Source organism: Microtus pennsylvanicus, chromosome 14, assembly GCF_037038515.1.
Source record: "Microtus pennsylvanicus isolate mMicPen1 chromosome 14, mMicPen1.hap1, whole genome shotgun sequence".
NCBI lineage: Eukaryota > Metazoa > Chordata > Mammalia > Rodentia > Cricetidae > Microtus > Microtus pennsylvanicus.
The window spans coordinates 31564294-31780548 of record NC_134592.1 but is presented as its reverse complement, the minus strand read 5'-3'; the positions used below and the strand labels follow the sequence as shown (position 1 = coordinate 31780548).

Below are 216255 nucleotides of genomic sequence, written 5' to 3'. Positions count from 1 at the left end.
GACTTCCTGCTCTGTATGTTTTTTTTCCTGTCAACTTGCTCCTTGCTCTCCCTCTTGACCTATTGTTGATTTTATTTAATCCTAATGTTTATAGTATTCAAGCAGACAGCTCTTGGTTAAAGGTGTGTGCTAGGGCTGAGACACACCACAACTAGAAGCAGGTTTTTGCAGTAAATAATGCAATCGATCTTGGGGTTCACTGTGTGATCGAATAGCTTGCAACAAACATCGGTTTTACAAGGCAAACCAGCAATGGGAAAAGAATCCCCTTCATACGAGGAGCTCTGTGCCATGACAACACTTGGGGATGCTGAGCATTCAGTCCAGGAAGCCAAAGAGCAGCTGGGGGAGGAAATGGAGAGCCTAGGATCCATGTTGTGTCAGCCTTCAGACTGTCTGAGGCAGGGAAGAGAATGTGTGAGCAAGCGCTCTCGTCCCCACGCATTTAGGCCACAACCCACTAGTCAGCTATTGGTCTTGTTAGGAAGGGAAGAATGATTTCTTTACCCAGTGCTAGGTTCACGGTTGAGCCCTGCCCTTATAACACAAGACAGGTTGTCAGGAGAAAAGTGCATAAACTTAATTAATAAAGGTGAAGCCTTCAGACACATAGTCTCAAAGCAGTATTGTCAGGAGAAGAGTCGTTTGTTCGTCCCGGCTGCCCAGCCACGAAATAACCACTCAAAAATCCATATTAATTGCAATACTGTTTGACCAATAGCTTAAGTGTATTTCTGGCTAAACTCATATCCAAAACTAACCCATCTATATTATTCTGTATATCACCATGTGGCTGTAGCTTACCAGCTAAAGTTCCCAGCTTCTGTCTCAGGTGGTGGATCATGGCTTCTCTCTCCTTTTTCCTCCCAGCATTCAGTTCCATCTTCTCTGCCTATCTAAGTTCTGCCCTGCTAAAGGTCCAAAGCAGTTTTTTTTTTATTCATTAACCAATAAAAGCAACACATAGACAGAAGGACCTCCCACACCACAGTATGGAATCCTGTGTGTTTTGCCACTCAGAGTGATGGAAAATGCATAGCTTAGAAGCATTCTTGGGAAAGAAGTATGACCTGATGGCAATTAGCTGGAGATGAGGAGCGTAGGAAGGTGTGTCCTTTGGCTTCTATCGCCGTGATAAAAACGCCATGACCAAAAGCAGCTCGGGGAGGAAAGGGTTTACTTGGCTCACAGCTCCACCTCACTGTTCATCATTAAAGAAGTCAGGCCAGGAACCCAGGGCAAGAATCTGGCTGGAGGCAGGAACTGAAGCAGAAGCCGTGGAGGGTACGGTTATGGGATTCCTGTTCCTCCCTCCTTCAGCCTGCTTTCTTAAACAGCCCAGGATCACCTGGCCAGTAGTGGCACCACCCAAAGTATTGGGCTCCTCCCCTACCAGTTATTAATAAAAGACAAATGCCCCCAGACTTGCCTATGGCATCTGTTGCAGGCATTTTCTCCACCGAGGTTCTTTTTTTCCCAGATAACCCTGGTTCCTCTCAAACAAACAAAAGTACAAGCAGTACAGCATTCATGTTCAAATTCTTTTCTGTTTCCTTGTCTGAGTAAGGACGCTTCCTTCTTTCCTCTCTCTCTCGCTGCCACCCCCACCCCTGCACCTCCCTTATGGAGGGCCACACTATGCTATTGGACTGGAACTTGATACCCTCATGCCTCAGCTTCACGAGTCCTGAAATGACAGTGTTGTACTGCCACCCCTGACAAGAGGTCCCTTTCTTTGGGCTGGGTTTTTTTTTCTGAATGATATTCCTTTGGAATAGGGAGGGAACTTTGAAGCAAGGTCTTATGGAGTGCATAGGGAGAAGTAGGAGAGACAGTCACAGTAAAATATCTGCTATCCCATCACCTATCTGGCCAAGGAAGAACAGTCCACTCAGCTTCTGAGACCAGAGCACAGTCGTTGGGTTCTCAGGAGCATTGGGCAGAGAGAGGCAGCCAGCGCAACCCCGTGAGATTCTCCTGATTGTGGCTGGCATTTGCAGAGTACTCCACACATAACCAGTACAAACATTTTCCATACAGATTTCTCTAAAATATGCCTCAAGCTTTTTCGGCTTCAGGCTGCAGGGATTTGGGGGAAATAGCAGTTTTTGTTTTCAGTATTTTTTTTTAATGACAGAAGAGTGTGAGAGAAAAATAAATTGGATATATTAGAATCCTAGCCAGGTTTTGGGGTTGGGGACTAGTGGAAGCTAGAGATAAGATTTGGTTTATTAGGATAGGTAGCCTAGTGTCTGATGTCCATTGGGTTCTGCTACAGTCTTCCCCCTCCCTCCCTTCTCTCCTTCCACTTGAAATCCTCTTGCCTCAGCCTTCTGAGTACTAGGAACAATAAGGTTGAGAGGTTCCTTAGTGAGTCTCCCACCTTTGTTTAGTTCTTACTCAGCAATCAAGATTCAATCGTACATGAGGTTTTCGTGAGACACTCAAGAAAGCTAGAGTTTGTTTGTTGAAATAGCTGGGAAAGTATCTATCTTATCAAAGCCGTAGAAAAAGATGCCTGCTAGACATCCACATGAAGATGGTACATGAGCCTCTGAGGGTACATCAGGGCTGTCAACAGACTGCAAGGTGACGGATAAGAGAATGGGGCAGTCATTTTCACATTCATTTTGTATTAATCAACAGCATAAACTGAGCTAGAGAAATTTAATTGAAACCCATAAAAGACAAGTATATAAAATGTGCAGGCTTCCTCTTCTGGGTCAGGTATCTTTATTGATTCTCTTGAGGGAAAACAAGGCGAAGGGTCTTAAAGAATTTGATGATCTGGGAGGGATAAAGTGAAGTTCTCGGGGTGGGGTGTGAGTGATGCAGAGGCAGTAGATTGCCACCGCAGCCAGCTTGTCGTCAGCAGGACCCGAAACTCAGAATGACAGCCCTGATACATCTCACAACAGGCATCATGTTCACATTCACTGATATTCATGCATGATCTCATTAAGGGAAAAATACTGACAACAGGCATCATGTTCACATTCACTGATATTCATGCATGATCTCATTAAGGGAAAAATACTGACATCATTAAAGAAAAACAAAACAAAAAAAACCCAAAACTACAGCAAAAAACCAAAAAACAAAATAAAAATCAAAAACATCCAGGCCGTGGTGGCTCATGCCTTTAGTCTGAGTACTTGGGAGGCAGAGACAGGTGGATCTCGATGAGTCCAGGGCCAGTCTGGTCTACAGAGTGAGTTCCAGGATAGCCAGGGCTACACAGAGAAACCATGTCTTGAAGGAAAAAAGATAAAAGAAAGAAAAAAAGGAAGAAAGGAAGGAGGGAGGGAGGAAGGAAAGAAGGAGGAAGGGAGGAAGAAAGGAAGGAAGGAAGGCAGGAAGGAACTAGCATACATATCAGAAGCTATGAAGCCATGAAAGATCTCCTAAATTCTAATTTTCCCCTGAAATCTCAGATTCATCACTGGTAACAAAGCTGTTTTCCTTTAAGTACCAGGCTGATAGGGCTCTCTTTTGAGAAATTGTCTACCTAATACCTAAATCTTCATGTCAATCATTCTGTCAAGTAGACTAAAACCCTGATATGTATATCACAGTATTGTATTGGAGAAATTTTATCGCTTGTCTGGGAAGATGGATCATCAGGTAACGTGCTGCCATGCAAGCCTGGTGGCCTGAGTTCAATCCCAGAAAATCATGAAAACTGGAAGGAGGGAACCAATTCCACAAAACTGTCCTCTACCTCTCTACCCATGATGCAACATGCCCTGTCTGTCTGTCTGTCTGTCTCTCTCTCACCCTCTCTCATTCTCCCTCTCTCCTTCTCCCCCTCTTACACACATATCTTTCTTAAAGTTTTGTTTTATTTATTATTTTATGTATATGGGTGTTTAACCTACATATACATCTATGCACCAAGTGTGCAGTGCCCACAGAAGCCAGAAGAGGGCATCGGGTCCAATGGAACTGGAGTTACAGATGTTTATCGGTGCTGGAAATTGAACCCAGATCATCTGGAAGAGGAGACCCATGCTTTTAGCCACTGAGTCATTATCCTAGCCCCCATAAAATAAAAGGGTTAAAAGAATAATAGAATTCTTACAGGGGAACAATGAAAAGACAAAGAATCCGCACTTGCTGTCAATGGGATCTAGTGTCGTTCTCCAAGGTTAAATTTAGCTTTGTTACACCACCCAGCTATTCCAGTCCTAATATAAACGCAAGAGAATCGAGAGCATATGGACATACAAAAGCTTACAAACAAGTATTCATAATAGCTACACAATAGGTCAACCCAAATAGATAGTACACTCCAGGTCAGTCATAGCTACACAAACAGCGAGACCCTGTCTTCCCCTCAATACCACAAAAGGAGTAGTTGCATATCCAGGGGCTGGGAAGGATATAGATCCCCGGCACCTATGTAAGTCACAGGAGCCAGATAAAAAAAATTATATATTATATTATTGTTTTTATAATAAATATACAGAAAAAAAACAAGTATAGAGAAAAAACAAATAAATGGTTTTCTGCGTCTGGATACAGAGAGAATTTTGGGTGAATGGGAAATGACTAGTATTAGGCAGGGTTTCTTCCTGAATAATAAAAAATGCTGAAAACTAGTTAATATTGGTCGTGAGGAGCTTCAGGTCTATCTCCCAAATACTGAATTGTACAGAGAAACAAATTACGTTGTATAGATTATATCATATAGAAATGGTACCTTTTATTTTTTAAGATTTATTTGCTTTTGTGTGCACGAGTGTTTTGTACGTGTGTATGTGCACCATTTGTGTACCTGGTGCCCTTGGTGGGTCAGAAGAGGACATTGGATCCCCTGGGGCTGGAGTTAATAGTTGATATGAGCCACCATGTGGATTTTGGGAACCAAACCCAGGTCTTCTGCAAGAACAACAAGTGCTCTTAGCTGTGGAGTCATCTCTCCAGCCCCTTGCTGCTATTATTTTTTAAATTAGACATATTCATAAAATTCAAATTCCTGTAAATGTAAACTGGTTAAGTTAAGGGGGAGTCTTCTCTCTGTAAATTTTAACCATTGGCAAAAAAAAAAAGTCAAGGGTCAGGCACAATAATACTATAAAGATAATTAAGGGGTTAGGAATTTATTTTAAAATTTTTGCATGAGGTGTGTGTGTGTGTGTGTGTGTGTGTGTGTGTGTGTGTGCTTGTGGAGGCAAGAAGAGGGCATCAGATTTGTCCCATGGAGATGGGCTTACAGGTGGTTGTCAGCCATCTAACGGGCTCTGAAAACTAAACTCTAGTCCTCTGCAAGAGCAGCATGTGCCCTTAACCACTGAACCATCCCCCAGACACCCCATCCCCCTAGTCACCCCATCCCCTCAGCCACCACATCCCCCTAGTCACCCCATCCCCTCAGCCACCACATCTCTCCAGGTACCCCATCCCTCCAGCCACCCCATCCCCCCCAGCCACCCCACCCCTCGAGCCACCCCATCCCCCTAGTCACCCCATCCCCCTAGTCACCTCATCCTCTCAGCCACCACATCTCTCCAGGTACCCCATCCCTCCAGCCATTCCATCCCCCCAGCCACCCCCAAATTGAAAGCCCCAAATGAGTACACATTTGAAGATGGTTCTTCTGAGTGTGATGAGAATGGAGCGCATCATTCAGAGATGGGTACCATACCCTAACACCACATGTCAATCATATTATTGTTCTTCAAAGTCTCATATGTTGGGCTGGAGAGATGGCTCAGTGGTTAAGAGCATTGCCTGCTCTTCCAAAGGTCCTGAGTTCAATTCCCGGCAACCACATGGTGGCTCACAACCATCTGTAATGAGGTCTGATGCCCTCTTCTGACCTGCAGGCATACACGCAGACAGAATATTGTATACATAATAAATAAATATTTAAAAAAAAAGTCTCATATGTTTTACAATTATTTGTTTAATTTCACTGGTTAATGTTTATGAAAAGTAACAACATTCTTAAGAGGCAGAGTCTCACTTCATAGTCCTGCCTATTCTGGAATTTACTATGTAGACCAGGCCTGGCCTTGAACTCACAGAGATCTGCTTGCCTCTACCTTCAAGTGCTGGGATTAAAGGCACCTGTGATAACACACCTGGTCAGCAGCAAAAAATTTAAAAGAGAAGGGAAAGAAAGGAGAGGAAAAGGAAGGAAGAGATGGAGAGAGGGAGAGCAGCCACAGGCCGAAAACAACAGCAAGATAAGTATGTAACTAAAGACATAATCTATAACAGATAATTAACTCTTAAAACCCGACAGAAAAGAGAGTCTGATTGGAAATTGGGTACAGGTGTAGGCAGATGCCTCACAAATAAGGTCATAGAGATGGCAGATGAGCATATGAAAAATGCTGAGCATCACATGATCAACAATTTACAAATTAAAACGGGCTATGCAGCTATGCGAATAGCGGAAATGTAAAACGCAGACAACAAACACCAACAGCCATGAACTCTATACACTGTCCTTGCTGGTGGGAAGGCAGCTGGGTACAACCTTTTCAGAAGTGGGATTGTCACTGCCACCGCCTGATCAGCAAACGCAATCCTGGGTGTTTACCCAAAGTCATGTCCACACAAATGCAAACTAATGTTTATAGGAGTTTCTGAGAGCTTAGTTTGCTGGGAGAGGGGGTGTTGGTAGTGAGCCCAGAACTAGAGTAAGCCAACGTTCCACTCCGTTCACATAAACAGATGCTTGACCTGGCCAGACGTCCTCGTGATTTCCTAACCTTCCATCAGTGAAAAAAGTCACCAGCTCAGCACCTGACAGAGTTACTGTCCCCAACGGTCCGGGTGAGTTAGAAGTAGGGTAAAGTTCATGGCGGGCTCTCAACTGGGTATCTTCTACACAAAGCTCTGGGCAGTGAGCCAACAGCAGGATTAGCAGGAAAATGTCTTTGCACCCAGGCAGACAGTGGCTGTGTGGAAAATCATACCTTCCATTTATGCTAACCTCTCTGAATGGCAGTGTCCTCCTCTAAGGACAAAGGATGAGACTGTGTAAAGGGAGAGACAGAACTGCAATTTTATATCCAGTATCAGATTCCTGGGAAGACACTGGATGCCCAAGTCTACAGGCCTGGAATAAAAACATCATTATGAATTTCAGGGTCATTTAGACACAAGGTCATGACTATGCAAATTTCTAGAAGCCTCTATCTTCTGGGCAAGTCAGGATTGAGGATGAGGAGGAGGAAGGATCTGAAGTGGACAGGCTGTGACAACCCTGTAACACGGACGGACAGTGCCGAAAATCCCCTGCGGTGACGTCGCTCCTGTCAAAGTCGAGATGTCCGATCCCTTGAGCGCTCTGGCCTCCCCACAGTGCTGTGGTACCTGCCTGCCCCCCACTTCAAACATACAGAACAAAACACACATATGTTTCTCAGTTGGCACCTTTTCTCCCCATTCTCACCGTAGGTTTAGGTTTGTGTTGATAAGCAGTTACGGTAGGAGACACTCCCACTAGGAAATCTCATAAGATTTTTGGGTATTCATATATGAAGAGCTAGTAACCAGTGGAGGGGGCCAGTACTCATTAGCCTCTTTAGTGATCAAGGAATCATGTGATAAATCATGTGATAAATCAAGAGCATGGAGAGTGACAAAGACGCAGAGACCCAACCGTCCCATTTGTTGTCAGGCCTGGGAGAAAGGCACTGCCAGAGGACGGCAGAGTGTTCGGTTGTCCAGGAAGTGATCAGACTTCTAATCTAATCTAAGGGAGATGGAAGCAGCCCAAGCGGCCACCAGCAATGGAGTGGAACAAAGGGAGGTGGATTTCCAGCAGTCTAAGGAAGCTCTAAGAAGAAGGAGTCTCCAAAGCAGCGTTGGAGGAAACATTCAAATCCCAAGACTGCACTTCCATTATAATGATTTGAAATTCACAATGTAGGCGAAAGAAAGAAAGTGTTTAAAGTCTGTCTGTAAATGCCGACACAGTAAAGAAAGCCAAGAGACAGCCACACACACTCCAGACAGGGCCGAGGGAGAACAGGACACAGGCTGTCCACCTTGTGCACCTTGGGATATTCTTTTTGTTGTTGTTTTGTTTTTGTTTTTCAAGTCAGAGTTTCACTGTGTAGTCCTCGCTCTCCTGGAACTCGCTCTGTAGACCAGGCTGGCCTCGAACTCACAGAGGTTCACCTGCCTCTGCCTCCCAAGTGCTGGGATTAAAGGCATGCACCACCGCCCTGCCGTGTCTATGAAAGTCTAAGGACAGTGCCAGGAATCATTTATTGGTCTTCTACCTTATTCTTTGAGGCATGGCCTCTCAATCAAACCCATTGTTCATCAGTAGGGCTCTCCCTAGGCAACTTGCTCCTGGGATCCCTCGTCTCCGCCTTCCTAGGCTGGAATTGCAGTCTGGCTGGCATGACATAGGTTTAGGGGTCCAAACACCTGCAGCTTTGCTTGTGGCCATAGGTATCTCTAGCAAATATTTATCACTATATTTCATATTAGCAAAGACACTGTGAGTTGATACAGAAGTCTAAGTTCCACGATGTTACAGTATTTCATAATACACTCAAACACTCTTGAGGATCTTGAGTCCAATGGTAGGACTAAGAAAAAGAAACAGGTCTGTAGAGCGTGCCTGTTTAAGGTTTGTGTTCGACACACCTCTCTTCCTCTGAGGAAGCACGGGTTAACTTTAGAGGAGAACTTGGTCACCAATAATGACATTTGGGTAATGTTTTAATGTTTCTAGGGAACTAGGGCAGTAACTAGAATGGCTCTGGATTCATTAAGTCAGGACTTAACAAGAAATTAGAAGATTAAAACATTAAGGGGGGACTGGAGAGATGACTCAGTGGTTGAGAGCACTGGCTGTTCTTGCAGAGGGCCTAAGTTCAATTCCCAGCAACCGTTCACAGCCATCTGTAATGAGATCGGGTGCCCTCTTCTGGTTTGTAGGTATATATGCAGAGAGAACCCTGTATACATAATAAATAAATAAATCTTTTTTAAAAAATTAAGGGCAAAAGAGTACAAGATACATTTTATTTATTTTTTTATGTGAAAAAAAAAAAAACCCAAATGTGACTAAGAGATTGTGGCCTCCACAAGTCTCATTGGGCTCAGGAGTGTGACAGTGGATAGACTTATTAGTTCTCCTCTACATTGCTGTGAAGCACCTTTAAAAGGGATTTATTTGGGACTGCGGTATGGGAGGGTGCAGTCTCCCAGTGCATTTTCTACAAGTGTGCAGAAAACACAGCAGCAGAACCCACAGTGCAGCTTGCTTGCACCTCATGCATTGGGACATGAACAACTTAGGCTAGAAGGAGGTGGGCCATGAGCCTACCCACTCCACCCCAGTGGTCTACTTCTTTTAGGCAAGCTCCTCTTCCCAGAGATTCTACAACCTCTTCCAACAGCTGGGTACCAAGTTTTCAAACACAGGAGCCTATAGAGGACCATTCGCATTAAAGCATAACGTTTGGCCCCCCACCCATACTCAGGGCTGTCTCATGACGCAAGTCCAGTTGCTCCAACTTCAAAAGTCCTCACAATCTTAACAGAAGTATCATTGTTTAAAGATTCAAACTCTCTACTGAAACTCAAGGTAACTGAGCCCCTATAAACCAAAAACAACAACAACAAAAACAACAAAAAACCAACAAAACAAAAACCAAGTTATTTGCAATATAAAATGATACAGTTCCATTCTAAAGGAACTATTCCATGCCATGGTGCATTGCGGTGATATTTTGTTTGAGATCTAACAAATAAAGCTTGCCTGAAGATCAGAGTGTGGAGCTAGTCACACTAGTTAACCACAGAGGCCGGGTGATAGTGGCCTTTAATCCTAGCACTGGGAGACAGAGGCAGAGGGATCTCTGTGAGTTCAATCAAGGCCACCCTGGGCTAGACAAAATTGATCCGGTCTAAAAGAGAAACAGAGCCAAGCAGTGGGGGCTCACACCTTTAATCCCAGCACTAGGGAAGTGGAGACAGGAAGTGATATGGTTGGGCAGAAAGAGGAATATAAAAGGGGGAGGAAACCGGAGCTCAGGGCATTCAGTCTGAGGTTTCATAGAGAGGGCGTTCAGTCTGAGGACTTGTAGAGACAGGATCACCCATTCGGTCTGAGGATTTCATAGAGGTAAGAACCAGGGGCTGCTGCTCTGCTTCTCTGATCTTTCAGCTTTTACCCCAAATATCTGACTCCGGGTTTTTATTATTAAAACCACTTAGAATTTGTGCTATAGTGCATGCCCGTGAAGGTCAGACAACTTGTGCGGGTTGGGTCTCTCTACCACACGGGTTTCAGGGATGGGACTCAGGCCATCAGGTTTGGCACATTTCCAGTGCCATTTCTATCCACTCTCTCTGAGGGTTTTAATTGCCCACCTGTAGGCTAATCCCTCCTAAGTTATCCTGGGTTCCTCCAATCTTTTCTTCTCTGACAAGAGCTAACAGAAGGGATTGCTCCTTCCTAAAGCATCATAAGCCAGAGTTAGAAACCGGGAGCAGAGCTTGAAGGAAAAGTCTCACAGGTGTAGGTTAAGAAATGTCCTGGAGGCCTGCGCTGGTGGTGCATGCCTTTAATCTCACCACTCCATAGGCGGAGGCAGGACGGCCTCTGAGTTTGAGGTCAACCTGGATTACATAGGGAGTTCCAGGACAGCCAGGACTATACAGAAAGGAGGAAAAATGAAGAAGGAGAAGAAGAAGAGAAGGAGGAGGAGGAGGAGGAGGAGAAGCTCTCTGATGCCATAAACAGAGACAATTAAATCACCAATGGGATGAGGAGCTGGTATCACATGACCCACAGCACAGAGACACACCCTTTTACTCTTTTCTGCCTATATTGTTATCTTTTGTTCACATGTTGGTCACTAGCTGCTGCAGGTAACTCCACGGACCCACGGAATCCTTTACTCTGCCATCTAGTGGGCAGCACTGACAACACCCCAGATACACTTGCTGTTGCCATCTCTCCATAGCACATTCACAGGCCTGATGGGACAGCGGAAGCTAAACAGCCTCCACATCAGTTCTTGGGAGATAAGGGGACTCCGTGCTGTTGAATCCGGGAACTGTCAACTGCGTAGATAAGAGCACAGCCCGAGTGTTCACAACCGAACTCACCCTATTCCTGGTAGTTTTACTTGGTTTGTAACCTTCACACTGAGTTCTCAAGTAAAATGTGTGACGCAAGGCAGATTTGGTGTGGTCTTCTTGGCTTTGTTCACGTATACTAAACGCCTGTGAACACAGAAAATAACACTGGTCCGGCTTTAGAAGTTGTAGCAATTACTTTCTATTGCTGGACAAAACGGCACGGCCAAGGCGTCTTGCGGAAGGAATGGGTTGTGTGGGCTTATCGTGCCAGACGAGGAAGGGTCCACTGTGGCGGCAAGAGACAGGCATAGTGGCAGGAACTGAATGCTGAAACCTCACATCTTGAACCACGGGCATGAAGCAGAAAGACCCTAGAAGTGGTACAAGGTTTGAAACCTCAAGGACCACGCAGTGACATAATTCTTCCAGCAAGGTTACACACCAGACCGCCCCCAAACAGCGCCACCAACAGGGAACAAGAGTGCAAATACATAGAAGCCTATGGGGAAGACCTCATTCAAACCACCCGAGATGGCATTACCTAAAGAACAGACAAAGTTGAATTTACAAAGAGATCCAGATCAACTGGACAGTGGTGGTGCATGCCTTTAATTCAAGCACTCAGGAGGCAATGCAAGTTACAGGACAGTCGGAGCTACACAAAGAAACCCTATCTCAAAATGAGAAAAAAGAAAAGAAGCAATATTCAATTGACCACTGCTTGCAAATCGATACAGATAAATTTGGCTGCAGAACCATTCCTAAAGCTTTTTGCTCCTAATGAAGCTGTATAGGTTTTTACATTTACCGTCAGTCACCGGTCACCTCACCTGACCTGAGAACAGAGTGAACCGGAGAGGTCCATCCTGCACACAAGAGGCAGTCAAACCCTGACAAACAACCACATGGTTGATCACTGGTGTTTTCATAGAAAGAGCTCGATCAACAGGGGAATGTGGAAATGCTCCGAACCCAGGTAGAGTTGCTTTTGTTAATTCTAGCAAAACAAAATGTATGTTTACACGGAATTGGGGGTCACAAAGAAAGGACTCTCACACACAACAGCCTGATACTAGCCTAAGAGTTGGTTAGAACTTTGAGGCCTCTGTAAATGCAGATAGAATAATTCCAGAATAAATGCTACTATGACCAACAATAATAACTTGATAAGAATACCTGTCAAGCAACTTTCCATTTGACTCTCCTTGACCCCTGACCCTTCCTTTGCTATTAGTCTGTGTGGGTAAGAATAATTGTTTCAAATCATCTCATATAATTTATCTCTCCATTTCCCCTAAGAACCTGATCTTGTCGTGGAATGTATTCATACATGAATCCACATTTCAGTCCTGCTTGGTTGCCAAAGCAAACATTACGCTTTGTAGAATCTCTCAGACTTTTATTCATGCAGACACTTGCTACTGTGTAACGTTTCTCCCAGCATTCCTTTTCACTACTGCAAGAGAAAGGGGAGAAGTTGCATTAGGGCATCACGGGTAGCGGGAGCGGACATGTTGAATATCAAGACGTGGATCATGGCAAGGGACAGGCAGCTGTCGAGGAACTCACAAAGCCCTGTGTATTCCTAGAACTATGGTGAGGGTGTGGATGGGCTCTTTGAATTTTACCTTGAAGTGTTCCACAACATTTCAACTTTTAAGGAAAATATTAAATACTCAGAAATCACAGGGAACAAGAATAAACTGGGGATTTTGTAACAAAGATTTTGCAAGCAAATTTTACAGAAGCACATAGCCTATTTGATTATTCAACAGATCATCTTGGCAGAATGTGTCAAGGTTCCTGGTCAGAACTCCTTATCTCCTCAGGGTAGAGTCCCAGTGCCTCAAACTTGAATTTTGTAGCAAACAAAAACAGCATATTTTGGACTTTTAGCAAAGTGTCTTTTTACCCTACGATGGAATCAGGCTGCTCCATGAATAGTTTCAAAGACATTCATTATGTTCATTCCTAATTTGTAGTCCCCGGGACAGAACCCAGAGCTTTGTACTTGCTAGCTTGGGTTCTACTGTTGATCCACACTCCAAGCCCTTGAACGTGATATTACAGATTAGACGCTCTGTTTCTGTGCTTGATGAATATGGGTATTTTTATGACCCTAGATTATAGGATTTTGTAGACATGGAGACACATAGACAAGATAGATAATCCAGCGAATAGAACATTTTTATGTCAGTGCTTTGTTCTGATTATAATACAGATTCGTGGTCAGGCTGTGTAGCAATGTTTATTGGCTATCCAATAAAATTGCATAAGTAATCAATGGTCCGTGTAACATTTACTCTCTTAACCTGTGTAACGGCCGAAACAGGGACAAAGGTCTTGACAAGCTCTCAACTAGGTGACTTAAAGATCAAGGTTCTGGAAAGAGAGTCAGAGGGGTCCCGTTAGGATAATGACAAGACTTTTGTACCCAGACTGCCAGTGGGTTGTTTTGTTTTGTTTTAAAATTCCTATTTTGATTAATTGTCCTTCACAGAAGCAACCTTGCTATTGTGTTTAATGTTTTTTATTTTATGTTTGGGTTTTTGAGACAGGGTTTCTCTGTGTAGCTTTGGAGCCTGTCCTGGAACTAGCTCTGTAGACTAGGCTGGCCTCTAACTCACAGAGATCCGCTTCCTCTGCCTCCCAAGTGCTGGGATTTAAGATGTGTGCTATCACCACTTGGCTATATTACTAAACTGTGTAACTCAGGTGGTTTGTCACAGGCAGGCAAACCTGATTCATGTATCTCCCTTAAAGAATAAGTGTGAGGGTTGGATAACTCAGTGGTCGAGCCTTGCCTAGCTAGCATGCTTGAGGCCATAGGTTCAAGCTCCAAAACCACAAAGAAAAAAAAAAAACAAGAAACCTGGCTGTGGTGGTGCACACCTTTAATCCCAGTAGCCACTCAGGAGGCGGAAGCAGGCGGATCTCTGTGAGTTCAAGGCCAGCCTGGTCTACAGGTTGAGTTCCTGGATGTCCTGTACTACACAGAGAAACACTGTTTCACTGTAGAAAAAACAAAACTAAAAAAAGAAAAGAAGCAACAAAAATGAGGATGGGGAGCTGAGGGACCTGCCTAACTCCTTTTTGATGAGGAGCTGAGGACCTGCCTGACTCCATTTTGAAGGCAGGAGCCATTATGCTGCATTAAAAATAAGTTTCTATTTACTGCAAGAGTTGAGTTGCCCTCTTTCCTGGAACCTGGCCTTGCCCATCCCATGACCTTGACTTGATTTTTATTACCCTCCCTAACCAAACGGTGACCACATAGTTATAAAAAGATTTTTTCTGTATTTTCTGATTGCCTCATTGTCTCTCTTCTGTAAAACTGCTCGTGATTTTACTCCTTAAAAAGGGCCTAAGAAATGGATTCAGGGCTGTTCTCTTTAACCCAACTTAGGAGGCAATCACTGGCCAGCTCTTAGGTGCAATCCAATAAAAAAAAAATCAAGTTTGCTTCAAATTTGACTAAAATTGTGGTAATGGTCTTATTCTCACTGTTGAGATTAACAGAGCCTCAAAGAAAAAGACTCAAATAATAAATGTACCCCTACTGTATGTCCAGTGGCTTGGATCTAGAAAGCCCCATCTTTTTTTTTTTTTTTAACAGAACTTGCCTCAAGTTTATTTGTAAAAACAGCATAAGGTCCTGAACATCTGCAAATACTGTGTAGGTGTTCACACCAGTCCATCTGTCTTCACATTGGCAGACTGAGACCTTTTTTATGGGGCCTTCACAGGGGCCTGGGCACCTTTGGGAGCCTGAGCTGCAGCTGAGGCCTCTGCCTTGGCTTGAACCTTGGGCTTTGTTTTTTGGAGCCTACGACCCCTGGCCATGTAGCTTCTAATCCGCTTCCCAAGCTTGGGGTGAGCAATTAAAGCCAGACGGGTGCGTTTGCGGGTGGGGCCCTTTGGCACCTTGGGCTTCACCACCTGGGGCTTCACCAGGGCCTTCATGGCCTCCGCACGTGCGCTCATGGCCTTTGCATTATTTGCCTGCATCTTCTTCAGGCCTTTCTTGTTGTGCTTCTTGGCAAAGCGCATGTTCCTCAGGAACTTGGGGTCAACCCCCTTGAGAGATTCGTATCTTTGTGACCGGGGTTTCTTGATGCCGTTTCTGTGCCATTTCCGGGACTGGTTGTGTGTGGTGTGGTTCTTGGACTTGGCCATGGTTGGACGGTAATCGGCGGCTCCCGAAGAGCCTGCGACCGGAAGAGAGAAATCCCCATCTTTTAAAGAGCTGTCTTTGAGGGTACAGAGGAGAAAGGACCACACTAATCCTACGAGTTTAAGGGCCCTCTAGGGTACGGCCATCACCTGTAGAGAGCATTGTATTTTCCTGTTCTTGTCACCTTCTTATTTTGACAATATTTTTCAGCCTCTCAAATCTTGCACACATGGTAGAGATCTCTCTGACTCTGATCAGACTTCCCACGATGCTAAGGTCTTCCACACCACAGAACAAAGATCCACACCCGGGATTACCATTGACAGAGAACTGACGGTGAGTCTCTTTGAGAGGAAAGCATTTATCAAAGTGTAATCCACTGGCTGCTAAAAAGGAGCCGTGCTGAGCTCTTCTGTGTCATTCATGCTACAGAGTTATGAAGCAGGACAAGGCCTGGGCCCTTCTCTAGCCGCTCCTCTTTACTCTCCATTGGCTTATCACAAAATCTGAATACCCTAGAGTTATCTCAGAGTCACAGAAAAGTTAACGGTCTTGACTTAAAAAATGGCTGACAGGGCCGGATCATACCCTGCAGTGAGAGCTTGAGGCCTGGAACTCGGATGCCTAGCACTCGTGGAGGGCCCAGTGAGCTGTCAGCCCACCTGCAATCCAAGCAGGCGGTCCCAGAGGAAGCTGGCCAGACCTCAGGTTCAGTGAGGGGACTTGTCACGGTAAAGTGGAGCACTCTAAGAAACAGCGACACCAACCTCTGGCCTCTGCACACGCAAGTGAACACACGTACGGACACTCACACATATGACCCCCCATAAACACGCGAGGGGTAGCATAACATTGTGCATTTATAAGAGCAATCAGAATCACTCCGATAGTAGCCTTTTTTGCCACAGAACAGCTTATATCAATTGAAAGACTTTACTCTCTAGAACCAGGGCACCCTTCATTCTTTCCTGTGTTCCTTCCCGTCGGCTGGGTAGAAGAGGTGGGTTTTCATCGGTAGTCTAGTAAAAGCAAAGCTAAAGAATGAGAACAGGATTTGTTGTTTTACAGGTCTTTTCTTAGGTAGAGTCAGGGGGACAGAAGAAAAAGTACTGGAATGCTTACCTTTAGATTACTTACCATGAAGATAACAGGATTAACCGGGTAAGGAGAAAGCACACGATTTCATTGGATGCCACCTGCTTCCCCTTTAGGGACTCTGGTGGCCATCTCTCCGGTTTCTCAAGAAACAATTCAGTTCAGCTTGATGGGCTCTCAATGCAGAGAACCATTTCTACACTTGGTTTGGTCTGTGAGTGCCCAGCACAGAGACTTGTGAGAAACAATGGTTCCCATCATTTCCCTCTAACGCTTCACTGATGCTACAAAGACAGACATTCGTTTCACTCCCAGTACATTCTCCACATGGACGTTGCCTCGGTGGGCAGCCAGGGGCTTACCTTTGCACTTTTGCTTCAGAATGTTTCAATTCAAACATCTTACTAGGCATCTAGTGGGATGTCCTAAACCCAAGCCAGATCGCTCCACAACTCACTCATCAACCATCTGAATATTTTAAATATTTATTTATTATGTATTCAGTGTTCTGCCTGCATGTATCCCTGCAGGCCAGAAGAGGGCACCAAATCTCATTACAGCTGGTTGTGAGCCATCACGTGGTTACTGGGAATTGAACTCAGGACCTTTGGAAGAGCAGGCAGAGCTCTTAACCACCGAGCCATCTCTCCACCCCCAACCATCTGAATATTAAGCTGTGCCATTTTATCAGGTCACTGGACTTTGGAAGAAGCCAACTTGACCTCGGAGAACTTCCTATGGCTCCCTGGACACCTGCTTGGTCTCTAGATCTCCCAAGTCACTTTTAATAGTATCCCTTAGCAAAGGGGGGCCCAGGCAATCACCTCAGTGGCGTCTCCCTCCTGAACCAGAGTCATTTGTATGCCCTTGTAACTGGGCACCAGGGCAAGGAGAGAGAAAGCAGCTGTTGGGCTAATCTTGGCTGTCAAGGTGACTGTATCTGGAATCAACAAAACCCCAAGCAACTGGGCACACCTGTGAGGGATTTTTCTTTTTCTTTTTTCTTTAAAAAAAATATTTATTTAGTTAGTTAGTTAGTTATTATGTTTACAATGTTCTGTCTGTATGCCTGCAGGCCAGAAGAGGGCACCAGACCTCATTACAGATGGTTGTGAGCCACCATGTGGTTGCTGGGAATTGAACTCAGGACCTTTGGAAGAGCAGGCAATGCTCTCAACCACTGAGCCATCTCTCCAGCCCCTGAGGGATTTTTCTTGATTGGATTATTTGACTTGGGAGATGCAGCCTGAATCCAGATCTTTTGGGGTTAGAAGACTCACCCTAAATCTGGGCCACACCCCCTGGTGGCAGCCCACATAAAAGGACATGGAGCAGGGAGCTTTTGCTTTTTGGCTGCTTCTCCTCACTCTCACTGGCAAGTTTATCTATCCTGTCCCTGAGCCACTCCTTCCCTGGAGTTAGAACCAACTTCTTCAGGATTCTACCGTGGACTGAAATGGCCGCTCTCTAGACCTTCCCTAGGACTCCAGCACCAGACTGGGACAGCTGAGACATCCAGTCTTGTGGACTGAACAACTACCAGATCCTTTCCATGGGAGACAGTCACTGCTGGACTACTTAGAACACAGCCCGCAAGTCACTCTAATACATCCCCCGTGTGTCCGTCTGTCCGCGCTCTCGTGTGTGTCCATCCCTTCAGTTCTGCTCATTTAGAGAACCCTAACGGATACGGCTGCCTTTCTCAGTTTCCATACTTTCTCTCCTGGGGCTGGAGTATCCACGGAGGACTTTTGCAAGCTCAGTATCTGAAGACTGAAATGGTATAAAGTTATAATTTATTACAAAGTTTTCGCTGTTGGTTTTGTTTTATATTTTAGAAAGCTGCTGAGTCCACGGAAGGATCGGACTTTGTCTTGATTCATTCACTTGATGTCATGACCAGTCATTTTCACCACACCACGTGGGAGCGGGGAAAAGCAGAATCCTTTGGCCTCCCTGTGGTGACCCAAACCGCTGACAGATCTTTGTTCCTGCCCCCTCCCTTGTCTGGGTCCTAGAGACCGACCAGGTCGGCTCCAGACTCAAGCCTCCTGCTCAGCTCCAAGCTCCCCATGGCGGCTACACTGAGCCTGGAGCCCGCGGGCCGCAGCTGCTGGGACGAGCCGCTGAGCATCTCCGTGCGCGGCCTGGCCCCCGAGCAGCCCGTCACGCTGCGCGCCGCCCTGCGCGACGAGAAAGGCGCGCTCTTCCGCGCCCACGCGCGCTACCGCGCCGACCCCCACGGCGAGCTGGACCTGGCGCGCGCGCCCGCGCTGGGCGGCAGCTTCGCGGGGCTCGAGCCCATGGGGCTGCTCTGGGCCATGGAGCCCGACCGGCCGCTCTGGCGTCTGATCAAGCGCGACGTGCAGACGCCCTTCGTGGTGGAGCTGGAGGTGCTGGACGGCCACGAGCCCGACGGCGGGCGGCTGCTGGCGCGGGCGGTGCACGAGCGTCACTTCATGGCTCCCGGAGTGCGGCGCGTGCCCGTGCGCGAGGGCCATGTGCGCGCCACGCTCTTCCTGCCTCCAGGTGGGTGAGTCCGGTGTAGAGGGGCGCGAGCGCCAGGCCTGTGTCTCCAGCGGGGCCGGATTTGGTACAGTTCACTACCCCACAGATCTCCCCAGGCAGCATGGTTAGGAAAAATAATAAACAAGGAGGGAGACTGCTACATTACCTTTCTCTCTCTTGTCCTTGATCCACGCAGTCACTTCTTCTTCTCCAGTTCCACAGCAGATCGCAGATCACACTTCAAACTTCAGTGCCTTCCTTCCAAGAATCAGCGCTCTCTCTCCCTCTTTCTCTTTCTCTCTCTCTCTCTCTCTCTCTCTCTCTCTCTCTCTCTCTCTCTCTCTCTCTCTCTCTCTCTCTCTCTCTCTCTCTCTCTCTCTCTCTCTCTCTCTCTCTCTCTCTCTCTAATGCCACAGGACATTACACTGGTGTGTATGCTTTGTGTGTGCTATGCTCATGGGTGGTCACAAGAGGGCGTCAGATCCCCAGTCCTGGGCCCTGGGAAATGAACTCCAGTCCTCTTCACTCTGCAGGCACAGGGAGTTCTCACAACCACTGTGCCATCTCTCAGGCCCCTACTTTCGGTCCTCTGCAGCCCTCCAACAGAGCTCTAGGAGTGGACAGTCTAAACCTTGCCAGTCTTCCTTCCAATACATATTCTTTACCCAAAGGCTTACCACTTTCCACTCCAACAACACCCGATTTGTACAAGTGTGCAAATAGCTTATCACAGAATCAGCCTCTGGAATGGTGTTATTTATAGCATTAATCCTCTAGAACTGTGCAATTGCTTTACAAACAAAACACACACACACAAACCACACCTTTCAGTGTTCCTTGGAAATTTATGATTTTGTGTTGGGCTACACTCATAACTATCTTGTGGTTCTTGGGCCACAGTTTGGAATCCATAAGAGAATGAAGTCATCTATGAAACTACTTAGATTTTTCTAACTCTAAGCTCTTGTGTGTGTTGTAGTAGTGACACGGGGATCTGTTTTAATGGATCCACAGAAACCAACTAAAAACAATTTAGAAAGGTTTTTCAAAAGAGAAACACATTCTCTGCACTGTGCAATGATTTTGCCATGTCGTTTCCCCCTCTGTAGGAGAAGGACCCTTTCCAGGGATTATCGATGTCTACGGTGTTGGCGGGGGCCTGTTGGAATACCGAGCCAGCCTTATGGCTAGCCATGGATTTGCTACACTGGCTCTGGCTTTTTATGACTTTGAAGATCTCCCTAAGGAATTCACCATCGTGGAAGTGGACTACTTCAAGGAAGCAGTGTGCTACATGCTCCAACACCCCAAGGTTCTCCTCGCGCCCTCTATTTAGCCAGGCTCCCTGGGAATATCTGCAGAGCTGGTCGCCTGCTTCAGGGGTGCGGAAGACTCTCTCTGCTCTTTGTTCATGGCCCAAGTGTCTTTGGGAGACTTCCTTGACTTTGAGCATCTAGCATTTCCCCTTTCTCCGTCACATAGCTTCCTGGTGTGGAATTCTTCATAAGAATCATGGGAAATTTCATTTCATAATAGTAAAATCCCTCTTGTCATGAAGATTAGGCTTCTCATTGTTATAACCTTTCATCTTCCTCTCAAATTTAGTCCCAACTTGCCCACCTTTTTCAGAGGTTATGAACTTCTAGTTGGACTTTGAAGTTCATGAAATTAATTATTTTCCAGTATTAGTTGGACAAAAGATTCAAATCTTGGGCCAGAGCATCATCGCTTCATCCATGACGCAATACACAGCCAAATAAAGGCTTGGTTCAGGCTCACTGTGAATGAGGTTTTGAACCTGACAGGCTCCCATGTCTCAGGATTTATAGCCAATTCTTCAACGTGACTGTGTAGGCTTGTCTGCCTTGGGTTCAGCAGATATTCAATATCTAGAAAGACCCTTGTGCCCTCATGGTGGCACCTACTGTATTCCTAGCCCTCAGGAGACCGAGGCAGGAGGATTGAGACTTTAACAGCCTAGACATATAACAAAAATCCATCTTAAAAAGGAATAGTATTTTAAAAAGAAAAAGAGGTTCCCTGTGAGCTGATGTTGAGTGGAGCTGGCAGCCTTTCCAGGTGCAGTGAAAACTTTGTTTTTATTTTTTGTGTGTGGGTGTATTCCCTCTATTTGTGTCTGTCACCACATGTGTGTGGTGATCACAGAGTCCGGGAGAGGGCAATGGATCCCCTGGAACTGGAGTCAGAGATGGTTGTTAGCTGCCATGTGGGTGCTAGGAATCAGACCAAAATCTTCTGGAAGAAAAACCAGTACTCTTGACCACTGAGCCATCTCTCCAGCCTTTCTAGTTGCATTTTAGGGTGCTTGGTAAGTTTTTTTTTCAGTAACATTTTGGGGATGTGCATGTTCCACAGCACATAGGTAGAACGAGGATCACTTGGAAGAATCAGTTCTCTTCTTCCACTTTGGAGTCCCAGGATTTGAACTTGGGCCATCAGATTTGGCAGCAAGCACCTCTACCCTCCAAGTCATCCCCTCAGGTCTTGAACTCCCTATGTAGCTGACTGACTTCAGACTCCTGATCCTCCTGCCTCCACTTACAGTGCTGAGATCCTAGACATTTTCATCATACTTGACTAGATACATTTCTGACTCTTACATCTTCTTCTTTTTTCCCTAGGTAAAGGGCCCAGACATTGGGCTTCTGGGTCTTTCTCTGGGAGCTGATATTTGCCTCACCATGGCTTCATTCTTGAAGAATGTCTCAGCCACAGTTTCCATCAATGGCTCTGCATTCAGCGGAAACAGACACATACTCTACCAGCAGACCGTGATTCCACCGCTGGGCCATGACCTGAGGAGAGTGAAGGTGGCTTTCTCTGGCATTCTGGACATTGTGGATATACGGAACGATCCTGTGGGCGGCTGTGAGAACCCCAGTATGATCCCGATAGAGCAGGCCAAGGGGCCCATCCTCTTCATCGCTGGGCAGGACGATCATTGCTGGAGGAGCGAGCTGTACGCTCAGATAGCCTTGCAACGGCTGCAGGCTCGCGGAAAGGAGAGGCCGCAGGTAATCTCCTACCCTGGGGCTGGCCATTACATTGAGCCTCCTTACTTCCCCATGTGCCCAGCTTCTCTGCACAAAATAGTGAACAGAGCTGTTCACTGGGGAGGGGAGGTCAGGGCTCACTCCAGAGCCCAGATAGATACGTGGAAGCAGATTCTGGCCTTCTTTGGCAGACACCTGGAGAGTACCCAGAGCAGAGCTTCCTCTAGATTGTAGTGCGTTTGTCTGTTAGTGGACATGGTAGGTTCAAGGTCACACTTTGATGTTCAGTAACTTCATGTGAACCAGTTTTCTGATGGGTAACATTAAATTCATGTTTGGGGCATTCATGGTTTATAGGTCACTTTACTGAATAAGTTTTTAGTCAATGCAGTATTTTGCTAACATAACATGTGCTTGCGAAAGATTCAGATGCATGTGATACAATGAATAAAGTTTTTAAAAAGCAACCCCTTATTAAAATGTATGCTTTCTCCTAAGTTTAGGATTTTGGTGGTGGTTGTTTTGCTTCATTGTATTGTTTTTTGTTTTTGTTTTTATTATTATTATTATTATTTTTTGAGACAGGACCTCTTTATGTGGCTCTGGCTGGCCTGGAACTTGCTATGCAGAGGAAGCTGGCCTCAAACTGACAGAGATTGTCCAGAATTAGAGGCATGAAAGCCGCACATAGCATTCATTTCCCTCTTCAGCTAATGCTTTGGCTCGTCGTTCAGTTTTAAAGACAGTGACTGGCCCGGCTAGTTTCATGTCAACCTGACACAAGCTAGAGTCATCTGGAAGGAGGGAACCTCAACTGAGAATGCCCCATTAGATCCAGCTGTAGGGCATTTTCTTAGTACCATTGCGGGTGGTGCAACCCCTGGGCTAGTGGCCCTGGGTTCTATAAGAAAGCAGGTTGAGCCAGCCAGTAAGGAGCACCTCTCCATGGCCCCTGCATCAGCTTCTGCCTCCAGGTTCCTGCCCTGTTTGAGTTCCTGTCCTGACTTCCTTCGATGATGGACGTGTAAGCAGAGTAAGCCCTCTCTCCTCCCCAGGTTGCTTTGGTCGGATGTTTCATTCATCACAGCAGCCCTACTAAGGCAGTGACTTGTTTGTCACAGTGAGAGAATAGTCATCTGATGCTCCAGCTATGAGCAACAGGGTAGAAGGTTTGCCAGAGCATTGCCTTTTTTATTATACAAATCAGAAGAATCCTTTGAGAAGATGAGACCAGAGCCTCTGCCCACGGGACAGTTAAGGAAACTCTTTCTGTCCCACTCTGAGGTTCTAAGTCGGATGTGGGGAAGTTACACTGCCAGTCCAAGGGGATTATTCCTGACTTCCCTCAACATCAGGGCTGTGCAGCACCGTACACATGTACTGGAAGAGACAGTATCTGTGAGTTTGATGCCAAAGACACTGAGCCCCGTATTAGGAACACAATAACCCTCTCCAGGATAAAAACAAAGAAAATGGTCCCTACCACATCACAGTTACTCACTGTAAGCCCATATTTCTACATTGAATAGCGGCCAGACTTCCAGGCCATAGCTTGCACCTACACAGGAGATAGTCACCTCCCTAACAAAGAGTCAGGATATGCTAATGTTGTTCTGCTCCTTCTTTGTCATTTGGAAGATGCCTGGGATAGAGAAGCTCATTCAGGCCTACTTGATAGAGCTGGCACACAAAGCAGGAAGATAGACCTGACAGAGCAGACATAGGCAGATGTGTAGACATGACCACAGCCTGGTTACCTAGGAAACAGGATGCTTATGAATTTCCTCCTCAGTTTATGTTTTGGTATATAAGGCTGTTTGGAGAATAAACGCAGAGGAATTTTCATGATGTGAACTCAGGATTGCATGAGGGATCACTGAGAATCTCTCTCCCGAAAGGCATGTGAGTTGTGTCTTTAATCCCACACCTCCCCTCTGGTCCGGAGAAATAATTTAGGGGCCAAACTGGCACGGGACCCCGACATAATGGCGCCCAGACATGGGCTGATCGGTGAATCCCCCCAAAAAGCCGGAGAAGTGACCAGACGTACAGAGGAAAATGTGAGGAACCCAGGAGAAAACACTGCACCACAGGTGGGTATGTGAGTAATGAGTGCTCAAAAACAGAAGAGAATTTCAAGAAGTATAGAGAAGTGGGGAAATTAAATTGGGAGTAAAAAATTTGTAAATAATAAGTTATATATATGGGATAAGGAAACAGTATTCAAATACATATGTTGATAGCTGAAGGATGTTAAAGTGGAACAGAAACAAAGGCAGAGATATTTAGAATCTGTAAGCGTGATAGACACAGAGATACAACTTTTGTCGCTTGCTAAACGGGTAGAAAAAATGAAGGAAATATGGCATTTGTCCCAAGAATCGCCCAGGTTACCACTGAGATTGAGGCGCAGGTGCAGGAGTCTGCTGAATCTAACCCACCTGCCGTGGGGGGGCGGGGGGGGGGGGCTAGCAGGAGACTGAATAACTTTAGACTGAGTAACTTTAGAGAACAAATTTGACCACACAGTCAGCAGCCCAGAGCCGGCCAATAGAACAGAGGAGAGGATTCAGGAATTCTCCTAATTTTATGATTACAAGTTAAAATAAAAAAAGATAGTTTAAAATCGGCGTGGCTACCCTCGCCAGAGCTTGTGACGGCAGGCTGGCAGGAGGAGGAAGCCTGCGTCCTGCCCCCTCCCTCCCGCTGTGTGGCCTGGCTTCAGCAGGGAGCTGAAAGGCAGGTTTGGAGAAAAGGCAGCCTCAGAGACCTGCAGCTTCAGGACAATTAAAAATAAACAAGCAGGTTAAATATGCTTCTTTTTCCATTTCACAATTTTTGCTTCTTTGTCAAAAACCTGCTGTTTGTAGGCATGTGGGTTCATATCCCAGACGGATTGATAATCAGTTCCTTTGATCCTCATTTCCGTGTTCAAGCTGTTTTCAGTCCTGAGGCTCTGTGGTGAAGTTTGAAGTCAGAGATTGTGGTGCATTCAGAAGTTCCTCATTGTACAGGATTTTAGGATTGTTTAGGCTAACCTGAGTTTTTGTTTTCCTTATGAAGTTGAGGATTGTTCTTTTGAGGTCTGTGAAGGATTATGCTATAATTTTAATGGGCATTTGCATTGAATCTGTAGATTGATTTCAGTAAGATGGTCATTTTTTGCTTGTTGGTTCTACTTTCACAAAAGAATAGGAGATCTTTCCATTTTCTGATGTCTTCATTTTCTTCAAAGATTTAAAGTTCTTGTCCTAAAGGTTTTCCCACTTGTTTGGTTAGAGTTACTCCAAGATATTTTATGGTATTTATGGCTATTGTAAAGGGTGATGTTTCTCGTTTATCATATGTGTAGAAGAGGTGCACTTTGGGTTTGTTTTCAGATTCTGCTTTGAACATAGTTGAGCATGTGTCCTTATGGTATGGTTGAGCATCTTTTTTGTATAGGCCCAAAACTGGTATTGCTGAGTTTTAAGGTAAATGGTTGCCTAATTTTCTGAGAAATCCCCATACTAGGATCCAAAGCGGCTGCTCCAGTTTGCACTTCCACCAGCAGTGGAGGAGTGTTTTCTTTACCCAACGTTCTCTTCAGCATAAATTGTCAGCAGTGTTTTTAATCCTGGTCATTCTTACAGCGATAAGATGGAATCTCAGAGTTTTGATTTGCATTTCTCTAATGGCCAAGGACGTTTTGCTTGAGCATTTTTTAAAGTTATTTTAGTTATTTTGGGTTCATCTGTTGAGAGTTTTGGTTTAGGCTTGTACCATATATTTTTATTGGAAGAAGCTTCTCCGTTTCAGGCGATCTCATTTATTAATTGTTTCTCTCAATGTCTGTGCCACTGAGGCTGTGTTTGAATGCACCAATGCATTCAAATGTACTTCTAACTTTTTCTTCTATGAGGTTCAGTGTGGTTGGTTTTATATTGAGGTCTTTGCTTTATTTAAAGTTGAGTTTTGTGCATAGAGATAAATATGGATCTATTTTCATTCTTCGACGTGTTGATTGTCCAGTTATGCCAGCACCATTAGTAGAATATGCTTTTTTCATTTTCTCATCAGCTAGGCAAACTTGCAACTTAAGAGGAGGATGGTTTACAAACGTTTACTTCACCTTTCCTCCTTCCTTCATTCTCAGTTCATGTCGAGGTCCAGCCCCAACATAAATTATTTCTTGAACCAGCATGGAGGTGTGGGAATAATCGAGACACAACTCACATGACTTTATTGGGAGGGAGTTTTCAGGGATCCCTCATAAAATTCTGAGTTCACATCCTGAAAATCCACCTGTGTTCATTCTCCAAACAGCTTTTATACCAAAACATAAACTGAGGGGGAAATTCATTAGCATTCTGTTTCCTAGGTAACCGGGAGAATGACTGCGGCCACGTCCACACCTTTCTGTGTCCATTTTGTCACGTCTTCCTATCTATGCCTGCTCTGTATGCCTGCTCTGTCACATAGACTGGTAGATGAATTAACACCTCTTTCCCAGGCATCCTCCCAAATTACAATAGAAGGAACAGAACACCATTAGCCTCTCCTGACCCCTTGCTTTGGCTGGTGTCAATTTGTCTCACTATCAAAGGGCTAGGTGACACCTTCTGTGTGACAGGTGCAAATTGCACCTTCCCAGGTTGCTCAGAATTCTGACTGCCATACCGTGTAGAAATATGGGCCTGCATAATACGGCCCCTATAAATTCGGCTTTCCCTCCTAACTTTATCTTGTTCTGCTATTAGCCAATCAGTTTGTTTATTAAACCAATCATAGCAACATATATTCATACAGAATATATGTACAGAAGGGTTATTCCACAGCATATTCAAATTAATACATCTTTGTCCAGTTAAAATAATATTCTATAACAGGCTACCTTATATTCTCTTTTGTACAACTTATTGTTTGCATGAGTAGCATGCTCTACTTCAAACATAATGGGCCTGGTTTAGTATTACAAATATGTTGAACCTTAATATATATAATAGGGGTGTGACAGTCAGCCCTAACCTGCTGACACTGTGTTTTTGCCTGCCCAGAAATGAACTGCTCTGTCCCAGCCAGTAGAGTGCTCAGACCGGAGTAATAATTTACACAGGTTCCCATTCTTTTTTTTTTTTAATTTTATTTTTGAGACAGGGTTTCTCCGTAGCTTTTGGTTCCTGTCCTGCAACTAGCTCTTGTAGACCTGGCTGGCCTCGAACTCACAGAGATCCGCTTGCCTCTGCCTCCCGAGTGCTGGGATTAAAAGCATGTGCCACCACCGCCCGGCAGGTTCCCATTCTTTACGGGATGTTGAGCTTTGCTCTGGAATGCCAGGAGATCCTAGGGACCTGTGGATGAGATAAGAATAGGACAATGGGCTGCAAGGTATTATTAACAGCTGCCTTTGCTTCCCGCTTATCGCCTGAGAAAGGGGTGAAATTGTCTCCTTATGACTTCATAACGGGAAAGCAAACAACGAAGGGGAGTAAAACACTGTTCCTGCCCAGCTGTGGGTTCCATGGACGGCTGGAATGCACACCTTTCTGGTGTCCGCCTTAGAAACCATATCCTCACAGCCCTGCACCCTAGGTCATGCTAGTTTTGACTTTGTTCTCTTCCTGGTTCCCTGATGAACCTGTGGGAAGATGTCTGTTGTACTTTCCTTTCTTACAGTCCCTACTCCGCACCTCTGGGCACTGCAGAGAAGGCCACGCCAGCTGCCTGAATAACTAACAGAAGGACTTTGGAATTTAGACTAGGAAAGAGGTTGAACACTGCAGGAAGAGCTTAGTGGGTCATCCTAGCAGGAGCCTGGAAGCCTGTGTACTGAGAACAGTGTGGGCTGTAGCAACAACTCAAGAGGCTGCAGAAGACAGCATTCTTGTGATATTTTGGCAACTAATCTGACCGCTGTCTGCCTTTGTCCTAAGAACTTGTTATAGGTTAAATTCTAAAAAAAACAGACTGTATTTTTTAATATAAAGTATTAAAGATTAGATATTGTGTTTTTTTGGTGTTGTTGTTTTGTTTTGTTTAATGTATTATTTACCATTCCTTAGGAATGTCCTTATACTTGAAGGTACAGCGATAAGGCAAATTATTCAAAGGCTCCTGTTTGGTTACTCATTAGATCCTGTCTGCTTTGTTTAAAGGTAATTCTACATTTCTGTGCACTCTAGGCGTGAAAGCATGTACGTTTTGGTGTGTTTTCATTTCTGAAAACTCTCATGTCAGAAAACCTTTGCTAGACTGGCAAGATGTCTCAGTAGGTAAAAAATGTTTGGGTGCAAGCCCGAAGACCTAAATCCTGGAGACCTACAGTGGGAGGAGAAATCTGACTCGATATTAACTTCTGACTTCCTCATGTGCACATGTGCTGTGCCCTCCCCCACACACACACAGAGGGAGAGAGAGGGAGGGAGGAAGAAAAAGAGGTATGTGCACACACAGGTACTAATACACCTTTCTGGGGGAAGGAACTGCCGCTCAGACTCTGGGCCACAGTCGCCATGGGTTAGTGCTCTATCAGTGAGCTATGCCCCTTGCCATCATCTAGTAAATAGCTCTGCGTGCTTTTATTTTATCAACCCACCCTTCATTAAATAGCCATGAGCATAGCAATGAATGAAAATGAAATCTTTTCATCTTATGCTTTCTATGTTGGATTGATAATCCCAGTGGGCTGTCACTCTCTCTACAGAACAAACTTGGCCTAGTGAGGCTGGAGAGATGGCTCAGCAGGTATATGGTGCTTTCTAAGCAATCACAATGGCCAGAGTTCAGATCTGAGGACTCACATAACAGTCCACGCACCCTGCCCGCTCTTGTAACCCAAGGGACAGGAGGATCACCGGTCGCTAGCTTCTGGCCTAGTCAAGAAAAGGCAAGCGTCAGGTTCAAAGAGAGACGGTGCTTCAAAGGAATATGTGAAGAGTGATGGAGGAGGTCAGCTAGCCTAGTCTTGTCCGTGAGCATGCATAGGCTTGTGTACCTGAATTTACATGTGTGCATATGCCACACTCTCACACACGTTGGGGAATGTTATTTTAAGGTGTGTGACTTTTGTTTATGCTGCATTTGCTTAACTCTGTGAAGCTGTGTTACTGTGCCTGTCTAAAGCACCTGATGGTCTAATAAAGAGCAGAATGGCCAATGGCGAGGCAGGAGCAAGGATAGGCGGGGCTGGCAGGCAGAGAGAATAAATAGGAGAAATCTGGGAGAAAAAAGAGCAAGAGAACAAGGAGAGGAGGACATCAGGGGCCAGAGAACAAGGAGAGGAGGACATCAGGGGCCAGAGAACAAGGAGAGGAGGACATCAGGGGTCAGAGAACAAGGAGAGGAGGACATCAGGGGCCAGAGAACAAGGAGAGGAGGACATCAGGGGCCAGAGAACAAGGAGAGGAGGTCATCAGTGGCCAGAGAACAAGGAGAGGAGGACATCAGGGGTCAGAGAACAAGGAGAGGACATCAGGGGCCAGAGAACAAGGAGAGGAGGTCATCAGGGGCCAGAGAACAAGGAGAGGAGGACATCAGGGGTCAGAGAACAAGGAGAGGAGGACATCAGGGGCCAGAGAGCAAGGAGAGGAGGTCAGGGGCCAGAGAACAAGGAGAGGAGGACATCAGGGGCCAGAGAACAAGGAGAGGAGGACATCAGGGGTCAGAGAACAAGGAGAGGAGGTCAGGGGTCAGAGAACAAGGAGAGGAGGACATCAGGGGTCAGAGAACAAGGAGAGGAGGTCAGGGGTCAGAGAACAAGGAGAGGAGGACATCAGGGGCCAGAGAACAAGGAGAGGAGGACATCAGGGGTCAGAGAACAAGGAGAAGAGGACATCAGGGGCCAGAGAACAAGGAGAGGAGGACATCAGGGGCCAGCCATAGAGTAAGAAGGAAAGTCAGATATACAGAAGAAAGAAAAAGGTAAAAGCCCAGAGGGAAAAGGTAGATGGGTTAATTTAAGATAAGAAAAGCTGGCAAGAAACAAGCCAAGCTAAGGCAGAGCACTCATAACTAAGATTAAGTCTCTGCTGTGATTTATTTGGGAGCTGGGTGGTGGGCCCTTCAAAGAGCAGAAGCGCAAAAGACATCACACATACCTGCACGCACACACAAAACGAAAACACAAAATGTGATTATTTTGCCATCCCAATGGAGTAGAGAGAGTCTTTAAACAATTTTCCAAATAACATTTCTGAAAATGCTTCTTGTTCATGTTGACTAAACTAGCAAAGAAACAAGCAGAAATTTTTATTTTTCTATTCAAGGTCACTTGAAGCCTTGTGATTTTGTCCCATTCAGGCTAACAGGTAAACATCTAAGTTATGCCCTAAACTTGAGTCTGGAAAAAGGTAATAACGACAGGAAAAGAAACTTATTAGAACTAAATTACTATGGAGATTGTTTAACTTAAAAATTGGTCCACAGCCTCCAGAAGATTATTTTAGATGCTCATTTGTCTCGTTTTGTAAGAAATACAGGGCATTAGATTCTCTTTAATGAACTCATAAATTTAATTGTGTGTGTGTGTGTGTGTGTGTGTCTGTGTGTCTGTGTGTGGTCAGAGGACAGCATTTGCGAGTCCGTTCTCTCCTATCATGGATTCCAGTGATGGCCTCTGTTGTCAGGATTGTATATTCAGTGCTTTTACCCACTGAGCCAACTCATCGGCCCCTCCTCTAGTGACTAGAATTTTAAAATAAAAGCTATGTATCTTTTGGAATATGTGTTTGTGTGCGTGTGTCCACATGGTAAAAATCCCCTAAGGAATTCTGTCCTAACTGGCTTATGAATAAAGGGACACTCATATAAATAAATTTTGGAAAGTAACCCGAATCACATCTAGTTCACACAACCTAAGTAGACCTTTGCGGAGCAGCAAAAATGAAGACATTCTCAAAACTGTTAGCACACGTTTATTTACAAGTGCATTTTTTCATTGCATTGTGTGTGTGTGTGTGTGTGTGTGTGTAGGTCAGAAACTAACTTGTGGAATCAGCTCTGTCCTTCAACCATGCGGGCTGTGGGGGTTGAACTCAGGTCGGCAGGCCATCTCCCTGGACCTCTCCATTGGGCAGGCAGATAGCGCTACGCGTATTTTATGTGCACGTGAGTTGCTTTTTGCCTTGGGGTGACAGCGCACCTGTAGAACAATGTGGAAAGGGTCTATTCGGGAATGCACGGTGTTCATGGGAGCAGCAGCTGTGACTTCTCACTCCGCAGGACGTGGTGGTGCATGCCTTTAGTCCCAGTGCTCAGTGGGCAGAGGCAGGTGGATCTCTGTGGGTCTGAAGACAGCCTGGTCTACAAAATGAATTCCAGGACAGCCAGGGCAATACAGAGAAACCCTATCTTGAAAACAAACAAACAAAAAACAACAGCATTAAAGACACTTCATGGTAGATCAGGAAGCAGGAAGAGCTAGACTGGAGCCAGGTGGTCCTCTCCAGGGTCTCCTGGCCTCCTTCTCCCCCTCTCCTCTTCTTTTATTTCTCCTTCCTTCCTCCTCTCATTCCTAATCTTGAGACAGTGCAGCCCTGGCCAGCCTGGGACTTAGTATGTAGACCCTGAGTGCTGGGATTAAAGGTGTGCCCACACAACACCACTGGAGGCCGGTGATCTCTCAATAAAATTTTCTTCTAGTAAAAAAATTGCAGTGGTTCAGTGGTAAAGCAGACTCCAGAGACTATTAAACTTTCCTAAATGCATGGTCCAGTAACTTTAATTACTGCACTATTAAACTGTTTATTAATGTTTTTTGTACCTCTGACAATGATTTTTAAGTTACAGTAATTGTCAAATAGTCTTATTAAAAATGAAACTAAATGTTGAAATAAATTTGATACATTCTTATAAAGAGAAAAGAATTGCAATGGTTTTGATAGTCAGTCATGAAGTCTGATTTTGTTCTGAAGTGTTTTCCTGAGTTACGCTCTTCACTACCTGACCTCTGTCTGTCTCTGTCTCTCTGAGACAAGTCTCTTTATTAGCCCTAGCTGTCCTGAAACTTACTGTGTAGACCAGGCTGGCCTCTGCAGACTCAGTGCAGGGCCTAAAGGCACGCACCACCACACCTGTGTCCTGTTTAAACAACAGCTCCGTGCCCCGGCTCTGTGGCAATGCTTATTGGCTATCCCATAAAATTATAAAAGGGATCAAGGGTCAAGGGATCAAGGGTCTAAGAAACATTTCATTTCTCAACTTGAGTTATCGGCTGCAATGAGGGGAAAGGTCTTTGCAAATACTCAAGTAGGTGACTTACAGATAAGCGTTTTGAGGAGTCAAGAGAGGTGGACATCAGGCTGTCACCAGGATGACAAGACTTTGCACACAGTGGCAGTGGTCATTTTGAAAACTGTGCCTTCCATTTCAATCAATTAACCTTCCTATTGTGTTCGGCTCTCAAATGTCCTCCAAAGGCCACGTGCTAAAGACTTAGTTTCTTAGTCTGAGGCACCTTTGGGAGGTGCTGCAACCTTCAGGCGGCAGGAGCCTGAGGGAAGGAAGAAGAGACACCACAGGGAGCACGCCCCTGAGGGAGATTTGCCCCTCTCACTCTGCTGCCCTGCCAGGGGCAGCTCTGATCTGCCCCAGTCCTGCAGTGGTGTTCGGTATAAACATCCCTGCTGTCTTTTTGAGAAACTGTGTAGCTGTAAAACGTTTTCGAAATTAAAAGTTCAGATCCTCTGTGGCAGTTTACTCTTAGAGCTGGCCGACTTTTATTCTGTCTCTCTATGTTTCGTAGAGGCGGCTTCAAGGTAGACAGCTTGTGGTGGTCTAGCTCCTCCTCTATCTACTGAAATACAGCTTTTTAAAAGGTGGAGGTTTCGAAGTCCTCACACTTAGCTTTAAGTATAGTCAGCTTCGCACGCCTGTGACAAACCCACCTGAGCTACTCAGTTTATTAGTACAGGGAGAAAGGGAGAAAGGTGATTTTAGCTCCTGGCTTCAGAGGTCTCATTCCTAGGTAGTTTGGCTCTGGGTCTGTGGTAAGGCAGAACGCCACCTAAGTTTCAATTCCATGACCGGAATTTTCACACAGGTGACTGAATTTTACATTTAGTTCAATCTTCTGTAGGAACTATTCTAAACAACGCCACCACCTGGTCTCTTTCAGTCGGCTGCCTTTGATTGACGTTTCTAACCACGCCTCTCTTGACAAGTGCCCAGCCCTTTGGCCCACTTGGCAGCTAGGAGCTGACCTCTCCCTTGTGCTTCAAGAAATTTCACTTCTCCAATGCTTTTCCTCATGTGTACCTAGCGGGAAAGCGGGAAATAAATGTCTCAATCCCAGTTCAGACAATGAAGTTTCTCTCCCTTGGCGGCTTGAGTTCGGACCCAGATGCCAGATTCGGCAGCTCAGCCTTTCCCACACGGAGAGTTCAGAACCCCGTGTCGCTTAGTCATGGTGACTTGCAGAGACAGAGAAAAGCCCTCTGGGAGTGTCCTGACCAAAAGTAGCCAGAGAAATGCTGTTCTACATCAGAAAACCTATTCTGTCTATTCATGAAGCCCTGGCCCTAGTTAGGGACCCAGAAATTCTCGCTCGGGGTTAATTCGGGAGGCAGCCTGTCTGTCATCTGGGTAGTCCGGCCATGTCACTGGGTACCTGGAATCGGTGGACTAGAATTTGTGTGAGGCCAATTCCTCTCACGTCTGTCTGTGGAAAGGCGTGGGTGATACCTGCACAACACACTTACCTTTCCTGCAGCTCCTAGAACCAGCACTCCCCTGCGAAGATGTATGAAGGGCAAGACCTGGGTCACCTCCTCAGCTGCTTCTCTCTCAGGTACAAGCAGCCATATGTGTCTTCACGGCATGGAAAGTCACAGGCAAGGACGGGAGAAGGTGGCTTTCTGCGTTCTGCCCAGCTATATATTTCTGCCTCCGTGTTGGAGACATACTAACCAGGAAAGCTCTTTGCAAGCCAAGTTCCTCCATCTGGCAGCAGCTACCTTTTTTTTGTTTGTTTGTTTTTTTGTTTTTTCGAGACGGGGTGTGGAGCCTGTCCTGAAACTCCCTTTGTAGACCAGGTTGGCCTCGAACTCACAGAGATCCGCCTGCCTCTGCCTCCCAAGTGCTGGGATTACAGGTGTGCGCCACCACCGCCCGGTTAGCAGCTACCTTTTAGAGCAAACTCTCAGACCCGGGGCCTAGTTGTACAATAATCATAAGCTGTTCGTGCACTTCTTGCCTGGTCAGGGGTGGTTGAAGCCCTTCTCTGTCCATCTCTGGCTTCTACAGTGTTAGCTCTTGACCTTGTCTGTCTGCTGGTCAGTATTGCTCCTTGCAAGGTCTTGCAGGTCTTAGACCTTGGTGGGGTCGGCTAGCCACTTAACCTATGCTCTCTTTGTTTCTAGGTTATGTGGTTAGCTCATAGACTTACCGTGGGCCTTTTCCTTTACTGTCTGCCGAGAGTCAACAGTTACCATGGATACCCACACAGCCGTGTTCTCCTTGGTCACCTCCTATTTAGCTCAGAGTGGGGACAGACTGCAATAGGTCATTTTTTTTTTTTTTTTTTTTTTAGAATTCACGCTTAGAATTTAGTCAGTTACAGCTAGCTTCATTAGAAGCATCACATACCAGCCGGCGGCGACAATGCCTTGCCTGTGTGGCCCCAGGGAAGGAGTCTCAGGGGAAGCCAGCATGCCTGCCAACGCTGGCCAAGCTCAGCTGTCTCATGGCCAGCTACAAACCCTTTTATTTCTCTATTCCCAACTTCATAATTTAGACTCTAACCTTTTAACTTTGGTCTCTGTTTCTGCATAGCAGTTGCTCATGCTTTTGTAATAAGTTCATTTACAAAAGCCTTTTAAATATCCCTCTTTGCTTCAACTGTCTTCTTGCTGAACTCTGATCCAGCCTCAAACTGACATTCAGCTGAGTTGGAAGACACCAATTCCCTGCTTGGTGTTAGGACAGATTTAACCTGTTAGCCTGTTGAATCATCCTGAGAAAACTTTTCCGTTAAGGACAATTAATTTCATATCTTGATAGGGAACTGGAAGAGGGCAGAGCGGTGGCCCAGATCTGTGTTCCCAGCATTTGGAAGGTGGACGCAGGAGGATCAGGAGTTCTAGACCATCCTCAATAACATAGCAAGATCAAGGTCAGCTTGAGCCAGGTGGAACACTCTGGAAACAACCACCACCCGGGACTTGATCTTTTGGGGGCGAGGCCCTGGCAGTGGCACCAGGACCTCTCCCGGGTGCATGAACTGCCTCTTTGGAGCCCATTCCCTACCTGGTGGGATACTTTGCTCAGGCTTGATGCAGGGGGGAGGGGTTTGGTCTCGCCTCATCTTTGTTGATTCCCCAAGGAAGGCTCTACCCACTCTGAGGAGTGGATGGGGGAGAGGGTGGAAAGGGGGGAAGTGAGAGGTGGGGAGAGTCAAGAGATGGGGAACTAGACTTGGTATGAAAAATTAAATTAAAAAAAAAAAACCCACCACCACCATCATCACCGCCCCCGCCCCCACTACCTGGAAGGTGATTAAGGGGCAGAATCAGTCTACCCCAGAAGGTCTGATTTCCACAGAAGTAGCTCCAGGTTCCCCAACAAGTAGAGAAAGGCTGAGTCTGGAAAAGGCTTGGTGTGGGCATAAAAAAGAGAAAGGGCTCCAAAAAAAAAAAAAAAAAAAAAAAAAAGCTGGGCGGTGGTGGCACACGCCTTTAATCCCAGCCCTCAGGAGGCAGAGGTAGGCAGATCTCTGTGAGTTCGAGGCCAGCCTGGTCTACAAGAGCTAGTTCCAGAACAGGAACCAAAAAGCTATGGAAAAACCCTATCTCGAAAATAAAAAAAAAAAAAAAAAAAAAAAAGGAAGGGCTTGTGGTCCTGTTTCTCATGGATTACTAGAATTACAGTTTCCTGGGATGCTTTGACACAATCCGGATTTTTGGAACGGTATCTTTTTCAGTCTTTCTTTTATACATTATTTCAGCTCTCACCAGGGTGTAACAAGATTAATCATTACTCATCTCCCGCACTGTAGTATCTAACACCGCTAGGGGGCATGGCATAGAGGCTGCCATCAAAGAACTCCGAAGAGTTTGAAGCTGTCACAGCAGGTCCTGGAAGGCCAGAAGCACCAAGACAAAGACAGAATCTGAAGCAACACACGATTTTGCCGCCCAGAACCTGATGGCTCCTATAATTATCCTGGAGCCTGCGGGTGGTTGCCTCTGCGACCAGCCAGTGCACATCGCCGTGCGCGGCTTGGCCCCCGAACAGCCCGTCACGCTGCGCGCCGCCCTGCGCGACGAGAAAGGCGCGCTCTTCCGCGCCCACGCGCGCTACCGCGCCGACCCCCACGGCGAGCTGGACCTGGCGCGCGCGCCCGCGCTGGGCGGCAGCTTCGCGGGGCTCGAGCCCATGGGGCTGCTCTGGGCCATGGAGCCCGACCGGCCTTTCTGGCGCCTGATAAAGCGCGACGTGCAGACGCCCTTCGTGGTGGAGCTGGAGGTGCTGGACGGCCACGAGCCCGACGGCGGGCGGCTGCTGGCGCGGGTGGTGCACGAGCGTCACTTCATGGCTCCCGGAGTACGGCGCGTGCCCGTGCGCGAGGGCCGTGTGCGCGCCACGCTCTTCCTGCCTCCAGGTGAGCAGCCCTCCCTCGGGGAGCCCGGGATGCTTCAGAGGTGCTTTGTCTGGGTGCCTTCTTCTTTCCGCACTCTCCACGGGGCCCTTAGAGATCAGTGGCCCCTGGAAAAGCCTTTCTGACTTGGCACTCAGGCTGGGGTGAGTTCTGAACTGAAGGTCACTTCAGGAGCAGCATCTCAAGTTTTTTTGGGCAAGCAGAGACCCATGAACTGGAAATCCTCTCTGTGATAATAAGACCCGCGGGGGGTTGAGCACCGGTTCACGTTTGGCACTGACTGCCCTGGAACAGTCTTTCAGACAAGCTTGGCCTTCGCAAGCACTGGCCAACTTTCTAACTTGCAGAACTCGAGTTCTATTCCGAGTCTGGAATCTGAAAGCGTGAACGTGCAGGGCCATGGAGCTTTGTTTCTTGGGTGATGCTGAGGTAACTCTTTCCTAGAGGGAAAGAAAAACAGATTTGAGAGGGACTTCAGTTCAGCAACTCACAGAGAGCTGCCCTAGGGGATTTGGTGAATTGTTTCTCATCCCTTTGAAATGTGGACAGAGATGGCAGGTCTGAGGATAAGGACATGGCACTTCCTATACAACAGTTAAAACTTAGGTTTGCAAGTTCCAGTGGTTTGGAAGTGATGTTGAAAACAGAAAAAGTGCTTCCTTAGGTAAAAATCTTTACATATTTAAGTAGTAATAAGCAAACATCCAAGAACTCAAAGTTTTCCATAATAAAAGGTCTCTTTCCTGGGAGGTTATTATCACTGGCCTCATGGCCAATTGTGTTTCCCTCCCAATCAGAACTCTGGTTTTAAAGTTCAGATTTTCCTGAGGACCATGGGATGCTTCCTTCTGAGTGAGCTTCACAACCATTGTAAAAATGCCTCTTCTGCTTCTGTATACTTCTGACAGCTTGTCATCGGTTAGGCTGTCCTCATTCTCCCCATTGCCTGACAGTCCCCGGAGATTGCCCACCATCCCTGTCATACTGGATTCTGACCTTGATTGGTGAACCCATATCTGTATCTGTGAACCACCACAAGCCCCCGAGTAGAGCTCCACTTTGGAAAACTGCCAGAATGCCCTTTGATTGTGGCAGTTTCACCTCCAGGGTACTGTGTGGCTGAAATCATTGAGTGTGTTTGTGGCATCTAAGAAAACAGCTCAGGCAAGGCGGTGGTGGCACACGCCTTTAATGTCTGTACTATAGAGGCAGAGGCAGGCGGATCTCTGTGAGTCTGAGGCCAGCCTATTTTACAAGAGCTAGTTTGAGCGAGGCCCCAAAGCTACAGAAAAACCCTGTCTTGAAAAAACCAAAATAAAATAAAATAAAATAAAAAAGATATCAAGACATCTGAACACTAAATCTGCAAAGAAGGGTTGTTTTTGTTTTTCTTTCTAAGGAAATGGACCCTTTCCTGGGATCATAGACCTTTTCGGACTTGGAGGTGGCCTTCTGGAGTATCGGGCTAGTCTGCTCGCTGGGAAGGGCTTTGCTGTCCTGGCTCTGGCTTATTATAACTACGATGATCTCCCCAAGAGCTTGCGCACTATCCACCTGGAATACTTTGAGGAAGCTGTGAACTACCTGCTCAGTCACCCTCAGGTTTGCTGTTAGAGTATTTCCATTTAAAATTTGGTGTTCTAAATGCCTCCTTGAGTCAAAGATGGATTTGCGACCCAGTAGCTTGAACCTTTATAACAAGCAATATTTTGTCTTGTCCAAATCCACAGTGCAAAGTATGTTTCACTGGCATGATCTCAGGGGACATAAAAAAGTTGGTACAAGGAAGTTTGTACCATCTCTCATAGGGTGACCCGTCATCTCAGATTGCCGAGGGGAGAGGGTTACCGCCAGCAATGTCCATTTCCCACTGAAACTGAGGTAGTCAAGACAAATCATGAGTGTTCATCACCTTAGCCATGTCATGGTCTTATGCCTGTGATTTTGTGTCCAGCCTCCAGAGTGTTATGAGCATTAAATAACTAGTACTTGAGAAGCTCTGGGAATATGCTGATAAGTTTATATCCAACTAAGTAGGGTAAACACAGTGCAGACAGGCAGAGGAGACAAGGCCATGTCTGTACATGAACACGGATGACATGGGGACAGGAATGGAGAGCTAGGGAGACGGTAAAGCAACTGCAAAAGTCTGTGACTGTGAAGTCGCAGAACGGATAGGGAACGGTTGTAACGAAATAAAGGGGACAAGCCTCATTCTGAAGACTCAAACATTATCTGCTGTTAATTGTCTAGATCGGTCTAGCAATTGTGATGTTGTAGACACGTCAGTACCCATCACTGCTTAGGAGCCTGAACTTAAATACAGAGAGAAATTAATACGGATCCAGAAGCTTCCAAAGCACCTTATGTTGATTCTGTTTTGTTTATATACACCTGAATATGATTTTATACACACAAAAATACCAGGCAAAGAGCAAAACAGCTATTTAATAATCGCAAACAAGACATGACCTCTGACTTCTCACTGGAGAAGCATGTAGACTCTGAGCTTCCCAGATGCCCAGTGACCCTACCAAAGTCAGGATGGTAAAGGCACAGTCAGGCTCAGGGCCACTGTCCGACATTTATGTGGGCTCAGTTTCCTTCTTTTCTGTCTGTGTTTTTCTCAGGTAAAAGGTCCAGGAATTGGGCTGCTTGGAATTTCCAAAGGGGGTGAACTTGGCCTTGCTATGGCCTCCTTCCTGAAGGGCATCAAAGCTGCTGTCTTCATCAATGGCTCTGTGGCCGCTGTTGGGAACAGCATAAACTACAAGGATGAGACTATCCCTCCTTTGTCTTCTTTGAGAGGTCGAGCCAAAATGACCAAAGATGGCCTTTTGGATGTTGTGGAAGGACTTCAAAGCCCTTTGGTAGAGACGAAGAGCATCATCCCTGTGGAAAGGTCTGACACCACCTTCCTGCTCCTTGTGGGTCAGGATGACCACAACTGGAAGAGCGAGTTCTATGCCAATGAGATCTCCAAACGCTTACAGGCCCATGGGAAAGAGAAGCCCCAGATCATCTTATACCCAGAAGCAGGGCACTATATTGAGCCCCCTTACTTCCCCCTGTACAAGGCTGGCATGCATGTCCTGGTGGGTACTAATATCACCTTTGGAGGGGAGCCTAAGCCTCATGCCATGGCCCAAGTGGATGCATGGCAGCAACTCCAGACTTTCTTCCACAAACACTTGGGTGCTGAAGAGAAGACGATTCCAGCAAAACTGTGATTTTTATTTAAGTTTTATTTAACATCTCTAAGGCAGGTTTCTCCTGGGAATAGCCTCCACTCTATGTGTGTGTGTTTATCTTTTATATACATGTAGAGGTTCTTCCCCATTTTTTTTATTAGTCTGGGAGGAGAGTGATTATGCAGAAAATGTAAGGTGTGAAAAAGCTGATCTCTTTCCTTGGCTCAGTCTGCAGGTCACAAGAGCTATAGCTCTGAAAGAAAGGCTGAGTCACGGTTGCAGTCCTGGAGTTCAGTAATCATTTGTTAAAGGGCTGGTTAAAAAATAAATGATTACCTACTGTTTAAACAAGCATCAACAGGGGCTGGAAAGATGTTTCAGCAGTAAAGAGCACATACTGCTTTTATAGGGCCTAAGTTTGGTTCCCAGCGCCCGAAACAAGCAGCTCACAACTGACTGTATCTCCAGCTCCAAGAGACCCAGAGCTCTCTTCTGATCTCCTGGAGGACCCGAGGACATGTACACACACACACACACACACACACAAATAAAAATACATGGTTTTGAAAGCGTAAACAATTATCGTAGTCTGTGTTGGAATATCGTGTGGATCCCACTGACTGCAGATTTATACATGCGGACCTTTTCATGTCGTCACCTCTGCACAGTACTCCACAATTACCAAGACAGCATTCATGCTCTAGTGCACATTCTATGTAATCTACAAGTAGATTAAGTTATGTGTATGTCATCGGAAAGTCCTATTCTGTATGAGACCTGTTATCCAGTGCAGACTTGGCATCTGTAGTGATCCCAGCAATTCCTTATGAATACCTGTGGATATCTCTCACATCAAATGTGTTCTGATATCAGATGTGTGTTTCTTCTTTTAGGATGTAAGTACTGCTGTGGTCCTGCCGCAGCCTGGGCTCAGGTCCTGAGATGGGGAAGGGGCGTCGGCACAAAGAAATCAAATGTCCAACTACCAAGTTTCACACAAGTGCCCGGCCCGTAACGCTCACGCTATCTTTATTTATAGTTCAAAAACAAACATGTTTTCCCACCCTCCATGATTCACCTCCAGAAAAGCATCCAAATAAGTTTTCCATCTTTTACATCGAAACAGCTTGTAAGCCAGAAAACAATGCTCAGCATTTTGTTAGCTTGGCCAAATATTGAGTCAGACGCATGTTGTCCTTACAAAGCTAAAAGGACACAGGCACACATTGTCAGGAACTACAGTATCATTCAAAGCTTAACCAAGCATATTACAGAAATCTGGGTGCTTTGCCATTAGCTGCTTGCACCCAGTAGCTTGTCTTTCTCTGACTGTTCCCTTGGCCTACAAAATGGTCCTGCATGCCTAAGCCTCTCTATAAGAAACCTGAGAAGCATCAGTTCTCACAGAATTTTAGGAGAAAATGTTGGAGAAAAGAAATGGGTTTCCAGGACTGATCACACCTGTCCTAGGCATGGCTGATAAAGTGAGACTATATACCGCCAAGAAAGTCGCTAATATTAGAGAAAAGGGTGTGCGGTTGGCAGGGACCCAGCAGTACTGTGCGGTGTCCCAGGGTCTTGCCTTGAAGAAACCCATTGAACAAGCATTTGTTCATATGCTGATCCAAACCCAGACCACACAGCTCCCGACAGAGTACTGCCTTAGCTATTAACTATTAAGAAACTAAAATAATCAAAGGAAATTCACTTTACATCTTTTCTTTCTTTTGGATAAATGACGATCCTTTATCTGAGAAACAAATTTTTTCTGAGAAAAAGGTTCCTGTTTATACACTGAACACTTAAGATTTTGTTGCTTCAAAATTTCATAAAGTATTATTTAGCTTAATTACACCACTAATTTTAACAATGACAAATATGTTTATAATAATGATATCACTAGATACAAATAGTTCCTATATAATAAGCAATTCTTGAGCCCTTGTATTCATGATTCTCCTATTCTCCAGTCTCTGGAGTGCTGGGATTGTTGTCCCATGCCACCATGTCTACCTTCTCTAATTCTGTTCCCGCCCCACACCAACAGATTTTTCTCTAAGAGTATGTGTGTGTCTGGTACCCTCAGAGGCAGACTAGAACATCAGATACCTTGGAACAGGAGTTACAGGCAGCTGTAAGCTGTCTGTAGACACTGGGAAGTGAATCTAGGTCCTCAGCAAGCGCTCTTAACTACTTAGCCACCTCTCCGGCGCCACCTAGTGTACTTTTTAATTAATTTACTTTTTTATGTATGAGTGTTGTGCCTGCATGAATGTCTGCACCATGTGCCTCTGGAGGCAAGAAAAAGGCATTGGACAGAGGAGCACGGGACAGAAATCTCAAGGTCCAAATCAGGAGCAGAAGGAGACGGAGCACGAGCAAGGAACTCAGGACCGCGAGGGGTGCACCCACTCACTGAGACAATGGGGATGTTCTATCGGGAACTCACCAAGGCCAGCTGGCCTGGGTCTGAAAAAGCATGGGACAAATCCGGACTAGCTGAACATAGAGGACAATGAGGAATACTGAGAACTCAAGAACAATCACAGTGGGTTTTTGATCCTACTGCACGTACTGGCTTTGGGGGAGCCTAGGCAGTTTGGATGCTCACCTTAGGAGACCTGGATAGAGGTGGGCGGTCCTTGGGCTTCCCACAGGTCAGGGAACCCTTATTGCTCTTTGAGCAGATGAGGGAGGGTGACTTGATTGGGGGAGGGGGAGGGAAATGGGAGGCGGTTGCGGGGAGGAGGCAGAAATCCTTAATAAATAAATAAATAAATAAAGAAAGAAAGAAAGAAAGAAAGAAAGAAAAAAAATAAAACCAAAAAAAAAAAATAAATAAATAAATAAAAGGCATTGGAGCGTTTGCAACTAGAGCTGCTACATAGGTCCTGGGAATCAAACCAGGGTCCCCTGAAAGAGCAGCCGATGCTCTTAACCGTTGAACCATCTCTCCAACCCTGGTCATCTTTGGTTTGTTTGGTTGACACAGGCTCTCTCTATGTAGTCCTGAGTGTTCTGGAACTCTCTATGTAGACTAGTCTGGAAATCACAGAGATCCACCTTCCTCTGTCTCCTGAGAGCTGGGGTTCGAGGTGTGTGCCACCATCCCTGGCTCCTGGTGACCCATTGTAAGTAAGCAGTTCCTGATGGTTTTTCCCATCAAAACTAAAAAACAGGGGCTGGAGAGATGGATCAGGGATTAAGAGCACTTCCTGCTTTTCCAAAAAATGGGAGTTTGGTTCCCAGCACCCATGTTGGGGGCTCTGTGAGTTCAAGGCCGGACTGATCTACATAGTGAGTTCTAGGCCAGCCAGGGCTACATACTGAGGCCCTGTCTCAAAAAAATAAATAAATAAACAAACAAAAAATTGGAAAAGGTAGACTCAGAGACTCTGTTGTGGGAACACTCAAGTGTGTTCTAATAAGGAATATGCCATATGAGAAAAGGCATTGTTATGATTGTTCTGTCTCTTTAAGAGACAAGCCACGCCCATTCCATGCAGCCTCTCCCCCCCCTTGCCATCTTGGCTCTCTCTCTGGTCCCTTCTCTTTCCCCCCTCTCCTTTCTCTCTCTCTCTCTTTCTCTCTCTCTCACCCCCTTCTCCCCTTTTTCCCTTCCACCTCCATAACCCACCTAATAAATATTTAATTCTATTTTGTACGATGTGCTTGTCTGTGTGCCTCCCACCCGCCGCCTGCTCACATAGCTCGCCGGGGCTTGCTGGGACCCAGCCCGCCGACACATGGTCACCTTGGTTTGTGGACCTGCCACCACCAGGACCCCGCAGCAAGCTGCCATGACCCACAGCAACACCATAACAGGCATTACATTGGCATTAAATGTATGTCATTGGACAGAAGAGGATGCACCTTCAAGGTCTGTGGGAAAAGGGTGACATGACTTATATTTGCATACATTAGAAGACTGATACCTTGTAAAAGACCCACATGTATACCTGGAGAAAGCAAAGAGCTCCGCTGCAAAGGTCGTGTCCACCCCTGTCACTTCATGGCACTTTCTATCACCCACGATGTGAGGAGGTAAGAGTCCAGAAAGGCTGTCTTCTGCACAGCTCTTGGGGTCCCTTCTTCATGGACATGAGGATGGAGCAGCCGCTGAGCAAACCCACGGAGCAATCCTCTCTATGGGAGAATCAGGAAAGGGGCTAGAAGTCCACTGTCCCAAAAACCATTCTGAAAAATTAGCTGGATCTTGTGGAGGCATTCTCGCAATTGAGGTTTCCTCCTCTCCCATGACCTTAGCTTGTGTCAAGTTGATAGAAGACATCCCATGTCTTCCTCCATCACTCTTCACATTGCTTAGTGAGGCGGTGTCTCTGATGAACGCAGAGCACATTGAATGCAGCTGGTCTAGCTGACCAGCCCGACTTTATACAAGATCTAAGGATCTGGACTCCATTCCTCAGGCTCGCTCATGACCTTAGCTTGTGTCAAGTTGATAGAAGACATCCCATGTCTTCCTCCATCACTCTTCACATTGCTTAGTGAGGCGGTGTCTCTGATGAACGCAGAGCACATTGAATGCAGCTGGTCTAGCTGACCAGCCTGACTTTATACAAGATCTAAGGATCTGGACTCCATTCCTCAGGCTCGCTCAGCATTGCTTTCCCCGCTCAGCCACCTCTTCAGCCCCTCGGGAATTCTCTGTGGTCTATGGTGCAGTCTGTGACAAGGCAGCACCGTGGAGATGCTGGGCAGCATCCCCTCTCCTTGCTGACATGCTCAGCCAAGCAGAGGCAAGACTGTGGGATGAGAAGAGTTAAGCAGAAGTGCTCCTTATCTCCTGAACTAAACTTCCCGGAACTAGCCACACTGAAGTTATTGATGCTCATTCAAACTCCTGCAATCGTTGGATGCGCAGAGCCAAAAAGATCTTGCACTACCTTTAGCCTCCTTTAAACACCTCCCTGTTTAACCTAATATCTAGCCTGTGACTGTTAGATGAATCCTTTGGCAACATACAGACCCCCCCAGCTTCTACCCACCACATGTGGCGAGAACACCATCGGGCAGCACCTGAGGCCAACAGTAGCTAATTCCCTGATGTCAGGTAACCTGCCCACTGAAGCCTGCATCAGACTATCTTAAAGAGGCCTTGGTCCATGACGTTCTTTTGTTAGCATAAGAACTTAACGGAACTGCTACCATGTTGGCGCAAGGTTTGCAGACAACCTGAGTCTGCATTCTGGGGAGGGATTAATCTTAGGGTTCAGGAAAACAAACAACTACAAAGCCTTCCTTTTTGAAGTGAGGGCTGACTGTCTGCATGGACACTAGTTGCAGCTGCGACTATTCCTCTACCCCTTGAGGATCTCAGTGAAGCACCAAGCCTTTTTAGCCACCCCTCCCCACACCCTTTTAAATGTTACTACAGTATCTACAAACTTCTTAAGTGGCCCAGTCCCTTAAACACCTATTTCCTGCCAAGACTGATAAAACCCAAGACCTATGTCTCAGTTGAGTTGGAAAATCTCTGTCTTTCTAGGCTGGGGGCGCTCTGGCTGGGTGTTATCTCAAGTTAGCCCATTGAGCTGTCCTTACAATTCTTTTTCAGATAAGGTCCCTGCCTTCAGTTACTTACCATGCCAGGCCATTCATTGACTTCAGGCTGGGCAGTCTGACCCCATAGGCTTGGCTCCAGCATGCGGAAAGTCTACCAGTCTACCCAGGTAAGGAAGGTTCAAGGCTCAGATTCTGATAATAATCATTTTAAAGTATCCTGGGGGTACTTTTGCAAAACTATTGTTATGGGAACAGTGACCTTTTCAAATCACTATCTGTACCTGTATTTCAACATCATCTCAGAAAACATAACCATTACTATTGGTTAGTTATTCTGCCTACAGGCCACAGTATCCCAAAAAAAGTACAGAGTTTCGCACCCCGATTGCCAGAGCTCACAAGCAGGACGAAGGGTTCCCTCATTATCACCGACTCCAGAGGCTGAGAGACTGTATTCATCACACAGCATTATCATTTTTCACGGTGTGAGGAAGATGCCAACTATAAGCCTGGAGCCCGCGGGCCACAGCTGCTGGGACGAGCCGCTGAGCATCTCCGTGCGCGGCCTGGCCCCCGAGCAGCCCGTCACGCTGCGCGCCGCCTTGCGCGACGAGAAAGGCGCGCTCTTCCGCGCCCATGCGCGCTACCGCGCCGACCCCCACGGCGAGCTGGACCTGGCGCGCGTCCCCGCGCTGGGCGGCAGCTTCGCGGGGCTCGAGCCCATGGGGCTGCTCTGGGCCATGGAGCCCGACCGGCCTTTCTGGCGCCTGATCAAGCGCGACGTGCAGACGCCCTTCGTGGTGGAGCTGGAGGTGCTGGACGGCCACGATCCCGACGGCAGGCGGCTGCTGGCGCGGGTGGTGCACGAGCGTCACTTCATGGCTCCCGGAGTGCGGCGCGTGCCCGTGCGCGAGGGCCGTGTGCGCGCCACCCTCTTCCTGCCTCCAGGTGAGCAGCCCTCCCTCGGGGAGCCCGGGATGCTTCAGAGGTGCTTTGTCTGGGTGCCTTCTTCTTTCGGCACTCTCCACGGGGCCCTTAGAGATCAGTGGCCCCTGGAAAAGCCTTTCTGACTTGGCACTCAGGCTGGGGTGAGTTCTGAACTGAAGGTCACTTCAGGAGCAGCATCTCAAGTTATTTTAGGCAAGCAGAGACCCATGAACTGGAAATCCTCTCTGTGATAATAAGACCCGCGGGTGGTTGAGCACCGGTTCACGTTTGGCACTGATTGCCCTGGAACAGTCTTTCAGACAAGCTTGGCCTTCCCATGCACTGGCCAACTTTCTAACTTGCAGAACTCGAGTTCTATTCCGAGTCTGGAATCTGAAAGCGTGAACGTGCAGAGCCATGGAGCTTTGTTTCTTGGGTGATGCTGAGGTAACTCTTTCCTAGAGGGAAAGAAAAACAGATTTGAGAGGGACTTCAGTTCAGCAACTCACAGAGAGCTGCCCTAGGGGATTTGGTCAATTGTTTCTCATCCCTTTGAAATGTGGACAGAGATGGCAGGTCTGAGGATAAGGACATGGCACTTCCTATACAACAGTTAGAACTTAGGTTTGCAAGTTCCAGTGGCTTGGAAGTGATGTTGAAAACAGAGAAAGTGCTTCCTTAGGTAAAAATCTTTACATATTTAAGTAGTAATAAGCAAACATCCAAGAACTCAAAGTTTTCCATAATAAAAGGTCTCTTTCGTGGGAGGTTATTGTCACTGGCCTCATGGCCAATTGTGTTTCCCTCCCAATCAGAACTCTGGTTTTAAAGTTCAGATTTTCCTGAGGACCATGGATGCTTCCTTCTGAGTGAGCTTCACAACCATTGTAAAAATGCCTCTTCTTCCTTCTGTATACTTCTGACAGCTTGTCATCGGTTAGGCTGTCCTCATTCTCCCCATTGCCTGACAGTCCCCTGAGATTGCCCACCATCCCTGTCATACTGGATTCTGACCTTGATTGGTGAACCCATATCTGTATCTGTGAACCACCACAAGCCCCCGAGTAGAGCTCCACTTTGGAAAACTGCCAGAATGCCCTTTGATTGTGGCAGTTTCACCTCCAGGGTACTGTGTGGCTCAAATCACTGAGTGTGTTTGTGGCATCTAAGAAAACAGCTCAGGCAAGGCGGTGGTGGCGCACGCCTTTAATGTCTGTACTACAGGGGCAGAGGCAGGCGGATCTCTGTGAGTCTGAGGCCAGCCTATTCTACAAAAGCTAGTTTGAACGAGGCCCCAAAGCTACAGAGAAACCCTGTCTTGAAAAAACCAAAATAAAATAAAATAAAAAAGATATCAAGACATCTGAACACTAAATCTGCAAAGAAGGGTTGTTTTTGTTTTTCTTTCTAAGGAAATGGACCCTTTCCTGGGATCATAGACCTTTTCGGAGTTGGAGGTGGCCTTCTGGAGTATCGAGCAAGTCTGCTGGCTGGGAAGGGCTTTGCTGTCATGGCTCTGGCTTATTATAACTACGATGATCTCCCCAAGAGCTTGCGCACTGTCCACATGGAGTACTTTGAGGAAGCTGTGAACTGCCTGCTCAGTCACCCTCAGGTTTGCTGTTAGAGTATTTCAATTTAAATTTGGGGTCCTAAATGCCTCCTTGAGTCAAAGATGAATTTGCGACCCAGTAGCTTGGAGAGCTAGGAAAACGGTAAAGCAACTGCGAAAGTCCGTGACTGTGAAGTCGCAGAACGGATAGGGAACGGTTTTAACGAAAAAAAGGGGACAAGCCTCATTCTGAAGACTCAAACATTATCTGCTGTTAATTGTCTAGATCGGTCTAGCAATTGTGATGTTGTAGACACGTCAGTACCCATCACTGCTTAGGAGCCAGAACATAAATACAGAGAGAAATTAATACGGATCCAGAAGCTTCCAAAGCACCTTCTGTTTTGTTTATATACACCTGAACATGATTTTATACACACAAAAATACCAGGCAAAGAGCAAAGCAGCTATTTAATAATCGCAAACAAGGCATGACCTCTGACTTCTCACTGGAGAAGCATGTAGACTCTGAGCTTCCCAGATGCCCAGTGACCCTACCAAAGTCAGGATGGTAAAGTCACAGTCAGGATCAGGGCCACTGTCCGACGTTTATGTGGGCTCAGTCTCCTTCTTTTCTGTCTGTGTTTTTCTCAGGTAAAAGGTCCAGGAGTTGGGCTGCTTGGAATTTCCAAAGGGGGTGAACTTGGCCTTGCTATGGCCTCCTTCCTGAAGGGCATCAAAGCAGCTGTCTTCATCAATGGCTCTGTGGTCGCTGCTGGGAGCACCATAAACTACAAGGATGAGACTATCCCTTCCGTGTCTTTTCTGCCAGATCGAATGAAAATGACCAAAGATGGCCTTTTGGATGTTGTGGAAGGACTTCAAAGCCCTTTGGTAGACACGAAGAGCATCATCCCTGTGGAAAGGTCTGACACCACATTCCTGTTCCTTGTGGGTCAGGATGACCACAACTGGAAGAGCGAGTTCTATGCCAATGAGATCTCCAAACGCTTACAGGCCCATGGGAAAGAGAAGCCCCAGATCATCTGCTACCCAGAAGCAGGACACTTTATTGAGCCCCCTTACTTCCCTCTGTACAAGGCTGGCATGCATATCATTGTGGGTACTAATATCACCTTTGGGGGGGAGGCCAAGCCTCATGCCATGGCCCAAGTGGATGCATGGCAGCAACTCCAGACTTTCTTCCACAAACACTTGGGTGCTGAAGAGAGGACGATCCCAGCAAAACTGTGACTTTTATTTAAGTGTTATTTAACATCTCTAAGGCAGGTTTCTTCTGGGAATAGCCTCCACTCTATGTGTGTATGTGTTTATCTTTTATATAAATGTAGAGGTTCTCCCCCCAGTTTCTTTTAACAAGCTGGGAGGGGAGTGATTGTGCAGAAAATGTAAGGTGTGAAAAAGCTGATCTCTTGCCTTGGCTCAGTCTGCAGGTGACAAGAGCTATAGCTCTGAAAGAAAGGCTGAGTCACCATTTCTGGAGTTCAGTAATTATTTGCTAAAGGGCTGATTAAAAAATAAATGATTACCCACTGTTTAAACAAGCATCGACAGGGGCTGGAAAGATGGCTCAGCAGTAAAGAGCACATACTGCTTTTATAGGACTTAAGTTTGGTTCCCAGCGCCCGAAGCAAGCAGCTCACAACTGACTGTAACTCCAGCTCCAAGAGACCCAGAGCTCTCTTCTGATCTCCTGGAGGACCCGAGGACCTGTACACACACACACACACACACACACACACACACTCATAAATAAAAATACATGGTTTTGAAAGCGTAAACAATTATCGTAGTCTGTGTTGGAATATCGTGTGGATCCCACTGACTGCAGATTTATACATGCGGACCTTTTCATGTCGTCACCTCTGCACAGTACTCCACAATTACCAAGACAGCATTCATGCTCTAGTGCACATTCTATGTGATCTACAAGTAGATTAAGTTATGTGTATGTCATCGGAAAGTCCTATTCTGTATGAGACCTGTTAGCCAGTGCAGACTTGGCATCTGTAGTGATCCCAGCAATTCCTTATGAATACCTGTGGATATCTCTCACATCAAATGTGTTCTGATATCAGATGTGTGTTTCTTCTTTTAGGATGTAAGTACTGCTGTGGTCCTGCCGCAGCCTGGGCTCAGGTCCTGAGATGGGGAAGGGGCGTCGGCACAAAGAAATCAAATGTCCAACTACCAAGTTTCACACAAGTGGCTGGCCCGTAACGCTCACGCTATCTTTATTTATAGTTCAAAAACAAACATGTTTTCCCACCCTCCATGATTCACCTCCAGAAAAACATCCAAATAAGTTTTCCATCTTTTACATCGAAACAACTTTTAAGCCAGAAAACAATGTTCAGCATTTTGTTAGCTTGGCCAGATATTGAGCCAGACGCATGTTGTCCTTACAAAGCTAAAAGGACACAGGCACACATTGTCAAGAACTACAGTATCATTCAAAGCTTAACCAAGCATATTACAGAAATAGGGGTGCTTTGCCATAAGCTGTTCGCATCCAGGATCTTGTCTTTCTACTCCCTGATGGCTAAGCGTTCAAACTAATATGGGGGGCTTTTTTCATCACACCAGCATATCAGACTCTTCTCTGACTTGTCCCTGAGTTCCTTCTACAAATAGGTTATATGTCGGTGTGTAGTGTGTGTTTGAGCATTTGCACACGTGTTCATGCATGGAGATGAATACCTGGGTGCGTCGTGGTGCATGTGCATATATACACACGTCCATGCGTCCATGTGGAGCCCTGGAATCGACATCCCATGTCTTCCTCCATCTCTCTTCACATTGCTTAGTGAGGTGGTGTCTCTGATGAACGCAGAGCGCATTGATTGCAGCTGGTCTAGCTGAACAGCCCGACTTTATACAAGATCTAAGGATCTGGACTCTATTCCTCAGGCTCGCTCAGCATCGCTTTCCCTGCTCAGCCACCTCTTCAGCCCCTCGGGAATTCTCTGTGGTCTATGGTGCAGTCTGTGACAAGGCAGCACCGTGGAGATGCTGGGCAGCATCCCCCCTCCTTGCTGACATGCTCAGCCAAGCAGAGGCAAGACTGCGGGATGAGAAGAGTTAAGCAGAAGTGCTCCTTATCTCCTGAACTAAACTTCCCGGAACTAGCCACACTGGAGTTATTGATGCTCATTCAAACTCCTGCAATCGTTGGATGCGCAGAGCCAAAAAGATCTTGCACTACCTTTAGCCTCCTTTAAACACCTCCCTGTTTAACCTAATGTTCAGTGTAACAGGAAGGCTGCTCATTTTTCCCAGCCTTTTAGCCCCAAAATAACCACACAGAAACTGTATTAATTAAATCACTGCTTGGTCCATTAGCTCTAGCTTTTTATTTGCTAAGTCTTACATCTTAATTTAACTCATTTCCCTTAATCTGTGCATCACCACCAAGAGGTGGCCTATCAGGAAAGTTTCAGTATGTCTATCTCCACTGGCACCATGGCATCTCCTCTGATCCACCTTTCTTTCTCCCAGCATTCAGTCCAGTTCTCACTGTCTACCTAAGTTCTGTCCTGTCAACAGGCCAAGGCAGTTTTCTTTATTCATTAATGGTAATCACAGCACAGAAGGGGGACTCACAAATCACCTACTCTTTTCTGTTTAAATAAAAAGGAAGGTTTTAACTTTAACATAGTAAAATTACATATAACAAGTATCAAGAAAGAATTTTAGTTACAATATTTATATATTCTTTATCTTTTATATTAACTAAAGAAAACTATAACTATAAATTCTTCAACTCTATCAAACACTCCAGAAGGATATGATATTACCTAAGTAAACAGGAAGTGCATTGTAAGCAACTTCCAAAACTCTAGAATTGACAGAGACATCTCACTGCCTGGACAGTCACCCAAAGTTCCTCTGTACCATTGGGACATCCATCTTCAGCGTACTGTCCCAAATTATCCAGCAGACTTTTCCATGAGGCAGAAATTTTCAAGGACAGGTCTGCCTTTATTGGCAGTTTGCCAGTTACTTTCTTCTGTATCCTGAAGAATGTCTCGCAGATTCTTTTATGACACAGGAACCCTAAAGGATCATCTCATCTTTAGGCAAGTTCAGCAGTCATTTCTCTGTAGATCCTGCATATCCAGTTCATCTAACAAACTCCATAAGGAGTCTCCTTGATGGCCATCTTCCTCTTGAATTAGATTTGTGCTGCCAGGAACAGATGTGTCTTACTGTCATGAAAAGTCCTAATTTTTTTAAAACAATTAAATGCCATATACTGAAGGTCTCTAAAAGATTTAAATAATACCCAACTAACTAAATTATATCTCTATATATCTAGAAAACCTAACTAACATGATTACAGTCTTGACTATTATAGATGACTATTAATTAACCTATATTTCTCAAATATACATTACATTTTAAAATGAACTATACAAAAAATACCTTAATCAAGGGCAGAAATATACATTTACAGTATAACAAAATTTACCTTAAATTTGTATCAACAAACCAAGATCCATACCAAAGCAAATTATTCATATCTATATCATATCCCCCTTAAAATGTAAACAAACATTTGAAAACAATATTTGGGAATATGGGCATAGTTTTGTCTATACTGCTTTCTGCTGATTGGATGCACTGTTAATCAGGTCTTTTTTTTTTAATTGATTTTTATTGAGCTCTACGTTTTTCTCTGCTCCCATCCCTGCCTCTCCCCTCTCACAGTCAACCTTCCTCCAAGGAACCCATGCTCCCAATTTATGCAGGAGATCTTGTTTTTTCTACTTCCCATGTAGATTAGATCTATGTAAGTGTCTCTCAGTGTCCTCATTCTTGTCTAAATTCTCTGGGATTGTGGATTGTAGGCTGGTTTTCTTTGCTTTACGTTTAAAAACCACCTATGAGTGAGTACCTGTGATAATTGTCTTTCTGTGTCTGGGTTACCTCACTCAGAATAATGTTTTCTAGCTCCATCCATTTTCCTGCAAAATTAAAGCTGTCATAAGTCCCTGCAACAGGACCTACCATGAACTGATAAATGTCATTTACTTAGGAAACAATACAGGAGTTATAGGAGGCTAAAAGTGAGGAAAACCAAGGCAGGGATGGCTGTGGAAGAAAGAAAATCATTCAGTGTGAACAAGGATATAAGAGGCCATGCCTGAAGAGCAGCAGAAGCGAGTGTTGGCGGGAAGAGCCTGCCTGTGCATGGGGCAAAGCCTGCCTGCCTGTTAGAGGCAGAAGAGCAGCTGTCTGGGAGCTTATGGTGTTGTAAACATTACAATGAAACCCTCCTCACTGGTCCCACATAGAGCCATGGCCTGGCTCTACAATCATGAAATTGTGTAACTTCAGTAACCCTGTCTCCACTCTCCGAAGCCCGTCAGTGTTGTTTTGTTTGTTTGTTTGTTTTGTTTTTTTTGGGTGGTATTTTCGAGACAGGGTTTCTCTGTAGCTTTGGTGCCGGTTCCGGAACTAGCTCTGTAGACCAGGCTAGCCTCGAACTCCCAGAGATCCGCCTGCCTCTGCCTCCCGAGTGCTGGGATTAAAGGCGTGTGCCACCACCGCCTGGCATGTCAGTGGTTTTGAATAAACTGTTTTTCCCCTAAACACCCTCTTTTAGAAAACAATTCTTAATTTGAATAATAAATTTTTTGTTTGAAGCATCTCCCTCTTCTCCAGTACATGCATCTTGAACTCTTACTCATAACCAGAATCTTACCTCAGTTTACTGTGATGCTTGCTGGATGATCTAAACCCATGTGAATGTAGTGCCCAGCACTGTAAATACATCACAGATGAAAAGAAAACATTTTCCTTAAATGTCCACATTCTTCCATTGACAAACTCATGCTCAGGAATGTACCTATTATTTTTCATTTCAAGCTTCATGTAGACCACGGTGTTGAGAAATACTCCTTTACACTGTGTGAAGATGTGATAATGTGACTGGTTTAATAAAAAGTGGAATGGCCAATAATCTAGACAGGAAGAGCCTTGGTGGTACTCTGGGACAGAGAAGTCTGGGGGAAGAGGAAAGGCAAGAGTTGCCAGTCAGACACAGAGGAAGCAGGTATCCAAGCACAGAATACAGGTATCCAAGTCACGTAAAAGAATGTGGATTAAAAGATGTGGCTTCCTGTAAGTTATAAGAACTAGTTAGGAAGGAACAAGCTTAAGCTGAGGCTAAGCATTTATAACGACTGAGAAATCTCTGTGTGGTTATTTGGGAGCTGGCAGGTGGGACAGAGAAAGACTACTTACACTGTGGGACTTAGCACTGAGTCTCATCTCACCACTAAGGATTTGAAGAGACCTAATCACCTTTCAAAACCCGGATGGTGCAGAGTGAGAGTCAGGCTCAGGGCCACCCTCCATCCCTAGGTTGGCACCACTAACTGCCCTACCCTCTAGATGCACTCGTTCCCTTTCTTTTCTCTCTCTTTCTTAGGTCAAGGGACCAGGAATTGGCCTGCTTGGGATTTCCAAAGGGGCTGACCTCTGCCTCTCCATGGCCTCTTTCCTGAAAGGCATTACAGCGGCTGTCATAATCAATGGCTCTATGGCCAACGTTGCTGGAACATTGCACTACAAGGATGAGACCCTGCCCCCTTTGAGTATGAATGTAAATTGAATCAGAGTGACCGAAGATGGCCTTCGAGATATTTTGGAAGCCCTGAATTGCCCTTTAAAAGGCCCTGATCAGAAGAGCATCATCCCTGTGGAAAGGTCTGACTCCACCTTCCTGCTCCTTGTGGGTCAGGATGACCGCAACTGGAAGAGCGAGTTCTATGCCAATGAGATCTCCAAACGCTTGCAGGCCCATGGGAAGGAGAAGCCCCAGATCATCTGCTACCCAGAAGCGGGGCACCGTATTGAGCCCCCTTACTTCCCTTGGTTTAAGGCTTCCTTACGTGTCACTTTTAACATGCCTGTCGTCTTTGGCGGGAGCCCAGGGCTCATTCCATGGCCCCGGTGGATGCATGGCAGAAACTCCAGAGTTCCTTCTATAAACATTTGGGTTCTGAAGAGAGGACAATCCCAGAAAAACTGTGATTTTCTGTGAGTAGTGACACTTCTTATGTTGATCCCTCCTGAGAATGACTGCCCCTTTAGGATGTGCATCTGTTTTTTGTCTCCTTTGAATAAAGTCTTGAGTTTCCCCACCCCCCAAAGGTTTTATGGACTGTGTCCTCATTGGTTTGAGGTCACAGAGGCTCCTACCTTATGGCACTGAAGATTGAGCCCAGGGCTTACCCACGGTAGGCTAGCCACTGAGCTATCCCTCTCTACCTTAGAGAGTAGCAATTAATTTTCTTTTAATTTTTATATATAATATATTGATCATGTTTTCTCTTCCTGCAACTCCTTCTAGAGTCTTTCTACCCAATTCTGTTCTTTCTTTCTCTCTCTCTCTCTCTCTCTCTCTCTCTCTCTCTCTGTCTCTCACTCTCTCTCAAAACAAATCAAAAATTGTAAAAACTAAAAATCAAAACAAGTACACAAATGAAGAGTAAGAGAAAATATGCCAAAACTAAACAAAACACACACACACACTCACAAGAAACAAACAAAAAACCATGGGGTTCATTTGTGTTAGCCAACTATGCATGGGACCTGCCCTGGAGTGTAGTCGATTTATACAATGACACTCCGTTTGAGAAAACTGATTTCTGCTTGTCAGTGCGTGTCAATTCTAAATAGCTTCTTGGCTAGGAGTGGGACTCCATGTCTGCTTCCCCCCCTCATGGCTACGATCCCATCTGGCTTGAACCTGTGCAGGTCTTGTTCATGCTGCCCCAGTCTCTGTGAGTACATTTCATATTGTATGAACATATGATCTATGTAGCGAGGAGGCCTAACTTAACACCAGTGCAGCCGTGACAGGCTGTGGAATAACAATACTGAAACGAAACCTCACTCTTACAATGGCCAGGAAAACCACAGGACTGTACCTTATGGGGTACCAGTCAGAAATGAGACAAGAACATTAAGAATAGCTTATCTAACTTTTAGGTAGGTTGCCAGTTTCCTTACAACAAAGCCAGTACCAATCCCTGATTGAAAAGACTTCTGCTGCCTCACTCCTACCCAATCAGGAATTCAACCCCTCTTGCATTGAGAATTCCTCTACCCACCCCCCATCTTTTACTTCTTAACTGCCCCCCACCTGCCATAGCTGAGCTCAGTGCCCTCCCTGATCCAACCGCTGTGTTGGAAGGGATGGAGAGCCCCAGCTGGAGCTTGCAATAAAGGCTCTTTGCTTTGCATACAAACTCGGACTCCTGGTGGTCTTTCGGGGGCTCCTGATGCGGGCATAACATGTAACAGTCCTGCCTCATCTGGAGAACACTGTTTCCTTGGCGTCATCTAACACATTTGGCATTTACAATGCTTTTCTTTAAAAAAATTTGTTTGAGACAGGGTTTCTCTGTGTAAACCCAGCTACCCTCAGACTCACAGAGATCCAGTTGCCTCTCGAGTGCTGGGATTAAAGGTGTGCACCCCACAGGCTGACTGTCTCTTGCAATCTTTCTGCCTCCTCTTCTCTAAAGACCCTGAGCCCTGATGGGAGGGTTTTGCTGGAGACGTTCCTTTTAGGGCTGAGTGCTCCGAAGTCTCTCACTCTGCACATTGTTCCCTTCTGGGGTCCTGTGTTAATTCCCATCTACTGACGAAGGCCAAGTGAGGCCCTGCTGCTGTATGGCATTGGGAACCTTTTATTGCTATTTTCCTTTAGCAGAGCAATAGTGTTAGGTCTTTGCCCAGGCACAATTTTTAAGAAACTTCGGAGGTTGAAAAGTGTTTACCACTAGAATGGAGCCTCAAAATGGGACAGGCTAAAGTCTCACGCAATGACCAACCTTATTCAGAGCACTGGACAGTTTATACTCTGGGGTTAAGAGGAGTCACGCGAGGAAAGTGTGACAGGGGCAAGCCACAGTGGCACAGAGACGCTTTTTCCAAAGAGGCATATAAAGAAATGGCAATAGCTGCTTGTAATGAGCAGTCTGAAGTCAACTCACTCCTGTCTGTTTTACCTGGGAGGGGCACAAAAGCACATTTCAAGAACAAGTCGGTGTTTTTGAGGAAACTGAGATCACAAGACTCATGGGGGCTTCTGTGGAGTTTTCTCACGAGCCCCCAGAATTCCCCTCACAATGACTCCGTTCTTGGGCTATGTTCCAACAGAAGAGGTGCATCTCCTACCTGGCACGGCATCCCACTTACAGCACTTCAGTTCTGTAGGAAAATTGAGTAATATGGTCTGGCAGTGCCTGCTGTACGATACAGTTCAATAAGTACTCGCTAAATGGTAAATAAATCTTGCTGGGCATGCTGGCATGAGACAGAGACAGATGAATCTCTGAGTTCAAGCCAGCCTGGTCTACAAAGCAAGTCCCATGACAGCCAGGGCCACACAGAGAAATCCTGTCTTAAAAAACTACAGAAAGAGAGGGAGGGAGGGAGGGAGGGAGGGAGGGAGGGAGGGAGGGAGGAAGGAAGGAAGGAAGGAAGGATAAGGCAGGTTAGACTCTAACAAATTGGTGAGGTAGGTCAGTGTGTCAGGCATGGACTGTCAAGCCTGACTGAATTCTGCAAACTGACCTCTGACCTCTGTAGTAGGAATAATAAAAACCCACTGACAGATATTGGGGTTCAACCTGAAGATCAGAAAAGCAAAGTAGCCAGTCACCAGCTCTTACCTCTACCTCAGACTGAAAATGGGCAGCTGCTACAGCTTCATAGTCTGAGACTGCTCCCTTCAGAGGCCTCCTACAGAGACTAGCTAAGCCCTCCCCTTCTGTTGTACCTATCAAATACTCTGGTCCTAGTTTCTGGGTTAGTGGTAGCATTGGAGAACTCCACCTCATCCCAGAGTCGTTGTAAGTCTGTTGTGATGATGAGCATTGTGTTTAGAGGGTAACTGGTCGTGCTAGAAAAGCTTCTAAAAGCAAAATTGTTCTTAGCTTGTTAGCCATGAGGAAGTTTCCCCTATCTTGACTGTACTTGCCCAAGATGGCTGACTTCCTAGTACAGTTGTACTGTTCTCAAAAACTGCTAATTGTTATAAAATATCTCACTGCCTTCACTATTCTTACAAGGTAATGGGTCACAGATTAAACAGGCTAAGTGCTAAGTTCTGGTTTTGTCTGAAATGCTTGCTTGCTTGGATGGTTGAGGCATCCGCTAGTTGTTGGTTACAAAATAAATCCCTGTCTGTACCCAGACAGGATATGAATTAATTTGACTCCTCAAAATTATAACTTTGTGGGGTTTGCCCTTATAATCCTTGGACTAACAGTAGCTGAGACCTTACCTAGAGAAATCTCTCTGGTTTGGTCCTGGCCAGTTTTAGGACTCCTCTGTGGTGCCTAAAGAAATCTAACATGGTTCCAGGCACCCCTTAAGGGCTGTTGAGCTTCACCCTGGAATGCTTGTGGGACCCTGGTGTAGGAGGTCCTTCTGTTTATGTGTTGCTTTCATTGGTTATTGAATAAAGAAACTGCCTTGGCCTTTTGATAGGGCAGAACTTAGGTAGGTGGGAAAAACAGAACTGAATGCTGGGAGGAAGAAGGCCAGAGTCAGAGAAGCCATGGATCCTCCGCCTGAGATGGACGCTGGTTAGAATCTCACCGGTAAGCCACAGCCACATGGTGATACACAGATTAATAGAAATGGGTTAGATTTAGATGTAAGAATTAGCCAATATGCAACTAGAGCTAATGGGCAAGCAGTGTTTTAATGAATAAAGTTTCTGTGTGGTTATTTCAGTGTAAGCTAGCCGGGCAGACGAGACGAACCAGTGGGCCCTCTCTCTGGCAACAGCACACTAGTGATCTATAGGTGAGATAAGAATAGGATACTGCTGCTCCTGCTTGGAGATATTTAACCACCTGCTTTCTGCCTTTATAAATGGGCTTACTGGTGTGGGACTGGACTGCAATGGTCTTTTTGTTACTGTACAGTGGGAAAGGGAATCACTGAGGGGAGAGAAACGATTGCTTTACCCAGCTGTGGATCCCATAGATCACTATACTGCCCCTTTGATGTCCACCTTATAAACCTGCCTTTAGCCCCCTTTGGCAGGGCTTGCTGTTTGGCTCTAAGGATGCCATCCTTTCGCTAGGAGAAAAATGAAATTCATTTAATGTGAATTTGAATTGAGTCCAAGTCTTTGATCTTTCCAATGGTTTCAAACAACACGACATAGACTCCGGGGCTATGGGGAACTCACACTGAACCTTGCATCCAGTCGACAAGGGAAAGATAGCAAGAGGAGTGAGCATATGAAGAACAAAGGTAAAGAAAGGGACTGCCATTAATTATCTTAGTTATGTTTCTATTGTTGTGAAGAGACACCGTGACATGGCAACTCTTACAAAGGAAAAGCATTTAATTGGGGTGGCTTACAATTCAGAGGTTCAGTTCATTATCATCATGGTGAGATATGGCTGTGTGCAGGCAGACATAATATTGGAGAAGAAGCTGAGAGTCCTACACCTTGTAGACAACAGGAAGTTGTCTATGTATCACACTGAGTGAAGCTTGAGCATATATGAGACCTCAAATTCTGCCTCCACAGTGACACTCTTTCAACAAGGACATACCTGCTACAACAAAGCCACACCTGCTATTAGTGCCACTTCCTTCAAGGGCCATTTTCTTTCAAATGACAGCAATTATTTCTCTATCAGATAAAACTTGGGACCAATAGATCCAAAAGATGGATGTTAATACTTTATAAGAGTATTTGGGGCAAATAAAATTTAGAGATAGGATGTAATATGTTGGTGCTTTGAAGGAGATTTTGAGGAACTTGGAATGGTAAGAAGCATTGCACCATGAGGCATGCCCCTGGACTCTGTGGAGCCCACAAGTGACCAACACACAATAATGGAACACTGTGCCCACAAGGAGCCTACCTAGATGGCCACGCTATATAAGGGAGTAAAAGACTCAGCATATTGAACTTTCCAATAGCCTACATTATCAAGCCCAAGTCCATGGACAGGGCTTATGGGAGAAGGCCCTGGGACAGAGAAATGTTAGCATGCATCCCAATCTTAATAGTGCCAAGTACTATGGTCACTGTCAGCAACTAGCCAGGTGGGGCAGGAGCATTCAGATGCTGCTTGTTGTAGCTAATAGGTTTTCTGTCCCTGCCCCCACAATAGATTTTCCTACTGACACAGTAAGCCAGATCAAACTGAACTGAAAAAGTCAACAGCAGGTATATTTGAGCAGAGCAACACCCAGGCAGGTTCTGTCGCAGGGATCGAGACCAGGGATGTCTCACCCCTAAACTAAAGAGGGGAGGTTTTATGGGCCGTAGATGAGAGGTGATGATGTGTCCACCACAAGCTGGATTTGTGCCCAAGTGTTTTCAAAAGCTGAGAGCTTAGGTGGGGACTTGAACAGCTGATAACTTCAGGGGAGGAAGTTGTGGTAACCACCAAGAATTTGGAACTGGATTTTTGGCAGGGTTTGGAGAGAGAGACAGGAATGGGGCCTTCTGGAACATGGAGGGGTGCGTGGGAGGTTCCGATCGAACAGTAGCCTTCCTCTTAACAGTAGCACTGAGAGACATACAAAGAAAAATTCTTGGCAGTTTTAGATGCTGTGTTCTGGCTTTTGAACTACCTGCCTTAAGTAACTCTAGTGATTTGAACAGGAATGTTCCCATAGACTTATGATCTCAAATTCTTGGCCTATAGGAAGTGGTCCTACTAGGAGGTATAGCCTTGTTGGAGTGGATCTAGCCTTGTTGGAGGAAGTGTGTCACTGTGGGGGCTTTGAGGTCTGATATGCTCAAGCTATGCCCAGTGTGGTACAAAGTTCACTTCCTGTTGCTTTGGGGTCAAGATGTAGAACTCTCAGCTCTTTCTCCAATTCATGGTGCATGATGATAATGGACTAAACATCTGATACTGTGAGCCAGCCCCAATTAAATGTTTTTCTTTATAAGAGTTGCTGTGGTCATGGTGTCTCTACAGTAACAGAAACCCCAACTAAGACAATACTCAGCAATTTTACTCTAATAAACAAAAAAATCACAACAAAAAAATCCTTGTCATTAACTGAGTTAACTTACTAAAGATTCCTTAACTGAGATTACCAGAGCCTGAAAACTTGGAATTCAGACTTTGTAGCCTGGCTCTTAGGAACTACAGGGCACTTGACAGCTGACCTTGAGGCAGAAAACATCTTTACAAAGCAACTGGTTAAAAAAATACAAGACTTGTAAAGGACACGATGCTTAACCTTATAAAAACAAAACAAAACAAACCCAAAAGAACACAAACCCCATTCATGATGTGGCTTGCACTGCAACTTTTGAGGGGGTGGTGGTGGAGATGGGTGGTCATGGTACCTGCTGTGCATGTGGGAAAAATCTGCCTTTGCCATGATGGGTATCCACAGTGCCTCAAGACAGGCAATGCCCTCTTCGGACCTCTCGAGTATTCAAAAACTTTTATGATGAGCACAAAATAGTTGACAGCATGGGCATTTCCTACAACTCACAATCCTAGGCTATGGCCAAATGTCCCCACAGATGTCTTAAACAATTAGAAAAACAAAAAGGGGAGAATTCCCTACTCCTACAAATCTGTAAATAAGGCTTTATATATATGACAAAATATGACCTCACTGCCACAAAATGGGACTGGTTGCAGTAAAACTTAAGATGCCAATACAAAGATGTCATGATAAAAAAAAACATGGTTGCTGAGTGTGGTGGCACATGCCTTTAATCCCAGCACTCAGGAGGCAGAGACAGGTGGATCTCTGAGTTTGAGGCCAGCCTGGTTTACAGAGTGAGTTCAAGGACAGCCAGGGCTACACAGAGAAACCCTGTCATGAAAAAAAAAAACACAATAACAGCAAAAAAAATTTAGTTCAACCCAATGTCTGTGCTAAGGTGGAGCAAGAGTATGCTTGTGTCTTCCCTAAAGCTGTGGGATAGCTGTCAGACCAGGGTGAGTGGGAAGGAGGCAAGAGCCCAAGTCCAACCTCAGCAGGATCAGATCGTCCCTTTATTTAGAAGAATGAGTACAGCAATCTCTCTGTGGGAGTGGAGGCTGTGCACCTTGGCACAGGGGCTGGAGGCTGTACAGAGTTTGAAGGGGGAGTGCTTACCAGGTGGGGAGTCCAGTGGGAAACATACTGGCCTTGGTACCAGCTCCGCAGTTTCAGAAGAGTAGCGTTTGTGTTGACCAATATCCCCGGAGTCCTCATGAGCCATCTGAATGTTTGCAGCAGGCTGTAGCCCTGCCTTAAATAAAATGGACTATGTCACGTGGATTACCGATGTTAGATAGGGAGTGGACCAGGATGACCCAGAAAAGCAATACTAGCACAGCTCTGACTTTGACAGAAGACTACCCTGTAGAGCAGGCTGACATCAAACTCAGAGATCTGCCTGCCTCTGCCTCCCGAGTGCTGGATTAAAGGCACGTGCCACCACTACCTGGATGAGAGTTTGCATTCTTTGCTATAACAGAATAGAGAAAAGTTTTAGAATTGAGTGCTGTGGGATAATCCTTCTGTGCACTGTGAATATGTGTCACTCTCATTGGTTGATAATCAAAGCTGATTTGGTCTATAGCCAATCAGAATAAGGCTCGGTGGGAAAGCTAAATGGAGATACAGGAAGAAGGTAGGGCAGAGTCAGAGGAGACACAAGTCAGCCGCTGGAGAAGCAAGATGCCTGCAGACCAGTAAAGTCACAGCCATGTGGCAATACCTACATTAACAGGAATTGGTTAATTTAAATGTAAGAGCTAGTTAGTAATAAGCCTGAATTATAGGTCAAACATTCTGTAGTTAATATTAAGCTTCTGGGTGGTTATTTAGAAGTGGTTGTGGGACAAGACGTGACCAAGAAACCTCCATTTACAATGGAGGGTCAGAAAATAAGGGCCAATGTCATCATAATGATGGGTCCAATAAGGGGTGTTAATCAGGATCTGTAGGTGCCCCACAAACCTCTCCAGCAAGAAGGGGATATTCTAGCTCAAGATTTTATTCCCTCTTGCAGCTGTCTGGTGTTATCCCATGACACTGGAGAACTTTATGTAAAAGCAGCACCCTTCCCGATCAACATGTTCCTCCCTTTTGTGCTGTTATAGGAGCTAATCCTTTACTGGTTTGCAACACCATGGCTCCCCAAGGAATCTCACTTCGTTTGGAGTTTTTCAATACTGTCTTCGATGAGAGCAAGGTCACATTTATTGGGTAAGTCGACTGTGTTTTATTTATTGGAATCTGGTGAACATCCTTTCCAGTCCCATGGTTCCTGCTATTGTCGTGCCAATCAAAGTGGGAATAGCATCAGCTCAAGTGGGAGCAGGCTGGACTTAATTCATTCCCAGGGATGACTCTGAGACCAGGGACTAGGTGGACTACCTGACACAGTGGTTGGTTGGTGGGATACAAGAGGAGATGCCAGTGGGGCGCGTGAAATGGTCCAGATGTACTAACCAAAATAATAATGTTGCAAACAAAACACAAACTGAAATAACTGATAAAGGTACAAATCAAAACTGTCCTGCTATGTCTGAAATAACCGCTACGTTCTGTCGAAACAGTTGCTCCATCTCTTCTGTCCCTCATCTAAGATGGGTGTAAATATTATCTGTTTGAACTTTGCCTTTAAAAGCTGCTGTTCTCTTGAGTTTTGGCACCAAGAGTCTTTCTGAGGCACTAGCCTGCTCTTGATTGCCAGGCAAAAAAATATTCTTAATTGGCTTAGTGTTATAGCACTGTTATGAAGGTACATCCTAAAATGCAAAAGGCTTGTGATCAGACTGTTTCTCTGGTTATTATTGGGAAAATTATCTTCTAGATGCTTCAAGAATGTGTGTGTGTGTGTGTGTGTGTGTGTGTGTGTGTGTGTGTGTGTGTGTTTAAAACACCCTGAGAGGCTCAGGGCTACAATGGAATCCCCAATGTCCAGTGTAGAATACCCAGTGTAGTTGCCCATTGGCTAATAACGACTTCCTATTGCAGTGGTTCTCAAACTTTCTAATTCTGTGACCCTTAATACAGTTCTTCATGTGACCCCAGATATAAAATTATTTTTATTGCTACTTCATAACTATGACTTTGCTACTATGATTAATCATAGTGTAAATAGCCAATACCGGCTATTTCATAAGCAACTTCTGTGAAATAGTAGTTCAACGTCCTTTACAGGGGTCACAACCCACAAGTTGAGAACTGTTTCTGGGTCCTAATGGCTCCTTTGGGGGAGGGGGTGAGAAGGCGCGGCCTCAAGGGCATAAAGTTCGGGAGTCAGGTGAAAGGCAAGCAGCAGACTTGTTTATTCAGTAATTGGGAACACTTATATAACCTCCTCCCAGCACCCAAGCTGTGTTCTGATTCGTTGACATCACATGATCACCTTTCATTGGCACTATCAGGACCTCTGACAGCACCTGTTGTTAGGCCCTCTGGCAGACTCCAGATTGGCTCATTGCTCAGCCTTGTAGGCCTTATCTTCTTATATATCTACCCCTTTTTTTATTTATTACATGGGTGCTGAGCAGGAGCCAGAGTACTTTGCTCAGGCCTTGTTGATTCTACCTCAGGAGGGCTCAGCAACTGGACTGTGCCTCTCATAGACTGGCTGCGGAACAAGCTCATACCCACCATTGACTACCATCCCTTGAAAAGCATTCATTCCGGGAGAGCTGCCAGGGTTGGGGGATAAGGCAGTAGCCTTTTGAATTTCAGATAACCAGGCATGTATACCCTGCAGAGGACTGTGGGAGGGATGCCTGAGAGCCTTTACCACCTGAGGAGTCACCTCAGTTGCTGCCTGCTGCTGTTGAATACGCTGCAGGAGACATTTAAAAAGAATAAGGATTAACAATAAATACCACTCTGCCAGTTAAGGCATATGTGAGCATCCAGAAGGATCAATGTCCTTTTTATAATTGTTTTTATTGAGCTATATATTTTCCTCTGTCCCCCTTCCTTCCTCTCCCCTCTCCTTCTACCAACTCCCATGGTCCCCATGTTCCCAATTTACTCAGGAGATCTTGCCTTTTTTATTTCCCATGTAGACTAGATCCATGGATGTCTCTCATAGGGTCCTCTTTGTTGTCTAGGTTCCCTGGGATTGTGATTTGTAGGCTGGTTTTTCTTTGCTTTATTTCTAAAAGCCACTTATGAGTGAGTACATATTATGTTTGTCTTTCTGGGTCTGGGTTACCTCACTCAATATGATATTTTCTAGATCCATCCATTTGCCTGCAAATTTCAAGATGTCATAATTTTTTCCATTGTGTAGTACTCTATTGTGCAAATGTACCACATTTAATTTATCCATTCGGTTGAGGGGCATTTAGGTTGTTTTCAGGTTCTGGCTATGACAAACAACGCTTGCTGCTATGAACATGTCCTTGTGGTATGATTGAGCACCCTTTGTGTATATATCCAAAAGTGGTATTGCTGGGTCTTGAGGCAGGTTGTCAAATAGCCTTTTTATATTATGCCAAACTTTTTCAAAAAACGAAGAGTCAAAGGCCATAACGTCTCCCCTTGTCTGATCTAATTGAAAAATAAAACCCTGTATGCTAGCTGTAATGAATAATATAGAGACTTAACTGACCATGGGCCTTACTATAGTTAGCCAGCTCCTGGGGTGCTGAACTAACATCCCTCATCTCAAAAGGCATCATACAAAATGAGGGGAAGGGAGGACCACAATTGAGTCTCATCAAGGTAATTAAAGTGCAAATCTCTTCCTCTAATAACAAATCACTTTGTTTGGGGGACAATTAGAGCAAGACAGGGGAGGAGGTACATCAGCTATCCTGGGTTATTCCTTCCTTGGTGGCAGCAGACAGCTCTTACTGGGACCTATATTGGCATCTTGGCTTGGAAAAACACAAGCATCCTCCCTTCACCCACAGGTTAGCAGGCAAAGCAGGCTATGGTCTGCAGTCCTTTGCCTAATGAAATCCCTTATTGCATCCGGGGCATCGGGTCCTAGGTTTTGCCTCAGATGGCCTGGTTTGCCGCACCCCCCAGCAAGATCTATCAACTTGGGGGCCCTTGGGTGTGTCATTGGCAGGCTGCCTGTCTGCAAAGAGGGCATCCAGGGAAGCAGTGAGGGCAGCAATGGGACTATTACTGAGGTCAAGATCTCTTGTGGCTGTACCCACTTGTAAATGTCTTCATTGCAGGTGGGGGCATTAAGCCCTTCTCAAACCAATTGTTTGATTATCATTTCCTTAATGGGGCCCCGTTCTCCTCTCTACTCCATTGCCTCATTGACACATGAGAGAAAATCAATAAAAATTTCCCCTGGCTGTACAGACTAGCGACTGTAGCATCTTCTTCCCACATATTTACAGCCTGAGACTGCACTCCTACAAGACCAGCTAACCCCTCCCCTGTGCTGTACCTAATAACCCCACAGAGCTTCTGGCTTCCTGGCAGTGGTAGCATTAGAAAACTCCACCGGACCCCAGTGTCACTATACGTGTGTCTATGTGTCTGTTTCTCCTTCATTCCCTCACTTCCCCTAGCCAGGGATCCAGAACCCAAGCCCAATGGGAGACGGTACTCAGGGACCCGAAATTAAACCAAATATCAACATGCATGAGCCCCGCACAGTTACACAAAGCTGATCCGGTTGCCTTTCAGCCAGGAGTGAAGCTTTTTAGTGAGAAAGGGAAAAGGGGCTTCAATAACTGCCTAGAACCCGTAACTGATGTTCCTGATCCCTTACAACCCGTCACTCAGGGCATCCAAGAGGCAGATGCAGGAGAGCTGGCAACCTGAGAGGATGGTGGACGGGCATCCTAAGCTGTCTTCCCCTCATCTGCAGCCATCAGATGATACAGGGATGGGGAACCAAGGCAGCCGATCTCAAAAGCTCATCTTGTCCTCTGGCCAGGGCATTGCCTTTTCTCTCAGACTCTATGTTTCCGTCACTACCTTTGCTCTGTGCAGCAGGGCAGGGTTCACATACACCAAAGTCACTGAGTCCTGCATTCCCCAGGTCAGTGTGTGGGTGATGAGATTTAAGGTTAACTCAGATGCAACGAGCCAACAGAAGTCTATCCGTGATGGGCTGCACTGCAGGTGTGCAGATCCCTCTGACAGAATGAAGGGCAAATGTCTCTGTAAGAGAGAATATGAAGTGTCTAGAAGAGTCCCATGCAAACCAACACCTGAAAATTGAGTCTTTGTTTACAGGGATAAAAGACTATCAGGAAAGGCAACACGTGAATCTGAAAAATGTGTGGCAATCAGAGCCACAGACTCAATGGTTCTAAGAACAAGGAGGTTACAATTTATTGGGGACTTTCTCTCTCTCTCTCTCTCTCTCTCTCTCTCTCTCTCTCTCTCTCTCTCTCTCACACACACACACACACACACACACACACACAAATGTATCTTGAGCAACAAGAAGACAGGTGGGCCATGATTATAATAATGTCCAGTGAGTTCCCGAATTTCAAGCAAATCCTTGCACGAGGAGGTAGTTTTGGGAAAGTTCTGTAGTTTGTCACTGGAGTCAAGCGATCCTGTTCCCGTGTGAACATTGTCCTCTCTTGATCTGCGTGTCACCTCAGTTTCTCACGGCACTCCTACTAAACTGGATTTTAATTAATTAACGCTTGGGTTATTTTTTTTCTTTTCCGAGATACGGTATCATTATATAGCCCTGGCTATCCTGGAACTCACTCTGTAGATCAGCCTGGACTCCAATTCAGAGATCCACCCGCATCTGCCTCCCAGTGCTGGGATCAATGGCATGCGCCACTAAGCCCAGTCTTTTTAAATTTTTGTTAAAGACTGGATCTATGTAGCCATGACTGGCCGGAAATTCACGGAGATATGCCTACCATTGTCTCAGGAGGGATAGGATTATAGCCACACCACATGGTTCCTACTTCTACACACACACCCTACAAACAGATAACTTAAGACCAACGGTGGCTCCTCCCACTAGGACTTCTCAAGGCTCCCAAACTGTACTCCTTTATTAATTTTTCCTTTCATTCTTTCTCTCGTTTTCTTTTTCCTTGCTCCTCCTCCTCCTCCTTCTCCTCCTCCTCCTTCTTCTTCTTCTTCTTCTTCTTCTTCTTCTCTCTCTCTCTCTCTCTCTCTCTCTTAAAATAGTTAAGTGGTCTTCAGTATTCTTTTTCTTAACTTATTTTACACACATGATTTTCGTGTTACCACCAATCATTCACCCAACTTTCACAACACCAGGTAAGAGTGTATAGAGGCCAAATCCTCCAGTCTGGCTCAGCCTCACAATTACTCTGACCTCAGCAGCCCAACTGTGTCCTTGTCTTCTCTGAGGCTTGAGACCAACCAGAGTAGCTCCACAGCAGGCCAGGCTACACTCAGACTCGCGCGTGCACTCCAAGGCCTCCTGTTCCAGCTCCAGCCGTAGCATGACAGCAACGCTGAGCCTGGAGCCCGCGGGCCTCAGCTGCTGGGACGAGCCGCTGAGCATCTCCGTGCGCGGCCTGGCCCCCGAGCAGCCCGTCACGCTGCGCGCCGCCCTGCGAGACGAGAGAGGCGCGCTCTTCCGCGCCCACGCGCGCTATCGCGCCGACCCCCACGGAGAGCTGGACCTGGCGTGCGCGCCCGCGCTGGGCGGCAGCTTCGCGGGGCTCGAGCCCATGGGGCTGCTCTGGGCCATGGAGCCCGATCGGCCGCTCTGGCGCCTGATCAAGCGCGACGTGCAGACGCCCTTCGTGGTGGAGCTGGAGGTGATGGACGGCCACGAGCCCGACAGCGGGCGGCTGCTGGCGCGGGCCGTGCACGAGCGGCACTTCATGGCTCCCGGAGTGCGGCGCGTGCCCGTGCGCGAGGGCCATGTGCGCGCCACCCTCTTCCTGCCTCCAGGTGAGCAGCCCTCCCTTGGGGAGCCAGGTTCAGGGCCTGGCCCTTTCTAACCCTGTCTACCATTTGTCTCTGGGCTTTCTCCTTTTCTTACTTCTGTATATCTTACTTTCACTCTTACTGTGGTGGATGGCAATGTGGCTGTCCCTCAAAGTCCTCTTCTACTTCTTGCTTCCTCATGGGCATCAGCGTTTCCTTCCAATTCTAATATCAGGTGTGGTAGCTTGAATGTAATTGGCCCCATAATCTCAGAGGGAGTGGCAATATTAGGAGGTGTGACTTTCTTGGAGTGGGTCTGGCCTTGTTGGAGGAAGTGGGAGTGGGCTTTGAAGTTTCCAGTGCTCAGGATACTGCCTAGTAACTCAGTCCACTTCCTGTTGCCTGTAAGATGTTGTAGCACATCTCAGTTGGGTGTGGTGGCACATGTGCTTAATCCCGCACAAAAGAAGCAGGAAGAGCTCTGTAAATTCAAAGCCAGCTTGGTCTACAGAGTGAGTTCTAGGACAGACAAAGATACACAGAGAAACTATGTTTCCATGGTGGAGGGGAGGGGAAATGTGGTAGCACAGCTCAGCTCAGCTTGCTGCCTGCACGCCACCATGCTCCCCGTCATAATGATAATGGATTGAGCCTCTGAAACTGTAAAGGGGCCACCCAATTAAATGTTTTCTTTTTAGGAGTTGCCATGGCCACAGTGTCTCTTCATAGCAGTAGAAACGAGAACTAAGACAGGCGCCTACCTGAAAATTACAAGCTTTTAACTAGAGAGATACCTCAGTGGTTAAAAGCATAGGTTGCTCTTGAAGGGACTATGAGTTCAATTCCCAGCACCCACGTGGCAGTTCACAACTATCTGTAACTCCAGTTCTCGGTATCTGACTATCTCTTCTGGCATCCTTGGGTTCCAGGCACACAAGTACTATATATAAGCATGCAAGCAAAACATTATTTCACATAAGAAACCTTTTAAAATAATTTTATAAAAAATTGCAACCCTTGGAAAAGAATTTACAGACATTACATAAGATGTAGAATTCATTTAAAGATTTTTTACAGGTATACCAATGGAGGACTTTCATTTCATAATACCTGAGATATCAAATGATCATATTTTTATTTTTATTTTTTTTATAGGCTCAATGTCCTTTATTTATGGCTAGAAACCAATTATGAATGAGTACATCCCATGTTCATCTTTTGGGGTCTGGGATACCTCATTCAGGATAGTGTTTTCTTTTTTTTTTTTAATTTATTTATTTATTAAAGATTTCTGTCTCTTCCCCGCCACCGCCTCCCATTTCCCTCCCCCTCCCCCAATTAAGTCTCCCCCCAGCCCGAAAAGCAATCAGGGTTCCCTGTCCTGTGGGAATTCCAAGGAACCCCCACCTCCATCCAGGTCTAGTAAGGCGAGCATCCAAACTGCCTAGGCTCCCACAAAGCCAGTGCGTGCAGTAGGATCAGAAACCCATTGCCATTGTTCTTGAGTTCTCAGTAGTCCTCACTGTCCGCTATGTTCAGAGAGTCCGGTTTTATCCCAGGCTTTTCCAGACCCAGGCCAGCTGGCCTTGGTGAGTTCCCGATAGAACATCCCCATTGTCTCAGTGTGTGGGTGCACCCCTCGTGGTCCTGAGTTCCATGCTCGTGCTCTCTCTCCTTCTGCTCCTGATTTGGACCTTGAGATTTCAGTCCTGTGCTCCAATTTGGGTCTCTGTCTCTGTCTCCTTTCATCGCTTGCTGAAGGTTAATATTCAGGAGGATGCCTATATGTTTTTCTTTGGGTTCTCCTTATTTAGCTTCTCTAGGATCACTAATTATAAGCTCAATGTCCTTGGTTTATGGCTAGAAACCAAATATGAGTGAGTACATCCCATGTTCCTCTTTTTGGGTCTGGCTTACCTCACTCAGGATAGTGTTTTCTATTTCCATCCATTTGTATGCAAAATTCATGAAGTCCTTGTTTTTTATTGCTGAGTAGTACTCTAATATGTATAAATTCCATACTTTCTTCATCCATTCTTCCATTGAAGGGCATCTAGGTTGTTTCCAGGTTCTGGCTATCACAAACAATGCTGCTATGAACATTGTAGAGCATATACTTTTGTTGTATGATAAGGCCTCTCTTGGGTATATTCCCAAGAGTGGTATTGCTGGGTCCAGGGGTAAGTTGATCCCGAATTTCCTGAGAAACCGCCATACTGCCTTCCAAAGTGGTTGCACAAGTTTGCATTCCCACCAGCAATGGATGAGTGTACCCCTTTCTCCACAACCTCTCCAACAAAGGCTATCATTGGTATTTTTGATTTTAGCCATTCTGACAGGTGTAAGATGGTATCTTAAAGTTGTCTTGATTTGCATTTCCCTGTCAAATGATCATATTTTTATTACAAGCATCAAAGAGATTTGGGGTGACTTAAGTAAAGGAACATATTTGCAGGTCATAGATGTGAGAAAACAATCGATAAGGATATCAGAAAACAGTAAACTACCTCTCCCTCTCCTGTCACTCAGAAGCTATGGGCCCCTCTGTTGTGATATAAAATGAGGTCTTCTCTCAGAGTAGGAGAGGAGGTTTGGATTCCTATAACTTCTCTTCCTTGCTCCCATGTACATGAAAAAAAACAAATTCTTAAATTCATTTGAGGACTACTGGCTTTGTTTTTTATTTTTCCTAAGGAAATGGAACTTTTCCTGGGATCATAGACATTTTCGGAGTTGGAGGTGGCCTTCTGGAGTATCGGGCTAGTCTGTTGGCTGGGAAAGGCTTTGCTGTCATGGCTCTGGCTTATTATAACTATGATGACCTCCCCAAGAGCATGCACACATTCCAACTGGAGTACTTTGAGGAAGCTGTGAACTACCTGCTCAGTCACCCTCAGGTTGGTTGTTATTTTTGTCTTTTGGATTAGAAACTATGTTCCTAAAACATCCACCCACCAAGATAAGATTTTCAACTCAGTTCCTGAGGTGTTGTGAGACAATCAAATCTTCATTTTCAAAGTATAAATCAAAGTAAATTTGTGAAATGAATGATATTTCAGGGCAATGATCTGGTCAGGCATTCTGATGATGAAATACATCAGATAGAAGTAAGGTCTGTGGTATGCTAAAAGAAGCCTGCTGGGACACGGGCACATTCAGCACATAGTGGAAGATACCAGGTTGAACAGGTAACTCAGCCATTAAGATCACTTGCTGATCTTCCAGAGGACAGAGTTGGGTTGCCAGCACCCAGGTCAAGTGGCTCCTAATTGCCTGTTCTTCAAGCTCCAGAAAGTAGGAGCCAATCTTCTGGCTTCTGAGTGTAGCTGTGCACACACAGACATAGCCAGGGAAACACACACACACACACACACACACACAAACACACACGATCTAAAACAATCTTACTTGACTCAGGACCCACAGAAGAGGTGGGTCCCTTAGCAGCATTATTGTTTTGCATGAGTGTGTCTCCACCCTTGGTTTTGTTCTGAGCACTAAATGATTCATAAGTCCCTGCAACAGGACCTACCATGAACTGATAAATGTCATTCACTTGGGAAACAATACAGGAGTTATAGGGGGCTAAAAGTGAGGAAGACCAGGGCCAAGGCAGGGATGGCTGTGGAAGAAAGAAAATCATTCAGTGTGAACAAGGATATAAGAGGTCATGCCTGAAGAACAGCAGAAGCAAGTGTTGGCAGGAAAAGCCTGCCTGAGCATGGGGCAAAGCCTGCCTGCCTGTTAGAGACAGAAGAGCTGCTCTCTGGGAGCTTAGGTTGTTGTAAAAATGACAATGAAAGCCTCCTCACTGGTCCCACATAGACCCATGGCCTGGCTCTACAATCATGAAATTGTGTAACTTCAGTAACCCTGTCCCCACTCTCCAAAGCCTGTCAGTGGTTTTGAATAAATTGTTTTATTCCCCTAAACACCCACTTTTAGAAAACAATTCTTAATTTGAATAAGAAATTTTTTTGTTTAAAGCATCTCCCTCTTCTCCAGTACATGCATCCTGAACTCTTACTCATAACCAGAATCTTACCTCAGTTTACTGTGATGCTTGCTGGATGATCATAAACCCATGTGAATGTAGTGCCCACCACTGTAAATACATCACAGATGAAAAGAAGAGTTTTGTGGGGAGGGGGAGGGAAATGGGAGGAGGGGAGGAGATGGACATTTTATTTTTAAGTAAAAATAAAAATAAAATAAAGAAAGAAAGAAAAGGTTTTCCTGACTTGTCCACATTCTTCCTTTGACAAATTCATGCTCAGGAATGTACCTATTATTTTTCATTACAAGCTTCATGTAGACCACGGTGTTGAGAAATACTCCTTTACACTGTGTGAAGATGTGTTTATGTGACTGGTTTAATAAAAAGTGGGATGGCCAATAGCTAGACAGGAAGAGGCTAGGTGGTACTCTGGGACAGAGAAGTCTGGGGGAAGAGGAAAGGCAAGAGTTGCCAGTCAGACACAGAGGAAGGCATGGTCATCACCAAGCCATGTAAAAGAATGTGGATTAAAAGATGTGGCTTCCTGTAAGTTTTAACAACTAGTTAGGAAGGAACAAGCTTAAGCTGAGGCTAAGCATTTATAACGACTGAGAAATCTCTGTGTGGTTATGTGGGAGCTGGCAGGTGGGACAGAGAAAGACTAGTTACACTGTGGGACTTAGCACTGAGTCTCATCTCACCACTAAGGATTTGAAGAGACCTAATCACCTTTCAAAACCCGGATGGTGCAGAGTGAGAGTCAGGCTCAGGGCCACCCTCCATCCCTAGGTTGGCACCACTAACTGCCCTACCCTCTAGATGCACTCGTTCCCTTTCTTTTCTCTCTCTTTCTTAGGTCAAGGGACCAGGAATTGGCCTGCTGGGGATTTCCAAAGGGGCTGACCTCTGCCTATCCATGGCCTCTTTCCTGAAAGGCATTACAGCGGCTGTCATAATCAATGGCTCTATGGCCAACGTTGCTGGAACATTGCACTACAAGGATGAGACCCTGCCCCCTTTGAGCATTAACATGAATCGAATCAGAGTGACCGAAGATGGCCTTCGAGATATTTTGGAAGCCCTGAATTGCCCTTTAGAAGGCCCTGACCAGAAGAGCATCATCCCTGTGGAAAGGTCTGACACCACCTTCCTGCTCCTTGTGGGTCAGGATGACCGCAACTGGAAGAGCGAGTTCTATGCCAATGAGATCTCCAAACGCTTACAGGCCCATGGGAAGGAGAAGCCCCAGATCATCTGCTACCCAGAAGCAGGGCACTACATTGAGCCCCCTTACTTCCCTTGGTGCAAGGCTTCCTTACATGCATATATTAATATGCCTGTCATCTTTGGTGGGGAGCCTAGGGCTCATGCCATGGCCCAGGTGGACGCATGGCAGAAACTCCAGACTTTCTTCCACAAACATTTGGGTTCTGAAGTGAGAACAATCCCAGCAAAACTGTGATTTTTTTTTTTTGTGAGTAGTGACACTTCTGTTGTTGATCCCTCCTGAGAAGGCTGCCACTGTTAGGATGTGCATGTATTTTTCTCTCCTTTAATAAAGTCTTGAGTTCCACACCCCCAAAGGTTTTATGGACTGTGTCCTCATTGGTTTGAGTACACAGTGGTTCCTACCTTCTTATGGCAATGAAGATTGAGCCCAAGTTTTGTGCATGGTGGGCTAGCTCTCAGCTGCTGAGCTATCCCACTCTCCCTTAGAGGACAGTGGTTTTAAAGAAACTTGAGAGTTTGAGGAGCATTTCTGCTCCCCGGCACAGCATGTGACTGACAACTCCAGTTATAGGAGGAGAAGTGAGCAACATGGACTGGCCGTGCCTGCTACATAACGCGGTCCAGTAACTATGTGCTAGATGACTGTAAATAAATCTGTAACTGCTGCACAAGAAAGCATGTGCAGTGGCCCCTTGTGTCGGTGAGATCCACATGGCAGACTCTACAGCTGCCCATGGGTTGAATTATTTGAAACTTATTCCGGCCATTATTCCTTAGACACTATGTAACGATTTAAGCGCTATTTATACAGTGCTTGTGTTACTCTTAGGGACATAAGTATTCTGGATGTGATCATAATGTTTTAAAGATTTTCAGACTACATGCTACTTCCACACCATTTTATATCAAGTACGTAAATCATAGCAGTTTGGGGGTCCAGCAAATGACTGTAATATCAAAATCGTTATAATACCATGGCTGAGCTCCCCTTCTTAGAATGTAAGTCGTAGCACTTTAGTTATAAACTATTTACTGATCAAATCTAAAACTGATAAAATATTTAAAGCTAAAACACATCTAACTTTCTGATATTTTTTCAGATAAATGAGGATTCTTCTAGTAAAGAAACTATATTTGGGTTTCTGTTAATATGATAGGCACACAGCTTTAGTGTTTCAAAGTTGATAAAATAGTTACATTGGGACTATAATTTTTAACAATGATAATCATAGAAATATGTAAAAATGAGACCACCTGTTATAAATAGTTCAATAAACTTACATTTCTTAAGCCCTTAACTGTATTTAAAATAAAGTACCTTAATTTAGTATTGTTGTGTTCTGACTCTTTATTTATTTTATTTTGTTTTTTCGAGACAGGGTTTCTCTGTGTGACTGTCCCAGAACTCACTCTATAGACTAGGCTTGGCTCGAACTCATAGACATCCGCCTGCCTCTACCTCCTGGCAAAGGTAGGCCAAGCGAACCAGAATGTAGCTAGTCCTCTCTGTGTTATCTCTTTCAGTTAAAAAACAACCTGAGCAGCAGCAGCAGATGGCACAGTGTACTTAGCTGACTGTCTCAATGACTCTGCTCGTCCTAAGTTCTTGGGGTATGTGATAGAGTAAACCTATACAAGATAGCAGTTATAACCAAGGTACCAAAAATAATGTCAAGAGGAGTCCCCACATTCACAAATGATGCCTCTGATATGTACAGAAAATTTTAGATTAAAAGCCTTCACAATAAGATGAAAAGACACATTCAGATATTCCTAGTGGAAGCTGGGCAGTGGTGGCAGCAAATGCCCTTAATCTCAGGACTTGGGAGGCAGACAGAGAGAGAGAGAGACAGAGACAGAGACAGAGATAGAGACAGAGATCTTTGAAAGGTGGTGACTTCTAGAAGATCTTTAGGCCACTGGGAGTGTGCCCATGAATGGAGTTGTGGAATCCTAATGTCTTTCTTTCTAACTTGCAATGTAGACATAGGTGGACCTCATTTTGCCATCTGGTATACCCGGATCTTGAACTGGATTAGAGAAACGTTAAACATTTTCTCCTCATAAATTAATATCCTGGATATCTCATTGCTATAATGTACACCTGACTAAAACAATTATCTTTTGGAAACAAAAAAATGTCTGTAGCAAAAGAGTGGCTCCTGGCGTCTTGTAGTGAGTGATCCATTTTTGGATCTTGTCCTTTTCTTTTCTTTTTCTTTTTCTTTTTGTTTTTCAAGAGAGGGTTTCTCTGTGTAACAGTCCTGGCTGTCCTGGAATTTGCTCTGCAGACCAGACTGACCTCTGCCTCACAGAGATCTGCCTGCCTCTGCCTCGTGAGTGCCGGGACTAAAGGTGTGTGCCACCATCACGGCCCAGCCTGGATCTTGTCTTTGTAAGGATATAGCCACACAATGTGTGTATAAACTCTCTACACAATCGACCTGTTCTCATATGTAGCTTGCTATGTTTCAAAGTGTCTCTCAAAGCTTGTGTGGTAGAAACTTAACCACTGGTAGGTAGAAACTTAGAGAGGACTCTGTGCTGGTAAACAGAGTGGGTTATAGCAGGTGTGGGTTATCTTTAGTTTTCTTTTTGAAGGCTGAGTTTGACCTTTTTTTTTTTCTTGTATGCTTTGTCTGTGGGTTTGTTTAAAACGGGACCTCTCTATGTATCCCAGGCTGGCTTTGAATTATAATGATCCTCCTGTTTCTGGGTCATTACACCCAAATTTGAGTGCTGTTTGCTTTCTGCTAGCGAATGACATGTGACCAAATACTGCCTTCCCACTTCAATTTGGACTTTCCAGAACGCAAAACTACCAGAATTTTTTTATTGCCAGGCGTTAGTGGCACATGCCTTTAATCCCAGCACTTAGGAAGCAGAGTCAGGCGGATCTATGTGAGTTTGAGGCCAGCATGGTCTACAAGAGCTAGTTCCAGGACAGGTTCTAAAGCTACAGAGAAACGCAGTCTTGAAAAAAAAAAAAACAAAAGCATACAACAACAACAACAACAACAAAATCTGTTATAAATTATCCAACGTTACATATTTCCCTAGAGTAGCAAAAGTAGCCTAAAATGAAAGTAGGAGTTGTTTGTTTGCTTTTACAAAAAAACTGCTACCTAATCTACGCAAGGACCAGACTTTGCCTTCTTCACCTATTGTCACTACCAATCCACGTGGGCAGAATCTCGTGACCTGACTTGACCCCACTGCTACTCTGACTTCCCCTGTCAGTCTGCAGACACCAGCCCGTTTTCTGTCTCTGTTTTCCCTGAGAAACGCGACCGACGGCTCGGGACCTCCCAGAGACCGACCAAGACGGCTCCACAGCAGGCCAGGCTCCGCTCCAGACTCGCGTGGAGCTCCCCAAGGCGTCTGGCTCCAGCTCCAGTCCTGGCATAATGGCGACGCTGAGCCTGGAGCCCGCGGGCCGCAGCTGCTGGGACGAGCCGCTGAGCATCTCCGTGCGCGGCCTGGCCCCCGAACAGCCCGTCACGCTGCGCGCCGCCCTGCGAGACGAGAGAGGCGCGCTCTTCCGCGCCCACGCGCGCTACCGCGCCGACCCCCACGGCGAGCTGGACCTGGCGCGCGCGCCCGCGCTGGGCGGCAGCTTCGCGGGGCTCGAGCCCATGGGGCTGCTCTGGGCCATGGAGCCCGACCGGCCGCTCTGGCGTCTGATCAAGCGCGACGTGCAGACGCCCTTCGTGGTGGAGCTGGAGGTGATGGACGGCCACGAGCCCGACAGCGGGCGGCTGCTGGCGCGGGCCGTGCACGAGCGGCACTTCATGGCTCCCGGAGTGCGGCGCGTGCCCGTGCGCGAGGGCCGTGTGCGCGCCACCCTCTTCCTGCCTCCAGGTGAGCAGCCCTCCTTCGGGGAGCCAGGTTCAGGGCCTGGCCCTTTCTAACCCTGTCTACCATTTGTCTCTGGGCTTTCTCCTTTTCTTACTTCTGTATATCTTACTTTCACTCTTACTGTGGTGGATGGCAATGTGGCTGTCCCTCAAAGTCCTCTTCTACTTCTTGCTTCCTCATGGGCATCAGTGTTTCCTTCCAATTCTAATATCAGGTGTGGTAGCTTGAATGTAATTGGCCCCATAATCTCAGAGGGAGTGGCAATATTAGGAGGTGTGACTTTCTTGGAGTGGGTCTGGCCTTGTTGGAGGAAGTGGGAGTGGGCTTTGAAGTTTCCAGTGCTCAGGATACTGCCTAGTAACTCAGTCCACTTCCTGTTGCCTGTGAGATGTTGTAGCACATCTCAGTTGGGTGTGGTGGCACATGTGCTTAATCCCGCACACAAGAAGCAGGCAGATCTCTGTATATTCAAGGCCAGCTTGGTCTACAGAGTGAGTTCTAGGACAACCAAAGATACACAGAGAAATTATGTTTCTGGAAAGATGGCTCAGGGGTTAAAAGCATGGGTTGTTCTTGTAGGGACTATGGCTTCAATTCCCAGCACCCACTGGCAGTTCACAACTATCTGTAACTCCAGTTCTCGGTATCTGACTATGTCTTCTGGCATCCTTGGGTTCCAGGCACACAAGTACTATACATAAGCATGCAAGAAAAAAACATTGTTTCACATAAAATAAGAAACCTTTAAAATAATGTTATAAAAAATTACAAACTTGGGACAGAATTTACAGACATTATATAAGATGTAGAATTCCTTTAAAGATTTTTTACAGGTATACCAATGGAGGACTTTCATTTCATAATAGCTGAGAGATCAAATGATCATATTTTTACTACAGGCATCAAAAACAGATTTGGGATGATTTATGTAAGAACATATTTACAAGCCGGGCGGTGGTGGCGCACGCCTTTAATCCCAGCACTTGGGAGGCAGAGGCAGGCGGATCTCTGGGAGTTCGAGGCCAGCCTGGTCTACAAGAGCTAGTTCCAGGACAGGCACCAAAGCTACAGAGAAAACCTGTCTCGAAAAACAAAAAAAAAACAAAACAAAAAAAAAACATATTTACAAGTCATAGATGTGAGAAAGCAATCGATAAAGATATCAGAAAATAGTTCTCCCTCTCCTGTCACTCAGAAGCTATGGGCCCCTCTGTTGTAATATCCAATGAGGTCTTCCCTGAGTAGGAGAGGAGGTTTGGATTCCTTTAACTTCTCTTCCTTGCTCCCGTTTACATGAAAAAAAACAAATTCTTAAATTCATTTGAGGACTACTGGCTTTGTTTTTTATTTTTCCTAAGGAAATGGACCCTTTCCTGGGATCATAGACCTTTTTGGAGTTGGAGGTGGCCTTCTGGAGTATCGGGCTAGTCTGCTGGCTGGGAAGGGCTTTGCTGTCCTGGCTCTGGCCTATTATAAGTACGATGACCTCCCCAAGAGCATGCACACATTCCACCTGGAGTACTTTGAGGAAGCTGTGAACTACCTGCTCAGTCACCCTCAGGTTGGTTGTTATTTTTGTCTTTTGGTTTAGAAACTATGGTCCTAAAACATCCACCCACCAAGAAGCATTGTGAGACAATCAAATCTTCATTTTCAAAGTATAAATCAAAGTAAATTTGTGAACTGGATGATATTTCAGGGCATTGATCTGGTCAAGCAGTCTGAGGATGAAATATATCAGATCAAAGCGAGGTCTTGTGGTATGCTAGAAAGGGAGCCTGCTGGGACACAGGCACATTCAGCACATAGTGGAAGATACCAGGTTGAACAGGTGACTCAGCCATTAAGATCACTTGCTGATCTTCCAGAGGACCAGAGTTGGGTTGCCAGCACCCAGGTCAAGTGGCTCCTAATTGCCTGTTCTTCCAGCTCCAGGAAGTAGGAGTCAATCTTCTGGCTTCTGAGTGTAGCTTTGCACACACAGACATAGTCAGGGAAAAACACACACACACACACACACACACACACACACACACACACACACACACACACACACACACACAATCTAAAACAATCTTACTTGACTCAGGACCACAGAAAAGGTGGGTCCCTTAGCAGCATTATTGTTTTGCATGAGTGTGTCTCCACCCTTGGTTTTGTTCTGAGCACTAAATGATTCATAAGTCCCTGCAACAGGACCTACCATGAACTGATAAATGTCATTCACTTGGGAAACAATACAGGAGTTATAGGGGGCTAAAAGTGAGGAAGACCAGGGCCAAGGCAGGGATGGCTGTGGAAGAAAGAAAATCATTCAGTGTGAACAAGGATATAAGAGGCCATGCCTGAAGAACAGCAGAAGCAAGTGTTGGCAGGAAGAGCCTGCCTGTGCATGGGGCAAAGCCTGCCTGCCTGTTAGAGGCAGAAGAGCTGCTGTCTGGGAGCTTAGGGTGTTGTAAACATTACAATGAAAGCCTTCTCACTGGTCCCACATAGACCCATGGCCTGGCTCTACAACATGAAATTGTGTAACTTCAATAACCCTGTCCCCACTCTCCAAAGCCTGTCAGTGGTTTTGAATAAACTGTTTTATTTCCCTAAACACCCTCTTTTAAAAAACAATTCTTAATTTGAATAAGAAATTTTTTTGTTTGAAGCATCTCCCTCTTCTCCAGTACATGCATCTTGAACTCTTACACATAACCAGAATCTTACCTCAGTTTACTGTGATGCTTGCTGAATGATCATAAACTCATGGGAATGTAGTGCCCAGCACTGTAAATACATCACAGATGAAAAGAAGAGTTTTGGGGGGAGGGGGAGGGAAATGAGAGGAGGAGAGGAGATGGACATTTTATTTTTAAGTAAAAATAAAAATAAAATAAATAAATAAAGAAAGAAAAGGCTTTCCTGACTTGTCCACATTCTTCCTTTGACAAATTCATGCTCAGGAATGTACCTGTTATTTTTTTTATTTCAAGCTTCATGTAGACTATGGTGTTACAAAATATGCCTTTACACTGTGTGAAGATTTGTTTATGTGACTGGTTTAAGAAAAAGTGGGATGGCCAATAGCTAGACAGGAAGAGGCTAGGTGGGACTCTGGGACGGTGACATCTATAGGATCAGAGGAAAGGCAGAGTCGCCAGTCAGACACAGAGGAAGCAGGTATCCAAGCACAGAATACAGGTATCCAAGTCACGTAAAAGAATGTGGATTAAAAGATGTGGCTTCCTGTAAGTTATAACAACTAGTTAGGAAGGAACAAGCTTAAGCTGAGGCTAAGCATTTATAATGAACGAGAAATCTCTGTGTGGTTATTTGGGAGCTGGCAGGTGGGACAGAGAAAGACTAGTTACACTGTGGGACTTAGCACTGAGTCTCACCACTTAGCACTCATCTCACCACTAAGGATTTGAAGAGACCTAATCACCTTTCAAAACCCGGATGGTGCAGAGTGAGAGTCAGGCTCAGGGCCACCCTCCATCCCTAGGTTGGCACCACTAACTGCCCTACCCTCTAGATGCACTTATTCCCTTTCTTTTCTCTCTCTTTCTTAGGTCAAGGGACCAGGAATTGGCCTGCTGGGGATTTCCAAAGGGGCTGACCTCTGCCTATCCATGGCCTCTTTCCTGAAAGGCATTACAGCGGCTGTCATAATCAATGGCTCTATGGCCAACGTTGCTGGAACATTGCACTACAAGAATGAGACCCTGCCCCCTTTGAGCATTAACATGAATCGAATCAGAGTGACCGAAGATGGCCTTAGAGATATTTTGGAAGCCCTGAATTGCCCTTTAGAAGGCCCTGACCAGAAGAGCATCATCCCTGTGGAAAGGTCTGACTCCACCTTCTTGTTCCTTGTGGGTCAAGATGACCGCAACTGGAAGAGTGAATTCTTTGCGAATGAGATCTCCAAACGCTTACAGGCCCATGGGAAGGAGAAGCCCCAGATCATCTGCTACCCAGAAGCAGGGCACTACATTGAGCCCCCTTACTTTCCTTGGTGCAAGGCTTCCTTACATGCCAATTTTAACATGCCTGTCCTCTTTGGGGGAGAGCCCAGGGCTCATTCCATGGCCCAGGTGGATGCATGGCAGCACCTCCAGACTTTCTTCCACAAACATTTGGGTTCTGAAGTGAGAACAATCCCAGCAAAACTGTGATTTTTTTTTTTTGTGAGTAGTGACACTTGTGATGTTGATCCCTCCTGAGAAGTCTGCCACTGTTAGGATGTGCATGTATTTTTCTCTCCTTTAATAAAGTCTTGAGTTTCCCCACCCCCAAAGGTTTTATGGACTGAGTCCTCATTGATTTGAGGACACAGTGGTTCCTACCTTCTTATGGCAATGAAGATTGAGCCCAGGGCATATGCATGGTAGGCTAGCTCTCAGCTGCTGAGCTCTCCCACTCTCCCTTAGAGGACAGTGGTTTTAAAGAAACTTGAGAAGTTGAGGAGCATTTCTGCTCCCCGGCACAGCATGTGACTGACAACTCCAGTTATAGGAGGAGAAGTGAGCAACATGGCCTGGCCGTGCCTGCTACATAACGCGGTCCAGTAACTATGTGCTAGATGACTGTAAATAAATCTGTAACTGCTGCACAAGAAAGCATGTGCAGTGGCCCCTTGTGTCTGTGTTGGTGAGATCCACATGGCAGACTCTATCACTGCCCATGGGTTGAATTATTTGAAACTTATTCCGGCCATTGTTCCTTAGACACTATGTAACAGTTTAGGAGCTATTTGTGCAGAGCTAGTGTTACACTTAGGGACATAAATATTCTGGATGTGATCATATTGTTTTAAAGATTTTTCAGACTACATGCCACTTCCACACCATTTTATATCAAGTACATAAATCATAGCAGTTTGGAGGTCCAGGTAGGCAACCCCCAGTGAATGCCTTGGAGCAGCTATAATGAACACAGTAGAAGTAAATCTTTCAGTTTTTGGAAGTTGGAGCAAAATCTACATGGGAAGTAGAAAAAGACAAGATCTCCTGAGTAAATTGGGAGCATGGGAATCATGGGAGAGGATTGAAGGGGAGGGGAGAGGAAAGGAGTGGAGCAGAGAAAGATGCATAGCTCAATAAAATCAATAAAAAAAATATTCTCACTAGCATGCTCACACTTGGTATCTGAGAATACTGTATATCAATTTAGAAAAAAGAAATAAGATGATCTTAGGATTTTTTCCTAATGATTACCATGCAGAAAATATATTGTAAAAATCGAGGCATGGACGATTACAAAGCACACCCTGTTTTCCTTACAGATCTGTGGTAGCTGAGGTGGACAAACTCTGAGACACTGTAAGGTTCACTTCACTTGAATTTAGGATAACGGAAATAATGAAAAGGAAATGTCCCACCAAAGCTTCCAAGTCATTTGCACTCAGAAGGCATGTAGTGTGTTTCAACAAACCTGTCTCTGATGTACCAGAACTGAAGCCAAACAGGGTAGATGCCAGGAGACCAAAGAAAGAAAGAGACGGTTCCAGAAGTAAATCGGATAAAATTTCCTAGGGACTTACAGACAGAAACATGTCTTGAGCAGAAACATGACAGGAAGATGTTTTGCATCCAATCATAGGATAAAGGTTTTATGCCCTACGTTTGGCAAAGGTAGGCCATGAGAACTGGAATGGAGCTAGTCTTCTCTGTGTTATCTCTTTCAGTTAAAAAAGAACCTGAGCCGGGCGATGGTGGCGCACGCCTTTAATCCCAGCACTCGGGAGGCAGAGGTAGGCGGATCTCTGTGAGTTCGAGACCAGCCTGGTCTACAGAGCTAGTTCCAGGACAGGCTCCAAAGCCACAGAGAAACCCTGTCTCGAAAAACCAAAAAAAAAAAACCAAAAAAAAAAAAAAAAAAAAAAAAAAAGAACCTGAGCAGCAGCAGATGGCACAGCGTGCTTAGCTGACTGTCTCAATGACTCTGCTCGTCCTAAGTTCTTGGGGTATGTGATAGAGTAAACCTATATGAGATAGCAGTAATACCCAAGGCACCAATAATAACGTCAAGTGGACAGTGTCACAAATGATGCCTTTGATATGTAGAGAAAATTTTAGATTAAAAGGCTTCACAATGAGATGAAAAGAAAAATTCAAATATTCCTAGTTGAAGCTGGGTGGGGGTGGCAGCACATGCCCTTAATCTCAAGACTTGGGAGGCAGAGAGAGATAGAGAGAGAGAGAGAGAGAGAGAGAGAGAGAGAGAGAGAGATATCTTTGAAAGGTGGTGACTTCTAGAAGATCTTTAGGCCACTGGGAGTGTGCCCATGAGTGGAGTTGTGGAATCCTAATGTCTTTCTTTCTAATCTGCGATGTAGATGTAGACATAGGTGGACCTCACTTTGCCATTTGGTATACCCAGACCTTGGACTGGATTAGAGAAACGTTAAACATTTTCTCCTCATAAATTACTATCCTGGATATCTCAGTGCTGTAATGTAAACCTGACTAAAATAATTATCATTTAGAAAGAAAAAAATGTCTGTAGCAAAAGAGTGGCTCCTGGCGTCTGGTAGTGAGTGATCCATTTTTGGATCTTGTCCTTTTCTTTTCTTTTTCTTTTTTTGTTTTTGTTTTTCAAGAGAGGGTTTCTCTGTGTAACAGTCCTGGCTGTCCTGGAACTTGCTCTGCAGACCAGGCTGACCTCTGCCTCACAGAGATCTGCCTGCCTCTGCCTCGTGAGTGCTGGGACTAAAGGTGTGCGCCACCATCACGGCCCAGCCTGGATCTTGTTTTATAAGGACATGACCACACGATTGTGTGTATAAGTTCTCTTTACACAATCGACCTGTTCTCGTATGTAGTTTGCTATGTTTCAAAGTGTCTCTCAAAGCTTGTGTGGTAGAAAATTAACCACTGGTAGGTAGAAACTTAGAGAGGACTCTGTGCTGGTAAACAGAGTGGATTATAGCAGGTGTGGGTTATCTTTAGTTTTTCTCTTTGAAGGCTGAGTTTAGCCATTTTGTTTTTTTGCATGCTTTGTCTGTGGGTTTGTTTAAAATGGGACTTCTCTATGTATCCCAGGCTGGCTTTGAATTATAATGATCCTCCTGTCTCTGGGTCATTACACCCAAATTTGAGTGCTGTTTGCTTTTCGCTAGCGAATGACATGTGACTAAATACTGTCTTCCCACTTCAATTTGGACTTTCCAGAACTCAAAACTATCAGAAATATCTTTATTGCCAGGCGTTAGTGTTAGGCTGGGAGCCTAGGCCCCAGTCCCTGGCATCTATCTCAGCCCCCAGGCCTGGTCTGGACTTCAAATCCCAGCAGGCCAGTCCTGACCCTTCCCTGAGAGTGGGGTCGGGACCGCTCCCCAGGGTACTTAAGTGATCCCCCAAAAGAAGAACACGTGGTCCCCCTTTCTTCCTCCCGGGGTCTCTCTCGTTCCTGTGGCTTCCTGGTTTCCCCCTCGGGGCCATCCGAGAGCGCAGATCTCCCATTAAACCTGGATATTTCTTAATTTGGCTTGTTTTGATTGGGAATTTTTGCGTCGTCAGAGAGCTCGCTTAGGAAATATTCCTAACATTTTTAGGAAATATTCCTAACAGTTAGTGGCACACGCTTTTAATCCCAGCACTCGGGAAGCAGAGGCAGGCCGATCTCTGTGAGTTTGAGGCCAGCCTGGTCTACAAGAGCTAGTTCCAAGTCAGGTTTTAAAGCTACAGAGAAACCCTGTCTTGAAACCACCCCCCCCCCCCAAAAAAATCTGTTATAAATTATCCAACGTTACATATTTCCCTAGAGTAGCAAAAGTAGCCTAAAATGAAAGTAGGAGTTGTTTGTTTGCTTTTACAAAAAACTGCTACCTAATCTACGCAAGGACCGGACTTTGCCTTCTTCACCTCCTGTCACTACCAATCCACGTGAGCACAATCTCGTGGCCTGACTTGGCCCCACCGCTACTCTGACCACCCCTGTCAGTCTGCAAACACCAGCCCGTTTTCTGTCTCTGTTTTCCCTGAGCAACGCGACCGACGGCTTGGGACCTCCCAGAGACCGACCAAGACGGCTCCACAGCAGGCCAGGCTCCGCTCCGGACTCGCGTGGAGCTCCCCAAGGCGTCTGGCTCCAGCTCCAGTCCTGGCATAATGGCGACGCTGAGCCTGGAGCCCGCGGGCCGCAGCTGCTGGGACGAGCCGCTGAGCATCTCCGTGCGCGGCCTGGCCCCCGAGCAGCCCGTCACGCTGCGCGCCGCCCTGCGCGACGAGAAAGGCGGGCTCTTCCGCGCCCACGCGCGCTACCGCGCCGACCCCCACGGCGAGCTGGACCTGGCGCGCGCGCCCGCGCTGGGCGGCAGCTTCGCGGGGCTCGAGCCCATGGGGCTGCTCTGGGCCATGGAGCCCGACCGGCCGCTCTGGCGTCTGATCAAGCGCGACGTGCAGACGCCCTTCGTGGTGGAGCTGGAGGTGCTGGACGGCCACGAGCCCGACGGCGGGCGGCTGCTGGCGCGGACTGTGCACGAGCGTCACTTCATGGCTCCCGGAGTGCGGCGCGTGCCCGTGCGCGAGGGCCGTGTGCGCGCCACGCTCTTCCTGCCTCCAGGTGAGCAGCCCCCCAGGTCTGTGCTCTCAGCCTAGACTGATCTCTGTTCCTGCATAAACCTGGTGGAACAGTCACATAATTATGGTACTTCCGCATTCCAAAGCCTGCCAGTCGTTTTAAATGGAAAATTTTGTAGCAAGTCTCATCCCTTAAGGCACCGTGAATACCTCAGCTTTATGCTGAAGAGGGCATTCAACTTTAGAGTATTGAAATCCACTAAATGCTGCAGTGCGGGTGCATTTGAAGTACCGATGTAATCAATAACTTATGCCTGTCGTAATAGTGACTTTGGTCTCCTTTCACATCGAACTTTCAAAGATCCTTACACCCACAAATGAAGACAATGTACCCTAATCATTAAAACGCATATGAATGTCCCTGGCAGTCCTCCCCAACTGTAAACAAGCTGAAGATGCTTCTCAGCCTAGGGTGACTTTTGCCCGTCCATGAAGACATTTAGCAATATCTGCAGAGATTTTTGTTTGTCAAAAATGAAGGCAGGAAACGCTGTTCCCATCTAGCTGGTAGGGTCCAAATACTGAACAGCCTCAGAACAAACTATCTTGTTCCAAATGGATACAGTGGGCTAGGGAGATCGCTTAATTGGCAAAGTGCTTGTTTGGCAACCATGAAGACTCGAGTTCAGGTACTCAGCCCCTCAGGACCCATGTTAAAAGCGGGGCCCCATATTCCATGCCTATAACCGCAGCCTGGAAGAACAGACAGAATTCCTGCAGCTTGTTAGCATACCATTCCGGCCTGCCGGTGAGCTCCAGGTTTAGAACTAGTCTCCAAAAGTAAGGTGAAGAACCATTGAAGCTGGGCAGTAGTGGCGTATGCCTTTAATCCCAGCACTTGGGAGGCAGGGGCAAGTGGATCTCTATGAGTTCAAGGCCAGCCTGTTTTACACAGCTAGTTCCAGGACAGCTAGAGCTGTTACACAGAGAAATCCTGATTCAAAACAACAACAACAAAAGAACTATTGAGGAAGATACCCAATATTGATCTTTGACACACACACACACACACACACACACATTTGCCTAGGGGTGCCCTAGTGAAAAGGAGATGGGTGTGCTGGGCTAAGGTCCATCTGGTGATCCTATCTGCAACAATTGGAACATTAGGTATTTCTTTTGTATAGTCTGTTCCTGGGTGGTACCTGAGTAGTCTCTGATGAGCCTGTCATAGCTAGGCCCTACAACACATACATCAGGGCACACTCACATTCACACACACGCTCAAATACTCACATGCACGTCACATACATACACAAGTGGATTACGGTGATTGGAATAAAAATGGCTGCCATAAATAAGAGGTGTGGTCTTATTGGAGTAGGTGTGGCTTTGTTAGAGGAAGTGCATCACTAGGGAGTGACTTCAAGCTCTCAGAAGCTCAAGCCAGGCCTCGTGACTCCGCGTCTCTTTCTGATGACTGTGGGTCCAGATGTAGAACTGTCGGCTCCTTCTCCAGCACCATGTCTACCTGCATGCCACATGCTTCCCACCGTGACAATAATGGGCTAATTTGAACTGTAACCCACCTGGTTAAGTGTTTTCCTTTAAAAGAGCTGCTATGGTCAGGGTGTCTCTTCACAGCAATGGAAAGCCTAACTAAGACATGGATGCTGTTCTGATGCTGACAAACCCTGGTCTGAGAGAATAGGGTGCAGTCCATGTAAACAGTGGAAAGGCAGTCACTGGCATACCCCTCCAATCACAGAAAAGGGCTAGAGTCACGGCGGTACACAGAATTTTGAAACTGAATGTGGTGGTGGTTGTACAAAGGAAGAGAATGTGCCTCCTTCTTACAGCACTTTCTAACCTGAACTAGAGACTGCTTGGTACAACGGGAACTCTGCAACCTGAACGGAGTCCTACTCCATTTCTCTGTCTCCGTTTCTGGAGACTTCCACACGACTTTAGAAGGAGCTCTGTAAATCACCCTGACTGATTCAGTCATCCTAGTCACCTTGCTGCTGCTGTGAAGAGACACCGTGACCGAAGCAGTTCTTCTGAAAGAAAGCATTGAATTGGGGGCTTGATTACCTTTTCTGGGGTTTAGTCCATCATCATGGTGAGGATCATGGCAGCGTGTAGGCAGGAGCTGGAGCAGTAGGTGAGAGCTACATCCTGGTCCATAGGCAGAGAGGGCAACACTGGGCCTTGTGTGGGCTTTGGAAACCTCAAAGCCCACTCCCAGTGATATGCTTCCCCCAATAAGGCCACGCCTCCTAATCCTTCTCAAATAGTGCTACCCCCTAATGACAAAGCATTCAAGTTTATGGACCTCTGGGGCCCATCCTATTCAAACCACCACAGTGTTATAAAGTCTTTCAGTAAGGACAAGTAAACAACATGATTTCCAAGTAAATTATTTAAATAGTGTGTTGGCATACATTTGAAATTCCAGCACCCCAGAGGCAGGGGCAGGAGGATCAGGAGCTCAAGATCCTGGGTTACGGGGCTGGAGAGATGGCTCAGCGGTTAAGAGCATTGCCTGCTCTTCCAAAGGTCCTGAGTTCAATTCCCAACCATCTGTAATGAGGTCTAGTGCCCTCTTCTGGCCTGTAGGCATACATGTAGACAGAATATTGTATACATAATAAATAAATAAATAAAAATATTTAAAAAGAAAAAAAGATCCTGGGTTACCAAGCAAGTTTGAGGCAAGCATGCGCTGCATGAGACTTAAAGAACAAGAGGGAAATGAAGAAAAAAGAGAATGAGAAAAGAAAAACAAAAAGAAAATTTCATTGTTTACTGTGTGACCTGAGCTGGTTTGAATGAGCATGGCCTCCATGGGCTTCTATATTTGAATGCCTTGTCCCCAGTTGATAGAGCTGTTTGGAAAGGATTAAGAGGTGTGGCCTTGTTGAGGGAGGTGTGCCACTGCGGTGGCTTTTGAGGCTGCAAAAGGCAACAATATTCTCCGTTCTCTCCACATTGTGCTTGTGGATCAAGAAAAGAGCTGTCAGCTACTGCTCCAGTACTGCTGCCACGCTCCCGTATCAGCCCCTCCCACGATTATCATATATTCCAACCCTCTGTAATTGTGAGCATCAAACTAGATCCTTTCTTTTATTAGTTGCCTTGGTCATCGTGATTTTATCACAGCAATGAAAAAGAAACTAAGACAGGATCTACCAAAATTTGGGGCAAAATTTATAGCATAATAGAAATTACTCTTATCCAGAGAATCCAGTGTGGCAGGTACTCAGAGAAGGACATGCAGGCTAAGGCACCAGGGAGAACACATCTGACACAATCTAATCCAACTCAGCCTTGCGGACACATTGGAAAGACTGTCTGGAAGGGGTCGAACCTAAAGTGAAGTCGGCAAACTGAGAAGTTGAGCAGGTCAAAGTCAGGAGAGAGAGAAAAATAGCACAATCAGCAAAAGAAACAGTAGATATAAATATTCAGGGGTCAAAACAACTTGGCAGGTGCAGGGTGCCCTTCTTTAAAAGTAGAAAAGATGACAAGGAGAGGAGAAGACCCTTTAGTAACCCCGGGTGAACATATAGAGCATTCGCAGATACTCTCCGAGGAAACTGAAAAAAGTGGTTGGCAGACATGTGCTATTTTTAAACTTTATTTGTTATTATTTATGACAAATTCTGGGGGGGAAACATTTTGTTCCACTTTTCTCTGCAGATTATTAAAAACAGCCAGCCAGACACAGTGGTGTACACCTTTAATCCCAGGAGGCAGAGGCAGGCAAATCTCTGTGAGTTTGAGGCCAGTCTGTTTATATAGTGACTTACAAGCTAGCCAGAGCTACACAATGAGACCCTGTCAAAAAAAAAAGCCAGATGTGGTGCCACACATCTGTAATTCCCCTGTTGAGAGGCAGAGGCAGGAGGGTCAAGGCCACTGTATACAATGTAGTAAGATCATGTCTCCAAATAAATAAAGTAGGAGGTTTCCTGATTCTCAAATATTCCCAGCCACTGCATCCCTGACTTCAAAGACTTTTTCTTGTTAATTGCCAAAATCTGAATCCCCAAATCTCTTTTGAGCAGCTAAGTCGTTTTGTGATGTGCTGTGTTGTGCTCTGCAGGCAAGGGGAGGTTCCCTGGGATCATCGATTTATTTGGAACCGGCGGTGGGCTGTGTGAATACCGAGCCAGCCTCCTGGCTGGGCACGGTTTTGCTGTACTTGCTCTGGCTTACTTCAGATTTGAAGACCTCCCTGAATATTTGAGTGATGTGCACCTGGAGTACTTTGAAGAAGCCGTGGCCTTTCTGCTGCAGCATCCAAAGGTGAGGCCCAGTGCTGTCCTTAATACAAAGGAGGAGAGGGGAGGGGACTCAAGGCCAGAGCCAAAAGCCTTGTCAGGACGCTGGGCGTTAGAGAGGCAAAGGGAGAGCCAAGCAGTTTCTCAGCAGTGGCTAAGACTATTCCTGTCTCTACCCATCTTTCCTATCTCTTAAGATTTGACTGTTTAGCTTCTTTCCTAACTACCATAACTCTAAAGCACTGCACTAAGAAACCACTAGCCATGGGCTGGATAGATGGCTCAGTGGTTAAGAGCACTGCCTACTCTTCCAAAGGTCCTGAGTTCAATTAACAGCAACCACATGGTGGCTCACAACCATCTGTAATGGGATCTGGTGCCCTCTTCTATATAGCAGGCAGGTAGGCATACATACATACAGGCAGAACACTGTATACATGCTATGTGATGAATATTATTGTACAAGCTAGTTTTATGTCAACTTGACACAAGCTAGAGTCATCAGAGAGGAGGGAACCTCAACTGAGAAAATGCCTACCTAAGATTGGGCTGTCGTTAAACTTGTAGGACATTTTCTTAATTAGTGACTGATGGGGGAGGGCCCAGCCACTTGTGGGTGGTTCCATCCCTGGACGGATGGTCCTGGGTTCTATAAGAAAGCAGGCTGAGCAAGCCGTGAGCAGCACTCCTCCATGGCCTCTGCATCAGCTCCTGCCTCCAGGTTCCTGTCCTGTTTGGGTTCCTGTCCTGACTTCTTCTATGATGGACTGTGATGTGGGAATGTAAGCCAAATAAACCTTTTCCTCTGCAAGTTGCTTTTGGTCATAGCGTTTTATCACAGGAGTTATAACCCTGCCTGACTAAGACAATTATTATGCTTTTATAAAGTATCCGATAGCAGAAAATTTATTGTAGATATTTTCCGTGAACATAAGTGGAATGGAACAAACCTTTGCTGCCATCTAAACTGAGAGTACGGAACGTTCTAATGTTAAGGGTTAGGATGTTTTGTAAAGACTTCAGATACTCTCATTTTGCTGGAGTTCAGGGACAACTCTAGGCAGAGCTATTAAAACCTAAATGAGCTGGGCAGAGTAGCAGGAGGACCTCTGTGAGTTCTGGGCCAGCCAGGTGATCTGGGATTGTGATGGTTTTATTAAGGGGAAATAAGGCCCTAGAAAAATAAGAGATCAAGAGTGGTTCCTGGCCTAGGACCTTTGTTTTACATTACCATGCAATGGCCTTCCTTTGGCTGGATTCTTTCCCACGGGGTGAGGAGCCTGAAGAGCCAAGGAAACTTGTCTGCTTGGAACTCATATGCTCTTAACCACACTCTGGGGGTGTGGAACTCCCACATCCTCTGGCTGGCATCTCTGACCATGTGTCTAAGCCTTGCCTCTTCCCTTTGTTGACCAGAACACATGCACCTAACTTTAAACATGTAAGCTGTGTGTCCACACATAATGGAGGCCCTTTAAGGTGCACAGAAGAAGCAGTGATGGGAAGAGAAGGAAGGTGGGCTGGGATTCAGGATCTGGGGTCCATGGCTGACTCTTCTTGCTACATCAATATAGAACTATGAGTGAGATTGTTTTGTTTTGTTTTGATACAGGGTTTCTCTGTGTAGCCCTGGCTATCCTGGAACTCTCTCTGTAGACCAGGCTGGCCTCAAACTTCAGTTATCCACCTGCCTCTGCCTCCCAAGTGCTGGGATTAAAAGCGTGCACCATCACCGCCCAGCAAGTTCTAAGAGTTTAAATTTAACTTGATCATCCATACATAAACATATATAAACATACAGCCAAGATCAGGAACAACGAGATCTTTGTAATACAGAGGATGTATTACAAAATTAGAGCATCCTAAGTAATACCTGTGTTAGCAACACAGGCGTTGATAAGGACAGTGGCCGTGATGTTCCTTAGGAAAGCAGCCATCGAGAGGCACGGGTCACCGCCTTTGGAGAAGCCAAGAAGGCTGACAATCGGGCCTTTCATCTGATGAGGAGAGAGAACGAGTTGTGGTCTATTCATCAAGATAGAGAAAATATGTAACAGTTTGTTCGTTAGTTTAGTTGATAAGGGCCTTTATGTGTGCTCTTAACCTGCTCTTTATAAACTTCAGATGGTGCGTATAACTCAGAAATCAATTCATTTGTTTATAACGGGCACGTTTCAATTTTGTAGAGTATTGAATAAGGAGGACAAAGAAGTTATGGCCGAGACAGGTACTCGGGGAATATAAACTCACTGCACACTTTCCACTCATGAACCCTGTACTCTTCTCTCCTCAGGTGAAAGGCCCGAATGTCGGCCTTCTTGGTTTCTCTAAAGGTGGTGACCTGTGCCTCTCGATGGCCGCTTTCCTAAGGAACATCACGGCCACCGTCCTTATCAACGCCTGTGTGGCCAACACAATAGCTCCTCTGTATTACAAAGATCTCGTTGTTCCTGATCTCGGCTGTGACATAACAAAACAAAAGACCATGGAGTCAGGCCTTTTGGATTTGGGGGATATTTGGAACAACCCCCTGGAGGAACCTCACCACCGAAGTCTTATTCCACTGGAAAGGGCCCAGGGACCCCTCCTGTTCATTGTGGGCTTGGATGATCATAACTGGAAGAGTGAATCCTATGCTCATATAGCCTGTGGACGGCTACAAGCCCATGGAAAAGGCAAGCCCCAGATAATCTGCTATCCACAAACTGGCCACTGCATCGACCCACCTTACTTCCCTCTTCTCAGAGCTTCTGTGCATGCAGCGTTGGGTGAAGCAGTGTTCTATGGAGGTGAGGCAAGGGCTCACTCAAGGGCACAGGTGGATGCCTGGCAGCAAATCCAGACTTTCTTCCACAAATATCTCAATCGTGAAATACCTGAGAAGCGCAGCAAAATATAACATTGCAACTTTAAACCAAAAGCCATGCGTGAAAGCTCTAGTCATGCAAATTCCTTTGGACTTCCAGAGTACTGAGGAGGCTTTTTTTTGTAGTCTCATATTCACATCCTTGTGTAGACAAGGATGACCTCGAACTTCTGATCCTCCTGCTTCCATCTCTTCAGTGCTGATACTATAACCATACACTTACACTATCATGGTTTTCTGGGTATACACAAAACCTCTCACCAAGCCAATTCTAACTAATAAAAAAAAAGTTTCCTCAGAGATAACAGTGAGAGTCAACTGTAAAACCTTGAGTAATCATCCACCTTGTATTCTAGCTTCCTGTGATGTGAACTCTGGGAGTTTCTGCTTCAACTCATTCCTAGGCAGGCCTGCTGCTGGAGAGACACTAGGGATGTCTAACCTGAACAGGTAAACAAGATTCCAACATCTGTAAAATAAGTGCAAAACTTAGAAATCCATTCTCCCGAATTCTTAGTCATATTAAAAGCATCAAGTGATATAAAAGTCATCTCTTCAAAGATGCCTCCATAGTAACAAGTAGATCTCCACCTCAGGCTCTGCCGGTCACTATGCGGTTGCTCTTGAATAAGCTTTAATCTCTCTAACCCTCCATTTCTTTATCTGTATAGTGGGAAAATAACAAATACTGCATTGAGATGTTATGATTAAACCAGACAATCCCCATGAGAAACTTAAAGAGTTGACCTGAAAGTATTTGCTGCTTTTTTTTTTTTCTGATGAGGATATTGGAAGCAAGAAGTGTTGAGAAGCTCGTCTGAAGGTAAAGGTGTTTGCTGCTCGGTAAATAAACCTGATGACCTGAGTTCAATCACCAGACCCCATGGAAAGGGGACAGGAGAGAAATGGTTCTACAAAGCTGTCCTTCGACCTCTATAAACACATGTACATCACACACACACATACACATACACAATTTTTTTTTTTTTTACAAAATCTGGTTGGTGGAAGAACTAAATCAACCTACCCCAAAACCCATGGATTTCATTGATTATTTGACTCTACTTGTCCTGAGATTTTACCTTCTACTAAAGCTGAATTACATTGTGTGAAGTTCAAGCCAACGGACAGCCACAGAATGAAAGCTCCGAAAGCCAAGTTGGAGAGCTTAGATTCAAACATTTTAAAAATGATTTAAAAAAAAAAAGAAGCCGGGCAGTGGTGGCGCACGCCTTTAATCCCAGCACTCGGGAGGCAGAGGCAGGCGGATCTTTGTGAGTTCGAGACCAGCCTGGTCTACAAGAGCTAGTTCCAGGACAGACTCTAAAACCACGGAGAAACCCTGTCTCGAAAAACCAAAAAAAAAAAAAGAAAGAAAAAAAAAGAAAAAGCTAATAATTTTCCCTAACACTTAGTGGCATGCAGCAGAGGTGATAAACCTGAAATGAGTTCAGTGAGACTTCAAAAGGAAAACGACAAACAAGTCGGAGTGTAAGAAGTCGAGACTATGGTTAACAGACTCTGGAGAGAGGAGAGAAGAGGGCAGGGAGAAAGGGTGATGAACGGGTCTAAGTTCCAGTGAGATGACAGGAAGAGGTGTGCATCCTTCACGGCAGGGTGCTAGGGATAGTGATCACGTTCTGTGTGTTTTCAAAAGTTAGAAGAAAAGATTTTGAATGTATTTTTTTTTTACCATAGGCATGATAAATATTTGTGGAGCTATGGTTAACCTGGCTTAAACATTGTACGATGTATTTATGTATCAAAGCTTCACACATCAGTCCCTTTCTGTTGCTGTGACAAAATACAGTGGCCAACTTCTGGCTTCCAGTCCCACAGGGCTAGAGTCCATAATGACAGGAAGGGCACGAGAGCAGGGGGCTGAAGCAGGAAGCTGCTAGCTAATCACCTTTCTATCCACATGGAGGAAACACACATGCACAAAGACAGAGACACAGAGACGGAGAGAAAAGGAGGGTGCTGGGAGTGGGGAGGCTACAGACTCTCAAAGCCTGTCCCCAGTACATTCTTACTCCATCACGCCTTCATATCCTATAAGTTCCACAACATCCCCCAAAACAGCAACTGGTGACCAAGTATTCAAATATGTGACTCTACGGGGGACCTTTTCCCATCCACATTATCACAGCATGGTACCCCCAAATATGTACAAATTCTTGTTTTTAGACACTTTAAAATAAATTTTTAAATAATAAAACATAACCAAATCCAACCTATTGTCACCTTTTCCTTGATAAACGCAATATTCTTGCATGCACGTCTGGCTGGCTGAAAAAGGCTAATGAATAACCCGAAAAGTAAATACATGTCTGGGTTAACCACCGGCTATTTCAAAAGATTTGTGCAGCTGCACTTGGTGTTCCTTTAATCCCAGCCTCTTGGAAGGCTGAGGCAAGACTGCAAGTTCACAGTCTTCCTGGGTTACAGAGCTAGTTGAAGTCCAACCTGGGTACTTAATTGAAACCTAGACTCAAAATGTCAGAATAAAGGAAAGTGGCTGCAGATGTAGCTCGGTGGTAGAGCACTTGCTTTGGTCTAAGTCACTATACATTCTAGACAACTGAAAATGCAGACTTCTTTTTTTCTTCTGTATTATGTATACAATATTCTGCATGTATGAATATTCTGCATGTATGCCTGAAGACCAGAAGAAGGCACCAGATCTCTTTTTGGATGGTTGTGAGCCCCCATGTGGTTTCTGGGAATTGAACTCAGGACCTCTGGAAGAGGAGTCAGCTGAGCCATCTCTCCAGCCCCCAAAATGCAGACTTCTTATATCTTCTAAAGTATCATTACTTAAGTTAGGCTATTTTATATGCTCACTTTATTTAATTTTTTTTTAGATTTATTTTTTATGTGTTTGGGGTAGAAGCATCACTCCAGCCCCTGGCATCCATATACCCAAAGAGTCTGGGATATTCAAGTTGTGACTCCAACCCAAGCCTACTCCCCTGGAGTTGCTTCTGTCCATACTCTGACTTCAGCAGCAGGAGATTCCCATTAACCAAGAATTAAACTTAACAATATGTATGAGTGTTTTTGCCTGCGTGTGTGTGTGTACACAATGTGGGTCCACATTTTATTCAAAACTTATTAGAAAACACAGATTATGTATATAATAGGCACATTCTTCACTGTATGAGATTCAAGAAGTGCAGAAAAAGTAGCATTTCTCTCAGCTCATTTCCCAATCGCAGCTCTCTTCCAAGACGGCATACTGTGAAGTGACTGTCTTGCCCTAACTTCTCTTTGTACCCACTTAAGTGCTTTTCAGCCCCTGATCATTCTGAGCAGTCACGTCCACTTTGGCAATACATCCGGGACTTTCCATGACCCTTACCATGACCCTTACCATGACCCTTACCATGACCCAGATGTATAACCAAAATGACTTCTGAATGTATAGCCTCAGCAAATGTTACCATGCTCCCCCGACCTACTCCTGATAATGATGTGACGGTTCTTCTGGGTTTTGTCTTTTGTTGTCATTGTTTTGTTTTTTGCCTCCATAAAAGCTGTGCCCTGAGCTTTGAGCTCAAGAGTTCTTTGTGGCAATCGCCCACTCCCAGTCACTAGCTAAAACAAAGGCCTCATATTTGGCCTGAAGTGCATGGTGGTCTGTAACTTTTTCAACTGACAATACTGTTGCTAACTTGATAAAAACCCCTTCTAGAACCATTTTTATACACATAAGAGAATAATAGGACATGTAGTTTTTTTTTGAGGGTTCAATGCCTCTCAAAAACAAAATCTATTACAGTCATATACCATAAGTATTTGGGTCTTCTTACATATACAAAACAATGCACTAATACTTGTCCCTGGCAACAAGAAGACAGAGTTTATTTTTTCAGAATAGCCAAAGTTGAGCCATGCAGATGTCTCAGAGATGATGGCCGGGTTTGACCCCCAGGACTCACATGGTGGAAGGAGAGAACAGACTCCCACAGGTTCTCCTCTGACATCCACACATGGCACCCACATACCCACACACCCCTAAACAAATGAAAGTAATCAAACTTTAAAAACCACCCTGTCAACTGAAACAGCCCACCAGAGTTTGTGCCTTCCTCAGCTAGACCAGTTTGGAAACTTCATGGCTTTCAAGCCAGAGGACTTCCTCTGTATGTTTCTGTTATCTCACCCCGCTACCTGACCGCTCAATTCCGTGTCTCATCGAACTGTTTTGATGTGAACTGTGATGGTCTTTCTTGGACATAACTTGTCCTAGCGCCTGGGTGCTTCCACTGAGCACGCTTAGGGAACAGTGTCCCCTGGTGGCCAGAGAGAGATTTTAGAGACTGTGGCCTGCGAATATTTTCTGTCAGAAATCACTGCTTCCCTTCCCCACCTCTTCTCTCTGAACAGCAGGCTGGGTGTGAGATCTTGAATCTCGCATGCTGTCCCGCCGTTAGGTAAAACATAAACACGGCCATTCAAGCCTCGCTGCTGTTTGCGCAGCCTGTCAAACTTGGAAACCCTAGCCTCAGCTTTCATGAGAAAAACTCAGTTTTAAAAGCAACCCCAAGACAACAAATTATCTTAGTGGATAATTGTGCGATCAGTCGTGGTCCTTGAGCTGTCTCCGAAGGCGTGAGCTGCGAGGTAGCCAAGCAAGCTACAGTTCCATCTGAGAGTTTGTTCTCGCTTTCTACTGTGTGGGTTCCATCATTTAACATTTTAGCCATGCTAATCAGAGTCCAGATTTTCTGAACTTCGGGAAACTATTTCAGTACTATTTTAAAATTTTCTCTCAAATTCCTTTTACCCACTGAATAATTACAAACCAACACAAGCCACATTTTCTGATGAACAACTTTTAGGGTCTAGTTAGTGATTTTGATGGATAAAAAAAGACAAGAAAGAAGAGAAAGGAAAAGGGAAAGAAAAGCTCTATTGTATAATTCTTTTGTTTCTTAGGGGGGGGATGTGTTTAGCCTCAGAAAATCTGAAACCCGAAGCATTTTTTATAGTTTTTTTTTTTTTTCGTTTTTGAGACAGGGCCTCTCTGTGTACTCTTGGCTTTCCTGCAGCTCGCTGTATGAGCAGTAATGAAATCACTGGCACAGCTCTTCCATGATTAAGGGGAAGGTTTTGTATTGTAGATAAGAGGAAGAGAATAGCCAGAGGCATCTGAGGGAGTCTGCCTTGGCTACCTCTCAGGACAGAGAGAGAAGCAGAGAGAAAGGACAGGGAGAGGAGCAGACGGCAGTTGCTAGGGCTACGGGAGCAGAGAAGATAGGAAAAATGGTGGGAGGGTCCTGCTTGTTATAAGGGGTTCCGTGGAGGCAGAGGAGGGCAGACTAGCTGGCACGGCCTGGGAACCAGAATGGGCTCTGATCTGTTGGAGGCTTGTCTGAACTACAGGCCCTTTCCAGAGGTTGGGAACCTGTAGGACCAAATAAGAAAGTAATGTCTTTTCCTGGCAAACAGACGGCCATTTTACAAGGTTTCTGAGGAATGAGCAGTGTTTATAGGGTCAGAGTCCAGCCTGAGCTGAGCCCAGACTGCCATTCTGGGGCTTAGGATCTGACACTTGCTATTGTTGACCAGGCTGGCCTCAGACTCACAGAGATTCCTCCTTCCTCTGCCTCCCCAGTGCCGGGGTTAGAGGCATAGGCTTTCCACACACCTAGCTCACAGTGTTCTTGATATGAAATGTGTCAGATATGCTGAGTTAATTTGCAGAGACACGCACATGTCTGGCAATATGACGTTGGCACAGCGGTAAATGTTTGGAGGGGAGGGTTCAGCACAGATGTACAAAGTGAGGACCTGGTGGCTGTTCCAAGAGATCGTTGACGAGAGGTTTGGTTTTTGTTGTTGTTTGGTTGGGTGTTTTTCTTTTCTTTTTCTTTTTGGACAGGGTTTCTGTGTAGCCCTGCTGTCCCAGAACTCACTCTGTAGACCATGCTGGCTTACGAGCTCAGAGATCTGCCTGACTCTGCCTCCTAAGTGCTGGGGTCAAAGGCGTGCGCCGCCACCACCCGGCTGAGGAGAAGGCCTTTATTGTAGGTATGAGGGAGAATACAGACAGAGGCATCTACAAGAGTCCAGAGAAGGGAGAGAAGGTAGTAGACTAGATATAACCTGCATATTGAACCAGACTATGAGAGCAGAGAGAAGAGGGAGAGAGGAATATTCTGCTGGCCATCTAGTAGGTTTGAGGACTGGATTCTCACACGAACAAAGTTGGTAAGGGATTTTTGACAGGCAAGGGGGAAGTCTAGTTAGTAGGATGGGTCTTTGGAAAAACAGAGGTTGGATATGTTACAAAGATATGTTTTTATTTTATTTAATGGATATTTTATCATTCCTTATTTTAAATGTGATTGCATTATCTTTCTCACGCTGAAATTTGTTATTTTGAAATTTAAAAAAACACATCACAGAGCAATCAGAAACACACAAGCAGTAACATTGTATTAGTCAGTCTGAGCTGGCATAATAAGCGTCCATAAATTAAGTGGCTTCAAGAACAGGAATTTATTTTCTCACACTCTGGAACCTTGAGCTAAAGATCAAGGTACTAGCCAAGAGTTCCTGCACGGCCTTTTGTATTTTGCTGCTGATTCTCCTAGTGTCTCTTACTCTTTATTTTGTATTTTATTTTAGTTTGGTTTTCTGAGACAGGGTTTCTCTGCATAGCCCTGGCTGTCCTGGAACTCACTCCATAAACTAGGCTATCCTGGAACTCACAGAGATCCTCCTGCATCTGCCTCCCAAGTGCTGGGATTAAAGGTGTGCACCACTGCTGGGCTGTGTCTCTTATGTCTCTTACTCTTACAAGGACATGTAATTATAATCCCATTCAATCTTAAAATCCCTGTTTCTAGACACTGTGACATGGACATTAAGACTTCAGCATATGAATTTTGAAGAGACACAATTCTCTGGATAACAACTATTACACCTTTATAATACCCTTTTAAAAATGTGTTTCCACACCTTCATGTGCACTATATAGGTTTTAAAGAGAATCCTATCATTTATTTTGCCTGGCAACTTGAATTTTCACTTAAAATACCAATACCTGTCTGGCCATGAGGACTGAATCAAGCTGTACTGGCCCCTGGCCATAAAGAATGGCTTAGCCCCTACTTGACCATTCCACTCCACCTGCAGAATCAATAGGCCCTGATAGCGACCCTGCTCCCAGTATAACAGAAAAAAAAACAGCTGTAACTTCCCAGTGGCTACTCACGTTTTCATATGAATAGATGTATTTTCACACCATTTTAATAGAACCGTTATCCCATCATTTGTATGTTTAGTACTACTTACCTCACAAATTCTCTTTTGTGAACATTTGGGTTTTCCTTTTCCGATTTAAGACTTGGAACATGTGTGTGTGCTGGGGTGTTTACACATACACTTCGTTGACAGATCTGGATGAAGATAAACTTCTGACTTGGTCACAAAGATACAGAAGGTTTTTTGGTTTGGTTGAGTTGGGTTTGGTTTTTTTCGAGACAGGGTTTCTCTGTAGCTTTGGAGCCTGTCCTGGAACTAGCTCTTGTAGACCAGGCTGGTCTCAAACTCACAGAGATCTGCCTGCCTCTGCCTCTCGAGTGCTGGGATTAAAGGCGTCCGGCTGGTACAGTTTTTAAACTTTTAAATACACATCACCAACAGCCTTCCCAGAAGGTGGCATAAAATGTTCGCAGCTGTGTATTTGTGCAACTCTATTCTCCATGCCCCTAACAACTCTATTAAAATATGTCTTTAAATTTTTTGACTTCTTAGTGAAGAAAAAAGATACCCCGGTTGCACAAAACCAACATTTTGGAATACTTTTAAGTGTGCAGCTGAGATTTCAGGCGCCTGAGTTTTCCTCGGAGGATCTAACGTAAGAAAAAGAGAAGTTCAGAATGTAGCTCTAGGTATACTGAGTTAGATGGCAAAGCAAATTGCCGAAGACAGCTGAACCTTTCCTGTCGGTTTTCCAGGGAAGGACTTAAAAAAAACAGTTCTTTTATATCAGAAATGCCAACGCTATCAGGAGGTTTGAAAGTTCAAGCTTAAGGCATATTGGCACTGGAAAAGCAAGTCGACTACTCCCCTGGTAGTCGAGTTCTGGTCTACACCAGCAGCGGCGCAGCAGAACAGGATTGGAGGACCCGGGGGGTCCGCCAGCCGTCCCACAATGCCCCGCTCGCACCACCCTAAGGGCGGAGAGAAAGGACCGCTGCCAGTGCGGCCGACTGAGCGCTCCTGGGGTGCGCCTGCGCACTGACCCCGGCGGGCCCTAGCAACCAGAGCAGTGACGGTAGCAACCGCCGGAATGGTGAGTACCCTCCAGGCCTCGCAGCCAAACCCGGGAGGAGATTGGGAGTGGAAAGAGGGGCAGCTGTGGGGTGTGGAGGGTGGCGGGGCGCTGGCACCACAGATGGGAGTTAAAAGGGAATGCTAGCTCGGTGAAGCCGCAGGCCCGGGGCCGGAGCAGCCGGGGCAGGCGGTGGTCTGAGGAGAGGGAGGCCAGAGGCTGACAGGAAGTTGGGATAAGCTGGAGGGACTCTGACAGAAGAAAAGGAAAGACAGCTGGAAATTCTCCGGAAAGAGGACTGGAGTGGGAAAGGTGATAGGATGGGGGCTGTGGTAAAGAAATCTCTTCGTGTAGCCGTGATTTTAGCTCTGCTCACCCCCTGGCGGGATGGAGGGGCAGGGGCTGATTCCTGAGGGCTCCTGCTGCAGCAGCGTTGGTAAGCTGTGGTGTGCCCGGTTGCTCTGTTGGCTTGGGTGTGAGTCCTGTTACGAGGTGACGCTGTTAAAACTCTCTCTGATGCATATATTAGGCCAATGTTCCTCCAATTCCAATATGAATAATTATGAATTCGATGAAATGCAGATTATTGGTTTTTCATATGTCAAGCGTTTTTAGGAATGTTCAACCATGCACCCCAAGTAATTCAGACTTTGGGGAGCACTCGCCACGCTTTGAGAAACGCTGCTGGTTTAGGTTTGCAGTCTACCAGTGGTCCGGGCAAAGTTCTCATGAAGCCACGATTTTAACTAGAGATGCTTGTCAACATAGAAAACACGCGCTCTTTTGCTTACATGCTTGGTATTTCAAACTATTAGTTTGAAAACGATTTCACATCCAGCCCAGCCAAAACTATTTTGCAAAGTACGAGGTTGCTTTCCGACTGGAGCTATTGATAAAGGGTGAGTACTGGGGTCTGAAGATGTAGCTACGTTGTTAAGAGAGTTTGCCTAGCATGCGTGAAGCTACAGCATCAACCCCCAGCGCCGCATGTATAAGGCATAGTGGCACGTATCTGTTATCACTGCACTCAGAAGGTGGAGGCCGGAGGTCATCCTCGGTCTGAGATAAATACATTGTTTGGGGGAGGGGTGTGGGGAGTAGGACTATACCTCGCTGGTGGAACTAGACCCTACGGGTTGGATCTCTAGCACTGCACGAGAAAAGAAAATAGCAAAACAGTATAGGTGTGTGTGTGTGTGTGTGTGTGTGTGTGTGTGTGTGTGTGTTTCCAGGACTATATCAATGCACAGAAATTAAGCCCAGGATGTGAAAATCATGAAGTCGTGTACTCCCTCATACTGACTGCATAGCGGTAGGCCTGGTCCCTTCAGAAATGCAGGCCCACATAGGACTTGAACTTTTTAAGTATGTGCCACCATATCCTGGGACCCACATGCTGGAGGACGAGAACCAATTCTCAGAAATTGTCCTCTGACTTCCATACACTGTTACTCACGTGTGCTTGTATACACATATTTGCATGCACACACACGCTCGCGCGTGCACACACACACACACAATTAAAAACAGGTTTCTGGTCTTTCTGGAAAATAAGAAGTGCCATGTTTCACTATGGACATAATTTTTGTTCACATTTAATATTATTGAAATATACTTTTAGATAATTGATGCCATTTTTTGTTTTCTGTTTTTGAAGACAGTGTCTTTCTGGGTAGTTTAGGTTTGCCTTGAATTTGTCATGTATTCTTGGCTGGTCTCAAACTTTTGATCCACTGCCTCCTGAGTGCTAGGATCATGGGCATATGTCACCATGCTTGGCAACTCTTCTTTCTTAATGGTTTATGAAATAAGGGTATTATTTAATTAGTGGAGTTTTTAATATTTGGGGAAATGTAGTATTAGGATACCTCTTTTTCTGCAAGTTCCACCAGCCAGAAATTGTCTGGAGCTGAGTGGGAATTATATTCTTTACCTGAGCTCCACTCACCTGGCCAGCTCCACCCTTATAATGTCCACTTGATTCCTCAGGAATCTTCAGCTCCTGTCCGTAAGAGGAACCAGTATCCTATAGATCCTATAGCAACTTATATTGTAATAAGTAGCCAGATTGCCTCCCATTCTGTTCTAGCAGTGTTGTGAAAGTGTTCTTTTATGTGTCCCTTTTGTATGGGTCCAGGAACAGACTTCACCAGGAAACAAAAACAAGAGTGTGCAGTCAAAGAGTCTGTGTGTACTTCATTTCCACGTGCAGAATGAGTAGAGCAGGTTTCACTTCCCCCGTCACTGCATACCAGTTCCTCTTTCTATATAATCTGGGCAACTTTTTTTTTTTTTTTTGGTTTTTCGAGACAGGGTTTCTCTGTGGCTTTGGAGCCTGTCCTGGAACTAGCTCTGTAGACCAGGCTGGTCTCTAACTCACAGAGATCCGCCTACCTCTGCCTCCCGAGTGCTGGGATTAAAGGCGTGCGCCACCATCGCCCGGCTCTGGGCAACTTTTGCTAATCTAAAAATGCATATGTAGGGCTGGAGAGATGGCTCAGAGGTTAAGAGCACTGGCTGCTCTTCCAGAGGTCCTGAGTTCAATTCCCAGCAACCATATGGTGGCTCACAACCATTATGATGAAATCTGGTGCCCTCTTCTGGTGTGCAGGCATACATGCAGGCAGAATGTTGTATACATAATAAATAAATTAAAAAATGCATATGTATAATATATTATATATATGCTATATATACACTTTTAGATTGGTATAATGTGCATATATGATATTCTTTTGTTTTACTTTGAATTTTTCTGATTTTCAATGAATACAGTTTTTCATAGTTATATTAGTTACCTGGGTTTGGCTATTTATGTCTTGTTAATTCAGAGTTTAGTTTTGCTAATTAAAATTTTTTATTTGTGAATTTTGGTAGTTTCTTGTATATAGTAGATGCTGTCATAGTCTTTTTATTGGTTTCAAGTGGAAACATCTTCTCCCGATTTGTACTAACAGTGATTCATTCTTTTGGGTTTCCACATAGACCGCCATCTGCACCTGGTGACGGTTTAGTTTCCTCTTCAGATCATTCCGATTTGTACTTCTTTTATTACAGCATTGACAGAGCAGTGATAATGGGCATCCTTGACGTGTTTGGGAGCCTAGAGAAGAGTATTTTAATGTTACTGTCCAGGTTAGTCTACATGGACCATCTTATTTAAAATAAATGTCCTCTACACATAGATGCCTATAACCTGAAACCATTTACAACCTCAGTGTCCCAGTTTTTTAAATAACTTTTACCTTCTGTTACATTATTTACTTTGCTTATTTACTTATCCTTTTATAGTTGTTTATTTTACATGCATATAGTATACCTATGGTTATATATATCAGATTTATGCATATTTTATATATCAGATTTGTGCATATTTTATATACATACATCTATATCTACTTGTTTTAATAGATGTAAGTTCTAGAAAGACAGAAATCTGTTTGCCCAATAATTTGCCAAAAACAAACAGAAAGCCAGGCATGATGGTGCATGCCTGTCATCTCAGTGTTCAACATAGAAGGATGCTTCGTACATCGTAGACACACAGTGAACAGTTGTTAAACTAAATGAATTCCCCCAGTATGGTATTTGTTTAAGCTTCTTTTTGTTGTTGTTGTTTTTGTTTTGGCTTTTATCAAGTGGGGATTTTCCTTTAACTCTTAACTGAGAGCTTTTAGTATCCAGTGTAGACATTTATATTTTCCTGCCCTTACTCAGATAAATGTGCCCCCCCACATACACGCTTTAATCCATTAGTTAATGATTGACAAAACAGATTGATATGTTTTGCTCCTTGCATTGTTGGGATAAACTTTAGGGGAGGGCAGCCCCTGAGACAGTTTCTCTGTGTAGAAACATAACTGTCCTAGAACTCACTCTGTAGACCATGCTGGCCTAGAAATCACAGAGATCCACCTGCCTCTGCCTCACGAGTGCTGGGATTAAAGGTGTGCACCACCACCGCCCAGCAGGATAAACTATTCTTGATCATGGTCATTATACATCACTAGCTGATGTTGTCTCCAGAATCAAATCTGTATTGAAAAATAAAGAGGGCTTGGTGATGTGGTTATGACACCGGTTTAAAATAGCCTCATAGATGTGCAGCTTTCCCACATTTTTCTGGTTTTTGAAACAGCTTGTAAACAAAGACTACCTGTTCTCAAGAGGATGTTAGGACTCACCTGTAAACTGTTTGGTCTTGGAGCTTTGGGAGGAGAACAGGCTAAAACCTCTGATTAGCATTTGAATGCTTTAAATATTGGAGTCTGTTCAGAGGGTTTGATAGTTGGGGCCCTGTTTTTCTAGGAATACATATCTTGTTTAGGTCTTAAAACTATTGCCATATTTTGCTCCTAAATATTTTAATTTTAGAATCTCTGTAGTATGTAGTTATTAATACTTCTTTTTTTTATTTGTATATCTTTCATTTTTGCCCAGTCAAGCTTGCAAAATATTTAAGAACCACCTTTTAGTGTTATTAACCTTTTCTGGGTTTGACTTCTTTTTTGTTTTTTCTGCCTTTTTTTGAGTTTTCACTGATATCTTTAAAGTATGTCGAATGCTTACCTCATTTCTTTCTTATTCTGTATTTTCTGGCTATACACATGAAGATAGCAGTTTCTTCCTATCAGATTTTGCCCTCCCCATCCGTCCACTGGGCTCACCATGGAGGGGCGTCACAGCATTTTCTTTTTTCCTAAGAGTTATTAGTACAGTATTCTACTTTCTAGATACAGTCGTAACTGGTTTTTTTCTTTTTGCTCTTGTTTATGGTTTGTTTCTCTTTTAAAAAAATAAGCCCCAATAGTAATTCATAAGGACATCTTCCTTTGTGTTCATTCAAAGCTGTAAGTATATGAAATTGAATCAAAGATGCTATTTTCTTGTAAGATGAAACCTTTTATGTTCTACTATGAAAGAAAAACAAATTGGAATTAAATTATACCAGATTCTCTTTTATCACTTAGAATTTTTATTTTGTACTGTATTGATATTTTATATTTTAATAAATAAAACTTGCCTAAGGACATCCTACGTTATTGCACTTAATTTTTATTATGTTTAGTGTGTGTGTGTGTGTGTGTGTGTGTGTAAGTGGTCAGGGATACAGATCCCCTGGAGCTGGAGTTACAGGTGGTTGTGAACTGCTTTGCATGGATATGGATGCTGGGCACCAAATTCAGGTTCTCTGATCACTGAGCAGTCTCTCCAGCCCTCTTGTACTTAACACAGCTCTTTACTGACGACCATTTTACAAATATTTACACATAATAGTTTTTTGTCAGGTTATCCTTTGCAGACATGAAAAAGGAATATATATTAAATAAAATTAATACTTTTCTAAAATGTTACCACAGTTATCATGCCACAGCAACTATAAATTGTTCCTAATTAGAATATACATTCATTTTTCAATGTTAAGATATAAAAAAAAGGCTGGGTGGTGGTGGCGGCTCTCACCTTTAATCCCAGCACTCGGGAGGCAGAGGCAGGCAGATCTCTGTGAGTTTGAGGCCATCTTGGTCTACAGAGTTCTAGGATAGCCAAGGCTATACAGAGAAACCATGTCTCAAAAAACAAAGAAGATATTTTTAAAAAGGTATAGATTCAGTGAAATAAATTTATTTTAATATTAAGTACTGAAAGCACTTTATAAACTAAGTTGGAGTGAAATGTTTGGCCATCATACAGTAATTTCTGTATTTTCTCTGAGAGGTATTTAAAGAAATCATTTGGCTCTCGGGAGGTTAATCGTGCTTGTATCTTAGAGTTTCAGAGAAAGAATTGAATGCTTTATGGTAGAAGCCGAGGCCGGGAATTACTGCAGTAAAAGTGAATCAACAAATCACAGCCTTTCCCTTTTTTTCTCTTCTTTTTTAGGCAAAAGCAACAACAATTAAAGAAGCTCTGTCCAGATGGGTGAGTACACGGGTTTTTCCTCCTTTTAGAAACTACAGGGAAAAATCTGAGCTGTTGTTTACGTCTATTCATCACAAGAGATTCTTTTGATCTGGAGATTGTCTGTGGTGATAGATGCCTGAGCCTACACAAGTGATGAAATTATATAGAAGTTAACATATAAAAGATGCACACACACACACGCACATCTCACGCAGCAGACTGGAGAAGTCTGGATAAAGTGACAAGTGTTGTAAATAGCAGTACCCTGGTTGTGCTATGTTACAGTTCTGCTGAACATTACCACTGGGGAAAATTGGACAAATGATCTCTGGGGATTGTGGTGCTGGGGGTGGACGGAGCCCAGGGCTTTACACATGCTAGGCAAGTGCCCTGCCATGACACACACACCTAACTCATGAATCGCTGTTCTCACCCCTGAACCAGGCGTCTCTCCTGCTCTATAGCTAGAATTTGAATAAAAGGCTTTCAGTAGCCTGGGCATCTGAGAAAATAGACAAAAGTGAGTAGAGTAATGAGGTACTTGAATTTTTATTCTAGTGCCTGTAAGTTTCTCTATTCCTTCTAACTGCCTTTTAGAGTCCTTCTTGGGGCTGGGGAGCTGCTCAGTTGTAAAGTGCTCACTGCACAAGCACGAGGACCTGAGTTCAGATCCCTGGGGCCCACAAACAACACCGGGTGCAGTAGCACCTGTAAATCCCAGTGCTGAGGATATGGAGACAGGAGATTCCGGGGATTGCCTCCAATCTAGCTGCATCTGTGAGCTCCAGGTTCAATGAAGGTAGATGCTGGGGATGAAACTAAACTGGTAATGTAGGATATGTAGGATACTACTCGTCTACGAAGCCTTAGATCTGATCCGCAGCACCACATTAAATGGTGCACCGTGGTACATGTCTATAGTCTCGGCACTCGGGTGAAGGCAGGATGACCAAAAGTTCAAGAAGATCCTGCCTCAAAAAAAACAAAAAACAAAAAACAAAAAAAACCTAAGTAGATATATAATAAGAGAGCAATTGAGGAGGACACCCAGCATCAATCTCTGACTTTCACAGGCACAATCATACACGCATACCAACACACACACACACACATATTTCTGCTGGGTTAAATATTTCACAAAGTTTGTTAAAGAGTATAGACTAGACTCAGATTTAATCTTCCTTAAATTGCATTTTAGGAAAATACCTTTTATTCATAATAGCTAGTATTTGGTTTTATTTTGTTTTTACTTCACTTGGTTTTGGTTCATAGATTTTATTTCTAGTTACATTATGGCCAACAGTCCTTAAGATCTTTGAAGACATTAAACATATTCTTTTTTTTAAAAAAGATTCTATTTATTATGTATACAGTGTTCTGTCTGCATGTACACCTGTAGGTCAGAACCAGATCTCATAAATGGTTGTTAGCCACCATGTGGTTGCTGGGTCTCGAACTCAGGACCTCTGGAAGAGCAGACACTGCTCTTAACCTCTGAGCCATCTCTCCAGCCCCCTAAACATATTTTCATTAATTTAACCCATCATTCTCTTTTTAACATATAAAAGTCTTAATTGGCATATAATTGTAGAGATATATGGAGTACAGTGTGACATTTTGATACATATTTAAAGCAGATAATTATTATATCAAGGTAATTATCATATCTCTGATCTCAAAATTTTTATTACCTATTTGTGGTGAGACCATTCATAGAATCTCCTTTTATAGTTCTTTTGAAATATATACCTAATCATACCACCCTGATTGAACACAATCTCATTTGAAATATACAGATTTATCATAACCACTCTCCTATGCCAGAGAACACTTCAGCTTGCTCCTCCTATCTGACTCATTTTGTCTTTCCTTCATCCTGTTCTTCCCAGCCTCTGATAGCCATTATTCTACTCTTGACTTCAAAAAGATAAGGTCAAGTCTTAGAGCCTCCGTGCATGGGTTAGAGCATGAAATATTTGTCCTTCTGGGCCTTTTGCACTAATGAATCCTCTAGGGCCATCATGTTGGCACAAATAACCCAACACTTACTGAAGACCTACTAAGTGTCAGTTTCCAATGACCTAACCTATAAATGTAATGAAAATAAGCACAGAAAAGCTGGGGAGATTACTTGATTGGTAAAGTGTTTGCTGCCCAAGCACAGGGACCTGAGTTCAAATCCCCAGAAGCCATGCAGATGGCTGGGCCCAGCTCTTGGGGTTGAAGGGTGAAGACATGAAGATGCCAGCAGATCCTCCCGCCTCTGCCTCCTGCGTGTTGGGATTAAAGGCGTGCACCACCACTTCTCAGCTATTATTTAAGAGACTCTTAAAGAATTTAAAATATTACAAATGGGAGGTCTTTTCTGCTTATTGTCATTTGTGAGGACTTTAGAGTTGTCTGGCCTGGGTGTGTAGGAACATGGTTACTAAGGCCAACAAGTACAAATGCCAGTGAGTGAGCGGTGAATAATAACCGGAGTTATAAAGCATAATAATTATTCTAAGACAAACACTAAAAGGCCTCGTGAAATTCTGACCTCTTTTGTCCCACGTTATAACCAAGGATGATTTTGTGCCTCATTAATTTTTTCCATAGGAAGAAAAGACTGGTCAAAAGCCGTCTGAGGCCAGAGAGATAAAACTGTATGCCCAGATCCCCCCGATAGAGAAGATGGATGCGTCTCTGTCCACACTTGCCAACTGCGAGTAAGGCCCCTCTCATCCTCCTAGTATTGCTACGTTTTCCTTCCTTTTCGTACACAAACTTGTTTGCTTTCTGGGGTCTTTATTGTTATTGTTTATTGTAGTTTTTCCTGACAAAGCAAAATGTGAAAAGTTATTGGTTTATGGGATTATTGATTGAGTGATACCAAACAGTACATTTTACACAGTTTTTATACAGTGTTTGTAGATAGAAGTTACCTAGTCTTTTGCAAAAGCTAAATAACACAGTAACTTATTGATTTGTTGTACAGTCTGCTTCCTAAGCAGGGGGATGATATGAAAGTTAACCTGGGAAACTTATCAAGTCTTTCAAAATAAAAAAAATAAAAACAAAAAGGGCTGGGGAAGGAGACTGGAGAGATGGGGCAGTGATTAAATTAACATCAGCCTACATTTCCAAACATTGATAACTGGAGTTCAGACCTCCAGAACCCACATCAGTGCTGGCGAATTCCAACCTCAAGGAATCCCCAGAGCAAGCTTTCAAATCAGTGAGCTCTGAGTTTGATTGAGAGACCCTGCCTCAATGGATAAGGTGGAAGAGTGATGGAGAATGATTCAGAAGCATGATTCCTCAACATTAGGCCTCTACCTGTGTGTACACATGTGCACACCAAATGCATACACAAATGGTAAAAAGAAAAAAAGTGGGCTGGGGGTCATCAAACTCACTAGAAGAGTACTTGCCTAGCTCTTGTACGTGGGAGGCCTTGAGTCCCGTCCCCAAACAGCAGTAACATAATGAAACAAAATTTAACAGTCTACTGCATTGTCTTGTAAAGTTACCTACCAAAATCAAAGTCATGTCTCTTACTAGATACATAAGACATGCCTCTTAAAGAAAAAAAGAACCTTAATACAGTTCAAAGTACCTAGAAAATACAATGAATATGAAAAAAGGAATTAACGTCAACCTAAATTGCAGTACATTGTGGGACTAGTATTAGCACTTTAAGAGTAATCCTGGTTAGGCTGGGCATGGTGGCGTATGCCTGTAGCCTCACCCTCTGGAAGGCTGAGGCAGGAGGATCATTAGCACAGGGTCAGATAATGAGATACTATTTCATAAAAACAAACGAAAAGCTCAAATTGTTATCAAATTATACTCACTTTGTAATCTTATTTCCCAGGACTTTAAATATCAGGTTGATACTAATTCTTATTTTCTAAACGTTCTGTACAGTTTTTAGCAGGGTTCTGTGGGTAACTTGGAAATTGTACTCTGATGCATCATATCCATGTTTTCACACTTCCTGTCTCTTGTCGGGACTGGAGAATACTCCATAGTTCTTGGGGTTCCTTCACCCTGCGCTTACCTAATTGTGACCCCTTTACTTGCCCTTTCTGTAGGAGATTAACCCAATCCCAGTTTCACAGAAGCAGAAGGTCTGCTAATGAAACCTTAGTGTCTTATTTACAGTAAACAAACTGGACCCTTCTTGGACACATATCTGCAAAGCTATTAGACTAATATCTTTGGATCAAAAGGAAAAGCAAACATGTTTAGTTACCGAGTGCAACTTGTTCCATGTGATGAAAGCACAGAACAAAATTGTTTTGCTTCAACTATGACTTCAAAGTAATCAAATATGTTTTATCCTAAAACTATCTGAATCAACATGTTTGAGGCCTCTGAGCTACATAAGCACCTCAGAAACCACTTAGAAAGAGCCAGGCTGTTCATATTTTTTGCAGGCATCTTGGGACAGATTGCCTAAAGAGAAATTAAAGAATTCTTTCCCAGCCATAGCCTTCGACTTAAAGGCATCCCTTTTCTGTTGGCAGTGCTCAGGAGTGGGCGGGTGAATAGGAGGCACACAGAGTTGGCCCTTTACTTACCAAGTGTTTATATAGTAATTGCCTTTGCTTTTTCAAGCAGATTAAAAATGAATAATTCCTCTTCAACTCAAATCATGAGGGTAAGATACATGTTCTAGGGTTTTAATTTTGGCCCTACCATTTTGTAACTATGTAATAGTGGGAAAATCGCTTAACAGCTTTGCACTTCAATTTCATTCATAAAATGCAATAAAAGTAATATCTCAGAAGACTATGAAATATTCAATCAAAGACTACATGTACTAAAAATTTGATAGATAACACCAAATTTCCCTTTAAAAGTTTGTTGTTAATTCTCTATAATGAGTGTATATTAACTTTTATAATCATTTGGGGGTAAAATTTCAAAATGAAAGAATAAATTCTGTGAGTGAAGGGGAAAATGTATTAAGTATAAAAAGAAACATGAATTAAAAATCTTCCATGGACTATTACTATTAAGAAATAATTTCTGACATTGCACTTGGGTTTTTCAAAGTAATTAAAGTTTTTGTTTGTTTTCTTAAAGGAAGCTTTCCCTGTCTACAAACTGCATTGAAAAAATTGCCAACCTGAACGGCTTAAGTAAGTGATCCCCAAGAACAGATGGTGCTTGGGTTTCTAGTTACTGGAGCAAACATTCCAGAAACATGTGTCATTCCAGATGCTGGCACCTGTTTTAGCTGTAGTACGTGTCAGATGACGGAGACTATATAACCATGTCTTGAGTTTGGTTATCCTAAAAGAATGAGAGATAGCGTGAGACCTGAATATTTTTAAGTCCCTTTAAAACTTTTATGGAGTTGAAGTTGAGGTGACTGGGACAGCCAGATTTTCTGTTGTCTTTTGTTGTGGTAGTGTTCAGATTTGGCTTGTCTATGTCTTGAACTTGCTGTATTTAGATTTTAAGTCCCTGCTGTCCCATGTCCTCTATGCTCCGCCCTCCCTGCGTCTGCTTCTTACTTTCTCAGTTAGTTTCCAACGACAGAAGTGTATTCTCTACAGTTTTAGAAGCTGCAAATATGAGCAAAAAATCAAGCCTCCCTCTGAGTCTTTTCGGAAGACTCTTTCTCCTGCTCCTTCCGTTTTGTGGTGGCTGCCACATCCATTGGCTTCTGACTGCATGATGCCAACTTCTGCTTTTGAGGTCAAAGTAGCTCCTGTTCTTTCTGTGCTAAGTCCCTGCCTCTCTCCCTTCAGGACATGTGGACACTTGGCACACCAGATAGGAAGGTTGATCCCCTGTCTGAAGATCTTTCCTTTCTTTTTTTTTCTTTTTCTTTTTTTTTTTTTGCGGGGGGGTGGGTTGAGACAGGGTTTTTCTATAGCTTTGGAGCCTGTCCTGGAACTAGCTCTTGTAGACCAGGCTGGCCTCAAGCTCACAGAGATCCACCTGCCTCTGCCTCCCGAGTGCTGGGATTGAAGGCGTGCGCCACCACCCTGCTTCCTTTCTTTTTCCTTATTTGTTGTTGTTTTCCAAGACAGAGTTTTCCTATGTATCCCTGTCTTAGACAGAATGTAGATCAAACTGGCCTTGAACTCACAGAGATCTGCCTATCTCTGCCTTTGGGTGCTGGCTCTATCACAAGATCTTTGGACCCTTCTACAAAGGATTTTTATTCCATACGAAGTCACAGGCTCCAGGGATTAGCATGTAGGTATCTTTGGAGGAGCTATTACTTAATCTGTGGCACTGCCTGCCCCACCAAGCCCTGCTCCAAGTCCACCACTGAGCCCTGTTTCCTGTCTTCTGTGAAGGTCCTCTCAGATGACTGCTGCTTCCCATTGCCAGGAGCAGACCCCTTCTGTAGAGCCTCATTAGTTCCCCCTTAAGTCTTGCAGAGAAAAATACATTTGAACTTATTTTTCTTTTCTATAAATATACAAATCAAATGTACACACATAAACTGGGATAGTTTGGAAAACAGCATATGCCCTGTAGTAGAAGTTCTAGTGTGAATTTTAAAATGTGGAGTCTTTCTTTAATGTCAGTCCTAACACGCTGAGTTTGTACACCTGTGTATGTTTTGGTCAGAGGCCAACATTGGATATCATTCTTCAAAAGCCATCTTCCTTTTACTGGCCTGGGGCTGGCCAAGTAGGCTAGGCTAGCCAGCCAGCCCCAGGGGTCTGCCGGTCTTCGCCTCACTGGACCTGGGGCTACAAGTGCACAACACACCAGCTGTGCTTCATGGGTTTTTGGAGTCAGGTTCAGGTCTTCATGCTAGCACTTAAATACCCACCCAGCCCATAACATACTACACTGATTTCATGACCTAGGAAAGGCCTTTGATTCTTGTAACAGCATCCACAGTGATCTTTTCTGTCTATCTGTTCTTAACTGTCCTCACTGACACCAGAGTTCTCGTGCTGATAATACCATTCTCCCAGATCAGAAACCTTTTAATCATTCATCTTTGCCTAATAGAAATTTAGTGCCTAATGTTGCAGTCAGAGTCATCTAAAATCCTGTACTGTCCTAGTCATTCTCAGACATAAGCATACCATGCTTTTGTTGGTTGGTTGGTTTTCTTTGTTTGATTTTTTGCTTGTTTGTTTGTTCTTATTGTTTGAGACAGGGTCTAACTATGTAGCCCTGGCTAGCCTAGAATTCGTTGTGTAGACCCATCTGGTCTCAAACTCATAGAGATCCACCTGCCTCTGCTTCCAGGGTGCTGGGATTAAAAGTGTGCACCACCATGCCTGGCTGTACCATTCTTTTTTGTGCATTTGCTTAGACAGTGCTTCTCATTGAGTACAACAGGCTCATCATCTCCCAAGAGAAACCCTGTAAGAAATTAAGGTCAGGATTAAGAATGCCACATTTAAATGCCCCCCTCCTCTTTAGGACTTCCCAGAACTCCACCATCATGATCATAAATTGAGAATGTTTATAATAATTTACCTTAGATTTTAATAACATTCACCTACTAATACAGTTAAAGGTCAAGTGAGTCAATATATATAAAGTATAGAATTGTATATGGTACGTCTACAATGAAGGCTAAAGCTATGTGTGGTAGTATACAATAGAATTTGAGCTATTTGGGAAGCTGTGGAAAGAGCTTTGAGTTTGAGGACAGCATGAGCAACCTTTGCAGGACCTTGTCCCAAGAATAGAACCTTTTTTAAAGGGGGAAAGACTGAAGGCATAGTGGTGCATAATATATAATCTCAGTACTTGGGAGGCTCAGGCAGAATGATTACTACAAGTTCAAGGCCAGCCTAGGCTACAGAATGAATTCTAGGCCAGCCTGGGCTACAGAATGAACCCTTGTTTCAAAATGGGAGGAGTCTGGTGATAAACTTCAATGGTGAAATGCTGGCCTGACATACATAAAGCCCTAGGTTCAGTCTCCAGCACTAAAAACAAAGCAAAGCAACCGAGTAAAGATTAGCAATGGCTATAGCTGGGAACATGTATTCTTTGGAGCTCTCAAGAGGAATCATTGCAGCCTGGAAGCTTTCCTATCTTCATGTCGGTCAGACTCCTTACCCCATGGTGAATGCCAAGAGAAACTATAGCAAGGAGGAATTTTTGTGACTAATGGGTTCAGAATTTCAGTCAGGCTCATCTAATTGTTGCTTTGGGCCTGAGGCAAGGTGGACACCAAGGCAGGATGTCACTGCAGAGGAAAGTTGGTTATGCTTCCCAAAAGAGAGAGAGAAAGTGGCCAGGAACAAGGCATATCTTCCCAGGGCGTACCCACATTGGCCCGCTTCTTCCCCTTGGTTCCCACTTCCTATTTCCTGCCACTTCCTGTTAATGCCATGTATTATGAGTCCATCATTGAATTAATCTATTAATAAGATCAAAGCCACCATGCCCTAGTCAGTTCCCCAAAGTTCCACCTCTGAACACTGTTGATGTGGAACCAAGCCTTTAACACATGAGCCTTTTAGGGGGATGTCTCATATCCTAGCCTTAGTGTCCATCCCAGTCCACTCTGCACCCCTGTTCTTCACTGCCATTGAATGTACAGGGGATGTGTTAGCTACTGCTAGACTTGTGTCTAAGAGGGCACCTGGTTCCCATTTCTGCTGACTCATTAACAATTTAGGCTATTTTGGGTTTTTCCTCTGTAACTGAAGTAACCTGAACGACTGTGGAGGTGAGAGGAACTGCTTGTGGGGTCCACTCCAGTGTGGGTCCTGAGCAGTGACCTCAAGTCGTCAAACTTGGCAGCAAGCGTCCACTAAGCCATCTTGCCAGCTCCATTACCTATTTGGTAGTAGAGCCTTTGTAACTCACTGTGTAGAGGTATTAATTCTATACCATTTCTTAGGGCGTTGTTCTACTAGACTAAGGATAGTTGCATGTATATTTCTCACAAACAACATGCCTTTTTTCCACAACAGAAAACTTGAGGATTTTGTCCTTAGGAAGAAACAACATAAAGAACCTCAATGGACTGGTAGGTTATTGTTTTACTTTTGAAAAAGTATATATTTTTTTCTTATAAAATAATGGTTTTCTATTGCAAAACCTTTACAGTTATAAAACCAAATAGGACAAGTACCAACAAACCACGGACAGTTTGAAACTGCTCGCGTTGGCTTGGCTGCTTGAGGAGTTTGTAAAGTGGAATTGTACTGTGCATGCTGCTTTGTATCTTTATTTTATTCATTTATTTTTACATTATATTTATTTTGTATTGTGTGTTTATGCTTGTGCCATGGCTTGAATGTGAATGTCGGAAGACAACTTGAGGGGATCAAGTCCTTCCACATCTGGGTCCTGGGAATTTAACTCAGGTCATCAGACGGGGAAGAAATGTTTGTGCCCTGAGCTGTCTCACTAGCTCCTTTTAAAATTTAATATACAGATTTTTTTCATGTAATCCACTAAGTGAATCCATTGGCATGTTTCCTGAAGGCCTACATTTGTTTGTACGTGTGTTCACCATGGCATGCTATGGAGGTCAGAGGAGATTGTTTGGGACTCAGGTCTCTTCTATCATGTGGGCTTTGGGATTAAACTCAGGTTATCAGGCGTGGCAGTAAACCCTTTCACCCTTTTTCCTGCTGAGTCATCTCACTGGCCTACGTGTGTATGTGTGTGTGTGTGTGTGTGTGTATGTGTGTGTGTGTGTGTGTGTGTACGTGTGTGTACAAAGTTATACATGGCAAAGTCAGAGTGCAACTTGCAAGTCACTTCTTTCTTCCACCATGTGGGTCCCAGGGATTGAACTCAGGTCCTCAGCAAATGTTGCTGGATGTACCATCTCTAGGTAGATGAATACTGCTCTGGTGAAGCAAAGCTTCTTCTTGAACATGAAGCTTGAATCTGGATTTAGCTAGACTAGAAAGAAGCCAGCAAGACTCCAGATCCTTCTGTCTCTGTGCCCTCAGATCTGGACATTTGCAGGGATGCCTGGCTTTGTTCGTAGGTGTTGGGATCCAAACTGCTTCTCAGGTGGGGGTCCTGGTTACAGAACAAACACTTTTAACTGTTTTTAACCTCTCTAACCCTGTGAATACCTGCTTTAAGCAGGGACTGGTCTAAACACTAGATACATGACAGAATTAAAATCTTTTTTGAGCCAGGTGTGATGGCGCACACCTTTAATCCCAACACTTGGGAAGTGGAGGCAGGTGGATCTCTGAGATCAAGGCCAGCCTAGTCTACAGAATGAGTTCTAGGACAACCAGGGCTACACGGAGAAGCACTGTCTTGAAAAACCAGAAAAAGGGCTGGAGAGATGGCTCAGCGGTTAAGAGCACTGACTGCTCACAAGCACCTGTAATGAGATCTCGTGCCCTCTTCTGGCTTGCAAGCATACATGCAGAAAGAACACTATACATAATAAATCAATCTAAAAAAAAAAGAAAAAGAAAAGAAAAAACAGAAAAAAAAAATAAAACAGGCTTTGCTCTCATTGAACTCACCTTATGGTCCTGAGAGAAATACTAAAGGATAACTATGCGTCAGGTGTTAATGAATGCAGTGAGGCAAACTGAGGCAAGACCTCTGTAACCTAGGTTGGCTTTGAACTTACAGCAGTCCTCCTGCCTCAGCCTCCTGAATGCTAGGAATACAGACATGAGGCATCACACCTATCTACAGTGTTCAGAAATTTATACTAGAGCCCAGGAGGTGGCTTAGTGAGTGAAGGATCCAAGTCTGGACCCCAGCTTGTGAAGAAACCAGACGCAGGACGCACTTGTAGTCTGAGAGCTCGGCAATAGAGGCAGGAAGATTCTGAGGATTCACTCGCCAGCCTAGCTTAATGGTGTTTCAAAAAATTAGGCGGAGACTAATAGACACTCAACTTGACCTCTGGCCTCTGCACACATACACGCACGTGCACATAAACCAAATGCATAAAGTTCAGTCTAATCCATCTAGAGTTTATTTTATGTGTATCTAAGGATCAGATAGTATTTCCTTCTGTTTCTCTAAATGACTAGCCATTTACAGAAACGTCTCTTTGGGGACTGGAGAGATGGCTCAGTGGTTAAGAGCACTGGCTGCTCTTCCAGAGAACCTGGGTTTGATCTCCATTCCCACATGTTAGCTCACAACAGTCTGTAACTTTAGTCCCAGGGATCTGACACACTCTTCTGTCCGCTGCAAGAACTGCATGCTTGCAGGGAAATGACAAAGGAGTGACATTACACATCAACAGGGAACTTGCATATAGAATATGGGGGACTTAGCATCTTTCAGGGCAACGAACTGGACCTTGCAAGCAAGGGTTTACTCATGGCCAAAGACTCTGAAATGCCCCACTTGGATTATGACCACCAAGTTACCAAAAGGCAAAAATTAACCAGTGACCACAAATTAAACAAAGACAGTGAATATTAATGGCTATCACAACTTGCAACAATAAATAATACAGAGAAAGTGAAAAAAAAGCAGCATGCTTATGGTGCACAAGTACACATGCTGACAGTATACATAAATAAAGATGAGGGTTTGTTCAAGCCCTCTTCCCAAGGTTTGGAAATGCTGCCCACCAAACTCTTGTACATGTGAGTGTGCTCCCACTTGGCTAGAGTCTTCTCATTCCCTTCATAAAGTCCTGCTACCTGTCTGCTGCCTTCTTTCTTTAGCTTTATATTATTTGGGATATCTACTAGGACAAGTCTTCTCTCCTTTGTAAAATATTTATGACTTTTCCTGTGTGTTTTCTCTGGAGAAATTTGAGAATCACTTTGTCATAATCCTGTGCATAAATCCCTTTGGAAATTGTACTGGAAATGCATTAAATAGATGGATTGAAAGAATTGATGGCTTTGTAACAATAAAATTTTTACAGGAAGATTTGTGCATTTTATTGTTCTTCAGTAAAGTTAAATAAGTTTACATTCTATAAGACCTGCTACATTTCTTGAGCAGTATTCCTGGGAGTTTATAGTTTTCATTGCTGCAGTGAATGGTGCGACTTTTCTTCCGTAAGTCATGGTAATGAGGTAACCGGCTGTTTGTTTCAGGTGGGGCTGTAACTCATGGTAGAGCACTAACCTGCCCATGTAAGGCTCAGTGCAAGCCCCAGAGCCGCCTGGTGGGGACTATTTGTTTTGTATTCCTGAGTAGTAAGTCACAAACAATCCTCAGTATTTAGAAATCATGTATTCTAAAGTCTTATAAGCAACATTATATTATCTGAATTCTTTATACTAATCAAACAGTAACGATCTGTCACTGTATGGTCCAAAATCAAAGTCTTAACGACAGCCAATAAAACCTTCCTACTCCCAGAAGCTCTGACATACTCTCACAAGGGGAGACCCTTAGTTGTTCTGTTTCAGTACTCACAAGGGGATACTGAGGATCGAACCCCGAGCATGATGCATGCTCAGCCACATCCCACCCTGGCTACAACTCAGCTGGGCCTAAGTCTTCTCAGTATTTAATGTGTGGTTTCTGCTACCTCATCACCCTTAATGGAGACACGAGAAAGACAGGAGTCCAAGGCAGTAAAATTGTATAGATTGAAATATAAGTTATCTGAAGACTAATTCTTTTGCTCTAAAAGTTTTGTGTGATATTGTAATTAGATTCTTTTGGAGATGTCAGAACATTAATTTAGAAAACTTAGTTAAGTCCCAATTTCTTATATAGGAGTGCCAAGATAGAGTGGTTAAAAGTATTCCTGTACTTTTTAGTTGGGAAGTTAAAACTGAGATGAGATATGGGGGTTGAGATGGTAGAGTTAGCACAGGCTACCCTGTTCTCACCTTTCCTCCCTGGTTGACCATTATGGAAAATGCATTAAGGATCTTACTCTGTCCATAGTCTTTTAAGGGACAATTACACAGAGTTGACCTGGGCCCACCAGACATTACCATGTGAGTGCGTGTAAACTGTAAGAGGCAAGGGAGACACAGCAGAAACAGAGTGAGTCCTGCCTAGTACTTTGTTTTAAAGGAAAAGATCATTGCATTTGTCTAATGTCTACTGAAATCTTTGTGCAACATTTAAAAGACAGTATAATATAACTTTTATTCTGTAATAGAAAGACTAAGTGTTTAAAACTGAATTTCATATACCAAAATAAGATGAGGTTGAAGAGACAGCTCAGATGGTAAAATATTTGCTCCACAAGCATAAGAAGGTTGTATTTGACCCTCAGAACCCACTTAAAAAGAGTAACTATATATGATTGTAATCCCAGAGATGGGGGCACAGAGATGGGATCCCCGAGGCTTGCTGGCCAGCCAGCCCAGTCAAATCGGTGATCCCCAGGCCAATGAGAGACCTTGTCTCAAAGAACAAGGTAGGCAGCTCCTCGGGAATGATGCCCGTGCACACAGTGATGATGGGTAGATAGGGTAGCAATAGCAAAATGCTCGTGCTATGTTCTGGATCTGTGAGCTCATAGAATGTAAAATTCTCTTAATGTTTTAATAATTAATCTTGGGAAAAGTCTAAATTTTAGAGCAAGTTCTGGGACTTAATGTAAATGAGATCTGAGATAGTGCCTTATATAATACAGAAACTAAATCGGTTTGTCTACTTTTAAGTTTTCTTAGGACCAAATATTATAGCCTGTAAGAAAGTAATTTGAAACTACTATTCAGTAAACATGACGGAATCGTGCCGTTACTTCTCCTTTTGGTGATTTCAGTAGCTATTCTTGAGTGTTTGTGAAGCAATCGGAGAACAGAGTTCAGAGCCACTTAATAGGTAGGGAATGTTCTGTTTCGTCCCCTTCGTGAACTGGAACTTCCAGAGTGTCAGCTCTTCAGCAAGTGGGCAGACAGCTCTCAGATCTCTTTAGAAGCCATTCCATATGTTTGTAAGGAAAGAGGCACAACGGGGTAAAAAATGAGAATGTCAATCAGATGCTGTCTTTTCCAGGAAGCAGTAGGAGACACGTTAGAAGAACTGTGGATCTCCTACAATTTCATTGAGAAGCTGAAAGGGATCCATGTGATGAAGAAACTGAAGATTCTCTACATGTCTAATAACCTGGTAAAAGACTGGGGTAAGCTGAGAGCAGCTCTTGCTAGTCTCCTGTGTCCTGCCCAACTCATAGAAAACAGTCAGCAGAGCTGGGCTTGCGTGTGATGTACCCCACACGCGGGATGCCGAGGCAGGACAGAGCTTGAGGTAGTGAGACTTACCTCACAGCACACTAATAAAAAGAGAAAGCACCCAATTAAGGGAAAATACATAAAACAGGAACCTTTTTTTTTGTAAAGATTTTTTTTTATTATGTATAGTGTTCTTCCTGCATGTATGCCTGCATGCCAGAAGAGGGCACCAGACCTCATTACAGATGGTTGTGAGCCACGTGTGGTTGCTGGGAATTGAACTCAGGACCTCTGGAAGAGCAACCAGTGCTTTTAATCTCTGAGCCATCTCTCCAACCCCAAGAACTTTTATTTTTAAATGCAGAGAAAAACAGCTTTGGGAATAACTCTAGGAATTCCCCAATTTTAAATATAAGAAGTATATGGAAATGTATATTTAGCTATTTACTTAGGCCTAGGAAAATGGCTTCGTGTCTCACAAACATGAGGACCTGAGTTCAGATCCCCAGGACCCATGTAAAAGCTGGGAATAGACAATGGGCATCTGTAATCCAAGTGTAGTGGGGAGGTGGAGACAGAATCCTAGGCTTGTGAACAGTCCGGCAAGCTGGATCAGTGAGCCCAGGTTCAGTGAGAGACCCTGCCTCAAAAAATAAGGTAAAGAGGATTTGAGGAAGACACCGAAATACCAACCTCAGTCTCCACATCCATGCACATGTCCATGCGAGTGCGCACACACACGCACACACACACACTGACTTTATGGTTGCATAGGTCCTGGCCATGAACAAAGTGTATTATCCAAAGCTAAAGAAAGTCATTTAAATTTAATAAACTTGAAAGACTGATTTGCTGCCTACGTGGCTTTGCCTCTTTTCGTATGTTATTCTTTCAGCATGTTCTAATGCCATGCTATATACAACATGAACTATGCCAGATGCTTGAAAAACATGTGGGATGTGGACATTATTCCAGCTGCTCGGTTCACAGCTGAGAGGGAAGAGAGGAAGATAATATTTCTAAACTGTTGTAGGTTCTGTAATATGGATTTGAATGAGTTACTCAAGAACTCGGAGACAAAGGCAGGCTGACGCATCCTCCACGGATGCAGTACCTCTGAAGTTAATTTACTGTTATTTTCAACACTGACCTTCTCTGTTTATCCCATCATTAGAAAGGTAGAAGAGATAGTTCCTCATTCCCTCCCTATAATATCCTCACATGATGACTTTATATAATAAAGTTTCCCATATTCTTCAAAATCTTAAACCACAGTCCCGCATAGTCACAAATGGAGTCTGTGACCAAAACTGTCTGAGTATGACCCCAGTTTACCAACGTGGACGGTGTTCTGTGTGCTTGCAGCTGAATTCGTGAAACTGGCAGATCTGCCATGCCTGGAAGACCTGGTGTTCGTAGGCAATCCGCTGGAGGAGAAGCATTCTGCAGAGGGCAACTGGATCGATGAAGCAACCAAGAGGGTGCCGAAGCTGAAAAAGCTGGATGGTGAGTGGCTCGGGCTCGCTGAGAAGTGTTTCCTGGGTGTAAAACCTGAAATTCTGGAGGGAATTATGAGAAAGAGCAAAACTGGAGAAAAGGAAGGTTGTCTCTCATTGTTAAGGCCATTTCTGTTCTGTGATTTGATCATCCAGTTTTAGGCCAAGTACAATGAGAAATTCCTAGGAACTTTAGACTGGTACAAGGACCACCCTGGGCTTAAATCCTGTAAGAAACTAGGCTTATTCCCAAGTTCTAAGACCGTTATTTTGTGGGATAGTTGGGCATAAATGACAAATAGTTGCCCTTCACAATTTAATCAGAATTATATTGTTCCCCTTACTTTCTCCCCTGTGACTTTAGTTTCCCAATCCCTGAGATCCATGTTATGTCAGTAGATATCCCTAACCAACTGGACCAAGTCCCAGCTCGAAAATTATGCTTGCTAATGAAGTTTATCAAGCCTTGTTCATTTGTAATAGAAAAGCTAGAGACAATAATACCATTAGTAATCATATTAAAGGGTATATCATAGTGTTGTTATGAGGATTAAGAGAAATAATCTGTTAAGTATTGTCCTTAGCACAAAATATTAAATAATACATTGTAATTATCTAGAAATATTTAAATAATCCAGAAACTCAAGCATATAAAAAATATCTCAGTATAAATTTATTTTGGCTTTGAACTCCACCTTCCAATTTAATTCAGCTGGGCTATCAAGAAACTTAGTATGACATTTTTGGTTTTTGGGTTTTTGTTTGTCTTTTGAGACAGGGTCTTACTATATAGTCTAGGCAGGTCTAGAACTCCTGATGTAGTCCAGGCTGACCCAAACTCACAAGTTCTGGGATTAAAGGTACCACAATCAGCTATAGTTAAGACATTCTTAATATCTCTCTGGATGATGCCATCATTATAGAGCAGGTCATGAGGAAAAGTTGTAGGTCAGCAGTCCCCAACAAGTATAACAGAAGCATCGATTGTCCCCATTCCCGAAACTCCTGTCATGCTGTCCACCTGCGTTGTGGAAGTGGCCTTCCTGTTTGCTTGGTTGGTTTTTGTTTTTGAATGAGGTCTATGATGACCACAGGATTCTCTCCTCAGATAAAGCACAGGCATTCATTCCCTCCCAGTAGTGTTAAAAACCAGGGCCAGGGGTCCCCTGTTCTAGAACTTCTCTCCTGCCGTCCTCGGGAAGTACCTTCCTAATTTGGGAGGCCTCTTCACGCTCCTTCCCACTAACAGATTCTTCTCAGCCTTCTGACATTTTTCACAGACAAAGCAAGTCTGTGGTCTCTTTCTGCTTTCATTTCTATTCCTAAAACAATCCTGCACATAACTGACAAGCCTGACTGACTGAATGGGAGAAAGGATGCACCCAGTGCTGGTGACGTGACTGCTGCGCCGTCCCAAAGGCGCATTTCCATGTTGTCCTCATCGGTGCTCACACTGTCGGTCGCGCAAAATAAAGGGCCACCCTTGCTTCACCCTGCTCCACTCTCGCATCCTGGGCTGTGACTCCTCATCCCTCCTTTATAACCACTAACGCCCTACAGTCAAACCTTTCATCCGCAGCAGGTAGCTACAGCATTTGTTAAGTGGGGCTCCAGAAGTGGTTCTCAACCTGTGGGTCACGGCCCCTTTGGCAAACTTTTGTCCCCAAAAATATTTACATTATGATTCATAACAGCAGCAAAATTAGTTATGAAGTCGTGACAAAAATAATTTCCTGGTTTGGGTCACCACAACATGAGGAACTGTATTAAAGGGTCGCAGCGCTAGGAAGGTTGAGAACCACTGCACTAGAGGAACCCTGCAGAATCTCTGAGGAGAGTAAGAAGATGTATGTAGTTAAAAAATTATGCACAGGTTATTCTCATATGTCTCCCTAATCAAGAGAAGTGTTCTCTGTTCTTGTGATGGGAATTAGAGCCCCCACAAGGCCCTCAAGTATCTGCTTTTTGTACCCAAAACAAGAAACAACTTAATTAGGGTATAATTAGCACAATTAACTTGACATATCCAAAGTATAGAGTTTGATAAGTTTCAACATGTATAATCATCACCATTGTCAAAAAAAAACAAACATGGACTGGTGTGATGCCTCAGTTGGTCACGTGCTCGCCTTACAAATATAAAGCAAGTATAAATCCTTACCTAAGGACTTGCATTTGATTTCCAAACCCTTGTGAAAAAGCTAGGTGCTTGTAGCCTAAGCTTGTGGTTCCAGTACTCCAGGCTAATGAAGGATCCTCTGTCTCTTTTTCTCACACACACACACACACACACACACACACACACACACACACAGAGAGAGAGAGAGAGGGAGAGAGAGAGAGAGAGAGAGAGAGAGAGAGCGCAGATGGAAGGACTGGAAAGGCAGCTCAGTGGTTAAGAAAACTTGCTATATAATCATGACAGCTGGGTTCAGATCCAGGCACCCATGTTAGCTAGGCATCCCACAAACACATATAACTCCAGTTCTGAGAGGTGTGACACTTTTGGTCTCCAGGACACTATACTCATGCTCACAAACCCACAGGGTCTATGTTAGATTAGGGGTTCTGTTTCATTCTTTTATTTATTTTTTGAGACAGAATTTTGCCATGTAAAAATAAAAATATTCGGTAAATAGCCAGACATGATGGCGCATGCCTTTAATCCCAGCACTCAGGGAGGCAGAGGCAGGCTGATCTTTGAGTTCAAGGCCAGCTTAGTCTAGAGAGACCAGCACATCCAAGGTTAGAAAGAGAGAGAGACAGAGAGAGAAAGGGCCTGGTCTACATAGCAAGTTCCAGAACAGCCAAGACTGCATAGAGAATCCTGTCTCAAAAAACAGAAAAGAAAGAGACAAGAAATAATATTTTCTTTCTCATTTTAGGTACTCCAGTAATTAAGCAGGAAGAGGAAGATGAAAACTAAGGCCGTACTTTACACTTTGTGTTAATTTATTTAAATGTTATGAAAACAATAGATATGTTTTTTATAATTGTCTATTTTAAAGATTATGTGAGAGCAGAGTTCTGAAGATAAAACACATCTCTCACTCCCATCCTAAAATCCTGTTCAGTGTTTCCCCTCAGACCAGCAGCGCCTGCTCCGGTGCAGCCCACCTTCGGAAACTGCAAATCCCCAGCTGTGTCCAGTTATGGACCACACCACCTGTCCCCTAAAATGTACATGCCAATCGTTTCAACAGCAAAGGGACCTCTTATCTGTTCTCAGTTGCTTAGTATCGGGGTGGGGGAAGCATTTTAAAGGTATACTTTCAAGTCTGTAAAGGTTCATGTCTTTATAACTCCAAAGCACAAAAGCATCTATCTCCCCACGGACTCGGAAGGCAGCACGCTGATGGGAAGTGTTCCTATTAGAACACAGCTGGACCTAGAACCAAGGGCCCAGTGTCTATTGGGAAACACTGGTGAGAAAAGGAAGACTGACTGGCTTGGAGTCTCCTTAGCTCCTGTTATATTTACTTATTCTTTTTCCAAAACTGTGTGCCCTGTCAACTGGAATTTAGGTTGTGGTCCATGGATGCCCACTGGAATCATGTACAACCAGACACCCCTGACCCCCATCAGTGACTAATGCAGCTGGCATGATCACCCCTTTGATAGTCATGTGACCACATCAGCTCTTGTGGACCTTGCCTTATGCAGATTTTAAGACATAATTTCTCATCTGTTTAAAGCAGTAGTCAATAGTTCTAACTACCTACCATTGAGATTGGTAAAAACTTTTCCCTAATAAGTTATCCCAGTGCCCTTTGCATTATGGCTATAAGGGTACAAACTTAAAGACTGAATTTGGTAGCTCTAAATAAATGAAATAGTTTTTCAAAATATATTTTTGAGACGATCTAAGTTAAGCAGCTTGAAGTGTATCATGTAAGTGGTATAGAGGGAAGGGAGATGTTGTGGGATGGATCCCAGGCAAATGGCAATGTCTGGAGATGTCTCCTGTGGATCCCTGGAGGTGTCCTAGCCTCCAGTCTGCAAAGCAATAGTTAGCTGTGGAGATTATCATTTCTCATGTAAGAAAAATATCCTGAAAATGTAAAAGGTCATCAACACCAGACGAAGTCTTCAGTGGGCAGTGATAAAGCATTGACTGCAGAAAAGAAGTCAGGACCCCCTACCAAATTGTGCCTAAAGTCTCAAAAGAGGCTCCCAATTCCTGTTCCCGTCTCCACGTGATTCTCCTTATTTTAATAATCGCATTAGTCTTGATTTGAGAAATTTAATAGCTATCGTTTCAATAAGAATGACTTTAGTCCTCCAAGAGTCAAACTGATCAAAAGGGACCACTGCTTTGACAATCATCAAGAACGCCTCGTCTTGGGCTGGAGACAGCTGAGGCTGAGACCGCTTGCTCAGGACCTGAGTTTGCTCCCCGGCACCCTATGGAGGTCACAGCCGCCTGCATCTCCAGGGGATCTGACACTGTTTTGGCCTCCTGGGGTACCAGACACACAAGTTACACAGACATACATGGAGACATACTCATGAAACAATACATTTTTCAAAAGAACACCTAGTCTAATACCTTATATACTTCTTTGAAGTTGTTCTGATGGGAAGAAACTACCCTGCCAGGCTTAACCATTCAAAACCATTGACATTGCTATTGTGAGCCACAGGGTGAGATTTCATTCTCCTTGGTGATGCCAAAGGCCCACAGCTGAGAGGGACACTGTTGTTACTGTAGTTTACACTGTTTCTATGCATGGGAGTGAGCATGGGAAGTGAATGGCTTCATACTGGATCTGTGAAATGACTTACAGTATATGTGGGTTTTTTTTTCTCAAATTCTGTAATTGGGAATGCCCCTCCCCCATTTCTTAATGTCTTTTAATCAGAGGTGGTTCTCAGAGATATGTAAGGTGCTTTTCTGTCATTTCACACAAGCATCATTTTCGGCTCTTATCCACAAATATTGGAATGATCTTGATGCATCTCTGTTTCTGGAATTAAAGCCAAATGCACTCAATTAGGAAGTGGAATGAAAGGCTGGATATATGAAAACATTAAGGATATCCTGTCAGATTATTCCTTAAGCCATCTTTTCTGCTAAAACTGTAGTGGATATAGGATGCTCTTGGCTTATGCCATTCAGATTGGAGACTGGAGCACCTTGGAGTAGATGCTGTCTGCATTCACGTGAACTTCTGCTGGTCTTAGAGTGGGAGAGTGCTAAAATCAGCCCAGTATTTTAATTTTTCACAGTCGGTATGATGTTGGTAGATCAGCATTCTGCTTTCTGGGTTTCTTAATTCTGAGCTATGGCCATATTATCTAGCCAGGCCTTGGGAGGCTCTTGTGCTCTCTGCTCACTGCATCAGAGGTCTCTGTATCCCCGCTGTTTGCATTTCGGACTGTGTAACTCACTGTTGTGGGCTATTCAGCCACAGCCCTGTCTCCTATACCCTAGATGCCAGTAGCTCCTCATCTCCAGTTATGACAACAAAAGATGGCTTCAAACATTGCACACTATGCCCTGGAGCAGGGGAGAGCACCAAATTCTCCCCTAGGTAAGAACCAGTGTTTGTTGTCCCAGCATGCCTCTGTCTGTTGGCCACTTTAGCTCTGCAGTGGGCCCACCAGAGTTATGGTGAGAAGGTAGCATCTTGACCACGGTGGCTGGAGATGGTCGGTAGTCGTGCCCCTTGTGCAGTGCCCAGTTTCATGTTCCACACAGTCCTAGAAACTCGGCTGGGACGCTCCAACCTCTGTGTGAAGGATTTCAGCTTCAGTAACGTGATGAGCGGGTGCTCATCTTAGGACGGTGACTGATGACTTAGCCTGTCTCTCTTACCGAAAACAAAATCCAACTTTATATTTTGTTTTGTCTCTAAAGCTTAATATTTGGAATATACTTTATTTTTTTTTATTTTTTATTTTTTTGGTTTTTCGAGACAGGGTTTCTCTGTGGCTTTGGAGCCTGTCCTGGAACTAACTCTTGTAGACCAGGCTGGTCTCGAACTCACAGAGATCCGCCTGCCTCTGCCTCCCTAGTGCTGGGATTAAAGGCGTGCGCCACCACTGCCCGGCTGGAATATACTTTAGAAAATGTATCATCATGCACAATTTTTTTGTAGACTGTCTTTAATTGCTCGTGCAGGGAAATTAGCCGGGGCAGACTTCTGGTGCGACTGTGGGCACAAGGATGCCGTCCCTAACTGATCAGTAACTCGGCATGCTTCCCGGAGCTGCCCTGCATGCAGCCCTAGCTCTGCAGTGGAAATAGGTGTTGTAGGTGTTTCTTCTGATACCTTTGCCAGTGGTCTGAAAGCAAAATAAGGAACAATAAGACCTAAATCTGTCATTGGCTGAGAACTGGGGACATGGAAAACAGGATTGGAATCTTTTACCCAAGTTTTCCTTAAGGTTAGCATGAAAAAGCCCAGAAAGTTTGGATTTCATCATTCACTTTGAAAAGTGGGTGGGGGGAGTATCATGAGGAGCCATGGTCTCTGGCTGAACTTGTAGTTCACAGAGGCTGTGAACGGTGAAGCCGTGGTAAAGGAAGAAAACCAGATTGCAAGCCTTCCCCACAGTAGCCTCGGACACACACTCTCTGTGTGAGCCAATGATCTGAGAGTAAGGACTGACTTGTCCATGTTCCTTATCTATACCTAGTGTGGCTTACTCACCCATCCCATGAAAGTAGAAAAGGGGAAATTTTAAAACCTAAGGTTACATTGAGAAACGCTAAACTTTTAGAATTCCGTGTTTATGTATCTATCCCTGCCTTTATTCATCATGTGTAGTAAGAAAGGAAACCGAAAAGGAAAAACTAGACTTCTAGCCTGATATAAGTTGGTTCACTTGACATGTGGAGAAATTGTAATCATATCCTCATTAATTTCCCATATTGGGCAGATTAGAAAGACAACCAAATTATGATCTAACAAATTTAGCAAGGAGGTAGAGAAAATAAACTATTTTTCTAGTAGATTTGCACTTTAAAATTGTGAGTGTGGCTGATGGTGAAACTACTTCCAGAGGGGAGGTGGGTGCGAGCCTGCTGCACACAGGCGGGCCAGACTCAGAGACTCCAGCCCTTGCCACTCCGATGATATTGCTGTCTGTCTTCAGGTCCAAGGTCATCCCTCTGGGAGGTGCAAAATAGCATTCCTATTCAGAATAGAAACTGTGGGTATTTCCTTTCCATATCTATGTTTCTTTTTTCTTTTGGTTTTTCGAGGCAGAGTTTCCCTGGTTGCCCTGGAACTCACTCTGAGGACCAGGCTGCCCTTGAACTCATATCTGCCTGCCTCTGTCAGTGCTGGAGTTAAAGGCTTGTGCCACCATGCCCAGCCCCTATCTAGATTTTAAAAATTCATGTTGGTGTTGACTACATTACATGGGTAGGAGTTTAGCTTCTGGGTCACTGGGAGACCCTGTGGGAGGAGAGCACTGCGATGCTGCCACCCAGTGGGACCACTCCTGTCAAAGGCCTGTGAGCGGAGAGCAGGAGACAACACACAGTCCAGCTGCTTCTCCCAGGTGCCCGTAATGGCCAGGAGCATCATTCTAGAACCATGTTCATTTTGAAGACGATTTGAATATCTGTACTGCTTTGGTAATAGTCTTTTCTACACAGGACTTTTGTAGCATGACTTTATGACTAAACTTTGTGTGTTAAATTATTTAGTAATATTGAGTTTCTGAATGTTATTTTGTGAAACTTGTTTTAAAATAGTAATAAATCATGTTATTTTATAAAAAAAAGTCCTTTGGTTATTGTGTTTGAGTTAACAGAGTGACTCCCATGATATCTGATTAACATGTGACAGGGTCAGGGAGGAGAGAGAGAAAGCAATGGGGTGGGGTGAGGAGACATTTAACTCGCTTTTATTTGTTTTTTGAAACAAGATCTGTGTGCAGTAGTCCTGTGTCTTAGAATATGTATACTCATTATATAGACCAGGCTGATCTCAAACTCAGGTCTGCCTACCTACCAAGTGTCAGGATTAAAGGTGTGCAACACCCGGCTGAGCTAATTTGCTTTCTTACTTCCTACCAGTAAACACATCCTTTCCCGACTTTGACTCTCCACCAATACATGTCCACTTCCAGGAACGGCAAGTCCCTCCTACACTTGGCCATCCCTAGAGAAGGAGAGCCGAGAGGCCCCTGAGAATCGGGGAAAGCCAGCAGTATCGATGGTATCATACACTTCGCCGGAATATAATCTGTGCCATCCGCCAAAACATAACAGAATAGAACTTCCATGCAGTGTCTACTATCCCACAGCTCTTTGAATATACCTTTCTGAAAAAAAGCAGAATTTAAAAATTCCTGAACTTATAATGAGAAAACCTCAAATCAGGTCATGGTTACTTTGAATTCACTGATTTTTCCTAGCTCAATGGTGTGGTGACTGAGGCAGGAATTCAAGGATAGCCTATGCTCCAGACAAAGCTCAGCTTAGAAAGACTGGGGAGGGGGGTGTGAGATGAGCATCTGGGATCCTGACATTGCTTTATGTGTTGTATTAACCGTGGATGTATGCTCATGTGGGCATGCACAGATGTTATATATGGTCACATAGTAAAACTACCTTTCCTCATAGGATATAATCAGTTCTTCAACTATAAAAAGAAAGTATAGGCTAAGCATGGTGGAACAAGCCTATGATCCCAGCACTGAAAAGGACGAGGCAGGAGATTCTAAGTTCAAAGTCAGCCTTAGCTATAGAGCAAGTTGTAGGACAGCTTGCTTCCTCTATTCAATGTAAAACTATTTTTATAATAAATGGATGAGGCTGTGGTGCAGCGTAGAGTGCTTGACCAGCACACCAGATCTTAGATTCAGTCCTTGCTGCTGAACAAAACGATGTAGCGACCATTGATTGAGGTTCCGTTGGCAGGATGAGGTGGGCTGTGAGAGGGCACAGCCTTTACCACCAAGACTGCCAACCTGAGTTTAATCCCTCAGATCTACATGGTGGAGGGAACTGACTCCTGCATGTTGTCCTACGTCCTCCACATGTAAGTGCCCACCCACAAAATGTGTACTCTGTCCCTATGTGAGCCCAAGGACGCTGACAACACGAGGTATGCAGAATCCATGTTTGTTTTTAAGAATGTATATCTAAGTATAGGAGTTGGGAGTGTGGTGGGTTAGCACGCGGTAGCAACGTGTGTGCACGTATAAAGTTTAATAGAATCTTCTGTTGAGGACCCACATGGTAGGGGATAATGGACCTCCACATGCATACCATGGCATGCACAGCCACATACATACACACACTATATTTTTTTAAATCCCCATTCTCTGCTTGAGTTATCCCAGCAGAGCCTCAGGGACAGTCATGTGGTTTACAGTGTTACACCAGCTCCACTCCTAAACCCTAAGAGAAAGTGTGGCCGTACTTCCAGATTTATGCCGCTCAGGGTCTCTAGAGTCAAGTAAAGATGGTTTTAAGCCGGTCGTTCCCTTTACTCATCCTGGCATACAATGACCGCAGTGAAGCAAACCCTCATGTTGCACATGCGTGACTTTGCCATATTTCTTTATTGAAACAAAGCCTTAACGTTAAGTCACAATGTGTAAAAGGCTGCTAGAAACCTAAGCCCCATTTCAAATTCTGTCAGTTTCATAGAAATATATTTTTACCTCTTCAACCATCATCACATGCCTTGAGGAAGTCATGTGAAACTGAGCCCCCTAACAGGTACTGCAAAGGCTGGATGTGATGGCCCCGGGAGGAGGAGGCAGGGGGACCACAAGTTCAAGACTAGCCTGTGCTGCAAAGTGAGCCTCTATCTAAAGGAAATAGTTGGGTGTAGTCCTCATACCTGTGACCATGGCACTGCGGGGGGAGGGGGGGTATGGACAGGAGGCTGTTACAAGTTTGAGGCCAGCCTGGGCTACAGAGTGAATTCCAAGCCAGTTCCAGCTACATAGTGGGACTGTGATAAAGAAAACAACCAAGGAACCAGCAACACAAGAATGTGTAGACAATGTTACGATTTAAGCTCATAGCAAGGGGGTTAAATTTTTTTTTGACATGAGCAAAAATCTTTGTAATAGAAAAATGTACAGAGCTGAATTACACTGAATAATTTTATATATGTCAGGAAAAACAAGATGAGAATTTTCAAATTTTTATTTGTATACATCTATTTAAACTCCAAATTTAGAACACTTAGCATCAACATGACCAATAACTAAATGACAACTATTTCAAGTGGGGGGAACGTAGCTTGTTTATGGAGCTTCCCCCTATGACCTCTGTCGCTATTTTACACCATGAAAAGTTGACTGTGCGGCTCCATAAAAGCGCATTTTTCCAACACGCCATTTTCAGTCCTAGAACACTGAGCAGGAAAACTGATTCTGATGCTGAGCCGAGAGAAATTAGAAATGTGAATTTTCAAGATGAGTAGCATCATCCAGTAGGCTCACATTCCTTCCAGCTATATAAATTAGGAACAATGTACAGTAAAACTATCCACAATATTAGTAACAAATAGAACAGTTTGTGCCCTACAGCCTGTGAGGCAGGCTTGCACTAAGCCTCTGAACTTGCCTAAGCGTCTGAACTTGCAATTTCCCAAGCATCTTGACAGGAAGTGTCGCAGCTTTAATTTTTTCACCGCTGTCAAAGCTGTCACCAGGAGGGCTCCTGTCAAGCATCTGACCCACCTCTAGCATTAGTTACAGCTCCTGCCAATCACACAGTTCTGTGGCTGTGAGGCGAATAAGCAGGTCCAACTCCTCTGGCCCATCCCTCAGAAAACAAAACAAAAACAGGGGCTTAGGTCTATACTATGGGAGGCAAGCTTGTAAAACCGCACAGGGATAACAAAAGCAGCCAGGCCAATCCAGAGACTCAGAAATGCCCCTCCAGGCCTAGCTGCAAGAGGGCTGCCTCAGCCTCCTCCTCCTCCTCTTTGGCTTCCTCCTCTCGAATCTGCACCAGCAACTGGTAGAGGTTGGGTGCCGGTCGGTTGCCAGCCCTGGTCAGCCACAACTGCCTTCGGATAGCCCCACTGTGGTTGGCCCCAGCGATGACCTGCTCCAGGCGAGCCTGGTTCACGTTATCTTTATCAATGGCCCCCTTTTCCACTACCTTCTGCAGCAGAGGCTCCAGGCGAAGGACGTAAGACGACAACTTTTCTCCTGGGTTCTGGTAAGTGTTCAGAAATCTGACCTGTGTATCTCTAGAGGTCTCCACGCTCCCAAATACCTGCTCCAGAGCCTTCAGGCATTCTGCGGTGGTTATGGCAGGGTTGTTGGTCTTGAGGATGCGAATGACATCAGCAGCTGGGCCTCTCAAACTCTCCATCAACCGCCGTCTCTTTTCCATATCAGACACCTGCCATTCTTCTATGACCTCCTTAGAGTGCTCCAGCCAGGCATCAAAGGTCTCCTCGCCAGGCCCGGGAATGTCCCTCCCAGAGAACAGCGTCAGCTTCTTATACCATACGGACTCAACAAGAGGTTGAATAACATTATCCAAAATATAGTTGAGCATCTCTGCTGGCATTTCTGGGCCTGGAGCGGGAGCAGGGTTCTGAAACCCAAGCACACGAGCAACATCTTGCACAGCCCACCCTTCCCTAGCTAGGAAGAGGCGCAACCTTTCCAAAAACTCAGCATCGGAAGTGGGGGGCTTAAAGAGCACTTTCCAGAGCCCCCCTTTCCCTGGCAGCTCTCTAGGGATCAGGGAGTAATCCACTGCTCCGGTGAGCTCTAACAAGGCTGCTTTCGCATTTTCTTCCCTCCAGAACATTCTCCCCAGTACTCGATAGGGCACCTGGGGCATCGCAGCGTGGAGGGTCTCTTCGATTTCAGCCTCATCGCAGTTCACAGGGATCCCCCAGACCAGCAGAGCTCGCTGTGCGTTCACGTCCATTCCCCTGCACCAGTCTTCCAATAGTGCCATAGCCATTTCTACTAAAGGTGCCAGTTCTACAAACACCGCTTGGACCGGCTCACGGTGCTATAGGACCTAGAACAATACAACATAACATGCCTCCCTCCCCCGGGTAGGCCTGGAGGCGACAAGCTTCAAGCAACCACGATTACCAAATGACACTAGAGTCCCGTCTTGTCCCTTCTGGACCCCAAAATGAGCGCTGCCAGCTTCGGGGGTCGCTCCGCCTGTCACGCGAATGTCGCCCTCTCTGGTCCGAGCAGGCGTGGGCTGGCTGCAGCTGTGCGTGGCGTCACCGCGTGGAGGAGAGAAACAAGGCTGGTGGAAGGAGGAAGGCGGTGGGCTCCGAGCGGTAGACGGCTGGGTGCGGTCGCGGGGCGTGGCAGCTCCTCCCGCCGCTCCCGGGCCGGCCGGTGGTAGGCACGGGCATAGGGTCGCCCGAGGCGGTGACTTGGAAGACGCGGGGAGAGGCGGTACTCAGGTCCGGAGGCTGCAGCGGCTGGGAGGTATCTGGGACCTAGGCCGCAGGAGGCGCGGAAGCCGGGAGGCCGCTGGACACAGCTCTGCTCAGCTTCTACAGCAGCGCGCTCCCGCAAGGGCCGCCGCGCAGCTGCAGTGCAGGGCGGTACCGGCCCGCGCGCCAGTGTCGCCATGGCAACCGTGTCCATGACGACGCGAGATGCGCGGGCTCCAGAGGATCTGGCGGTTGCTATGGTACCTAGGGGTTTGAGGCTTCTATTCTGTGATGGCGCATTTCTTCCCCCGCCCCCTGTATTTCCTAGATTCTTTCTTAACAATAAATATTGTTAAGCATCTTTTTGTTTTGTTTTTCGAGACAGGGTAAGCATATTTTTGTTGTTGTTGTGTTTAAATCTAATCTTGCTGTGAATTTAAGTTGGCGTTACTGATATGCATCCACCATGACGGACTTGTTTCAAGATGCTCATCCCGTCTGTGCCTATGGACACATCCGGCGCTCTGACTTCTGTGTACCATCCGATCACACTCTGCCGAGGCTCTGCTCTTCCCCATGAAAGCAGGAGGGAGAATGCCATCTATAGGCTCCTGTGAGAGACTGACTATGCATTCTTGTCTAAATTTTGTATATATATATATATATATAAAAAAAACCCTGTTACTACTTCTTTGTAGCCAGGCAAACTGCAAACATTTTCTTTCCCCGGCCTTATTGAGTATATATGATAACAAAATAAAATTGCTTAAGCCCCAGAAACAGTGGGGTAAATTCCCTTGTCAATCCCAACTGGTAAAAACACCCCATAAGAATATAGCATTCAACAATGAATTTTTTAAAACCTTATTTAATAAAAGGTCTTAAGATACAGAACATTCAAAAGTAAATAAGTTACATAGGTACATTACAATCACATCAGCAAGATTCTCTTTAGTGTATTAATTTTTTTATAAAAAGCACACAAAAAATAAAATTTTCAGTCTGGTCTATCACAACTGTACAGCAAAAGAGGTAATATTTATATATATGTACACTATTTAATATGTAACAGTCTTTTTTAAAAAGAGTGCCACAGGCAACAAACACACGAAAGGCAGTGTCTGATCATTTTGTTTCAAAATAAAAGGAATATACTTATTATATGCTATTAAAATATTTGTACAGTAATTACAGTCTATCAAGGCTGTCCTGGGCTCTGTCCTCTCCAACAAGGCCTTTGACTTAAGAGACAAATGAGGAAAAGTTCCAACAGCTGCAATTTTTTTTTTGAGGCAACAAAACACAGCCAAATGTGGGTTAGACACAACTGTTTTATAAAAATATGCATACTTCCCATAAAAACCTAAGGAGTTAGGCTTTGCCAGGCTAGTAATAAATAAACCAGAAAAGAGAGGCCCAATAAAAACATTTAAACAGCTGAGGCTTGAACGTGTTGTATTCCTCCTTCATCTTTAACAACTGGCACGTGAGAAGAAAGAGGTCAGGTCACTGAGGCAGTTAAATAAAGGCAATCCCTTTAGACACGAGCAGCACAGGACCAGGGTCGGAGGTGGGGGCAAGAGGGTAGGTACCTTAGCTGGGGGCGGGGGCTGAAGGCGTGGAGGACAGTAGTTAACGGCACTGTCCCCTCGGATGGGCGAGAGACCCCAGAAACGGTCCAGATCGCAGGCACTATGTCAGTTTCATGCCCTTCGCTGAATGCAGGTGGAGCTGAGAGACAGGTAAGGTGAGATGGTCTAGGCAGGCTAATGGCAAGCTGAAGTCGTTACTTATTCTTAAAGCAAAAAGCTCCGAATAGGAAGGAAGAACAACAAAAACCAAGCCCAGTGTGTTCATCTGAAAAAGCACCAGTAAGGATGGGCCTGCGCCAGCCTCTGTGGCTTCTTGCCACAGTGCATCTGCCCTCGAAACAGTGCAGGTTGCACACTGCATCCTGGAGCATGGGCTCTCCTTAAAGTGTCTCACGAGATCGCCACCAAAAGGTAGCATCTTGATTTTTTTTTTCCTGGCTATATTCATCTGGTCTGGTCTCTGTGAACTTAGCAAAGTAGAATCACTTTTTATTAAGATTTTCCAGGACTGGTTGGTCTCATGTGGCTGAAGATGTCTGATATCACATGTCCAAGGGGCCTGAGCCAAATATGGTTTAAATAGAAAAAAACCTTGGGAACCATAAGTAGCACTTTGGGGCTAAGCTGTGAAGGCACTCGTTATACAAGTGATTTAGAGGAAAGCCTAAATGTGTTGCCCTCTTGCTTCTAGAGGGTACCAGGTTTTCATAATCTCAAGACTTGTGAGACTGTAGGAACCTATGAAAGAAAGATGCTAACAGGGAAGCTGGAGGTTTAGGTAACCATCCAGGTATCTAGGGGGACATTTGTGTTACTTCCATAGGCAGCTCTCATAGAACCATACTAATGTATAAATGAATATAAAAAAGGCCAAAAAAAAAACCCACCCAATAGTGCATAGCTTAAAAACACGTCTATTTTCGATTTCCAGCAGGGCTGAGGCTACTTTCTGCAGAACTGTGGAGGACCCCTTCTCAGCTCTTTCCTCAGACTCACGTTCACTTAGACTTCCTTCTGCACAACCAAAGTCGAGTAATGATCAGAAAAATAACTTAGGGCCCCTATGGAACTGGCAAGCGAAGGGGCCTCCAGAACATTCCAGCCCTTCAGTAATTTCATGCCAAACATGGTTTCTTCAAGCCAGAATCCAGGCTGATAAACAAAACTAGAATTCTGGCCTCCTGCCAGCTCCCTCAGGCATTTTGAAAGTATGGAAAGGGCAAGCCAGAGATCTGCTCCCTTCCTGTGACTCTGATGACACGCCCCACCTTCCCAGCCCATTCTGTACCACTACCATTCCTACTGGCAAGAGCAACAAGCTAAGGGACCAAGAGCCTTGGAACTGGGGGTGGGGGTGGGGATGCCTTATTTTGGGATAAATGCACTTGAACCTCTGGAAAGCAAGAGGCCCCTGGTCCCTGAGGATGTTAAAAATTAAATATTAAGAATAAATAAATAGTTCCCAAATGACACAGGTCAAGGAATGAAGGCTCCTGTCTTACCTACTTAGGAGACATCCCCTCCCAGGGAAGGATCCAGAAATCTCCAGCATGCAGGATGGGGGGGGGCTATGAATATCAACACTGAGTGGGGTGCAGTGGGGTCAGGTGGCAGCTACTGAGAGCAGGGACAAGCAAGAAGGGAGCTGGCACCCAGGAGCAGGCCAGGCCTGCCCAGGACCTGCTTGAGGCTCCCTCAGCAGCCCCCAGGACCCAAAAGTATAAAACGGTAGGCAGCAGGAAGAGTCACCAGACTTGTCACAAGACCCCTCGAGCCTGACTCTGCTTCCTCTGGCCTTCCCTGTAGCAGGATGACAGCGGGACACGAACACCGTGCGAGAAAACTTTCCCAGCCCCAGACGGGCTGTTAACAAGCAGCAAAGAGGTTGAAACTGCCCTCCGAGATCCTCCTAGGGAGGTGGTGACCTGAAGCCAGGTCACTGGAGCAGCTCTGGCCTGGACGCAGTTGTGATAAGGCCACCATTCTCTAAGGAGTCCCTTTGTTTGGGGCTTCGAGCAAGGTTTGCACAGCCTTCCAGGTCCAAGAGGAATAACCTGCCCTGCGGGGAGCTTGTGCTTGGCTTGCCATCGGCTTGCTAGGGCCCTGGGATGACAAAGGCAGAGATGCTAAGAGACTGGCAGATCTGAGAGGCAGCTGCGGAACCCTTCCCCCCTCCCAGGGGCCTGACCTCTCAAGGCTCCAGGGAAGCAGAACACTGGACAGACCAGATCCTCAGAACTGGATCCTGCAGCCCCTAATACTGTCCTCTGCCTCTGTACATAGAAGAGCCTGTTTATTTTTCATTATCGGATTTGTTTTGCAGAGCAAAGTCCACATGACCCTCTCTCCTGGCTCCCTCTAGGGGTTCCCGGGTGCAGGGTGCAGGGGGAGGCCGTGAGAGGGTCCAGCAGAATCTCAGCCCTTCTCTCCCTCGCCGCTCTCTTCCCTCAGTGTCTGCTGGTGCGCAGCAGCGGCAGCTGCAGCCTCCTTCTCCTTCAGCCTCAGAGCCGCGGCCTTCTTCTCCTGCTCTGCGTGACTCTTCATGTGAGCGCTGCGGCTCTTCACCTTGAAAAACACCCTGCAGAGGGCAGGAGGGGCTCAGGTGAGAGCGAGCCACACCACAGTGGGGTGTGGCACCCTTCACTCAATATTCCCTCAAACTCTAACCTGCCCACCTAGCCCCTATCTTCCCCCCTCTCACTAGTAATGGTGCTGCTCCCCTCCCTTCAAACCATGCCTGCCCCATGATGTCATTACCCTGGAAACCCACTGAGCCAATCAAAAGCCAGACCCACGGTGCCCCAATCCCAGCAGCACCTATACCTCACATGGTGTCCAGGTCCCCGTGGAGACAAGGCTGGGACATCCTACCTGCCGCATTTTTTACAAGGAAAAGTGTTCTCCTGGTTTTGGGTTTTATTAAACGCCTCAGGTTTCTTCTTCTTCTCTGTGAAAGGCAGTGCCCTTCTTGACTTCCCTGGCCCCTCCCTCGGCTTCTCTGAGGGCTGAGCACCTGCAGGCCCCGGGGCATTGGGTTCATGGCTCCGGAGGATGAGGACATCATTGGCCTGTGGGCAGTCAACAAAGAGGGTGTGTTTTAGAGGGGAGTGTGGACTCAGAATTCTGGCACCTCAATGGCCAGGGGGTCCTAGACACTCATACATTCCTGCCAAATGGTCACCTAGTATCCCCCTTCCCATGACAGGGCCCCCTTGGCTGCCTCCAGGAGGCAGCTGCTGATGTGGGAGTGACATCTTTTTATCTGTTGTTTCATTGGTTAAGTAATAAAGAAACTGCTCGGCCCTCTGATAGGGTGGAATTTAGATAGGCGGAGTAAACAAAACAAAATGCTGAGAGAAAGAAGCAGATTCAAGGCAGTCGCCATAATTCTCCCACCAGACACAGCCGCAGGTTAAGATCTTCCCTGGTAAGCCACCTCGTGGGCTACACAGATTATTAGAAATGGGTTAGATCAGTATGTAAGAGCTAGCCAATAAGAGGCTGGAACTAATGGGCCAGGCAGTGTTTAAAAGAATACAGTTTCCGTGTAATTACTTTGGTTAAAGCTAGCCAGGTGGCGGGAAGCACCCCCTCCGCTCTTATTTCTACAAGCTGCAGCTTGGGCTGGCTCTAGTTCTATCACAAAGTGGCTGGCACAGTTATTCCAGCCACACCTTGGCAGCTATAGGCCTGAAGACTTCTGGCTCTGCGCTCGTGGTTTCTGGTGTTTCGTCCAATCATGGATGTGCCAGGTGGAAGGGAGACAGGTCCTGGGGGGGGGGGGGAGCCCAGTCTCCAGAAAGTTCCTAGTGTAATGATAGGGACACATGGGATGGCCACTTGCTGAGGAAATGCTGGTAGGGAAAACCAGAAGAGAAAGAAGGTCCTAACGCTGCACGCCCCAAGGAGGTTACTGCTTTGGCCTCAGGCCAGGAACCCCACATGGCCTGAGTCACCCCTCAAAGTGTTCACAAAGACAGCACGGACACTGCACAGCCCCGACAGAAGAGCAGCCCAGCGGAGGGAGAGCAAGCAGCTGTGTTTAGCAAACAGGTGCTCTGCGGGCATTAACACATTCCAGCCCTCCTGATAGGGCCACAGGGAGACGCCTTGCTTAGCCTGGGAAGGGCACAGAGCCCTCCACTCAGTACAAAGACCTGGGGTGTGCCTTCAGGCAAGTGAAACGGTATCTCTGGACCCAACCCCCATCTGCTGAGTGGAAGTCAGCACTCAGCCCAGTTGTTGTAAGAAATTAGCGAGATAATGGACATCTAACACTCAGCAGAGAACATAAAGGGCCATTATTGGCGGTGTCATAGGCCCAGCTCTATCTCAGACATTCTTGTCAAGTGCATGCTCCAGGATAGCCGTGACTGACCTACAGCTTTTGAGTGCTTCCCCCACGTGCACACATCTATTGGTTTCTCAAAAGGCTTTTCCCTCTGACTATGAGACACAGAAATGTGTGTGTGTGTGTGTGTAATATATATGTATATACACGTATATTGCAGACTAGCTGCATCACCTTCAACCTCAGTTTCCTTATCTATAAAATGAGGTTCATAATAACCCATACCACACACGGTTGAGACCCAAATAAGTTAAGAGCACAAAGTACTTGGTCCATTTCCTGAACTATAACCACAAGAACCACTAGGGTCTTGCTCTGTACCCCCACCCACATCCCCTAGCTCCACCTTCCTGGCCCTGCTGGGAGATGAAGGTGAGGGTCACTTACCGCCTCATTGGCCTGTAGTGTCTGTGTGGCTTTGACAGCAGCCGCCCGGCGGCTGCGCTCTCGGCCCTCTTCCTGCTCTCCCTTCTCCTGGGGTTCTGGCACCTCCTCCTCCCCCTCCTCTTTGGGCTCTTTCACGTCCCTCTTGGGCTCCAGTCTCTCTTCACTTGGGGGCTCTCTGCTGGAAGGAGGCACCCTTGGGAACTTCTGAGATGTCTATAGGAGACGAAAATGAGCCCAGTCAATCCAGAGCGTGGACTCTGAATCCAGTCAAGGCTCTGAAGCACCTGCTGGTCCCGCAGCCCTGTCTGGGCCCTGTCCTAAGTCACAGCCCTCCCATGGCCAGTTGGCCTGGAAACAAGGTAGTCTTGACCCTGGGCACCCTCAGGATGAGACAGAGCCAGGGCTAGGGAGGGAGCATGCCAAGACCCACAAACCACCTGGCCTTCTGGATAGATGCCCAGAATCTTCTGGGCACCCTTTGGGCAGAGTGACCTCAGGGTGTGCCAGACAGGAGCTCTGAGCTCCTGTTTAACTATCTATGACATTTTCTGTATCTCTACTTCCCATTCGCAATACGGGGACCAAACTACAGCCTGATCTCAACGGAGCACGCTGCCAAGTATGGACTTGTGACTTAGAGACGATATCGAGGGGATACGTGGCAAGGAATGAGATCACAGCATCTTTCAAGGACGAGGTCGGGGTTGCTGTTATTGTGTCCCTTCTGCTTCCCGAGACCTGGCGATCTGTTTACGAGAGACATCGGCCCTGTGTCTCAGAGCCCTAGCAGGCCATTACAGCATGTAGCTGGCATTCAGTAACAGTGGCTTTCATACGTACTGATTTTTCCCAGTAACTCCTATTGACAGGAAACAATACTGGTTACCTATTTATGATTGTAATACAAGGCTTCCCTTTTGAGAAAAAAAAAATGAGTTGACTTAAAAAAAATTAACAAAAGTAGTATGGGACATGAAAGAAATAGTAACAGTGGCGCGTGCTAAGGCACGGACAGAGCAGAAACCATAATGGCGGAGCAAGGGCGAGAGCCGGGGAGGCAGGGCGGTGAAGCTGGAGCTGCTGACTCTCCAGTGTTCTGCATTGGCACCATCTACCGATCCCAGCCGTGGATGAGGGAGACCGCAAAGGGCCAGGGCCTGGGCTACCAGCCCCTGGGGACTGTCAGGGACCCTCTTTTCCTCTGTCTACCCTCTATAAACGCCAGGAGTCTGGCCTCGAGCTTCCGGCTAGGTCCTGGCCCCAAGTGCTACCAAGCATGAGGCAGGCAGAGGCCGCAAAGGACTCACCTTAATGTCCACTTCAACTTCCTCCTGGGCCGACTTCTCATCGCTCGTGTCCACATCGCCAAAGGTGAGCGTCCCGTTGCGGCCAATTTTCACCTGTTTCTTGTAGGTGTAGTAGAACTCCACACACTGAGCCACAGTCTTGGTCTGGATCTGAAGCAAAGCCAAAACTGAGGTCAGAGGGAGCCGCTATGGCTCACTGTTCTCATCTCTGCATCTTCCCTTTAGCCTTAGGCAAAAAAAAAACTAAACCCAAAACCCCACTTCTCAATGCCTGCTCCTCAACAAAGTCCTGACCAGCGCAATCAATGGCGGCTTCTGCACCGTTTCAATGAGTAACACCTGAAGGATCATAGCAGAATTTCTGGGGAGATTTGACTGTGGACTAGACACTAAAGGGCTGTGCCATGAGAGGCCACACTGGGCCAGCAGGGTCAGTAGGGGCTTAGGTCAGCTGGGTCACAATCGGCACCCTGCAGTATGATTGATATGATTGAGCTTTCTTATCCCTCATAAACTTCTCAGAAGTTCGCACGGCTCCTCTCCCGGGTGAGATGGGGCTCACCACCCTGACCTCTGCTTTTTCACTTGTGAATATTAGTGAAGGATGCGGGAGCCACTAGCTCATCTCCGTGGGCCTCTTAATATCCAGTTTAAACTGACTGCCATTGCTTAGGGCAGTTTTATTTAAAAATAATCGCCCTGCCCCTGTACTGGGGATTGAACATAGCACCTTGAACAGGCTAGGCAAATGGTCTACAATTAAATAGTACTCTCATTCCTCCCGGGTTTGTTTTGTTTTTTTTTTGAATTCTGAGTCTCACTTAGGTAACTAGGCTGGCCTTGAACTCTGAATTTATGACCCTCCTGCTACACCCTCCCAGACAGCTGCAATTACAGGCCGATTACCCTCCAGACCCAGCTGTAGCTAACTTTCAATGATTAGCTGAGGCAGAGGGAGGATGAAGAGGTAGGTGTGTGTCCTTCACTGGTTCGTGTTTAGATGCAGACAGAGAAAGAGAAGATAAAGGGACAAACAATAAACCTGGTCAACCTCAACAAGGCGTTTTTAATGGGTGCTTGTGGAACTGCTCTTCTCCATTTGGTCACTTTCAAGCTAAAGTAAAGAGTCTCTGGGTAACCCTCCACATACAAAGCTGGATGAAATACAGCAGTGCAAACTTCCCTCATCAACCTGAGGAATGCTTTTACTCCTCTCCCGGAGCGGAGCCAAGTAAAGAAGAGCAATGTCACGTCGGGGAAGATTCAGGGAGGCTCTCCTAGCCTTGCTACCAACTGCCAACAAAGGGCCACGCGTCCTAAGGCCAATCACGTGTGAAGGGCAAACAGTATTGATGTCAGAACCATGAGATCACCTCCATGGTCCTCTTGGACTCTGACATCTGCCCTCCCATTTTCAAAGATCTATTTGACCACTGGGTTTGGGTCGAGCAATACATTCCCACACATTTTCTCCGACACTTCCCTGCTTGTCCCCCAGGTTTGGCCACATCTAGCCTTAAAGTCCTGTCTGGAGAGCTCAGAGGTCAGCAGAGGATTCTCTGAGCCAGCTGTGGTTGACCAAGCTGTTTCTGAAGCTACCTGATGGCAGCGATGGGGCCGAACTCAGGGACACGAGGCAAGCACCCTGCCACCTGGGCACTGGGCGAGTGACCACAGAACCCTCGGCTTGCCCCTGCTCACCAGCTTCTGCACCAGGAAGAAGTCTTTCTTATAGATGGCAATGCCCTTGTTGAACAGCTTCCTCTCAGCCATCTTCCACTGGTCAGAGCCTGAAAAGCAAAGACGGTACCAGGTTGTGAGTCAGGGAGGAACACGAGCATCTGTACCGTGAGCATCTCTGACCCACTGAAGGTGGGAGGTCATCCACATCTGTTTGGCCACTCATTACCAGCTTCCTGAAGCCTCACTCCCCTTGCTTGTCAAACGGGAATGAACGCTAGAACCTGTCTTTCCAGATGCTGTACGGCAGAATGACCTTTTGGGGCTCTGCCTGGAGATGTGGGTCTAAAGGAGACTGAACAACAGTAGTTACTGGGATTACACGATTGTATCAATGCCCCTCTTACAGGACAGCATCTAGAATAAGACATGCACTCCAAGGTCCACGTTGCAGGTACATGGAATCAGTTGATTGCACTCCCTAGCTGCTGGCCTTTCTACCTATGACTTGGGAGTTTTTTTGGCTTGGATTCCAGCCTACCCATCTGATGCTTTCCCTATAAAGTCATGGAGAGCCCCCACTTGGCCTTCATATTAGTTTCCTTGCTCTGACTTTTGGCTGGCTCTCTCTGTCCCCACTCCCAATCAGGGCTGTGACTAAGCACTGAGCAGGGCCCCACCTCTGCAGGAGACCCCTAAGGTTCTGGACCACAGGACCACCCCAGTCAGGCCCACCTGTGTAGTGATAAGTTGCCAGCGGATGATTGTGGGGCCGCACTGGCTTCTTCAGTAGCAGCTTATTCAGTGTTTCCTGGAGGGGAAGAAAGAGCTGTCAGGAAGCTAGCAACAAGTCGCAGTGAAGGATGAAGTATCCCGGGCCTGGGCAACATGCAAAGGACCTCTGCAAGCTCTGGAGAGAGCAAGCACGCACGCACTCTTGCCTTAACTGCTGTGAGACAGGGCATATGGGGGAAGTGGGGTTGCTGAGGATTCCAGCCACGAGACCACTGCAGGAATGCTCAACCAGAAAGCAAGCAGTATGGACAGAGAATGCCCCTGGTGACAATGCGGGGAGGCGGAGCTACTGACCCAGAAGCCGGGACTGGATTCAACAGCAGAATCTTGCATACCCAGGTAGGGTCTGCAACTAAAGTTCCCTTAGGCCAAACTCCAATACCCTCTACCTTGATAAAACCCTTGCAGCTACCTCAGATCACCATGCCAAGTCACCTGAGTGCTCAGGAAGCCAAGGCAAGGTGGGCGGGCAATCGTGATTGTGAGGAGAAAGAGAAAATACCCCCCATCAGAACATACGCAGAAGAGCAAATATAAATCAACGAAATTTTACACCACTAGGCCTGGTCCTGGCAGCAGACAGGGAGGGATCAGTACCTGTTTTCCTAAGGGACCCCCCCCAAATTAACAAGGCTTACTTACCAGGATGTCTCCCCGAGACTCATGCAGATAGTGCAGGGCCAGTTCCTGATTGGTGCCAGCACCAGGGAAAATGCTCGAACAGGCAGCTGTCAGCAGGTCATCCACTGGATTCGCCAGAGCATCGGGAGGGCAGCAGGAAATCACGTTCAGTGCTGGGCCTTGTGGGACCCAGCCTGCCCATCTGCCCACCAGTCTGCCATGCCCGGTCACTGGAGACCTCTCCTTACCTTGCCTCTGCTTCTCCCAGCTATTCTCAAGATGCTCCCATGGCTGCCACACCAAGTCAGCCTTATGGGGGTCTGCAGCTGCCAGGGCACGGTCTCTCATCATGGGGATTTCTGCTTGGAACCGGGTACCAACGTTGATCCGTCTGCAGGGGCAGAGAGGCAAGGAGTGAGGGCTCACCTTGTGAGGTCAGGGAACCTGACTCTGTCCTTAGGATGTGAAAGAAACTGCAGCTGGCAGGTGCTGAATGCAACAAGGCCTTGGCTGGGTGCCGGGAATCTGGCATCTGGTGTGATCAGAAGGGCAGGACTTAGAGGCTGAAGAGTGGACAAGCAACTCCACATCTGACAGACAGAGAGTCTCTTGGACACCCGCCCCGACCTAGCTCTCCCTAGTGGCAGATTCAAGCCAACCTGCTCCTTACCTTTCCTCTCCCTGCAACTTCCACACAAAAGCTGGCAGAAGACAGCACAGAGCCCAGGGCTGAATACAGAAGCCCAAGGAGACTGTCTCTGTGCAGGCCCCATGGGACCCTCCTCCTGCTCCCAACGCTAACCTGCCACACACTAGGCCCACCTGGCCACCCACACACACGGCCTGGGGCAGGGCTGCACTTACGGTTCGATGCTCACGGGGGTGGCCTCCCCCATCACAGAGAGGACGGGCGGGGTGACTTCAGAACTATCTATGGGCAAAGAACATATCGGTAAATGGCCCCTTCAGGAAAACACTCCCATCCTAGGCGGCTGTCCTGCATGCATAAGAGTCACCATGGTGACTCACTAAGAACACTTGGAACTCAGGCATCCTCTGTCCCTGCTCTGCAACCTGATGACGGTGCACCTCGGGGCCTTTATTAACTATGCGGGCAACTCAGTTTTCCCATCTGCAAAAAGGGGTTATTTCTTTGTCTCCTGGGGGGGAGGGCATGAGAATTCTGAATTAAATAAGAGCCTGGTACTGCATGACCACCAAGCCCAGCTCCTGCTCCTGGAAGCCCCCATTCCCCACAGGCTTCAGTTTACAAAGAGGTTTAGGCTGGAGGCACAGCAGGGATGATGGGAAGGGAGGGTCCTCTTTTATAATTGTCTTCTCATTTCCTCTCCGGACTTTTCTGCCTCACTCTTGTTCAAGTTCATCTTAAAGTAGGACTAGATCAAGGCACTCACTCGCTCAAAACAAAACAATACACAAAACCTCTGCAGCGTGAGACAAAACCTGAAACCCTCAGCTCTCAAGGCGGTTCCACCTCCCAGTGCTCAGCCCCACTCCACGCTCGCAGCACCCTGCCCGCCCCTCCCTCTCTCCAACTTAGCCACTTCCCAAATTCTTTCCTTATCTAAGCAGGCCAGAGCCTGAGGTCAGCCCCATTCACAGGGTGCAGGGCCCACCCTGCTAGGAACCACAGCTTTTCTGTCTCTCAAGCTTTCTTGTCAATTCCCTAATGATCCTGCCCTGTACTTTCCTTAGACTGGATAAGGGCTTCTGGAGCCTGCAGGATCCAAGTTCAAGGTCTTACACCCAACGTGGTGGGCAGACTGACACTTCCTTGGCTCTTTTCTGTGACTTCCAGCACAAACTGAGCCAGGGAGAGAAACTTCCCCGGGGAAGCAAAGCCTATGTCTGTCAGCAGAGGGCAATTTCCACCCACAGACAGCAGGAGGCACCAGAGAGCCACACCATGGTGAGCTGTGGGGTGGAGGTTAACTGCACCTGTGAGACTCAACTGTGGGCGATCAGGTGATTCCGTTTTCCAAGGGAAAAGAACCCCTTCTCTCCGTGAAATGTGAAATGGTCAGTTTTAGGCCTCGCTGTTTGTGAAGCCTGCTCTTGACCAAAATGACCGCTCAAACAGGCCCAGGAGACCAGGTCAGTCACCTAATAAAAACAATGCTAACCTATGTGATCTCTACCACAACCTAGGGAGGTAGCTATTAGGCTGACCCAGAGGAAACTGCTGTTTGTGGATCTAATAGATGAATATCACGGTAACTCCACCATCAGCCAAGCATGACCAATCGAATCCCTGCTGAATAATGAAAAAACTGAGTGTTTGGGCAGTTAGACACGCCCAAGGCATGTGACAGTAAACAGTAGAACCATGCCTCACACCACCCGCCCGCTCTGGAGGAGACAGGAGAGTTCTTCTTCCAGCCTCCAGCCGCACAACCACCCAGAGACTGCACGGCCTTTCCCCTGCATTCCCCACCAGCACAGCCACCAGGTCACTTACTAGAACGGAGCAGGGTACGGTGGGCACTCTTTGGCGTGATAGGAGGGGCTGGGATGCTGTTGGTCGATATGATGGCATTGAAGTAGAGGCCGGACCCTTCCCGAACAGGGCTGAGAATGGGGGGCGGTGTGTAGGGGGGCAGCTCAAAGCTGCGCTCAGAGGGGTGGTCAGCTAGGCGGACAGGAGAACGCAGGTGGCTCTGGTAGGGGGTGATGTTGGAGTAGACAGGGGGCGCGATGAAAGTGCCCGCCTTGGTGGGGATGATGAGGGGCTCCGGCCGCGGCCGCTGCTTTGGTTTCCTCATGGAAGGCTCCCCCTCCAACTTGGCGTTTGGGTCTTCAGCCTAGACACGGAAACAGAAGCTCAGCCTTCTGTGTGTCCCCAGAAACCTGTAGTCTTGACTGGAGCCTGCCGCTGTCATCTCTGAAATTATCTGCCCGCTGTACCCACCCAGACGGCCTGAAAGAGGAGAAGGCCCAAAAGCCCAGCCTAGTGTCTCCTCCCGGCAGATTCCGGCCAGAGCGGTGTAGGTCTTGGGAGCCACCTGTTTCACATCTGAGAAACGGGGAGGGATCCTGTCAAACCCTAAAAATTATTCTCAGTTCTAAATCTGGGTCCCGGGCCATAGCTCCCATCAATGCTGCGATGTATGCACTAGGGAAAGAGTCCAGTTAGGAAGGGCCCGGATGCTCACTACACTGCTCGGACAGGATCTATCACCCTTGCTGGCTATTTACAATGGCGGATTGCCCGTGCGCATCTTCCCTTTTTTATACATATATAGAAGACTGAATTTGTTTTTACTTATGTGTACACATACGTCTGTGTGAGTGTCTGCCATATGTGTGTGGGTACCCAAGGAGTTCATGAGGGAGTAGGAGCCCCCGGAGCTGGAAGTACAGGTGGTTACGAGTTGCCCCAGTAGCGCCAGAAACCCATCTCCTGTCTGAGGAAGAGCAGCAAGCGCTCTTAGCTGCTGAGCCATTATGCCAACCCACTGTGAATGAGGAAAAGGAGGAGACACTACCAGACCTGGCAGCAGTGAAGATCCAATAAGTTAGCATGTGGAAATGAACAAGCCTGCTTGCCTTTGTGGCAACGGAGACCGAATCCAGGGTCCCACGTGTGCGAGCCAAGCACCCTACACTGAGCGCCACCTCCCACCCACAGGATTTCTCCCTCTAAACTGACATTCAGACCCTCAGCCTGGAGAGGGCAGCAGAACAAGGATGGCTCAGCCTGTAGAGTACTGTGAGCTAATCTGTGGAAATCGATCCTCTGCAGCTGGAGCAGCATTCCTGTTCTAACGAAGGGCCAGGCTCTGCATGGGATAGAAGCCTGCACCGTGTGCCAGAACCCGAGCTGGGAAGGAACCCACAGGATGCAACAGGAGTCTTTTCCTGCAGAACGTTAACTTGGATTAGGTCTGCTACTGTCAGAGGATAGCCCACCCATGTTGTCAGGGGCTGGCCTTCCTAGCTCACACTTCGCCCATGTGGTACACCTGTAGCATGGTTAATAAAAAAAAAAAAACCCAGAGACAGATATCAGGGCTCAACCTGAAGGTCAGAAAAGCAAAACAGCCAGCTACTGGCTCTTACCTCGACCTCAGTCTGAAACAGCAATCCTGCCTCTAGGAATCTCAGAATGAGACTGTGCCTGAGAGCTGTCTCCTCCTGTCTTATATTCCTCTCTAGTGCTGGGATTAAAGGCGTGCACCACCACCTCCTGGTTTCTATGACAAACTAGCATGGCCACTGGGATTAAAGGTGTGTGACCACTGCCTGGTCTGTAAGGCTGGCCACCGAGGCCATTTTACTCTTTGATCGTCAGGCAAGCTTTATTTATTAAAATACAAATAAAATATGCTCTATGGGCTTCTATACAGAATAAAAAGCAGGGCCAACAAGAAATAGCCTAACCCTCTCAAAGGGGAAACAAACAGCTGTCGTGGGTAAACAGCTCCTAAGCTATCTCTGGGCACACAATAAACCAAGCCAGCCAAGGGGGCTCTCTGCTTCTGAGGCCCTGGCATGACCTTTACTCTGTCCTGTGTGCCCTCGTTTCCCTTCTACTAATTAGGATGAACTGAGACCATTCATTCTTCCGCCTTTAGGGGAACAGTCTAACTACATAGGAAAGAAAAGAAAAGAAAAAACCACAGTTGACCTATGCTCGCTGTCAACTTGAAGCAAACCAAACATATCTAGAAAGAGAGATTCTCAGCTGAGGAACTGCCTCCACGGATTGGGCATCTGCGAATCTCAGCTGAGGAACTGCCTCCACGGATTGGGCATTTGCTAATTGATGTGGAAGGGCCCAGGCTACTGTGGGCAATCCACCCCTGGCCGGGCAGTGTAGCACCAAAAATAAAAACCCAGAGTCAGATATTGGGGTTCAACCTGAAAACCAGAAAAGCAGCCAAGCCACTAGAGAAGTCTTACCTCTACCAAAGTTGAGTGATTGCAGACTAGGCAGTCAGAGCCTTTCTCTCCTCCCATTTTATATTCCTTTTAGTGCTGGGATTAAGGGTGTATGACTCCCTAGGACTGCGATTAAAATGTGAGCTACCAGCACTTGGATTTGTTTCTGCATTCATCTTGTGTAGCCCAGGGTGGCATTGAACTCACAGAGATCTACCTGCCACTGTCTCCCAAATCCTGGGATTAAAGATGTATGCCACCACTGCCTGACCTCTAGTGGCTTAGCTTTGCCCTTCTGATCATCAGGCAAGCTTTATTTATTAAAATATAAATAAAATATCACTATGGGGTGGTCCTGGGTTCTTTAAGAAAGCAGGCTGAGCAAGTCAGAGGGAGTAAGCCAGTAAGCAGCGCCCCTCCATGGTCTCTGCACAGGCTCCAGCCTCCAGGCTCCGGCCTTGAGTTCTGTCCTGACTTCCCTTCACATTGGACTGTAAACTCTAAGATGAAACAAACTCTTTCCTCCTCAAGTTGCTTTTGATCTGTGTGTTTATTACAGCAGCAGAAAACTGATTAGAGCAGGAGCTAAATGCCTCCCCGAGGTGCTAGGCAATCCCATACAAAACCAGTCCAACTATTTGTAGGGAAGAGACTTAAACTGTTACGAATATTTCTGACTTTTAAGATGTGATAATGCTACTGAGACTATTTTAAAAAGGAAGGAGGGTGACAGGGAAGGGCGGAAGGAGGGAAGGAAGGAAAACAGACTGTATGTATGAATTCAGATATAACCTAAAAATATTTGTGGGTAAGATGATACAATGTGTTAAATGTGCCTCAATATAATTCAGGGTCATGAAAGTATTGCTGAAATAAGACTGGCTGTATTTTGATGCAACTGAAAACGGGGTCACGATTAAGCATTCTTTCACTGGACCCCTCTCTGTTTTTATGCATGATTGGAAATGTCAATATTACAATGAAACATACAAAAGAAATATAAACAAAAGATAAACACAAAATGAGACCCCAGAAAGCAGACAGCCTTGGGCTGACTATCCTGCAGTATCTCACGGTAATCTTGGAGCCCGCTGGTTTAACGGAAACCCTCACAGGCAGGAACCCAGAAGATGCAATCCAGGGTCAGCTCTGCCATTACCTGGTCAGTGCCCAGGCTCCTTCCTACGCACTCTCAAGACAAGCTGCCAGGCCTCAACGTCCAGCCTCTAACACAAACTGAAGATGGGCAAGGAACCTGGGGCCTGCACATGTCAGGCAAGTGCCCTACCACTAGGCTGTACCAAGTCACCAGCACTAAGGTTGAGAGTAATTGGCACCCCAAGAACACACTCATATGGGGATTTAATCCTCAAAGCCTGATGTCAACAGTATTAAGCAGGTGGAAACTGAATTCCAGATGGTATGTAGAGGCAGGGAGGTGACTGATTAGGTTTAGATACGGTCATGACAGCGGAGCCACCGCTGTTGACTCCTGGGTGGCCTCACAAGAATGCAATCAGAGACCAGAGACAGACACATGTGTTCCCTATCTTTTTCTCCGTGGGGCTCTGCAATTATCTCGAAACTCTGCCTGCAAGATGATTATCACCAGAAAAGGCCCCTGGACTTTGCGGCTCTGGATCAACAAGCCAAACTAAAGCTGTTCATTCTGTGAGCCTGCCTTGGGTGTTTGGTCGGATTAATACAGTCTCTGGACTTTTCTGGACCTGTTGCTTCACATATGAAGCGGAGGTGCTGACTAGGTAGCTGCTCCTTCTTACCCACTCTCGACACAAGCTGCCAGGCCTCAACTTCCAGGCTCTAACACCAACTTTCCCCCAACCACAGCACAAGACCTTAGAGAGCTGATAAGCTTGAATTAATTACCTCACAATAATCCTGAAGGCCCTGCCTCTTGTTCCTATTATGGAGAACAGGCGTGCAGGCATGCAGGCTAGCTCTCCAACCAAACAGACAGGAAATCTGAACTGAGTAGAAAAGACATTCCTGAAGATGTCAGAACAAACAGCTTGACAAAAAATTAAAGAACCAAGATCTGGGGTGGGTGTGGGGTCAAAAAGGATGACATCCAAGGTGGGGAGATGTAAACTGAGCAATATTGAAGGAAAAAAGATTTCATAGAAAAAATAAATACAGGAGGGCTGGGGAGATGGTTCAGCAAGGAAAGTGCTTGACACGCAAACATGAGGACCTGAGTTTGGATCCCCAGAACCCACATAAAAAAAGCCAGATGTAGTGACAAACATCCGTAATCCCCAGACGTGGAAGGGGGAGACAGGAGGATCACTGGGGCCTGCTAGCAGCCAGTTTACCTGAAGCATCAAGGTCCCGGTTCAGTAAGAGACCCCATCTCAGAAACTACGGTGAAAAGTAACTGGGAAAGACATCCCTCTGGCCATCACAGGTGCACACAGGCAAGCATGCACATTCGCACACGTGTGCACATGTACACACTCTAACACACAAGCGCTCAGGTAGTTATCCATTTTCAAGATATTCAGTGCTAAGGGTCTGGAGAGATGGCTCAGCAGTTAAGAAAGAGCACTGGCTGCTCTTCCAGAGGACCCAGCTTCAATTCCCAGCTCCCTCATGGTGGCTCACAATTAACTGTAACTCCAGTCCCAAGGGAACCTGACATTGTCTTCTGGCTTCCACGGGCATCAGGCCCATACACCTTACATTACATAGACATACATACAGGCAAAACACCCGTTCACATATAAACAACAAATGGGGAAGAAGAGGCAGCAGCAGAAGTATCAGGAGTAGCTGGGTCAAAGAGCTCCTGAGCTAGCCTGCATTGCACAGCCTTTGCTTTGTCTAAGCCGTGGCTGGGTCACTATGCAGAAATCCAAATAAGAAGCCCTACGAAAGTAACCACTGAAAGAGAAATAATTATACATAGTTAACAAAGGGGAGATAGGAGCGACAACCCCAGTCAATTTAAAGCATGGGGGTTGGGGGGGGGCAGATCACGGCAAAGACAGGATGATGTAAACAGCGTTAACAGCGGGTGATAGAGTTCAACCACGGAATATCAGTAATTACATTAAGCAGAGATTCTATCAGTGGAGTCTAGAAAAGTAGAGCTCCATGCAGACAGTAGAATGGCTGCTGTCAAGGGCTAGAGCAGGAGTGAGGCCTGGGAAGAGGATTAAAGGAACAGTTTCAGAGGCCTACTGTACCTCAACGGCTTTCACACTCACCGTATTTCACTCAGAAACACTGCTAAGAGACCAGATCCTACATGCTCCCACCACAAAAAAATAAAGACGTTAGTTAATAATTATGCTAATTAGCTTGGTTTAGCAGGTCTACTACTACATACATACACACACATATTGACTACATACATACACATTGACTACACACACACACACACATATATAAAGCATCATATTGCAGACCATGCACACAATTTTTATTAGTAAGTGAACAGAAGAATAGAAGTTGTATTGATGTTCTTATTAAAAAGGTTGTTAGGCTAGAAAATGGCAAACCGCGATTGTATATGACTTGAAAATATTTCTGAAGGACACAGAGAAGATGAAAGCGGAAGGATAGAAAGATACGTGCTGCCAACACTCATCAAAGACATGCTAAACACCAAACGATGAGAAAGATGAAGAGAAACTTCTCACACTCTCATCCAGGTCTGAACATGTACACACTCAGAACAGCCTATCAGAACGCACAAGGACAGAAAAGACCAAAGACGACTGCAGTCTTAGTGGGAGGCTCCAAGGTGCTCAGCTCAGAACGGAACAGAACAAGCAAACACTCTGCACCTCAGGAGCTAGCTCAGGGCCTTCTCGAGGAGCCAACAACAAAAAGATTCACATCCTAGATTCTCTGCAGTGATCACAATTTCAGGTATGAAACGGTCTCATGCCCTCTGTGTTCCTTAGTACAGTTTGATTTGGAAAAGAAAAATAGTATCTCCCTGACAACTGGAAAGATGGATTCGTGGTTAAGAGCCCTTGGATGCTCTTCCAGAGGACCAGCATTGCACTCCAGGTACCCACATGGTGGCTCCTACTGTCCACAACTACAGTTCTCCTGGATATTGCATGCATGTGATAAACAGACATAAAATAAAGAAAAATAGTATCTCCCCGGATACTCGAAGCATCTACTGCTTCCCTTGGAGTCTTTGTAGCTAGAAGCTCCGGGCACTGGGGAGGATACCTGAGCTGGAGCATCCGTCCCGGGAACTCGGGTGGACCGCCTGCGGGTAACGATGACCGATGGCTTGTGCTCAGGGGGGTACTGTTCAAGACCCTTCCCGTCCTCATCACCACTTCCCACTTGGGCCACCTCAGCTGGACCCACCGTCCGCACAGGGACCGACACCGGGATGATGAGGGGCACCATTCCACTCTCCTCTCGAGCTCGCTTGGCAGCTAAGGCAGGCTCAGAAAACTCCACCCCACACTTGGCAGTGGAGGCCAGCACACTTTTCCGCTTCTCCTCTGAGCCGTTGGCATCCTGGAGAAGAGGGAGATTAGATTAGTGGGAGGCAATGAGGTTCAGAAGATGAGACCCCATTTGACTCCCATGCCCATTCATTTCAGCAACGCTACCACCCACTCCCTGGTCTTTGACAACCTGGCATTTCTGGACCACCCCTCTTCCTCGACATTTCAGATACTCTCCACGCCCCCCTTCTGCCTGGCTGTGCCACCCTGGCCTGAAGCAGGTGATTCCAAGGGGTCACTTCAGCCCACAAACAGCTTCAGCTGCTTAGCATCCAGCGTACAGGGTGCGACACACAAGAAAGGGCCTTGCTGTGGCAAGCTAAAGGGAGGTCTCTGAAGCTCTTTTCTCATGGCTACCTGACCGGAGGGAAGGCCCTAAAACTCTGCAGCCTCCTATGTGTCTACCTGGACCTAAAGACAACATTAGCTGCAACTTCTAAGGAAGAAAAGAGTAAATACTGGTCAAATACGAGGTGTCTATGCAGACTACACCATCCTGCAAGTTCCTAACTGGCTCAACTTCTTTACAGGAACCTGGGACAGGAGATCTACCCTTGCTGTTGTGTTTGATGAGAAGTTACATTTGAGCAAGTAGAAAATAAAACTGAAACCCCAAGTTAACACAAGTGCTCAAATTCTGTTTGGTTTTCCTCCCTTTAAAAAAATGACCTTTACTGCAGCGTGATTTACAGCCAACCAAGCAAACCTACTTTAGGTCCCATTTAATGACTTTGACATGCACCATCTCTGTAACCATCTGCACACTCTTGAAACTTAGAATACTGGCTCTCGGCACCCCCTACTGCCAATCCTCATTTCACGTGAAGAAGCCAACAAGGACTTTCCTGTCCACCAACCTCCCTGTGTAGAACGCTCAGCATCCCTGCAGGTTGTTCGGGTGCCTCCTGCAGAGGTTTTCGGGATGCGGAACTTTCACTTCCTTTAAATAGCTGAGAAAACTGCCCAATAAGTCTAGCATCGTTTATTTCCCACTCCACCCCAGCCCTGCCTGATGGGATGCCAGGTGCAGCCCTCATTCTCACCTGCAGTGAGGCCAGCTCCACCGCCTTCTGGGCCAGTGTCAGCAAATTAGCCTCCTGGGACGCCCTGCGCCTCCGTCTTGTGCTGTGGATCACCCCACCTCGCAGCATCTGTCCGCAGTCTCCTAGGCCCCCCGCCCTCATGACCTCCTCATTACCCACGGCAGGAGCCTCCCGCTCCCGACCGTTGGGTGCCAGTCTCTCCCCATCGGCCAGTAGCTGAGACTCCCTTAGTTCTAATGAGAATCCCAGGGCTTCAGAATGGGGCTGCCCCAGGGAGCCCGGTGGTGGCTGCTGAAGAGGCCAGTGATGTAGAAACAGATTGCCTGTGGGCTCCTGCCCAGGTTGGGTGCCAGCTCCTCCGTCGAGGGAGTTGGAAGGCAGAATCCCCTCCTTGGAGAGACGGCGGGAGCGCCGTGGGAAGGCCATCTGGGGCTGAGGTAGCACAGGCTGTGGGGCGGAGTCCTGCAGGAGGGCCTTGCGTAGTTCGGGGTTCATATCTGGATTGTGAGGAAAGGGGTAGGGGGCCATGCTGTGGTGAGCCAGGTGGGTCTGTCCCAGTGGCCCACCCGGTGCTAGGCCAAAGTCCTGGGGTTGCTGGGAAGGCGGCTGATGCATGGAGTAATAGTTCTCAAACAGCTGCATCTGGGGCAGGGCTGCCGGCTGCTGCTGCTGCTGCTGCTGCTGCTTCTGAGGCGGGAAGGAGGTGGTGGGGTTAGAGGGTTGCGGGCCCTGTCGGAAGACCTGGCGGTTCATCTGGTGGCCAAATGCCAGCTGGAAGGGTTGCAAGGGCAGTGTCTGGTTTGGGGGTTTCTTGGCTGCATGGAAAGAGTTCAAGGGTGCCTGGGGCCTCCCCACGTCCAGCTGCATCTTCTGGGGCACCATGGGCTGCACTGCATTTCCATAGTGATCCAGCTGTGGACCCCCAGGTTTGTTCCCCTTCAGTGCCTCGGGGTGGTTATAGTAGGGGGAGACCCCTACGCCTGGATGAGGGCTCCCTTTGGGCCCACTGTAGAGGGACAGGTGGTTCCATGCGGCGTGGGGTGGAGGCTGGCCCGGTTGTTGCTGCCAGCCACTGTCACTAATGCCTCCACCTCCTGCGCGCTCCAGGCCCCGCCCCGGGGCCATCACAGAGTTGGGCCACTTCACTGAGCCTACTTGAGCTTGCTGGGACAACATGGCCGCTGTGGTTCGCTCAGATCCATAGACCACAGAGTTCAGCAGAGCCAGGTTGTTGGAAGGAGGCAGCTCCACAGGCTGGGTGGTGGAGGCAACCCCCGCTGGGCCTTCGTGCGTCTCGAACTGTTGTTCCTCCTTCGCTCTGAGGGACTGTGGTGGAGCCTTCAGGGGTGGTGGCTGTTCCTTGGAAGCTGGGTCCTGGTCCCCAAAAGGGCAACGCTTGCGCTTATTCTGAGCCTTGGGCTGGGCCTGGAGGTTCATGGTGTGGCCAACAAAGCCCTGGCAGAGACGTCCTTCAGCAGCAGCCCATCCCTCGGGAGAAGGTCCTGCTGGAAGACTGGCCACAGTCCCAGGCCGGTAGCCAGTGAGGGCAGAAGAGGGGCAGAGGAAAACACAGGAGCCAAGTAATGTCCGCAGGTCCTTCCTCTTCTGGAGCGGTTCTTGGGCTCGGCTACACGTCCCCAATCATGTTGCTGCACCAGATCCTGGAGCCTGAGGAGGAAAAAGGGATGAGAGCCATCAGCCACAGGATCCTTGGAGATCAGCACCAGTGTCCCCCTGCCCCAGGTCACACGGGGGCCAGGAACCAGGGGGAAGCTGCCGGGAAGGCAGCAGGAACAGCTGTCTCCTCAGGTGTACCGTCGCTCTCCCTTGTCCCACCTTCTGGCTAGGCTCCATGCATGCGGCATTTGAGTGTGTAATTTGTGCCCTGTAAAAACAGACATGCTGAGGGGCCAAGGGGAGCTGCCCTGCAGTCCAAGCCCGAAGGCAAACCGAGAAAAGGGAAAACAGAAAAAGACCCTTGTCCTATTAAACCTGGTTCAGGCACCGGACAGGCCGGGTCTGGTCCTCCTTACACATCTGTCTACACAAAAGCCCCTGACCCACAGGCCACCACCACCTCCAACACTCCACTTGAAGACAAAGGAAGTTAGGGGGACAGGGACTATTTATTCCCAGTATGGCCACCCATCCTTTGTAGCTATACCAGGCTGTTGCAAAGCCCAGGACCCAGACAGAGTTAGGCCTGTAGCCTTTTATGCTGAGGCATGTAGGTGAGGCCCCACCCCTGGGAAGAGCTGCTGGGTGGGGCTCTGGCTGCCAGAGTCTTTCTCAAACTAGCACAGAACCTGTTTTGCAACCCTGGCTGGATGGAGGCCCAATTTAGTCTAGTGGCTGGTCAGCCAGCAGCAGCTGCAGGGCGGCTGCCACCTCCTTCCCCTCCACTGCTCAAGAGTGGCTGGCTAAAGCTGAATTGAACTAAGAAAGGGTTCAGAGTTGCAGAACTTAGGCCCCCAACATGTCCCATGATGAAAAGTGCTCAGCTTTCCTGCTTTACCATAGTTTTAGGGATGGGGTTGCTGGGATGGGAGCTTCCTATATGTTAAGCACATGTTAGACACATGAGCCAGACCAGACTCCCCCAAGTCCTCTAACTTGATGTTCAAGATGATTGGTATATGGACATTGCTACAGAACAGAATCCAGGCCTATATTTTACAACATGCATAGCCGCTTGCTAGATAATTTTTTGTTCTTTCTTCAGAAAAAAATTGTGTTCGTTTCTTTGTTTGTTTTCTCCCTGGGAAATGGGTAGGAGTGGGAAGTACAGCAGCCCACTTCTTTCCCCAAGGCTCTGGCCTTGGGTCTCTCAGGAGGGCTAGAGGCAGGCAAAGGAGAATCTGCAGATCCCCAGAAGCTCTGAAAGCAACAGACACCACGTTAGCAGGTGGGGCAGTTCCCAGAAAACCAGCAGGGAACAGACCGGGCGTCACAAGTCCTGCCCACAAGAAGCCATGCCTGCACCTCCCCGGTTCCCCTCCCAGACACGCGGCGCTATCGCGACTCTGCACGTTTCCGCCGCAGCCCAGGCTCCCGGCTCCCGGACCGGCCTGCCAGCCAGCTTGGCTGCCTGACTCACTGGAGGCCCCCCTCTCGCTCTTTCACTTTCACCCAGCACCCAGAAGGGGAGTAACTTCCTCCTCCATTTCCTTCCTCGGCTCCTGAGCCCCGAAGACAGTGCGAGCCCCTAGCCTGGACGCCTCTTTTGTTTTCATTTGCTTATAAATTTCAGGGAAGGAGGGACAGAGAGGGCTCTGAGGCACCCTAGCCACAGCAGGAAGGGGAAAATTTGGACAAGAACTCAGAGCTAACCAGAGTAACAAGGTTTTTGAAGAAAACTCTATTGCTTTTTTAACCCCCTTTCTTGAGCAGCCAGACCAATTCACAGCAGAGAACCAAAAGCCAGCCAGAGAGGGAAAATCCCCCTGGGGCCTCCATGAAGCTGAAGGGTGGGACTGAGGAGTTCCACCTCTCTGAGGGAGACCCGAGCCCCTGTGTGTCTGTAGAGGAAGAGAGGGGGGAGAGAGAGACAGTGGAGACAGGTCAGAGGGAAGCCCAGCAGGCCACGTGCCTCTAGGGGGCTGCAAGCTCAGGGAGGTTCACATTCATTTGTGGGAGCCACAGCATGGGCTTTGGGGGCCTGAAAAGGGGGAGGCCCACATGGGTGCCCACGCAGAGGGGGCCTAGGCAGGGGAATGGCTATTCAGAGCCTGGTGCAGGGTTGGGAGGGGGAGGGGGAGGGAGCTCCAGGGTTTGGTTGCTCTTGCCCACGAGTCTGAGGGGGAGCAGGGGAGATGTAAGTCAGAAGGTGAGATCAGCTCTGTCCTGCTTCCTACCCTGCACACTAGGCAGAACCCACCATTCGGCAAACCACAACAGGAGAGACAGGGACAAACTAGGGGAGAGGCTGGTTTGGGGAAAGACAGAATCACCCCCATAAGCTTCTTGCTGCAGAGATCTCTACCGCGAGGCCCTTTCTGCCCTGCAAGAGGGCCACAGACACAGGCCGAGGAGAAGAGGGGCCTATGGGGAAGTAGGAAGGGCCACCTGGGCAGCCTGAACAGTAATAATGTGTCCTGCCTATGCCAGGAGGGTCCAAAGTACTTTGTATTTTTTAAGATTCCTGTTATCAAGCATAGATATTTTAACCCCCATTTTGTAGGTAAGCTGGTAAGGCTTACAGGAAAAAGGTAATTTGCCTATGGTCACACATGATTACGTCACCAGGACTTGAAGCCAGGCATGTCAGACTCCAGATGAAGTCCTCAACACACACCGCTCTGATCTTGGGCCCTGTATGCTCACCTTTCCTTGGGCCCAGGGCAAGGGCTTGCTGGATACAGACAGCCTCTTCTCTAGCTCCGGGGAGTGTTTGTCTATTCCTATGTGAGCTACGGCAGGTAACCCCTCTTACACTCTCCTCAAACATAACCGAGACCCTCAATCTTTTTATTTGTTGGTTTGTTTGTTTTCTGAGACGGGGTTTCTCTGTGTCACAGTCCTGGCTGTCCTAGAACTCGCTTTGTAGACCAGGCTGGCCTTGAACTCACTGAGATCCGCCTGCCTCTGCCTCCCGAGTGCTGGGATTAAAGCCGTGCACCATCACCAGCCAGCTGAGACCCTCAATCTTAAGAGAAGCTACAAGAGTCATGACGCCTGTACTGGCCACACACTGGCCCTCTCACACAGGCACCCCTGGCCCTGGTTCAGTCTTGGTTGCTGTTGTGGGGCTTTCAGCTCTTAGAGTACCCAGGCACCTCCCACCCTCTCAGCTCTAACAGGCCTGAGCCACTTCCTCTGTTTTTCCTGTCACGCCCTCGTTTCCTTAGCCCTTCAGGTGTAGGTCAGCCTGACCTTCCTCACAGTGAGGAAGAAGGAAGCCACCTCCTCCAAAAGTTGCCAGTCAATGGGCCAAATCCCCAAGGTTCAAAAAGAGGGTGTGAGCAGGAACCCCGGCTGGCAGGTCACCCCTGGGACCAGCTGCAGGGCCTCTGACAACGGTTGCAAGAACACAGAAGGAGGAAACCCGCAGCCAACAAGAGGCCCAGACATTGCAACCACTTTGTCAGTCTCTGCAACTGTCATGCTCCCTTCCGTGGTCCCTTCCTCTAGAAGCTTTCTCTGCTGCCACCAATCTCTGGCCAGAGCGCCACAGGTCTGCCTATGCTGAACACAAAGCATTGTCAGGGGCCTGGGCCCAGGGAGGCTCTCAGAAAGCTCTATGGTGAAAAGCACTGTCTACAGAAGGGGAGGGGGGAGTGCACCAAGAAAAAGAAAGCTGTGCTGAACCTATGTGTGGGTTTCACACACATGAGAAAGTTCTGGAAGTCCTTGGGGTGCTCTGTGCTAATGGTCACTCTACTCGAAAGGGAGAGCAGCGCCTCAGGTAGCATAGTAGCCCACCTACATGCCCAGCTGTGACTGGCCCATCCAGGAGAATCTATTGGGCCCTTCAATGCAGGGGAGAGGGACCAGTTACGGCCACTGAGAGGGGATTGGGCCACTCATCAGCCACCTGGACCATTCGATTTGTTCATCTGACACACAAGACTGCCGTGAGTCACAGAGACCAGGGAGGAAGTGCCCGGCTTGGTCCAGGGTCACAGGGGTCAACTCTGAAATGAAGGCAAGAACCAGCTAGAAAGCCCTCCTAGCCCTTAGAGAGCAAACGATTTATTTTTTTTGAGCTCACTAGGAAGCTCAGGCTAGCTTTGAACTCTAGACCCTCCTACCTTAGCCACCTGAGTACTGACATTATGAATATGAGCTGCCACCCCAGTCCTGCAAGCCCAGCTCAAGAAAGCAAGGGAATATGGCCTGGGGTCTCCCACCCAAGAATAAACAGCAACAGGGTGGTACTACAAGACCCTAACCTCCACGCAAGTCTTATTTCTGAGCGCTGAAGAGGTTGCCTTGGGGCAAAGTCTGAGCTACCTACCCTGCCGAAAAAGTCCCCAGACTCTGGCTCCTGCCGTCTCTCCTAGCACTTCATGCATGAAGGATATGATCAGGTCTCATCAACCAGCTTTCCCATTGTGAGAGGCTGCATCCCTGCATTTCCACCCTTCACACTGACACGATCCTTTAGCCACTGCTTCCTCTGAGAAGCTCTCTAACCCCAAGGCCGGGAGAGGGACCACACAGGGAGCTCATCCCATCGCCTGACTCCACCACACACCTATTTGCCTGCTTCCTCCTCGTCTCTGGTGCAGACCCCTGTGCCTTGACACTCAATCCGGACCTGCCTAGTGGGGAGTTCATTCAAGACTGTTCCCAAGATTTACACTTTAGAACTTAACCAAGCAAAAGGGCTCACAGCCAGGTGTCCAGACTGGGGTCCTGCCTAGTTCCGAGGCCTGTTTTATCTCCCTGATAGATAACAGAGCTCCCCAGACTGCTGAGGCGATTACAAAGGATCCACGTTAGCTCTCCCAACAAGACACACAGAGCCCGTGTCCTCTCCAACAAAGCTGACACAAGTCCACCTCCAGTGGCAGCCCATGAGTCATCTGCTCCTGCACCATCATTCACGGCTCCGTTCTACACTCGAGTCACCTGGAAAAGTACCAGCTCGCCTGCCCCTGAGGCTGCTCACCCCTGCCTGGGCCATGGCCAGGAACACGAGCCTTTAAGTCTGTTTACCTCATGTCCTGACATGGTTGGACTGGGTCTCAAGACACCAGATCTGTCTAAAACATTAAAAGCTCCATGCCAAGGGGTCCAGCATGGTCTAGCTGGCCTCCTAGCCCAGGTTCACTCTCTGAATGGCTCTTCTCAGATAACTGAGGTCTCTGGCTACAGCCAGACTCGGTAAGTGTTCTGGAAATGCCATCTTGGGGCCAGTCAGAGTTGTGAGGTCTTGGATAAACCTTCCCTCTAGATGCAAAGTAGCCATCAAATTGCCATTTGTTCCCCACTCCAGGGCAACAAGGAGTTCACAGTCAGGCCAGAGAGGCAATTTCTCCAGCCCACTGGACACAGAAGCTCTGTTCTCAGGGGGTTGCATGACGGTGAGTAAAGAGGCTTTGATCGGAAGGTGCTGACCTGCCGGCCACAGGGACCAGGGAGAGCAGAGCAGGCAGGACGGCTGTGGCAGGCCTATTCCTCATCCAGAGCCCCTGGGTCACCTTTTCCCCAGACTAAACTTCAGCTCAGAGATGCAGAACCTAGGTCGACAGGCTGGGGGTGTGGTGGGGTGGGGGGGAGTCCCCAGGGTCTCAGTTATGAAGTTGGCCAGGCTCAGAAACTTGGCCAAGGTTCAAGCTGAATACAGTATGAGCTTTGACAGAAAAAAAAAAAGTCAACAGCTCTTAAGTGTGAGCGGGGAATCCTCAACCTGATAAGACATCTTAACTGTCTCCCTCTCCCATTACCCCACAAACACCAGCAAGCTGTCCGTTGGGGGACCAGGATGACCAGTTTCCTTTTATGGGAGGAAACTCGTGCAGAGAGAAGGGCTATTGGGGCCAAGCAGAGAACCAAGCATCCACACTCAGCACAACCTCCAGTGAGGAAGTGACTGGCTGCGTGCCTACTAGACAAGGGTCACCACCTTGTCTATAAAACTCTCCTCAAAGAACAAGGACCAGAAGCCAGGGGTGACGGTGGCAGTGACACACTCTGTAAGAAAAGACAGAGTGGTTCCATGAAGTGCTTGCCACTCAAGTAGGAATATCTCCACTTGCATCCCCAGTGCCCTTATCAGAAGCTAGTCACTGACAGGGCGCCCATAATCCCAGCATTGGGAGCTGGAGACAGGAAGACTTCTAGGACATACCGGGAAGCCGGTCTAGTCAATGTCAAGCTCCTAGTTCAATAAGATATCTCACTCAAAAATCAGGTCAAATGTGGAGGACACTAACCTTGACCTCTAGCCTCACGGTCACACGTGCACACACACCCTCAACTCCAGAGACAGAATGACAGCTGTCCTCGGGTGGGGGCCTCTAGTCTGTGCCCTCAAACACTCTATGCCCCGTGATGGTCACACCACCAGTCTGTCTGCTCTAGTCCTTCCCTTCTGGAAAGGTCTGACTCCCCCGTAGGTCTAGGGCAGGGCTCTCTGGAGTTGCCTGAGTGCCCCGGTGCCAACCTCGGCCCTGAGCCAAGATACAGAGGAGGCCAGTCACAGGGGCCTTGCTTAACACTGCCTGCCCTGCCTCTTCCCCCAGCGCACACACCCTGCCGCAGCTGTGCAGGTCTGCCTGGGCCCCTTCATCCATTCAACAGGCATTCGATGGCACTGGCTGCGTGCCAGGCTCTCGGGAGACACAGGAGACAAGGCATGGTTTTCTACCCTGTGGAGCGTCTAGTGAAGTGGGCAGAGAAAGACACAGAGACGCATAACAACTATAATACAGGGGAGAGGGAGGGCTGGGGTGAACGCAAGGGACAGTGACCCTCAGGGCGTTCCCTCTTTGAACCTCTGCTAAAGCTCCCCCTTTGCTCTCAACTGTTAGCTCTGCTGAAATCTGTCTCTAGCGCACACGGTCGCCGCCCCTACTGATCATCTTGCTGTTCCATGACTACTCCACAGTGCTTCAAGGGGTTAGAAGCGGATGGAGAAGGTAGTGGACGGCTTGCCAGGGAACTAGGTACCTGGTTCAATAATCTCCATTCCCCGGTTCCTGCATCTGGGGACTTCAGACAGAGCATGAGGAGGACAGGAAGCAAAGAAAGACCCACGGAACAAGCATCAGACCCACAAGACAGGACCACCTGTGTGCCCAAGGTAAGCAAGCGCTGCTTACTTGTAAAGACACTATTTCCCCACTGAGGCCTAAGAGCAGCCCACCCCACAATTCACTGGTGAGAAACCAGCCTGCGGACTCCAAATCATGTAGCCGCTCCTCATTCGGCTCTGTAGTCATCTGTAGCCTGCCGTGATTCTCAAACCCACCCTGGGTTTGAAAGAGGGAAGAGGGAAAACAGGAGGTAAATCCGTAATTCTTCGTGAAGAGCCTAAACAGTGCCAGCGAGTCAGGACCTGTGGTGACATTTCCTAGGGACCATCACTGCCAGAGTAGTATTCTGTGTAGAAGACACCAGGGTCCCAAAGAGCCCAGGGCTGACTTAGCGTAGCAAACCCTAGGGATGACTTTGACTCTCACGGAGCCCATGGTCCACCTGGGCGCCCATGGTTATGGCGCTCTTAAGGTGTGGGCAGCATCTCATTTAACTTTTTTGTTTGTTTGTTTTTCGAGACAGGGTTTCTCTGTGGTTTTGGAGCCTGTCCTGGAACTAGCTCTTGTAGACCAGGCTGGTCTTGAACTCACAGAGATCCGCCTGCCTCTGCCTCCCGAGTGCTGGGATTAAAGGCATGCGCCACCACCGCCCGGCTTTTTTCATTTTATAGGCCAGGAATGGAATATTCAACCAAATGTAACAGAAAAGAAGGAAGTATTGGGAAAAGAACAGAACAAGACATAAAAATGAAACAGCAATCAACAACTATTTAAAATGTCAATGTATAAAATGCTCCAATTTAAAAAACAAACAACAACAACAAAAGGCAGTGGTTGGCAGAATTTCTTAAAGGTGATCCAGTGACATATGGCTTACAAGATACTCTTCCTGTTGCAAGACTTAAATACATGGAAAATAAAGAAAGGGAAAGAGACAGCAGGCAGAGGCAGGAGGATCTCTATGAGTTCGAGGCCAGCCTGGTCTGCAGAGGCAGTTCCAGGCTATCGAAGGCTATACTGTAAGGCTCTGTCTCAACCCCACCCCAAGAAAAAGGAAAGGAAAGAAAAGGGAGGAGCCAGAAAGATGGACAAGTCAATAAAGTGCTTGCTGTAAGTGTGAGGACCTGAGCTCAGATCCCCAGCACCCACACACAAAGCCAAACACAGCAGCACACGCCTGTCAGCCCAGGAGGAGACAGAGGATCAGTGAGACTAGCTCAAAAATAAGGGAGAACGACTGAGGAAGACATCTGACCGTGACATACATCTAGCAAGCGTGCATGCATGAATGCTCACACATACACAGACACACAAAACCCCACACTCCTGCATACACACGAACATAATACATTCGCAAAACGCACAAACACACCAAATAAATATATAAAGGATAAAAGAACAAAAAAAATACCATGCAAACAGTATCCAAAGGAGAACTGGAAGGACTGGACAATGTTTAGGCAAAACTGATCTTTAGACAAAAATTAAAGAGAAAGCAAAACATTTTGTCATGGTAACAATGATGGTCCATCAAGAAACTATCACAGTCATAAACATAAATGCACCTAATAAAAAACAAAAGAAACATAAAGCCAACACTGTCAGAATTGAAGGAAACAGTCAGTTCAACTGCTACCATCAAAGACGTCAATAGTCCACTTTTTTTTTTTTTTGAGACAAGGTTTTACTCTAGCCCAAACTAGTCTAGAACTTGATGTAATCCTTCTGGCTCAGCTTCTCAAGTGCTGGGATAACGATGAGAATCCTTAAACCCGGTCTCAACAACAAGAAAAAGAAAGCTTGGACAAGACAAAGCAATTCTATCTAAATTCTACCACCTGTGCAACACCCGCCCACAACACCATATAGTCTCTTCAGAGCACATTCGCTAGGTCGGGCCAGAAAGCAACTAAGTTTTGGGGGTTTTTTTTGTCTTTTTTTTTTGGTTGGGGGAGGGGATTCAAGACAGGGTTTCTCTGTGTAACAGCCCTGTCTGTCCTTTTAACTCTCTCTGTAGACCAGGCTGGCCTTGAACTTGCAGAAATCCACCTGCCTCTACCTCCCGAGTGCACCACCATTGCTCAGCACAATCAAAGAAATCTTAATAAATTTAAAAGGACTGAAATTATACAAAATATGTTCTTTGATCAAAATGAGCTAAAATTCAAAAGCAAATAATAAATTTGAGAAATTTCCAGAAAACCAAGGTTCAAAGACCTGTTCATACTCTCCTAGCTTACGATGGCCACTTCCTCCCCACCACGTTCTCCACGCATGGCAGATCTTGAACATTTGCAAGCCCGCAAGTATCTTCTTGCCCGTTCCTTCACACGGGACACACTGATTCTGACCCCAATTGAAATAGCTTGCAGAAAGCCAGGTGTGGTGGCACACACCTTTAATCCTTTTAATCTCAGTACTCAGGACACAGAGGCAGGGGGATTTCTGTGAGTTCTAGGCCAGCCAGTTACATAGTAAGACCACCTTTAGAAAAAGAAAAAAACCTAAATAGCTTCGGGATGATGCAGCCTTTGCATCACAACAGGCCACCTTGCTTTTCACTGGAGAAACAGCCTGTGGTATTCTCACTCTGTGGCCTAAATGCACTTCCTTCCCAAGACAGGAGCTAATATTGACAGGACACTCGTCGGAGTGGGGCACTTTTCAAACCCTGGCTCATGACAATCCATCCTTACAAACCATACAAAGATGGATCCTGTCCTTGCAATGGAGGGACACTCAGACTCTGTCAAATGCTGTCTGCCTCCAAGGTCCCGCCTCTTTCCACCTCCCTACACCTGCAGTTCCCAGAGGAGTGAGTGAACAATACTTTTGAGAACCCTACAAAGCCAGTGTGGCCTCTGCCTTCCCTCCCACTCCATCCTAAGGATGCTCTTCCTGGGGGACATTTTCAACCAGGGTGTGGTACATCACACTCCTTCAAGAGAGGATCCAAATCTTCTAGAAACAGATCCCTATTGGGGGTGCTGATGAAAGGCCCCTCAAAGTCAGGAGAGCCCAGAGGGTACACAGGCAGTGGGGCGGGGGGAGCCTGCAGAGGTAGGCTGGAAGCTACAGCTCAGAGGGACTTCGGTCAGGTAAAGGTCTCCCATCACATCAAGATGGCTTGGGTCTCTCTCCAGAGCCAACTGGCAAAGCAGAGCCCAGCTGGGAAAGCTGAACAGGTTCCAAATATCAAGGGATGTCCACGTTCACTCAACCTAACTCCTCATTCAGCACAGTAATCCAGAGAAAGGAATTTGTCTTAGGACGTACTCCCAGGGGCACAGCAGGGTTCCAGTATTAAGGACTTAAAAACGACACTTCATGCCTCCATTTAAGAAGGCCCCGGCTCTTGGGAAGACACTGAGGAAACCTGAAGCCAAGGTTAATCATGCCACTACACAAATACAGCTTTATCCGTGCCTTTAACACCCATGCTTCAGGAGCTGCGGTGCAAGCTTGGCACTAAGAATTCCTATTTAATCTCCCTCTTTTCCACCAATAAACCTCAAAAGTTCCAGGGGGTCAAAGGTCAGAGGAGCAGAGGCAAGTCCAGGACTGGAGCCAGCGCTGCCTGTCTCAATAACTTTCTGGAAACTTGAGTCCCAGGCTCCGCCTCCCGTTTGGAGGCCACACAGAGCAGTTTTGAAACACCAGGTGAACAGAGAAGCCTCCAAGACACAACTTCTCCCTGAAGACTGTGAAGACCACCCTGATGTTCCAGAAGTGTGGCTGGCTGAAAACCACCCAGTGGGTGAGTAGCTCCAAGGATGCTACAGTTGATCCCCACACCCAAGAATCCTATGGAAGGATCTGTGTGTTTTCTAGAAGCCACATGCTTCCCATATTCTCCAGGGCTACAACCACGAGTGTCCTCCAAATAAAGCCTGCTCTCCCCAGGCCACCAGATACCCCAAATGCCCAAAAGGTTCAAGTTCTTCTTATCCCTTCCCCTGATGCCCCGAAATGTGAGTCCATTCAGTTCCAAGCTTTAGTTCTCTGAGCACCTATGGCCCCCAGTACCCAGGACACCGAGCAGCAGGCAATCACATGTCTGCATGGGGTTCTTCTGAGAACTTTCATTTTTGAATGAAAGCTGTTCGTGGTACATGCTAAACAAGGGAGAGGGAGATTAGTAAGCCTACATTCCAAGATCACACCGGAAACCCAGTTCATGACTGATCAGATGTAACCTGACTGTGAACCCATGGTCACTTGTCCCAAGGACCTACAGATTACGACCTGAGTAGACCCATGGGCTGGCATGTGGATGCCCTCGCATGGTGCACCTGTCTTAAGTCACTGTTCTGTTGCTATGATGAGACACCATGACCAAGGCAACTCTTAAAAGAGAAAGCATTTTATTGCGGGCTTGCTGGCAGTTTCAGAGGTTTGGTCCCTTATCAGCATGTCGGGCAGCCCGGCAGGCATGGTGCTGAAGTACTTAGTAGCTGAGAGTCCGACATCCAGATCCACAGGCAGTAGGAATAAAGAGAAAATGGGCCTGGCTGGGGCTTTTGAAACCTCAAAGCCTACCCCCAGTGAAACACTTCCTCTAAAAGGCCAGCCCTGCTCCAGTAAGGCCACACCTCCTAATCCTTCTCAGACAGTGCCACTCCCTGGTGACTAAGATTCAAATAGATGGACCTTGGCAGGGGAGGACATTCTCATTCAAACCACCACTTCACCACTTCAAACCTGCCAGGTCCTCAGTGACTGTCTGGCTCACCTCTTCCCAGCTCTGGGGTGAAGCTGGCAGTCTGGGGTATGGGGTCCTAAGCCTTCACCACCACCCCATCCTCTGTCTGATCAGCTCTATGGAGGGCCAAGACTCATCTGGTTACCAAGCTCGGTGTGGAAGTGACTGTGTTCCCTGGTCCTCCCAGTGAGCAAGAAGCACAAAACCAGGCTGCCAGGAGAGCAGGGTTCACAGCATGGCTGCCGAGAACCCCTTAGAGGGCTGCAGGGTGGGTGCAGAGAGCTGCCCATCTCTTACACCAAGCACCCTGTAAGCACCGGGCTCTCCCTCAGGCCCGGCCGAGATTCAGGACCTCTGCCAAAGGCTGGCGCATTCCCTGCATTTCTCCAGTCTCTGGGCAGCTGCTGTAGGCCCTTTTCTCCTCTGTTGATTTATTCTTTATTGTTCCTGAAATACACCCAGAGGCCTTTGGCATGCCATGCCAGGCACCCGCAGAACATTCAGCCTAAGCCCCAAGTACACACCAACCAGGCACTCTGGGACCTGGGCCAAGCCAACAGGAATGATAGGCCTTAGGGTCAAACCCAACAGTCAAGAAGACCCAAGATCCCACCTAACCCCTAGTCTCTGGTCTCCAGAGCATTTCTTAGGGCGGTAGTGCTTGGGGCACATTTGAGAGAGGAGACATCTGGAAGACCTAAATTAAGCCTCATCATCGCCTTCCACGCATGTGTGAACGGCCCTGAAAGCCCTAGACCGAAGCTCAAAACTGGGCTTCTGGTAGCCCCGTTAAGTGTAATGGGGAGGGAGGCACAGAGGGATCTTTCCTGCCCTCCTCTGCCCCAAATATCTCCCCTACCAATCAGTCCAGTGACGCCCTAATTCTTACCACCTCACTGCATTCTGCGGGTACAGCACTGTACCCTGTGCGCACGGAAACAGCCACACGAAGATTGGAACTGAACAGGGTGCAGTGTGCAGCCTCTCCCATTGCTAGCCTTGGTAAGCCTCAGCTTCCTTATCAGTAAGTGGGCACCACTGTATTAAAGCTACTGTGGGATTAGATGAGGCAGCACAGAGACGGAGCTCCTGAACACAGCGATCACTCGATACGTGCTATTTCCTTCCCCCTTTGCTGGGCCTGGGAGAAAAGAATGGCTGGCCTCTTCTCCTTCACAGCTGGCTGGCAGCAGCTCTGGACAGGCCGGGCAAAACCAGGAGACAAGGAGTCCCAGCAACAGCGTTCAGCTCTGCAGACTGTAAGACATCTGGCCAACAGGCCCAGGAGAGAGGGCTGGCGAGAACAGCAGAGCACACACAGCCCAGGCCTCCCCTCCTCTAGACTCAACTGCACCAGCAGAGGCTACAGGGACACAGTGGGACACGAGTATTCCCCAGAGAACACTGGCAGGGCTTTCGGGCCCACAAGGATGAGCAGCCACCCTCCTGGACTCGCTTGAACAAGAGCAATAAAAGGGAAGGCGCCAGGGCAGGAGAGAGGCTGGGAAGGGTGGCCACAGGAAGTAAGACAGAGATGGCAGATGTGACGTCTGCTTCAGAAAGTAAGCGAGCCTGCCCAGAAGCCAAGGCAAGGAGTGTCCCACAGTGGAAGTACCCGCCTGGTTGTTTTGGCACTTCGGTTCACAGCCGGCAAGGAAAGGCTGCCGCTAGTAACGTGGAAGGGCTGTTTACTCTCAAGTGTGCAAGCCTGCAACAGGGGCAGAAGGCACACCAGCAGCCACGGTATGCAAGGGCCTTCACCCCCTCTTCGACGCCTAGCTGTTGCTGTGTGTGCACTGTGCAGCGTGAGTACTTCTGCTTTCCCTTAGATCCAGCTCCGTGACCAACCACACACATCACACACACACACACTCACACACACACACACTCCTGACACAGACACACACCACCCACACACACCACACACACTCACACACACTCACTGACACAGACACACACCACCCACACACACCACACACACACACCACACTCCCACCACACACACTCACACACACTCACTGACACAGACACACACCACCCACACACACCACACACACACACCACACTCCCACCACACACACTCACACACCCACACACCCACACTCCTGACACAGACACACCACCCACACACACACTCCCACCACACACACCACACACACAACACACACACTCCTGACAGACACACACCACCCACACACACCACCCACACTCACACACACCATACACTCCCACCACACTCCCACACACACACACTCCTGACACAGACACACCACACACACACTCCTGACACAGACACACCACACACACACTCCCACACACACTCCCACCACACACACACACACACCACACACATACCACCCACACCACACACACACACTCCTGACACAGACACACCATACACACCACCACACACTCCCACACACACACACCCCATGGAGCCAGTCCAAGGCTGAGCCACACCCAGAAGCTGAGACAGTATTCCTCTGCCTTCTTCCTGCTCTAGAGTCAGCCCTTCCAACTTCCAAACTGGGAGGACAGTGACCCTGAGGACGACACTGGAAGTAAGCACGTCCCCCCTCTTCCCACCCTCCCAAGGTGAAATGGGAACGGGCAAGCCCAGACAACTCACGGCGTCTTGGCCTGAGCTAGATGCCCCCCAAGTGTTTTTCAGCTCTGGGATAACTCCCCAAAGCTGGGGAGCCCAGGATTATGAACTTCGGCCAACTGAGGCCTCAGATCCAGTGAGGTCACGGGAGATTACAGGTGTTTGCCCCAGGCGCTGCCCCAGGCTGAGTGCAGCCTCTGCAGCGAGGAATTTGAAGGCCAGGCCCACCTGCTCTGCACAGGGCCCTTTCTGCTCTCTAGTGGCCTTCCCTTCCCAACTGGCAACTTCTGGCAACAGTGGGCTGGACTAGGGCTCCAGTCTATCCGACTTGGGAAACAACCGCTGAAGCCCAATCCTCTTGCCGCATTCCTCCTTCTCCCGAGCGAGTCCATCTTCCCTAACAATCTGGATGGCCTCAGGGAATCCCCGGCTGGCTCCACGCCTGCGGTACCTCCCTCCCTTCCAGCTTGGGTGAACAGATCTCACCCAGGCTGTTCCCCTCCCCCTCCCTGAAACTTGGAGGAAGAAGGGAGGCCTGGAAAAAGCACCCTCAGCCACAAGCCTCTCTGTGGTTGGGAGAAAGGCAGAGGGGACAGGGAGCACCTTCCCTGGCTGAGGGAGTGAGGAGAAAGCCGGAGCTGCAGAGGAAGCCACGGGTCAGTCACCCCGCTCTCTCCAGCAGTCCTCCGCCAGCACAGTGAGCAACAGGCTCTGGCAGGGGGACCCTCATCCCACCCGGGAAAGCTGACACATGGCAGCTTCCTTCCTACAAACTATTTTAATGCTTCTCATCCGTGCTCTTGCGTGGGACAACTTCCACCCCAGCTCCACCCTAAACCTCCATCCAGGTCACCCTGTCAGGTAAGTACTTTGTCCTAGGCTGCAAAGTACCCAGGTGAGCCACTCAGTCCAAGGCCTAGGATAGGCCCCCAGAGCATAATGTGACCTCTGGGAAACTGAGTCCTTAACCCTCTGCTCCAGGGACAGTCTCTTCTAACAGCAAGGACCTGGGTAGCCTGAAATCAACCAGTTGTAACCAAGACCTAGGGAATTAGAGAATAAGTTCCATTTGAGCAAGCTAGTGATTCCCCCCCCATTATTTCCCACAAATGGGACACCCTTCATTTCCTCTTCCCCAGTAGCGGCGAAAAGCAAACTGGAGCTGGACCTGCACCCCGTGACTGGATAGCCAGCATCTATGACAGACCTACTTACTATCTGCCCAGCGATTTGCATGAGTAATCTTGTTTCGCCTTTACAGCCGCCGTGCAAAGTACTAGCCTCCTCTCCATTTTACAGAGGAGAAAACTCAGGCTCAAGAAATCAAGCAATACACCAAGGCTGTGTGCTGAGAAGCTAGAGTCTGAACCTGGGTGCTCGGGGGCACTCCCATGCACCCGCCAGGCTTCCTTCAACCAGCGGGGCGGGCAACTGTCCACACACCATCCAGGAATGGCGTTCCAGTGTGGAGGCAGAAGTGGGTGTGAACGAGTTTTGCTTGATGGCTCTGTAATTTGAATTGATGCCCCCCCCAACTGTTACAGTTCCCAAGTGTGTGACTGTGAGAGCTCACGCAAGTGTGCAAGTGGTGGGGGTGGGAGGAGGGTGATCTGGATTCCAAAGAGCAGCTTCCAACACAGAAGTCATGCTGTCATGCGTCTGATTCATAAAATGAGCTCACAGTCTCAGTGTCCCGAATGCTGCTTCAAATGCAAATGTAGGTCCCTTACTAAGAACTGGGGATTTCAGTATCCCTAGTCCCAGCCCGAGGTGTAATTTCCTCCAGCCGCATGGAGTTAGGAAGTGCAAATGCAATTTCTCCAACAAAAGTTAGGAAGTGCAGAAGCAATTTCTCCAAAAAGTCACCACTGGCTGCATTTCCTGCAGTCTCCACTGAGTCAGGAAAAAGTAGAGATCCACCACCACCAGCAGCTGGCTCTGTGCATGCACACACGCGCACACACACACACAAAGGGTGCCAATCTGTCCTAGCCAAATGAAATGGCCAGTTTAGCAGATCCTCAGACAGGAAGCTCTACAACTCTCCTTCTGAGGTCCCCGTGGGGTCAGGATGACAAAGACACAGGTTCCCAGAGGCTAAATGCAGGGTAGTGTCAAGAAACAAGCTGTACCAAGCAAACCCAGTATGGTTTGTGGTGGACTGAGTCTCATGAAATTAACGAGGCAGTCAGGTGGTCCCTGCAGGAGAGGAAGGATTCATTGGACCTCCACACAGCAAATCTGTTTTTCTTTTTGAGGCAGAGACCGCGTAGACCACCCAGGGGAGCCTGAACTCCTGAGCTCAAATAATCCTCCCACACCACCGACCCACACCCACCTCCCAAGTATCTGGGACTAAAGGAGTGTGATTTTAACCCTTGGCAAGTACCTTGGGTGGGGGTAGTAAAGATTTCTCTCATCCACCTAACACATACTAAACTCTTACTGGATGCCAAGCATCGTGGAAGCAGCCCTAGGCTTACACTAAGCAGAGGCTATCGATGTTCTGCATGTATAATTCCAAGAGTCCTCACAGCAACTCTGAAGGAGAGCCTATGCTTCTGATACAATATGTGTGTGTGCAAATAAAGCAGCGCTGGGAGTTCAAAAGAAGGCCTTGAGCAGTGACCTGCGAAATAAGTAGCAGTCTCCCCACCTCTTAGGTCCTCACTGACATCAGCAAACTTTTCCTTCTGGTGACATGCTATCAAGGCTAAAGATTTGTGATCCGGGCTCACAGGAAACAAGTCAGGTGCCTCTCCATCTCCTACCCTGTCTCTTCCCAGAGGCCTTGGCATCAACCGGCCTTCCCCCAGGTTCTGCAGCCATGGGCAGCCTTCCCCCAGGTTAGCAGCCATGGGCAGCCTTCCCCCAGGTTCTGCAGCCATGGGCAGCCCTCATTCGATTGCATCTCCAACCTCTTGCCTCCTCCTCTCCACTTATTAAAAGCGGCAGCCTGGACTTTAAAACTAGGGCCATTTTTTAAATCTCAGGTTTAAAAAAGTTAAACTTCCATCCATCCGGGCATTCTAAGGAACTCCTGGAATTGAGGATAGGGGTTCTAGCTGGTGCCGGAAGCTGCCACGAAGGCAGCTGACAGGCCTTCCCAGGGCATTCTCCGGGTTCTCTCAGCCCTTGACCCCTGAGAGCTACAGACAGACCAGAGAAACCAGGCAGAGGCCAATCCAATTAGAATGGAGACTGGGCCAGGGCTGTGCAATGAGATAGTTTATCACAGTAATTGAATGTTTACACCCCACAGAGCTGCAGGAAAGAGAGGCCCCATAAGTTCTTAACTCAAAGTCTGTCCGTCCCTTTTGCTTCTGGAGTCATCTGACCTCGCTAAAAAGAGCGCATTTCTCTGATGCTAAGGGTGCATAGAATCGTACTTTCCCTGGGGGGCTCTGGGCTCAGACAGACGGTTTCACCCCCTCAGCCGAGACACCCAGGCTGGAGTGGGAGGGGGGTCAGAGATACAATTCCATCTTCAGCAAACCATCTTAGTCCTAAAACTTCAGGGTCAGGATAACCCAGGCCTCCAGGAGGCCAGGCTCCCAGTGCTGGATGAAGCCACTTGCCCCCTCCCGAGCCACAGCTTCCACCGGGATCCCCTAGACTCACGTGCCACGGTGGCCTCAAAGACCAGCCACTGCTCCCCTGTCCTGCCTCCCCTGAGCAAACGGGTCCGAAGTGGGATAGTGGAAGCAGGAAGTAGCCGCCGAAGTCGTAGCCAACAAAGTTTAAAACGAGGCAAGAAACTTCCCCTTTCATCTTTCCAGCAGCTCGGGCCAGAGATGGCTTTGGAACACTCAGTGGCCTCCCATTTGGGTGCAGGCGCCTCCTCCAGGTCTGCCTTGGTGCTGTGGCTTAACAGCCCCAGGAACCCAAAGTTCCTCAGCTTCCCATAGTCTTTCCTTTAAGGCGTGGGTGGGGGGCGCAGCAGAGGTCCACATGCCCCTCATTGTGAGCGCGTGAGGCGGGGAATTATTAACTCCAACGAGCCCGCCATATGCAGGGCCCAGACGAACCCGGGCTCCAAAGCTCACGACAAGCACCAGGGAACCCAGCACCCGGCCAGGGACGCGGGCGTGCGGGGGTGGGCGAGCCAGATGACAGGTCTGAGGTGCACCAGCAGCGCCGGGCGCGCGGGGTGAGGCGGCTCCACGCTCGTCGTCCGGCCCGCGCTCAGAGCTCCAGCCTAGGCCTCTCCAGCACCGGCCCCAGTTCCCCGCCCCCACAGCCCCCCCACTCCGCCGCAGATCTGTCCCCGCAAAGTCCCCGCGCCGACACAGAACCCCGCACGCCGGAACGAGAAGGGACGCCGGCTCCAAGTTCTCGCAGCTCGCGAGCCTCTCGTCGCGCCTCCCCGGCCAGTGCCGCCAGCGGGTCCCTGCGGTCACCACCTTTCACGCGCGCGCGCAGGAGCAGCAGCCGCGGTCCCCAGCCGCTGGTACCGGGGCTGGCGAGGCTCGGGAGGGCTTTCCAGCCGGGGGCCGCGCCCGGGTGGGCGGGCCGCGGGCGAGCTGCGTAGCTGCACAAACACGGCGGGGCTGCGCTGCACACGCAGCTGCGGACGCAGGGTGCGGGCCGGGCGGAGGCGGGCTAGGGCGGCCCACGCACCGGCTCCCGCCGCCCCACAGGCCGCAGAAGTTAGCTACCGGAGGCCCCGCGAGTGCAGAGCTGCAGCCACCTCTGCACGATCGCCCCGGGGTCCCCTCGCTGGCCGCGCCGCCTGCAGGCCTCGGCCGTCCCCGGAGCAACGCCACTTACCCAGCTCCCGCTCGGCCTCCGGCCCCAGCAGTCTCCCTTCCTTCCGCCGCCGACCGCCGCCTCGGGTCGCCTCCGAAGAGCCCAGCCGCCTGCACGCACTCCCGGATTTTTTAAAAACAAACAGGCGCCGTCGCCTCCCCACGGCGTTCTCAGGGTTTTCGTCAAGCCCGCGCCTCCCGAAGCTGGGAAGTTTGCTGGCAGGGCCCGGGCGGGACGTGCGTGCTGTCACCCGCTGCTCGCGACACGGCAGCCTCGGCGCGCCCCGCGCCCTTACAGTCCGCCTCGAGAGCGCTCTCCCTCCCTGCGTGTCACCCCCAGTCCTGCGATGCAGTGTCAGGATTGCACGACTCTGACTCATCGGTTGAGCTCACAGCTTGAAAAAAAAGAGGAGAGAGAGAGAGAGGGCGAGAGGCAACAGGAGGAGGACTCGCTGGCGTGCTACAAAGGATTGCACAACTCGAGCTGGGAGCGCCGAGCGCCCAGTGGCCGGCGCGCGCGGCACGGCGGCGAGCAGGAACCAGCTCTACCACTTCATCAGCACAACTGTCTCTGGGCGGCCTCTCCGCCTGCAGGCTCCGCGCCGCCCACTTCCTGCGACCAAATAAGGCCGGGGAGGCGTCTTTAAACCTCGGGCGGCTGCCGGGCTGGGGATTTCCAGCAGACCTCACCTCCACTGGCGAGGCTGCGGCCACCCTCCACCCCAAGCCTAGACCTGAGCCTGTCCCCGGTCTCACACCCCCCCCCCACCCGCCGTGGCGCTTCTGTAACCAACAGGCCACGCGGCTTGTTCCTTGCACACCAAGGTCAGGAGGAGACAGTGATGAAATGTTTGGAAACACATCCAGCCTGCCAGGAAAGAGAGAGAGAAATTGTGTGTGTGTGTGTGTGTGTGTGTGTGTGTGTGTGTGTGTGTGTGTGTGTGTGTGTGTGTGTGATGGTGGAGAGGGCACAAGTCGCTTTCCTCCACAAAGAACACAAAGAAAACCGTGGCTTTGGAAAAGCATGCAGGGTCCTCTCTAAGGCACTTTATCAATAGCCTTGCTGCTGGGTTTTGATTTCTAAGCCACCAGCCTACCCTTAGTGTGAAGGTTGTAGAAAAACTAGCCAACTAACCCTGTCCCTATAAAGGACTCACGTGATCATTACTTAGGCGATGAAAAGCTCCAAGGTTGAATTCTCACAACTCTAGACCCAGCCCTTCTCCCCCTTGCCTTCCTTAACCAGCCCTGACATAATTTTCTGGTCCTAGCCCACGATGCCCCTTTTCCCGTTTGGTGGATGATGAGAAACTCAAGAGGCCTTCCAGAGCTGAGGGAAAGTCAGGTGTGTTTTGCTGTCTGGATGTTGTTGCTTCTTAAGATGAGTCAGAAGGTTTTTCCTTTGAAGGAAAAACCACTGAGGAACACGCTGTGTTCTGAGAGACACTTTCCCCTGCCATCAGTCCCAAGTGTCAGGTTCTCACCGAGACTGCAGGGCCTAGGACTTCACCTTACTTAGAGAGTGAATGACACCTACATCCAACAAGGAAGCTTCATAAAAACCTGCAAGACCTAAGAGGCATGGCTTCTCCACCACCCTCTTCTATCCCTTTGCTGGCTTCATCGCTACCTGTGTGCACCTGCACCTGGAAGGTACTCCTTCACCAGAAGACAAGGGCCTATTTGTCCTAGGTCATGACAGACAGGTCGAAGAATTTTAGCTACAAAATACCAGTAAGCATGCCTGGGAACCAGATCAGATGACCTCTTAAAATCTCTTCCGGTTCAAGATCCACAATTTTGTTGTTGTGAAAAATTAATGAAGGAGTCTGGGAAATCCCTTTCCACAAGGAAAAGTCCAGACTCCCCAGTGTAGACTAGACAAGTCTCCAAACCCTTCCCCACCCAGCGACTGGGCAGCTGTGTGAGCGTATATGAGTACTCATTCATCAGAGGGGAATACAGCATCAGAGAGCTTGCATGCCTTGCAGAAGGTCACGGGGAACCCAATAATCTGTCACCTCTCATCCTCGGCTCCCAAGCAGTAAGTCACTGACCAGTTGAGGGACTGGGGTTCTCAGGTACATGGTCCTACAAGTACAGGCTAGTCTCTCGGTGCTCCTGCCAGAGCCTGGGTTTAAAAGCCATTTTGGTTTCTCCAATAGCAGGTTTCTTCCTTCCTGTGACAGTTTATCCAGGTGAGAGAAAAATAAAAGCAACCCACGTGGTCTCCAGTGTCCACTACTTCTAGCTCCTCCATTAAACCTACAGCCATCTTGCCCTTCCTGAGGTGTCCCTGCAGCCAGCCAGGGCCAGCCCAGAGGGAGCCCCTGAAAGAGAATACAAACCAGTCCTGGAATATCCCCCCCAAATGCCCTACTGTGGAGCACAGTCCTGGAAAAGTCTGCCACCATAGAGCCAGGTCCCGGCCTCACAGAAACCACTGGGAGCCGCTGCAAAGAACATGGTTCAGCCTGGTCTCACAGGACTTCCTCTACCCCCACACAAACTGCCGGGCCTGTCCCAGAAGTCTCATGCGAGAGAGGCAGGTGGCAAAATGCACAAGAAAGAGAAACCAGTGACCCTGCAGGAGCCTCTTGCCTTGAACTGTACACTTCTTCACTCAGCTGAACTTCTAAATTTGGGCCGGCTCCGAAAGGGGTAGAAGCTTACCTCCCACCAAGCAAAGAGGGGGGCGGGTACAGAGGAAGCTACAGTCTTTCTGGGAAAGCCTCGGAGGTCAGTCTTCCTGCAGATATGACAAAGCAGAATCACTGAGTTGTGAAGCGAAAGTTTTGGTTTTAGAAGCTCTTCAGTCCCTCCTGCAAGCCTGTGGGGCAACCAAGAAGGTCACCTTTGAGAGCTTGGGGGAGGGGGGCGGGGCCTGAGACTTTACCTAGAGAATATCATTCTTTTCCCACTATCCTACTTCTTCACGAACACAAGGGAAAGAGAAATACAGAGCTCCAGGTCCCTGTGTATCTGCTACGCAACACTCCAGGAAGCAAAGCTTCCTTGGCTGGATTCTGAGCTCTGAGTTCACCTGAGGTTTCCTGGGATGATGTCAACTCAGAGTAAGACAGCACTCTCCTGAGTGGCCATCACCTATGTACAGCCCATTAATCTCTTAGGGATTGGTGGGGGTAGGCAAGGTGAGGCCAGAGAGGCGGCTGGGCAATTAAGAACACTTGTTGCTCTTGCAGAGGACCTGGGTCTGGTTCCCAGCATCCACACGGTGGCTCACAGCCACCCATAATTCCAGTTCCAGGAGATCTGACACCACAGGCACAAGGCACTCATCTGGTGCACACACATATATGCAGGCGAAAATGTTCATACAAATAGAATAAAGCAATTATTTTTAACAATTTCCCAAGGGGGAATTTTATGGTACACAAGTTAAATCACAGTAAATATTATAAAGAATGGGAAGAGCTTCCAAGAAGCCCAGGATCTTACTTCCCACCTCGCTACCTCCATTAACTTTCTGTTGACATTGTTCACTACAGAATAAGGAGGAGTTTTAGGGCTGGGGTGGAGCTCAGTGCGTGAGGTCTTGCTAGGGGAGGATTTGAGTGAAGAAAGGGAGGAGTAGGAGAAGAGAACTCAGAAGGCAGAGGCAGGAAGACCAAGAGTTTGGGGGCAGCTTGAGCTATATATAAATACTGTTATTAAAAAAAAAAGTTTTCTTCTCTCCAGTCCCCAAATTTGCATGCTTGTTCCTGCGCTTCTCCACCGAAGTCAGTACACATGGAGTGTTAGTACCCCTTCAGCAGGGCACAAAGACTACTGAGGATACCGTAAATCCACAACGCCAGGTTCCTTATGTCCCCACCATTATTTCCCTTTGGAAAATAAAGATTCTATCTTTAGGACCTCCTTGCCTAGAGTTATAAGAAAAGACAGAGTTGTGGGAAAGATAGGAAACCAGGACTGAGTCTGGATCCTGTCTAAACCTGCTGTGCAATCTTGGGACAGTTGTCAAGAGCCTTTTCTGAGTACTTTGTTGTTGCTGTTTTTATTTCATTTTGTTTTGCCTATAACAAATCAACCGAACTCTAAGGGGTTATAACTGTTATTTCTTTGTATTAATTCCTCCCCAGTACTTTCTCCCTTTCAAAAACTTAACTCAGGAAATATCCTTATACACACTCCCACCCAAAATGGTCCCACTGATCCCAGGATGATACTCTTCTGGGCTCCACCAGAGGGACTATCTCCAGCATCAATGTGGTGTCTTATCTGAGATGTCCCCCCAAGTCTGCCCCCAATCCATGCCTTTCGTATCCTTTCCACTGTCCTTTCCATGACACTGAGAGCCTGAGTTGATTAGGGACACCCCTCTGATGACTGTGTCTCCTCCTCAAACCTTACCAGGTCCTTCCTAAAGGAGTGGACAACTGAAAACCAACCCAATCATGAAATGAAGCTGAGAAGACCCTACACTTTAATCTCTTTTACCTCTGAGAACCAGGGACCCTCCTCTTTGGTTCCCAGTTACTTCACCTGTTCTGGAGAATGCCTGCCACACCAGCCCCCAGCTGTCTGCATCCCAGGGTGCTTCCCACCTGCCCCTCCCCTGCTGGCCTAGCCAGGTTCCAAGTGCCTTTGTCAGGCCTGAAAGAGAGCTTCTATAGATGTCCCCAGTTGCTGCTGTCACTCTAGGAGAGACGTCTGGCTGTGTGCAGGGAAAAAAACAAATCAGCGAAAGCTGCCAGCAAGGGACACAGACACCCTTTCTTCAAGGGACAAGAGCTGCCAGCTTCCCGGATACCTCACTTCAGCATAGTGCCGGGCCCACTGCAGAACCAGCCCTGGACAAACTCCCTTATCGGCTGTTGGCTAGAAGTCAGCTTCTCTACAACTTGCAGTGAGCCAGGAAGAAAGGGATCCCCAGAGATCCAATGTGTGCAACGAAGCATGCTTCAAAATGAAAACAAATACTGTTAAGTCATGGACTGAAATCCAAAATTCACAGTCATGGGAGTATCCAGGTTAGCCCGAATCCTGGCTCACACTGGCCTGATGACCTCACGCAGGTTACTTAAACACTCTGCTCCTCTGCAAAGTGTGGATGAGAGAGTTTTAAATGTCTGGCCCACACTAGGTCTTTGATTTGTGCTGGCTATCATTTTCCTCACCACCTTAACTGATCTCTGTGCTCTGGCCAAACACACCGTATGATCCACAAGCCATCAGAGCGCCCACTCCTTAGTAGTCCTACTACCTACTACACTCACATTCTCGGGCCACCTAACGCCATCCGACTTCCCATCACCGGTCCCCACCCAACACAGACAGATGACCGCAGGTTCCCCAAGATGCCTCCTCCTTTGTTTCTGTGCCCCGTAAGCCTCTCTGCTGACAACAATCTAAGTCAGACCGAATCAAACTGAATTAGAAAAAGCCCAGGTTTAATGGATACAACGCTCCTGGATGGTTTTCCAGGAGCTCCAGGAAGCCCATGTGTCTGTTTTCTGGGGGGTCTGTGGGAATGGTCTTGAGCATCTCTGGGGGCGGGGTCATCATTTGGTGAGCTTTCTGAGACGCAGCAGGGTTTGGAGAGAGATGGAGGACGGGGCTTGGAATGGAACTTCCATCCAAACATTCCAGACTCTTTGGATTTTTGGATGCCAGGGGCTGAGGTGAAACTTCCACCCGAACACTCCTCACTCCTGCTCCTCCTCCTCCCTTCATCTGCAGGTAACTCATGCCCAGGTCTCCCTGCGGCACTTCTAAGAAGCCTTCCTTCATTCCTCCGTGCAAAGGGAGCTGGTGCATACATGATGGTATTAGGGTTCTCCTATTTCACCAGGCTGGCAACCGAGTGCTGGCTAAAAGGTCTCCACTGGTCCTACCCAAAGACAAGAGTGTGGCGGTCTGTGCTGCAAGGCTGCCTGTGGGCTCCAGCTGCAATATCATACCTTGCTGAGTTAACTTCTGCTTCCCTTCCTCTTGACAGTACTTCCTCGGCAAACCCCTGATGCCCTAACCCCTCTTAGGTCTCTGCTTCTACACAGTGGCTCTTGGGTTATCTACTCCATCATCTACACATCACCCTACTCTGCGGACCTTCTCTGGGCCAGAGCATCATGGGCCAGAGCATCATGGGCCAGAGCATAATGGGCCAGAGCAGAGCTCCTCAAAGGCACAGTTTACATCCTGGTAACGCTGACGTCTGGGCAGGATCTGCACTTGGTGGGCACTAGTGAATACTTTTGGCGAGAACTTTAATAAAACCATATTCAGAAAGATTACAAGTAATCAACAAATAGATCATCATTTAACTGCTACTTTCGTTGCTATTCTATTTCACTGGTTCTGTGATGTATATTCCACCCATTTTAGCCACTCTGAAACCAGGATGCTCGTGACAATGGATAACGTGTATTTGCTGTAGCTGTTTGGTTTGGTTGGATTTTGGATTTTGGTTTCTAGGTGTGAGAGGGTCTTACTATGTTGACTCCTGGGTTCAAACCATCCTCTTAATTCACCTTCAGTACCAGGTTCATAGGCCTGTATGTATGATTTAAGTAGCAGAATTTTCCCTTTCTAAAATTATTTTGTTATTTTTAAAGTGTGTGTGTGTGTGTGTGCGCGCGCGTGCGTGCATGCGTGCATGTGAGTACAGGTGCCCAGAGAGTCCAGAGAAAAGCATTGGATCCTCTGGAGCTGAGTCACAGGTGGTGTGAGCCACCTGATATGGGTGATGGAAACCCAGCTCAGGTCTTCTTCAAGAATAGCATGCACTCCTAATTGCTGAGCCAGCTCTTCAGCCCCATTTTCTCTTTTCAGCTCGACACAAAATAATAGTACTTATTGGAATCAGTGGCTCCTTAGGCTCAGGGGTTTATGATATTATTATTTCTAACATGTGGTCTTCTGGGTCCTAGAGCCTACAACATGAAGTCCACTGGGTTACGAGGCCTCGTAACTAAGCTTGGTAGCTGGTAGGTTCTAATAAAGTAACCTGCAATTTTCCATGGAAATGAAAGACTCCTGTGTCCCGGTACCTCAAGAGATCCCAAAGAAAGCAGGTCGATAGGATGTGGGGCAGACTCCAGACTGAGAAACGCGAGCAAAGATCTAAGCTTGATTCTCCCTCAGTTTTCTGTATAATCCCAACACAGGACCTACCTAACACCTACATCTATGACGTGCCCAACCAGCACCCTGGGAGGAAGCCATTACCCCCATTTCATAGAAAAGGAAGCTGAGGTTAGAGAAGGCGAAGCTGCTCTCCCAAGGTCACACAGAAGGAATTCGACCTTGGACACAGATTCTGATTTTCCCAAATAAGGAAGCTGAATAAAACGAGGGGGTGTGGCGTGGAGCCTGGGAAGCCATTCTTCCTCACAGATATTTCATCTGACACACATTATCTTTTATTTTTAAATGAATTTACTGCCAAGGTTTTTGTTCTTGTTTTTTAATCAGGAGATTTAGGGACTGGAAAAATGACTTGGTAGCTAAGAGAACTGACTGCTCTTCCATAGGACCTGGGTTCAATTCCCAGCACTCCCATGGAAGCTAACAACCAACTGTAACTCAAGTTCAAGGGATCTGAGGCCTTCATCTGGCCTCGTTGGGCACTCTAGTACACAGATAGACAAGCAGGCAAATCTCCACATGCATAAAGTAAAACTAAGTGCACCTCAAACAATTTTAAATAAATCAGGATATTTAAACTGAAAATTACCATTTCTGGTTTGCTATAAAAACAAACAAACAAAAAACAGTTGCAGCCAGGCCACGATGGCACTGCCTTTGATCCAAGCACTCCAGAGGCAGAGGCTGGCAGATCTCTGTGAGTTCAAGGCCAGCCTGGTCTACAGAGCAAGTTCCAGGACAGTCAAGGCTACATAAAGAAACCCAGTCTCAAAAAAAAAAAAAACAAACAAAAAACAAACAAAAAAAAAACCAAAAAAACAAATAAACAGAAAACAATCAGTTGGAGCACTAACTACATCTAGCTCTCCTTGGAACAGAGCGGTATTGCAGGAGGCATGGAGACACTCCACATGACACGCTACACATTCTAATGCTCTTCCTGACCCTTCCCAGGTCATGGGTTACGGTCATTTATCCTCCCACTTGTACCAGCTTGTCATTTCACTTTTCCAGTTCCCTGCTGGCCTTTTAAGGGCATAACCCCTAGGCCAGATGAGCTCCAGGACCATCTCCAGTTCTAAAGCCTGAGGTTTCTCTCCAGGCACTCTCTGGCAACCACCCTCCAAGCAGGTCACCTCTGAGCCTCTTGCTGAAGCTCCCCAGACAAGCCCCTGCCCCCCCCCTTTAACCTCCTGCCTTTCTACCTGTATCCCAGGGCTCCCCCACCCCAGGGTCTTGTACCCCAGCAGTCAAAGGCTGAAGGCCAGAGTCATGGGGTGGTCAACCCCTCAGGTGTGAGCGTGAATCAGACAAGGTTGTGAAGTAGGCCCCACCTAGGCGGGGAAGGAGGAAGAAGCCTGGATTTCTCAAGAGAAAGGCAGGCGATACAGGTGAGCTGGGGTTTCTGCAGTTGAAGGCTGTGTGCAGGGTTTGACACAGGCGGAAACACAGAGAGCAGATCAACAGGAGGGAAAATGTAGTCTCAGCAGCGATGTTAGGATATGCAAATTAGAGCACCATTAAGGCCCCATAACAGCTGAGTCAACTTGAAAATAAATAAATATTTAAGACAAGAAAGGTGCTGTTGGGAGGGCTGTGGGGAAGAAGCCTTGTGCACACTGCCGGGCTACAGGAATCTGCTTAACCCTGCCTAGAATGAGATCTGACATTGTGCTGCAAGAATCTAAGACTCTGGTTGGGTAATTATGATTGGGAGACTATGAAAACAATCTGAAATACCATCAGCACAGTCAGAGACGTTCACGGCAACTGTATATCGCGCCGAGGAAGAGAAGTCTACTTTGATTGTGATATGGTGTGATACACCCAACACAGTTGGAGACGCTCGTGGCAACCGTATACAGCGCCAAGAAACAGAAATCTACTTTGATTGTGGTCTGATACAGCAACAGGATGAAATGTGAATGGGCGCAATACACCGACCAATCCAAGGAAGTCACGTGAAGTGACAAAATTAGCCCAAAGAAATGTGTAGAGCAGACTTGCAAACAGACGCCCACGGGAACATCAGACACAATCAGGTGAGGAGTCTGAACAGTACAAATGGTTGCTGGGTAATGTTTGTCCTATCAGACTGATGATGACAGTTTAAATAACAAGGATTGATGCCGATCCTGCCCAGGATGGGGAGCCACAGATCAGATTTCCTCAAGGTACAAGACCCAGGGCCAAGGTCCCAGAGCCACAAATAAGCGCAAGCCCCAGGCATCTGGATGAAGACAAGAAAGGAACCCAAAGAGCTAGAGAAGGGGCAGGGGCAGAAGGACCCCAGAACTTTATCTGGACAGCCCTGAAAGACACCTGTCACAGAAGGAATGAAGTCACCCAAATAAACCCACACCGTTTAACCTTCAGCTTTCTCGAGGCTGACTCTTATCTCTGTATGAGTGCTCTCAATTTTACTAACACCACATTGCAGCAGCTTTGAGGGGGATACCAGGGCTCTTTGTGGGATAGCCTAGGAACCCAGAAACCATTTATAGCATTGTTTCTATGGAAATGTGTTTCAAGCTTTAAAAAAAAAAACTGAGCAGCTGACAACCCTGGGGCACACACGTGGTCTCTAAATTAGGGAACTGAGATGGGCTGGTCCTGAGCTCAGGAAGATGGCTGCTATTTAGATCCTGCAGTGATTAATATTCAATCACTATCAGTGAGCAGAACTGAGCTCACTGTCGGGATAGGGTGAGAATGGAGCCGGAGAACCTGGGAAGGGGCACCATGTGCCAGGAAGAAGTGATGGACCCTGCCTCCAATCACACTCACGAGCATGGCTTGTCCCAGGAGACATGAAACTAGCCTGACTATCCCTCCTGAGCATCCAGGCAAGCCGTGAACCCACGCTTCTTCCAATTCCTCTTTGAACCCTGGCAAACCTCCAGCCACAAGGCCTTCAATCTGATCACAGACCAAACAACTCCCAGGTCTTCGACAGTTCTGCAATTTGGTTTTAGCAGACATATGCTTAAGATAACAGGGTCCTAGATAGGCCTTGGACAGAACCAAGCCCCCTCTCCAAGTTCTGTTACAGTGGCCCTTGTTTTAGCAAGCTCCGACCTGCCCAATCAAGATCCACCCAGAGCTCTCTAGCCCCACCCACCCTAAGACTTCAAAAGCCCGCCAACCAGTCTCCATTTCCTGCTGGGGTCACAATCCAGGGCTGGTCACAAGGAAAGGACAAAGAAAGGGTCTCTGAACAAAAATAGCATTTGTCATGAAAGTTCCCCACTCTGAAGACGAGGCTACACCTAAGGGGCTAATCTGAGAATGGCAGGGCCATTGTCAGGGCACTACAAACTCAGAAATGCCCTGATTTAACAAGGCGGTCAGGAAAAGGGCGGCTCTCAGCTGCAGCGTGGCAGTAAGTGGCCAGCTGGTGACAATATGGGGACGCAGACACTCTCTTTGATAAGCCAAGGGTGGACTGGAGAAAGGTGGAGGCTTCGTATAGCCAGCACTAAAGAACAGCTAACTCCAAGTTTAATACTAAACCATGAACAACAGTGGACACACCCAAGACACTACCTCACTAGGGCCCCACCTGGCTGACGCTGGGCCGTGGAGGTCAGCTGGCGGAGCACACCCTCCCGCTACCAATTAGAGAGTGCAGAAGACAGAGCTGGTTCTCGCCACCTGTGGCTAGGGCTTGAAGTGAGTGGGTGGCTCAGAGTCTCAAGGGCTATATGCTCATCCTGCTGGCTGGTTCCCTGGAAACTCAGCAGTGAGCGACCTTCTGGGTCTCTGAGCCACCTGGGGTTGCGGGAACCCGCGGCAGGAGGCAGGGTCCTCACGCTGTGAGCCCTGAGGTTACACAGCTAGCCAGCCTCTGCGGTCAGGCCAATCTGAATTCCCCAGCCCCAGCGTGCAGCGACAGCAGTTGATAAGCCTGAGCAGTTGGGCCTTCCTGGTGGTAACAGAGGGGAAGCTCCGAGGCCCTCCCCGACTTTCCCACCCATTCCCAAAGTCTTTGATGTTGCAGCCTAAGCTTTTGAAAGTGTAAATGCTATACATCAAATACACAAGCACTCCAAGCAGAACTTCTTCACCTACACCCAGAGTTTGCACTACGTCAATTCATACTATGGCCAAGCACTCCAGATTTTATGACTCACCTAGTACATACACAGGCAGTTTCACGTTCCACTGATTTTCACCAAAATGTATCCACATTCTCCCATGAATTAGCATCATCTTCATATTAATGCAGCACAATACTCCCCAGAGTCCAGGTATCATAAATCATGTAGTCATATGAAACCCTGAGCCGTGAACAGTTTTCTTGTTATGTTATTAGACTGTCCTTTGCAGCAGACAAATCCTAGTCTGCCCTAGTTTCCTCCTCCTCCTCCTCTCCTTCCTCCTCCTCCTCCTCCATCTCCTCCTCCTCCTCCTCCTCCTTCTGTGTGTTTGTGCTTTTACCATGGGTGTTGGGTCCCCTCCCCTAGAACTGGAGTTACAGTTATGTGGGAGCTGGGAATTGAACCCAGGTCCTCTGGAAGCGCAGCCGGTGCTCTTAACCACTGAGCCATCTCTCCAGCCCCTTGCTAATTTAAAACAACATTGCCACACATACCTTCATGCCTATAACTCTCTATTCTTTTTTAGAACTACTTCCTTAGAATTAATTCCCAAGAGCAGCCCTAAGAGGTGAAAGGTAGTTAGCATTTTCTTACAGCTTCAAGCTTGGTATTTAAAAATATAGATTGTTCCCTGTGAGTTACCAGGATTGTCTATTTTTCAAGGTTCTCTTGACAATACTCTCAATTCCAGCAATAGGGTACACCCCTCACCCCGCCTCTGCCATCCAGTGCTAGGATTAAACTCAGAGCTTTGCACATATCTATCACTCCTTACCAATGTGTGTGTGTGTGTGTGTGTGTGTGTGTGTGTGTGAGTGTGAGTGTGTGTGTGTGAGTGTGTGTGTGTGAGTGTGTGTGTGCACAGCCAGTATGTCCCAGTGATCCTCCAGCCCATGCCCAGACCTGGGTTTGAAAGTATATATGGCCAGGCCCAACTTTTATGGGAGTGTTGGAATCCAAACTCAGGCCATCATGCTTGTACAGCAAGTGCTCTTACCCGCTGAGCCATCTTTCCACCCCCTGGATCTACTCTTAATATGCATATTTTCTGGAGTTGGGGAGATGGCTCAGTAATTAAGAGCACTGGCTGCTCTTCTAGAGGACCCTGGTTTAATCCCCACCAGCACCCACCAGTTCACAACTCTCCATAACTCCAGTTCCAGGGGATCCGACACCCTTATACAGACACACATGCAGGCAAAATATCAATGCATATAATAAATAGTTTTAAAGAGCATGTTTTCCAGTTCTGTGGGCTGGGCATCTGGAGTCATATCCCATGACCGAATGCCCTAGAACATTGGAGCTGGCACGATTTATTTGTTGATAATATATATGGATATAGAATTGATACAGAATGATAAAGAGACATTTAGAGGGCTGAACAGTAGAGGGCCCGATGGAAAGACAGAAGAGCAGGCATCACAGAGATAGATACTGAGGCTGTGTCCGCACACTGGCCATCCTAAGATAAGCCGAAACCTCTCTGAACACCAGACTCACACTGGCTGCTCCTGGTCTGATCTGTCAAGAGCAAGGATGGGCTCCTAACAGGCAGAGGAAACAGCACGGTCTCCCGGGGTTTGGAAATCTATCCAGGAACAATGTAAGGCGTGCACTCACCACTGGAAAACAAGGGATGCACTCAAGTTCTGCCCAAGGTTACCTCAGCTTTAAAAAAAGACAGTCCAATTCAGCAGCCATGGTAAGGAAGATGCTTCCCACAGTACTCTCCAAGGGACACACAGGCCCAAGGTGTCTATCTGGGGAAGGACTGCCTCTACAAGACCTCTGGTTCCCACGCAAGGCACCATGGCAACCACCTGGCAGGCAGCATTCACAGGCTTGCGGCATCTCCAAATGGGCAGGACCTCACGTGTTTCAAATCATTTTACAGACACACAAGGGCCCCACATTTCTGCTTTGTGGCTCATGCAACACTCTGAAGTCACTGTCAGGAAGACAAGTTTCTCCCCACCCTCTAACAGGAAGAGCAACTAGACTGAGCAGGGCCTTCCTCCGAAGGAGCCCTACTCTCTCCCGACAGTGGGCTGACCCGTTCTCCCTCATTCCCTCGGTGCAGAGCCAGCAGACTGCCGAGCAAGAGAACTGAGGGGCCTCTCAGGGCAGCCAGGATGTGTGCTTCCTCAAGTGAGAAGGCAAGACTGCTACTTTTAAACCAGTTCCTCGCCAGAGACACCAGGTCAGACTGGGGTGAGGGGGCACTGTCCGGCAGACGACCAACTCCGCATGCACACCTAACCACCTGACCACCAGGTCCCATCCCAGTGCACCCAGAGCCCCTCAGGCTGCCCTAGTGTCCTCCCTGTGAAACACCTACTGTGTGCCAGACACAATTCTGGGCCAGTGAGACTCCAGGCACACCAGCATCTGACTCCAACATCTCACAGCTGGAAAGGAAAATGATGCCCGGAACTCAAAGGAGGTGGCTCAAAAGGGCGATGTGGAAGCAGGTGACGTCTAGCTGGCTCTGTGGATCTCTGCCAAGAGGGAAGAGAGCAGGGAAGACGTTCCCCACAGAGGGAACAACGAAGGGCAAACGCAGGAGTGATAGAACCAGGAGCAAGGAGGACTTCCTCCAATGGAAAGGATTATGCTAAGGCAATAGGGGTGCCAGGGAAGGTGGGCTGGGTCTTAAGGGCCTTGGTGCTGTTCTGAGGAAGGTGGGGTTTCTCCTGCAGGATGTGGGTAGCTCTAAAGGCTGTTAAGGAGGGTGACATGACCAAAGCTGTATTTTAATAGAATAACTCAGGTCCCTTGAGGCTTCATTTCCGCTTTAATGTTGCTCTTGACACATTTTATTTCATCTGGATATATGGGGGGGGGGGCAGTTCAGTGTAAATTAGCTCAAAGTCAATATGGCCAGGAAGGCAACCTTTCCCCCACCAATCTGGCAATCCTGACCCCCACACTAGTCACTAAGCTTCAGCATCAGGAGGAAAATCCTGAACCACTACTGATGGTCGCCACAGCTAAGCACTGCTAAATCCAACACTGTAATTTTCTTTTTTTTTTCTTTTTTTTTTTTTTTTACAGAAATTAGTTCATTTGTCCAAGGTTCCTGGAACCAAATGACCACATTTTTTTTCGTCAAGGAGCCCTTGCTTCAGAGAGATAATGGGAGGACAAGAAGGGGTCTGGAGCTCACAATCACTTTTGGAAAATTGAACAAGGATGTGGCAGGGCCCAGGCAGACAATGCCCTAGCGCCTATCTCAGGAAAAAAACGCTCAGTAGAACATTTAACCTAGCCTGACATCTTCAGAACTGCAGGGTGCCCAGTGCTGGGGTAGCAGAGACCTCCACCGTTTCACTAACCAAACCAGAGGCCAAACACTAACCCCAGGTCTGAAAGCAAGACGGTACCCTCCCAAACTCCTAACGATCCTATGGGTCTCCCGCAGCCTTGGGAGAGGAACAGAATTCAAGTCGTAACTGTTACCGAGAGGGCGCCATGCCTTGGCGTCTGTTCTCAAGGGGCAGCGCTGAAGGTTTCCAAATGGAGTCGAATGTGCCGGCCTCCCCACACGCTGGGCTGCTCACCCTTCCCCACTGGAATGGCTCCAGTTCCAGAGAACAAGCCCAGTCGCTAACGAGACGCTTGGCTCTCCAGAGCACACAGGTATCCTAAAGCTCAGCCGAAGGTTAAAGATTTGGAAAGATGTCCAAAAAGATTATGATCAAGAGGTGGATGTTTTAAAAGCCCAAGAGGGATGTTCTGTCTCTCTCTCCCACATCCAGCACTTCTAAACAACCTAATCTAAACACTAGAACGGGCTCGGGACTCGGCGAAACATCTGTCTACTTAGCACGTGTACCCCTGCCTCAGTTTCAGACACCTGGCACTGAGACCCAGGGGGAGGCAGAGTTCCACCCACCACTGGAGAAGCCACAAGTTCTTGAGCTTGGCACCTGGGGACCAGCAAGAAGCATGCAGAAACCTAAGGTAAGCTGAGCTGACTGAATGCCCAGTCTAGAGCAGTAGTTCTCAACCTGTGGGTCGTGACCCCTTTGGGAGGTCACATATCAGATATCCTACATATCAGATATTTACATTCTGATTCATAACAGTAGCAAAATTATAGTCATGAAGAAGCAATGAAATAATTTTATGGTTGGGGTCACCACGACATAGGGAACTGTGGTAAAGGGCACAGCATGAGGAAAGTTGAGAACCACCGGCATAGAGACTGAGTGGTACCCAAAGGAAGGGGAAGTTCAGAACTCATTCTGGAAGGGGTGGTGCCATGTACCATGTGGGCCTGCTCTCAGCAATAATCCCAGGCCAGTGTCTTCATCACCGCGGCTCTGATTCTGGCTATCCAACTTCCCACAAATTCTGATTGATTTCTGAACCTTCCTCCAGGACATTCAATGAGACACCAGATAAGCTTCCAGTAAATTTCTCTTCCACTCTGCTAGGGTCACCTTCCATTCGTAGGCCCGAGAAATGAATTTACCCTAGTTCCTCCCATCTACACACAGACCCCTGTGGCCCATAAAACAGTTCACTCTAGCCTCTGGGTTTCAGTTGGGGATGTAGCTCTGTGGAGGATGTCGGATGCTTGCTTGGCTAGCACACGTTAAAACCCTTGCTTTGATTCCCAGAGTGGGGGGGGGGGGGCAAGGGAAAGAATGGGAAGGGGGAGAAGAGCTTCCTCTATTTTTCCCCTGCTGTGAAGAACCTAATTAAAACACCTATAACCATCACAAAAAGTCACAGGCACCTGAGAATAACCAATGTGGCAAGTGCTATAAAGTCCAGATATAATTCTGGCTCTCAATCTGAACAAACACCCTGCCTTAAAAGTATTAGTATTGTCAGGCAGTGGTGGTGCACACCTTTAATCCCGGCACCCAGGAGACAGAGACAGGCGAATCTCTGTGAGTTCAAGGCCAGCCTGGTCTACAGAGCTTTTGGAAAAGCTACAGAGAAACCCTATCTCAAAAGACAAAAAACAAAAACAACAACAGAAAAAGTATTAGTATTAGGGCTGGAGAGATGGCTCAGCAGTTAAGAGCACTGGCTGCTCTTCCAGCGGACTCGGTTCAATTCCCAGCAGCCACATGGCAGCTCAGAAGTGTAACTCCAGTTCCAGAGGATCCAATACCTCTCCATACGTGCAGGCAAAACCAACGAACATTTTTAAAAAGTATAAAAAAGGATTAGTATAAGAAATAAAAAGCATCCGGCTGCCTTGGACCCTCCTCCTCTACTTCCTCACCAGCTCAGAGGAAGGTGGACTTGAACCAAGGAAGCCTCGGTTGTACATCCTGCATACACACCATCTCGGGGCAGGTGAGGGCCTGCATTTTTTCAGAGAAGCACACATGAGATGTTCCCCTCCACGGCCAAGCCTCAACAACCTAATTCCTTAACCGATACGTCTTTCCAACACCTTTCCTTGACTTCCCAGTGATCAATGGCGTGTTTGCTTTAACCCAATTTCAGGAACACTCACGAGGAAGTCTTGCAAAGTGCAAGGTACCCTCACCTCGCACACAAAATCAATCCTCGTTCTCATCAAACGCCCGGCTTTCTCTCCCTCTGGCTTTCCTGACATCTCATTTTCCTGTTTTCTTCCTTCTTCAACTCACCACCTTCTCGGTCTCTGCAGCCACAGCCCTTAACCAGTGATCTCCCCACTTCCTCCTTAGATGATGTCATTTTTTCTGTGAGCTCCCATTGCTTTCTATGTACCGGTGATCCCCCCAAAATCTGCTCCCGAATGTCTAACAGACTAAAGAGGTTAGAGGGATAGCCAGGCTTGTCTGGAATGACAGCCATCATATTTACCTAGAGGCTGGGTCTTTGGAGTAGCCTGGTGAAAAGTCAGGTGGGTTACTGGACTGGAAGGGCCAAACCCCACAAGCCATATTTGGGGGTTTCCTTCCCCAGACCAGTTTGTCCCCCTCTCAGACATCCCACAGGCTCCCCCACCTCAGCATGGCTGAACTCACCTCAAATCTCCCCCTAAAATTAGTTTTCCCGTCTATGTCTTGAGCAGAAATCTGAGCTCACCTTTTAGCTTCTTCCTTGCATGGGTCCCTCAAGCCAACACCCTGACGTCTCCTTGTCCGTCTTCTCCCTCTCTCAGGGACTGTAATATCTCCTCCACGCTGCTTATTGGGCCACCTTCCCTAACCTCCAATTAATCTCCAGGCTGCAGCGTAAGGAAACCCTCATCCGCCCACACCCCTACGCAGCATCGCTCCCCCTCCCCCATCGAGTTCTAGCTGCTCCCCACAGTAGTCTCAGGAGCGGTCCAGACCTCATGCTGGCACGGAAAGTCAGCCCATGGCCTGGCTGCCCACGCCCACCAGTTCTCAGCGGTCTCTGCACTCACAATTTACTCCCAAGCTGACCTGTTCTATCTTCAGACCTTGCTCAGTGTTCCCTGTCTCTACACTGCCCTGGCTCCCTTTGCTACCTACCGGGTGGATGCCTGCTTGCGTCCAGACTCCTCAGCTCAGGCAGCCTCTCCTTCATTTGGGTGGCGGGGGTAGGGGGTGGAGTGTGTTTTATTCTGTTTTGTTCGAGATAAAGTTTCTCAGTGTAGTCCTGGGTGTCCTGAAACTCAGGCTGGTCTTGAACCCAGAGATCCTCCTATTTCTGCCTTCTGAAGGCTGGGACTAAAGGCGAGCACCACCACTGCCTGGTGAGCCTCGTCTTGAATTCCACAGCAGCCTGCACAGCACACACACCCTGCAAGGTGTGATGTCTTCCTAAGCCTTTCCTGTCTCCACTCTCCCTTGACCCCAAAAGAGTTATCTAGTCCTGAACACTGAACTGTCCCCTCACAGACTGTGAATGTGGACAGGAAGCCTGAACTCTTCAGCACTGGATCCCAGGTACCACGGTACCTCACTTTCTCCATCACTGTGCCGGAAGTGAGTAGCGTGAGAGAAAGAACGCAGAGAGAGAGGGAAACACTGTGTTAAACCACACAGTCGCGAGATTACCTCTACTATGGCTAGGACCAATTTTCTTCTCCACAACGGGTGAAGTCAGATTCGACACGCCATCTGCTAGAGCCCCTCAGAGAGGCGGCAGAAGAAAACTTGGGCCTTGACCTCCTCTAGTGTAAGACAAGGTCCAGGCATGGCTGCTGGCTCCTAAGGTACCCCAGACAGTAAGCCGGAGAAGACAGACATTCAGATTGGCCACTTCTTTGCAAGCCTCTTGTTGGCCTTCAGAGGGAAGGTCAAGGAAGGGTAGAGGCAGGGAGAGGGTATACAGCAGGCCACAGCCTTAGAGCCAGGCAGCCCTGAACATGGCGGTGTGCCCTCTCAGCCCCACATCAAGGACAGGCAACCCAAACGTAAGGTTTTCATCTGCATCCTAGGTTTTCAAACTACAGTTGAGAACCTGCTCTGTGGGTCTCCTTCCACTATCAGCTGGGACCCTATTCAAAGAGCTTTTGTTGCTTAACCCCATATATGTTTTTTAAATGTGTAGCCCAGGCTAGCCTCGAACTTGTGATCCTTCTACCTCTGCCTCCTTCAGCAAATCCTACCGGCGTGCGCCACCACAACTGGCAACCCCATATTATTTATTTCCTAACTTAGAGCCCCACAATCTTCCCACAAGGCACACAACAATGGGCTCTTGCCATGCTCATTTACATGATACAAATTCAAATAGTCAAGTTTATTACAAGGAAGGAGGAGAGCAGGACAGGGGAAGGAACGAAGTGGGGGAAAGAGAACACAGTAGAAGAAGGGGAAAAAAATAGCCATGAAAACCCTTGTTCCAGTCAAGAGGAAGCATGGGCTAAAGAGCCCCGAGCTTGCTGAGATGGAATATCAGCACCACACATCCCTCTTCATCGGGTGTTCAGTCTTGGCTACTGCTCCGTCTTCTTTAAATAGAGGTTAAGACAAATTTCAGTATCAGGAGCCCATATGATCCAAGCACCGTGGTGCATACCTGCAGTCACCATCCGGAGAAGCCAGCTTGAACAAGGCAGACTGAACGCAACAAAAGACCCAGTCTCAAATAAAAGAGCAAATATGCCTGCTGTGCACCTGGTGTCCCCTAAAGGACTTTCATGGCTAATCTTAATTATATTTGTATTCTTCCCTCCTCCCCTGATACAGGGTTTCTCTGTGTAGCCCAGGCTGTCCTGAAACTCATTCTGTAGACCAGGTTGGCCTTGAACTCAGAGATCCACCAGCCCCTGCCTCACTGAGTGCTGAGATTAAAGGCGTGTGTCACCACCAGCCAGACCAGGTTTCTGTGAGCATGTGTGACCTGCTTTGAACCCCTCCCTCATCGTGCCAGTGTCAAGAGTGTCATAGCTGTCCCATAACGCTGCCCTATGTTAACCAGCCATCTCAGGATGTCATGTCTGTGTTGCTGGACCTTCCCTTCATGTCTCTTGGGAGCTGGGACTGTTTCTCTATCTTCCTGGGATTTATCAAGCCATATTCTGCACCTAGACTACACTAAGTCACTTTGCCAGCCAACTAAATGGTTTAGAAAGCTTGTGGGGAAGGGCTGGAGAGATGGCTCAGTGTTTAAGAGCATTGACTGCTCTTCCAGAGGACCCAGGTTCAACTCCCAGCACCCATATGGCAATTAAAGTCAATTAAGGGCTAAGGGTATAGCCTTAGCAGTAGTTAGCATGTGTGAAGTTCTGGGTAGGATACCCAGGAAAGAGAAGGGAAGCCGAAGGAGGGGAGGGAGGGGAAGGGTGGAGAGGGGAGGAGACCAAGTAAACTCAGTGAGAGAACACAACAGTGAGCAGCCTGTTAAATACACATCCTGCTCTTTCTGAAGACTGCCCTTCCACCCCTGGGTTTTTCTTCCTAGTTTCTTCTTTTTAAATACTGCGTGCTGTCCTAAGGAATCTTTGGCTTAGAGACAGACATATTGGACCCGATCCCTGTGATGGCTAAGACGATCGGTGCAGGATGGCCGATGGGAATGGAATGTCTGCTCAACAGCTGTGTGACCTTAGAGGCATCTCATCCTCTCTGCGCTCTGGCTAAACACGACAGCTCGAGCACACACAGCTTCGGCAGCCCTAAACCTTCAGCAGCTCTGATCCTGGGCCATGCTGTCATCCCAAGTCCATTATTTTCTGAAACAGCAGATTCAGCTCAGAAACAGTGGTCTATGAAAATCTTAGTCTCACCAGTATGGAGCCATAAAGAATTTCCGATCAAAAGTGACTGCAGGGCTGGCAACAATCCAAGCAACTCTGTAAGAAGCCAGTGGCATTCACACAGCAGAGTACAGTCTAGCCCCTGGGGAAAGTGAAGCAACCTCACACAGACTGGTATAGAACATTCTCCAAACCTCTGTGCATAGATGCATAGTTTCCCCTGTTTGCCAAGGCTACCATCGGGAAGAGTGGCTGGAAAAAGGTCAAGTTGAGTTGTCTAACAGGGAGAAACACAGGGCTACAAACAGGACAAGCGTTAGATGGGAACCTCTTTTTCAAAACTTCTATAATCACATTTATCAAGTTTCCCAGTTTTGCATGTGTGTGAGAGAAATACCTGCATGTGTGTCCATGTTCACATGCACGGGTGCACATGTGTAGAGAAGTGTGTACACACATGTAAAGACCAAATGTCAGGGATTTCCTTCACCTTCTATACACTAAGGCAGGATCTCTCACTCGGTGCCACAGCCCACGGTTTCACTGGCTAGCGAGTCAGTTTCCCCAGTGATCTCATCTCTGTGTTCCAAGTGCTAGAATTTCACATGGGCCATTATGTCCTTAAGTGTGCACTAGAGTCCAAACTCCAGTTCTCAGGCTTACTCGGCAAGTGCTTTGTCACTGAGCCACCTCTCCAGCCCCTACACTTATTAATATTTTTTTTGTTTGTTTTTTCGAGACAGGGTTTCTCTGTGGCTTTGGAGCCTGTCCTGGAACTAGCTCTGTAGACCGGGCTGGTCTCAAACTCACAGAGATCCACCTGCCTCTGCCTCCCGAGTGCTGGGATTAAAGGCGTGTGCCACCATTAATATTTTATTATAGCTCTTGGGTTTGGTGTTTTTCTTAAGAAAAATCTTCTTTCTCATAGTTAATGCACACTTTTCTAATTCTCCTTATTATATGTGTATATTTGTTTGTATGCATGTGTGCATAGCAATCTCTTTTGTCCATGCTGAGATTATTTTGAGACTTATTTTATACCATGTAACATATCATTTGAATTTTGAACTGTACATGTGTGTTAGCTTCCCAAATAGGAAATGGAAAAATGAGGGAGAAGGAGACTCTACCAAATTTTATTTCTAACTAAAATGTCAAAGAATCTCCCTTAGATGGTGTATTTTATACTACGTAAATTATATCTTGAGTATAAAGAAAAAAGAAAAATCTTGGGCTGGTGATGTGGCTCAGTGGGTCAAGGTAGAGATGACCCTGAGAACCCATCTAAAGGTAGAAGGGGAGTACTGATCTCAAAGTTGTCCTCTGACCTCCACACAGCACCATGTCGCACACGTGCATGCCCATACTCACACATACACACATCAGATACAAATTTTTTTTAACATCTAATTTACGAGTCAAGGTTGCAAGTCACAGCCTGAGAATTGGGTGGAGGCAACGAATCCTCGCCATCAAGTCCCATGTCAGAGCTTAGCCAGGACCACCCCCTCCGAGACTCAGTTTTCTACTTTAGCCTAGTTTTATAGGTCAGTCCCTGATTGCACAAAGTCTGCAGCCACCTGGGACACAGCCCATCTCAAGTCTTGCCTCAGGTTCCCTCAGAAAGCCAAGCAAACCTAGGAAGTAAGCTCTCTGCCCTTGGGACAGGCCCCAGAGCTAGCAGGGCATCGTGGATAGGACAACCCACCACATCAGGTCAAGGAGGAGTGAGAGCCAAGGCCAGACAGACATTGTCTGACACCCAGAGGAAAAGCCGTGCTAAACATGGAGAAAATAGACAAGGCGAGAAGTCAGAAGGGGCAGAGAGAGGCAGGGGAGGCAGGCCTGGAGATGTGTTTGCAAGACTCGGAATCATGGGTGTTGAGGCTTAGCTTACATGCAAAAGTAAGCAAATTAAACTAGAGCCCTTTGTATCATTACCATCATCATTGCCATCATCCCTAACATCATCCTCACCACCATCATCACCATATTTACCAAGATGTCCTGTAAGCAGAGGAATATATATACAAAACAAGGGTGTCTAAATTAGTTCTAAATCAATGATTTTCATCCATGTAAAGATACATTTGAGAAGCTGAACAGCTATTCTGAGCGAAGCCATGCTCAAAGGAGAAGATGAAAACCCTTCCACCAGGACCAAGGTTCACTTCAGCAGAAGGCCCCAGTGGATGTTACCAGAGTCCCAGGCAGAAGCCCACAGGGTGGGGGCAGGGAAACACTAAAGGAAGGAAACACAGTCTGGGCGGGAAGAGAGCAAAACTGAGCCAAGAGGAAGAGAGGAAGAGGGAGGCACTCCAGGCCTCCAGAGAAGCATGAGAGGCCGGAATGCTTGCCACCAGGGGCTGGACAATCACCCACAGTGGGTCACTGGGTCAGGGCTGTGATTTGGGACAGAAGAATGACAGAGGCCAGACCTCTCTGTAGAAGGTCCTGACTACCAGCCCCGAAGAAGTTTGATCCTTACCACGGAGACAGTGGGGAGCCATTGAAGGCTGCGGAACAGGAGGAGGACCCTTGCGAACAGTCATTTAAGAAAGATTACGGAGCAGCCCTTTGTCTGAGACTCATTCAAAACCCTGTGTGTATTTCAAGTGGCACTTAAGACACAAAGTCCTAACACTTTGGCCCTATGTCGTGTGGGCCAGAAAAAGAAGGTTTAAGGCTCTCACAAAGAAATGCCTCATTGAGAAGAAAAACTAAGGTAACCAAGCCTGTGGTTCAGCACAGACAGCCGCAGCATCTGGGCGATTGCAGCGCTCTCTTTAGAGTCTGGAATGTCCTCTTCGGCAAGGGCTGCTCAGCCTCCTGTTTTGGAGGTAGGTTGTTATGTCAAAACACTGCGTTGTGTAGGGCCTGAGGCAGCCAGAAGGAGCAGAGAACTAGGAATAGCAGTTTCAGCTTACACTGCAGAAAAGGGCTTCTGCTTCTCCCAGAGCATTTTGGGGGTTCTGCTTGTTTGTTTGTTTGTTTTTGTTCTTTTCTTCTGGAGTTGCTAAACTACATAATCACACACACACACACACACACACACACACACACACACACACCCTGCATTTCCTATTGGAGCAATAAAAGTTGACTCAGAGCTGTTTCTATGTGCAAGGCAAGGCGGCAGGCGGTGCCGCTTAGGGGGCTGTGGAGTCAGTGGCAGCATCTGCTCTAAAACAGCATTTGTGTAAGGCGGGTGAGGAAGTCAGGCCTGGGCTGCCACCACCACAGGGTGAATTCTGCAAACAGAGGCAAAGCCTAGTAAGCCAGGGGCAGGGCCTAAGTTCTGTGTGAAGCTCAGCCAGGCTACACTGGAGAAGCAGACTGCTCCAGAGCACCCCACAGTTCCAGGGAGCAGGACTTGCAAGGGGCCCCTGCCTTCCACTCTGCCAGTCAGTCGCACTAGGAGAGACTTTAGGCATTTCTAGTCTAGTCGTGCAACAAGGACAGGATAGATCATAAATGCAGAGTTTTCTTTCTCTGGGGGTCAGAGGGGAGCATGCTCCTCCCACTAATCTTGGCATCTTGGACCTCACGGTGGCAGTTCTGGTCAGGCGATAAGGACCTTGACAGACAAGTTCCAAAAAAATTCTATACCCCTAGAACAAGGGGGTTGCGCAATTCAAGGTAACTCCTCCCATTGTGGGGCTTTTGTTCTAAATCTTATTCCCCTGCGGCTACTGTGGGACTAGACTACCCAGAACCATCTTGAATTTTACACGCCTTGCGCCAGTCTCTGAAAGTACACAGATACCTGCCAAGGACTGTGCCGGAATGTTCTGGTCTAACAGTCACTATGCCAATGGCATACAACCCGCACAAGACAAACCAACAGTTGGCGTCCAAGTCAAACTTCACTGTTTAGCTGGGGACACCAGCTATGAAGGAACCCTAGCATGCCAGGGGCACCGGTACCTGCCACTCTGAGCAGAGGCTGAACCGCTCATGCACGTCAGGGAAAAGCACTGCCTGGTGACTCCTCAGCCCAGGACAGTCTGTAAGACTGACATCCGAGGAGACAGAAGGACAATCTTGCACAAACCCAGCACATGCTTCTTGGCTGTGTCGTAGAAGACTTATGTTGTTCCTCTCCTACAGCTGAAGCCCCCAAGAGGAACCTGTTGGCCTTCTATGTGCAGAGCTTGGCCCCTGTGGTGGTCTGGATGAGAAGCACCCCCACAGGCTCATATATTTGAATGCTTGGTCCCTTCTTAGTGGAACTGTTTGGGAAGAATTATGAGGTGTGGCCTTGTTTGAGGAGGTGTGTTGTTGGGAGTGGGCTTTGAGTTTTAAAAAGCCCACACCAGGTCCAGTGTTCCCATCTCTCTCTAACTGTCCCTTGTAGATCAGATGTAATCTCTCGACTACTGCTCCAGAGACATACCTGCCTGCCTGTCACCACTGGTCCCCATGATGGCCAAGGATTCACCCTCTGAAACTATAAGTCCCCAATCAAATGCTTTCCTTTATAAGTTGCTCTGGTTATCGTGTCTCTTCTCAACAACAGAAAAACAGTCGGCTTCCTGCAGAGCAGCATTTGGGTAGACAGAGGACTCCTGACCTGGCCTGGGCTGCAGGCTGTACTCGGACCTCACTAGAGAAACCGCATGAGTCACCCTCTCCCCCACACCCATCGACAACACAGACACAGAGTCTCGAAGGCCCTGCACATTTCCTTTAGGCACTAAACAAGCTTCCCCTTTGCCCAGAACACAATAAAGGAATTAGGACCCACCTAAATCTCTGCAGCTGATACTTCAAGGCTCAAAGTCTGGTTGGCCAGCTCAGACATACATGACCTGTGATTCTTCTTTATAGCTAGCCCCAATCCTGCTACCGGTGCAATTCTGCTAATTCAAATAGCCCTTCCGTTAAGGCAGGGTTGATAGTCATCTCCTATCTCCTTTTCCTGCTGACGTCATCCCACATTTTCTCAGGACAAATGAAGGTATAGTTCCTGGCACAATGTTCAGCCCGCCTAGGATAGTCTATAGTAAGTACTAGAAAACGCCTGCTCTCCTGAGTAGGCTCCAAACTCTCAGGAGATCAGCAAGTTATCAGAGGTTAAGGGAAAGGCAAGGAAACAAACCAACCAGCCAAAGTTAAAGAATAAAAAGAATTCAGGGACTATAGCTCAGGCCCAGATCTGTCGTGAGTATTTGCAATGCAAATCTGCGTTTTGTTCACCACCAAGATCTTGCACAATAGCGTGTGTATAAACATCCACGCCAACAAAGCCTGACTGTGCAATCACGCTGTAATTACAGGCAGGCAGGAAGCTGCTGCTGGGGACTTCACCATTCAACCTCTAGAACATCCCATCTCCAAGTGTCCACGGCCTGTACACATTCCTGCACACATCACCATGTCCCTGCCGCAGCTGCAGCTTCAAGCACAAACCAGGGAGCCTGGGCGCCAGCCTCATGGCCTCACCAAGACCCTCGCTATTCTGCAAAGATGTCATAAACTTCTCAGCTGTTTTTGTTTTTGTTTTAAGACCCAAAGCCATGAGGCTACGAAGGACTGCAGGAACCACCATCAAAGTTCGCAGGCACATTCCTGCAGCCATAGCAGTTTTAGAACACATAAAAGAACAAGATGCGACGGAGTCCACTGGAAGCGGCTTTCTGGGTTTTATATAGAAAACACTCACATATGTACGTGGGTGTGCTGACAGTTTTTATGGCTAAATTGCAAAGTGTTAGGCCTTAGAGAGCTTACTGTTGGGTTCGGGGCGTGGCGGGGAGGGAGGAAGAGTGCAGAGTCGGGAGGGGCTTGTTTCAAGGAGGTTTGGGAACAACTCGGGTTTTGTTTGTTGGAAATGGATAGGACTGTTGACCCAAACTTCTGAGTTGCTCGGCTCTTCGTCACTGGAAGGCCGAGCAAACAAAAGTAGAGGGAAAGTTCCTGTAACTTCCTTCCTGCAACCTGGTGGAGGGCTGCGTAGAGGAAGGGAACGTTTCCCAGGGAAACGCCGGGAAAGGCTGGAGAGGCGGTTGCCCGTAGCTTGGAGAAATGGGGCGCAGGGTGGAGGGCTAGCTCGGGATGCAGGTCCTGGAAGGCCCCTTCCAGGCATCTCTGCTCTCAGAAGTCGCTCCCGGAGAGTCGGGCCGGTCCCGGGGCAAAGCAGCCACCTCAGGGGCGCAACATTGGCCCAGATCTCCGCCGCTCTGCCCGTCTTCTGCACCCCCACCCCCGGCGCCCCAGGGCCCTGCCCGCACCGCCAAGCCGGAACGAACCCCGGGTCCTCCCCAAGCTAGACGTCTGCGCCCCCGCGGCGGGAAGGACACGCGGTGTCTACGACTCACCAGCACGCTGAATCGCCGGGCAACTCCGAGGGGCGCGGGACGCGGGCGAGTGCGACCCGCAGACTCAAACTTTGTTGCTCTCGGGACGGCGCAGTCGTCACTTCCTTGCCGGCCGGGCGGCGCGGACGGGCTGTGACCCAGCAGCTAGCGCGGCGGCGCGCAGGGCCCTGCAGCCTCCCGCCCCGCCCGTGCCCCGGTTCCAGCCCGACCCTCCGAGCCAGGCGCTGCAGCCACTGGGGGAGCCACGTTCCAGCCGCCCCCTGTGCTCGGTGGAAGTGAGATCGGAGGCGCCCTGCTTGGGTCTGGAAGGTGGCGTTGGAGTGCAGAAGTTGAATTCAATGGACCCTAGAGAAAAAAGTCCCCCACCGACTCCCCCCCACACACACACACACATACACTCAGTCGGGAGGGAAGGAGGGAGAAAAGGAGGAGGTAACGATTTTTATTTGGTATTTGGGCTAGAGAGGTCATGTGTGAACGCAGTGAGCTATTTCCCTAAATAATACTGGGCCTACTTCAAACTCCAGTCTCCTGTCGTCCGGCCCCTTGAAGGTCTGCATGGGTTGTTCTGTCACTTTCCGCGGGTTGTTCTTGCTCACGACATTACCATGCATTGTGTTTCAGGAACTATGTTATCACCCAAGCCGGGGCTGGGAAATAGTCGTTCTGTTCCCTTTCTTCTCGGATTTCCACCTCTTCCTTTGGCACTCTCAGAGTCTTTGGAGCCTGATGCATTCGGGTGTCACCACAAGCCAAAAGTGATTTACACGGTGGATCCTGAAAGGAGGAGCTTCGGGCGACAGTAATTTTGAAGTTTATCATTGCCCAAAATAATTTTTCACAGCGTATTAAAATTTACACCAGCAGAGCCTTTTGAGTCGCTGGTAAGCATTAACAAAGCAGTCAAACAGCAGTGCCCAAAGAAAGATTTCTAATTCCCTTCGGCTGCAGAGAGGACTAGGCTAGCCTTTGCTGTGGTTTTCAAAAAAGAAAAAAGAAAGCAGACAACCCAAACTGCAGGGCAAGGCTTTCCCAACAGAAACATTTAGCCCCATTGAAACTTGCCCTGGAAAACAGGGACCTATAAAAGGCCACTCAAAGACCTCAGCTAAAGCTGGACAAGTTGTCGTGTCGGTGTCTCCCACCCCGTCCTCCCCCTTCCCTCCCCCCAATACTGTTCCTACCAACACATTGGCCTGATCATACCTCCCGTCCCATGCTTAACAGTCTCACTAAAGCCCAGAAAGGCCCAGACTTGAGTGAAGGTTTTGTGTCAAAAGGTGATATGAGGCTGATAGAAAATGACATCTTCAGAATGCCCCCCGCCCAAGTCCGCTTAGCCGCACAGGGGAAGCCACAGACTTACTGGAAGGTTAGAAGCATGTAGACCCAAGCTCTCCTGGCAACATGAGTTCCTCCTCGTTGCAGCTGCTAATGGACTGCTTCTGACTGACTTTTACTGAGACATTAATGTTCCATTACAAATACAAAATGTATGATGAAAGAAAAATAGCATTATTTTAAGAAGTAAGTCTATCATTAGGCTTAAATATAATTTTTTGGTGTTCTTGCTATATCACTCTATGATGGAGCGATGGGATGGTGGAAATGCTGCCCATTTTAATTTTGGAATAGAACTAACTCCTTACAGCAAGATGAGGCTTCAAAAGAAAAGGGTGTTACTCCGTATTTGCTAAAACAAGAGCAGAAAATTTCTTTGTTCAGTATTGTGATTCTAATCCTCTGTGGCACCTTCATGAATATTCAGTATTGCTGCATGCCCAGGAGCAATTAGCCAGCTAACAAATGTGTGAAGGCCTGACATGCACACACACACACACACACACACACACACATATACACACACACTGCTTTGTCTCCGCAGAGTGTGGCATTTGCTGGAGTCCCCGGACATTGTGTGGAGGATGTGGCAGACAGCTCCCTCCAATGCTCTCTGCCTCCTGGCATTCACACCCTGACACCATCCCTTCCCCTCAACTCCACTGACTCGATCCTAACAAACAGAATGTGGCAGAAGAAGTGGTGCCACCTCTGAGACCAGCTCATAAAGAAAGCTGGGGCTCCCATCTTGGGTGCTCTCTGTCATGCTCGTTGGAGGGGAAGCCAGCCTCCATGTTCTAAGGACAGCCCTGAGCAAAGGAAGTGAGACCAATGGGCAACCACTTGAGTGAGTTTGGAAAAGGATTATACTTCCCTCCCCTCTGCCCGCCCCCCAAGCCTTCCAAAGTCTCTTAGCCCAGGAAGCAACTTAACAACCTCATCTCAGCTAAGCTAAACTTGGATGCCTGACCCACAGAAACTGGACCAGGAAGAATGTTTGCCACAAGCTGTTCTGTGTGCACATGTGTGTGCATGTGATACGGGTGGGCAGTCCCTGTGCACGCTAGGCAAGCATCTGACCACTGAACTACCACAGCAACTCCAGCCAAGTTGCTGTGCCTTTCGATGGCCGATGGCCGTCCTACAGCTACGGATTACTACCACAGGCGGGCAACACAGGAGACGACAGGGCCCAAGGACAAACTCACACGCCCTTGGCAATCCCCTCTCTGCAGAACACAATATGGGGAAGGAAACAAGGACCCTAAGCAGATTTAAGTATAACCCCAAAATCTGAGCCTTTACTCCCTTTGCCGAACAAAGGTTATCTTTCCTTTTAAACTAGGTCAGAGGGTGTGGACCGCTGCTCCGTCTCTGGCAGCCCTGGTATTGGGTGTCTCCTGCTTCAAAGCATATACAGATGTCTTTGAGTCACAAGTACTACATCTGTCCAAGCATCCCTTCTTCCTCCTCAGAGCATCTACACGGGACTCTGAGACCTGGCACAAGGAAGTTAGGTTCTAGAAGGAAAACAGACCAGAAGTGGCTTTAAGGCTGGCAGCCAGAAGGGGTAGGTGACTGGGAAGGATCTGTAAGCAGAAATTACCTGGGGATGTAGCTCAGTGGTAGAGCTCTTGTCTAGGATTTTCAAAGCCCTGGGTTCAACCCCCAGGACCACCAGAAACAAAATAGAAAAATAAAAATAAGAAAGCTATGTTACATTGGGCTAGGGAGTATAGCCTAATGGTGCAATGCTTGCCCGTCACACCTACAATCTGGTGTTTGATCCCCGGGCAGGGGAAAATCTCCACAAAAATGAATTAATTAACATAGTTAAGTTTGAAATAAAAACTAAAAGCCATGCCTGGTGACACGGGCCTGTAAACCCATCTCAGGAGGCTGAGGCAGGAAGGTCACAAGTTCAAAACCATCCTGGGCAACTCAGTGAAACCCTGTCCCAAAATAAAAAGTTAAAAAAAGGATATATCCAGGGGTGTGGTGCTGGGCTAACATCCCCAGGGCCTGATGTCTAATCCGTCCTAAGTACTGTGACAGTAATAACGATGATAATAATAAATATAAAAACTAGAAAGAAAGTGTGTGATCCTGAAAGCGAGTCACAGACTCACTCTGATAAAAATCACCTCCCTGTTGCTTCCAGGGCTCGGAAGAATAGGCTGCCCATGTGACCGAGTCTTTCACTAGCATACTTCCTCTCTGGCTGGAGCATGTTATTTACTTTCCAAATACAAAACAAAGTTTTCGGAAGCAGGAAAGATGTCACCCTCCTTTAGCCCTGACCAGGGCAAGCATCTGCCTGTGACTGCCCTAACATTCCGTCTCCTCAACTGCTCCTGCAGAGACTGGAAAGAGACTGGAAAGGCCGGCCGCCTCTGGTTTCCCTCCAGAGACACTGGGCTCTGACTTTTCTCATGTGCAGTGGCTGCAACCGCTGTGTTGCTATGCCGTCATCCGGTTGCTATGACTCGTGAGGTGGTGAATGTGCCAGAACGTGAATCTATTAATTTAACAGGAACTGGGCTCAGCACATATATTCCTTGTTAGGTCATTTGCTTTGCTACCTAAACCACATCCAGTGTCCTCAGCAATGGGCATGTTTCCTAGAGTCTAGCTTTGCAAAAATGTCAAATGCCCTGGCTTTTGAGTGTTCTCAGTTTTATGTGATTAAATCACCATGATGCAGATGAAGGCAAAGGGATCGGTTCAGGTAAAAAAAAAAAAAAAAACAAAAAAAAAAAAAAAAACAGGTGTGTGTGTATATGTGTGTGTGTGTGTGGTAATGGTTAAAATATCTACTCCTCATTCTTTATGCATGTAGGTCATCTCTGCAGGATAAGCATGTTCTGATGTTTATGGGATCCCTTGGTAAACCCCAAAAGTACGGGTAAAAAGCTCCGAGCCACCCCACAACCAGTCCAGATGTTTTAGTGCAACAAAAGGGATCCTGTCCCTTTCTTTTGTGTTGACCACACACGCGTTTCCATTCAGCCCTCAGTCACCACTCGCAGAGTGACTGCTCCTGGGTGTGCTAGGACTCAAAGATGAAAAGGACAAAGTCTCTCCCTAGTGGGAGAAAATGCAGCACTAGCCTCCAGCTTTGCAGAAGGCAGGAGATCTCAGACAAGGGAGTTTAGTCTGGGAAGGCAAGCTCTAGTTCACTACCCATGCTTTTCCTTTAAAAAAAAAAAAGAATTATCACAGTGCGTTGTATCGAGTAAGCACTGCATCATGTAGCGTTTGTTTGGGTAGGTATGATGTAGTTGTGTATTTGGACAGGTGAGGATGTCAAATATATCTCCTATATTCAGACAGAAAAGTGTGAAGGATCTGGGTGTGTAGAATGGTACTGTCCCATTGCATAGTTTAATGAAGTGATATTGTCTTCTAAATCTTCCATCCTTGGTAAATAAAAGATGGAGTTCCTTGAGGCCTCTCTTTCCAGAATAAAGACCTTCCACCCAGTGAGGCATAAGCCAGCTCTGAGGCAGGCAAACACATCCCCTTTGTAGCTGAGCCTACAGCGGGAAAGGTAGGAGGAGAGGAAGGAGAGCCCAAAGCTCACTTGCCTTCTCCTCCCCCTCTCCAGCCCTTAGATGGGTGCCAGAAAGGTACAGCACCCATTGAAAACTGCTTCAGACACAGAGGGGGCTTCAGAACACTGGGGGTTCCATAAGGAAACTGTTCCTAAGGTTGATTTACATCAAGCCAAGGACAGCCCTGTCAAAGTGAATCTGCTGGTCAAACCTAAGAAAACAGACAGAAGGGGTGGACAGCTTAGCAGCTAAGACCACTTGTTGCTCTTACAGACGACCTGGGTTCAGTTTCCAGCACCCACATGATGGTTCATAGCCTTCCATATCTCCAGTTCCAGGGGATCCGATTGCCCTTTCCAGGCACCATGGGTTGGAGACACACACATCATCTTCACATGTATGTGTAAGCTAAACACACACACTAAAAATAAGTAGTATTGAAAGAAAGAAAGCGGTCAGAATCCCTGACCTGAACCTTCCTGGTGCCAGCACTTCCCACATGCTGGCACTGCCCTCCTAGGGCAAGATGACCCTGCAGCACGCTCAGGGGAGGATCATGGGAATTCAGAGGAAATCAGTGCTGCCTTGGGAAAAGGAGAAACAAACGCAGTGGTGGGGGGAGAGTTGCTGGAAAAGGGATCACAAAGTTGCCCACAAAACAGCAACAGAGCCCTGAGGAGTGAACGGAAGCTCGAGCCGCTGGTAGTTCAGTGTGTTGGTTAGGAACGAAGGTTCCCCACGGTCCACAGACTGTCTTCAGTCGGTCTTTAGTGCGGATTGTGTGACTGCGGGCAAGTTTCAAGCCACCCTACTTCGAAGGACTCTTTTTCAAAAAAGGAAAGGGAGAGGAGAGAGAGACCGGCCCGGTGCTCCATGGGTTAGCGCACTTGCTGCCAAGCCTGACAACCTGAGTTCAAATCCTGGAACCCATCGTGGTGGAAGGAGAGAATCGACCATCCCAAGTTGCCCTCTGGCTCCTGTGCACACACAAAATAACAAAGAAAGAAAAGGAAGTGAAAAATGGGATCATGAGTCTATAAACACAGTTGGTGTCTAGAGGTTAAGAAAGCGAAGGAACAAACTCTCCCATAGAGCCTCATAAATTTTAGGAGCGTAGTCAGTACTTTAACGTTAGCCTGCTGAGCTTGTGCTGGACCTTTGACCTAAAAACTGCAAGGCTGATAAAGTAAATACTAAACCCTATGCTATTTTAAGCTATCATGTTTCTGATAGTTTGTCGCAGTCACTACTGTAGAGTGTGTAGTACAGGGACACTGATTTTCTCAATGTGACATTTTCTGGAAAAAGGCTTGTACCGTGTGTATCAAAAGCCCTTGTTTTCATGTTAGAACCTGAGTAGGAAGCGCTGGGTGGAACAGGTAGAACCCCAGGAAGCCAGGTCATTGGGAGATTTCCAGAGCACCAAGCTGTTAGAAACTCGGCGGCGTCAATCCCAAACCACATGAAACGATATTGAAAGTGCAATCGGGACGCAGTCTTCTGGATTTGGCGTGAGCTTCAGGCATCACACGCTATGTCTTCAAATTTTTCTCAGACTTATTGCTTGTTGTGTATATCAGTTATCCCACAAAGACCCATATGTTGAAAGTTTGGTTCCCTGCTCCTATCACTGGGAGACAGTAGAACATTCAGAGATGGGTCTAGATGGAAGAAAATGACATCAGTGGAAACAGGCCTTAGGTCACTAGCCACTTCCTGTCTATCTCCTTGCTCCTGCCGGCCATCATCTTTAGATCCATGGTTCCACCATGACAGACTGTGCTACCAAAGGCCCAAAGCAACAGGGCTACAGAAGCAGGTACTTAGATCTCTGAAACCGCCAAAATAAAAACTTTCCTTCTTTAAGTCGGTTATCTCAGATATTTTGACATGATAGAAAGCTGACTAGCATTCATCTGGCAGGCCACAGTGTGGAGGCCAAGTACAAGAACAGTCAATAGCCCTAAGCCAGCAGGATCAACATTCTGTGAGGTTTCTGTGTATTCAGCAACCCCAGGACTCCAGAGAGGCGGCACAACCACGCAGGCTCCGTCACTGCGTCTTTCCTTTTCTCAATGAATGGAAAACACAGAGTCAAGAGTCAAGGCGTCATGCGCAGCATTCCTGGGATCCAGGCTGGCCAGCAATGCGTGATTCTCCTACAGTCGTGCCACTCTCTTCTTCCTGGTTGAGACGGGTGAGTGTTTGCTGGCTGGCCCAGCTCAAAGGTCAGCGCTCATTGCACAGCGGGAAGGAAGTGTTTCCCTAAGTATCCGCCATAAATGTTGGTTGTGGGACATCAACCTTACCATAATATGGGAGGCGCCTTCTGGGTTCACTGCCAAGAGGGCTAGGCATCTGGAGGTTACCTTAGGGCCTATAGCTTCCTCAGAAAAGAAAGCCTCCTTCCCTGTATATGGTTATATCTGGGTTCCAGCAAGGAACCAGGTCTCTCTAAGCAGCTTTTGTGGGGGTGGACCTTTGTGAACAAAAGTTCATCAGAGTAGCTTCTAAGAACCATGTGTAGAAACTGTAGTTGGAATTCCTTGACAAAGCATATCTCTACACACCTCCTAATTTATCCTTTCCTACTTCCCAATCCAAATTGAGTTCCCCAGAAGTCAGTGAGGGTCGCATTGTATGACCAGATCTATCTATCTATCTATCTATCTATCTATCTATCTATCTATCTATCTATCTATCTATCTATCTCTATATCTCTATCTATATATCACTTCCATGTAGAACAGCCTGTCACATCCACAGGAGGATCTGGATCCCCCATTGCCCCTTGAATGACCTTTGTTCTGTAATGTTGGGCTCTGCCTGCCTTCCTGACATATTTTTTGCCCTTTGCACCAGTTGAAGGGTGTGGTCAATGACTCATCTTCCAAGACCTTAAGGCCTGAGTCCAGTCAATGAGTTACCTCCCACCTGATGTGATGGCAAAGGGCCTCAGGCTGTTCGGAATCCCTCTGTGAGCCAAACCCCAGGTTCTGCTCTGATGCTAGCAGTGTCTTAGAGCTATTTCCTCTTCCGGACAGAGGGACATGGCAGCCAAGGTCCTGGAGCCTGGGTCTCAGTTATAGTTATAAAACATCTGCTTTAGAAATGTACACCAATTGGACCTGGAGAGGTGGCTCAGCAGTTAAGAGAACTCGCTATCATTGCAGAGGACCCAAGTTCTGTTCCCAGTGCCCGCATGCTGACACGCAGCCATTTGTAACTCCAGTTTTAGGGGATCTGATGCCCTCTTCTGACCTCTGCTGCCATCAGGCACACATGAGTGCACAGACACATGCAGTCAAAACATTCGACCAATTTTAAAATCATTTTAATCAAAATCAATTTAAAAAATCTTTTTATAAAGAAAGCAGAAAAACGTAGCCCATATTTCAAATAAAACCCTATGGTCAATCTCAACATGACTTCAAATGGCAGACAAGATCATGTCAGGAATCTTTTCTCTTGCATCCTGGTGACTGGCAAGCCTTGCCATATTTACCTTAGATGTTGATGGAGGTGATGCAAGAGATGAGTCGCACATCCTACAATCAACTGCAATGTGGCAATCACGGATCTTCCCAGCACGCGCGATTTCCAGAAATCAGCTAGCATTTGGAAAGCTACAGTCTTCTCCAATCTGTGGAATTATGGGCTTCTGGGGATTTTTCTAAAAAACACACAAAGCAATGACGTAAAAAAAATTGTCTAAAGCCAGTGGAGACAGTGATCTGAGGGGTTATGGACATTAAAAAGTGAGACAAATGTCAAAATCCCTAAACAAGCCTTCAGTTGCTCTTCTCATAAGTGAAACCAATACAAAGCAATATGGGAAGAGGAGAGCAGTCAACGTGGGCACCTGCACCCTCGCCTCCATCCCTTGCCCTAGGATGCAGCAGAGGGCTGTAGGCTATTTCCCCATGCATACCTAACACTTGCATGTTTGCATGTCTGGAAATTAGAGTCATGGGTGCCCTTGATTCCAGATTATGTTTTGTATAACTCTTTTTTCCAGAGCAAAATGCAGCCTGCTTCACTCTCCATCACTGAGGATTCCTACTCTCTAAACTTAGGATGTCACCCTGGTGGTGTGCCTTACTAGGCCATCTTTGCTTCGTGAATCAGGGAGGGAGAACAAAGAACTGTCAGTAGTCTAACTACGGCTGCTGTCATAAGGAAAGGTGCTTTTTTTGTTTGTTTGTTTGGTTGTTTGGTTAGTTTGGCTTGGTTTTTGAGACTGGTTTTCTCTACGTAACCCTGGCTGTTTTGGAACCCACTCTGTAGAGCAGGCGGGCCTCAAACTAATAGAGATCCTCCTGCCTCTGCCTCCCAAGTGCTGGGACTTAAGGACATGCAGCACCGCTGCCTGTCAAGATGTTCATTTTTTATGTCCCCAGAAGTCCTGCATCCATGAGACTGGCAGGCCCATTTGCTAGCTTACATGAAGGACAGAACTCTCAGCTTTCCACAGCTGTTGACAGCCTCTCCCCCCTTTCTCATATAACATACCCCCCTAGTCCACCGCTTAATTCCCCTCCTACCCATGATCCCGAAAGCCACATTAGCAGTCTGGGCCAAGGGGGAAATGTTCATTCAGAACTGACGACAGATCAAATTAAAGAGCAAGACTGAAAGTAGGGAGGACCTGGCGGCGGGCTGAGAGATCCAGAAGCTCGCTTTCAGCGGGGACAAGCGGAGGATCGCGGTAATTCTGGACAGCTAGCAGCTGTATTGTCAGCTGCAGGGTCCAGTCAACGAGGCGTCTAGATTGGCTATGAAGTAAGTTGTATTTGACACGTGATCTACGTTTCTCTTTTGACGGGCAGTTCTCAGCGTGCTCCGGGGAACAAATGCACTGGTTTTCCTGTGAGTGAGTGGGTTTAGGCTGTTTCCAAGGCATCCTCTCGCTGTGAAGTTCCTGTTCATACATTTGCAACAGGGCTGTGTGGCATCCGCATTAGGCACTTGACCTAATTTAAGATAATGATTGCAAAGACGGCTGTGATACAGAGGAGGGAAAAAAAAAACATTATTAGAAATGAAGACGCCTGAGCGCTGAGCCCATTTGCCACTCCTGGTGACATCGTAGACTAAGTCACCTTACTCAACCTGGAGGATTCAAGGATCGCATGTAAACACAAAATAGCTTGGATGCCTTGGGGATATGGCTTCACTGTACATCACGAGGAAGTCATTCTCCTTGGATTTCTCGAATGCTGCCACTGAGAGGCCCCCAGTCTAGTTCTGCGCATCTTCCAAAAGCCGTTGACACCTGCCTGACCCCTTTTATTTTTTGTGAAAAAAAGAGCAAAGTCTCAATTTCATATGAACCAAGGGAAACGTTGGCCAGAATGTATTTTAATATTATCACCCTTCTCTTGTTGTTTTATTTACTTTTGTTTTGCTTTCTATAGATGGCAGACGACACAAGTTTTCCATTCATGAAGATAATATAAGCTTTTCTTCAAAAGCAAGTTAATCATGAAAACTCCTTAAAATGATTAGGAAATGGCTCCAATATGTGAATAAAAAATTGTTTACCCCAAGTCAGGATTTTACTGTGTAAACCTGGCTGTCCTGGAACTCACTTTGTAGACCAGGCTGGCCTCAAAGTCACAAAGATCTGCCTGCTTCTGCCTCCCAAGTGCTGGGATTAAAGGTGTGTTGCCACCATTGCCTGGCTGGGTAAGAAAACAGTTTAATGGTATACTTGCCCCCCACACCCAGACAAGTATCGCTATTAGCCCTAGCTGTCTTGGAACTCACTATGTAGACCAGCTGTTCTCTGCCTACTCGGTGCTTGGACTAAAGGCACGTACCACAACACCTGACTAACTCTCTGATTTGAATGATTCAGTTTATATTGGGTGAACTGGATAACATGTGAATTATATTTCAATAAAGATGCTTAAAGTAAATTAGGGTATGGGTATCTGGGTCATGAGAGAGCATTTACCTGCCATAAATAAGACCTTGGGTTCAATCCTAGCACTAAAATTCATGAATTATAAAGTGTAAATTACCTTCTGTTGGGCTTTTTCTTCTAATATGGGCTCCCAAGACTGGAAAGACAGCTCGGCTCTTAAAGGCACTTGCTGTCCTTCCAGAGGATGGGAATTCAGTGCTCAGCACCCACATCTGAAACTCCAGCTCCAGGGGATCTGACACCCTCTTCTCCACTCAAGGCAGTGTGTGCTCACATATTGATACACACACAATTAAAAAATCTCAGCCGGGTGGTGGTGGCACACGCCTTTAATCCCAGCACTCCGGAGACAGAGACGGGTGGATCTCTGTGAGTTCAAGGCCAGCCTGGTCTACAAGAGCTAGTTCTGGGACAGGAACCAAAAGCTACGGAGAAACCCTGTCTCGAAAAATCAAATAAATAAATAAATAAATAAATAAATCTCTACTACCAGCTTCCTGTTTAGATTTTTGCCGATTGTCTGGCACTGAACTAGTGCTGACCCTTGACCCTTAGAGACTTGGAGGGGTGTCTTAGGCCCCACAGTTCTTCTAAGATGGTTAATCCCCTGCAGCAGACTACTTTTCCCTTGTGCTACTGCCAGCCCCAATCCAAGCCACCACCTCTGTTGAGTGAATGACCATGAGAGGCTTTTTGGTATCCAAGGACAGCGGGAAGTCCTTCTCTTCTCCAAGTCTGGGGAAAAGCCAGTTTTCGGAAGTGAAGTCTGATCATGGAACCTTCCTGACTATGCTATAGCATTCTCCACTCCTCACCCCGCCCAACTCTGAATAAAGTATTGGCCTCTCAGCCTGGATTTGAGGTATCTGTGACAGAGACCTAATGTGTCATCCAGCCTCTCTTCTGCCAAGCCTTTTCTTCCTCTAAGACAGTGATATGACATGCTTTACGGTCACCAAAGGCTGCTAAGGGTGTGCTTGAGACATCATTGGCGCTCACTAACTAGTAGTCAATGAACCTGCCTCTTCCCTCACCTTTGTTCCCTTGTCCTGGAATGTGTTTTTCTCTCCGTTGTGTGACAAACATTTCTTAGAGAGACACAACAATCATGTCTACTCACCCCAGATGGGAAATCCATGACGGACCAAAGTATGGGTACTACCAAAGTCCAATTTAGTGAACCAATGAGTTTTAGTAGGCTTTCTTACAGGGGCAGAAATGACTCAAAGACAGATGCGTCACCAAGGCCCACCCCAGCATGATGACAACTCACAAAGCTGGGACCCTGGAGCACTCTGCACATAGCCTGCAGGTAGCACAGCAGGTTGGTGTGTCCTTCCCTGTGCCTCATTGATGTAAACCTCTTCTAGGCAACTGGTGTTGTCTCAGCCGTCTTTGCAGCATAGTTTCTGTGAGTCTTCTTGGCAGCTACGCACTTCTGAGAGGCATCTTTGCAGCCTGGCTCTGATTAATAAATCAGAGGGGTTAATGAATCTGGTCAGATTCAGGGACTTCCTGAGGCTATCTTGTTTACC

The 216255-nt window shown here is 47.0% G+C and overlaps 8 protein-coding genes and 1 pseudogene across 22 annotated transcripts; 6 read left to right on the top strand and 3 right to left on the bottom strand.

The window, feature by feature from the left end:
* Positions 1–14668: 14668 nt before the first annotated feature.
* On the bottom strand, positions 14669–15269 carry LOC142834797 (large ribosomal subunit protein eL29 pseudogene; annotated as a pseudogene).
* A 2587-nt stretch (positions 15270–17856) lies between these two features.
* Positions 17857–22324, top strand: LOC142835016 (peroxisomal succinyl-coenzyme A thioesterase). Its single transcript, XM_075948107.1, has 4 exons — positions 17857–17929; positions 18176–18862; positions 19951–20153; positions 21484–22324. Exons 2-4 carry the CDS (start codon positions 18406–18408, stop codon positions 22087–22089), a joined length of 1266 nt encoding a protein of 421 aa, XP_075804222.1. The 5' UTR covers positions 17857–17929; positions 18176–18405; the 3' UTR covers positions 22090–22324.
* A 13534-nt stretch (positions 22325–35858) lies between these two features.
* On the top strand, positions 35859–40214 carry LOC142834618 (acyl-coenzyme A thioesterase 1-like). 2 transcript variants are annotated; one of them, XM_075947396.1, is made up of 3 exons: positions 35859–36430; positions 37827–38029; positions 39234–39476. In XM_075947396.1, exons 1-3 carry the CDS (start codon positions 35974–35976, stop codon positions 39333–39335), a joined length of 762 nt encoding a protein of 253 aa, XP_075803511.1. In that variant the 5' UTR covers positions 35859–35973; the 3' UTR covers positions 39336–39476. The 2 variants fall into 2 exon arrangements, with proteins under 2 accessions (XP_075803511.1, XP_075803512.1); XM_075947397.1 differs by having other exon boundaries at positions 35897–36430; positions 39058–40214.
* Positions 40215–45638: 5424 nt separating this feature from the next.
* Positions 45639–54393, top strand: LOC142834617 (acyl-coenzyme A thioesterase 5-like). 2 transcript variants are annotated; one of them, XM_075947394.1, is made up of 3 exons: positions 45639–46092; positions 47484–47686; positions 54081–54393. In XM_075947394.1, the coding sequence occupies exons 1-3, from the start codon at positions 45639–45641 to the stop codon at positions 54261–54263; spliced, it is 840 nt and encodes a 279-aa protein (XP_075803509.1). In that variant the 3' UTR covers positions 54264–54393. The 2 variants fall into 2 exon arrangements, with proteins under 2 accessions (XP_075803509.1, XP_075803508.1); XM_075947393.1 differs by lacking the exon at positions 54081–54393 and adding an exon at positions 48278–49381 and having other exon boundaries at positions 45771–46092.
* Positions 54394–67967: 13574 nt separating this feature from the next.
* LOC142835038 (acyl-coenzyme A thioesterase 5-like) lies at positions 67968–75042 on the top strand. 2 transcript variants are annotated; one of them, XM_075948141.1, is made up of 4 exons: positions 67968–68512; positions 71183–71385; positions 73342–73528; positions 73647–74049. In XM_075948141.1, exons 1-4 carry the CDS (start codon positions 68056–68058, stop codon positions 73922–73924), a joined length of 1125 nt encoding a protein of 374 aa, XP_075804256.1. In that variant the 5' UTR covers positions 67968–68055; the 3' UTR covers positions 73925–74049. The 2 variants fall into 2 exon arrangements, with proteins under 2 accessions (XP_075804256.1, XP_075804255.1); XM_075948140.1 differs by having other exon boundaries at positions 73342–75042.
* Positions 75043–76883: 1841 nt separating this feature from the next.
* Positions 76884–82830, top strand: LOC142835035 (acyl-coenzyme A thioesterase 5-like). Of its 3 annotated transcripts, none has more exons than XM_075948137.1 (4): positions 76884–77576; positions 78932–79134; positions 81134–81322; positions 81447–81861. In XM_075948137.1, the coding sequence occupies exons 1-4, from the start codon at positions 77123–77125 to the stop codon at positions 81714–81716; spliced, it is 1116 nt and encodes a 371-aa protein (XP_075804252.1). In that variant the 5' UTR covers positions 76884–77122; the 3' UTR covers positions 81717–81861. The 3 variants fall into 3 exon arrangements, 2 of the variants coding, with proteins under 2 accessions (XP_075804252.1, XP_075804250.1); XR_012907713.1 differs by adding an exon at positions 82515–82830 and having other exon boundaries at positions 76886–77576; positions 81134–81827; XM_075948135.1 differs by having other exon boundaries at positions 76886–77576; positions 81134–81861.
* A 2385-nt stretch (positions 82831–85215) lies between these two features.
* On the top strand, positions 85216–126803 carry LOC142835297 (dynein axonemal light chain 1). Of its 6 annotated transcripts, none has more exons than XM_075948742.1 (9): positions 85318–86129; positions 90195–90397; positions 107409–107447; positions 110028–110137; positions 112503–112558; positions 116333–116388; positions 121284–121410; positions 122825–122965; positions 125841–126803. In XM_075948742.1, exons 1-9 carry the CDS (start codon positions 85676–85678, stop codon positions 125879–125881), a joined length of 1227 nt encoding a protein of 408 aa, XP_075804857.1. In that variant the 5' UTR covers positions 85318–85675; the 3' UTR covers positions 125882–126803. The 6 variants fall into 6 exon arrangements, with proteins under 6 accessions (XP_075804855.1, XP_075804857.1, XP_075804858.1 ...); XM_075948744.1 differs by lacking the exons at positions 85318–86129; positions 90195–90397 and adding exons at positions 101505–101546; positions 104583–104660; XM_075948745.1 differs by lacking the exons at positions 85318–86129; positions 90195–90397 and adding exons at positions 101678–101961; positions 104583–104660.
* A 6998-nt stretch (positions 126804–133801) lies between these two features.
* Pnma1 (PNMA family member 1) lies at positions 133802–134863 on the bottom strand. Its single transcript, XM_075947544.1, has one exon. The coding sequence runs from the start codon at positions 134861–134863 to the stop codon at positions 133802–133804; it is 1062 nt and encodes a 353-aa protein (XP_075803659.1).
* Positions 134864–137109: 2246 nt separating this feature from the next.
* On the bottom strand, positions 137110–204060 carry Mideas (mitotic deacetylase associated SANT domain protein). Of its 5 annotated transcripts, none has more exons than XM_075948573.1 (13): positions 203897–204060; positions 156480–158147; positions 155147–155446; positions 148515–148857; positions 146900–146966; positions 146284–146426; positions 146057–146160; positions 145355–145430; positions 144641–144729; positions 142940–143089; positions 141633–141845; positions 139766–139962; positions 137110–139472 (listed from the first exon to the last, which is right to left on the bottom strand). In XM_075948573.1, exons 2-13 carry the CDS (start codon positions 157914–157916, stop codon positions 139310–139312), a joined length of 3282 nt encoding a protein of 1093 aa, XP_075804688.1. In that variant the 5' UTR covers positions 157917–158147; positions 203897–204060; the 3' UTR covers positions 137110–139309. The 5 variants fall into 5 exon arrangements, with proteins under 5 accessions (XP_075804688.1, XP_075804685.1, XP_075804690.1 ...); XM_075948570.1 differs by lacking the exon at positions 203897–204060 and adding an exon at positions 177259–177819; XM_075948575.1 differs by lacking the exon at positions 203897–204060 and adding an exon at positions 177259–177788 and having other exon boundaries at positions 155291–155446.
* Between the last annotated feature and the right edge of the window lie 12195 nt (positions 204061–216255).

What these genes read in the sequence shown, in the direction of transcription:
- LOC142835038 (XM_075948140.1), top strand. Translation starts at nt 68,056, where the DNA reads ATGACAGCAACGCTGAGCCTGGAGCCCGCGGGCCTCAGCTGCTGGGAC. An exon ending in CACCCTCTTCCTGCCTCCAG is followed by an intron (nt 68,513 to 71,182) that starts GTGAGCAGCCCT and finishes ATTTTTCCTAAG; the next exon opens with GAAATGGAACTTTTCCTGGG. An exon ending in ACCTGCTCAGTCACCCTCAG is followed by an intron (nt 71,386 to 73,341) that starts GTTGGTTGTTAT and finishes TCTCTTTCTTAG; the next exon opens with GTCAAGGGACCAGGAATTGG.
- Mideas (XM_075948573.1), bottom strand. Translation starts at nt 157,916, where the DNA reads ATGAACCTCCAGGCCCAGCCCAAGGCTCAGAATAAGCGCAAGCGTTGC. An exon ending in CTGGGAGAAGCAGAGGCAAG is followed by an intron (nt 146,161 to 146,283) that starts GTAAGGAGAGGT and finishes TGGCGAATCCAG; the next exon opens with TGGATGACCTGCTGACAGCT. An exon ending in CACTACAGGCCAATGAGGCG is followed by an intron (nt 139,963 to 141,632) that starts GTAAGTGACCCT and finishes GACTGCCCACAG; the next exon opens with GCCAATGATGTCCTCATCCT.
- LOC142834617 (XM_075947393.1), top strand. Translation starts at nt 45,867, where the DNA reads ATGGGGCTGCTCTGGGCCATGGAGCCCGACCGGCCTTTCTGGCGCCTG. An exon ending in CACCCTCTTCCTGCCTCCAG is followed by an intron (nt 46,093 to 47,483) that starts GTGAGCAGCCCT and finishes TTTCTTTCTAAG; the next exon opens with GAAATGGACCCTTTCCTGGG. An exon ending in GCCTGCTCAGTCACCCTCAG is followed by an intron (nt 47,687 to 48,277) that starts GTTTGCTGTTAG and finishes TGTTTTTCTCAG; the next exon opens with GTAAAAGGTCCAGGAGTTGG.
- Pnma1 (XM_075947544.1), bottom strand. Translation starts at nt 134,863, where the DNA reads ATGGCTATGGCACTATTGGAAGACTGGTGCAGGGGAATGGACGTGAAC.
- LOC142835297 (XM_075948740.1), top strand. Translation starts at nt 85,676, where the DNA reads ATGGCGACGCTGAGCCTGGAGCCCGCGGGCCGCAGCTGCTGGGACGAG. An exon ending in CACGCTCTTCCTGCCTCCAG is followed by an intron (nt 86,130 to 90,194) that starts GTGAGCAGCCCC and finishes TGTGCTCTGCAG; the next exon opens with GCAAGGGGAGGTTCCCTGGG. An exon ending in TTCTGCTGCAGCATCCAAAG is followed by an intron (nt 90,398 to 92,665) that starts GTGAGGCCCAGT and finishes TTCTCTCCTCAG; the next exon opens with GTGAAAGGCCCGAATGTCGG.
- LOC142834618 (XM_075947397.1), top strand. Translation starts at nt 35,974, where the DNA reads ATGGCTCCTATAATTATCCTGGAGCCTGCGGGTGGTTGCCTCTGCGAC. An exon ending in CACGCTCTTCCTGCCTCCAG is followed by an intron (nt 36,431 to 37,826) that starts GTGAGCAGCCCT and finishes TTTCTTTCTAAG; the next exon opens with GAAATGGACCCTTTCCTGGG. An exon ending in ACCTGCTCAGTCACCCTCAG is followed by an intron (nt 38,030 to 39,057) that starts GTTTGCTGTTAG and finishes TGTTTTTCTCAG; the next exon opens with GTAAAAGGTCCAGGAATTGG.
- LOC142835016 (XM_075948107.1), top strand. Translation starts at nt 18,406, where the DNA reads ATGGCGGCTACACTGAGCCTGGAGCCCGCGGGCCGCAGCTGCTGGGAC. An exon ending in CACGCTCTTCCTGCCTCCAG is followed by an intron (nt 18,863 to 19,950) that starts GTGGGTGAGTCC and finishes CCCCCTCTGTAG; the next exon opens with GAGAAGGACCCTTTCCAGGG. An exon ending in ACATGCTCCAACACCCCAAG is followed by an intron (nt 20,154 to 21,483) that starts GTTCTCCTCGCG and finishes TTTTTTCCCTAG; the next exon opens with GTAAAGGGCCCAGACATTGG.
- LOC142835035 (XM_075948135.1), top strand. Translation starts at nt 77,123, where the DNA reads ATGGCGACGCTGAGCCTGGAGCCCGCGGGCCGCAGCTGCTGGGACGAG. An exon ending in CACCCTCTTCCTGCCTCCAG is followed by an intron (nt 77,577 to 78,931) that starts GTGAGCAGCCCT and finishes ATTTTTCCTAAG; the next exon opens with GAAATGGACCCTTTCCTGGG. An exon ending in ACCTGCTCAGTCACCCTCAG is followed by an intron (nt 79,135 to 81,133) that starts GTTGGTTGTTAT and finishes TCTCTTTCTTAG; the next exon opens with GTCAAGGGACCAGGAATTGG.